General features: G+C 35.7%; 1 protein-coding gene across 2 annotated transcripts; it reads left to right on the top strand.

Moving 5' to 3' along the window:
- Positions 1 to 100348: 100348 nt before the first annotated feature.
- Positions 100349 to 242629, top strand: TECRL (trans-2,3-enoyl-CoA reductase like). 2 transcript variants are annotated; one of them, XM_019962821.2, is made up of 12 exons: positions 100349 to 100642; positions 136819 to 136870; positions 173238 to 173282; positions 187839 to 187942; positions 196382 to 196497; positions 201650 to 201755; positions 202987 to 203059; positions 216529 to 216572; positions 227818 to 227875; positions 240293 to 240378; positions 240924 to 240969; positions 242109 to 242629. In XM_019962821.2, exons 1-12 carry the CDS (start codon positions 100364 to 100366, stop codon positions 242234 to 242236), a joined length of 1137 nt encoding a protein of 378 aa, XP_019818380.2. In that variant the 5' UTR covers positions 100349 to 100363; the 3' UTR covers positions 242237 to 242629. The 2 variants fall into 2 exon arrangements, with proteins under 2 accessions (XP_019818380.2, XP_070647616.1); XM_070791515.1 differs by lacking the exon at positions 227818 to 227875 and having other exon boundaries at positions 242109 to 242246.
- Positions 242630 to 288358: the final 45729 nt, after the last annotated feature.

The following is a 288358-nucleotide window of genomic DNA, read 5'->3' as shown; positions in this document are numbered from 1 at the left end:
TGAGTAAGTAGGTAAAATAGAAATTCTGTCTGAAAATATATACAAATGAGCAATAAGCACATGAAAATATATTTAACGTCATTGCTCATTGAAAGTTAAAGTGAAGTCACTCAGCCGTGTTTGACTCTTTGCGACCCCATGGACTGTAGCCTACTAGGCTTCTCCATCCATGGGATTTCCCAGGCAAGAATACTGGAGTAGGTTCCCATTTCCTTCTCCAGGAGATCTTCCCAACCCAGGGATTGAACCCGGGTCTCCCTCATTGTAGGCAGACGCTTTACCGTCTGAGCCACCAGGGAAGTCAAGAATGCAAATCAAAACCACATGGAGTTACCATTTCATGCACATTATGATGGCTATACTCAGAAAGATATATAATAACAAATGTTGGCAAGTATGTTGAGAAACTGGAACACTCCTAAATTGATATTGGCAAAGTAAAATGCTGTAGTCACAATGGAAAACATTTTTTCCTCACAATGTCAATGTTTCCATGCTGTTGTTTTGTTCAGTTACCCAGCATGCCAGGCCTCCCTGTCCCCTACCATCTCCTAGAATTTTCCTAAGTTCATGCCTGTTACATTGGTATCCTCTGATATCCTGTTTTTTTTTTTTTCTGCCCTCAATCTTTCCCAGCATCAGGGACTTTTCCAATAAATTGGCAGTTTGCATCATGTGACCAAAATTCTGGAGCTTCAGCTTCAGCATCAAGCCTTCAAATGAGTATTCAGGGTTGATTTCTTTTAAGACTGACTGGTTTGATCTCCTTGCTGTTGAAAGGACTCTCAGGAGCTTCTCCAACACCATAGTTTTAAGGCATAAATTCTTTGGTGCTCTGCCTTCTTTACAGTCCAGCTCTTCCAACTGAATGTGACCACTGGGAAGACCATAGCCTTGACTGTAAGGACTTTTGTCCATAGAATGATGTTTCTGCTTTTGAACACACTGTCTAGATTTGTCATAGCTTTCCTGCCAAGAAGTAGTCTTCTGATTTCATGGCTGCAGTCACCATCTGCAGTAATTGTAGAGCCCAAGAAGAAGAAATCTGTCAATGCTTCCATGTTTTCCCCTTTCTATTTGCCATGAAGTAATGGGGCCAGATGTCATGATCTTAGCTTTTTTAATATTTAGTTTTAAGTCAGCTTTTTCACTCTACTCCTCTCTTATCAAGAACTTCTGCTGGTGGGAATGCAAACTAGTACAGCCACTATGGAGAACAGTGTGGAGATTCCTTAAAAAACTGGAAATAGAACTGCCTTATGATCCAGCAATCCCACTGCTGGGCATACACACCAAGGAAAGCAGAATTGAAAGAGACATGTGTACCACAATGTTCATCGCAGCACTGTTTATAATAGCCAGGACATGGAAGCAACCTAGATGTCCATCAGCAGATGAATGGATAAGAAAGCTGTGGTACTCAGCCATTAAAAAGAATACATTTGAATCAGTTCTAATGAGGTGGATGAAACTGGAGCCTATTATACAGAGTGAAGTAAGCCAGAAAGAAAAACACCAATACAGTATACTAACACATATATATGGAATTTAGAAAGATGGTAATGACAACCCTGTATGGAGACAGCAAAAGAGACATAGATGTATAGAACAATCTTTTGGACTCTGTGGGAGAGAGAGGGGGGGGATGATTTGGGAGAATGGTATTAAAACATGCATAATATCATATAAGAAACGAATCGCCAGTCCAGGTTCGATACAGGATACAGGAAGCTTGGGGCTGGTGCAAGGGGATGACCCAGAGGGATGGTATAGGGAGGGAGTAGTGTGGGCAGGGGGCGGGGCGGTTTAGGATTGGGAACACATGTACACCCATGGCGGATGCATATTGATGTATGGCAAAACCAATACAATATTGTAAAGTAAAAAAAAAAAAAAAAAAAAGATACTAATAGAAAAAAGAACTTGATTTCCTCTTCACTTTCTGCCATTAGAATGATATCATCCACATACCTGACATTGCTGATGTTTCTCCCACCTATTTTGATTCAAGCTTGTAACTCATTCAGCCTAGTGTTTTTCATGATGTACTCAGCATATAGGTTAAACAAACAGGGTGACAGCAAACAGCCCTATCGTACTTCTTTCTCAATCCTGAACAATCAGTTGTTCCATACAGGGTTTTAGTGGTTTCCAGGGGTTAAAGGGAAGGGGGAGTAGGCAGTGACTACTAATGGGTATGAAACTTTATTTGAGGTGATAAAAATCTTCTAAAATCAGATAGAAGTGATGTTTGTACAACTTTGCAAATATACTAAAAACCACTGAATTTTACTTTAAAAGGATGAATTTTGTAGTATGTCAGTTATGTATCAATAATACTATAAGTAATATTTTTATTTTTAAAATCAAAATATAGAGTATAGTTGCTTTACAGTACTGTGTTAGTTTCTACTGTACATCAAAATGAGATAGCCATACATAAACATTTATCCCCTCATTTTTGGATTTCCTTCCCATTCAAATTTCCACAGTGCTTTAAGTAGAGTTCTCAGTGCTATACAGTATGTTCTCATTAGTTATATATTTATACATAGTATTAATAGTATTAATTTTTAAGTAAAAATAAAACAAACAAAAAAACAAAGGATATAAGGTTCATTTTGTTGTTTTCAGTGTAACTAAATCAATCTGATAACCTAAATAAAAGCAAAAATTAAACCAATACACAAAATAACCTAAGATTTTTACTAAAATTATATAGTGAGCAAATGATTAAAAGGAAAAAAATGCGAACATTCCATTTACAAAATTATTATCAGAGCTAACTAGATTCCAAGGTTACTACGTTATTCCTTTTTTTTATCTGGTAAATTAACTAACTTTATGGCAACCCTAAAGCCTGCAGCTCCCATTTATATTCCTAGGTTTATTGGATCCAGATGAATGTTTTCTCATTCTTGACATACTGACTTTCTAGGTCAGTCAAAAACAAAGAAACAAACAAAAAACCAGTTCTACTTCTACCAAAGATCCTCCTACAAAGCACTCTTTACTCTCTAAGGCAAGGCAATTTTTGTGATTTATTAAAGAGCAATAGTGTCTGAGCAAATGTAGATCTCACTATTAAGGCAATTCTCTCTGTAATCATAATAAGCTATTAAAAACATGCAACAGTGTTTGTTGCATGCTTATTTTGTGTTCTGGAATATTCTAAATCATCTACTTATATTTTTTCACTTAATATTCAGAAAAGCTCAATGGCTAGGCACTGTTACAATTTCTATTTTAGTATTAAGTAGGAGGCACAAACACTTTAAAAAATTACTCAAGGTCACACAATTGGTAAATGACAGAGCAAGAATGTCATTCTCTATATAGAATCACCTAGAATCTTGGTACAATGTAACAAAAATTAGGGCAGCATGAATAAAAAGGGGTATGGTGTAATCCATGTTTAAAGATAAGAACAAAAGTTTTTTTCCCGCAAGTACAATCCTTTGTATGACTACTATAAATGATGTTCATGACAAATTTTAAAACCTGGGTGTATCCCTTAAACGTATTTGAGAAAGTGTTTGCAATTCAGGAAGGTAGGTTACTTGTGCTGGATTGAAATTTCTTAAACATATTTTTCAGCTTCCATTTTTTCCTTAAAAGACACTAAACTTTATACTTATTTGTTTTTTTTAATATTATCACAAATCTTTAATAATATAGTATTTATTAAATTTTGTGTAACAATGTACATAAAATGAGATGGATGAAACTGGAACCTATTATACAGAGTGAAGTAAGCCAGAAAGAAAAACACCAATACAGTATACTAACGCATATATATGGTATTTAGAAAGATGGTAAAAATAACTTCAGTTTTCTTGCCCTTTTTATTCAACTTTTATTTTTTTATTTTATTTTATTTAACTTTACAATATTGTATTGGTTTTGCCATATATCAAAATGAATCTGCCACAGGTATACATGTGTTCCCCATCCTGAACCCTCCTCCTTCCTCCCTCCCCATACCATCCCTCTGGGTCATCCCAGTGCACCAGCCCTAAGCATCCACTTATTTGGATCTCATTTTTTGCTTAAAGTATTACTGTCTTATGAATTCTGATAAGTGTATCATCTCCATTCTGACAAACTTCTGTTTATGGTATCTGGTGGGAAAAAATATTTCTTTTGCCCTTTGCAGAAAAATGCAAATTTGCAGTTGAAATCTATTAAAAAATTAAATTATGCATATACATAATCCAGTTTATAAAATTTGATGTGGGAAATACAATAGTGTTTCCTTAACAGAGGATTAAGTGTTTGTTTGTTTGTTGGAATAGATCAATGCTTGGATTAAGACTATAAGTAAATTAAACTATAAATCTTATTATTGGATAGAAATCACAGTTTCAATGTAATTTGATAACATAAGCAGACATTTAACATAATAAAATGTTTTTGAGTATTTTACAAGTAGTATTATCAAATTAAATCACTATATATATATGTGTGTGTGTGTAGTTCCTCATAGATTACTTAAAATACTAAACTTAATATTCATGATAAAATTAAAATGGGCTAAACTTTACTGCAGTCTTTAAGAAGAAAATTTCTCTAGGAAGTTGTTGACAGGATTTCTGGCTGCTACAGACCACATGGCAAGAGTTCTCAGGCTGTGACGGACCTTGCAGATGCGTGGCCAAGAGGAGCTACCCCATGTCCAAGGTTAGGGGCAGCAGCTGAGAGGAGCTACCCAACGTGTGAGGTCAGGGAAGGCAGCCAGGAGGAGCTACCCCCCACCCCCTGCCCGAGGCAAGGGGCAGCAGCCAGGAGGAGCTACCCCACGTCCAAGGATCAGTGGCTGAGTTGGAGCAGGAGGGCCGAGAGGAGCTACTCTACGTTCAAGGTCAGGAGGGGCAGCGATAAGGAGATACCCTTGGTCCAAGGTAAGGAGCAGCAGCTGCGCTTTTCTGGAGCAGCGGTGAAGAGAGACCCCATGTCCAAGGTAAGAGAAACACAAGTAAGATGGTAGGTGTTGCTAGAAGGCATCATAGGGCAGACACACTGAAACCATAATCACAGAAAACTAGTCACAGGGACCACAGCCTTGTCTAACTCAATGAAACTAAGCCATGACGTGTGGGGCCACCCAAGACAAGTGGGTCATGGTGGAGAGGTCTGACAGAATGTGGTCCACTGGAGAAGGGAATGGTAAACTACTTCAGTATTCTTGCCTTGAGAACCCCATGAACAGTATGAAAAGGCAAAATGATAGGATACTGAAAGAGGAACTCCCCAGGTCGGTAGGTGCCCAATATGCTATAGGAGATCAGTGGAGAAATAACTCCAGAAAGAATGAAAGGATGGAGTCAAAGCAAAAACAATACCCAGTTCTGGATGTGACTGGTGATAGAAGCAAGGTCTGATGCTGTAAAGAGCAATATTGCATAGGAACCTGGAATGTTAGGTCCATGAATCAAGGCAAATTGGAAGTGGTCAAACAGGAGATGGCAAGAGTGAACGTCGACATTCTAGGAATCAGCGAACTAAAATGGATTGGACTGGGTGAATTTAACTCAGATGACCATTATATCTACTACTGCGGGCAGGAATCCTTTAGAAGATGGAGTAGCCATCATGGTCAACAAAAGAGTTTGAAATGCAGTACTTGGATGCAATGTCAAAAATGACAGAATGATCTCTGTTCATTTCCAAGGCAAACCATTCAATATCACAGTAATCCAAGGCTATGCCCCAACCAGTAACACTGAAGAAGCTGAAGTTGAACGGTTCTATGAAGACCTACATGACCTTTTAGAACTAACACCCCCCAAAAGATGTCCTTTTCATTATAGGGGACTGGAATGCAAAAGTAGGAAGTCTAGAAACACCTGGGGTAACAGGCAAATTTGGCCTCGGAATATGGAATGAAGCAGGGCAAAGGCTAACAGAGTTTTGCCAAGAGAACACACTGGTCATAGCAAACACCCTCTTCCAACAACACAAGAGAAGACTCTACACATGGACATCACCAGATGGTCAACACCGAAATCAGACTGATTATATTCTTTGCAGCCAAAGATAGAGAATCTCTATATCTGACTGTGGCTCAGATCATGAACTCCTTATTGCCAAATTCAGACTTAAATTGAAGAAAGTGAGGAAAACCACTAGACCATTCAGGTATGACCTAAATCAAATCCCTTATGATTATACAGTGGAAGTGAGAAATATATTTAAGGGCCTAGATCTGATAGATAGAGTGCCTGATAAACTATGGAATGAGGTTTGTGACATTGTACAGGAGACAGGGATCAAGACCATCCCCATGGAAAAGAAATGCAAAAAGCAAAATGGCTGTCTGGGGAGGCCTTACAAATAGCTGTGAAAAGAAAAGAAGCAAAAAGCGAAGGAGAAAAGGAAAGATATAAGCATCTGAATGCAGAGTTCCAAAGAATAACAAGAAGAGATAAGAAAGTCTTCCTCAGAGATTAATACAAAGAAATAGAGGAAAACAACAGAATGGGATCTAAAGACTAGAGATCACTTCAAGAAAATTAAAGATACCAAGGGAACATTTCATGCAAAGATGGGCTTGATAAAGGACAGAAATGGTATGGACCTAACAGAAGCAGAAGATATTAAGAAGAGGTGGCAAAAATACACAGAAGAACTGTACAAAAAAGATCTTCACGACCAAGATAATTACGATGTTGTGATCACTCAGCTAGAGCCAGACATCCTGGAATGTGAAGTCAAGTGGGTCTTAGAAAGCATCACTACGAACAAAGCTAGTGCAGGTGATGGAATTCCAGTTGAGCTATTTCAAATCCTGAAAGATGATGCTGTGAAAGTGCTGCACTCAATACACCAGCAAATTTGGAAAACTCAGCAGTGGCCACAGGACTGGAAAAGGTCAGTTTTCATTCCAATCCCAAATAAAAGCAATGCCAAAGACGCTCAAACTACCACAAAATTTCACTCATCTCACACGCTAGTAAAGTAATGCTCAAAATTCTCTAAGCCAGGCTTCAGCAATACTTGAACTGTGAACTTTCAGATGTTCAAGCTGGTTTTAGAAAAGGCAGAGGAACCAGAGATCAAATTGCCAACATCCACTGGATCATGGAAAAAGCAAGAGTTCCAGAAAAAAACATCTATTTCTGCTTATTGACTATGCCAAAGCCTTTGACTGTGTGGATCACAATAAACTGTGGAAAATTTTGAAAGATATGGGAATACCAGACCACCTGACCAGCCTCTTGAGAAACCTATATGCAGGTCAGGAAGCAACAGTTAGAACTGGACATGGACCAACAGACTGGTTCCAAATAGGAAAAGTAGTCCGTCCAGGCTGTATATTGTCACCCTGCTTATTTACCTGCAGAGTACATCATGAGAAACTCTGGGCTGGAAGAAGCACAAGCTGGAATCAAGATTACTGGGAGAAATATCAGTAACCTCAGATATGCAGATGACACCACCCTTATAGCAGAAAGTTAAGAGGAACTAAAAAGCCTCTTGATGATGAAAGTGAAAGAGGAGAGTGAAAAAGTTGACTTAATGGGAGGGAGAAGGGAGGAGGGTTCAGGATGGGGAACATGTGTATATCTGTGACGGATGCATGTTGATATATGGCAAAACCAATACAATATTGTAAAGCTAAAAAATAAATTAAATTAAAAATAAGTAAATAAAAATAAAAGTAAAGGGTTAAAACTTAAACAACAACAACAACAACTCAACATTCAGAAAACTAAGTTCATGGCATCTGGTCACAACACTTCATCGGAAATAGATGGGGAAACAGTGGAGACAGTGTCAGACTTTATTTTTTTGGTCTCCAAAATCATTGCAGATGGTGATTGCAGCCATGAAATTAAAAGTCGCTTACTCTTTGGAAGGAAAGTTATGACCAATCTAGAGAGCATACTAAAAAACAGAGACATAACAAAGGTCTGTCTAGTCAAGGCTATGGTTTTTCCAGTAGTCATGTATGAATGTGAGAGTTGGACTGTGAAGAAGGCTGAGTGCTGAAGAATTGATGCTTTTGAACTGTATTGTTGTATAAGACTCTTGAGAGTCTCTTGGACTGCAAGAGATCCAACCAGTCCATTCTAAAGAAAATCAGTCCTGGGTGTTCTTGGGAAGGAATGATGCTAAAGCTGAAACAGTACTTTGGCCACCTCATGTGAAGAGTTGACTAATTTGAAAAGGTTCTGATGCTGGGAGGGATTGTGGGCAGGAGGAGAAGAAGACGACAGAGGATGAGATGGCTGGATGGCATCACCGACTCGATGGACCTGAGTTTGAGTGAACTCTGGGAGTTGGTGATGGACAGGGAGGCCTGGCGTGCTGCAATTCATGGGGTCACAAAGAGTCGGACATGACTGAGCTACTGAACTGAACTGATAAACACTTAAAATGAAGTATTTTTAAGTAAATATTTTGAGCCAGAGAAATATAATTTTTAATGGTTATTTTCTAATTATACTTTATAGAAATTAAATTAATTTTATAATGAATTAGAATGGAAAAAGTTATGCTTTTAAACAGTAAAATATGCATCATTATAGATTCCTTATTTTATGTTTGTCTGAAAGATAAATATAATTTAGGATGTTTTATGATAGGATCCAAAAGCAAACAAAAATAATTAGTTGATATAATTTAAAGATATGGGGGGATTTATCAGAATTCTGTTTGCTGTATTAAATCATTTAAAAATATTTTTGTCCTTCTTTATCAGAGAAATATTTTCCATAGATAAATCCAAACTCATGCATTTTACTTTCCTACCAACCTAGAAATTGTTTATTTGTTTTCAAACATGTAATAACTACTTAATATTAAAAATAAATAATTTTATGGAACACTAACACATTGACCTAAGAGTACTTCCCTTTCTTTAGAGTTTCTTTTGTACCTGCTCTTTTACTAACACTCTGTGACAAGTTCCTATCTGCTAAATCAACTCCTGGGTGAGTAGCGAAAACATAAGGATTCTGTTGAGAGACACCTTGTCTCAATGTCAGTGTGATGCACACCATTAATTTGATAGGGAAGGTGTCTTGCCCTTTTTACTCTGATAAGTTTCAGAGTGTCAGTGACATACATCATAGTTCTCCATTAGAGACCAAAAGAAACACTGGCTAGAGTAGAAATTTATATTTTAATCCAGAAGATTGTTGCCAGTGCTTGAATGTTCTCAAAATATATAAATTATTTAGCTTACCTTTAAAGTAGACAATTTAAAGCTTTTATTAATTAATTTAATAGGGTATTAAATAAAACACTATAAAATTTTCACTTGAATAGGCACATAGATTTACCAGTTACCAATTTTATTTGACCATATGCATTCAATTAGCCAGCACACACTACTTAAATGTTCTATTCTTAACTCTTCTCTTAGAGCTGTCAGGTGAGGAAGCATAGTTTTCTGCCTCTAAAATTGCTGGATGACAATTGTAACAAAGGTTTTGTCACTTTGTAACATAGACAGCTATAAGAGAAGAGTTAGAAAATATAACTTTAAGTAGTGTATGTTGGCTACTAATGATTGTTTTGATGAGATGTTGCTAAAGATGGATAGGCTCAGGAATGCATTGGCTAGTTAGAAAGAGTTATGTTTAAAACTTTGCAAGACTAAAAAAGTCCTTTTAAACATAGGGAAATAGGATTGAATAGAGAGCTTTTTAAGTAACAAAGATCTAGTAAAAGTTAACAGTTGAATGAGTGACTTGGAGTAAGATCTGAGTTCAATTTGAATTTCCGGTGTATTCTATCACCCAAAACTATCAATTCAGTTGAGTCACTCAGTCCTGTCCAACTCTTTGTGACCCCATGAACTGAAGCACTCCAGGCCTCCCTGTCCATCACCAACTCCCGGAGTTCACCCAAACTCATGTCCATCGAGTCGGTGATGCCATCCAGCTATCTCATCCTCTATCGCCCCCTTTTCCTCCCACTCTCAATGTTTCACAGCATCAAGGTCTTTTCAAATGAGTCAGCTCTTTGCATCAGGTGGCCAAAGTTATTGGAGTTTCAGCTTCAGTCCTTCCAGTGAACACCCAGGACTGATCTCCTTTAGGATGGACTGGTTGGATCTCCTTGCAGTCCAAAAGACTCTCAAGAGTCTTCTCCAACACCACAGTTCAAAAGCATCAATTCTTTTGCACTCAGCTTTCTTTATAGTCCAACTCTCACATCCATACATGACTACTGGAAATACCATAGCCTTGACTAGATGGACCTTTGTTGGCAAAGTAATGTCTCTGCTTTTTAACATGCTGTCTAGGTTGGTCATAACTTTCCTTCCAAGGAGTAAGCATCTTATAATTTCATGGTTGCAGTCACCATCTGCAGTGATTTTGGAGCCCCCCAAAATAAAGTCTGACACTGTTTCCACTGTTTCCCTATCTATTTCCCATGAAGTGATGGGACCAGATGCCATGATCTTAGTTTTCTGAATGTTGAGATTTAGGCCAACTTTTTCACTCTCCTCTTTCACTTTAATCAAGAGACTCTTTAGTTCCTCTTCACTTTCTGCCATAAGGGTGGTGTCATCTGCATATCTGAGGTTTACTGATATTTCTCCCGGCAATCTTGATTCCAGATTGTTCTTCTTCCAGCCCAGCGTTTCTCATGATGTACTCTGCATACAAGTTAAATAAGCAGGGTAACAATATACAGCCTTGTCATACTCCTTTTCCTATTTGAAACCAGTCTGTTTTTCCATGTCCAGTTCTAACTGTTATTTGCTGACCTGCATACAGCTTTCTCAAGAGGCATGTCAGGTGGTCTGGTAGTCCCATCTCTTTCAGAATTTTCCACAGTTTATTGTGATGTACACAGTCAAAGACTTTGGGTAGTCAATAAAGCAGAATAGATGTTTTTCTGGAACTCACTTGCTTTTTCAACGATCCAGTGGATGTTGGCAATTTGATCTCTGGTTCCTCTGCCTTTTCTAAAACCAGCTTGAACATCTGGAAGTTCACGGTTCACATATTGCTGAAGCCTGGCTTGGAGAATTTGGAACATAACGTTACTAGCATGTGAGATGAGTGCATAGACACAGTGAAATATTTGGTCTTCTGAAATCTGTCTTATGATTTCATGCCCTTGTGCATTTTTTTCTGTAAAATTCCTTTGTCTTTCTCATCTTTTTGAAAGAATATAAAATTTGAGTCATCCTCCAAAAACAAATTTAAGTGTCATGTCAAATATTATGCCTTTTATTCCTTATTTGATTATCAAACACCTGATGTAGGTACCATATATTTTCTGTTCTCCATTGTGGCTAACTTCTCCTCCTGACCAAGAATTATACATCTCATAGCTATTTTGTAGAGTGTTTTTCTTCTTGAGGATTACATATCAGACCAGTTAGCTCTTTGTGACTAAAGCGTTTACTCCAAATTGGGCTCACTCTTGCATATCTTCAAGAAAGGTGGACATCTTCCTAACATAAGTACATATGGAATAAATTTATTTCTATCATTCTCTTTGTTTCCTTTCTTTTATTGTACTCTTTCTACCTTTAAAATTGTTTTCCTGTTTCTTCCTTAAATGCAAATAATTATATATGATATTTTAGGCAATAAATATTATCAAATCAACTAGGTAATGGCAACTTGAGTTTGAATATAATGGGATACTGCTAAGAAGAGCCTTTAGACAGAGACTGAAGTTTCTGAAATTCTTTTGGTGAGAATTTGACAAAGCCTATATAAATAATTTATATTTTTATCATTATTTCTAAATGGTAACTTTGTGACAAGTATACCTGAAAATTAGATCCATCTTCTATTGTTTAATTCCTAGTTAATTCATTTGCAAATTAATTATAATTTTCTAATAATATTACACATATTTTTAGCTAATTCTCCCTCTGCTCAGAAAATGACTGGTTTGTCTTTTGACATAAAAAAAAAATAGATATTGTATGTTTTATATTTTTAAAGGTTAAGTTATTTATTTATTTATTTTTGTATTGGTAAACATATGCAATGATATGTTATGGAAATTTTTCCAAGTGTATAAAGTTTGATGATCTTCAAATAGATTTTAAATTGGACTACTATGTGAACTAATATTAGTTTCTAAATATCATTCTCCAATATACAGAAAGAACTTCTCTAGTGGCTCCGTGGTAAATAATCCACCTGCCAGTGCAGGACATGCAGTTTCAATCCCTGAGTCAGGAAGATCCCTTGGAGAAAGGAATGGCTACCCATTCTAGTATTCTTGTCCCAGCATGATTTAATGACTAAACAACAAATATACAGGATCAGAGTCTTAAAGAACTTAATAACTCCAGAGTGAGGGAAGAAAAAGTTTATAGATAAGCTTGGAGTATCTTTTTTTGCGGAAAAAATTAAATAAGGAAATATTTAAAAAAATGTTGGAAATGAATAAAAAATTCATAGGAGCTAGGATGAATGAGCTTTCATTGACTAAACTGGGATAATTTGAGAATGGATTTAATCCAATAAGATTCTTACAGTCTAAGATGCACAATACTTTTAAATTTGGAGAGAAGGAACTTTTTCCCTTACAGCAGAATATCAACTAATAACAGCAATATGACAGTTATCATTTTGCGACAATCATGGTGAAAATGCATTATGGAATAATGGATGTTAAAACTAATGAATGAAACTTTGGTGGTTTACAGGGTATTTATATTGTCTCAAATTATCATTCCATTTCTATTACTTGGTCTTTCACAACTAATAAGTTACTATATAGAGAGAAATCTGGAGGATGCTATTTAAACAAGTGACCAAAAGTTACATCACGAACACAGCACTGATTTAAATATCATATACTTCTCGATATGTTGCACCAAAGAAGGGCTCTTCTTTAGCATTATGGTCCAAAATGAATATCCTGAATGCAATGATAAGAAACCAACAGACACACCCAAACTGTATAACATTATACAATAAATGATGCTCTAGTTCAGTTCAGTTCAGTGGTTCAGTCGTGTCCAACTCTTTGCGATGCCGTGGACTGCAGCATGCCAGGCCTCCCTGTTCATCACCAACTCCCGGAGTTTACTCAAACTCATGTCCATTGAGTCGGTCATGCCATCCAACCATGGCATCCAACACCAAAATCAGATTAATTTTATTTTTTGCAGCCAAAGATGGAGAAGTTCTCTACAGTCAGCAAAAACAAGATCAGGAGCTGATTGTGACTCAGATCATGAACTCCTTATTGCCAAATGCAGACCTAAATTGAAGAAAGTAGAGAAAACCGCTAGACATTCAGATATGACCTAAATTAAGTCCCTTATGATTATACAGTGAAAGTGAAATAGATTTAAGGGACTAGATCTGATAGACAGAATGCCTTATGAACTATGGATGGAGGTCCATGACACTGTGCAGGAGACAGGGATCAAGACCATCCCCAAGAAAAAGAAATGCAAAAAAAAAAAAAAAGTGTATAGCCTTAAAAATATCCAAGTTTTGAAAAACATAACTGATAGATCAAATAAAATTAAAGGTGATAAAGGAAAAAGTGATAAATTCAGCGTGTGATATTGGATGAGAAACATTCTGAGAGAGAAATTTTGGGTGAAATTGACAAAATTTCAGTAAATTTATATTTTGGGCCATAATATGGTCTCCCTATCAAATTTTGTGATTTTTATGGCTTTATCATAATTATATAATTTTTTTTCTCAAATATGCACTGAGGTATTTAGGAGAAAGTTATCAACTGTTGCAAGTTATTCTCAAGTGGTTCTAAAAATGGTAAAATATACACCGTGAACTTCCAGATGTTCAAGTTGAATTTAGAAAAGGCAGAGGAACCAGAGATCAATTTGCCAATATCTCCTGGATCATCAAAAAAGCAAGAGAGTTTCAGAAAAAACATCTATTCTGCTTTATTTACTGCTCCAAAGCCTTTGACTGTGTGGATCACAATAAACTGTGGAAAATTCTGGAGGAGATGGGAGTACCAGACCACCTGACCTGCATCTTGAGAAATCTGTGTGCAGGTCAGGAAGCAACAGTTAGAACTGGTCGTGGAACAACACACTGGTTCCAAATAGGAAAAGGAGTACGTCAAGGCTGTAAATTGTCATGCTGCTTATTTACCTTATATGCAGAGTACATCATGAGAAATGCTGGGATGGAGGAAGCGCAAGCTGGAATCAAGATTTCTGGGAGAAATATCAATAACCTCAGATATGCAGATGACACCTCCCTTATGGCAGAAAGTGAAGAACAACTAAAGAGCCTCTTGATGAAAGTGAAAGAGAAGAGTGAAAAAGTTGACCTAAATCTCAACATTCAGAAAACAAAGATCACAGCATCTGGTCCCATCACTTCATGGCAAATAGATGGAGAAACAGTGGAAACAGTGACAGACTTTATATTTTGGGGGGTTCCAAAATCACTGCAGATGATGACTGCAGCCATGAAATTAGAAGACACTTTCTCCTTCGAATAAAAGTTATGACCAACCTAGACAGCATATTAATAAGCAAAGAAATTGCTTTGCCAATAAAGGTCTGTATAGTCAAAGCTTTGGTGTTTCCAGTAGTCGTGGATGGATGTGAGAGTTGGACTGTAAAGAAAAAGAAAGTGAAAGTGAAGTTGCTCAGTCGTATCCAACTCTTAGCGACCCCATGGACTGCAGCCTACCAGGCTCCTCCATCCATAGGATTTTCCAGGCAAGAATACTGGAGTGGGTTGCCACTGCCTTCTCCAGGCGATCTTCCCGATCCAGGGATTGAACCTGGCTCTCCCGCATTGTAGGCAGACGCTTTACCGTCTGAGCCACCAGGGAAGTAAAGAAAACTAAATGTCAAAGAATTGATGCTTTTGACTTTTGGTGTTGGAGAAGACCCTTGAGAGTCCCTTGGACTGCAACGTGATCAAACCAGTCCATCTGAAAGGAAATCAGTCCTGAATATTCATTGGAAGGACTGATTCTGAAGATGAAACTCCAATACTTTGTCCACCTGATGCGAAGAACTGACTCATTTGAAAAGACCCTGATGTTGGGAAAGATTGAAGGTGGGAGAAGGGGACGATAGAGGATGAGATAGTTGGATGGCATCACCGACTCAGTGGACATGACTTTGGGTAAACCTCATAAGTTGGTGATGGACAGGGAGGCCTGGTATGCTGCAATCCATGAGGTCACAAAAAGTTGCACACTACTGTGCAACTGAACTGACTGACTGGTATATATATGTATCTATGTGTATATATGTATATATGTCTGTATGTTCAGTCACTTAGTCTTCTTAGACTCTTTGCGACCCCATGGACTATAGCCTTCCAGGTTCCTCTCTCCGTGGGATTCTCCAGGCAAGAATATAGGAGTGGGTTGTCATGTCCTCCTCATCTGTATATATGCATGTACACATATTTGAGAGACAGAATTGGAAAGATAGAATAACTCACATGCAGCAAATATTAGAATAGGTGAAACTCAGTAAAGAGTATCAGTAGTTATTTGTTCTAGGCTTGCAACTGTTCTTTACGTTGAAACATTTTTCAATTTAAAAAAAATTAAAACTTTAATTATTTCTCCTTTAATTTTCAAGGTGTTATCAATTTGAGACTTTACTCATGCACTTTGGGGGTGACAGAAGTAAAACAAGAATTTATGAATTCAGTAGCAACAACAAAAACATCAACAACTACAAAGAGGAACAGCAGTTTAAACAGTTGGTAGTATTTAAGATAAATACGCTTGGTTGTCTGGTCACTTTTATTATTTTAATACTATGCTCATTTTTGATGTGCATAAAGACCTTTTAAGTTATTAGAAAGTTAATAATAGGAATAATAATAATAAAGTTTCACGTAGCAGCAGGAGTGAAATTGAATGAGATAGAAAGGTGTCTCTGAGAATTTCCAAATCTCCTTTCCCATGTACAACTTGCCTCAGTTCAGTTCACTTCAGTTGCTCAGTCGTGTCTGACTCTTTGTGACCCCATACTCACAGCACACCAGGCCTCCCTGTCCATCACCACTTCCCAGAGTTCACTCAGACTCACATCCATCGAGTCAGTGATGCCATCCAGCCATCTCATCCTCTGTTGTCCCCTTCTCCTCCTGCCCTCAATCCCTCCCAGCATCAGAGTCTTTTTCAATGAGTCAACTTTTCACATGAGGTGGCCAAAGTACTGGAGTTTCAGCTTCAGCATCATTCCTTCCAAAGAAATCCCAGGGCTGATCTCCTTCAGAATGGACTGGTTGGATCTCCTTGCAGTCCAAGGGACTCTTAAAAGTCTTCTCCAAACACCACAGTTGTAAAGCATCCATTCTTCGGTGCACAGCCTTTTTCACAGTCCAACTCTCACATCCATACATGACCACTGGAAAAAACATAGCCTTGACTAGACGGAAAAAGGAGAACAGGAAAGATATAAACATCTGAATGCAGAGTTCCAAAGAATAGCAAGAAGAGATAAGAAAGCCTTCCTCAGCGATCAATGCAAAGAAATAGAGGAAAACAACAGAATGGGAAAGACTAGAGATCTCTTCAAGAAAATTAGAGATACCAAGGGAACATTTCATGCAAAGATGGGCTCAATAAAGGACAGAAATGGTATGGACCTAACAAGCAGAAGATATCAAGAAGAGGTGGCAAGAATACACAGAAGAACTGTCCAAAAAATCTTCACGACCAAGATAATCACGATGTTGTGATCACTCACCTAGAGCTAGACATCCTGGAATGTGAAGTCAAGTGGGCCTTAGAAAGCATCACTAAGAACAAAGGAAGTGGAGGTGATGGAATTTCAGTTGAGCTATTTCAAATCCTGAAAGATGATGCTGTGAAAGTGCTGCACTCAATATGCCAGCAAATTTGGAAAACTCAGCAGTGGCCACAGGACTGGAAAAGGTCAGTTTTCATTCCAATCCCAAAGAAAGGCAATGCCAAAGAATGCTCAAACTACCGCACAACTTGCCTAGAGGAAATGTAAACCCTAAAATTAGCTAAAATGTCATTAATGAGAGCCATGCACATGTCAGCCCAAACTACCTTTAACATTTCATTTACATACCCCAAAACTAGTTTTCTGGCACTGTCATCAGAGGGGACCTGTCTTCACGCACATGAAAATGAGACAAGCTAATGCAAACCTTGAGACTGTAGGAAAAGAAGAAATAAACTTTACAACAAGATAATTTCCAATGCTATTTCAAGTTATTCCAGATTCATAGTTTAGATTTGATTGCTTAATAGACTCCCAAAGTTAACTATAAACCAAACATTAATACCATGTTTTTAATTTACACTGGCAATTGCTAGGAACTGGAAATTGATGTTATCATGTTCTTACTAATTACAACATTAATTTCTCTATAATGTATATATATTTTAATTAATCATATAATTAATACATGTGAGTAGGTACTCTCTTCATACTTACAAACAACTTACATATTAAGTAAGATATATATATATATATATTGATTGCAATTGCTCCTACATGATGAATAAGGTATAAAATTAATGTAAGATAGTTTCATTAAATATTGATTAAATATGAATAAACTTCAGCTGAAAATGAATATCTTATTCTTTACCAAAGTGTTATAAATTAGTTTTTCCCATATGTGATTAAAATTATATCTTCATATCTTTCATGAGATAGATTTTATTTTTGCTAGATTTTGAAAATATATGACAGCTTGCTTAAATGTCTATTCATTTGAACACTCAAGTGACTAAAAAATCCATTGTTTCTTCCTTTGTTAATTCTTGAAAGCTATAAAAGGGATAACCTAAAAAGGAAAATAACTTGATAATAAACCATGTTTATTGTTCTAAATATGCTTTATAAATATATCTGTTTCTTTTTTATATACTATGGCTTTTTTCTAATCCAGGTAAAAGTATCAAACAGCCCTTAAAATATTTTTCTATGTAAAATTTCTCTATATTCTGACCTATGTTTGAAAAAAACAAAAATAACTAATTAAAATTAATCAATGAATATAATGTGCTAGAACTCTCAAGCAAAAATTTAAAGGATAAAGATGATTGCCAGTTTTAGTAAAAAAAAAAAAATTACATGCCAATATATCTCTCTTTTAATGTATGTGTTTTTATCTTCATGATTCAGAAATTAATGTTCACTGAACTATAATTATCCACATAAAGTAATAATCTGAGGTGGAAAATTGACAATCATCATGCTAATTAAATCAATTAAATTGAATACCTCGATATTCTCTCCTCATTCATATTAAATAAAATCTGAATTATTCAGTTGATTGTCAGCATTAGTCAAGTCATCGAGGGAAACTTGATTGTGTCAGCCTTACCCAAATATGTGGACATACTCAATTTCAGTCCATGAAGACACTCTGTTCTATTTTCTGATACAATGTTAGGTACAGAACCTGATCAGCATGTGTTTGAGCATTGCAAAGTTAAGCTCCCAACACTTTTTGTCATATGAGTGATGGGTAATGCCTGACACTAGGTGTCTTTTCAGCTGTGACCTGCCATCTAGCCTGTCAAATGGCTCAATCAAAAAATCAGTATGATGTGCTCTTCACTTCAGTGAGAGAAATACCTCAAGTCATAAAATTTTGTAATCCCCTCTGGTGGTTCACATAAAGCTGTTTCACAAGGTATTTTGTTCTTCTCTTATTCATCTTTGCTAATGGTAGATTTATATAAGGCTCATTTTAATAGTCATTAGACACTTTTAGCAGTTTTCTTTGCATATTTATTAGCAGATTCATTACGTGATCTTACAGATCACACTAAATTATCAAAGGATCCCATTTCTTATTTAGCCTAAATTATTTGGATGATCTATTTAGGTTTAGTAATCAGGTCTAAGAGATATGCAAAATAAGCACAACATTTGATTTTCTTATTAATTTCAACTTCTGAGGCAACTCTAAAAATAAATGCATTTCTCTGATAATGAGTGATGTTGAGCATCTTTCATGTGTTTGTTAGCCATCTGTATGTCTTCTTTGGAGAAATGTCTATTTAGTTCTTTGGCCCATTTTTTTGATTGGGTCATTTATTTTTCTGGAATTGAGCTGCAGGAGTTGCTTGTATATTTTTGAGATTAGTTGTCTGTCAGTTGCTTCATTTGCTATTATTTTCTCCCATTCTGAAGGCTGTCTTTTCACCTTGCTTATAATTTCCTTTTTTTGTGCAGAAACTTTTAATTGGGTCTCATTTGTTTATTTTTGCTTTTATTTCCAATATTCTAGGAGGTAGATCATAGAGGATCCTGCTGTGATTTATGTCAGAGAGTGTTTTGCCTATGTTCTCCTCTAGGAGTTTTACAGTTTCTCGTCTTATGTTTAGATCTTTAATCCATTTTGAGTTTATTTTTGTGTATGGTGTTACAAAGTGTCCTAGTTTCATTCTTTTACAAGTGGTTGACCAGTTTTCTGAGCACCACTTGTTAAGGTGTCCATAGGTGGGTGGATTTATCTCTGGGCTTTCTATTTTTCAAATCAAAACCAAAATGAGGTACCATTTCATGCCAGTCAGAATGGCTGCGATCCAAAAGTCTACAAGCAATAAATGCTGGAGAAGGTGTGGAGAAAAGGGAACCCTCTTACACTGTTGGTGGGAATGCAAACTAGTACAGCCACTATGGAGAACAGTGTGGAGATTCCTTAAAAAACTTGAAAAAGAACTACCTTATTACCCAGCAACCCCACTGCTGGGCATACACACTGAGGAAACCAGAATTGAAAGAGATACATGTACCCAAATGTTCATTGTAGCACTGTTTATAATAGCCAGGACATGGAAGCAACCTAGATGTCCATCGGCAGATGAATGGATAAGAAAGCTGTGGTACATACAGAATGGAGTATTCAGTTCAGTTTAGTTCAGTTGCTCAGTTGTGTCTGACTCTTTGCGATCCCATGAATCGCAGCACGCCAGGCCTCCCTGTCCATCACCAACTCCCAGAGTTCACCCAGACTCACATCCATCGAGTCAGTGATGCCATCCAGCCATCTCATCCTCTGTTGTCCCCTTCTCCTCCTGCCCCCAATCCCTCCCAGCATTACAGTCTTTTCCAATGAGTCAACTCTTCGCATGAGGTGGCCAAAGTACTGGAGTTTCAGCTTTAGCATCATTCCTTCCAAAGAAATACCAGCGCTGATCTCCTTCAGAATGGACTGGTTGAATCTCCTTGCAGTCCAAGGGACTCTCAAGAGTCTTCTCCAACACCACAGTTCAAAAGCATCAGTTCTTCGGCACTCAGCCTTCTTCACAGTCCAACTCTCACATCCATACATGACCACTGGAAAAACCATAGCCTTAACTAGATGGACCTTTGTTGGCAAAGTAATGTCTCTGCTTTTCAATATGCTATCTAGGTTAGTCATAACTTTTCTTCCAAGGAGTAAGCGTCTTTTAATTTCATGGCTGCAGTCATCATCTGCAGTGATTTCTGAGCCCCCCAAAATAAAGTCTGACACTGTTTCCCCATCTATTTTCCATGAAGTGATGGGACCAGATGCCATGATCTTCGTTTTCTGAATGTTGAGTTTTAAGCCAACTTTTTCACTCTCCTCTTTCACCTTCATCAAGAGGCTTTTTAGTTCCTCTTCACTTTCTGCCATAAGGGTGGTGTCATCTGCATATCTGAGGTGATTGATATTTCTCCCAGCAATCTTGATTCCAATGGAGTATTACTCAGTCATTAAAAAGAATACATTTGAATCAGTTCTAATGAGGTGGATGAAACTGGAGCCTATTATACAGAGTGAAGTAAGCCAGAAAGAAAAACACCAATACAGTATACTAATACATATATATGGAATTTAGGAAGATGGTAATGATAACCCTGTATGTGAGACAGCAAAAGAGACACAGATGTATAGAACAGTCTTTTGGACTCTGTGGGAGAGGGAGAGGGTGGGATGATTTGGGAGAATGGTATTGAAACATGTATGGTATCATATAAGAAACTAATCACCAGTCCAGGTTCGATGCAGGGTACGGGTTTGATGCAGGGTACAGGATGCTTGGGACTTGTGCCCTGGATGACCCAGAGGGATGATACCGGGAGGGAGGTGGGAGGGGGGTTCAAGATGGGGGACATGTGTATACCCATGGTGGATTCGTGTTGATGTATGGCAAAACCAATACAATATTATAAAGTAATTAGCATCCAATTAAAATAAATAAATTTAAATTAAAAAAAAAAATAAATGCAAAGTCCCCAAAATGGGAGAATGAAATCCTCAGCTTACTGGGGTAGCTAAGATAACCATGCCACAGATATTATGCCGTGTAAATAACTTGGGCTTCCGTAGTGGTTCATATGGTAAAGAATCTGCCTGATATGTGGGAGATAACTTACTTTTTCAGGAACTTCATAAATAGAAATGTGTTTTATCTGCCTCCAGTTCTTTCTAAAACTTTTTTAGACAGATCATCAGCAGAATGAAAACTGAATGAATGCTGTCTTTCTGCTTTTATATGCTGATGTTATGAACTAGGAAAAGGGTATATTTTAACTTCTATATTGATAATGACATTGAAAGTTAGGAGACCATTAGAATTAGGTGACAAACTGAAACATAACTGAATATTTAGAATTAAATCCTTGAATTATATGAGAAAAAGGATCCAATTCAAGTCAGATTTCTTTCTTTCCAGTAGAAATGGATTCAGATCAGAGGCTATCAAATTTCCTTGTTCTTATGGAACTTGTTAACAAAATTTAAAGAACTTTGGTCCCCTTATCCAGAAATTTGGATTCTGTAGGTGAGGTTTCACCAATGTTTCTCTTTTGTCTATTCCAGAGACAGGAAACTTTTACTTTTTACCCCCTTAAAGTTATGTGACTGTTTCTAACCGATCAGACATGACAACTGTGGCACTCAGGGATGAAGCATTTAATTGAAAGTTATTTGTTCTTCCCTCACAATAAACTGGGGCAGAGGAATCCCCTCAAATGTTGACTATATTAATCACTTTAGATGAGTAAATAATCTTTCTTTTTTAAAGCAACTATGATTTGGACCATTGTGTGTTAATACAATCTCCTAATAACAGACTAGAATTAGAATTGTATTTAACAGTCAGCATTTTTAAAAGTCTCCCTAATTACACATTATGCATGTAATTTATGGGTCACACTTTAAGAGATATTCCTGATTTAGACCACCTCTTTGTGACCTCAAATTTTTTCCACTATGTGATTATAGTGGAAATTTGATAACTTCAAATTTAATAGCCATTGCTCTTAATTAATGGAGAAGGCAATGGCACCCCACTCCAGTACTCTTGCCTGGAAAATCCCATGGATGGAGGAGCCTGGTGGTCTGCAGTCCATGGGGTCACCAAGAGTCGGACACGACTGAGCGTCTTCACTTTCACTTTTCATTTTCATGCATTGGAGAAGGAAATGGCAACCCACTCCAGTGTTCTTGCCTGGAGAATCCCAGAGTCAGGGGAGCCTAGTGGGCTGCTGTCAGTGGGGTCGCACAGAGTCGGACACGACTGAAGTGACTTAGCAGCAGCAGCAGCAGCAGCTCTTAATTAGGTTTTGCTGTAAGCATATTAGAGAAATATCACCTGAAATATCCGGAGAAGGCAATGGCATCCCACTCCAGTATTCTTGCCTGGAAAATCCCATGGACAGGGGAGCTTGGTAGGCTACAGTCCATGGGGTCGCGAAGAATCAGACATGACTGAGCGACTTCACTTTCACTTTTCACTTTCCTGCATTGGAGAAGGAAATGGCAACCCACCCCAGTGTTCTTGCCTAAAGAATCCCAGGGACAGCAGAGCCTGGTGAGCTGCCGTCTATGGGATCACACAGAGTCCGACACGACTGAAGTGACTTAGCAGCAGCAGCACTTGAAATACCAGGTCAGATATCTTTATTTATTTAATTCAAGAAATTTATTCAGGATGTTCAGTCCTGCTTTAGTTTAGCCTTTCACATGTATAAAATGGTCTCAGTGTTTTTATTTTATTTTTGTTATTATTTTCTTTTATTCCTTTAATGACTATTTTTCAGAAGTTTTATGTTGACTACAAAATTGCGAGGGAGGTACAGATATTTATCACAAACTGCCTGTCCCGACACACACATGGTCTCCCCCATAATTCACATTAGTCAGCAGAATGGTAAATTTTTACCAAGGATGAATCTACATTGATGCATTATAATCCAAAGTCCATAGTGTACATAAGAGTTCACTTGTGCTATATATTCTATAGGCTTAAGAAATATATAATGACACATCTACCATTAGAATATACAAAGTATTTTCATTGTGCTAAAAGTCATCTCTTCTCTGCCTACTCATTTCTAACCCCTATTCACCAAATACTAATCTTTTTATTATCTCCATAGTTTTTGCCTTTTCTAGTATGTCATATTGTTGGAATCATACAGTATGTAGCCTTTTCAGATTGCCTTCTTTCACTTAATAATATGTTTTTAAGATTCCTCTGTATCTTTCCATAGCTTGATAGCTCATGTCTTTTCAGTGCTGAATGATATTTTATTGTCTGGATGTATCACAGTTTATTTATCCATTCACGTGCTGAAGAACTTTGTTGCTCCAAGTTTTGGCAATTATGAATAAAACTGCTATAAACATCCATATGCATAGTTTCATGTGGACATAATTTTTCAATGCTTGTGGTAAATATCAAGCAGTGTGATGGTTGAACCCTATATTAATATATGGCTAGTTTTGTAAGAAACTGCCAAGCTATGGCATTATATAATATTGCATTTCCATCAGTAATAAATGAGTTCCTTTTTCTCTATATCCTGGCCAGCATTTAATATTGCTAGTGATCTAGATTTTGGCCATTTAACTGTATCTCATTGTTGTAATTTGCATTTCCTTGATGACAAACGATGTGGATCATCTTTTTGTGTGCTTAGTATTTTCTCCCAGTCTTTGGCTTTTCTTCTCATTCTCTTGATAAAATTTTTTTCTCAAAGCAGAAGTTTTTCAGTTTAATGAAGTCCAGATTATCATTTTTTTTCATAGATTGTTTCTTTGTTGCTGTATCTAAAAAGTCATGGCATTGTCAGTCTCAACTTTCCAATGTCTTGTCAATCTAGAACATGAGTTAAAGTATATTTCTTTCCCAGGCAACACACTCGTAAAATTATGCATAGACTTTGTTCACTCTCTCAGTCATGCCACATGTTTCTTGAAGCACTAGCTGTGTGATAAACCCTGATATAGTCTATGTGGAAAGAATAGTAAACAGAGGAATTCACATGTCAAAAATCTGCTTGTTTTAGACTCCAGATTCACAGGTAAATTAAAGCCCGTTCTAAGATTTGCTCTAAAATACATTACCAGTTAAAACCTAATGGTTCTAGACAATTAGGTGCTTTTTTCACTTTGTTTGATATATGGTACCAATGATTTAGTGGTGTGCCCTGGAACAAAGTGTCTCTTCTGTTTTTAGTTGTTCTCACTGAATGACACATCAGTGGCCTGAAGGAGAAATCTAATTCCCAAAAGTTTTTTGTATTTCTAGTAGTACATTTACCCTTTTACAATTGGGAGAATATTGACTACATTTGTTATTGATATTCTAGAAAAATAAAAAATAAAACTTTTTAATAGCCTTAGAAAAAAGTAGCAAATGCAGCCTGGAATTAAATATTTGTCTTGGTTAATCTGTAGATATTTTTAGACCTGGCTGGGATATAATTGCTCTTTGAATATACGTAGAGGAAATTCCATATTTTCTAGTATTTTCATTCTTAAATCATTTGTTTTTCAATTCCTGATAAATTTCACCAAGGAATAAGAATACCTTTGGTGAACTGTTTTCCTATATCAGGACATCTGGTTCTGTTATTTTCTATCTTTCTATTAAATCTACATAAAGCCATATTATCTGCAGCATATTATTTAATTTCTAAGGTACAGCACTTACCCAAATTACTTTATAGTATATAGCTATCATTTTAGTATGTAATGAGTATATGAAATTCCTCAATTTCTTTTTTTCTGTACATTATTAGCGTGAGGGTATAAATCATACTTTAAGATGCTTTTCTGCTCTCTCAGAGTAACTGACTACTGATTAACATGGAAGCAGCTATGAGTTAATGCCATCCTGCATTTATCTTGGGGTTCTACTAATACTTAATTGTATCTCCCATGTGTGCATGTTGAGTTGCTTCAGTTGTGTCTGACTCTTTGCAACCCAAAGGATTGTAGCCCACTAGGTTCTTCTGTCTATGGGGATTCTCCAGGCAAGAATACTGAAGTGGGTTGTCATGCCCTTCTTCAGGGGATCTTCCCAACCCAGGGGTTGAATCCATGTTTCCTGTGGCTCCTGCAATGCAGGTGGATGCTTCACCACTGAGCCACCAGGGAAGTCCTCTGTCTCCCAAGGGATATCTAATTTTATAACAAAAAATAAAGTTATTTTTTTTTACTAAAAGCTCTGTAGGGAGATAAGGAAATACATTCATTAACTCATTCATTGACTAAATATTTATTAAATCTCCTTCATATGTTAGGATACAAGAATTAACAGAATAGGCTAGATGGTAAGATGAATAAAATATCTTAATGAATGATGATGGACAATGACAATAAAATCAATCAATATTATATCACAAGTGATAATAGTTCTGAAAAAATAAAATAAATGACAAATGTCACAAGGGGTGGTGAAATTTAATAAATAACTGTCAAGGAAGTCCGCCCAGTTATTTGAATAGTTAACTGAAGGTAGTGACCAGTAAGCCTTGTAGATATCTGAGACAGAGGATAAGATGCCACGACAGGCTTGAGTTATGTATTTACTTCGAATATTTAGAAAATTGCAATGGCTATAGTGTGGCTAGAACAGAATAAACTATTATGGAGAAAGGTAAGAAATGAGATCAGAAAGATGGTTGGAGTAAAATCGTTTATTAACTTTCAGGGCATATTGAGTATTTGAATTTCACTCATTTTAAGAGGCAAAGTCTTAACTCCTTGAGGAGTGAAGTACAGTAGAAAATTAGAACAATAATAAATTTTCCAATAAGACAGCAATTTTTTTCAGTTATTAATTCTCGATGTGCTCCATTTCTCCTCCAGATCTTATTCACAGAGGTTCTACAAATCCCCTCTACCCGCCCTCCCCCCAATTCCATTCTGTTTTAGCTCATATTTCCCACCAGCACAATAACAGTCTAAAATTGTGGGGATAAAAATTACTTTTCAAGATTAACTTTTAGCTGTCTCTCTGAACTCCTGCCTCCTTCGAAGCATTTTATCACATTATTTATGTTCCAAACCCAAAATGCAAAATGAAATAATCCATTAAAATGGTATTTTTCTATTGGAGGGAATTATAATTCAGAGAATAAGACTTTTTTTATACTTTTATGTTACTCTGCCCCATTTTCGTAGGAATTTTTTCTTAAGGTTTCTGATGGTTTAATGTTTCTATGGCGCTTCTGTGTTTTTATCTTTAGCCTTTTAATAACTTTTGGGAGGTGAGATGAAATGAATTGAAATGAGTACTGAACTCCTAGAACCTCAGTTTTGTGACTGACAAAAATATTAAATGGTCAAAGTTTTAATTAAGCTTTATTGACTCCATTGATCTTAATCTATATCAGACACAGATAGAATTGACCTGTGAATACATTCCATTACTTCTACACTTTATTTTCTAGGTCTACATTGCATAGTGGAATTGGTTGGATATATATTTCTGTTTATCTTCTGGAATATCATCACCTATCAAAATATTTGTTCAATAATAAAATGTTAGAATAACATTCTGTGAAATTTTGAAAGATAGGGTTTCATGAATGAATAGCAGCTAGTGTATTTACCTTGTCTGTAAGACAAGTAACAGAAGCACTTTATGTCATTCAGTATAAAAATGTAATTTAACCCAATGAGATAAAAATCAGTTTTCCTTTTTCAAAGTTTCAGAGTAGTTAAATATCACCTGTTCTGCTTAATTAGTTTTTGAAATTTGTACAAACTCACCTTTAAACTTCAAAACAATATAGCTTTTGTTTGAGCCTCAGATTTTTCTCTGTTCTAATTATATTCTGTTTTAGCTGGCTAGAGAGAGGAAGGGAAAGCTTTTTTTGCAGAGAAAGCACATAGTTTTAACATTGGTGCATGGTATTTTCAGGCTCCAGTAGTCAGAACAACCTTCTGCTACATTCTCTACTGCAGTAGTTAATAAATAAAGATTTGTCAGCAAACCACAAATTTACAACAAATCCACCATGCATTTGGAAAAAGGTTGAGAATATTTGAAAGTTATATTGTTGTTGGTGTTAATGAAAGCTGAAAGAGGAACCTTTGCTATTGGTTACTGGCATGTTTGAGCAATTTAAGAATTCAAAACCTGATATGTAAAATGAATTAGGTAAATTTTAGAAAGGAGATAGATGTGATGGACACACACAAATGTGTAGACACATCATATGATCTAGTACTTTTAGGACAAAATATACTCAAGTTTAAGAAGAAAGAAGCCCTCTTTATTATTGCTAATGTTAATTTTTCTCAGTAGGGCAATACACCTGTGATGGAAGTAGAGAGGTACAACCCAGATTTCCCTTCAAGGAATAATACATTTCCCTGGGTTGTAGAATGCCATCTTCTGACAGCCTTATGCTTTCAGAACTTTTAGGATGGTATCTGCTGTGGAGTACCTGGCTCATGTTCATGCCCCTCCTGGGATGACTAATGATTGATGGGGGGACATAAAAGGGGATTTTAAGGGGTTCCTCATTCCTGCTCAGCACCGGACACCTTAGATGGATCATTTCAACTCCAGAGTTTCTAACTGGTAGGTTGTGGCTATTGAGCTACCCTAACTTCCCTTGCTCCCTTTCCTTTTTTCTGTTGATATTGATAGCAACAGTTTATTCCTAATAAACATCTTAATGCTGGACTCTTACTCACACTTGGCTTCCCTAAGAATATGACTTAGGACAGCATTACTATCCAGTCTCCAGAAATTAAATGGTTCTTGAAAGATATGTGCATCTATAAGAATGATTTTTATGTGTGTTGTCAGCCAAATGTTTTATATTTGGCTACAGATTATAGTAAAAAACTGAAAACAATAGATTCCACAAAGTTTTCATAGAATGCACAGCTATTTCTCTGGGACTATAAGTATTTTCAGCCTTAATAAAACAAATTTAAATTAATAAATCCTGTTAACAGGATTAGATAATTAAGTAAAACTCTCTGGATACTAATTACATATATGGATACTGTAAGAGTGAAAAATGTATAATTATTAAGAAAATGACCTTTTGTGTTAGTTTGATTTTGTTCAAGAAATAGATTTGCCCCTTGATTATAATAAGCCCTTGGCAAGTTTGTTAGCCTAAGTTTCCTCTTCCATAAAATGTGGATAAGAGAAAACCAAAAATATAATTTATATGATTAAAGTACATAATGAAAAGTTTTATATGATATGTGGCTCATAGTAAGCTCTTCATACATATTACCTACTTTTTTTTTTTTTTTTTAAAGAAGGGGATGTGTGTGTGCTCAGTTGCTCAGTCATGTCTGACTTTTTATGGCCCCATGGACTTTAGTCATTCAGGTTCCTCTGCTCATGGAATTTTCTAGACAAATATACTGGAGAGGGGTGCCATTCCCTACTCCAGTGGATCTTTCCAATCCAGGGATCAAACCCACATCATGTGCATATTCTGCATTGGCAGGCGATTCTTTACACTAGCACCACTGGGAAGCCCAAAAAAGGAGAGAAAGTGAAATATAAACCTCATTAATACTAATTCTTTATGCTTAAAACAATGGAGTTCATAACATACAAAAACCATGATAATCCATTACTAGATAGCAGTGCTAGCTCTTTCCAATGAAAGAGACAAAGGTAAAATACACTGATAAGTCTTCCATTCAACTTAGGTTTGCTGCTGCTGCTGCTGCTAAGTTACTTCAGTCGTGTCCAACTCTGTGCGACCCCAGAGACAGCAGCCCACCAGGCTCCCCTGTCCCTGGGATTCTCCAGGCAAGAACACTGGAGTGGGTTGCCATTTCCTTCTCCAATGCAGGAAAGTGAAAAGTGAAAGTGAAGTCACTCAGTCGTGTCCGACTCTTAGTGACCTCATGGACTGCAGCCTACCAGGCTCCTCCGTCCATGGGATTTTCCATGCAAGAGTACTGGAGTGGGGTGCCATTAAGGAATTATAAATAAGGGCATTTTTTTTTTAATGACTAAAGTGTGTGTGTGTTGGTAAAGCAGAAAGTTCATCTCATTCTACAAACTCATTTAAGGTATTTGTTTGTTACTACTGTCCTTCTCAATTACCATCAAAATGACTAAATAAAAATGCAAAATTTGGGGGATAAATTTATAGATGCATTATAAATCAGCAAGGGTACTCTACTGGTTATTTTCCATTTGCCTCATACTCCCATCCCCTGACATTCTTCACCTTACTCTGCAACTAAAAAGCTGCATCCCAAGAAGAACATGACAAGAATCTCCTTACCAGTTGGCTTCCTGGAAGTTGAGGAAGTGGGATGTACCTTCAGGTTATGGGAGTTACAGAGAAGAGAGAGTTTAATTTTTTTTTTCTTTGCTTGTAAATGGATTTTTGTTTGTTCATTTTGCTCCTTTCCTATTTCTGCACTACATCTCAAGCATTTGCTGCTTCCCACCTAGACTCGGAGAAGGCAATGGCACCCCACTCCAGTACTTTTAGCTGGAAAATCCCATGGACAGAGGAGCCTGGTAGGCTGCAGTCCATGGGGTCGCTAAGAGTCGGACACGACTGAGCGACTTCACTTTCACTTTTCACTTTCATGCATTGGAGAAGAAAATGGCAACCCACTCCAGCGTTCATGCCTGGAGAATCTCAGGGTCAGGGAAGCCTGCTGGGCTGTCATCTATGGGGTCGCACAGAGTTGGACACAACTGAAGTGACTTAGCAGCAGCAGCAGCAACCTAGACTACAGCTCTTTTTCCAAAGTGCTGGCCCTCACTCACCTCCAATAATCATAGTTCTTCCCTATGTCCACTCAGCCTTGGGATAGTTTTGATTTTTCTATTTCTAAATGTTTTTCTTTTTTTTTTTTTTTTTGAGATTTTTTCTTTTTTACTTTACAATATATTTCTAATTTTTGATTACCTCACAACCCCTTGCTTATTTCTTTGCCTGTGCAAGGAGCCTTGTCTTAGAATCCTTTAGTTTGAATCATTTGAAGTGAATTCAGTTTTCTTTGTGACTCAGCACAATAACATATCATTTTTTTATGTGTGTGAACATTTGTTGACTTTTTATGGTAATACTGCAAGCACTTTCATATGTGGTAATTAGACTAATTACCAATACATGGTAGTTACAAAACTAGTTCAGCTGAACTATTTCAAATCCTAAAATATGATGCTGTTAAAGTGCTGCACTCACTATGCCAGTAAATTTGGAAGACTTTACTGGCAAAATAAGCAAGGGGTTGTGAGGTAATCAACAATTAGTAATAGCAAAATCCAAACTATCCCAGGGCTGAGTGGGCATAGGGAAGAACTATGATTACTGGAGGTGAGTGAGGGCCATAGGACTAGAAAAGGTTGGTTTTATTTTCATCCCAAAGAAGGGACATGAAAAAGAATGTTCAAACTACTGCACAATTGCACTCATTTCACACATCAACTTCCCTGGTGGCTCAGACAGTAAAGCGTCTGCCTACAATGTGGGAGACCTGGGTTCAATCCCTGGGTTGGAAGATCTCCTGGAGAAGGGAATAGCAACCCACTCCAGTATTCTTGCCTGGAAAATCTCATGGGCTGAAGAACCTGGTAGGCTATCATCCATGGGATTTTGCAAAGAGTCGGACACAATTGAGAGACTTCACTTCACTTCACACATTAGTAAAATAATGTACTAAATTCTCCAAGCTAGGTTTCAAGTGTACATGAACTGAGAACTTTCAGAAGCATTAGCTGGATTTAGAAAAAGAAAAGGAATCAGGGATCAAAATGCCAACATCCACTGGATAATTGAAGGGGCAAGTGAATTCCAGAAAACATCTGCTTCACTGACTATGCAAAAGCCTTTGACTATTTGGATCACAGCAAACTGTGGAAAATTATTCAATAGATGGGAATACCAAATAACCTGACTCCTGAGAAACCTGTACACAGGTGAAGAAGCAACAGTTAGAACCAGACATGGAAAAATGCAGGGGTTCAAAATTGGGAAAGCAGTACATCAAGGCTTTATATTGTCACCCTGTTTATTTAACTTATATGCAAAGTACATCACACAAAATGCAGGGCTGGATGAGGCACAAGCTGGAAGATTGCCAGGAGAAATATCAATAACCTAGGATATGCAGATGACACCACTGTTATGGCAGAAAGTGGAGAGAAACTAAAGAGCCTCTTGATGAAGGTGAAAGAGGAACATGAAAAAGCTGGCTTGAAATTCAGCATTCAAGAGAACAACATGGTGGAGGAGTAGATGGACATGGAGTACATTTTTTTCTAAGGGTACATCAGGAATACACCTTCAGACACAGAAGTGCATGCAGAACACCAGCTGAGAGCAGACAGGAATACCTGACCAGCAGAAAAGAATATATGGACCCATGGAAAACTCGGTAGGATGAAGGAACTAGGGAGAAAAACATGACTGTTAGTAGCACTAGACCTGCCCTCTGCAGGTTGGGGAACTGGAGTAGGAGTCTGACCCCTACATCAGGCCAATTGTCTGAGTCAGAGGAGAAACATTTAAGGCTGAAAGTGAAATGTGATCTGTGATTGATCTGTGGCTGATCTGTGGCAGCCTAAATAGAATGAGAATGAGACAGTCATTGCTGCAGCCTTCCATACCCTGGAAAGGGATGCAGATCTGTGGCAGCCTGAAATGTGATCTGTGATTGATCTGTGGCTGATCTGTGGCAGCCTAAATAGAATGAGAATGAGACAGTCATTGCTGCAGCCTTCCATACCCTGGAAAGGGATGCAGATCTGTGGCAGCCTGAAATGTGATCTGTGATTGATCTGTGGCTGATCTGTGGCAGCCTAAATAGAATGAGAATGAGACAGTCATTGCTGCAGCCTTCCATACCCTGGAAAGGGATGCAGATCCCCTAGAAGGTATAGTGGTTGGAAACTGGAGTTTAGGGATTGTGGAGCAATCCCAGGACAAAGGCTGCTGTTGATGGTGGAGATATGGATCAAGGGGATGTAAAGGAGGAGATTGTGGTGGGAAATGCCTGTGGAGGAAAGCCAGGCAGCCGTGGAAGAAAGGCAATACTGCTGAGCCATGCACAGTGTGTGGAGCAATCACCATAGCCTCTCTCTCCCCAAACACCAGCATGGGTAGCTGAACAATATAGAGGCCGTCCCATTAAACGCGTGATGCACTGAACTACAGAGTAGGACCCCACACACGGTGGCCCTTTAAGTGCCTGACACACAAAATTAAAGAGGAGTATCACAGCCAGAATGAAATTAGAACACTTCCTAACACCATACACAAAGATAAGCTCAAAATGGATTAAAGACCTAAATGTACGACCAGAAACTGTAAAACTCTTAGAGGAAAACATAGGCAGAATACTCAATGACATAAATCAAAGCAAAACCCTCTATGACCCATCTCCTAGAGTAATGGGAATAAAAACACAAGTGGGGACCTGATTAAACTTAAAAGTTTTCCACAGCAAAGGAAACTGTAAGCAAGGTGAAAAGACAATCCTCAGAATGGCAGAAATAATAGCAAATGAAACACTGACAAAGGATTAATTTCCAATATATACAAGAAGCTCATACAACTCAATACCAGAAAAAACAGACAACCAAATCAAAAAATGGGGAAAAGACCTAAACAAACATTTCCCCAAAGACATACATATGGCTAACAAACACATAAAGAGATGCTCAACATCGCTTATTATTAGAGAAGTGCAAATCAAAACTAGAAAGAGGTATCACCACACACCAGTCAGAATGGCCACCATAAAAACGTCTACAAACAATAAATACTGGAGAAGGTGTGAGGAAAAGGGAACACTCTTGCACTGTTGGTGGGAATGTAAATTGATATAGCCACTATGGAAGACAGTATGGAGATTCCTTAAAGAACTAGGAATAAAAGCACCATATGACCCAGCAATCTGACTCCTAGGCATATACCCTGAGGAAACCAAAATTGAAAAAGACACATGTATCCAATTGTTCACTGCAACACTATTTACAATTGCTAGAGCATGGAAGCAACCTAGGTGTCCATCAACAGATGAATGGATAAAGAAGTAGTAGTACATATACACAAAGGAACATTACTCAGTCACAGAAAGAACACATTTGAGTCAGTTCTAATGAGGTGGATGAACCTAGAACTTATTATACAGAGTGAAGTAAGTCAGAAAGAGAAAGATAAATATTGTATTCTAATGCATATATATATGGAATCTAGAAAAATGGTACTGAGAAACTTATTTATAGGGCAGCAATGGAGAAACAGACATGGAGAATAGACTTATGGACATGGGGAGAGGGGAGGAGTGGGTGAGATGTATGGAAAGGGTAACATGGAAACTTACATTAGCATTTGTAAAATAGATAGCCAATGGGAATTTGCTGTATGGCTCAGGAAACACAAACCAGGACTCTGTATCAACCTAGAGGGGTAGGATGGGGAGGGAGACGGGTTGGACGTTCAGAAGGGAGGGGATATATGTATGCCTATGGCTGATTCATGTTGACATTTGGCAGAAAACAACAAAAGTCTGTAAAGCAATTATCCTTCAGTTCAGTTCAATTCAGTCAATCAGTTGTGTCTGACTCTTTTGTGACCCCATGAACCACAGCACGCCAGGCCTCCCTGTCCATCACCAACCCCCGGAGTCCACCCAAACCCATGTGCATTGAGTCTGTGATTCCATCCAACTATCTATCCCTCTGTCTTTCTCTTATCCTCCTGCCCTCAATCTTTCCCAGACATGAGGGTCTTTTCCAGTGAGTCAGCTCTTCACATCAGGTAGCAAAAGTATTGGTGTTTCAGCTTCAACATCAGTCCTTCCAATGAACACCCAGGATTGATCATAAATTAATTCAAAAAACAAAACAAAACATTCAAAAAACGAAGATCAGGGCATCTAGTCCTGTCACTTCATGGAGAACAGATGGGGAAACAATGGTAAGAATGACAGATTTCATTTTCTTGAGCTCCAATGTCACTGTGGACAGTGACTGCAGCTATGAAATTAAAAGACTGTGCTTCTTGGAAGAAAAGCTATGGGAAACCTATACGGTGTATTAAAAAGCAGAGACATTACTTTTCTGACCAAGGTTTATATAGTCAAAGCTATGGTTTTTCCAGTAGTCATGTATGGATGTGAGAGTTGGGCCACAAAGAAGGCTGAGCACTGAATAACTGATCTTCTGAACTGTAATGTTGGAGAAGACTCTTGGAGTCCCTTGTGCTGCACAGAGATCAAGCCAGTCAATCCTAAAGGAAGTCAACCCTTTAATATTCATGGGAAGTACAAACGTTGAAGCAGAAACTCCAATATTTTGGCCACTTTCTTGGAAAAGACCCTGATATTGGGAAAGATTGAAGGCAGGAGGAGAAGCAGTTTAACAGAGGGGGAGATGGTTAGGTGGCATCACCGACTTAATTACCATGAGTTTGGGCAAACTCCAGATGGTTAAGGAAAGGAAGCCTGCTGTGTGACAGTCCATAGGGTGGCAAAGTGTTGGTCATGACTAAGTGACTGAACAACAACAAATTAGACTAATACAGGTTTTTTTTCCCCCTTCCATTCTTTGAACTTAAAATGTTGCATACATTACACTCAACAAATAACTCTGTGTTAACAGATACAATTCGGGCTTCTCTGGTAGCTCAAACTGGTAAAGAATCTGCCTACAATATGAAAGACCTGGGTTCAAGTCCTGGATTGCAAAAATCTCCTGGAGGAGAGCATGGCAACCCACTCTACTCTTTTTTCCTGAAGAATCCTCATGGACAGAAGAACTTGGTAGGCTATAGTTTATGGGGTCACAAATAGTCAGACACAACTGAGCAACTAATCACAGCACCAACAAATAAAATTTAGATTATTACCTTTTAGTGTAATATCATTTTATATTGGAATAATATAGCAGAGATATGGGTTGGGCTTCCCTGTTGTCTCAGTGGTAAAGAACCTCACTGCCAATGCAGGAGATGTGGGTTTGATACCTGCATTGGGAAGGAAAAGGCATTCCATTCCTTGCCTGGGAATCCCATAAATAGAGGAGCCTGGTAAACTACAGTGCATGAGGTTGCAAAACAAATATTACAGGTATTTACTTCTCTGCTATATGTCTATGGTTTTTTGGTTCTCTCAAACTGGTGTGATCAACTTGAAGAAAACTACTTTTTAAACTTCATTTAAGTTAAAACAACTTTATACATAACAAATCTATTTCTAAAAATAATAGCGACATACACCACCAACTCAAAAGCCAAAAATAACAGAATTTACACTTACTATCAAAATGAACTTTATTTGCCTGAGAAATCTTGAGTCAATGTTCTTTTAATTTCCTGGATAGGAACAGATTTGATTATAATCCATATTGTTTTCTCAAAGAATTTTAGTCTGCTCTTTATATAATCCATGTTGTTTTCTTAAAGAAGTTTAGTCTGTTTTTTATGTTCAAACATAGATAAATTGTAAAATAGGTTGTCTGCAATTGTAAGATGGTAATAGAGTTGTATGTTACATGTTCACTATGCTTTCTGAAGATTTTTATATTATTCCTTGGGAGAGATTCATAAGAAAAATCACTATGGTGGCTCGGGCTAGAAAAACAAAGACACTAGATGCCAAAAGATACAATTTTTTTACAATATTTAAAATTAAAAATACACCACTTTCAGATCTCACATTCTTATTGCATTCAATATAGTTAACCAGATTACATTTGCTATCAGAAAGCCTTAAAATCCAACTGAATGAGATGTTCACCAAATTAAATATTCACTTAGTGAAAATCATAAATAATGGGAAATAAAAATCATTGATAATAAACAGAAAACCAAATAGTTATTTCTTTGTCATCATTTCTATTTAAATAACAATATTTTAAACAATGGGAAAATCAAAAGATGAAAATAAGTACAACCTCTAAACAGTTTTCAAGACAAGAGAATGGTAAAATGAAGTTACGGGGAAAACAATAATGGATAAGTTTTAAAAGGAGTGAGAATTATTCAAGAGTATGAAATGTGGAGTAGAGTCCTATGGTGCATTGGTTAGCCTCACAGTAGAAACCAGAATCCAATTCACGACTTTAAAAAAAAGTTCAACAGAAGAATCCTTTGATGTGGTATGTGATTTTAGCTCCCAGAGGACATTTGTCAATGACAAAATACATTTTTGGCTGTCATGATGGGGTATGGGGTGCTACTGACATCTAGCAAAAGGTCAAGCATGTGGTATACATCTTAGAATGCGTAGAACAGCCCCACATAAAAATTATCCATCTGGCATAAAAGGCTAATAGTGCTAATGCTGATGTACTCTGAATTAAGGTAAGAAATGACAGGATACTAAACATTCAGAGAAAGGCTATTGTGGAACACTGTTATCACCCTTAGACATCCGGGGGCAATGGGAAGAATAAGTATTCCCAGAGCCCAGAAGCTGCAGTCCAGAAGGAAATCTCCAAGGCCAGAAAATGTGCCCCTAATCAGGGAAGCAACCTCCCCATTCTCCCCTCCAGTCTTCTATTAATATCATTATATTCCATTGCAAAGTCCAAACAGATGCCAGCTGGCAAAGAAGAATGCAGTCCTGGAGAGTCATTGTCCCAGGGCACAGAGGAGGACAAACAGTAAAAATTGAATTATTGCTGCCGTGGGGAGAAAAATCATTCCATAAAGTAGGTAACTGTGCTTTCTATAGCTTGATTTTTAAAGAAACAGGAGTTGATGGATAAAAGAAGAAACAGAAAAAATAGAAGGCTACTTTCAACTGAAGACTCCCTTAATAAACACAGCCCAGCTTGGTTATATACTGTGTCCTATTAGGGCTCAGAGGTTAAAGCGTCTGCCCGCAATGTGGGAGACTTGGGTTCAATCCCTGGGTGGGGAAGATCCCCTGGAGAAGGAAATAGCAACCCACTCCAGTATTTTTGCCTGGAGAATCCCATGGACGGGGGAGCTTGGTAGGCTACAGTCCTCGAGGTTGCAAAGAGTCGGACAGGACTGAGTGACTTCACTTTCACTTTCACTATCCCCTCTTACTGCATGTCCATTCATTTTACAGTTTATAAACTATAGTTTGAGCCCCCTTTTGATTAGAACAGTTCCTAGCATACTGAATTTACCATACAAATAATAAGTATTATATCATTATCATGATTATAGCTCATTATTGCTCAGCTGAATTAGTATCTAATTTACCCAGTTTTATGAATCAGGGACTTGTTTTTATTTCAGAGAATACATATGTCAATAAAAAATAGTGTCACAAATTCATAGTATTTATAAATATATTTACCATAAAAACAATAACAAATTAATCTTGTGTATAATCAATATTCATATAAGTAATTGGCTCTATTTTAATTGGGCCTCTATGAGAAATGCATACTCAGTTAGAATGCATAGCTTTTTAAGTAATTTCACTGAAATATAAAAGCAATTTCATTGAAATATAATTAATAAAATTGGATCAGATTTCAAATCTGATGAATATACAACTATAAATTTCATGTGTAAATTTCTGCTGGGTAGAATAACTAAATTGAAATTATGGAATTTTGAATATGATTGATTCCTTACTTCTTTTCCTTTAAATAACAATAATATATGTTAAAAAATCTCTGTTACAAGTATTTGCTATGTAACTATATAAATTCATAAGTCGCATGAAAATTTTATGAGACTATTGTAACTGATTATGACATTGCCTATCTCTTAGTTTTCAGAAGATTAGAGGTAACAGTTTGAGTTCATCTCTAGTTGAGGTCAGCAGAGGACTTTCACTTGATGGAGCCAGCAATCAGAGCAGTAACTTGAGGGTGAGTGTTGACAGGAAATCCTGAGATAGCAGAGGCCAGCAAGAGGTGAAATGTAAAAAATAGAAGCAATTGAGGCCAGCAATTACCCAGAAGCCAAGTTAGTTAGGATATTAGACACTCTTCAAACATTCCCAGTTAGGTATTGAAGAATTCTTAGGGAAATGGGGGCTGGTTAACGTTGGAGATCAGATGTTATTTAATCTTAGTTTTATACACACAGTAATTAGAGCTATTGGTATCTTCAATATTCATATGTTTAATTATCATTCTTATCAGGTTGTTTAAGAAAATAATTACAATATAGTTTTTTTTTTAATCAAACATTTTCTATAAGTATAGAGAATTTATAAACATCAACCTGGATAGAATTTTGTAAATGATGTAGAGACACAAAAGTAGGGCACTATAGGCTTGTATTCCATTGGCAACTTTCTAAGATGTGTATCAAATTTTTTACACGGAGGAAGTACTCAATAACAGATATTCCTTCTACAAAGGAGATGCACCCCTTTCACTTTTAAACTGAGTAATCACTGAAAATTTTATTATCTGAAAAAGAAAATTTTTATATAATACATTATGTTCTATTTTGTGAAAAAAAAATAGCTGAAAAACTATGATTTGTATGGCTCAGAGAAAATTATAAATGTGAGAAATAGCACAATTTTAGAATTTATTTTACAGATTGTTTAAGATATATACAATAAAGTTTCTGATACATTATGCTTAGCTTCTCGGATTATTTTTATTTATTTTTTAATTGAAGGATAATTGGTTTACAGACTTTTGTTGTTTTCTGTCAAAGATCAACATGAATCAGCCATAGGTATATATATATCCCCTCCCTTCTGAACCTCCCACCCATCTCCCTCCCCATCCTACCCCTCTAGGTTGATACAGAGTCCCGGTTTGTGTTTCCTGAGCCATACAGCAAATTCCCATTGGCTATCTATTTTACAAATGCTGATGTAAGTTTCCATGTTACCTTTTCCATACATCTTACCCACTCCTCCCCTCTCCCCATGTCCATAAATCTGTTCTGTACGTCTGTTTCTCCATTGCTGCCCTATAAATAAGTTTTTCAGTACCATTTTTCTAGATTCCATATATATATGCATTAGAATACAATATTTATCTTTCTCTTTCTGACTTACTTCACTCTGTATAATAAGTTCTAGGTTCATCCACCTCATTAGAACTGACTCAAATGTGTTCTTTCTGTGACTGAGTAATGTTCCATTGTGTATATGTACTACTACTTCTTTATCGATTCGTCTGTTGACAGACATCTAGGTTGCTTCCATGCTCTAGCAATTGTAAATAGTGTTGCAGTGAACAATTGGATACATGTGTCTTTTTCAATTTTGGTTTCCTCAGAGTATATGCCTAGGAGTCAGATTGCTGGGTCATATGGTGCTTTTATTCCTAGTTCTTTAAAGAATCTCCATACTGTCTTCCATAGTGGCTATATCAATTTACATTCCCATCAACAGTTCAAGAGTGTTCCCTTTTCTCCACACCCTCTCCAGCATTTATTGCTTGTAGACTTTTTTATGGTGGCCATTCTGACTGGTGTGTTGTGATGCCTCTTTCTAGTTTTGATTTGCACTTCTCTAATAATAAGCGATGTTGAGCATCTCTTCATGTGTTTGTTAGACATCTGTATGTCTTTGGGGAAATGTATGTTTAGGTCTTTTCCCCATTTTTTGATTTGGTTGTCTGTTTTTCTGGTATTGAGTTGTATGAGCTTCTTGTATATATTGGAAATTAATCCTTTGTCAGTGTTTCATTTGCTATTATTTTCTCCCATTCTGAGGACTGTCTTTTCACCTTGCTTACAGTTTCCTTTGCTGTGGAAAACTTTTAAGTTTAATCAGATCCCACTTGTGTTTTTATTCCCATTACTCTAGGAGGTGGGTCATAGAGGGTTTTGCTTTGATTTATGTCATTGAGTATTCTGTTTTCCTCTAAGATTTTTATAGTTTCTGGTCATACATTTAGGTCTTTAATCCATTTTGAGTTTATCTTTGTGTATAGTGTTAGGAAGTGGTCTAATTTCATCCTTTTACGTGTCTTAGCTGTCCAGTTTTCCCAGCACCATTTATTGGGGAGGCTGTCTTTGCCCCATTGTATATTCTTGCCACCTTTTTCAAAAATAAGGTACCCGTAGATTCATGGGTTTATTTCTAGGCTTTCTATCTTGTTCCATTGTTCTATATTTCTGTTTTTGTCTCAATACCATACTGTCTTTATGACTGTAGCTTTTTAGTATAACCTAAAGTCAGGAAGGTTGATTCCTCCAGCTCCATTCTTCTTTCTCAAGACTGCTTTGGCTATTCGGGGTCTTTTAAGTTTCCGTAAGAATTGTGGAATTTCATGTTCTAGTTCTGTGAAAAATGTTTTTAGTAATTTAATAGGGATCTCATTGAATCTGTAGATTTCTTTTGGTAGTATAGTCATTTTCACAATGTTGATTCTTCCTACCTAGGAGCATGGAATATCTCTCCATCTGTTTATGTCATCTTTGATTTATTTCATCAGTGTCTTATAATTTTCTGTGTAGAGTACTTTTGTCTCTGTAGGTAAGTTTGTTCTAAGATATTTAATTCTTTTTGTTGAAATGGTGAATGGTATTCTTTTATTTCTCTTTCTTATTTTTCATTTTTAATATATAGAAACACAAGTGATTTCTATGTATTGATTTTTTATCCTGCAACTTTGCTAAATTCTTTGATTAGCTCTAGTAACTTTCTGATACTATATTTAGGGTTTTCTGTGTACAGTAATGGACTTCCCTGGTGACTCAGATGGTAAAGCATCTGCCTACAATGCGGGAGACCCAGGTTCGATCCCTGGGTTGGGAAGATCCTCTGGAGAAGGAAATGGCAACCCACTCCAGTACTCTTGCCTGGATAATCCCATGGATGGCGGAGCATTGCAGGCTACAGTCCATGTATAGTATCATGTCATCTGCAAATGGTGAGAGCTTTACTTCTTCCTTTCCAGTCTGGACTCCTTTTATTTTCTTTTTTCTTTTCTGATTGCTGTAGCTAGGACTTCCAGAACTATGTTGAATAATAGTGGTGAAAGTGGACACCCTTGTCTTGTTCCTCATCTTAGTGGGAGTGCTTTCAATTTTTCACCATTGAGAATAATGTTTGCTGTAGGCTTATCATATATGGCGTTTACTATGTTGAGGTAGCCTCCTTCTACGCCCACTTTTTGAAGGGTTTTAATCATAAATGGGTGCTGAATTTTGTCAAAGACTTTTTATGCATTTATTGAGATGATCATATGGTTTTATCTTTCAATTTGTTAATATGGTGTATTTCATTGTTTGATTTACATATATTGAAGAATCATTGCATCCCGGGAATAAACTTAACTTGATCATGGTGTATAAGCTTTTTGATGTGTTACTGAATTCTGATTGCTAAAATTTTGTTGAGAAATTTTTCAACTATGTTCATCAGTGATATTGGCCTGCAGCTTTATTTTTTGTGTTGCCTTTGTCTGGTTTTGGTATCAGAGTGATGGTGGCCTCATAGAAAGGGTTTGGAAGTGTTCTTTCATCCACACGTTTTGAAAGCACTTTAGAAGGATAGGCATTAGCTCTTCTCTAAATGTTTGATAGAATTCTCCTGTGAGGCCATTTGGTCCTGGGCTTTTGCTTTTGGGGAAATTTTTGATCACAGCTTCAATTTCAGTGCTAGTAATTGGGTTTTTCATCATTTCTATTTCTTCATGGCTCAGTTTTGGAAGATTGAACTGTTCTAAGAATCTGTCCATTTCTTCCAGGTTATCTACTTTATTGCCATATAGTTGTTCACAGTAGTCTGTTATAATCCTTTGTATTTCTGCATTGTCTGTTTTAACCTCTCCTTTTTCATTTCTAGTTTTCTTTATTTGATTCTTCTCTCTTTTTTTTCTTGATCAGTCTGGCTAAAGGTTCATCAATTTTGTTTATCTTCTCAAAGAATAAGCTTTTAGTTTTATTAATCTTTACTATTGTTTCTTTCATCTCTTTTTCATTTATTTCTGCTCAAATATTCATAATTTCTTTCCTTCTACTAATTTTGTTTTTGTTTGTTTTTGTTGTTGTTCTTCTTCTTTTTCCAGTTGTTTTAGGTGTAAATTTAGGTTGTCTAGTCAATGTTTTCTTGTTTCTGAGGTAGGATTGTATTGCTATAAACTTCCCTCTTAGAATTGCTTTTGCTGCATCCCATAGGTTTTAAGTTGTCATGTTTTTATTGTTATTTATTTCTAGAAAGTTTTTTATTTCCTTATTGATTTCCTCCATATCCTGTTTGTTATTTAGATATGTGTTTTTTTCATCTCCATGTGTTTCTTATAGTTTTTTTTTTTTTTTCTTGTAATTTATATCTAGTCCCATAGTGTTGTGATCGGAGAAGATGCTTGATATGATTTCAGTTTTCTTAAATTTACTGAAGTTTGATTTATGACCCAAGATGTGGTCTATCCTGGAGAATGTTCCATGTGCACTTGAGAAGGTGTATTCCTCTGCATGTGGAATGTCCTGAAGATATCAATGAGATTCAGCTCATCTAATGTATCATTTAAGACTTGTGTTTCCTTATTAATTTTCTGTTTTCTTGATCTGTTCATGGTGTGAGTGGGGTGTTAAAGTCTCCTACTATTATGGTGTTTCTGTCAATTTCTCTTTTTATGTGTGCTAGTGTTTGTCTTATGTATCGAGGTGCTTTGAAGTTGGGTGCATAGATATTTATAATTGTTATGTCTTCCTCTTGGATTGATCCATTAATCATTATGTAGTGTCCTCCTTATCTCTTGTAATCTTCTTTATTTTAAAGTCTATTTTGTCTGATATGACAATTGCTACTCCAGCTTTCTTTTGTTCCCCATTTGCATGGAATATATTTTTCCATCTTCTCACTCTCAGTCTATATGTGTCTTTAGTTTGAAGTGTGTTTCTTGTAGACAGCATATATATATATGGGTCTTGTATTTGTATCCATTCAGCCAGTCTATGTCTTTTGGTTGGAGTATTGAATCCATTTCCATTTAAAGTAATTATATATATATATATATATATATACATGTATGTATATATATATTCTTATTGCCATTTTCTTAATTGGGGTTGATTTTGTAGATCTTTTTTTCTTCTCTTGTATTTCTTGACTATATAAGTCCCATTAATATTTGTTGTAAACCTGATTTGGTGGTACTGAATTCTCTTAACTTTTGCTTGTTTAAAAATCTTTTGAGTTATCCATCAATTTTAAATGAGATCCTTGCTAGGTACCATCATCTTGGTTGTAGGTTTTTCCCTTTCAGTAATTTACATATATCCTGCCATTCCCTTCTGGCCTACAGAGTTTCTGCTGAAATATCAGCTGTTAAACATATGGGATTTCCCTTGTATATTACTTGTTGCTTTTCCCTTGCTGCTTTTAATATTCTTTCTTTGTGTTTTGTCTTTGTTAGTTTGATTAGCATGTGTCTTGGCATGTTTCTCATTGGGTTTATCCTGTATAGGACTCTTCATGCCTCTTGGACTTGATTGACTCTTTCCTTTTCCATGTTGGGGAAATTTTCAACTATAATTTCTTCAGAAATATTCTCAAACCCTTTCTTTTTCTCTTCTTCTGGGACCCCTATAATTCAAATGTTGGTGTGTTTGATTTTGTCCCAGAGTTCTCTGAGAGATGTTCAGTTCTTTTCATTCTTTTTACTTTATTCTCCTCTTAAGAATTTATTTCCACCATTTTATCTTCCAGCTCACTGATTCATTCTTCTGCTTCAGATATTCTGCTATTGATTCCTTCTAGAGTATTTTTAATTTCAGTAATTGTGTTATCTGTCTCTGTATGTTTATTCTTTAATTCTTCTGGGTCTTTGTTAATTGATTCTTGTATTTTCTCCATTTTGTTTTCAAGGTTTTTGATAATTTTTATTCTGAATTATTTTTTCATGCAGTTTGCCTATTTCTTCTTCATTTACTTGGACTTTTGTGTTTCTAGTTTGTTGCTCATTTGTGAAGTATTTCCCTGCCTTTTCTTTTTTTTTCATTTTTTTAAAAATTTTATTTTATTTTGAAACTTTACAATATTGTATTGGTTTTGCCAAATATTGAAATGAATCCACCACAGGTATACATATTTTTTTTTAAACTTATTGTGTTTGAGGTCTCCTTTTCCCAGTCTTCAAGGTTGAATTCTTTCTTTTGGTTTCTGCCCTCTTAAGTTTGGCCCAGTGGTTTGTGTAAGCTTGGTATAGGGTGAGATTTGTGATGAATTTTTTGTTTGTTTGTTTGTTTTTCCTCTGGTGGGCAAGGCTGAAGGACGTGATAATATTGTCTGCTGATGATTATGTTTGTATTTTTGTTTTGCTTGTTTTTTAGATGAGGTGTCTGGACAGGTTGCTACTGGTGGTTGGGTGATGCTGTGTCTTGTATTCAAGTGGTTTCTTTTTTGTGAGTTCTCGCTATTTGGTACTCTCTAAGGCCTGGTGGGCTGCCGTCCATGGGGTCACATAGAGTTGGACATGACTGAAGTGACTTAGCAGCAGGGTTAGTTCCGGAGAAGGCAATGGCACCCCACTCCAGTACTCTTGCCTGGAAAATTCCATGGACAGAGGAGCCTGGTAGGCTGCAGTCCATGGGGTCGCTAAGAGTCAGATGCAACTGAATGACTTCACTTTCACTTTTCACTCTCATGAACTGGAGAAGGAAATGGCAACCCACTCCAGTGTTCTTGCCTGGAGAATCCCAGGGACGGTGGAGCCTGCTGGGCTGCCCTCTGTGGGGTTGCACAGAGTTGGACACGACTGAAGTAACATAGCAACAGCAGCGGCAGGGTTAGTTCTCTGGTAGTCTAGGGTCTTGAAGTCAGTGTTTCCACTCCAAAGGCTCAGGGCTTGATCTCTGGGTCCAGGGCAGGACCTGGGAAGAGGCTCTCAGTCAGCTGGAGCCTGTCTCTTCTATCTGGACAAAGACTTGGAAGAGATCACCGTGCAGCACTAGCCAAATGCAGGAGAAAGGATTTGAACTTGGGTCTGTCCAACATCAAATCCAACGCTCTCTTCCTTTGCTGGGCTTCCCAGGTGCTCAGCAGGAGACTCCACCAGTGTAGTGTAGTTGGGGATGGGCGTCTCTTCCAGCTTCCCTTCTGCTGGTTAACTAATTCAGCCACACCATGCCTTCAACTTGTGGATTGCTTCATGCCCCCAGTAAAGATGGTGGACAGGCACCTCAGATTATTTTTTATTTAAATTTTGTTCTTTGAACAAGAAAGAAAATTGTTTTCTTTCCCTCTCCCTCTAATCAGTGAAAACTGTGATTAGCTCTCTTATTATGCTTATCTAAATATTGTATAAGTAATCTTTATCTAATAAGTATTAGAGAAGTTCTATTTGATAATTTCAGAGTTTAAGAAAATGATCATCTTTACATACCACCTTGAAGTAACTGCCTATGTGTTAATGCATACATTTGTCACTGGAATCAAAATAGAAATTGATTGACACTAATAAAAGAGATGATTTGGGGATTGAAATTCAGGACCTAAAAGTAGAATCAGAGATTTTCTTGGCTCTGGTAGCTTTTTAACGTGTCAGATTGGCTATGCAAATCTACATTTCCCAGCTTCCCACTCTCTGAATGATTTCTTTTTAGATTGGCCACGTTAGAGGTTCTTGTGCAAGTTTGGAGGGCTGAAATGAAGGAACAGGTATGTGTAGTTCATACATGCTGTCACTTAACTGGTGGCTCATCTTCCTAGCATAATGCTACAGACCCAGGACTAAAATTCTTCCCTGTCCCCTGAATAGTCCTAAGATTTTCATCTTCTGGGTCAGGCATTTAGTTCCCAAGGAAATGGTAGAAGCTTCTCCTGCAAGATACTTATACCATCAACACCAGAAACAGCAAATCTGACATGGGCTTCAGTCCATTCTCATGGGGTCCTCCTTGTCTTTGTTCTCCATTATTATTATACAAACTGTCACTACCAGTCCTGCAACTCTAGGCTCCAGCATCAGACATGAGCACAGCAATCTTACAGGGAATGTCTGAATGGCTCCTACAATTGTGTAAGGGCACCTCCTGTGACAAATTCCATGTTATATCTATTAATATAAATATCACCAAGTGATTTAGCTTCTCCAATTGAACTCTGATAAACTGGTTCTTAATGTAAGCCCCAAGAGTGTTTATTAGCTTTAAATATTTAGTGATAACACGTTTATTATTTGTGAATAATTTCAGATTAAATTATTTGAAATAATTTCACTTGAATTAAATATTTTAGAATATATTACTTGACACTGTATTACAACTTAACATATGAATGAATGGTAAAAGTTATTATAAGTCAGATGTTGCATGGAAAGTTGCATGAAAATGTTTCCCTTTAGCTTACCTTTCTTCCAAGTCTATTCCTGATACACTTAGTTAATAATTCAATTTTAATATTAAACGTGCAATTTGCTTTTGGGCTATGTGATGATAAGCTCTACAATCATATTTTCTTGATTATAGAGGTCTTTAAAGTTATTGAATTATAGGTACATTTCCTCCATTGAGAGCTTTGAGCATATAATGAGTGAACTAAGCCAAAGTACAAGTGACATAGCTTTAAAGAAACATATATGGGATAAATTGGCCAAAAGGTACAGTTATTCACAAAATGACTGATTAAAGTTTTATCTTTATTTATTTATTAAATATTAAGTTTACAGAAAATTTAAGCTGTTGCCAAAGATATATGTGGGAAATAAGATATTTCTTTTTTACTCATATTAAGAATGTGGATTATAATCAGGTGGAGCTGCATGTGTGGATTTGAAAACCCATCAACCTAGCAGGGAACCTTTCAGGTCAGGTTAGTTCAGTCACTCAGTCATGTCCAACCTGCAACCCCATGCAGCCATGGACTGCAGCACGCCAGGCTTCCCTGTCCATCACCAACTCCCAGAGCATGCTCAAGTTCATGTCCATCCAGTCAGTGATCCCATCCAACAATCTCATCCTCTGTCATCCCATTCTCTTCCCACCTTCAATCTTTCCCAGCATCAGGGTCTTTTCAAATGAGTCAGTTATTAACATCAGGTGGCCAAAATATTGGAGTTTCAGCTTCAGCCTCAGTCCCTCCAATGACTATTCAGGACTGATTTTCTTTAGGATGGACTGGCTTGATTTCCTTGCAGTCCAAGGGACTCTCAAGAGTTTTCTCTAACAGCACAATTCAAAAGCATCATTTCTTTGGTGCTTAACTTTCTTTATAGTCCAACTGTCACATCCATACATAACTATTGGAAAAATCATAGCTTTGACTAGATGGAATTTGTTGGCAAAGAGAAGAAAATAATTACAGAAACAAGTTTCAAGAATTGAAAAGAATCATTTAGCTTTTAGTTATTTTTGAAAATTTCAGATTTTAAATGATAATTAGAAAATGTGGGAAGAAAATGTTCCTGTTTGGTTGTGATAGTGTTAATTTCTGTGAGAACATTTTCTTTTCCTGTCTTCAAAATTTGTATTAAAATAATGAGACTAGCAATGTAATTGTGCTATAAAATCACAAGAAAAATTAAGATTGAGTTCATCAATGTAAATATACAACACAGTACCTATTCCCAGTGTCTCTCTTTGGTATCTAAGGGCAGACCCAGGTCCAGTTTTCTTTCCATATGGTCAAGTTCACATTCTACCTATTTCCCTGGTCCTCAGACAACTTGCTATGTCATTCATCCTTTACAAGGAAAAAAAAAAGAATTTTCTTTTCAGTCACATTCATTCATTATTTCAGCTGTCTTCCTTCCCTTGCTAGGATATAGTAACAGAGATAAGATTTCTGTGATGAATAAAGATCAAAGTTCTCAAAAAACACACATACTAACCATGCTTTTGTTAACAAACTCTTGTCCTTAGATGATTATCTGTGAGTTAAAGAACTTTATCTTCTCAAAGGCTTTTCAGATATTGTAGAAGTCCAGCTCAACAGCCTCTGAAGTCCTAATACATAGAGGAACTCTAATCACAAAGCCATCAGTGCATACTGAAGTTTGATGGCAAGAATATGAACACGAGTAATAGTTTTGACACATAAATTTTCAAATAAAAAGTGTCTCAACTAAAAAAAAATATGCCATACCTAAAAGTTAAGAGTTAGTTTTTATTTGTTTGGAATGTTAGTACTCAAGCCCAGGAGACCATATCTCAGGTGACCCTGAGAGAGCTGACTACAAGGAGGCAGGGGAGGAGACAGGTTATATTCAAGTTTGAAGCAAGGGGCAAGTAATCTGAATATTAAAAGATTACTGTTAATTAAAAGAAAACTGAATCTCTCACGTGAAGAGATTTAGCTATATTCTAAATATGGGAAGATGCAAGTGTCAGGGCTTGCTGAGATAATTTCTTTGATATGCATCTAGTTATCTGGAGCCAATCTTGCTTCCTTTACAGTTCGCATACTCTCTCTGGTTAGTCTCTCAGTCATGTCTGACTCTTTGCGACACCATGGACTGTAGCCCTCCAGGCTCATCTGTCCATAGGGATTCTCTAGGCAAGAATCCTGGAGTGGGTGACCTTGCCCTCCTCCAGGGGATCTTCTCAACTCAGGGATCGAACCCAAGTCTCCCACATTGCAGGTGGATTCTTTACTATATGAGCCACCAGAGAAGCCCAATAGTTCAACAGAGAAGTCCAGTTAGTTCATATACTAATTCCTTGTTTACCATAAGAGATGTAATACATGGAAAATGTGTCAGATGGTCGCCTCTCACATCACCCCAGCTCCTCAGAGTTTGTGCTCCGCTGTGCTAATTTACTTCAGTCATGTCCTCGTATCTCTTTGTGACCCTATGGACTATAGCCAGCCAGGTTCCTATGTCCATGGGATTTTCTAGGCAAGAATACTGGAGTGGGTTGCCATTTCCTTCTCCAGGGGATCTTCCTGACCCAGGGATTGAACCTAAGTCTCTTAAGTATCATGCATTGGTAGGTAGGTTCTTTACCATTAGTGCCACCTGGGAAGCCCCAATCTTAAGGGAAGGTAGTAGCTGATGGCTTCCAAATATCTGGATTTGTTTCACCTGGGATCAGAAATTTGCATTTGGAAACGGCTTGTTTACTGGTAGACCATAAAACAGAAACATTTCATTTCACAAGAGATACAGGGAAGGAGTGTGATTATGGGAAACAGAATATTTTGACAAAAAGTATACACTTTTTTTTTTTTTTTAATATGCAATGAGAAGAGCCTACTTAGTTGTCAGTACCACAGAGAAGCAATTGGTATAACTAATCTGCCCATCTTCAGTTTGAGGCAATTTTCACAGGCTAAAAATGGTAAGAATTTGTAACATACTGCTAATGTGCACTATAGCATCAAATTGTTCCCTTTCATGTTATTTTCATCATTCCATGACAACTTTGTCACGGTAGAGCAACTCAGAAAATTTTCTCCTGACACTCAGAACAAAGTGTGTTATTAATATGTAACAGTTTCTTTCTTTTTTTCAACTTAGTTCTGCTCTAAACTGTAATTTATTACTATCCCAGTCTAGGGCCAGTTGTTAGGGAAGGCACACTAACTGAAACCACCCACCCTGACCAAACACCATAGTAATTATTTGCATGGGTTGTTTTATAACACGAGATCCTGGGAGGTCCTGGTAAGGAACATGGAACTAATAAGCCAAGTTCAGGAAAGGTCAAAAGGAGGCACCATGTATCTGACCACCTCCCAGAATCCCTCTCGTTGGCAACCATCTTGGCTAAGCAGTGGGTGTACCACTAGGAGGGACTCTGAGTCAGAATGACTGGTCAGAGACAACCAGGAAACTAATCCCATCACCATAAAACCCAAGATTGTGAGCCACATTGGCAGAGCAGTTCTCCTGGATTCCCTTACCCTACTGCTCTCCAGGTGGACCTTCCCATTAAAATCTCTTGTTTTCTCAGCCACGTGGTGTGTCTCCTTGGACAATTCATGTCCAAGTGTTAGATAAAAACCCACTCTCAGGCCCTGGAAGGTTTTCCCCTTCCTGCAACACAGTGAGTGACAAAATTGTTCTGGGAAAATTTATATAATCTCAAATGTATATTAAATGTTTTAATAAATTACTAAATTTATACATGTTTTAATAAATTAAAGCATTTATTTAAATACTATTGCATACAAAGAAAAAAGTAGGATTTAATGTGACAAGAGTTCTGGTAGATTTGTTTTACTGTATTGATACATGTAACAGCAAGAGTTACATTTCCATACAGATGTAGACTTGCTTCAGTGGATAGTAACAATCACCTCTTCTGTCCTTGTATGCTGCTTGGGATTACTTATAATAAATACTACCACTACCAATATATTATTCACAGATGCATTTGAAACCATACTTGAATGTAGTGCAGTGATATTTATTTTCTTATGGTTTCATGTCTTCCTAAATAAAATCTTTGAGAAAACAGATATGAACCTCCAGGTGATCCCAATTTTTGTCTTAAGATACAGGATGTAATTCCCTTTCACATTTCCTTTATATCACCATTTATTTTAGCACTTAATCCTTCACTCATTAAAATAACTGCTTGAAGATGGAATTTCTTTTTGGAAAGTTATAGATATGCTAAGTGGAGTGTGACAAATGAATTTTATAATTTGAAAACTGACTAGCTATCAGGTAGTAAGCAATGACTCTTGTCGGTTTTATTGACTATTAAGGAGAAGTTTTATAGCATGTGCTGCTGCAAATTCTCTATTACCAAATTAAAGCTTGATGTGTTAAACTCCATGTTGTGTCCTTTAATATTATCATTCTACAGCCAGGTCTTACAGAGGAGAATAAAATAAAAAGTTTTCCCCTGGAAGGAACATGTTTCCTATTGTTAAATTACATGTATCAGTACCAAACCTGGTATATCTGGGTATTTTAGAGATGCCAATCTTGCTAAAATTTAAAAAAAAAAATTGGAGAACATAAACATAAATATGTATTGCAATTTATTTTCATAAGTTGGTAAGGTTTTATTTTTAATTTATTATGTAAGAAATTATATACTTTCTCTCTAAGTTTGCTGATGAATTTCTCTTTAAAGCAGCTCCTATATTGCAATATAGTTCTTTCCATAAAGTTATGTGGTGACAAAGAGCAAGTGTAAATAAATTTGATAATTTTAGGATACAGGATACATTATACCAGGAAGGATTGGGGGCAAGAGGAGAAGGGGAGGATAGAGGATGAGATGGCTGGATGGCATAACCGACTCAATGGACATGAGTCTGAGTGAACTCTGGGAGTTGGTGATGGACAGGGAGGCCTGGCATGTTGCAGTTCATGGGGTCGAAAAGAGTCTTACATGACTGAGCGACTAAACTGAACTGATATATTATACAAAGAATTTGGATTTGGAAATTTAAAAGAGATTGTTATTCACTAATTTTGTGTTCATCCATTTCAAAGTATCAAGTTTCTCACAAGGAAGTTGTATGGTTATGATTAAGGTAGCACTACATAAAGAACATCTATGCTTTGAATGATGCATGACATATAATGATCCCTTGATAAATATTAATCATTTTCTACAAGTCCTTAACTATCCAGATTTTTCAACCACACTTTCGAATGTGTCATCAAAGAAATAAGTACCTATTTATAATTCAAATCCTTTTCTCTTATAATCTGCCAAGAGACATACTAATAACATTTTTTAAACTGTGGCATGGCTGATTTAGGAGAAGGCAATGGCACCCTACTCCAGTACTCTTGCCTGGAAAATCCCATGGATGGAGGAGCCTGGTAGGCTGCAGTCCATGGGGTCGCTAAGAGTTGAACATGACTGAGCGTCTTCACTTTCACTTTTCACTTTCATGCATTGGAGAAGGAAATGGCAACCCACTCCAGTGTTCTTGCCTGGAGAATCCCAGGGACATGGGAACCGGGTGGGCCACCGTCTATGGGGTCGCACAGAGTCGGACACGACTGAAGCAACTTAGCAGCAGCAGCAGCATGGCTGATTTAAATACAGAAACTCTAAAATTTTTATTTTAAAATTACTGGTAAATGTTTAATTTTTTAAATAATGTGATACAGCATTAGTGTGAAATTTATTTATGTATTTTTCCTTCAAAATTATAAGTATATACCATCTGGTTTTCTCTTTTTCAATTAAAGTATGAAAATTATTTTCAAGTTTTTATTGCATTTAATGTGAATCATAACTCTAATTACATGGGATTCTTTTTGAATAAACTGCCAGTATTTAGAAAATCATATTTGTAGTTTTGAGTGAAAACTATACTCTCTGTAATAATGTTAAGAGGATTCATCTAGTTATACTGAAAATGTACCAAAAGATTAAAGTACATTAATTTAATAATATTTTATAAAGTAAAACAATAATCATCCACGCCTCCTCATGGATCACAACCTTGTCATGATTAAGGGCTTGTGTAACTCAATGACTCTATGGGCCATGCCATGTAGGGCCAGCCAAGATGGATCGGTCATAGTGAGGAGTTCTGACAAAATGCAGTCTACTGGAGAAGGGAATGGCAAACCACACCAGCATTCTAGCCACAAGAAGCCCATGAACAGTAGGAAAAGGCAAAAAGTACTAGTCATCTCACTGGAGATTCTTACCATGTTAAACTTTCTAAGAAAGAGGATTATATAAAACTTTATTGTCACCAAATAGAATTTTTCCCTAAAATCAATGACATTTCTATAAACATGATTAGTATATAATACAGGATTGGAAAATGTGGTAAGTAGAGTATGAGAGTGGAAGAGGGATTGTGATATTTATATACAACCGATAAAGATTATTCTTACCACTACTAGTAACTTTGGAAAACTCAGCAGTGGCCACAGGACTGGAAAAGGTCAGTTTTCATTCCAATCCCAAAGAGAGGCAATGCCAAAGAATGCTTAAACTACGGCACAATTGCACTCATCTCACACGCTAGTAAAGAAATGCTCAAAATTCTCCAAGCCAGACTTCAGCAATACATGAACCACGAACTTCCAGATGTTCAAGCTGGTTTTAGAAAATGCAGAGGAATGAGAGATCAAATTGCCAACATCCGCTGGATCATTGAAAAGGCAAGAGAGTTCCAGAAAACCATCTATTTCTGCTTTATTGACTATGCCAAAGCCTTTGACTGTGTGGATCACAATAAACTGTGGAAAATTCTGAAAGAGATGGGAATACCAGACCACCTGACCTGCCTCTTGAGAAATTTTTATGCAGATGAGGAAGCAACAGTTAGAACTGGACATGGAACAACAGACTGGTTCCAAATAGGAAAGGGAGTATGTCAAGGCTGTATATTGTCACTGTGCTTATTTAACTTATGTGCAGAGTACATCATGAGAAATGCTGGGCTGGAAGAAGCACAAGCTGGAATCAAGATTGCCAGGAGAAATATCAATAACCTCAGATATGCAGATGACACCACCCCTATGGCAGAAAGTGAAGAAGAACTAAAAAGCCTCTTGACAAAAGTGAAAGAGGAGAGTGAAAAGTTGGCTTAAAGCTCGACATTCAGAAAACAAAGATTGTGGCATCTGGTCCCATCACTTCATGGCAAATAGATGGGGAAACAATGGAAACAGTGTCAGACTTTATATTTTGGGGCTCCAAAATTGCTGCAGATGGTGACTGCAGCCATGAAATTTAAAGAGCTTACTCCTTGGAAGGAAAGTTAGGAACAATGTAAGTCTGAGTGAACTCTGGGAGTTGGTGATGGACAGGCAGGCCTGGAGTGCTGCGATTCATGGGATCGCAAAGAGTAGGACATGACTGAGTGACTGAACTGAACTGAACTAAATAGCATATTGAAAAGCAGAGATATTACTTTGCCAACAAAGGTCCATCTATTCAAGGCTATGGTTTTTCCAGTAGTCATGTATGGATGTAAGACTTGGACTGTGAAGAAAGCTGAGTGACGAAAAATTGATGCTTTTGAACTGTGGTGTTGGATAAGACTCTTGAGAGTCCCTTTGACTATAAGGAGATCCAACCAGTCCATCCTAAAGGAGATCAGTCCTGGGTGTTCATTGGAAGGACTGATGCTGAAGCTGAAACTCCATTATTTTGGCCACCTCACTCAAAGTGTTGACTCATTGGAAAAGACCCTGATGCTGGGAGGGATTGGGGGCTGGAGGAGAAGGGGACGACATTGGATGAGATGGCTGGATGGCATCACCGACTTGATGGACATGAGTCTGAGTGAATTCCGGCTGTTGGTGGTGGACAGGGAGGCCTGGCGTGCTGTGATTCATGGGGTCACAAAGAGTCGGACATGATTGAGCAACTGAAATGAACTGAACTTTGAATTGTTGAAAAAGGAAACAATGTTTTCACATTAAACATTTCACATTATTTGTGAGTGAGTGAGTGTGTTTGTGTGTGTGTATGTGTGTGCCCTGTTGCATTTGACTCTGCAACTCCGTAGACTGTAGCCAGCCAGGATCCTCTGTCCTTGGGATTTTCCAGGCAAGATATTGGAGTAGTTTGCCATTTCCATCTCCAGGTGTCTCTCCTACCCAGGGATTGAACCCAAATCTCTTGCATCTCCTGTGTGCCCAGTGGATTCTTTACCACTAGCACCATCTAGATAGTCCTTCATATTATCTAGGTACCCATTTTTATTTAATGTTTTTTCATTATGACATTTTTCATGTTAACATAGCTTCACATTTTTAAAAAGTTCTTAATATTTCCTTTCCATATTGTTTTATCAGACATTTTCAAACAACTTTTCAGGTGATTTTTTTTCCCTCAAAATTTACTTATATTTATTTATCTTATTTCTTTGCTATACTTTATATTTCTTGAGATTATTTCTCGATTTAAATATATACTTTAATTCTTAGTTCTATTATATCTAAGCTGTTTACTCTGTTTTAGACATTGATCAAATTACTAATTGTGAAATATATAGTTATACTGTCTAGGAATTCTACTTTGTTCTTTGTAAAGTAATCTGTTGATTTTTAAGGTTTCTTGTTTCATTGCTCATATTTTAAGATCAACTTTTACTTTTATGTTTATCTCTTTTCAACTTGATTTAAGTGTTAATTGTGGTATTTGAATATATCGTAACTAAATAGCTACATTTTCTGTTATCTATTTCTCATCTTTGCTAATACTTCTGTTAACTCTTACTCATTTGGCTTACTAATCCATGCATTTTCTTTTTTTAATTTTTAATCTGAGGACTTCTAGCTCACATTTATTTGCAATTAATCTGTAGAAATCAGGATAGTCAACATGGAGACTTTATTCCAATTCAGTTCAGTCGCTCAGTCATGTCTGACTATTTGCGACCCCATGAACCACAGCATGCCAGGCCTCCCTGTCCATCACCAACTCCCGGAGTTTACTCAAACTCATATCCATAGAGGCAGTGATGCCATCCAGCCATTTCATCCTCTGTCATCCTCTTCTCCTCCTCCCCCAATCCCTCCCAGCAGCAGGGTCTTTTCCAATGACTTACAAAGATGTAATTTTTCTTCTACTTAGGTATTATTCTGAGATGTTTACATCAAGTAGTGTTACCTTAAGTAATAAAGATGTTACATTTATAATTATTGCTTTTCTTATTACCTAAGTGGAAACAGTGTCAGACTTTATTTTTTGGGGCTCCAAAATCCCTGCAGATGGTGACTGCAGCCATGAAATTAAAAGACACTTACTCCTTGGAAGGAAAGTTATGACCAACCTAGGTAGCATATTCAAAAGCAGAGACATTACTTTGCCAACAAAGGTTCATCTAGTCAAGGCTATGGTTTTTCCAGTGGTCATGTATGGATGTGAGAGTTGGACTGTGAAGAAGGCTGAGTGCCAAAGAATTGATGCTTTTGAACTGTGGTGTTGTAGAAGACTCTTGAGAGTCCCTTGGACTGCAAGGAGATCCAACCAGTCCATTCTGAAGGAGATCAGCCCTGGGATTTCTTTGGAAGGAATGATGCTAAAGTACTTTGGCCACCTCATGCGAAGAGTTGACTCATTAGAAAAGACTCTGAAGCTGGGAGGGATTGGGGGCCGGAGGAGAAGGGGATGACAGAGGATGAGATGTCTGGATGGCATCACTGACTCGATGGGCCTGAGTCTTGGTGAATTCCGGGAGTTGGTGATGGACAAGGAGGCCTGGCGTGCTGCGATTCATGCGGTCGCAAAGAGTCGGACACGACTGAGCGACTGAACTGAACTGAACTGCATGTTTTTAATTGCCCTATAAAATTCCAATAGTCATATATCATAACTTAGTGGTGTAGGGGATTAATTAGGAGTGACTGGGTAAGGCATATATTGTGATCGTAAGTTATATTAACATTTTTAAAGATAACACATATTTAGTATATGTTCTTAACACTTACCAGAGAAAGAATAAATGGCAACATTTTCTTCTAACTGGCATTGTACAAAGGCAATTTGAATTTAGTAAATCTGGGTATCATACTTTTCTCATTCATGGTTGATAGACATTTGTCCATTTACTTTTATAGGTTATTTTAAGGAAAAAAATAGAAGACTAACATGAACATAGCTAAGTAATTATCTTATTGATGACCTGTATACAATAATCATCATTTATTATCTTTTTAAATATAAAAATTTAATAAAATTGTCAACATAAGCACTTTTCTTCTCTTATTTCCAAAATGTTTATAATAACCTTTATAATAACATCAGATCAGATCAGATCAGTCGCTCAGTTGTGTCTGACTCTTTGCGACCCCATGAATCACAACACGCCAGGCCTCCCTGTCCATCACCAACTCCCGGAGTTCACTTAGACTCACACCCATCAAGTCAGTGATGCCATCCAGACATCTCATCCTCTGTCTTCCCCTTCTCCTCCTGCCCCCAATCCCTCCCAGAATCAGGGTCTTTTCCAATGAATCAACTCTTCGCATGAGGTGGCCAAAGTACTGGAGTTTCAGCTTTAGCATCATTCCTTCCAAAGAAATCCCAGGGCTGATCTCCTTCAGAATGGACTGGTTGGATCTCCTTGCAGTCCAAGGGACTCTCAAGAGTCTTCTCCAACACCACAGTTCAAAAGCATCAATTCTTTGGTGCTCAGCCTTCTTCACAGTCCAAATCTCACATCCATACATGACCACAGGAAAAACCATAGCCCTGACTAGACAAACCTTTGTTGGCAAAATAATGTTTCTGCTTTTCAATATGCTACCTAGGTTGGTCATAACTTTCCTTCCAAGGAGTAAGTGTCTTTTAATTTCATGGCTGCAGTCACCATCTGCAGGGATTTTGGAGCCCAGAAAAATAAAGTCTGACACTGTTTCCACTGTTTCCCCATCTATTTCCCATGAAGTGGTGGGACCAGATGCTATGACTTTCGTTTTCTGAATGTTGGGCTTTAAGCCAATTTTTTCACTCTCCACTTTCACTCTCATCCAGAGGCTTTGAGTTCCTCTTCACTTTCTGCCATAAGGGTGGTGTCATCTGCATATCTGAGGTTATTGATATTTCTCCCGGCAATCTTGATTCCAGCTTGTGTTTCTTCCAGTCCAGCCTTTCTCATGATGTACTCTGCATATAAGTTAAACAAACAGGTATAATGTTAAACATATTAGTTCAATCAAAGCAGGAACTTTTAAATATCTTGAAAATGTCGAAAGATGTGGTTTTACTGATGATGTTAAAGCTGTTATATAGAAAGCAGTACATTATAAATTAAAAATAAATATCAAATGGTTGAAAAATATAAAGTAAACCATGGACAAATTAATTTTTGTTAAGTTGTATATGATCCCAGAATGAATAATATACATAGATAACTTAAATGAATAAGAAATATTGGATCTGGTGGCACCATTGCATTAGACATTTTTAAGACTGTTCTTAAATATTTTCCAATTATTTAAATAACAAAGTCTAACTGATCTGGACACATAACAACAGACTGCTTCCAAATCGGGAAAGGAGTACAGCAAGGCTGTTTAGTGTCATCCTGCTTATTTAACTTATATGCAGAATACATCATGAGAAATGCTGGACTGGATGAAGCACAAGAGGGAATCAAGATTGCTGGGAGAAATATCAATCATCTCAGATATGCAGATGACACCACAGTTATGGCAGCAAGCAAAGAAGAACTAAAGAGCCTCTTGATGAAATTGAAAGAAGAGAGTGAAAAAGTTGGCTTAAATCTCAACATTCAGAAAACTGCGATCATGGCATCTTGTCCCATCACTTCTTGTCAGATAGATGGGGAAACATTGGAAACAGTGGATGACTTTATTTTGGGGGGCTCCAAAATCACTGCAGATGGTGACTGCAGCCATGAAATTAAAAGACACTTACTCCTTGGAAGAAAAGTTATGACCAACCTAGACAGCATATTAAAAAGCAGAGACATTACTTTGCCAACAAAGGTCCGTCTAGTCAAAGCTTTTGTTTTTCCAGTAGTCATGTATGGATGTAAGAGTTGGACTATAAAAATTGCTGAGCACTGAAGAACTAATGCTTTTGAACTGTGGGGTTGGAGAAGCCTCTTGAGAGTCCCTTGGACAGCAAGGAGATCCAACAAGTCTATCCTAGAGGAAAACAGTCCTGAATGTTCATTGGAAGGACTGATGTTGAAGCTGAAACTCCAATACTTTGGCCACCTGATCCGAAGAACTGACTCATTTGAAAAGACCCTGATGCCGGGAATGATTGAAGGTTGGGGGAGAAGGGGACTACAGAGGATTAGATGGTTGGATAGCATCATTGACTCAATGGACATGAGTTTGAGTAAGCTCTGGGAGTTGGTGATGGACAGGGACTCCTGGGGTACTACAGTCCATGGGGTCACAAAGAATCAGACACAACTGAGTGACTGAACTGAGCTGACTGAAATGATTTGTGACTATCACATGATTGTTTTAAGTAACACCCGGACAGCTGTAACATCCATTACTTTCATCTCTTCTTTTAATGTCCTTTGAGAGACATGTTGAGTTTCTTTTATGCTTTCCCAGTTTTGCCATAGCCTGATACTAATACTTCTTTCCTGAAGGACACTAATTTTGACTGTATTCCTTGTTGTTGTTTTTTTCCCCCCCTTACTAATTCCTTATGATATAGACACATCTCCATTCTTCTAGAGGCATTTTCTTCCTCTGAAATAACAAATGTCATCTGGGTGATCATTTATTAACAGCCACAGTTTAAACTGACTATACTTTTTTATATCAAAATCAATTCAGGAAGGTTTTAAGTTTCACTACAAATCTTCTGAGTATGCACAATTGAAAATTGAATGTATGCATAATTGAAAATAAACCCATATAGTGTTTTTTTTTTTTTTAATTTTACTAAAACCATAATCTCATTCTCTGTAAATAGCAAGTAAGTGGAACGAAGTGTCAATTACTCTGCTAGGATGCATTAGGTTGATCATCACCCCAGAAGAATTATATGTGTCTGTGTTTGTGCCATTTGCCCTATTGGTATCTGAAAAAAAATAACTTCCCCCTGATATCAAGTTAACTAGATGAAGGTTTGAATTCCTACAAATACTTTTCTTCCTTGATCATTTTCTTTCTAAAAAACATGCTATAAATGTGAAAAAATACTTAAAATTTGGATAAATTATCATAGATTACAATTTTAAATTTATAGGTTATAATATACATTCATTAGTATCTATCTAGTTCAAAATATTTCTTTCTCTCTTTGATTTTATGCAGCAAGTAGTCAAGTTCCCTGGAAGTGTTATATATTATTAAGCAGTTCTGAAATGTACTTGCTTTATTTATATCACCCCAAAATAATAAAGGTAAACATAATTGATAGAATGTTTTAAGAGCACTGAAATTATTCATATATCAAAGTTCTCTTAGATTGTTGCTAAGTTTATTTTATGCTACTTTAAGGGATATATACAGCTATATAATGAATAGAAACATGCAAGGGTGTGCTATATTTTAAATATTTATTTTTGCATTGTCTGATGCAATGCAAACTATAAAACCTTTGTTGTTTAAGTAAATATGATTTAATAGTTGTATTTAGGATATACTTGTAGGAGTAATATGACCTTATATACACTTTTTAAAATTAATCAATTTATTTTAATTAGAGGGTAACTACTTTACAATATTGTGATGGTTTTTGCCATACATTGACATGAATCAGCCACGGCTGTACATGTGTGCCCCATCCCAAACCTCCCTCCCACCTCCCTTCCCATCCCATTCCTCTGGGTTGTCCCAGTGCACTGGCTTTGAGTGCCCTGTTTAATGCATCAAACTTGGACTGGTGATTTATTTCACATATGGTAATATACATGTTTCAATGCTATTCTCTCAAATCATACCACCCTTGGTTTCTCCCACAGAGGCCAAAAGTCTGTTCTTTGTATCTGTGCCTCTCTTTTTTTCTCACATATAGGGTTGTCATTATCATCTTTCTAAATTCCATATATATGCATTAATATACTGTATTGGTGTTTTTTGGTTTTCTGACTTACTTCACTGTGTATAATAGGCTCCAGCTTCATCCACCTCATTAGTACTGATTCAAATGTGCTCTTTTTAATTGCTGAGTAATAATCCATTGTGTGTGTGTGTGTGTGTGTATATATATATATATATATATATATACCACAGCTTTATTATCCATTCATCTGCCAATGGATATCTAGATTGCTTCTATGTCCTAGCTATTGTAAACAGTGCTGCGATGAACATTGGGATATATACATTTAATATGATTCCAAATCTCTTATAGCTAAAAGACATACTATTGGATTTTTATACTTTAAATCTGTCTCTAGGTTTAGCTGAATAAAAGAAAATTTGAAAATACATGCTACAATATTTAATTGAGAGATACTTACTTGCCAATTAATTGGACAATTAAAGGCATGTATTAAAGAATATGTCTAGAGTAGCATGAAAGTCTATAAAAGAGAAAAATAATGTGTGGACAAGTCCTTTTTGCTGAGTATTCTAAGATAAACTGCTGAAATGGAGTCATCATATATGATCACATATCTAAGGGTGTCAAGAGCCATACATGGCCACCAGAGAGACTTTTGAAGCCACATTTTGAAGATGGCATTTTTTTAAAAAAGGAAAGAAGACAAGCATGGCTGGCACGTGGATATCAAGGTCAATACAACATATGATCAAGCTATTGAGAAAGCAAGGAATAGATGAGGGTCTTTTAGGCCACTTAAGGATTTTTGCCAGTCATTTTAGAAAAGGTTTTTAGGTATGTAAATTATCTAAGGTAGTATAGCTGTAGGGAGAAGGCAATGGCAACCCACTCCAGTACTCTTGCCTGGGAAATCCCATGGACAGAGGAGCCTGGTAGGCTGCAGTCCATGGAGTCGCTAAGAGTCGCACACGACTGAGAGACTTCACTTTCACTTTCCTGCATTGGAGAAGGAAATGGCAACTCGCTCCAGTGTTCTTGCCTGGAGAATCCCAGGGACGGGGGAGCCTGGTGGGCTGCCGTCTATAGGTACAGAGTCGAACACAACTGAAGCGACTTAGCAGTAGCGGTGTAGTTATATACTAACACTGCTGCTGCCGCTAAGTCGCTTCAGTTGTGTTCGACTCTGTACGACCCCATTGACGGCAGCCCACCAGGCTCCCCCGTCCCTGGGATTCTCCAGGCAAGAACACTGGAGCGGGTTACCATTTCCTTCTCCAATGCAGGAAAGTGAAAAGTGAAAATGAAGTCCCTCAGTCGTGTCCAACTCTTTGCGACCTCATGGACTGCAGCCCACCAGCCTCCTCCATCCATGGGATTTTCCAGGCAAGAGTACTGGAGTAGGGTGTCATTGCCTTCTCCGGTATACTAACACAGACAGTGTTTATTGGCTGTAATTTAAACAAAGTTTTTTTTTTTTTTTTTTTCTTTTCTTGTCCCATTAAATGTATTCATTGAACAAGATTTCTTTATTGATTCTGAACTAACATTCTTACAGTCTTAGGAACTTTCTGACAGCTGTTAAGTTAAAAAAAGAATACTATTGTGAATTGGCATCACCAAATATATCCTGAATTCAGATATTCTGCCTTGTCAAATAACAATGCTTAAATCTTCATGCAGAGGTGACATAAGCTCACCATGTGTATGCGTGTTTAGTCGCTCAATCATGTCCAGCTCTTTATGACCCCAAGGACTATAGCCTGCCAGGCTCCTCTGTTCAAGGGATTCTCCAGGCAAGAATACTGGAATGTGTAGCCTTCCTTCTCTTTCCTTCTCTCTGGGAAGGGCATCTTCCCGACCCAGGGACTTAATCTGGCCCTACACTCACCACAGAGGAAGTCATGCAAGAAAGAGTTTGGAAAGTACTATTAATAATATGGAAGAAAGTATAAAGGGAAATGTGAAGATAAGTACAGATTATTTCATAATATCCTTACTTTATGAGTAATGAAATACAGGATTAAAAAAAAAATGTTTGTTACTATAGATAATATTGGAAACCAAACTCGAAAGGAGTATTCCAAGGAGTAGATTTGATTCCAAAATCCTACACTGTCCATTATATCTTTAAAATTCTGGGTGAAGTCCTTTTTGACATATTTTTTAAAATGACTACTCTTCATCCTGTAGGTTACTGGTATGTTTCTTGTGTATCTATTTTTTTTCTCCCAGTAGTTTTTATTTCATTTTATTTTAACTTCTATTGACTAATCTTATTGTAATAGTGTCCTCTTACAATCCTAGTATCTTTTATATGTATTTTAACATGTAGTAGGAAAGACCTGCTTTAATTGCTGTTATGTATAAGAACTAATTTTATTTTTATTATATGATTTGCTCTTTCAGAAGAATTTCTCTAAGGTCGAAAAATACCTGGAGGTTTAATTTGACTCACATGTCAATAAATACATTCATATATATATATATAAAGTGTGAGAGTAGTTGATATAATTTCAATGATGCCACTCCATTCTATAAACTGGTATATATCCTCATTTACTGTGTTTAACTGATTCTAAGATATTTTAGTATATAACATTTTGATATAGGGACACATTTTAAATTAATATTGCAGTTTTACTAGGTTTGGGTTCTATGATATTAGCAATATATAGAATAATGGTGTGTCTCACAAAAGAAGCACTTTAGGTAAATTGAAATTAGTTATTTAGTTTTTCTCTTAAGTTTCAGAATGTTTTGAAATTTTGATCCTATCTTTTATCTTCTAGACACTATTTTCATATTTATTATATATTTATACTATCTTCACTGTTATGAATAGAATCTGGATATGTGTGTTTGCATGTGTGTATGTATGTGTGTGTGTGTGTGTGTGTGTGCGTGCGTGTGCATGGATACACAAGCACTTGAGGATTATTTTTGCTTATAGTTTTTGAATCTTTTTAAGAATATAAAGTAGACATTAAAATACATTTCATATTTGTTTTCTCATTGTATTTCAAGAAGGCACAATCTCCTCAATTCTGTACCTGATTTTTAATTATAGTATTTTAAAGTATCTTTTTATTATTTTCTCTGCAAACATTTCATAGGAGAAAGGAGAAGATATGCAATGTATGTACGTTGCCATCTTGACAAGTTTTTTCAACAAAGGAAATAAATAAATGTCACCAATTTTTTTTGTGTTATTTTCCAGATGAGATTTAGAGGTTGCTGTTGTCACCCTGCAACTGAATGAAACTGATCTATTGTCTAATTAGAAAGTTTCATATTTCGACTCCCAGAATTGAGGAGCACTGACAGACATGCTACTATCCTTGCATAGTGAGTGCCAAGGGCTTCCTTTTGGCAGTGTCTGCTTACACATTGGTCTTGTCCAGTTCACTTTAAGCACCCTACGGCAACTCTCTGTCATTACTTTTGTCTCTTAGGGCCAGTGTTCTTCTCACAGTGCTATCACACAGAAATTACTGCAAGAATGCAATCACTCCTCTCCATTGTCAGTTGGCAATGAAGATAAAAAAGTGATATGGTCCCCATGAAAGCAAGTTTAAATTTTCTTACTAAGTTATGTAAAGTATGACTCTTGAGACATTTCCCATTAGGTTCCTATAAGTTTTAAAACAGGTAGGATAAAATAAGACATAAATAATGTTAAATTGTATGGCAACTGAGAGAAACTCTAAAATATTTTTCTTATTTAGATGGAAAATTACCCATTTACAATAGGTTTTCACAAGACTTGTACTCATATTGACATTGGTGATTTTGTTCCTGATTCAGATAGTGTTGATCCACTTATTTTTAATGACAAATTTGAAAAATTGTGCCAAAAATTACTTCAAGCTATTTCTAAAAGACTGAAGATAGAAAAATCAACTAAACTCCAAACTATAATAGGTATTGGGAAGGAGGAGGGAGGAGGGTTCAGGATGGGGAACACGTGTATACCTGTGGTGGATTCATGTTGATATATGGCAAAACCAATACAATATTGTAAAGTTAAAAAATAAATTAAAAAAAAATAATAATAAAAACAGATCATAGAGAGACAAGCTCAGGCTTCTGGATGCTGATCTACTATAAAGTGAATAAACTATGTGTCTTGTGGATTATGGGCTTCTCAGATGGTCCTAGTGGTAAAGAGCTTACCTGCTAATGCAGGAGATGCATTGAGATGCAGTTTGAATTCCTAGGTCAGGAAGATCCCCTAGAGGAGGGCATAGTAATCCACTCCAGTATTCATGCCTGGACAATCCCATGGACAGAGGAGCTTGGTGGACTACAGTCCATAGCCTCTCAAAGAGTCAGACACGACTGTGAGACTTAGCACAGCACTTGTGGAATATGTTTGATTTATGGAAAACAGGAAAATGTCTACTCAGTTCAAATATTCCAAGTTCATTAAACAACTCTAATCAGACAAGGAGTGTTTGGGGACTCTTTCTTTCTGGTTTTGTTATGTGAGTTTAGTTTTCACATGGCATTGGCCTCTCTGTAGCAGATCTGGCATTCAGAGTGCTGTGGTGACCACAGGACAGTGATAGGCCTGAAGCCTGCTCTTCTAGTCCCAGTCCATGCTGTTGAAACTCCATAAATAGCAAAGTTAAAGCTACCAAATCAATAAAATAGTATTCAACAGGAGTTTATTATGCATGTATGAGCATTTTGAGGAGTTCTCAAGTCAATAATAGTAGGATGAGGCTCAGAGGCATGTTGTTACAGGACAGTGAAAATGCAGAGGCTGTTTATTCTTTCCAATGATGGGCTGTAGCATAAAAGTTTTCCTACTCCTAAGGGATTGGTTAAACATGGTTACCTTGTGCTAATTTGAAGGAAAAGTTTAACTTTATTATTTTCAGAGATAATTGAAACCCAAGTTTCAATTAATGTTTATGAAATAAGCCAAACTTAGTTTTTCTAATATGGACTGAATGGTTTTGTCTGCTCTGGAAATTTTCCTGCCTGCTCTTCATTTTGCATTTATTTTTGACAAAATACTGATGCTTGTCTTATCTGATTTATGTTTTACTTTATCTTGATAATAGAGCCTTACCCTGAACCTGGCCTTCTTTATATGATCCTGGAATCCTGCTTGGTTTCCGCTTGTCTTTTGCCTCATGCCCCATATGCTCAAATTATTTTCATTTTACGTTGGAGCCTTATCTCAGTTATTATTTTTATTTTATCACCACAGTGAATTGTGCTGCCACACATCCTACTTCTCATATTGCCTGCTAGCCATAATGTTCATTATTCTATACTGTATTAAACCTACTAGATACAAATCAAGCACAAAGAAAATCAAACAAAATTACCAAATCAAAAGGTGAAAAAATAGAATTAAGACTTACACAGCTTAAAGGCCAGTCCAAGATTTGGTTTGGTTCCCCTAACTTCAGTTCTTTCTATTTTTGAATGTTTCCTCTTCTTTGCTTGTCTAAATGAGAAATCTCAGAATGCTGTATAGGCAAGTACTATGTAGACCTCTTTTCTGTTATGTTTGTGCTTGAGAATATTCATTCCAGAGCACCTATCAACAGTCATAATATTGCCTCTGTGACTCTCCAGTAAATGACAAAAATTTTCTTATTTCTTTTTATAATTATATATAGAGCCCACCTGTAATACAATACAATCTTTATGGTAAATCTGCTGCACATATCAAGTTGAACATGTTAACTTGAGTTTTCTTTGACAAGTAATAGAAATGCTTTATGAATAAAATATATTTTTTAACATTTAGAAATGTATCTTATGCATATTTATTAGTTCCCACAACTATTAACAGGAAAAAAATATCAGGTATAAAATGACTTTGGAATTTTATTTTACATTAATATATGAGAAAATAAATCTAAAAACCTTATCCATTCACTTTTGAAGCACACTTATTTAGAGTCTGTTATTTGCTAATGTGGATCAGGAGTAAAATAAAACCAGAGGCCCATTGTTCCAATTTTTAACCTAGATTTCTAATCTCAGAATGTCCACTACTATATTTATAGCCACAATTTGTTTTAATATTTTGGCTAAAAGTTCTCATTAATCAGTTGTATTATAATAAATATTCATCCCTTGGCACCTCAGTTCAGTTCAGTTCAGTTGCTCAGTCATGTCTGACTCTTTGTGACCGCATGGACTGCAGCACATCAGGTCTCCCTGTCCATCACCAACTCTTGGAGTTTACCCATACTCATGTCCATTGAGTTGGTGATGCCATCCAACCATGTCATCCTCTGTCATCCCTTTCTCCTCCCACTTTCAATCTTTCCCAATACCAGGGTCTTTTCAAATGAGTCAGCTCTTCACATCAGGTGGCTAAAGTATTGGAGCTTCAGCATCAGTCCTTTCAATATGGCCAAAAATTGCTTTCCAGTTTCTATACATATCAGTGCATACATGTGCAGATCAAGAAAAACCTGGAAAGTATTAAAAATAAAAAAAGTAGGTTTCATTCATTCTCAAGAACATCAAGCATCATTGATTCTGGTTTTCTCTGTTGGATACATTTTACTAATAGAAATAATTTATTATAAACATATATTTATTGTCAATATTTCCAAAAGATAATATTTTTAAAGTTTCCATTTAATGATTCACCTTAATCTTGACAAATGATTTTCTAGCCAAGTAACCCTAGAACACTGGTAATTATAACAAGGAACATGCACACTAACTATAAATCTGTAGTAGTATATAATTTTTCTTCCAGTTTTATTGAGATATAATCGATCCTGTATAAGTTTAAGGTGTACAGTTAGTGATTTGATTTACACACATCATGAAATGATTACCACAATAAGTTTAGTGAACAGCCATCATTTCATATATAGACAAAATGAAAGAAAAAAAAATAGTTTTCCTTGTAATGAAAACTCAAGATTTACTCTTTCTTTGTATATAACATGAAGCAGTAATTATATTTATCATGCAAATTACATCTCTAGTGCTTGTTTGTCTTATAATTGGAAGTTTGACCTTTTGGCCACTTTGATCCAATATTCCTTCCCCTACCCCCACCCTTCTGATACCCATAAATCCTACCTCTTTTCCCATGAGTTTGTGTGCTTGTAATTTAAGTATAATTGACCTACAACACAATGTTATGTCTTCTGTACGTATTTAATATGAGAAATTAGGTCGCAGTCTGTGGGGTCTCAACGAGTCAGATATGACTTAGTGACTGAACAACAAAAAAAATGAGAAACTGACAAAAGTGTTTATGAGAAAATACACTTGCCCATGTGTGAGATATATATGTGTGTGTGTCTGTATAAATACAGATGGATTTTATTATGGAAAAAGATTTAATATAAGAAATGATTAAGTATTAGTTGATTTGTTGATTTTCTATAGCATCTCCTCAACAAGTATTTTTATAAAGTGTCCTGTATAAATTAAGCCAGCAAATACTGATTGTATATTATAAGAGCAATTTTCTATCAACACTTCAATAAATTTCTCAAAAAATATTTTAGATTAAAAAGCTCTATATAATTCTATTAAATGATAGACTATTTCTGTATTATAATATTTATAAATGAGTATAACTTACTTTCATTGATCTGCTTTTAGATTTCTATGATAAAATAGGAAATATATGATATTGCTTCTATTTTTCTCTGTTATAAAAATTATGATGTTTCTAATGCACACCAGATATGTGCTAAATATATTTTCTGTTATAATATCTGTTCTGTAGCACTAGCACTTTCATTTACATGTTGATTGAAAAGAAAATAGTGGGAAAATGTTACCAAGATGATAAAAAGAAGCCTATTTATCCTACCTAAACTTTAGGTGTCACTTGCTCATTCCTGTTAGATAGAAAAATAACAAGACTCTCCAATTAATTACTCACATAGATTGCAATTTTGAAGCTATCTCCTGGCAAAAATGAGAAATCCATTAATCAATGAAAATGGAATGAATCATAAGCTTTCCTGCCCTCTATACACAATTTTAATTTGTGTCTGATATGGGTTGGAACTTCTGTGTAGATTTGAGGATTAAGAAGCTCATTTATTTAGACAGACTTCATTCATTAAATTGTTCCATTTGTCTCTGCTGTTATGAAATCAAACTACTCTATATAAATTCTTGTTTAGCTTTCAAGATGACATACTTGCTATCCCTAAAGAATGCCTAGGATGCTGTGATATGTTTATAGCTCCCTTGTTTTCAGTATCATTGAAAAAACACTATTAATAAAGGAGAAGGAGCCATATTACTTCATATATTTAATCATATTGAAAACTATCTGGTGAAATTAATTTTCCTATTCAATCAATTTCATGTGCCTATGTAAAATAGCTTAGCTAAAAAACCTACCTAGCTATTTTATTTTTGTGGGAAAATATAATGTTTGTATGGTTGATTGTCTTCTAAACTCCTGAATTTTTTTTTTTTCCTTATCTTTGGGATGGACTGATCAAATGTCTCCCATTCAAATCTGTGGAAGATTCTATGCTTGATTGTATAATTTCAATACTCTATCAAAATAATTAAATGACATGTATACATATCTTATGGTATTGGTGAAGACTCTTGAGAATCCCTTGGACAGCAAGAAGATCCAACCAGTCCATCCTAAAGGAAATCAGTTCTGAATATTCATTGGAAAGACTGAAACTGAAACTCCAATACTTTGGCCACCTGATGAGAAGAACTGACTCATTTGAAAAGACCCTGATTATGGGAATGATTGAAGGCAGGAGAAGGAGACAACAGAGGATGAGATGGTTGGATGGCATCACTGATTCAATGGACATGAGTTTGAGTAAGTTCCGGGAGTTGGTGATAGACAGGGAAGTCAGGTGTACTGCAGTCCATGTGGTCACAAAGAGTCAGACACAACTGAGAGACTGAACTGAACTGATACATATATAAGCCTCCCTGGTGGCTCAGTGGTAAAGAATCCATCTGCCAATGAAGGAGACATGGGTTTGATCATCGGGTCAGGTAGATACTGCAGAAAGGGAAATGGCAACCCATTTCAGTATTCTTATCTGGGAAATCCCTGAACAGTGGAGTCTGATGGGATACAGAGTTGGACATGACTTAGTGACTAAGCAACAACAAACAACAATATACAGATACATTTAAAAAAATCACTGGATTTAGAAAGGGGACGAACAGGAAAATAACAAATCATTGCACAATATGGAAGGTGATATTTTTAACTTAGGCTAACTCTATCAAAAAGCAAGTTGAGCAGATAGTAGATAAATATTAGTCATCATGAGATAAAATGTCAATAGTAATATTAAATGTATTATAATTCTATATAATTTATAAATTTTATAATTTATAAAATTATAATCATTATAATTTATAAAATCTATTAATACTATGTCTATAAACACATTTTTGAGGCTTCCATTAAGCCAGTTAGACACATCCCCACAAACCAGCCCTCTATACTCTGAAGAGTTCAGAAAATTAACAGTAAGAGACAATAATGTAGTCAGTCATCATGCATTTCATGCTGTATCTTGGAAAAATTGTTTAATTGTGCCAAAGCTGGAAGAAAAAGTGTCCCTGCAATACTTAATACCATGAACACCTGGGGAGATTCTCTGAGAAATCCATCACCTCATGTACTCCACTCCTTCACCTTCATCATCTATACATGAAAATCTCATTGGCATTCTGCTAATTTATAAAGGAGCACCTTTCTGTCCACTTCAGTCCCACTAACTTTGCTATTTCCGTGTGTGTACTGAATCATTCAGTCATGTCCAAACTCTGCGACTCCATGGACTGTAGCCTGCCAGGCTTCTCTGCCCAGGGAATTTTCCAGGCGAAAAAACTGGAGTGGGTTGCCATTTTCTACTCCAGGGAATCTTCCAAAACAAGGATTGAACCCATGTCTCTTGTGTCTCCTGCGACCACAGGTAGATTCTTTACTACTAGCGCCACCTGTGCTGCTGCTGCTGCTAAGTCACTTCAATCGTGTCCGACTCTGTGCGACCCCATAGACGGCAGCACTCCAGGCTCCCCGAACCTGGGATTCTCCAGGCAAGAACACTGGAGTGGGTTGCCATTTCCTTCTCCAATGCATGAAAGTGAAAAATGAAAGTGAAATCGCTCAGTTGTGTCTGACTCTTCACGACCCCATGGACTGCAGCCCACCAGGCTCCTCCATCCATGGGATTTTTCCAGGCAAGAGTACTGGAGTGGTTTGCCATTGCCTTCTCCGGCCACCTGTGCCAGGTGCCTTTAAACTTAAAACTATATTCCCCCTGGCCCAGCACTAGTAAGCCTGTGAGACGCTGTCTGCATAAACTCATAATAAACCAACTTTTATTTGGAATTTTGCTTTATCCTTGAATGTTATCCTGTAATTGGGATAATGTCCTTTGATTCAAATGCACATATTTTTCTAGATGCTTTAGTTACTCCTTGAAGTTTGGTCTATGGAAGAGCATAATGGTTCTAATTTCTGATACCACAACCTGGCTAATTTGCCCATACATCCATCTATCTGGGAGAGTCAATTTCCAGGCAGGTTGATAAGAGGCCTGAGAGGAGGAGAGAGGGGTCTGGGCTCTTGAAGAGGAGATAGGGGTCTGGAATTCTCAAGGAGGAAAAGACAAACTTCTTTTTTCTCTACATTCCTTAGTCTTAGTCACACAAAACGTTTTTTCTTCAAGCCCAGAACTGGTGATTACACAGCAAACAACTCAGTTTAAACTCTGTACTAAGGATTATATATATATTTCTTGAGGACAATTTTTCCTTATTGAAAACCTTCTGACTAATCCTGTTATCTTAAAATACATATTGTGGGATTGGGTCTGTAAAAAATTTTACAATGTTGAGACATTCTTTTGATTAATTGTAATAACCAATTTAAAAAAGCATATAATTCCCTTGCTAACACTAGCAAGGGGGGCACTCTCTGTCCCCCTTCTGATGTCTATAGCAGAAGCTTTCTCTGTCCGTTTTCTTAGTTTAATAAAACTCTGCTACACAAAAGCTCTTGAGTGATCAAGCCTGATTTCTGATCCTGAAGCTAAATCTTCTTCAAAGATCAAGAAATCGACACCGTTCATTGTAAGCTATTATCTTGAGGGTTTGTCCAGGATCTTCAGGACAAGGTAAGAACACTCAGAGCTCTAGCCTCTCTGCTTTCTCAGTATACACGTTTTCTGTTTTACTAACTCATCAGTGCGCTTGTGTGAATGAATGACAGCCTGCATGCAGCAAGTGATGAGCCCTGCTCTGTGGTTTCACGGTGCCTCATAATGACTGAAGGCAGCTCCCAAAAGGGGAGTCTTGTTGGGGTGTTGTACCGACATGCCAATGCCAAGAGACACCCAAGGTCCCTGAGAGGGTAGAGACCAGAAATGAGTGAAATGTGTGGGCTGAACTTTCCTTTTTTGGTCAGTTTTCCTAATCTCCTTGACTATTTCAGAATTGCGTGGGAAATTAGAACTACTAATCTAATCTATCAGATCATAGACTTTCAATGGTCTTGTGATTCATGCCATTAACATGTACTTTTACTTAGACCCCAAGCTTGGTAGTCATGGGAACGCAGATTTGCTAGGAGTGAATTTAAGAACTAAGTGGAACTAGTGAGTCCTTGTGCCTCACTATATGAGGCACATTTTTATAGCTGTGCTTCCAAACTGTATGGATGGAAACAGTGTTAGTGAGCATGAGGTTTCTGAGAACACAGGTCAGGAATCCCAGTTTGGGAATACAGTGGGCTTCTTCCTTTGGCAGTACCAGCTCTTAGCAGACAGGATAAAGCTCTCAAGCGGCTTGTTCACATGGCAATGATTCATTGCTTCTATGGCAGTCAGGACTGTACTCAGGAATGTGAATGGGCACGCAGAAGACAGATGCTTCCCCTTGTAGTACTAGCTTGGAAAACTACTCTTAGTGCATCTCCACCCCACTTTCATGGTAGGACCGTGGGAGGGATGAGGAAGGTACCTGCGTTGGTAAGGGACAAACAAAGTCTGACCAGGGAAGGAAAACTTTGGTAGAGAGTCTATCTACACCCTCATCTAGAGCAGGGAGGGACACCTCTAGAGGAAAGAAGCCACAGCCATGGATGCTGCTTTCTTTTCTCTTACAGATGGGAGTTGACAGTTCCGGAATCACTCTTTTAAAATGTATTTTTTTTTAAAGTTGGGACTAGTTTGATACCCAGAATTTGAAAAAAAAAAAAAAAAAAAAAGGCATGCCTGATCTTCTGTGATACTGAATGACCATAGTATCATTTGGAAGATGGGGAACACTGGCTGGTTGAAAAGTCTCAATTATTGCTGTTTTACAGCTGAAACCAGTTCTGTAGAAAACAATGGAAATGGATAGAAATGATATGTGTGTTGCTCTTTATCTCTCTGTGAGACATGCCAGATTTATGTCCTAAGGGTACAGATTTGGGTGTGAAATTTTCAGCTTCCTTCTGTCCTCTTACTGTGCCCCTGTATCTGGGGCTCCCAACTGAACAGGCTTAGAATTAGGGTATCCTTCTAGGAGGGGTTGGCTCATTCCAGGTAGAAATTCAAGCAGTCCCAATTGTGGTTGAGACTATTTTTAGGATCCAAAAAGTACATAGAAGCCTTTAAGGGACTAATTTTACTTTATGACCTTGCTTGGAGAGATATAATACATGTCTTGAGACAGACGCTGATTCTTGACTTGAGAGCTTGAGTTTCTGTGGAAGCTACTACTTTTGGAGATGAATGGCTTGAACGTGAGACAAGGGAAAGAGGTAACACAAAATAGCCCTCCTTCCTACTGGGAGCCAAATGGTTCCCATAACAGAGCCACTTTGCTGGATGTATTCTCGTAGAACTCAAGTGAGTATGTGCTAAGACTTTATGCTAAGCTAGCTGACAGAACAGTGAGAGAAGAAAACTCCACGGGAATTCCTAGATAGACCATGGGAGGCTCTCTGAAAGTTTACTGATGCTGATTCTGAAAGTGCAGAGAGAGGAATGATTTTAAAAGATAGATTTCTCACTTAGTTAGCTCCAGGTATCCACCATAAGTTAGGAAAACAGGCATTTGGACCAAATCAGTCTTTAGAAAAACTGTTACAGCTGGCTCAGATGGCATATTATGGTAAAAAAAAAAATATATATATATATATATATATATATGGAGGAAAATGAGGCAAAAAAAGACCAGGGAAAGAAGACTGAAGCCCCAACAATGGCTGTTAGACCTGCTGTGAAGCAGCCTGAGGAAAAATGCTCAGAGAGACCCAGGTGAAAAGGGATGGACTTGTTACTACTATGGAAAGGAGGGGCATCTCAAGTGGGATTGCCCTCAGGCATCTAAGCTGTCCCTGGCTCCATGTCAGGTCTGCAAGGACCACATTGGAGAAGAGATTGCCCTCTGATGCACAGGCCCCAGAGGTTAGACTCTCAAGGCAATCAGGACTGAAGGTGCCAGGGGATCCCCACATAAGCCCCCATTCTAATAACACCTGAGGAAGCCCGGGTATTAATAATTGTGGGGGCCAATCAGTCAATTTTCTTTTGGATCCTGGAGCAACTTTCTCTGTGCTCACTGAAGCCCCTGGTCTGCTTTCTTCCTGACCCACTACTATAATGGGGCTGACTGGATGAACCAAATGCTATTATTTCAGTCATCCTTCAAGCCACAACTGGGACTCTGTGCTGTTTTTCTAGTGAGTTTCTATTTGTGCTGGAATCTCCCTCACCCCTTCTGGGGAGGGATATACTGAACAAGGCCCAGGCCTCTGTTTTCATAAATATGAAACTCACTCTTTTTAGTTGAATAAAATGCAAATCCTAGAGTGGGCTGATGGAAAAACTGTGTCAAGCACAATATGCTGTTTCTGTCATTATCAATCTCAAAGACCCTCACCTGTTTCCACATCAAAAGCAGTACTCACTAAAGCCTGAGTTTGAGGAGTTATGACCCATCATTGAAAATTTAAAGGAACAAGGGCTATTAATTCCCCATAACAGTCCATGCAGGAGTCTGGTAGGCTGCAGTCCATGGGGTCACTGAGTTTCAGACACAACTGAACGACTTCACTTTCACTTTTCACGTTCATACATTGGAGAAGGAAATGGCAACCCACTCCAGTGTTCTTGCCTGGAGAATCCCAGGGATGGTGGAGCCTGGTGGGCTGCCGTCTCTGGGGTCACACAGAGTCGGACATGACTGAAGCGATTTAGCAGCAGCAGTAGCAGGAGCAGCAACAGTCCATGCAACATTCCTATTTTGGTGTAGAAAAGGTCAAATGATAAATGGAGACTAGTTCAAGATTTATGAATAATAAATGAGGCTATGGCTCCTTTTACTCATTTGCCAAAAACAAAGGGATTTTCTTGCTTACAGTTCTGGGTAGACACTTTTACTGGATGGATTATGGCCTTTCCCTGCCATAGCGAACAGGCTAAGGAAGTTATAAAAATTTTAATCCATGAAATTATTCCCAGGTTTGTGCTGCACAGATCCTCCAGAGCAACAATGGCTCTGCCTTTGAAGTTACTGTAACCCAAGTGACGTCAAAATCTCTAGGAATTGAATATCACTTACACTGTTCCTGGAGACACCAATCTTCAGAAAAAATTGAAAAGCTTAATGAGATTATTAAGAGGAATCTGCATAAGTTAACTCAGAAAACACAAGGCAGTTGGTTTAAAGTTGTACCCATATCTTTAATGCGGGCTCAAACTGCCCCTAAGAAGAAAGGCCTGTCTCTATGGCAGACTGTCTTTGTGCACAGATATTGTCATAGATCCTGAAGCCTTAGAATTAACTATATGATTCAGCTTTTTGACCTCCTCATCAGTGAAATGCTTTGCAGGTTGGGTTCCTCTGCTTCAAGGAAAGGATTTTCTTCAACTCTGTGAATATCTTCATCAATGACAATCATGTGACACTTCTTCTTGATCTGATGACTTCTAAAAATCCTAAGATGGACTGATTTAACTATGGAAATAATAGTTAAATATATTTAAATATAGTTTAATATAGTTAAATATAGTTTATATATAGTTTAAATAGTTAAATAATAAACTTTTAATTTTTATTATGTTTTAACTTGGTTTAAGGACTGTTTTGCTACACATAAGAAGTTCAGGTTCTCCTTTTGCCTGATTGTTACTAATTGCTACTGGATCCCTCAGTCACACTGGTTTGCTCCAAATGGTATCTACTGGATATGTGGCTCTTTTATGGGCATGGCTTACCACTGGCTAGATAGGGAGATACACTCTAGGTCTAAATTTTACTCATGGTTTCATATTTTCAGAGCTTCCAGAGAAGACTGCTAATCTGCCACAAATTAAGACTCATTGGGCAAGGTATGTATTTCACTGGTATGATTATCTGGCTGTAATATTTGTTCCCTTTCTGGGAATTACAGATGTTATGCTACAAGTTGATTCTCTGACTAGCTTTACTGTAACTGGATTTGTTTCTAACTATCGGAAAACTTTTAAGTTACAAATGGTTGCCCAGGCTTGTATGAGTGCCACAGCCTGCTCCAAATATTACTTGGGGCTCCTGGATCAGAGACCCTCAATATGAGGTTTAGGAGAATATGTTGCCTCGACAATTTAGGGATGATGCTCCTCAACAGCAGGAAGTAGTTATGGAATGAAAAAGACACCCCTTTCCCTTGGCAGCATAATTCTCCAACAAGAAAAGGGGGAATGAGAGAGTCAATTCCTAGGCAGGTTACTAAGAAGTTCAGGGTCCCCAAGAAGGAAAAAAAAGGTTTGGGGGTCCCCAAGGAGGAGAGCAGCATCTGGAATTCATAAGGAGGAAGAGCTCTTGAGTGATTAAGCCTAGTCCCTGGTCCTAAAGCTAAATCTTCTTTGGAGATCAAGAATCCAACACTATACATCGTTAAGCTATCACTGTTCATTATTTTCGCAATATTTGTTGAATATCTACTGAGTGTCAGATAATATTCCTGGTGCAGGTATTGTGTCATTGCACAAAACAGACAAAGTTCTTACCATCCTGAGTCTCACATTCAGGTGGGATAAAAAATAAACACATATATCATGTGTGCTGGATAGTTATATGATACCTGGTAACAGAGACAGACATCTTGGCTAAAGCTGACTGTTTCACAGAGGGTGATGAGACAGAGACTCTATGACAAAGTCACATTAGAGCAGATAAAAGAAAGAAGTACCAGAGTGAGCATCTCCCACATGGAGGCACAGGGTGGATTTCAGGAGGAGGAAAGAGCATGTGACAAGGACTTTGAATAAGAATATCCTTGGTGTGTTTGGTGCCCATAAAGGGAGTAAATAGTACTGGAAGATAATAAACTACAGGATAAAGATTGAAAATGAAATTGGAGAGCCATATGGACAGGGAGGCCTGGCGTGCTGCGATTCATGGGGTCGCAAAGAGTCGGACACGACTGAGTGACTGATCTGATCTGATCTGATCTGATCTGTGGTGGGGAGAAGATTACAAATAGCTTTGTAGATCATTAGAAAAACTTTGACTTACACTTTGAATAAGATGGTAAGCCATTGCAATGCTTTAAGAAGACTATTGGTATGATTTCATTTTGTTAAAATAATTTTTAAAAACCCCTGGTTGCTGTATGGAAACTGATACAGATTAGACTGTACTAGAGTGCAGGGGCATGCTTTGATTGTGTATGTGTGTGTCTGTGAATTTAAAACAACAACAACTTACTGGCTATTAACATGATTTGGTTGTGGGGTAAATGAAAAAAGAAAGAAGTCAAAGAAGCTCCATTTGTGACCCTGACAAAACATTTCTTTGAACTGGTAGGCATGAAAGTCTCATTAGAGTGAATTTAGGAAGCAGTTGGAGGTAAATAAATGGATTCAGTGAGTAAGACAAGTTTATTTAGGAGTTTGGTTTCAAGAGTGAGGGAAAAATGAAATAGTCAATGAAGAGCAATGTAAAGTGAAAGTGAAAGTCGCTCAGTCGTGTCCAACTCTTTGAGCCCCATGAGCCATAAAGTCCACAGAGTTCTCTAGGCCAGAATACTGGAGTGGGTAGCCTTTCCCTTCTCCAGGAGATCTTCCCAATCCAGGGATTGAACCCAGGTCTCCCGCATTGCAGGTGAATTCTCTATCAGCTGAGCCACAAGGGAAGCTGGAAGGGGAATGTAAGGTCAAGAAAAGATTTTTTATATATATATATATATATATATATATATATATATATGTAAATATGAGATGTTATTGAATGTTTTGGTATTATATCCATAGCATCTGTTTGCTCTATCAGAATAATACAGTAGAGAAACAAAATGATAGATGAGAAAGGATATACTACCTGGAGCAGTGTCTTTGTTATGCAACAAGAGATGAGCTCTAGTATAAAAGGAGGTTGGCCTTAGAAAGCAGTATAAGAGTTTAACCATCTTAACAGTAGCTGAAGCAATTTACATGGAAACAAAATTTATTCATGATTAGAAGAATATGTGAAATATCTCTTTTGATTGCTTCTAGTTTTACTAATAAATGATAGCTTGTCCATATATTGATAACCTGCATATGGAAGAAATTTTGGAGTCTGGAATGATGAAAAATTTGGAGAAAGACAACCAAGAGAGTAGAGTAAAAATGTAATATGGTTTACTTGGTTCTCATGACCAATAATAGACTGTTTTTTAGACTCCTCTGCATGGAATTTAGATTGAGCATGAGATTTTTTGCTGAAGAAGATAGACTTTTTTCCCCCTCTAAATTTGTAATCGATTATACAAATAATTACTTTCTTGGTAATAGCTGAGAAAGAAAGGGAGATTTTGCTTCACTTTGCTACCATTCTTATTTTGTATTATCTTAAGTCTTGATTTAAGCAAAATAATTATTTCCCACAACAAATTTTGCATATAGAGCTTTTTTTAAAAAAAAAATCTCATTGATGCAATTTAAGGTTAACACCATGGCTTTTATAATTACTTTTATATGGTAAAATTATCCCATTATCCTTCATTCATGTGATAGATCATGACAGTATTGGTCAACCAGACCTGGCCTGGCCACTACTCCAACTACTGGAAGGCTCATAAAGCATGTTTAGCAAGTTGGAGATATTGTGAGAAAAAGAAGCATAAGATAAGGGAAAATTAGAAAATCAGTTATGCTTGATTCAGGTGTCCAGTTGGAGCAGACTAGGTCAGAGGGAGAATGTAAGTTGAAATCAAAATATGATTCAGAATTTGCCTATTATGTAGTATATTATTAGTCAGGTTTTCTCTAAAGAAACTGAACAATAGGATGTGAACATGTATGTGTGTGTTTGTAGTGTGTGTGTGTGTGTACTGTGTATGTGTATGGATAGATAGATTGCTAGTTAACAGTGTATGATACCACAATACAAAAAATGTGGCGATGTATTTGGTCCTTGTTTTTCAAAATCAACCTGCATGCTTTTTGGAAGTACATATTGAAATTGTATTAATGTAATTTTGAACCAAGAACTTACTCTCTGTCCTTCTATAATAAAAGCAAACATTATCTCATAGCATAGGACTTAGTCGTTTGCTAAACTTAAGATGATACAATGAAAATAAACTCAATATGCAAACAGTTATTCCACACAATGGAGTTTTCAACATCCAACATGATCTGCCACAGACAGTTGAAGATTATGACTAATGATAAGGCCAGAGAACTTATTAAAAATATCAGTTTATTTGTTTCATATTGGCATTAACATGTTCAATGAAAGAATATTATAAAATAATTAGCTCCTAATTAAAATAAATAAATTTAAATTAAAAAAAGAATGAAACTATTAGAAAACCAAAAAACATTGTATTTCTGTTTTTCAAAAATATGTATTAACTGAAATGAATATGCAATCAAATATTATAATTAAACTATATTTTAAAATGACCTTAGTTTTTTCTTAATTAAATTGGAACTGAAAGAGTAAAATCCTATGATTTTGAAGTATCTTTCTTGAAAACATTTCAAACATGGAATTTACAAATTTATAACACACAATATAAGCGGATATTAACTTCTCTAGTAGTCTAAAAAGCATACCTTAAAAATTAGCTGGACTGTCTCTAAAGTTGAAAAGTAGTCTAGAATGAATATGTGAGTCCAAGAAGCATGTGTGTGTATGTGATAAATATGTTGTTTTACTGTTGTAAAACTAACAATTTATGTAATGTCATACTAGTACAGACCATAAAGCCATAAGGGAAAGAAACTTTTTTTTTAATTAATTAATTTATTTTTTTTACTTTACAATATTGTATTGATTTTGCTGTACGTCAACATGAATCCGCCATGGGTGTACACGTGTTCCCAATCCTGAACATCCCTCCCACCTCGCTCCCCATACCATCCCTCTGTGTCATCCCAGTGCACCAGCCCCAAGCTTCCTGTATCCTGCATTGAACCTGGACTGATGGTCCATTCCTTATATGATATCATACATGTTTCAATGCCATTCTCCCAAATCATCTCCCCCGCTGCCGACAGAGTCAAAAAGACTGTTCTATACATCTGTGTCTCTTTTGCTGTCTCACATAAGGATTATCTTTACCATCTTTCTAAATTCCATATATATATGCATTAGTATACTGTATTGGGTGACAATATACAGCCTTGACGAACGCCTTTTCCTATTTGGAACCAGTCTGTTGTTCCATGTCCAGTTCTAACTGTTGCTTCCTGACCTGCATACAAATTTCTCAAGAGGCAGATCAGGTGGTCTGGTATTCCCATCTCTTTCAGAATTTTCCACAGTTTATTGTGATCCACACAGTCAAAGGCTTTGGCATAGTCAATAAAGCAGAAATAGATGTTTTTCTGGAACTCTCTTGCTTTTTATATGATCCAGCGGATGTTGGCAATTTGATCTCTGGTTCCTCTGCCTTTTCTAAAACCAGCTTGAACATCAGGAAGTTCACGGTTCACATATTGCTGAAGCCTGGCTTGGAGAATTTTGAGCATTACTTTACTAGTTTGTGAGATGAGTGCAATTGTGCGGTAGTTTGAGCATTCTTTGGCATTGCTTTTCTTTGGGATTGGAATGAAAACTGACCTTTTTCAGTCCTGTGGCCACTGCTGAGTTTTCCAAATTTGCTGGCATCTTGAGTGCAGCACTTTCACAGCATCATCTTTCAGGATTTGGAATAGCTCAACTGGAATTCCATCACCTCTACTAGCTTTGTTCATAGTGATGCTTTCTAAGGCCCACTTGACTTCACATTCCAGGATGTCTGGCTCTAGGTCAGTGATCACACCATCATGATTATCTGGGTCGTGAAGATCTTTTTTGTACAGTTATTCTGTGTATTTTTGCCATCTCTTCTTAGTATCTTCTGCTTCTGTTAGGTCCATACCATTTCTGTCCTTTATCGAGCTCATCTTTGCATGAAATGTTCCTTTGGTACCTCTGGTTCCAAACAGGAAAAGGAGTTTGTCAAGGCTGTATATTGTCACCCTGTTTATTTAACTTATATGCAGAGTGCATAATAAGAAACGCTGGACTGGAAGAAACACAAACTGGAATCAAGATTGCCGGGAGAAAAACAATAACCTCAGATATGCAGATGACACCACCCTTATGGCAGAAAGTGAAGAGGAACTCAAAAGCTTCTTGATGAAAGTGAAAGTGGAGAGTGAAAAAGTTGGCTTAAAGCTCAACATTCAGAAAACGAAGATCTTGGCATCCGGTCCCACCACTTCATGGGAAATAGATGGGGAAACAGTGGAAACAGTGTCAGACTTTATTTTTCTGGGCTCCAAAATCACTACAGATGGTGACTGCAGCCATGAAATTAAAAGACGCTTACTCCTTGGAAGGAAAGTTATGACCAACCTAGATAGCATGTTCAAAAGCAGAGACATTACTTTGCCAACAAAGGTTCGTCTAGTCAAGGCTATGGTTTATCCTGTGGTCATGTATGGATGTGAGAGTTGGACTGTGAAGAAGGCTGAGTGCCAAAGAATTGATGCTTTTGAACTGTGGTGTTGGAGAAGACTCTTGAGAGTCCCTTGGACTGCAAGGAGATCCAACCAGTCCATTCTGAAGGAGATCAGCTCTGGGTCTTCTTTGGAAGGAATCATGCTGAAGCTGAAACTCCAGTGCTTTGGCCACCTCATGCGAAGAGTTGACTCATTTGAAAAGACTCTGATGCTGGGAAGGCTTGGGGGCAGGAGGAGAAGGGGACGACAGAGGATGAGATGGCTGGATGGCATCACTGACTCGATGGACGTGTGTCTCAGTGAACTCCGGGTGTTGGTGATGGACAGGGAGGCCTGGCAGGCTGCGATTCATGGTGTCGCAAAGAGTCGAACATGACTGAGTGACTGATCTGATCTGATACTGTGTTGGTGTTTTTCTTTCTGGGATGGATGGATAAGAAAGCTGTGGTACATATACACAATGGAGTATTCAGTCATTAAAAAGAATACATTTGAATCAGTTCTAATGAGGTGGATGAAACTGGGTTGTGAAAAAATGTTGATACATGCATGTTGCCTGGAAAAACTAGAAATGTCATTTACTGAAATGTAAATGAAAATGTTTGTCAGAGAAAATCAGGATTTTGAACATTTTTCTGTTTTCAATATGGCATACATGTGATGTCTCTTAGGCTATTTATCCACATGGGATATAAGTAGGTAATCGGGTATAGGAATGTGCTGTTTGTGTATAGTGAAGAGCTGTAGCTGTAAATTGAGATATTTTTCCCATGCACAGGCTGCATTTAAAATATAAGAATTCCTGAATTTGTTGTTCACTATTCCACTTTCTTCAGGCCTTTGCTCAAATAACACCCACACTTCAGGATCTTCCATGTCATCTTTATTTTAAATTACAAAATTCCTCTTAGAACTGATTTATTTTTCTCCATAATATGTACTGCTTTCTACTAACTATATGGGCTTCCCAGCTTGCACTAGTGGTAAAGAAACTGCCTACCAATGCAGGAGATGTAAGAGATGCGGGTTTGATCCAGGAAGATCCCCTGGAGGAGGGTGAGGCAACCCACTCCAGGATTCTTGCCAGGAAAATCCCATGGGTGGAGGCTACAGTCCATAGAGTCACAAAAAGAGTCGGACATGAATGAAGTGATTTAGCATGCACTACACTATATAACTTGCTATATATTACAGGTCTCTCTACCCAATAGAATGTGCACACCAGGAGGCAGGCTACATGTTCATTTTGTTCATTCATATTTCTCTACCTGTTGGAGGAGGCCATCAAAAATATGTGATCAGCAGTTGACCTGAGCTGGACCTGGGCAACTGGAGGCTCCCCATCCTCTCCCAGTCCTTGGAACATGCTTTCACCTTGCCTTCCCTGCTCCCAAAAGCTACTCTAAGCTTGCAACATTGAAATAGAAATGTAGTGAAGAAGCTATCTGGAATGGTATGTGAACATAGTTAAACCCTTTAAATAAACATTTATGGTTCTGGTAAGCAGATGAGGAAATCTATTTGTCTTGTGGCCACTCAAGACAAAACTTGTGAGTAAATTCTCTTGCCTTATAAAATTGCCCCCTGCCAATCTGCAGTGGTCTATCTTTTTCTTAGGTTTTCCCCTGCCCTCTACATAAAGAGGTCAGTTTCAAATAAATACTCAGAAAGATCCAAAAAGTTTTTGAGGCAACATTGCCATTCATCTTATTGCCTGGTACAGAACATGTGCTAAATATTTGATGATTAAAAGAAAAGCCACAAGACAGGATCATGTTATTTAGAGAGTGATTTTATGTGGTGAAAGCAAGTTTTTTAACTAATACAAGGGAAAAGAGGCAGCATCTAGGGATTCAAAAGAATCCTAGAAAAAATCCTTGGGAGACAATGCAAAGTGATAAAAGAGAAAAAGAAGAGATGAACTCTCAGAGTCCAAAAGTTTAAAATGCTATAGAGATTGTGATTTACTCAGTTAAACCCTGCAGATTGGTTTGAAAACTGAAGAATGAGAACTGAAAATTTGATTTGTAAGGAGACGAGGGAAGACAGGGCAAGGATTTAAGATAAAATTAGTTAAAGTTTCTATATAGAAAGGAACATGCAAATAAGATGCTTGCTCCTTGGAAGGAAAGTTATGACCAACCTAGACAGCATATTAAAAAGCAGAGACATTACTTTGCCAACAAAGGTTCGTCTAGTCAAGGCTATGGTTTTTCCAGTGGTCATGTATGGATGTGAGAGTTGGACTATAAAGAAAGCTGAGTGCAGAAGAATTGATGCTTTTGAACGGTGGTGTTGGAGAAGACTCTTGAGAGTCCCTTGGACTGCAAGGAGATCCAACCAGTCCATCCTAAAGGAGATCAGTCTTGGGTGTTCATTGGAAGGACTGATGTGGAAGCTGAAACTCCAATACTTTGGCCACCTGATATGAAAGCTGACTCATTTTAAAAGACCCTGATGCTGGGAAAGATTGAGGGCAGGAGGAGAAGGGGGGTGACAGAGGATGGGATTGTTGAATGGCATCACTGACTCAATGGACATGGGTTTGGGTGGACCCAGGAGTTGGTGATGGATAGGGAGGCCTGGTGTGCTGAGGTTCATGGGGTCGCAAAGAGTAGGAGAGGACTGAGTGACTGAAGTGAATTGAACTGAACTGAAACCAATAAGGGATAGCTAGATGGAATAAGACATGGGGTAAAGAGAGATTATTTTTCAATGTAAGTGATATCAGAACATTTATGTGTCTGTGTGTGTATGTGTGCTCTCAATTTCTCAGTCACGTCCGACTCTTTGCAACCTCATGGACTGTAGCCCACCAGGCTCCTTTGTTCATGGAATTTTAAGCTAATATTAATGATAATGTAAGAAGAATTTAAAATGATAATACAGAAAACAAAGAAGTAAGTGGTGGAACAGTATTGTTGACCAGAAAAATGAAACGGGAATTAGTGTACATTTGGAGGCTCTGTCCTTCAGTGGGAGGTCGGTCTTGCACTATGAGTGCGGAGAAGTATGAATGTATGGACAGAGAAGCAGGTTTATTAACAGATGTGGAACTTCTCTTACCACTGGTTATATTTTCTTATTGGCATTTGAGGAAAATTCAATAGCTGAGAGAGAGAAGTGTGGGGTAAAAGTGTTAAGAAAAAACAGAAGGTTCCAGACACTCAGATGATTAAATATAGAAGTGTAGAGAGTGAATAGCAGAGTGTATGGATTATCTTTTCCAAACGAAGTCTCTCTCTGTACATATTGGACAGAAGAGGAATGATTTTATGTTGTTGTTGTTGAGTCACTAAGTTGCATCTGACTCTTTGCTACCCCATGGACTGCAGTACACCAGGCTTCCCTGTCCTTTACATCTCCTGAAGTTTGCTGAAACTCATGTTTATTGAGTTGGTGATGCCATCCAAACATCTCATCCTCTGTGACTTCTACTCCTTTTGCCTTCCATCTTTCCTAACATCAGAGTCTTTTCCAATGAGTCAGATCTTCGCAGCAGGTGGCCAACATACTGGAGTTCAGCTTCAGCATCACTCCTTCCAATGACTATTCAGGGTTGATTTCCTTTAGTACTGAATGGTTTGATCTCCTTGCTATTCAAAGAACTCTCAAGAGTCTTCTCCAGCACCACAGTTCAAAGGCATCAATTCAAAAAAAAAAAAAAAATTCAAAAAAAAAAAAAACCACAAAGGCATCAATTCTTCAGTGCGCAGTGGTGAAGAATTATGATTTCATCACACATAATAATTTTCTAACTTATATTATTAAGAAATCAATTTTATCCATAGTTTGATATATATGAATATGTATTCATATATATCAAATACATATATAGTTATATATATATATATTCACCTTTGCAAATATATATATATTATCTTTACATAAGTATTTAAGCCTCAAAAGTTTTAATTTTTGGTATCTTATCTAGTTTAACTGCTTTTAATGTTAACAGGCATAATAATAACTTATTAATAAGTTAATAAATATAATACTTTGTTGTATTAACTTGAATAGATTTAAAATAATATTAACAGAAACATATTTGTGTATTGTAAGATTTTAAATTGTATTATATCAATTAGGAGTTAAATAATAAGCACATTAATATTCATCCCTTAGCAGATGACCTATATGATATTTAGAACCAAAGTTTAGGGTGTGTTTAAAATTATCCTTCGTATTTACTAATATTTACAGACAAAGAAAAGTCAAGATAAATAATTCTAAAATTAAGGGAAAATCAATGACTATTCTATGGCAAATATCATTTTTTCCTATTTTAAGTTATTGGTATAATGTACATTTTATAGTAATTATTCATTTCTATAATTTTTTCAGTGCCTTCTATATGTACAATGCACTAAAATATAAATTATATAATGTCATAACAAAAACTCATTACTCTGAAGACAAGCCAGAAAACAAAGCTACTAAAACACTTACTAGGAGATTGAAAGTTTCAAGATGTCATGGATACCTGGAAGAAAATTCTTGATTTTAACTACTTTTTTCCATTTAATCTCATTGTAAATGAGAAGTATATGATAAATTGAAAGTTTGTATCTTTATATCTTTAACTTTCATCTCTCTTGAGTCATATAGTTTGGGACTTTTCACTTACAACAAAAATACTTCTTAATTTTAAGTAGTTATACAAGGTTGCTGTGCTGTGCCATGCTTAGTTGCTTAGTCCTACTCTTTATGACCTCATCCACTGAAGCACAGGAGGCTCAGCTGTCCTCCACTACCTCCTGGAGTTTGCGTATATCCACATCCATTGAGTTGGTGTTGCTATCTAACTATCTCATCCTCTGCCACTCCCTTCTTTTGCATTTGATCTTTCTTAGCATCAGGGTCTTTTCCAAAGAGTCAGCTCTTCATATTAGGTGGCCAAGGTTCTGGAGCTTCAACTTTAACATTAGTCCTTCTGATGAATATTCAGGGTTGATTTCCTTAAGGACTGACTGGTTGGATGTCCTGGCAGAGGGATTCTCAAGAGATTTCTCCAGCACCACAGTTCAAAACATCAGTTCTTCAGCACTTGGCCTTCTTTATGGCCCAAGTCTCATACCCATACATGACTACTGAAAAAAACAAACAAACATAGTTTTGACTACATGGACCTTTGTTGGTAAAGTAATGTCTCTGCTTTTCAATATGCTGTCTAGGCTTGTCACTGCTTTCCTTTCAAGGAGCAAGTGCCTTTTAATTTCACGGTTGCAGTCACCGTCCACAGTGATTTTGGAGCCCAAGAAAATAAAATCTGTTAGTGGCTCTACTTTTTCTCCTTTTATTTGCCATAATGTGATGGGATCAGATGCCATGATCTTTGTTGTTTTTTTTTTTTTAATTATTATTTTTTAATTGATGGAAAATTGCTTTACAATGTTGTGTTGGTTTCTGATGTACAACAATATGAATCAGTCATAATTATATATATATATATATATATATATGTGTGTATATATATATATGCTCCTTCCCTTTTTTTTCAAGTATTTTTTTTATTTCTGCATTAATGTTGCATGCATTGCCCTTTATTTATTTATTTTTTGCTTTTTAAAAAAATTATTTTATTTTATTTTTTTTATTATTTATTTATTTTTCTTTAATAGAAAATTATTTAATTAGTATACATGTGTTCCCCATCCTGAACCCTCCTCCCTCCTCCCTCCCCATACCATCCCTCTGGGTTATCCCAGTGCACTAGCCCCAAGCATCCAGTATAGTGCATCAAACCTGGACTGGCAACTCGTTTCATACATGATATTATACATGTTTCAATGCCATTCTCCCAAATCTTCCCACCCTCTCCCTCTGCAACAGAGGCCATAAGACTGTTCTATACATCAGTGTCTCTTTTGCTGTCTCGTACACTGGGTTATTGTTACCATCTTTCTAAATTCCATATATATGCGTTAGTATACTGTATTGGTGTTTTTCTTTCTGGCTTACTTCACTCTGTATAATAGGCTCCAGTTTCATCCACCTCACTAGAACTGATTCAAATGTATTCTTTTTAATGGCTGAGTAATACTCCATTGTGTATATGTACCACAGCTTTCTTATCCATTCATCTGCTGATGGACATCTAGATTGCTTCCATGTCCTGGCTGTTATAAACAGTGCTGTGATGAACATTGGGGTACATGTGTCTCTTTCCCTTCTGGTTTCCTCAGTGTGTATGCAAGGTGAAAAGGCAGCCTTCAGAATGGGAGAAAATAATAGCAAATGAAGCAGCTGACAAACAACTAATCTCAAAAATATACAAGCAACTCCTACAGCTCAACTCCAGAAAAATAAATGACCCAATCAAAAAATGAGCCAAAGAACTAAATAGACATTTCTCCAAAGAAGACATACAGATGGCTAACAAACACATGAAAAGATGCTCAACATCACTCATTATCAGAGAAATGCAAATCAAAACCACAATAAGGTACCATTTCACACCAGTCATAATGGCTGCGATCCAAAAGTCTACAAGCGATCTCTGTTTTTTGAATGTTAAATTTCAAGTCAGCTTTTTCACTCTCCTCTTTCACACTCATCAAGAGCCTCTTTAATTCCTCTTCAATTTCTTCACTGTGATAGTCATAAGAGTGCTATCATACATAGTCTCTTATATAACTGTGCTAAAAATTATCCAACTTAAAACATTATTTTTACAAAGATATTATTTAATATACAGTTCAATGTGTCTTCTGTTATCTCAGATCTATCTTTTATAGCATTATACAAATTTCTACCTTATCCTGCATCCAATTGAGAAGTAAATATTAATTATTGTTCAGGTTTATTTAGTCTTTCTTCATCTGGAATGGTTACTGAATCATTATTTTATAATGTAATTTTGAGAAAGTTAGTTCAGATGTCTTGTCTATTTTTATTTGATATTTCTTTATGATTAAAGTGAAATTTTATTTTTGGAAGGAATATTGTAGAATTAAGACAGCTCTCTAAGTGTATCATATTAGGAGATACAAGACACCAGTTTATCATATATTGTTGGAAACATTACCACTTTCCTTCTTTGGTTTGTGATTATTTGGTAGATAAGTCAAAACTATGTAAGTATCCTGTTTTATTGTCCATTGAATTTTCTTACCAGAAAATATTTTTTTAATATGATAGTAAAATAGTTTTTGTGATTTTTTTATTCCTTATTAGTTGATATTACTCTAAAGAATTACCATTCTTCACTATTTGTGTGATTGCATAGACAAGAGACGAGATACAAAAAAATTCCTGAATTTTATATCTTTCTAATATCTGATATTTCTTAGTTAATCTGTGGTCAGTACATTCTACCAGGAGGCAGACACTTCAGAGTTTGAGTATGACTAAACTTGACTAGACCTTCTTTACTAATATAATCAAAGAAATATTCTGGCCCCACATACAATCTAACCAAATACTAATATTAACTCTACTTATTAATATAAAAGTGTATATTTTACATATTGTTTTATACTGTCAAGCATAATTTTTATATTGCCATTTATTTGTTCACTCATTAAATTTTATTCACCACCTGTCATACTATACTAAGCATTGTGGTATATTCTTTTAAAAAAAGATACAAAAGTCTACAAGCAATAAATACTGGAGAGGGTGTGGAGAAAAGGGAACCCTCTTACACTGTTGGTGGGAATACAAACTAGTACAGCCACTATGGAGAACAGTGTGGAGATTCTTTAAAAAACTGGAAATAGAACTGCCATATGATCCAGCAATCCCACTGCTGGGCATACACACCGAGGAAACCAGAATTGAAAGAGACATGTGTACCACAATGTTCAACGCAGCACTGTTTATTATAGCCAGGACATGGGAGCAACCTAGATGTCCATCAGCAGATGAATGGATAAGAAAGCTGTGGTACATATACACAATGGAGTATTACTCAGTCATTAAAAAGAATACATTTGAATCAGTTCTAATGAGGTGGATGAAACTGGAGCCTATTATACAGAATGAAGTAAGCCAGAAAGAAAAACACCAATACAGTATACTAACACATATATATGGAATTTAGAAAGATGGTAATGACAACCCTGTATGCGAGACAGCAAAAGAGACACAGATGTATAGAACAGTCTTTTGGACTCTGTGGGAGAGGGAAGGGGGGGATGATTTGGGAGAATGGCATTAAAACATGTATAATATCATATAAGAAACGAATCGCCAGTCCAGGTTTGATGCAGGATACAGGAAGCTTTGGGGCTGGTGCGCTGGGATGACCCAGAGGGATGGTAGGAGGGATGGGGAGGGAGGTGGGAGGGGAGTTCAGGATGGGGAACACATGTACACCCGTGGCAGATCCATGTTGATGTATGGCAAAACCAATACAATATTGTAAAGTAAAAAAAAAAATAATAATAATAAATAAATAAAATTTTAAAAAATAATAAAAAAATAAAAACAGATTATCTAAGATAAATACTGATATTTAAAGAAAGTGTAATTCCTTTAGAAAAACTGCATAATGCTATGCTGTATTCAGTCACTCAGTCATGTACAAGCTGTGATCCTTTGGACTGTAGCCCGCAACGCTACTCTGTCCGTGGAATTTTTCAGGCAAGAATTTTTCAGGGAGTGCGTTGCATGCGCTCCTCCAGAGGATTTTCCTTACCCAAGGTTCAAACCCCCATCTCCTGTGTCTCCTGCACTACAGAAAATTCTTTACCATTGAGCCAATGGGAAAACTCACCCCAAACTGCATAATATACCACATCAAAAGACAAATAATATGACTTTGAGTATGGTGCACTTTAATGTCCTTGCAGAGTAAACAGAAGGATTCTGTGATGTCTTATTTCAGTCCTTACGAAAATTGTGCAACTCTGGGTATCACTATGGCACAAGTACTTCCAGAATGTTTAGGATGTAGAAATGGCAGGAAAATTGACTCACAGGGAAAAGTTAGAGTGAATGAGAGTCAGAAAAGCATAAGCACATGCATTTGTAGAAGGACAAGTATGTCTGTTATTTGATTAAGGACAAGTTCCCCGAAGAGCATCACCAATTGCTGTGTCATCTCTCTCTCTCTCTCTCTCTCACACACACACACACATTCATGCATGCTCATTTGCAAGCACAAATATACTCACACACAGAAGATATTGTGTGTTTGCCATTGAAAAATAAGCAGCTATTATTTTGCAATCCACAATTGCAAAGCACAATTATACTTTGATAGTGTATACATATATAGGTGTTGTATGATTTTAATTCTGTGACGATAAATAATAGATCCTTACGTATGCATTTAGTTCTGGATGTGTGTATATGCAGCCATAAAAGGTGATGCTGGAAAGTTATTAAGAACTTATACTGATTTGTGATTAGTTATGCCATTTTTTTACTTTATCACTTGGTGAAGTTACTTAAACTCTCTGTGCCTCAGTTTCTGCATCTGTAATAAAAACTATCTTAACCCTGTATGAGAGACAGCAAAAGAGACACAGATGTATAGAACAGTGTTTTGGACTCTGTGGGAGATGGGGGGAGATGATTTGGGAGAATGGCATTGAAATATGTATAATATCATATAAGAAACGAATTGCCAGTCCAGGTTTGAAGCAGGATACAGGATGCTTGGGGCTGGTGCACTGGGATGACCTAGAGGGATGGTATGGGGAGGGAGGTGGGAGGGGTGTTCAGGATTGGGAACACATATACACGTGACGGATTCATGTTGATGTATGGCAAAACCAATACAATATTGTAAAGTAATTAGCCTCTAATTAAAATAAATAAATTTTAAAAATAAAATAAAATAAAATAAAAATCCAAAAAACAAAACCCTATCTTATACAGTTATGTGGATAAGCACTGAGTACATTGCATGAATCATGATAAGCCTCACATAATCACTGACTATTACTCTGTAAATACCAATTATTTCACTAAAGATATAACTTCTGCTGTTTTCTAAGTAGATTAAATTATGCAAACCTTGTGGCATAAAATGTTCAAAAATGAAAACATTACAACTCCAGATAATCCTAAAACAAGATGATATTTCAAATAGTGCTAGTCAACATCTTTCTATCCAGATGAAAATGTACCTCAACCATCTCAGTTCATATTACTTAAATTATTTGAAATGTGCAGGAGAAACCTAAATAATAGCAATATTATTGATTTTTAAATTATGAGGATGAAGAGTTAATATCCTCATCCTGTTGGTACTGTCTTACTCTTATCTCTCTGATGTTTTTAAGGTTTTTTGGAAAATCTATGAAACAAAAAATGTACTGGCCTCAATTTCCCAAGCCCAATGAAAAAATGAAGCTGTACATAATAAAAAATGAACACACTAAGTTCTCATTTCTCAAATGAAACTTTTATTTTTTGTTTGACTATGATTTCCTCACAGTTTACCAAAGCAAAGATAAAACTGCCAAGAAAGTGTATGAGTTTGTTGCTAAATATATAGATCCCAAAATATTCAGATTTTTCTTTTTCAAGTTTTTCTTTCAAAGTTGAGAGAGGAACTCTATAGTCCATTCTGTTTATGACAAGAAATCCCTGAAAGAGGAGAAACAGTCATGGCCTGAGCTCCCAAAATAAAGGACAGCACTTGCCAGAATACATCAGAGGACAACTGCAATTATGTGGCCAGCTTTAGGAAGGGCAGGCCTGAATGTCTGGAAACTCTCCAGGGTGGAATCAGAGAACACAGAAGAGGGCATAGCCAACTGCTCTAATGAAAACACAGTGTGCAATCAAGAAAAAATGAAGCATATAGAGCTGAGTTAAATACTGGATTGAATGGTTTGTGAGGACTTTGTAATTTCTATAAATGGTTCAAAGAAAACATCTTGATTTAAAAACCAATAAAACAATTAATTAAAAAAAAAGAAAACATCTTGGTAAATATTCAACTCAAAATTCAAAAAAGACAAGATAAATAGAAATATATAGTCTGCTCAAAACTGAATATGAATTAATGTCTGTCACCCCCTTTTTACTTTTCTTTTCCTGTGGATATTTTAATTTTACAAGTCACTTGAACCTTGTACACACAAGATGAGAGTGTTTTCCTCAATTAAAAATAAATGTTCATATCTCAGTCCAATTGATTTGTTTTCAGGAAACCATTTAATTTCACCATAGTCAGTGAAATACAGTACAGAGACTCCCACTCCAGTTTAATTTATTAATGTATTGAATTATACAGTTCATTTTTACTAACATTACTATCATGGTACAGTAACTTTATGAGGGAAGAGCAACTATATAGGTCTTATTTCTACTTTTTTTATTATGATTGGCTTTAAATAGGAAAAAATTTAAATATTACCTAGATAGCACAGTTAGAAGGATCATTAGATATCACGCTAAGAAAGTGTTCATGAATGATACAACTAGTAGTAAGAGAGGTTTCTCAGTTTATCCAGTATCATACAGCACACGCTGTCAGAGTAGACCAAGTCTGCATTTCTGAACTTAACTCCAGAGTTCTTTCCCCTACATTTCAGCTATAGTATTTTGTAATAGAACAACTATTATTTATCTATAATCTGAACAGATTTATTTATTCATCATTATTTCTAATTTACCAACTATCCTAATTTGTCAAAAATGTAAAACAAACTTTGCCATGGTAAGAACACATTTCCTCCCTTTAATCCTTTTCTCTATTACAAGTAATTTATTTCGTGTAACCCAAATAAATAATAAATATATGTGATTTTTCAATTATTATGTATTAGTTCAAATGTTAACATAAGTGGTTTTAACCACTTAGTTTCAGCACTTTAAGAAGCTTGTGTAACAAATATAAAACATTCTCTTGGGAAAACTCATATTCTCTGGAGACTCAGAAAACAATTTATTTTCGTATTGCTAAGATTTTTCTATCTGCCTTTAGCCTGCTGACTCAGAGCCCACTTCATAGTTTATTGGTATCACTAAAATTGAGAAAAGTGGAGAAAAATAAGACTATATAAACTTTATAAGGGAAAAGGATAATAAATATACTTTTTAATATTTTAGGGAGCCAATAGCACTAGGTTAGAAATTTATACAGCCATCAGTGTAGTAATGATAAGTAAATTTCATTTTCCAATGATTGTAATCATCTAGATTTAGAAGAGTAGAAAAGAAGAATAATCTGAATGTTTAATTAGGGTGATGGGGTAACAAAAATTAAAGATCTAATTTTTGGGAGGCATAAATCTAATTTTGGAGAACAACACTGAGAAAATATGTTGTATGTGTCTATTGAATGTCCTCCAAATTTTTCAGAAACTTCTCTATTTAATTTATATATAGTGTCTTGTATTTCATAAGTCTTGTGAAATCCATAATGATTTCAAAATGGGACAGATAATGGAAAGCTTGATATTACATGACTATTTAACAAGGAACTTCTTGAATCAATACTATTTGCACTAAAAAAGTGTTATTTTCTAGACACATATTATTTGCTTATATATGTTCCTAGGTACAATAATAGCATGCCTTAATGCTTAATATTCTGCTTCCATCTTAACTTCCTAAACTCTAATTCTTTGCACCTAATATACAAGATTTTCTCATGAACATTGACCAAAAATATCCAAGACATGTGGGTTTGTCTTTGTCTTCTTATTTATTTCTCTTTGACCCACTTAACTCTGGGTTTAGTGTCTTCAAGCATTTACTCAGGTGACATTTAGTACAGATTAAAACCATAGTTCTTATCATGAAGTCCTTTCCACTATACTTGTGTAAGTCTATTTCTAGGACAAAACTTTCACAGGCACAACTTTACTTTCTTGTATTTGCTTTGCCCAAATCAAAACTCAATAGGCACACTTTATGTTTTGATAAGTTAACTATGAAGACTCTTTATTTTTATTATAAAAATGTAACAATTTAACCCATGGGAAAAATATTGTAATTTGTACTCTTGTCTGAATCCATAGTTTCTGTTTGTTAATAAAATGATTACACTGGGGGAAAAAAAGGTGACTTATTGTGATATCATTGATTAGAATCTCAAATTAAAGAGAAACAATATTCACATGATGATTTATTCATTCAACAAATAGTGTTGAATACTTACTACATGCCAGTAATTATACTATGCCTTGAAGGTAGAGTGATGGACAAAATTAGATCTAATCTTTGCCTCTTGAATTTTATGATCTGGTGGCTAAATGTCACAAACATGTATGAAAGTGAAAAAAAGTGAAAGTGAAGTCGCTCAGTCGTGTCCGACTCTTTGCGACCCCATGGACTGTAGCCAACCAGGCTCCTCTGTCCATGCATTTTCCAGGCAGGGGTACTGGAGTGGGTTGTCATTTCCTTCTCCAAGGGATCTTCCCAACCCAGGGATCGAACCCAGGCCTCCCGCATTGTAGGCAGACGCTTTACTGTCTGAGCCATCAGGCAAGTTGTACATGTATGTATGATTACAATTTCCATACTTAATAAAGTATCAGCGAAAAATACATATAGTCAAATAAACTATTCTCCAAAAAAATAGCCAAGAACAATTTTTCCTATGATGGGAATAATGTCCTTTCTTCTTTCATTTTTGCCTTTGATTTAGAGTAAAAGTGCATCAATTCTGGAAATTCCTAATATTATAATCTTATGAGAATATTCATTGTTAACATGCAGATATTCAAATTTAGAAAATCCACTGCTGCTGCTGCTGCTAAGTCGCTTCAGTCGTGTCCGACTCTGTGCGACCCTATAGACGGCAGCCCACCAGGCTCCCCTGTCCCTGGGATTCTCCAGGCAAGAATGCTGGAGTGGGTTGCCATTTCCTTCTCCAATGCATGAAAGTGAAGTCGCTCAGTCGTGTCCGACTCTTAGTGATCCCATGCACTGCAGCCCACCAGGCCCCTCCGTCCATGGGATTTTCCACTACGATTTATTAAATCCACAATGCAATTGTGGAAACACATGGAGTGCATGCTTGTGTGCTCAGTCACTCAGTCGTGTTTACTTTTTCCGACCCTGTGGATTGTAGCCTGCCGGGCTCCTCTGTCCATGGGATTCTCCAGGCAAGAATACTGGAGTGGGCTGCCATTTTCTCCTCAAGGGTTCTTCCCGACCCAGGAATTGAATCCGTATCTCCTGCAGCTCCTGGCATTGTCAAGTGGATTATTTACCATTGAGCCACCATGGAAGCTCCAATACATGGAGTATCTATCATAAAACCTGAATAAGAGACAGAAGATTCAGAATATCCCTTGCAATACTGAAAAAGAAAAACAAAGTTAGATGGCTGAGATTACCAGACATCAAGTCTTATTATGAAGTTACTCTAAGAAGGACAATGTGGTTTTGGCAAAAAGAATAGACAGATTAATGGAACAGAACAGATAGTCTAGAAATAGATCCACATAAATATAATCAAGCAAGTATAGACAGGCCATTGGAGAAAGGATAGTCTTTCTATCAAATGGTACCGAAGCAGCTAGATACCCACATGCAAAAAGAACATCTATTTATAGACCTTACACCTCTCACATAAATTAACTCAAAATGGATCATGGACATACATGTAATATACAAAATTATACAATTTATAGAAAATAACATCATAAAAGCACAATCCATGAATGATGAAAAGATAAATTGGAATTCATTAAATTTTAAAACTTTTGCTTTACAAAAAATACTCTTTAGAGAATTAGAAGACAAACCAAACAGTAAGAAAGTATTTGGAAAACACATATATGATAAAGGACTTATCTCCAAGATATAAAAGGAACTCTCTAAACTCTACAGTAGGGAATAAGAAAGCAATTACAAAATGGACAAGAGATCTGGGCAGGTACTTCAGCAGAGATGTACAGATGGAAAATAAGCATAGGAAAAGATACTCTATGTCATTTGTCATTAGAGAATTGCACATTTAAACATGAGATACTACATCACACTTATTAGGATGGCCAAATTCCAGAACAGTTATAACACCAAACCTGTGGAGGATGCAGAGCAACCGGAACTTTCATTCATTGCTGGTGGGAATGCAAAGTGGTACACTTTGAAAGGCAGTCTGACTATTACAAAGCTAAACAAAGACCTACTATTCAATTAAGCAATCACACTCTTAGTTCTTTACTGAAAGAAATTTAAAATTATACTCCAGAGGAATGGTACGGGAAGGGAGGTGGGAGGGGGGTTCAGGATGGGGAACACATGTATACCCGTGGCGGATTCATGTTGATGTATGGCAAAACCAATACAATATTGTAAAGTAATTAACCTCCAATTAAAATAAATAAAAAAAAGGATACTCACACATAAACCTAAAACACAAATGTTCAAAGTAACAACAAAGATGTCCTTCAATAGATTAATGAATAAGTAAACTATGGTACAAGATATAATGAGGTATTATTCAATCATTTTTTAAAAAGCTCTAGTTTTAAATGTGTATTGTTAATTAAAAAAAGTCTGTCTGGAAAAACTATATACTGTATGATTTTAACTAACGATATTCTGGAAAAGATAAAACTGTGAAGACAGTAAAACAGATTAGTGGTTGCCAGGAATTTAGGAGGAGTAAAGAGTGGAATGGATATGTAAAGCATAGGACATTCTCAGGTCAGTGAAAGTATTTTGTATGATGTTATTATGGTGGACTCATGAATTTATTTGTTTGTCAAAACTCACAGAACTATAAAACACAAAGTCTAATTCCTAAAATAAAATATTGTCTTTAATTCATAAATATTTATCAATATTGGTTCATTAATTGTAACAGAATTTCACACTAATTCAAGATATTAATAATAAGGTATATAGTATATAAGGAGGGAATGGAATTGTTTACTCAATTTTGTATGAAATAAAACTGCTCTATAAAATAGCTCTATTTATTATTTAAAGTGATCTCTTAAGAAGTAGCACTTCAAATGGAAAATAAATTTAAATGATATGCCTTCTGTCAAAAAGAAATGAAAAATATGAGGGTAAAGAACAATGATACAATAAGGCCTCCCTTCACTTTTTACTATAAGTATGTTCAATTGGAATAAAGATTTCTGTTTTACATGCATCATTTTATAATAGTTTTCCACTAAAAAGATTTTCAAACTATTATCTATTTTAAAGTGGTATCCCAGGTCTAGTATTAAACCAGTAGTAATTAATGTTAATTTCATTATGATCTATTTAGCAATAATTTAAAAAAAAAAAACTTAGCAAATAGAAAATCTTTTATTTTTAAAGCTACTTCAAAATACTAATGAAATAATAGCCTAATATACAAAATGATTTTTTTTCTTTGAAAACTTTTAATATAGGTGACTCACATAGACAAAAACCTGCAATTTACTCCCTTATAAATAATGCCATTTACACCCATTTTTTCTTTCTTCAACTTTTTTTTTTTTTTTTTGCATGTGTGGGTATGTCTTAGTTGATACTTTTTATTTTGGAATAACTTCAGGAAAACATTGAGAATAATTGTTTTGTGTGTATTTTTTTACCTAGTTCCCCTAATTTCAACATCTTTCATAATATTTACCAAAACTCAGATATTGATATTGGTACTACACAATTAGTTAAATTTCAGATTCTATTCTCATTTATTTTCTCTTAAAATACAATCAATATACTACATTACATTTTCTATTTGTGTCTTTATATAGTATCTCTTGATCTATAACTTTATCTCAATTGTTTCCTTGTTTTTCATATTTTTAACAGTTTGAGACTATTAGGTATTTTTGTAGAATGTCCCTCAATTTGTGTTTGTTTGCTGTTTTCTCAGGGTTAGACTTATGTAATGAACTTTGGGAAGAATACCACAGAGCTGATGTGCCCTCATCTCATGATATCTGTCAGTATGTAATATCAACATGACTCTTCATGGTGATATTAGACTTGACCTCAAGGTTAAAATATGTCTCCCTGCCAGTTTCTTTACTCACTGTAAAGCTTCTATTTTCGCTTCCATTTTTTGTGTTACTTAAGTGAGACTTACACTCATGCGGAGATTAGCTGCATATACAATTTGGAATTCTTATGTAGGAAAATTTCATCTCTTGTCCTCGTTTATTTATTTATCACTTATTCCGTCACTTACTTATAGCAGTATGGACTCATAGATATTTACAAAGTTCTTTGAGTCAGAATATATTATCATCAGTATTTATGTTTTTGAATTATTTCAGTGTTGGCAATGGGAGCTCTTTCAGTTTGGCACCTGTGTCCTTTGACTATTCCTTTTTTTTGTTTTTAATAGAAGCTATCTCTGAAGATTATATTATATAGGTTGCAGAGTTATATTACTTTTGTATAATGCACTAATAGTTCACCTCACCATGTAATTAATTTACATCCTTCTGACTACACCTTCAATATACACTTATTGATCAATTATTTATTAGTTGATTTTTCAATACATGTGTATGGGGCCCTACTGTGTGCTAGACACTCCTCTGAGCACTGTGGGTAGCTTAGGGAAAGGCATCAGAGATATGACAAAATGCTGATGACGGAGAGTATTGTAGACCTCTTCAGAAAACTTTGGCTTTTTAATTATACATGAATAAAATATGAATCCTCAAGGAGTGTGTTGAGAAGTTAATCACATTGCTTGTTTTAATATAAAGACCGATCATTTCAGCAGCTGCATTAAAGACTATAGACTGACCAGTGTTCATGCAGGGAGACCAATTTGGAAAAGCAATACAGGTGAAATGATACTCTGAAATTAGCTGTGGGATGGTGGTAAGACTGTGTTCTGGATGATTTTTTTTATGATTTTTTAAAATATAAATTTATTTATTTTAATTGGAGGTTAATTACTTTACAATATTGTGTTCTGGATTTTTGATGGATTAGATCTGAGATGTGGGAGAAAGGGAAATGTTAAGGATAATCCCAAGTTTAAAGTGCTGAACAACTACGGTGATAAAACTGACAGTGTGTGTGTGTGTATGTGTGTGTGTGTGTGTGTGTGCGCAAACATACATGGACAAAATCCCTGACTTCTAGTGTTTAATAATAAATATTGAGTGGAATTGTGGTCTAGAGTATGAAAAACGATTACTGAACAATGTGTACGTGAATCTCTGGCACACAATGCATAGGCCAAAATGTTTTAATTGCATTATTTTATTTACAAAATTAAAGATTAGTTCCCTAATATAGATATATAGATTTCCCCCCTACTATTGTAACTATTTTCTTTTTCATGTTTTAATTGAAAATAATATCCTAGAATATTTTCCTGTAACATTTTGTAAAATTCCTTTGAATCAGTAACACTATAATTTGGATTTTTGTTATTCCTTCACCCGCTTTACAGGTCTCAGAGTACTTGGAGTTTTTTACAAACCCCTCTTTCTAGGTTGTTTTTTACTTTTCATTGTTCATTCTGAGCTTATTTGAATTTGCCATAACCTAGTTTTATGATACTTGTGATGTTTAGTACTGATTTTGCATATACATTTAATGATTTCCCTATGATATAATGTCTGTAAAAGTGTTAAAATAAGGTTTTCTTCCTTTTTCTTAAATTATAAAGTTCCTCTCTATATATCCCAATCACACAGATGACTTGTTGTTTTTCTGTTCTCCACATGTAATGAAGAATTTATCCAAAAAAAAAAAAAGAATTTATCCATTTTCTATCAGATGTATATGTGAGTATTCAAAATATGGCACAAATCTTTATTCTAGGAATTATTTGCCAAAAAATGTGTTTATGTAATAATGTACTAAGTATTAGTACATTACTAACAGCAGTATAAGATATAAGATAGCAGTATGATAATTTTTAGTACATCTACATATAAATGCAAGAATAATACATGTATTTGAAGATTAGTGCATCCAGAATCTAGAGTAATAAAAAATCTTGTCTATTTCTTTCTTGCTTTGGAATTTCAATACTACTGGCCATATTAAGAACCTGAGATAAAAGGAAAAAGCAAGAAATAATTTGAACGCTAGTAATCTACACTGCAGCAATTCACAATAGTGTGTTATATATAGAAAGAGATCAGTCATTGTTTTCAAGGCTGCTAAATAAAACTGAACTCTTGGAATGGCATGCCACTTGACCTTTCCTGGTTTCACCAGCAGTATTTAAGTTGTTCAAAGGGAGCACACTTGCATGTGTCTCCTGTTGACAAGGCAGCTTCTCCTGGTAGTTTGCAGAATGTTCAAAAGGCACAAGTCTCTTGCTTCAGAACGCAGGAGAGAGTTGATTTCTCGAGGAGCTACACGGTCCATACTGAAGGATGACATGAAAAATTTTCATTTTTTGTCGCAATTTATACTCTCAGCAGGCCCTCTAAAATCAACGTCAGCAGTTAAACATTCAAAAACTATTCACTTTGAGATTGAAATACTTGATGCTCAAACCAAAAAGCAGATATGTATTGTGGACAAGGTGAGTTTTATTTATTTATTTGAATTTCTCTTTTCTGCCTCAAAGATTATTGATCAGTTGATTGATGCTGAAAAAGACTATACCAAAATATATTTTTGGGTTTTCATACCAATTTTGTGATGAGTAGGGTGGATACTTTAGCATGTACTTTAAAGTATGTTTTGCATACTTTGTTTCTATAAAAGATACCCAATGCATCTTTCATATTCAATTTAAAGGGTAGCTAATAATTATTAGGTTCCGATTTTCTTCCTAATATTGGAGCCATTGTCAGGAGGTGAAATTTCAGTGCTCACCTTCTCAGCCTACATGACATTTGCCTAGGGTTTTCTCTTCAAGCACTTCCTTGCATATTCAAATGTCCATAGTTTTAATAGTGCTTTTAGAAAACAGCAGGCAAAAGGCACTAAATTTATTAAAATAATATGTAACATGTGGGATAAAATCTAGCCATTTGAAAATTGTTTAGAATTGATTTAATTGTCTACAGTGTTACAGTGTTTAGGAACTTAAATTACTGTTTAAAACTACAGAGTCTGAGTTCCTAAGAAGAATGTCTTGCTTAATATATCATTCATCTACACTCATATCACTGATGTTTCACTAAGGAAAGATAAGATATATACTTACCAGGTTAGAAAAATAATACACAAATATATATGTGTGTTGTAGATAGATGTGTATGTGCAATCTTCCAATCATTTTTAGTTTTTCTAAAGTTTGATAAAAAACAGGAGTACTTCAGTTTATTATGGGAAAGACTGACATTTTAATAAAACATTTATTTATTTTGCTCTAAAGACATGTTGAATAAGTATTTTGCTATTTTTCTAAAATGAAAATTCAATCACTGATTCCATTTATCTATGCTCTAGCTATGTTTCTAGATAAGAGGAAAAGAGAAGAAACTATTTACTTGTTTTTAACTGCCAAGAATATGATATATACCTTCTTATAGTAATTAAACATTGTGACCAGTCCATTAGTTGGAAAATACTTTTATTTACAGGTGGAAATGAAAGAGAGAACTTTTACAAGTTCATGCAGGTCATATGTGGAATGTATGAAATTGAAAACCTTTACTTCAGAACTCTGAATCATATTATTTCTCTATAGTACCACTAGAGTCATGTATAAATTATAAATATGCATTATGTATAATGTATTTTTAACTTACAAACTTCAGGCATGTTACAATTTAAGTATTTCGGTAAAATGTGTGATTTTTTTAATATTATACTGTAGTAGGATAAATTTTAAAGATAAAACTACTATCTAGAAGTTGTTGATGTTTGTAGGTTCTCACTACTGAAAATTGAAAACTTACAAGGAAAATATAATAAAATTAAGGTAGAATAAAACAATAAATGGAATAGATATTATATTGGCCAACGATTTCCAAAGAACATGATTCTAAAATGAGATGTTATTGTGTCTTTTCTGATATGTGTCTAAACTTTGACATGAAATTCATTTTAAAGTAATGAGAAAATGTTGAGCTCCTAATTATTTCCCTGCTACATTTAAATTTCCTATTATTGAGATTTTTAAGACACAGGGCTTGCATTTTTAGGTATTAATTAAACTGCACAAAATTTAAGCATACAGAAAACCAATATTCTTTTCAGATAAAGATTTGTTTTCAGAATCTCACATCTGAACTCTAAGAGACCCAGTAATTGCATCTCCAATGGCAAATCTTTAGGGACATTCATTAGGCTAGCTACAGGATTAATTTGGGATTCCTCACGGCCTTTACTGCACAATCAACACCATCTGATGTGTAACTTGCTGCATCCAAATCATTGACTTGTCAGCACAATGGGCTTCGTTTTGTCTTGTACTAGTTTTGCAATTTGGTAAATTGTCTCATAATGATGGCAAGACATATAAAAGAAAAAAATCTGGATTAGTTTGCTGCTTTGCTTTATGATTGTAAACATGAAAAAATAGTGTTTGTTGTCTCACACAGTTTTTTCTTGAACAAATTAACAGCTATATTAATAGTAGGTCATGTTAATTGCCTGTCATTATACTTGGCTCTACCTAGTATATGAAAACCGTGTTACTTAAATTTGGTCTCTGTCTTTCAGTAAGTGTAATAAAAGTTATAAAGTAGTAAAAGTTAAAGGTCATATATTTTGGAACAAGTATACTGGGACCAAATACCTACTACATCAGTCATATCTATCAAACACTCAGGAAAACCATTGAAGTGCTTATCACCAGGACTCTTATTTTGAACATAGGTTAATGAAATCTATTTTATAAGCCTATGGTGAAGAGTAAGAATAAGATATGTAACACATTTAGCATAGTGTCTTGAACATAATAGGGAAAAGAAATTTTTTTTAGCTTAATAATCATTTGGAGGGAGAAACTTAATATGCCTACAAATCCAAGAAAAAATAAGTGATGAAACACTTGAAAGTTACCTATTGAGAAGATTTGTTATAATATGTTATATATGAATTTTAAAATATGCATAGGATGTATGTATTTAGTAATATGTGCTGAACTCTAGTAGAAATTTTGTTGCATCTAGCCAATACAACTTTAACTGAGGAATGGGCATAAAATTTTTGCTCAAGATATTCATAAGACAAAAATATTAAAGGAATTCTTTGGATTAAAGAAAACATATTGAATGACATTCTTTTATTCATACACACAAACACAAACACCCCAGGAAACAAATCCTTCTATTATCCTCTCAAGTTTCTATCTCATTTTTCTCATTACTTTTATCGTGGTCATGATGTCTGTCCACATTTTCCTCTTTCATTCTATTTTAAACCCACTGCGTTCAGGCATTTGCCTCCATCACTTCTCAGAACATGAACTTGCTGAGGTTTGCCAGTGAGGCAGTGATAAATACCTCACTAAATCCAAAGGTCAATTCTCATGCTTCACTTACTCAGTATATGGATACCGTTTGCCACTGTTAAGTACATCATCCTCCATAAAATATGTTTGATACTTGAGTTCCAGGAAAACACACATGCATTTTAAAAAAAAACAATGTTGCTGACTTCTTCCTTTTCTCTTGCTGCTTCTTTATTAACTGACTTATTAGATGTGGACTGTCACCAACTCAGTCATCAGGACTTTTCTCCATGTTTAATCATTTACCTATGGAGTGCTATAGCTTTAAATATCATCTGTCTATTGATGACTCATAAACATGTAATCATAGCTTATCTTTTCCCCTGAAATGCAAATCCAATTATCTTTGTGTCTATCTTCCTATGTATGTATATATGTATGTATGTATCTATGTAGCTATTTATCCATCCGTCTCTCTATACAGCTATTTGGATCTTTACTAGGCATCTCAAACTGAAGTATCTAAAACTGAGCATTTGGTCTTCCCTGAAAATTTTTCCACAGAGTTTTCTAAATCAACAAGTAGCAACTACACACTTCAAATAGGTCAAGCCAAACACTTGGAGGCATCATGACTGGTCTCTTCATCTCACAGCCCACATACAATCCATCCTCTTCATGATACTTTCAAATATATCCAGACTGACAAATTTTCACCGCCTCTCCCACCAGCACTGCTAAATCTTTCCTCTGCTCTGTCCTTAGCACATTCAATATATACTCTACATAGCAACCAAAACTAGACTGTTAAATCATGTCAGAGAACACCATTCCCCACTCATAACTAGTCAGTGTGTTCCTTTGGGTCTTTACTTCCTGTCACTTTTTCCTTGGGGCCTTTCCTGACTACCTACTTAAAACTGCAAAGTCTGCCATTGTTCTTCATTACCCTTCCCTGTTCTACTTCTTTACTAAAACCTATTACTATCTAACATATTGTTTATTTTCCTTTTTTCATTTTGTTTATTATTAGGCTTAACCCTATTATGCTAGCTTCACAAAGTCAAGGATTTGTTTGTTTTTTTTTTTTTTCCTTCACTCCTGTGTCTCTAACACTTAAAACAGTGCTTGGTCCAAAGAAAGCACTTTATTCAATTATTTATTGAATAACTCAATGCCTGTTCAAGAGATATGTGGATTTGATAATGCACTCATGTTTAGCAGTGGTAGTTTTGGGATGGAGGAGTATGATATTTAAAAATACTGCTTTTTTTTACTATTTTCTAAATCTAATTTGGGCTTCTCTTTTAGCTCAGTTGGTAAAGAATCTGCCTGCAATGCAGGAGACCTGGATTCTATCCCTGGGTTGGGAAGATCCCCTGGAGAAGGAAATGGCAACCCACTCCAGTATCCTTGCCTGGAAAATCTCATGGACAGAGGAGCCTGGTGAGCTGCAGTCCATGGGGTTGTAAAGAGTTGGGCACGACTGAGTGAATAACACTTACTTAAATCTAACTACAAATCAAATAAATGTAAATATATTTATAGAAAAGCATTTAATTAAATCATTTCATTGAATGCCCAAATTACTCTTGGCTTGCTCCCAAAAAGATATATAGAATTTAACTTTGTATTGTGTATAATTTACTAACAAATAGTCATGTTCTTATTATAGAAGCTAATAAGCCTTTCATAAAAAGGCAATGTGTATGGGAATATTCAATTGGTATAGTTATTTCCCATGAATAATTAAACTGCAGATAATATGAGTATTTTCTTGTTCTTTAGTGGCTAAGTCCTATCCGACTCTTTTTTTTTTTTTTTTAATAGCACATGCAACCCCATGTGCTATAGCCCATCAGGCTCCTCTGTCCATGATTTTCCAGACGAAAATACTGGATTGGGTTGCCACTTTCTTCTCCAGGGTATCTTCCTGACTCAGGGATCGAACCTGGGTTTTCTGAACTGGCAGGCGGATTCTTTACCACTGAGCCACCGGAAAAGCCCAATATGACTATTTGTGTGTGTGTGTGTGTGTGTGTGTGTGTGTGTGTGTGTGCGCGCATGCGCACACACACACAATAAGTCACTTCAGTTGTGTCCAACTCTTTGTGACCCTGTGGACCGTAGCCCTACAGACTCCTTTATCCAAGGGATTTTCCAGAATACTGGAGTGGGTTGCTATGGCCTCCTCCAGGGCATCTTTCCGACCCAAGGATTGAACATGTGTCTTTTATATCTCCTTCACTGGGAGGCAGGCTGTTTACCACTAGCACCACTTAGGAAGCCAAGTATGACAATGAAGACTGATAAAAGTGAGAAGATTTAAAAAATATTGTTAAATATCATTTTAAGTATTTTTGGAACATTAAAAATACATATGAAAAGTACATTTTTTAAAATTAACAATGAGTAATTTCTAGTTGCTAACTATTTCCATCTCACTTCTATTTTTTAAAATGTCAGAAGCTTATCTGGTGACAAGTGAATGATTCAAGAGCATGGAAAGAACTCTAAAAAGCTAAGCTCGTTAACATTTCCAATATCATCACATTCTTTTTTCTTTAATCTTTTCTCCAAGGAACTTGACCTCAAGAGACCTCTATCTTTTATTTTGTATACTCTATGAAAAAATTGTCAAAAACTTTTTAAAGACTTCTTATGAATAGAATCCTCAGTAATTCTCCAATTCTTTTAAAGGCAAAAATACCAGTGTTCACTAGAAAACTGTGGAGAAAATAATAGGCTAGTAAGATTTCACAAAAATTGAAGCCCATATTTATGGGCTTCCCTGGTGGCTCAAGCAGTAAAGATATATATATATATATATATATATATATATATATATACACACACACACACATATATACATAAAATAACATTAGTTAGTATTCAAACCTAGTATTCAAACCTAGAAAATACTAATACTTAAGTTAGAAAATTTGAGAATTCTTAATGTCTGACTTTGCCACTTTAAATATTTTATCTTGGACATGTAATTTAGCATATGTGTGCCTTAATTTTCTAATCTGTAAAATGAGAATGACACTTGTCTTAAAATGGTCTAATGGAAGTTTTCAGAATTTCATGCATATGCAAATACAAATATCTTCCTGTTCTTCCATTCCAACTCTTCTTTCTCCTTCTCTTGTTTTCTATTCCTCTTTTCTCCTCTATTTTTTCAGTCTCTTCTTCACATCCCTGTTCTCTTTTTTCTCCTCTCTACTTTATCCCCTCCATTCTATTTCTTATGATGTGGCATCATATCATTGAAAGTTTATGACTTTTGAACTAAAATACACCATATTTTAATATAAATTTGGCCTGCTTTTTTTTTCTCTTTTTCCTTGGATATAGTCCAATATATATGTCCCTTATTATCTTTTTCTAGAAAAGTATCTAGATATTATTAATCTTCTTCCCCTGTATAGAAGAAGAAAAATTGGCACAGGGAGTTGAAAAGAAGAACTTAGTGTGTTTTAGAACCAAACTTTGAATCTGGCCAATATACATTCTGTGGCTTGTTCTTAACTACCATACACTATTATGTGGAAAATTATTGACCTTTACTAGCCAAAATCCTCATTTTCTATTTAATTTCATGATTGAGGCATCTGACTTCCAGTAAAATGTGTTTCAGGCCATTGGTCCTATTTTACAAGGATGTCTACTTGCCTTTCCACTTAACATAAAGAAAGACTCTTAAGCATATTAAAATATATTTATGGACTTCCCTGGTGGCTCAGGCAGTAAAGATATATATATATATATATATATATATATATATATATATATACACACACAAAATAATATTAGTATTCAAACCTAGAAATTAAAAACATTTAAATTTTCCTCTAATAATAAAGATAAAATGTGCTTTAAAAGTTCTTATTTTTTAAGATTAAGAAATTGAAACAAATGGTTCCTTCCAGAAAAGGTAATTAGTATAATCATTTTGTATGAACCCACGAGATCCCCAGTGCCCACTCTTCTTTTATATATGATTGAGAATTCCATAATGCAGCATGCAATTGTGATTTCAAAATAATCATTGTTTAATATTTTCTGCCCTGTCTTATATTTCTCTCAGAAAAGGTATACCTATTTTGTATGTTTGTTCATGACATGTAGTCCAAATATATAATGTTATTGAAGAGATAATTTAGTGCAATGATTTATGCCCTGAAGTCAGTTATGTTTGTATCTGCATTTGAGCTTTGCAAATCATTGTCTTATCACCTTAACATATTGCTTAACTATTCTGATTCTTGGTTTTCCAAGTAGGATAAATATCAAACCAAAGTAAGGTCAACATCTATCTTCCAGGAGTATCTGTGGATTTTATACTTCTATGAAAAATATTGTACCATGTTTGTCACACAGTTATTTGTATGCAAATGAACATTATTTTAGATAGTGGTGATACATTTTAAAATGTTATTCCAGTGAAATGGAAAAATATTTAAACTGATAATTTTTTATTATGACTGTAAAAATTTAGGCATTTCAATGATAGTTATTATTATTCCTTTCTGAAATGATTAGTAAGGGCTTCCCTGATAGCTCAGTTGGTAAAGACTCTGCCTGCAATGCAGGAGACCCCAGTTGGATTCCTGGGTCAGGAAGATTTGCTGGAGAAGGGATAGGCTACCCACTCCAGTATTCTTGGGCTTCCATTGTGGCTCAGCTGATAAGAAATTCACCTACAATGTGGGAGACCTGGGTTCGATCCCAGGGTTGGGAAGATCCCCTGGGAAAGGAAAACGCTACCCACTCCAGTATTCTGGCCTGGAGAATTCCATGGACTGTATAGTCCATGGGACTGCAAAGAGTCGGACACGACTGATTAGGAAGCATTAGAATTAGAAAGCATAGTCACAGGGTCCCATCTATGCAGAATCAATTCCTAGAAGTCTGTATCCCACCTGCATATTCCAAATAATATGCATACTTACTTATACTATGTTATACCATGGAGACGCCAATAGATGTACAAGCAATTCCTGTCACTTTAATAGTAGAGAAAAAAAAATAATGTATTCTAGAAAACTATTAATGAATGACATTTACAAAACTAATATACACTGTTGTAAATATTTAACTAATTTATGTCTACACATTTCAATTTTCCATTTTTATCACTGTTTACAGTAAGGCTAAGATGTCATTTTTATCTCCTAATACATGAGGTCATGATACTCCATTTAGAAAATAAACATAGATGATTAGGTTTTAGAGGATGCCTCTAGAAATAAAATGGTTGAAATTTACCTGATTCAGTCATTCTCTTACTCTGTATTTTGACATTTTATAGTATCACAATCAAGTATCTATCGATTTAAAATATATTTTATTGATATATTGTCCACTGTTCTATTACCTTTTCGAGATAACGCATTAACACAAACAGATACAATTCCTAATTTCATTGATTTAATTCTCTCCTATGGAAGATGAACACTGTAAAAGTAATTTTATATGGAAAAATATATACAATGTGAGAAGGAAAACAAGGTAATTTGGGGTGGTAAACATAGGAAGATTACTTGGTCTGTTGCACAGGAAAAGTCTTCCTGGAGAAATGGTGTTTATGTGTGGCCCAGATAGTGAATAAGATGAAGAGAAGTAGGATAAGATAGACACTTAGGAGGTAGAAACAACAGTACATGTTGTTTGGTTGTCAGGAATGAGGGACAGGAAGGGTGTAGATATGATGCTAAAATGATGTTTGAGCAACTGAAGATCCTGAAGATGAAAATCCTTTATGATAATACAGTGGAAGAAACAAATCGATTCAAGGGTTTAGCTCTGATGGAGTGCCGGAAGAACTATGGATGGAGGTCCATGACATTGTAGAGGAGGCAGTGATCAAGACCATCCCCAAGAAAAAGAAATGCAAAAAGGCAAAGTAGTTGTCTGAGGAGGCCTTGGAAATAGCTGAGAAAAGAAGAGATGTTAAAGGCAAGGAGAAAAGGAAATATATACCCATTTGAATGCAGAGTTCCAAAGAATAGCAAGGAGAGATAAGAAAGCCTTCCTCAGTAATCAGTGCAAAGAAATAGAGGGAAACAATAGAATGGGAAAGACTAGAAATCTCTTCAAGAAAATTACAGATACCAAGGGAATATTTCATGCAAAGATGGGCACAGTAAAGAACAGAAACTGTATGGATCTAGCAGATGCAGAAGATATTAAGAAGGGGTGGCAAGGATACATAGAAGAAGTATACAAAAAAGATTGTCATGACCCAGATAATCACAATAGTGTGATCACTCATGTAGAGCCAGACATTCTTGAACGGGAAGTCACGTGGGCATTAGGAAATATCACTAGGAAGAATGCAACTGGAGGTGATGGAATTCCAGTTGAGCTATTTCAAATGCTAAAAGATGATGCTGTGAAACTGCTGCACTCAATATGCCAGCAAATTTGGAAAATGCAGCAGTGGCCACAGGACTGGAAAAGGTCAGTTTTTATTCCAATCCCAACGAAGGGCAATGCCAAAGAATATTCAAACAACCTCACAAAAGCACTCATCTCACACACTAGCAAAGTAATGCTCAAAACTCTCCAAGCCAGGCTTCAACAGTACTTGAACAAAGAACTTGCAGATGTTCAAGCTAGATTTACAACAAGCAGAGGAACCAGAGCTCAAATTGCCAACATCTGCTAGAATCATTGAAAAAGCAAGAAAGTTACAGAAAAACATCTGCTGCAAAGTCACATCAGTCGTGTCCGACTCTGTGCAACCCCATAGATGGCAGCCTACCAGGCTCCCCTGTCCCTGGGATTCTCCAGGCAAGAACACTGGAGTGGGTTGCCATCCTTCTCCAATGCATGAAAGTGAAAAGTGAAAGTGAAGTTGCTCAGTAGTGTCTGACTCTTAGCGACCCCATGGACTGCAGCCCATCAGGCTCCTCCATCCATGTGAGTTTCCAGGCAAGAGTACTGGAGTTGGTAGCCAGTGCCTCCTCCCCAGAAAAACATCTACTTCTGCTTTACTGATGATACCAAAGCCTATGACTGTGTACATCACAATAAACTGTTTAAAATTCTTCAAGAGTTGGGAATACCAGACCACTTTACCTGCCTATTGAAAAATCTCTATGCAGGTCAAGAAGCAACAGTTAGAATTGGACATGGAACTACAGACTGGTTCCAAATAGGGAAAGGAGTATATCAAGAATGTATATTGTTACCCTGTTTATTTAACTTATATGAAGAGTACTTCATGAGAAATGGTGGACTGGATGAAGCACAGCTGGAACACAGATTGTGGGAGAGAAATATCAATAAGCTCAGATATTCAGATGACACCCCCCTTATGGTAGAAATCTAAGAGAAACTAAAGAGTCTTTTGATGAAGTGAAAGGGGAGAGTGAAAAAGCTGGCTTAAAACTCAACTTTCAAAAAAACAAAGATCATGGCATCAAGTCCCATCATTCATGGCAAATAGATGGGAAATAATTGACACAGTGACAGGTTTTATTTTCTTGGACTCCAAAATCACTGCAGATGGTGACTGCAGCTGTGAAATTAAAAGACACTTGCTCCTTGGAAGAAAAGCTCTGATGAACCTACACAGCATATTAAAAAACAGAGACATTACTTTGCCTACAAAGGTCCATCTAGTCCAAGTTAAAATTTTTCCAGTAATCATGTATGGATGTGAGAGTTGGACTATAAAAAAGCTGGACACTGAAGAACTGATGCTTTTGAACTGTAGTGTTGGAGAAGACTCTTGAAAGTCCCACCAGTCAAATCTAATGGAAATCATTCCTGTGTTTTCACTGGAAGGACTCATCAGTTTGTACTTCCTGGGGGTCTTCAGTTTGCATTATAATGACTCATCAGCTGAAGCTCCAATACTTTGGCTACCTAATGTGAAGAACTGATTCATTGGAAAAGACCCTGATGTTTGGAAAGACTGAAGGCAGGAGGAGAAGAGGATGACAGAGGATGAGATGATTGGATTGCATCACTGACTGAATGGACATGAGTTTGAGCATGCTCTTGGAGTTGGTGATGGACAGGGAAGCCTGGTGGGCTGCAGTCCATGGGGTCACAAAGTGTAGAACACAACTGAGTGACTGAACTGATTGAATGTTTGTTGTGGATTTTTATGTTTGCTATTAGTTTGCTTTCTTATTATTTTTCAGACTAGTTGAGAGTAAGGAAGGAAGCAAACACTCAAGTTTGTACATTTTAAATTGGAGATCTTTGGGAGATAACCAGTAAGCAGTTGCGTTTGAAGATGTAGAACTCAGGACAGTGGTCCAGGTGAAATATATTAACTTGAGGATTAGAATCATATAGGTAGTCTTTGAGGCCTTTTGAGTAGAGAAGATAAAATTAAGAAAGAACAATGTGATTGATTGGAAGGGAAATGAATCAACTGTAGAAAACTAAGAAATTCCAAAATGTAAAGATTTTAAATAAAGAGATGAAGAAGATTTTAAATAAAGATATAAATGAAGAGAAGGCTCCAGAGTATTAGAAGAAATATGTCAAATGTTATATAACAGAAGACTAAGAAAAAAAATTGATTTGAGAAAAAAATTGATTAGAGATCAGTAGAGTCAAATGCAGCTAAGTAAAACAGAGGAATGCTGTGAGTGTCCCATATATTAAAGGTTGCAGTATTAATTGCTGAATTTAATGAGACCACTTTAGATACAATAACTTGGGGGGAATCTAGTCTGGAATGGGACTGCCAAGAAATGCAGAATAAAAATTTGAGTTTCCTGAAAGGCCCTTCCTTTGTAGGTTGGGGACGGGGGGAGAGGCTCTTGAAAAATGTACTTGTCCTAACTCTATTATTCAATTTTATACTCTTATTTATTTCAATTTACATACTTGGAATTATCTTCTACCTTTTCTTTATTACTCCATGTTTCAATATTCTATACTACTCAGCTATCCCAAAAGAGCCTTGTAATTTGCATTGTTTAACTTTTGATCAAATTTGATTCATGTTCCTGAAGTGTACTGTCACAATCTTATGTCTAATTCACATTCATTCTTCATGGTCCAACTGAGACAACAACCATTTTATGTGCCAGTATTATATCCTATAAGCAGATGTGTTCTTTGTCCCAGTAATAATTAGTTGAAATCTCCATTATGTACGTTATATAGGCTAGTAGTTGGGACTGAGCATTTGTACCTATCTTAACAATTTGAAAAATTGATTTTGTGCTTGCTCAATCACATAATCTTCTTGAAATGACAATTGTATCTGGTATATCAGTATTTAATTTTATAGCAACTTAGTTTCATTTTATTTTACAAATGAATTAGTCTACAGCAAAGTAGAAATTTTTCAGAAGTGATACTTTATCCCACATAGTTTGAGAAGCACTAAACAAGATGACATGAAAGTGACCATTTCAACACTGCCATCATTCAAGCAGATCAAATCACCTAAATGCTATTTTACAATATATGTATCTTGGATGCAAAATAAGAACATGCCATATTTAGGTTCTTCCTGGATTTCTTTCCAAAGATCACAGTTTCTTAAAAGGCAAAGTAAAATAATAACTCTCAAAGGTTTGTGCTGTAAACATAGAACAAAACTTATGGCTAAAATGACAAAATTTTAGACAAATACAAGTAAATGAATTGTGTTTCTCTTGGAAATTTAAAGATCAGATGAAAAATGAAATGTTAACCATTTAAGGAAGAAAATTTGGAGAATTATATTGTGCAATTAAAACAGAACCTGCTGCTGCTGCTGCTAAGTAGCTTCAGTCATGTCCGACTCTGTGCGACCCCATAGATGGCAGCCCACCAGGCTCCCCCGTCCCTGGGATTCTCCAGGCAAGAACACTGGAGTGGGTTGCCATTTCCTTCCCCAGTGCATGGAAGTGAAAAGTAAATGTAAAGTCGCTCAGTCGTGTTGGACTCTTAGCGACCCTATGGACTGCCAGCCCACCAGGCTCCTCCATCCATGGGGTTTTCCAGACAAGAGTACTGGAGTGGGGTGCCATTGCCTTCTCCCAAAACAGAACCTATTTCCTATTAATTCAAGACTGAATGAAGAAACTTAATAATTGGAATCATATGTTTAATAGACATACAACATTTTCTTTACAGAACATAGCTGTGAAATGGTGACTATATTTTAGCAAGATGTGTAGAGGTGAGAGGGTTATGGCTACTTTGTTATTTAAATTAGACAAAGTTACTTTATGAGTGGCTACTGTATTTTAGGTTAGTTACATGGGGTTGAAAATTAGACACATTTCTTTACTCTGATATGAATGAGAGAGACTAGACATTTTAAAACAAATTATAATATGACTAAAAGCATAGGAGAGTTTAGCCCAAATTATACTAAGAAAGCTGAGAAAAGAATACTTCTCATCAGAGGGATGTTTAATGGGTGAGGATAAGAAAACTGAATTCATTGGAAGGAGGGATTCAAAAATATTTTTTTTAAATATGTATAGTATAATACATTCACATATGTAGGGTAGAAAGAACATCCTCTCAGAAGAATACTTAGCATAACAAAGGCAAATAGACAGCAAAGTAATAAGCAAGATTTCTGGCCCTATATAATTAAGTTCATGATGTGATGCTGCAAAAAGGAGTGAATTGAGAAAACAAACAGTAGATGGTGTCAGAGAAGACAATGGCACCCTACTCCAGTACTCTTGCCTGGAAAATCCTATGGACGGAGGAGCCTGGTGGGCTGCAGTCCATGGGGTCACGAAGAGTCAGGCATGACTGAGTGACTTCACTTTCACTTTTCACTTTCACGTGTTGGAGAAGGAAATGGCAACCCACTCCAGTGTTCTTGCCTGGAGAATCCCAGGGATGGTAGAACCTGGTGGGCTGCCTTCTGTGGGATCACACAGAGTTGGACACGACTGAAGCGACTTAGCAGCAGCAGCAGAGCAGATGGTGTGGGTGGGACTGATGGTATGGGTGGAGGCCTACATGCCTTGCAAGGCATCTGGACTTCTTATTCTCTTTCAAACCAGAGGGATAATGTTTTCAGATCTGCCAACTGGAAAATTAAATCTGGCAACCTTGTGAAAGATAGACTGAAAAGTAGAAAGACTGAAAACAGAGAGTGCAGTAAAACTGAGGAGTAAATATTTTCTCAACCTGTTAAGGACAAACATGGGAGATAAATTGACATCAGGGGATCTGCTTAGGCTTTGAGGATACTCAGCCACCTCTCACATGTAACTGGTTTGTGACATTGGGCAATGGCCTTGTTTCTTTTCCCTTATACTTAACTGATACAAGTTATCTGATTGGAGGCACCTGAACATATATCACCTTCCATGAGGAATTTCCCGAAGGAAATGGCTATGGCTCAGTGCCTTGAACAAAATAGGACACAGCTAAAAAAATTTAGAAATTTACAAATTTAGTACAATGAGAATTCTCAAATCAGTTAAATATACTAAAACCCATAAAATAAAGGAAGGCTTAACAACAGGTTTATATTGAAAGAAAAGTATGTATGTATGTGTATTCTCCAAGTTTGAGGTATAAGTATAAAACAGTTCAAATAAATATAAATCATTGGGCCCATCTTTAGGTTACCCTTGAACCTTTAAGCAATATATATATATATATATACACACACACACACATATAATTTCTAATTTAATCTTTACTGAATACCATTCATATAACAAAATATAATAATTTTTCAGTGAACATACAGTGGTTTCTATCAAATGTAGTACAGCCCACACAGGTTAAACAAATATATGCATCCAGTTTCAATAGAGTAGAATGTGATGTTACAAGTGAAAGGAATATATTATTACCATTTTATTTCAGTTTAATGCTGTTTCACTGGGATTCTATTATTTGGATTTGTAATGAATCAAGGCAATCTCTCTAGATGTATATATGTTATTAATTTGTCAAATTAACACTAGTTATGTGGAGCACATGGTGCCAGATGGTAAGTTAAGTTTCAACAGACCAGGAGGGAAACTGAAATAGAGTTTAGTATTCACAGCCCCTTGAAGAAGGATCCAGCAGGCCTCAAGGGACTACACTGCAGAGTACAATAAAAGAGAGACAGGACATGGGCACATGCCTTCATTATGGTCCATGAATGGAGTAATTTGGGGTTTCTACACTAAAGCCAGATTGGTCCATTCAAACCAAAATAGTGGGGCTTTGGAAAAACCTGTGGGGAACTTATCTAAGGAGCACATAGGAGGAGGGCTTAGCAGGTGGGTGAGACTGTGATCAGAGGAGCTGTAGGGAAGTCACATCAGAAACATAAAACTTACTTGTGACTTTGAGGGTTGTTACTGAGGGCATCCAAATGGCTGATGGGTAAGTTTAAGGTTACTGCAGTCTGCTTTGTCAAACAATACACAAGACCAGGCAACAAAATGATGGAGTGACTTAGCTAAAGTCAACAAAATCTGAAAATGTGCATGCTGTAGTAATTATCAGAAAGTTCACAGTGAAGCAATTTTTGGTTCTTTCATATTCTAACAGTTCAAACAAAATAGATAAAGCCTGTGTTTACAAAATGTATTTCTGTGAAATATTTTTATGTGATTTTTTAGGCTTTTATTTTTTTTTCAAAGAAATTAAAGGAAATTGAATTCTAAGTATGTACCTTGTTCAGATTAACATTTTATTATACTTGTAGTAGCTTGAAAAGTAACTGTCAAAATCATTAACTGACTTGTTGCTGTGATCTTAATGTTACTTAAATATAACAGATTTAATTGTTCCTTTTACTGACCTCAGTGCTCAAAGTTATCTAGTGACAACTTTCTTTCCTGTAACTATCCATTATACCAAAAATATTTTAAAAATGAACGATAATTTAAGGAAACATTAATAAATGAGCATTCTATTTTTACTTATTTATTTTTAAATTTATTTTATTTTATTTTTTAACTTTACAATATTGTATTGGTTTTGCCAAATATCAACATGAATCCACCACAGGTATACACGTGTTCCCGATCCTGAACCCTCCTCCCTCCTCCCTCCTCCCTCCCCATACTATCCCTCTGGGTCGTCCCAGTGCACCAGCCCCAAGCATCCAGTATCGTGCATCGAACCTGAACTGGTGACTTGGAAGTAAGCCAGAAAGAAAAACACCAATACAGTATACTCTGTGGGAGCATTCTATTTTTACAATGTATTTTAAATTATCTAAAGGCTTAATTTAAAATATATTTTAAATTATCTAAAGGCTTAAGGTAATTAAGGCTAAAGGCTTCAACAGTACGTGAATCATGAAATTTCAGATGCTCAAGCTGCATTTAGAAAAGGCAGAAGAACCAGAGATCACCTTTCCAACAACCGTTGAATCCTCAAAAAAGCAAGAGAATACCAGAAAAACATCTACTTCTGCTTTATTGATTACTCCAAAGCCTTTGACTCTGTGGATCGTGAGAAACTGTGGAAAATTCTTCAAGAGATGGGAATACCAGACCATCTTACCTGCCTCCTGAAAAATCTGTATGTAGCTCAAAAAGGAACATTTAAAACCAGGCATGGAACAGACTGGTTCCACATTGGGAAAGGAGTATGTCGATGCTGTATATTGCCATCCTGCTTGTTTAACTTATATCATGATGTACCAGAGTACATCATGAGAAATGCCAGGTTGGATGAAGCACAAGCTAGAATCAAGATTGTGGAAGAAATATCAATAACCTCAGAATCCCAGATGACACCACCCTGATGGTGGAAAGTGAAGAAGAAGTAAAGAGCTTCTTGATGAAGGTTAAAGAGGAGAATGAAAAAGATGACTTAAAACTCAACATTCAAAAAAAGAAGATCATGGCATCCGGTCCCATCATTTTGTGGCAAATAGATAGGGAAACACTGGAAACAGTGAAAGATTTTATTTTTGGGATCTCCATAATCACTGCAGATGGTGACTGGAGCCATGAAATTAATAGACACTTGTTCCTTGGAAGAAATGTTATGACCAACCTAGACAGCAGATTAAAAAGCAGAGACATTACTTTGTCGAAAAAGGTCCATCTAGTCAAGGCTATGGTTTTTCCAGTAGTCATGTATGGATGTGAAAGTTGGACTATAAGAAAGCTGATCACCAAAGAATTGATGCTTTTGAACTGTGGTGTCGGAGAAGACCCTTGAGAGTCCCTTGGATTGCAATGAAATCAAACCAGTTAACCCTAAAGGAAATCAGTCCTGAATGTTCATTGGAAGGACTGATGCTGAAGCTGAAACTCAAATACTTTGGCCACCTGACATGAAGAACTGACTCATTTGAAAAACCTGATGCTGGGAAAAATTGAAGGCAGGAGGAGAAGGGGATGACCCAGGATAAGATGTTTGCATGGCATCACTGTTTTGATGGACATGAGTTTGAGCATGCTCTGGGAGTTGGTGATGGACAAGGAAACCTAGTGTGCTGCAGTCCAGGGGTCACAAAGACATGACTGAGTGACTGAACTGAACTGAAAGGCTTAAGGTAGAGAAGACTGAAGGGACAATATTGTAGGAAGTGAAAACTGATTTTTATATTATATTAAGATTTGTATTATCTTTCTGATACAAGTTTTTGGTGCATGTTTGTACTTCCTGGGGGTCTTCAGTTTGCATTGTAAGTAAAAGGAGAGATGGAATTTATATTTTTGCTAAAATTTGTATAGTGGCAGATTCTAAGCTCCACATAGTCCTAAATTATACATAAACATGTGATTTATATTTATGTATATTTACAATGCATCTTCCCAGATAGCTCAGTGAGTAAAGAATCTGTCTGCAATGCAGAAGACACAAGAGACTCAGGTTCAGTCCCTGAGCTGGGAAGATCATCTGGAGAAGGGCCTGGCAATCCACTCCAGTATTCTTACCTGAAGAATCCCATGGACAGTGGAGCCTGACAGACTACAGTCCATCAGATCACAAAGAATCAGACAGGACTGAAGTGACTGAGCTAAGCACAGTACGGCATATTGTATCTTTCTTTCTTGTATAAAAATGCTGCTATTTGAATGGCTACATGATAAGAGCTCAAAAGTTTGGAGGTGATCATTATTTGAAGATGATACTACCTTTAAAATGTTTGGTTGACTACTATTCAGATACCTACAAAGATATCTTCAGTTCCGTCACTCAGTCATGTCCAGTTTTTGCGACACCATGGACTGCAGCACATCAGCCCTCCCTGTCCATCACCAACTCCTGGAGGTTATTCAAACTTTTGTCCATTGAGGTTATTGATATGTCTCCTGGAAATCTTGATTCAAGCTTGTGTTTCATCCAGTCCAGCATTTCTCATGGTGTACTCTGCACATAAGTTAAACAAGCCGGGTGACAAGATACAGCTTTGACATATTCCTTTCCCGATTTGGAACCAGTCTATTGTTCCATGTCCAGTTCTAACTGTTGCTTCTTGTCCTGCATACAGATTATTCAGGATGCAGGTCAGGTGATCTGGTATTCCCATCTCTTTCAGAATTTACCACAGTTTGTTGTGATACACAGAGTCAATGGCTTTGACTTAGTGAATGATGCAGAAGTAGATGTTTTATGGAATACTCTTGCTTTTTCGGTGATTCAACGGATGTTGGCAAATTGATCTCTGGTTCCTCTGCCTTTTCTAAATGCAGCTTGAACATTTGGAAGTTCATGGTTCACATACTATTGAAGCTTGGCTTGGAGAATTTTGTGTATTACTTTACTAGCCTGTGAGATGAGTGCAATTGTGCAGTAGTCTGAGCATTCTTTGTCACTGCCTTTCTTTGGGATTGGGATGAAAACTGACTACTTCCAGTCCTGTGGCCACTGTTTTTTTTTTTTTTCCTTCAAATTTGCTGGCATATTGAGTGCAGCACTTTTACAGCATCATGTTTTAGGATTTGAAATCGTTCATCCGGAATTCCATTACCTCCACTAGCTTTGTTCTTAGTGATGTTTCCTAAGGCTCACTTGACTTCGCATTCCAGGATGCCTGGCTCTAGGTTAGTGGTCACACTATCTTGGGCTTCCCTGGTGGCTCAGATGGTAAAGCATCTGCCTGCAATGCTGGAGACCTGGGTTCAATCCCTGGGTCAGGAAGATCTCCTGGAGAAGGAAATAGCAACCCACTCCAGTACTCTTGCTTGGAAAATTCCATGCACAGAGAAGCCTTGTAAGCTACAGTCCATGGGGTCGCAAAGAGTTGGACATGACTGAGCTACTTCACTTCTTCTTCATTGTGATTATCTGGGTCATGAGGATCTCTTTTGTGTAGGTCTTCTCTGTATTCTTGCCACCTCTTAATATCTTCTGCTTCTGTTAGGTCCATACAATTTCTGTCCTTTATTGTGCCCATCTTTGCATGAAATTTTTCCTTGGCATCTCTAATTTTCTTGAAGAGATCTCTAGTCTTTCCCATTCTATTGCTTCCCTCTAATTCTTTGCACTGATCACTGAGGAAGGCTTTCTTATCTTTCCTTGCTATTCTTTGGAACTCTGCATTCAAATGGGTATATCTTTCCTTTTCTCCTTTGCCTTTCACTTCTCTTTTTTTCTTAGCTATTTGTAAGGCCTCCTCTGACAACCATTTTTCATTTTTGCATTTCTTTTTTCCTAGGGGTGATCTTGATCCCTGCTTCCTATACAATGTCACAAACCTCTGTCCATAGTTCATCAGGCACTCTATCAGATCTAGTCCCTTAAATCTATTTCTCATTTCCACTATATAAACATTAGGAAATTGATTTAGGTCATACCTGAATGGTCTAGTGGTTTTTTCTACTTTCTTCAATTTAAGTCTGAATTTGGCAATAAGGAGTTCATGATCTGAGCCACAGTCAGCTTCTGGTCTTGTTTTTGCTGACTGTATAGAGCTTCTCCATCTTTGGCTGAAAAGAATATAATCAATCTGATTTCAGTATTGACCATCTGATGATGTCTCTGGGTAGAGTCTTCTCTTGTTTTGTTGGAAGAGGGTATTTGCTATAACTGGTGAATTCTCATGTCAAATTTCTGCTAGTTTTTGTCCTGCTTCATTCTATACTGCTTGGCCATATTTGTCCATTACTCCAGGTGTTTCTTGACTTCCTACCTTTGCATTCCAGTGCCCTAAAATGAAAAGGACATCTTTTTTTGTGTGTTAGTTCTAGAAGGTCTTGTGGGTTTTCATAGAACCATTCAATTTCCGCTTCTTTAACATTACTGTTTGGGGCATAGACTTGAATTACTCTGATATTGAATGGTCTGCCTTGGAAATGAACAGAGATCATTCTTTCATTTTTGAGATTGGATCTAAGTGCTGCATTTTGGACTCTTTTGTTGACTATGATGGCTATGCCATTTCTTCAAAGGGAATCTTGCCCCATGGTAGTAGATATAATGGTCATCTGAGTTAAGTTCTCCCATTCCAGTCCATTTTAGTTCTCTGATTCCTAAACATCGGTGTTCACTCTTACCATATCCTGTTTGACCACTTTCAATTTGCCTTGATTTATGGACCTAACTTTCCAAGTTCCTATGCAATATTTCTCTTCACAGCATTGGTCTTTATTTCCATCACCAGTCACACCCACAACTGGGTGTTGTTTTTCCTTTGGCTCTGTTTCTTCATTCTTTCTGGAGTTATTTCCCCCCGATCTCTGGTAGCATATTGGGCACCTACCAACCTGTGGAATTCATCTTTTAGTGTCCTATATTTTGGCCTTTTCATACTTTTCTTGGGGTTCTCAAGGCAAGAATACAGAAGTGGTTTGCCTTTCCCTTCTCCAGTGACAAGAATATCTTGCAGAGGTATAATTCAAGAACATTTCCTGCCTTCCACTTTTCTCCTGCTTTCCTTTTTCCCTATTTGTTTTTCTTCATAAATACTGAAGAATACCAATCTTCCTGTTGATAGGCCTTGTAGTAGGCATCAGGAACAATAGTGCACACACCAAACCAAACCACAGAAAATGGTTCCTCCTTTTCAGATGTTCACCACATTGTAATGAATAGTAACATGTAAATAGTCCAATACAATAAAATGTAAGCTAAAAGACCCTGATGATGGGAAAAATTGAAGGCATAAGCAGAAGAGGATGACAGAAAATGAGATGATTAGATATCATCACTGAGTCAATGAATATGAATTTGAGCAAACTCCAGCAGTTAGTGTAAAACAGCGAAGCCTGACATGTTGCAGTCCATGGGGTCACAAAGAGTTGGGCACAACTTGACAACTGAACAAAAAAGGAGAGGGAAGAACAAGGTGTTGGGCTCAAAGGATGATTTTTCTTTTTCTTGTATTGAAGAAAGCAGCTTCAGAGGTCTCTTCCATTTATTAACAGTTCCAGCACACTGAAGGATCATTCTGGGCCTAGCTGTAACAGTTAAGGGCAGTCTACTAAAGTAGAAATTCTCTCCTCTAAAATGCCTTACATTATTGACCTTTCAGGCTTTCACTGAAGGCATACTGTTTTAAAGACAACTCTGGAGTTTTCAGGAAGGAAAGCAAAGATAAATTCTCTACCTACTTAAGAGTTTAAAACATGCACACTTTTCAGGCTTTATTAATCAAAACAGGAATCAGTACAATCAACACATTTTTGCTAACAAGACATAAGCTTGTTTATTCCTGTAGCATAAAAATCCATGCCTTAGGATTTGACAGACTCTTGGAAAGCATTTTCTGCCTCCTGCTGGTTGTGGAAGCATTTTCTCTGCAAAAAGTTTCAAGATACTTGAAGAAGTGGTAGTATTTGGCAAGGGCCAGGTGAATATGGTGGATGAGACAAAACTTTTTAGCCTAATTTTTTCAACTTTTGAAGCTCTGGTTGTGTGATGTGTGGTTGGGTGTTGTCATGGAGAAGAAGTGGGCCCTTTCTTTTGACTGATGTGGCATTGCAGTTTTTGGTGTATCTCAATGATTTATTGTGTATCTTCTCAGATATAATGGTTTCACCGGGATTCAGAAAGATATAGTAGATCAAACCAGCAGACCACCAGTGACCATGACATTTTTTGGTGCAAGTTTGGCTTTGGGAAGTGCTTTGGAGCTTCTTTTTGGTCCAGTGACTGAACTAGTTTTCACTAGTTGTCATATAAAATCCACTTTTCATGGAAAGTCACAATCTGATAGAGAAATGTTTCATTATTGTTGCATAGAATAAGAGAAGATGAATCTTCAAAATGACGATTTTTTTTTCTGTTAGCTCATGAGGCACCCACCTATAGTTTTTTCCACCTTTCCAGTTTGCTTGAAATGCCGAATGACCATCAAATATTTGACGCTGAGTTCTTCAGCAACCTCTTGTGTAGTTGCTAAGAGGATCAGTTTCTGTGATTGATTTCAATTAGTTGTTATCAACTTATGATATTCTGCCACTATACTCCTCTTCCTCAAGGCTCTCCTCTCCTTTGCAAAACTTCTTGAACCACCACTGCACTGTACGTTTGTTAGCAGTTCCTGAGACAAATGCATTGTTGATATAGTGAGTTGTCTCTGCTGCATTATGACCAATTCTGAACTCGAATTAAAAAATCACTAGAATTTGTTTTTTGTCTAACAGTATTTCCATAGCCTAAATAAATGTAAAATAAACAGCAAGCAATAAGTCAATAGCAAAAATAAACATAAAGCTAGAAATGAACATTAAAATTATGTATAACATAACCACATTTATTTAAGAATGCATTCCAAAGTCAATTGGCAAAGTTCAACAATGCAAAACTGCAATTATTTTTGCACCAACCTAATATGTAAACCTATATGCAGGTCAGGAAGCAACAGTTAGAACTGGACATGGAACAACAGACTGGTTCCAAATAGGAAAAGGAGTATGTCACCCTGCTTATTTAACTTATATGAAGAGTACATCATGAGAAATGCTGAGCTGGAAGAAGCACAAGCTGGAATCAAGATTGCTGGGAGAAACATCAATAACCTCAGATATGCAGATGACATCACCCTTATGGCAGAAAGTGAAGAGGAACTAAAAAGCCTCTTGATGAAAGTGAAAGTGGAGAGTGAAAAAGTTGGCTTAAAGCTCAACATTCAGAAAACGAAGATCATGGCATCCGGTCCTATCACTTCGTGGGAAATAGATGGGAAAACAGTGGAAACGGTGACAGACTTTATTCTTTTGGGTTCCAAAATCACTGCAGATGGTGACTGCAGCCATGAAATTAAAAGATGCTTACTCCTTGGAAGAAAAGTTATGACCAACCTAGATAGCATATTGAAAAGCAGAGACCTTACTTTGCCAACAAAGGTCCATCTAGTCAAGGCTATGGTTTTTCCTGTGGTCATGTATGGATGTCAGAGTTGGACTGTGAAGAAAGATATAATCAAAACTATAATTTTTAGTAGTCATGTACAGATTTGAGAGTTGGATTAGAAAGAAGGCTGAGTGCTGAAGAATTAATGCTTTTGAATTTTGGTGCTCGAGAAGATTCTTGAAAGACCCTTGGACCGCAAGGAGATCAAACCAGTCAATCCTAAAAAAAAATCAACCCTAAATATTCAGTGGCAGGACTGATGGTGAAGATGAAACTCCAATACTTTGGGCACCTGATGCAAAGAGCTGGCTCACTAAAAAATACTCTGACACTGGGAAAGACAGAAGGCAAAAGGAGAAGGGGGTCAGCAGCATCAGCAACTTAATGGATATGAATCTTAGCAAAACTCCAGGAGATTGTGAAGTACAGGGGTGCCTGGTGTGTTGCAGTTCATGGGGTTGCAAAGGGTGTGACACAACTTAGTGACTGAACAACAAATGTGTAATGTTGCCTCTTCTATTTAAAACAGTAAGACTGCAGTAAGACAGGACTACATTAAACTAAAGCTTGCTGCATAGTAAAGGAAACCATCAGAAAATGATAAGACAACCTCTAAGATATCTGCATTACATATATATTAAATGAAATATTACTCAGCCTTTAAAAAGAAGGACATTGTGTCATTTGTAACAACATGGGTGAAACTAAAGATCATAATGCTAAGTGAGATAAGTCAGACAGGAAAGGTAAATATTGCATAGTATCACTTATATGTTAAAAAAATAAATTTAATTTAAACTCAGAAAAAGAGAATAGAAAAGTGATTGCTGGTGGTTGGGAGTTGGGAGAAAAAGAGATTGTTAACAGAGTATGAACTTTCACCTATAAGTGGAACAAGGCCAGAGGATCTATTGTATAGCATAACAAATATAGCTGATATTTCTGTATGGTATAATTGAAATTTGCTGACAGTAGAATTTAAATGTTCTCACCCAAAAAAAAACAAAACAGTAAATATATAAGATAATGGATGTGTTAGTTAATTCATGGGTGAAATCTTTTAATAACATATATGTATATCAAATCATGTTATACATTTTAAATATCTTATTATTTAACTTGCCAATTATATGTCAATAAACCCAAAAATTTTAAATAAAATCTTAATAAACACATGCATAAAACTGTATAAAAATTTAAGTATCATATTTTATTATACATATAATTCAATAAGTTGACTGATATTCAATCTATCCATGGGACATTAATTTCTTCAGTGAATGTTTAATGAGTACCTACTATATTTATAGTAGATGAGAATAACTGTAATAGCAGAAGGGGATGGTTCTAAACAATCAATAGAATCAGTTGGACCAATAGAACTCTGTGATTTTTCAGATAATGAAGTTGAAAAGTCATGGTTTATAAAAAGATTTTGGTTTGAAAAACCATTTGAATATTGGTGTCATTAGAGTAGAAATAATGTTTGGCTTAATCCACATAGCATTCAGTACTGTATATTTAAAGTTATGATCACTGTCAGACATCCATGTAAATGTGTTAAATATTCAGTTGTATATGTAAGTTTGCAGCTATGAACCAAGATAGTACCAGAGATATACATCTGAGGATTATGAAAATATATGGCATTAGAAGCCATGAGAATGCATTAGACCAGCTTTCTAGATAAAAGCCTGTCTTATCTTTACTCAGGATGTAATATAATGTGATGTAATGAAGGTGTTGAAGCTTCATGATTCTTTAATCATCAAACATTTTTCAGATTTTCAGGCACATTAAATAATAAATTCTTCATTGTTCTAAGATGAAATAAACTATGAATTTGTTTAATTGTTGAAGATAAATTGGTCTGTGAACATGCAATACACGTAGTGAAATTTGAAAAGTAATGCGATTACTTTCAGTGGCCCGCACTCTATAGTAGCATTTATAGTGAGCCAATGATGCAGAAAAAAATTTTAGCACCTATCTCTGTGGTTTGATGTCAAACAATTAATTACAAATATGAACTTTCTAAAGATAAGTTTCCTCCCTAATTATTTTTGCTTGAAATTCATTTCACATTCTTTATATTTTAAAAAATGTAGTATAAATCTTGTGTAGTTGTTAAGACATTTATGAGAATCACTTCAAAATGTGAAGTGATCTTTGATGTTTTGGAAACATCTATCTATCTATCTATCAAGGTTGTAAGACATGAAGTCCTTCCACACCAATATGTTTAATCTAGTTATCTAAAAGACAGTCCCACCACTTTTTGAATGTATATAGAGCAATTTTCAGTCCAGACTAACCAATGACTCCAAATAACCAATGATGGACAGTAACAAAGATTTCATTCTCACTCATGGCATGCCAATGTGGATGAGCTATGACTGTGCTCTGAGCTCTCCATTCCACAAAACCAGGTTGATGAAATAACTCTTGTTAACATTATTTCCAAGTAGAGTGAACAGAGAGGGGGTGTCTTAGTTTTAATTGCTATAAAAGTGACATAGATGGGGTGATTTCTAAAGTTTGAAATTGACATTGTCCATTTCTTCCACAGTCCATTGTCCAAAGCAAGTCAAAGAGCCAAGTCCAACACAACAAACATCATTTTCTAAAGAAGTGGAAATGAAGAATACAATATTTGCTAAACATAACTAATTTGCCAAAGATTTTCAGTTCCCAAAATCATTTAAATTATTATTTTCTTGAAATGGCAATAAATATAAAATATTTTAGGAATAAAAGTATTCAAATTGAATAGATTTACATATTTGATGCTTAAAGAGGTAGATGAACTCCTATGTTTTCAGAAATGAGGTTACCCGTAACGATTCATTTTCCAAGAAATACTATTAATCTTAAAATAGGGATTTCCTTGAAACTCAAGGGAATAAATCTCACATTTCAAGACATTATACACTACACATTTTTGGTTTTGTTTTCGTTATTGCTTTTGGTATTGTGTTGCTTTAGCTTTTGCCAAAATTCAGTTTTATTGTCTTGTGCAGCTTTCAAAAGCAAATACTAAGTATCTTAAATATTGAGGTCAAATAGTTATGTGAGTCAAGAATATTTTCAGATTTTTTACAAAAACAAACACACAGCATATTTCACAGTGGTACCATATTACTTATATTTTTGTATATAGAATTTGACAGCTGAGTGTATTTTTAAAAATTAATGTACATGTCTCTAACATCATCAGTGGAGAAAAAGCAAAAAAAAAAAAAAAAAAACTATACAAGAGAGTTAATATCTCAGTGGATTTACAAACCTGATATAAACTTATAAAAAGTAAACATCACTCTTCTGAATGTCTGTAACCTATACAATGAAATAATTGAGCTATGTATTTCTTTTCCTTGTCCTCCTTTCATGATTAATGTTTTTAATAGCTCTTTAACATTTGAAAGCAAATACTCTAAAACTTATCTACGCAAAAGCCATTTATTTATTTTATTATTCTGTTTGGGAGTTTAGCATACAGCTGTTCAACTGTTCTGATGATGTCTGCTGGGCTGGCAAAGACTTGCAGCTCACTGCCAAGTAGCTCGGTGACTGATCTGAGAGTGAGCTCTAGGAAAAGGTGCAACAGGGCCATGTGTCTGTCATCACTGGGGAAGTTAACTTAGGCCCTGTTACAAGGTGCTGATCAGGGTATTAACAGAAAGAATGGAAAATACACGGCCTCTTGAATCTTAGCTTCACGACTTGCAGTCTCACTTTCAAAAAATGCTTTTGGTTAAAGCAAATAGCAAGACTAGCTTAAATTTAACATTGAGCGTAATAATTCTACTTCTTGATGGGAGGACTTGCAAAATATTGTGACTATTTTTATCACAGCACAATAGTAGAGAATAATGTGTACTTTTATTATCAATAAATAGCATATATTGTCACCCTGCTTATTTAACTTATATGCAGAGTACATCATGAGAAATGCTGGCCTGGAAGAAGCACAAGCTGGAATTAAGATTGCCAGGAGAAATATCAATAACCTCAAATATACAGATGACACCACCCTTATGGCAGAAAGTGAAGAAGAACTAAAGAGGCTTTGGTTGAAAGTGAAAGAGGAGAGTGAAAAAGTAGGCTTAAAGCTCAACATTCAGAAAATGAAGATCTTGGCATCTGGTCCCATCACTTCATGGGAAATAGATGGGGAAACAGGGGAAACAGTGGCTGACTTTGTATTTTGGGGCTCAAAAATCACTGCAGATGGTGATTGCAGCCATGAAATTAAAAGATGTTTACTCCTTGGAAGGAAAGTTATGACCAACCTAAATAGCATAGTAAAAAGCAGAGACATTACTTTGCCAACAAAGACCTGTCTAGTTAAGGCTATGGTTTCTCCAGTGGTCATGTATGGGTGTGAGAGTTGGACTGTGAAGAAAGCTGAGTGTCGAAGAACTGATACTTTTGAACTGTGGTGTTGGAGAAGACTCTTGTGAGTCCCTTGGACTACAAGGAGATCCAACCAGTCCATCCTAAAGGAGACCAGTCCTGGGTGTTCGTTGGAAGGACTGATGTTGAAGCTGAAACTCCAATAGTTTGTCCACCTCATGCAAAGAGTTGACTCATTGGAAAAGACCCTGATGCTGGGAGGGATTGGGGACAGGAAGAGAAGGGGATGACAGCAGATGAGATGGCTGAATGGCATCACTGACTCGATTGACATGAGTTTGGGTAAACTCCGGGTATTGGTGATGGACAGGGAGGCCTGGCGTGCTGAGATTCATGGGGTCGCAGAGAGTCTGACACGACTGAGCGACTGAACTGAACTGATACATATAAACAATGCAGATTGATGGATACTTCTAATGCTGAACTCATTATTACTTATCACTTCCATTGGTATTTCCCCTATATTTAGGCCTTTATTCAACATACATTTCATGGCAATACTTATTGAAGTATTCATAAACATCATCTTTTCCTTTTATAACTAAAGGCTAAGCAACTTTGGTAAATGTCTTTGTCATTGTTACTGCAAATCAACAACTGATAACCAACTATATTTTAATCAAAATTTTTTCAAAAGATTATAAATCCTTGTTCTTCCCTGGTGGCTCAGAAGGTGAAGAATCTGCCTGCAATGTGGAATACCTGGGTTCGATCCCTGGGTTTGGAGGATCCCATGGAAGAGGGCATGGCAATCAACTTCAATATTCTTCCCTGGAGAATCCTCATGGACAGAGGAGCTGGGCAGGCTACAGTTCATGGGGTCACAAAGAGTCAGACAAGACTGAGTGACTAAGCACATAAATCCTTACTTTTTCCAATAATTTTTTTCTGATAATTATTAGGCAATTATATCACTTAAATTTGGCCATAAAACATTTCAGATAGTAATAAAGAAAACTAAAAATAGATTTAAAATACATCATATGGACATTTTATTTACCCTTTAGTTTTATGTGAATTTACATTTTGATGAACTGTAGTTCAGTTCAGTTCATTTCAGTCGCTCGGTTCTGTCTGACTCTTGGCGACCCCATGAACCACAGCATGCCAGGCCTTCCTGTCCATCATCAACTCCCGGAGTTTACCCAAACTCATGTCCATCGAGTCGGTGATGCCATCCAGCCATCTCATCCTCTGTCATCCCCTTCTCTTCCTGCCCCCAATCCCTCCCAGCATCAGGGTGTTTTCAAATGAGTCACCTCTTTGCATCAGGGGGCCAAAGTACTGGAGTTTCAGCCTCAACATCAGTCCTTCCAATGAATACCCAGGACTGATCTCCCTCAGGATGGACTGTTTGGACATCCTTGCAGCCCAAGGGACTCTCAAGAGTCTTCTCCAACACCACAGTTCAAAAGCATCAATTCTTCTGCATATTGATGTAGAATTTTTTTATTTATGGAAAAATCATCTTTGTCAAAGAAATAAATATAAATTAATTTGGATAATGCACACACACACACACACATACATATATATAATTTATTCCCTATAATTATGAGGCTGAGTAATTAATCAATAAGTAAATAATATCAATCATTTGCTAAATGTTTTCTTCATATAGTTAACTTTCATTAGTGATATGTGTTGATTATTTGGAAAGGAATATAATTGTCATTTGATCACTAGCTTTTATAATAGATTTTTAAAATGATTACTTATTTTTCTCATAGGTGATACTATTTTATTTGAAAGAGTCCTCCAATATGTATGGAGAAACCAATTCATTTAAACATAATTTGGGCTTCCTTATTTCAGTAATACAGTGTTAAGTGCAAACTTCCCTGAGTGCAAGGATTATTTTGACTTCACAAACTCCTAAGAAAGCATAATCAACATCATCAAAGAAATAATCATAAACATTAATTTCACAAATATACTTATAATTCTTTGGTCTTTATGGTCTCCTTTAGTGCTAAAATATTCTCATTTAGGTAATAAAACATATATTCTAAAAAATATTCCAGAAAGTTTATTCACCATGGAAAACAGTGTAGTCTTAAAATCCAACACATTATTTTCTAATTTAATAAAAACAAACACTTCTTTTTCTTTCTTTATTTATTTTGTAATTTCAGTTCAGTTCAGTTCAGTCACTCAGTTGTGTCCAACTCTTTGCAACCCAATGAAACACAGCATGCCAGGCCTCCCTGTCCATCACCAACTCCTGGAGTCCACCCAAACCCATTGAATCAATGATGCCATCCAACCATCTCATTCACTGTCTTCTCCTTCTTCTCCTGCGCTCAATCTTTGCCAGCATCAGGGTCTTTCAAATGAGTCTTCACATCAGGTGGCCAAAATATTAGAGTTTCAGCTTCAACATCAGTCCTTCCAATGTACACCCAGGACCGATCTCCTTTAGGATGTACTGGTTGGATCTCCTTTCAGTCCAAGGGACTCTCAAGAGTCTTCTCCAACACCACATGTCAAAAGCATCAATTCTTCTGCACTCAGCTTCCTTTATAGTCCAACTCTCACATCCATACATGACCACTGGAAAAACCATAGCCTTGACTAGATGGACCTTTGTTGGCAAAATAATGACTCTGCTTTTTAATATGCTATCTAGGTTGGTCATAACTTTCCTTCCAAGAAGTAAGTGTCTTTTAATTTCATGGCTGCAATCAGCACCTGCAGTGATTTTGGAGCCCAGAAAAAAAAAAAAAAGTCAGCCACTATTTCCACTGTTTCCCCATCTATTTGCCATGAAGTGATGGGACCAGGTTCCATGATCTTAGTTTTCTGAATGTTGAGCTTTAAGCCAACTTTTTCACTCTCCACTTTCACTTTCATCAAGAGGCTTTTTAGTTCCTCTTCACTTTCTGCCATAAGGGTGCTGTCATCTGTATATTTGAGGTTACTGATATTTCTCCCAGCAATCTTGATTCCAGCTTGTGTTTCTTCCAGCCCAGCATTTCTCATGATGTACTCTGCATATAAGTTAAATAAGCAGAGTGACAATATACAGCCTTGTCATACTCCTTTTCCTATTTGAAACCAGTCTGTTTTTCCATGTCCAGTTCTAACTGTTGCTTCCTGACCTGCATACAAATTTCTCAAGACGAAGGTCAGGTGGTCTGGTATTCCCATCTCTTTCAGAATATTCCACAGTTGATTGTGATCCACACAGTCAAAGGCTTTGGCATAGTCAATAAAGCAGAAATTGATGTTTTTTCTGAAACTCTCTTGCTTTTTCCATGATCCAGCATATGTTGGCATTTTGATCTCTGGTTCCTCTGCCTTTTCTAAAACCAGCTTGAACATCTGGAAGTTCATGTTTCACATATTGCTGAAGCCTGGCTTGTAGAATTTTGAGCATTTCTTTACCAGAGTATGAGATGAGTGCAATTGTGTGGTAGTTTTAGCATTCTTTGGGATTGCCTTTCTTTGGGATTGGAATGAACACTGACCTTTTCCAGTCCTGTTGCCACTGCTGAGTTGGGCATCAAACTCTAGTTGCAATTTTACATTTTGTTTCATATTTTCAACATGTTAGAATATCAAGCTATAAGGCAGAAAATGTATAGAAATAGCTGCTTGTTCAGTACATGATGTATAAAGACTATTATTTTCACATTAAATAGAAATTAAATGGCTTGATAATAGACACTGTAAATGAATATTCTAGTCACTAAACGATATTTAACTTTATTGAAGGATTGCAAAAATTACATGTTAGTTTTACAGTGGTTATTGACACTGTATTTATGTCTGCAATGTTATAATCATATAATAGTTATATAGAATAAAATCAGATACTCAGAGTCATATTTTCAACCATACTTTTCTTTCTACTCTTATATTTACAATACTTATATGATATATACATATATATGTAATGAGAAAATAAATAATATTTAGGCTACAATTCTAGGTAAAATGTATATTTACACATAATTCATTTGGAGCTAAATATTTATTTAAAAGAAAATTATTCAGAAGGATATATTTTTGAAAATTTCCATGGTGAAAATTTTAAAGAATTTATGTATGAATGCTTATTTTTATATTTTAAAAAATAATTGACAAAATGTGTTATTGTAACATATAAAGAACCATTTGCTATGATAATAAAATCTGAAATACATGTATGTATACATACTTTTTTTTTGACAGTGCAAAGCTTTTCTTAAAATAACCCACTATATTATATAAAGAGCTTTCCTGGTGGCTCAGACAGTAAAAGAATTGCCACTTTCGAAGTTCAAAAAGTAGTAATAGTGAAAAAAAATTATTTTGTGAAATACTGCAGTATCTTCACAAGGGGGAAATTCAAGTAAACCCTAAATTGCACTTTAACATGAAAATATTTTTCTAAGTCCATCAACTTAAATGTTGAAAACAGTAATGATGATGCAAAACTCAACTATGATTAGTTGAAATTTAGGAATAAATTTTTGGTTCAACTAATTAACATCAATTACCTTGTGTACTTAACATTTTAAGACTAAGTCACTCTGATTATAAAGAAAGATTAATGAAGAGAATTTTAAAATTTCAGATGACAGAATACTTTTTCTCCCAACAGCACAATTAATTGTGATTTACAAAAATGAATGAATTATTGCAAAGATAGCTAGCTGGTCCCTGTTGTTTAAACTGGCTAAAAGTAGAAATTATTATGAAAAAATTTCTTAATAAATCTACAGAGACATTTATTTAGTAATCATAAAGTCTTATATGCTCTATTAATGATAATATTTTCCTCTTTTTGTGCTGAGTACAACTAAAGTACTGAAAGAGTTGACCAAGCACAAGCTTGTGGCTAATTGAGCAACACTTACTGTCTGAATCATTTCATGGTTAATCATATATTTTTCTGCTGTATTTGACTAAAATTGTTCTAGAAAAGGGCAATTCTCAAAGATTTATTCAAAGTCAGCAGCTTTTGTTTTTTAACAAGTGAAATTTAAATGTAACAATAAAAATATTAAATTTAAAACTTTGTGAAAAGCTTGTAATAATAACCCAGTTTCCACAAGTAGGTTTTTTTCAGGGTAACATAATTTTAGTCTTGGAAGTCTATAAATTCAGGGAGGGAAATGTGTATATGCCAAGTTAGAAGATTGTTATTTACTGTATGCTGGTTTGAAAAACAAAGCATACAGCTTTTCCATAGTAATCTTGTGAAAGATTTTTCATATCAAATCATGGGGCTTCTGTTTTCATGCAAATTTCTGCTCATATCTTTATTTTTCACTTCAACAAAAGTGACCTAACACTGTACTATATGCTATATGGTATGCTACACGTTGAAACACAAACTACGATACACCAGATAATTGTTTTCAAGGATTTCATAGACTGTTAGAACCACTGGCATGTATACACAAGATTCAGTTCAGTTCATTTCAGGAGTTGACTCATATCCGACTCTGTGACAACATGGACTGCAATGCACCATGCTTCTCTGTTCATCACCAACTCCTGGAATTTATTTAAACTCATGTCCATTGAGTCAGTGATGCCATCCAAAGATCTCATCCTCTCTCATCCCCTTCTTGTCCTGTCTTCAATCTTTCCCAGAATCAGGGTCTTTTCAAATGAGTCAGTTCTTCACATCAGGTGGCCAAAATATTGGAGTTTCAGCTTCAGTATTAGTAATTCCAATGAATATTCAGGACTGATTTCCTTTAGGATGAACTAGTTGGACTTCCTTACAGTCCAAGGGACTCTCAATAGTCTTCTCCAACACCACACTTCAAAAGCACCAAATTCTTCGGTGCTCAGCTTTCTTTATAATCTAACTCTCACATACACACAATGACTATTGGAAAAACCATAGCCCTGACTAGACAGACCTTTGTTGGCAAAGTAATGTCTCTGCTTTTTACTATGCTGTCTAGTTTGCTCACAACTTTTCTTCCAAGGAGTAAGCGTCTTTTAATTTTATAGCTGCAGTCACCATCTGTAGTGATTTTGGAGCCCCCCCAAAATAAAGTCTGTCACTGTTTCCATTGTTTCCCCATCTATTTGCCATGAAGTGATGGGACTGGATGCTATGATCTTAAAATTCTGAATGTTGAGTTTTAAGCAAGCTTTTTCAGTTTCCTCTTTCACTTTCATCAAGAGGCTCTTTAGTGGTGGGTTTTTTTTTTTGTTGTTGTTGCTGTTTTTTCATTTTATACCATAAATTTGGTGTCATCTGCAAATCTGGGGTTATTGATATTTCTCCTGGCAAACTTGATTCCAGCTTGTGGTTCATCCAGTCCAGTATTTCTCATGATGCACTCTGCATATAAGTTAAATAAGAAGGGTGACAGTATATAGCCTTGACGTACTCCTTTTCCTATTTGGAACCAGTCTGTTGTTCCATGTCCAGTTCTAACTGTTGCTTTTTGACCTGCATACAAATTTCTCAGGAGGCAAGTGGTCTGTTATTCCCATCTCTTTCAGAATTTTCCACAGTTTTTTGGGATCCACACAGTCAAGATTATGTGCCCTCAAATAGCGGGAGCTGAGCAGACTGTGAACCCTAACTGAGGAATTAATCATGAAAATTATTACTATATTATATTATATTTTTAAATATATGGCTCTTGAAAAGACTGATGAACAGATATTTTTTACTCTAGAGAATAGTACGTGGATCTTAGGTGTCTTTGTCAGAGGCCACAACATATAATGGTGCTTTGTTATTTAATGTTATTTACGGTTATTAAATAACAATGAACTACTGGAGTGAATATTACTAAAACAAACCATCACCTTTAAAAATATAATTCAAATATCAAAGTTTAATAATCAAAATTAAAACATGATACGTTTAGGCATAAAAATATGTATTATGCTCTCTAAATTTTTCAAATATTTCCAACTTTTAGAAAAGACAATGATATGAAGAACTTAAAATTCACACTAACAGAATCATTTAGGTTTCTTTTGTAATTTAAAGCATAACACAAATGGAAAAAATATCATTCTTCAGTGCTTGAAACTTTCTGGTTTAGTAAAATATAAACATAGAAGAAATAAGAAATAATTCTGAATGGTTTGTCACACTTGGTTAAGGAGGGAATGGAATATAGTAAAAGAAATGTACTCTTTGTTATGCTTTTGATTTCTAATACAATATTAAATATGATAATTTCAATAAAAACTGCCTAGAATATTATTATGTACCATCCCTTTGGACACATTTTTTTTCATTTTATCCTCCCAAAATAGCCATAAGAAGATTTTAATGTAGCAAAAACTAAAATAAACCATGCACACAATATTCTATATTTGTTTAGAGAAAGGAAATACATTTGACTTGCATGAATATGAAAATGTCTTTGACATAGTCCTTGAAGGATTGTTGGATTTTTTATAAGCCAATGAGAAATCAGAAGCAGAGGGGAATTTCAGTTTGTAAGCTGGCTAAGGACTGAATCAGAAAGTCAGAAAGCACTTTAATGGTTTGGGGTGTTTTGATAAAACTCTTATCTTAATGAATTTTCCTATTTAGATGAAGAAACATTTTCCCTTATTTTCTTTTCTAACATTTTTGTAGTTATTATTTAATTACTAGGTCATGTCCAACTCTTTGTGACTGCAGCACACCAGACTTCCCTGTCCTTCACTATCTGAGTTTGCTAAAGTTCTAGTCCATTGAGCTGGTAATGCTAACTAATTATCTCATCCTCTGCCATACTTTTCTCCTTTTCTGTTGTTGTTGCCATTTTCTACTCCAAAGGTTCTTCCTGATCCAGGAATAGAGCCTGTGTCTCTTGCATCTCCCACATTGGCAGGTGGATTCTTTATCACTCTGATATCTGGAAGCCCTTTTCTAACACTGGAAAGATTTAATTTCTGTAGATTCAGTTCAGTTCAGTTCAGTCGCTCAGTCGTGCCCGACTCTTTGCGACCCGATGAATCGCAGCACATCAGGCCACCCTGTCCATCACCAACACCCGGTGTTCACTCAGACTCACATCCATCGAGTCAGTAATGCGATCCAGCCGTCTCATCCTCTGTGGTCCCCTTCTCCTCCTGTCCCGAATCCCTTCCAGCATCAGAGTCTTTTAGGACCAAATAATAATAATATACTTAAAGAATAATAAAAAAAAATATCTAGCAGATTTTTGATGGTCCTATGGCACCTTGGGTGAAGATTTTAAAAACATAACTATGAAACTTAGAATATTTTGTTTCTTTACATGATATTCTGAAGTAAATATTTCCCTCTTTTGTTTGTGTAAATAAATTTTATATCCCTGGATACTTCTGATAACTCTTTTACTTTATTTATTTTTTTTTATTTTATTTTTTTATTTATTTATTTTTATTTTTTTATATATTTATTTTTTATTTTTATTTTTATTATTTTTATTTTATTTATTTTTATTTATTTTATCATTCATACTTTGAATTGATAGTCCCACCAATTTGGAAATCAGAAACTGAATATCACAGGCAGAGAAAATTAATAAAAATAAATCTTGAAATAAGAATTTGGATGACCTCATCATTACATTATTGCTGTTATATATAAATACAAAACTCTGGCAAAAGCCTTAAAGAGGCAATGTTTCAGAATCATCAGAGAGGTAGTGACTAGAGAGCTAAACAAAAAAGCTAGACATTTTGTACTTATTTTATATTTTAAACCTATTAAACAAATGTTTTCTTATTAAATGAATATGAAGCAAACAAATTAATACTTTTTGTTAATCATTCTCTCCATTTTTCAGGTGACACAAAAATCTACTATTCATGATGTTAAGCAGAAATTTCACAAAGCATGTAAGTTTATATACAATTTTGAATTTATATTACAGTCTTTTTCTCAAATTGATTCAGATTTACCTATAAGAATAAGTTCAATGTTATGATGGAAAGAGTATGTGGAAATCATATTTTTACATGGAACTCAGAAATAATACTATGATAAATGCCCCTTCATCGTGAACATTTTCATATCTACCTCTTTAACTCACACTCTAATCTTCAAAACTCAAAGTTTTATTTGAACTTTTTCATTCTATTTCTTTTTTTTTAAATTTTATTTTATTTTTAAACTTTACATAATTGTATTAGTTTTGCCAAATATCAAAATGAATCCGCCACACGTATACATGTGTTCCCCATCCTGAACCCTCCTCCCTCCTCCCTCCCCATACCATCCCTCTGGGTCGTCCCAGTGCACTAGCCCCAAGCATCCAGTATCGTGTATCGAACCTGGACTGGCAACTCGTTTCTTACATGATATTTTACATGTTTCAATGTCATTCTCCCAAATCTTCCCACCCTCTCCCTCTCCCACAGAGTCCATAAGACTGTTCTATACATCAGTGTCTCTTTTGCTGTCTCGTACACCGGGTTATTGTTAACAGGAAACATCCTATATGTGAAAGTCATTAATAAATATAAGGTATTTCCTTATATTTAAGCAAATATAGAGCATGTTTTTTATTTCATGTATTTATACTGATTAAATATCTATCACATAGGAATACTTAAAAATTGCATTTAAATTGTTATTTAATTTTACTAATGGCTAGATTTTCCTCATTAATAGATATCCTATTATTATTTATAGGGAAATATATATATGAAATTTGTTTAATTTTTATTTTTACAACTTTTGACTAGTTTACCTATAGTTATTAACATAGTGATGATGCCTATAATTACCAGTTAACAATTTTTAATAAACTTCATTTTTAGGGCATTTTTAAATTCATGATAGATTGTTCAGAAAATACACAGAGTTCCAATATACCCCTGCCCCACACATGGACAACATGCATGCTCAGTCCCAGTTTCATGTCTGACTTTTTGGGGTCCCATGGGCTCCTCTCTCCATGGGATTTTTCCTGGCAAGAATACTGGAGTGGGTTGCCATTCCTCCTCCAGGGGATCATCCTGACTCAGCGATCAAACCCTCATCTCATGCATTGCAAGTGGATTATTTGTGCTGGGCAAACACAGAAAACCATGGGCAGCATTCTCCACCATAATATTCAGAAGAGTATATTTGTTATACTCCCAGAACCTACAATGACACATCATTATTGTCCTAAGTGCATAGTTACATTAGAATTCATTTTCGGTGTTGCACATTCTATAGATTTTGCAAAAGAGCATTTTCAATACTTCTAGATTTACTTGAACAATGTTTCTTTTCAGAAAATACTTAAAGCTCATAATTTAATTTATTAGTTTTTAAAAAAATACTTGAGTAAACTAGGAAAATTATTTCATTATTTTCTTTCAGGAAAGATGCAGAATATTTGCTGAATATTTTTTGTGTATATGACATGATAGGCATAATGAATAAATGAAAACAGAAAATTTCTCACTATCCCTCAAAAATTTTCTCATGAATAAGATTCTATATATAATAAATAAATAAATATACCATATATCATATTATATTACAATACATTATATTTTAATTTATATAAATATACATACTATAACATATATTATATATACTATATATATTATATATATATATATATATATATATATATATATATATATAAAGATATATCTTGTTGATATTTCTCCTAGCAATCTTGATTCCAAGTTGTGATTCATCCACCCTGGCATTTGCATGATGTACTCTGCATTTAAGTTAAACAAACAGGGTGACAGTATACTTGTCACCTTGACATACTCCTTTCCCAGTTTGGAACTCCTTTATTCCATGTTCAGTTTTAACTGTTGTTTCTTGACAAACATACAGGTTTCTCAGAAAACAAGTAAAGTGGTCTGGTATTCCCATCTCTTTAAGAACTTTCCACAGTTTGTTGTTATCCACATAGTAAAAGGCTTTAGTGTAGTCAGTGAAGAAGAAGTAGGTATTTTACTGGGATCATTACAAAATTTCTCTATGATCCAACAAATGTTGGCAATTTGATCTCAGGTTCCTCTGTTTTTTCTAAATCTGGATTATACATCTGGAAGCTCTCTGTTCATGTACTGTTGAAACCTCACGTGAAGGATTTTGAGCATAACCTCAGTAGCATGTGAAATAAACACAACTGTACTGTAGTTTGAACATTCTTTGACACTACGCTTCTTTGGGACTGGAATGAAAACTGACATTTTACAGTCCTGTGGCCATTGCTGAGTTTTCTAAATTTGCTTACATATTGAGTTCAACACTTTAATAAGAACTTCTTTTAGTATTTTAAATAGCTCAGATGGAATTCCATCACCAAAACTGGATTTTTATGTAATCAATTCAGTTCAGTTCAGTTCATTTCGGTCACTCAGTCATGTCCAACTCTTTGCAATCCCATAAATTACAGCACCCCAGGCCTCCCTGTCCATCAACAACTCCCGGAGTTTACTCAAACTCATGTCCATTGAGTCAGTGATTGCCATCATACTCATCCGGTGTTGTCCCCTTCTCCTCCTGCCTTCAATCTTTCCCAGCATCAGGGTCTTTTCAAATGAGTTGGTTCTTCTCATAACGTGGCCAAATATTAGAGTTTTAGCTTCAGCATAAGTCCTTCCAGTGAATATCCAGGACTGATCTCCTTTAGTATGGACTGGTTTGATCTCCTTGCAGTCCAAGGGTCTCTCAAGAGTCTTCTCCAACACCACAGTTCAAAAGCATCAATTCTTCTGTGCTCAGCTTTCTTTATTTTTTTTAAATTTTATTTTATTTTTAAACTTTACATAATTGTATTAGTTTTCTTTATAGTCCAACTCTCACATGCACACATGACTACTGGAAAAACCATAGCTTTGACTAGATGGATCTTTGTTGGCAAAGCAATGTCTCTGCTTTTTAACATGCTGTCTGCTGCTGCTGCTGCTGCTAAGTTGCTCCAGTCGTGTCTGACTCTGTGCAACCCCATAGATGGCAGCCCACCAGGCTCCCCCATCCCTGGGATTCTCCAGGCAAGAACACTGGAGTGGGTTGCCATTTCCTTCTCCAATGCATGAAAGTGAAAAGTGAAAGTGAAGTCGCTCAGTTGTGTCTGACTCTTCGTGACCCCATGGACTGCAGCCTACCAGGCTCCTCCACCCATGGGATTTTCCAGGCAAGAGTACTGGAGTGAGTTGCCATAGCTAGGTTGGTCATAAATTTCCTTTCAAGGAGTAAGTGTCTTTTAATTTCATGGCTGAAGTCACCATCTGCAGTGATTTTTGAGCCCCTCAAAAAAGTCTGTCACTGTTTCCACTGTTTCCCCTTCTATTTGCCATGAAGTGATGGGACCAGAGCCATGATTTTAGTTTTCCGAATGTTGAGTTTTAAGCCAACATTTTCACTCTCCTCTTTCATTTTCATCAAGAGAATCTTTAGTTCTTCACATTACAGAATGTCTGGCTCTAGGTGAGTGACCACACCATCATGGTTATCCAGATCAAGAGCTTTTTTGTATAGTACTTCTGTGTATTCTTGCCATCTCTTCTTAATCTCTTTTGCTTATGCTAGTTCCTTACTGTTTCTGTCTTTATCATGCCCATTCCTGCATGCAGTGTTCACTGGGTATCTACAATTTTACTTAAAAGACCTCCAGTCTTTCCCATTCTATCATTTTCCTTAACTTCCTTGCACTGCTCATTCAAGAAGGTCTTCTTACCTCTCCTTGCTTGTCTCTGGAACTTGGCATTCAGTTGTGTATATATTTCACTTTCTCCCTTGCTTTTATTTCCTTAGCTTTTTACAAAATTTCCTCAGATAACCACTTTGACTTCTTGCATTTATTTTTCCTTGGGATGATTTTGGCTTCAGCCTTGTGTACAGTGTAATGGATATCCATCCATAGTTCTTCGGGCATTCTGTCTATCATATATAATCTCTTGGATCTATTTGTCACCTCCACTGTATAAAAATAAGAAACTTGATTTAAGTCATACCTGAATGGCTTAGTAGTTTTCCCTACTTTTTTTCAATTTAAGACTGAATGTTGCAATAAGAAGCTCATGATCCGAGCCACAGTCAGCCCCAGGTCTTGTTTTTGCTCACTGTATAGAACATCTTCATCTTCAGCTGCAAAGAATATAAACAATCTGATTTTGGTATTGACTATCTGGTAATGTCCATGTGTAGAGATGTCTACTCTGTTGTTAGAAAAGGGTGCTTTGTATGACCAGTGTGTTCTCTTGATAAAACTCTTAAGCCTTTGCCCTGTTTCTTTTTGTACTCCATGGCCAAACCTTCCTGTTACTCTAGAAATTTCTTGACTTCCTACATTTGTATTCCAATCATCACTTCATGGGAAATAGATGGGGAAACAGTGGAAACAGTGTCAGATTTTATTTTTCTGGGCTCCAAAATCACTACAGATGGTGACTGCAGCCATGAAATTAAAAGACGCTTACTCCTTGGAAAGAAAGTTATGACCAACCTAGACAGCATATTCAAAAGCAGAGACATTACTTTGCCAACAAAGGTCCATCTAGTCAAGGCTATGGTTTTTCCAGTGGTCATGTATGGATGTGAGAGTTGGACTGTGAAGAAGGCTGAGCACCAAACAATTGATGCTTTTGAACTGTGGTGTTGGAGAAGACTCTTGAGAGTCCCTTGGACTGCAAGGAGATCCAACCAGTCCATTCTGAAGGAGATCAGCCCTGGGATTTCTTTGGAAGGAATTATGCTAAAGCTGAAACTCCAGTACTTTGGCCACCTCATGCGAAGAGTTGACTCATTGGAAAAGACTCATGCTGGGAGGGATTGGGGGCAAGAGGAGAAGGGGATGACAGAGGATGAGATGGCTGGATGGCATCACTGACTCGATGGATGTGAGTCTGAGTGAACTCTGGGAGTTGGTGATGGACAGGGAGGCCTGGCATGCTGCGATTCATGGGGTCGCAAAGCGTTGGACACAACTGAGCGACTGATCTGATCTAATGATGAAAAGGACATTTTTTTTTTTTTTATGTTAGTCTAGGAGGTTTTGTAGATCTTCATGGAACTAATCAACTTAAGCTTCTTCAGCATCAGTGGTTGGGGCATAGACTTAGATTACAAATAGAGATCATTTTTTTGTTTTTGAGATTGTACACAACTACTGCATTCTGGACTCTTTTATTGACTGTGAGGATTACTCCATTTCTTCTAAGGGATTCTTGCCCACAGTAGTAGATATAATGGTCATCTGAATTAGATTCTCCTATTCTTGTCCATTTTAGTTCGGACAAGTGTTTTAGTTCACTGATTTCTAAGATGCCGATGTTCACTCTTGCCATCTCCTGTTTGATCACATCCAAATTTACCTTGTTTCATGGACCTAACATTCTAGATTCCTATGCAATATTATTATTTACAGCATGAACTTTACTTTAACCACCAGGCACATCCACAACTGAGTATCACTTTTGCTTTGGCCTAGCCTCTTCATTCTTTCTGGAACTATTAGTAATTACCCTCTGCTCTTCCCCAGTAGCATACTGGAAACATTCTGACCTGGTGGGCTCATCTTCTGGTTTCATATCTTTTTGCCTTCCGATAATCTTTATGGGGTTCTCATGTCAAGAATCCTGGAGTGGTTTGCCATCCCTTCTCCAGTGAACCATGTTTTGTCAGAACTCTCCACTTTGACCCCTCCATCTTGGTGGCCCTACTTTGCATGTTTCATAGCTTCAGAGTAACACAAGCCACTTCACCATAACAAGGCTGTGATCCATGAAGGGGAAAATAGGTTTAGTCAGTTTAAAATTCTAGAGGAAGGTGAGTTCTGATATTTTACCATGAAGACAAGTCAGATTTAGATATGTTAACATGAAACAGAAATGAATTATATAGTGGAGAGAAAAAGAATAAAGCAAGAGAAGTGCAGAGATCTATAATGGATTAAATCTTTTAGGTTGGTAATTAAAAATTCTCTGTATATTTATGCCAATATTTTTCTAAATTATTGAAACTCCAAACATATCTACATTGTGTATGTGAAAGATGTTGCCCTGGTTATTTCCATGAGTATCTTCAGTTTATTTAGAATCTAAATGCAGTTGTTTTGTTAAGCTAGCAATTGAATTGCCATCCTTGGAAAGACTTAGTAATTCTATCTAGTAAAGTGGTTTCAAAAAGTTTAGATTACAGTAATAAGTGTGAACTGGACATGGAATAAGTTAGAACTGGACATGGAACAACAGACTGGTTCCAAATAGGAAAAGGAGGACATCAAGGCTGTATATTGTCACCCTGCTTATTTAACTTATATGCAGAGTACATCATGAGAAACACTGGACTGGAAGAAACACAAGCTGGAATCAAGATTGTGGGGAGAAATATCAATAACCTCAGATATACAGATGACACCACCCTTATGGCAGAAAGTGAAGAGGAACTAAAAAGCCTCTTGATGAAAGTGAAAGTGGAGAGTGAAAAAGTTGGCTTAAAGCTCAACATTCAGAAAACAAAGATCATGGCATTTGGTCCCATCACTTCTTGGGAAATAGATGGGGAAACAGTGGAAACAGTGTCATACTTTATTTTTTTGGGCTCCAAAATCATTGCAGATGGTGACTGCAGCCATGAAATTAAAAGACACTTACTCCTTGAAAGGAAAGTTATGACCAATCTAGATAGCGTATACAAAAGCAGAGACATTACTTTGCCAACAAAGGTTCGTCTAGTCAAAGCTATGGTTTTCCCTGTGGTCATGTATGGCTGTGAGAGTTGGACTGTGAATAAGGCTGAGCGCCGAAGAATTGATGCTTTTGAACTATGGTGTTGGAGAAGACTCTTGAGAGTCCCTTGGACTGCAAGGAGATCCAACCAGTCCATTCTGAAGGAGATCAGCCCTGGGATTTCTTTGGAAGGAATGATGCTAAAGCTGAAACTCCGGTACTTTGGCCACCTCATGCAAAGAGTTGACTCATTGGAAAAGACTCTGAAGCTGGGAGGGACTGGCGGCAGGAGGAGAAGGGGATGACAGAGGATGAGATGGCTGGATGGCATCACTGACTCGATGGACAGAGTTTGAGTGAACTCCAGTAGTTGGTGATGGACTGGGAGGCCTGGCGTGCTGTGATTCATGGGGTCGCAAAGAGTCGGGCACGACTGAGCGACTGAACTGAACTGAACTGAATAAGTGTGAAGACATTTCAGAAACACTTTCTTACTGTAGAGTAGAAAGATATGACAAAATTATTTCATTTAATAATGACAGTATAAATTTATTATTTGTATTATTGTCTGAAAACAAGGAAATTAATCATAAACTAATGTATATTTAGAAAGAATGTGCAGTCACCTTGATGTGTGTTATTGTGACTATTTTTATGTTAGTCTGTATCTACATATGGACATAATTATATGTCAACAAAATTTTAGATCCAGTTCTACATTTATGTATGGGCTTCTTTTATGACTCAGTTGGTAAAGATTCTATATGCAATTCAGGAGACCCTAGTTCAATCCCTGGGTGGGGAAGATCCTGTGGAAAAGGAAATTGCAACTCAATCCAGTACTCTTGCCTGGAAAATCCAATGGCAGAGGAACCTAGTGGGCCATAGTCCATGAGGCTGCAAAAAGTTTGACATGGTTTAGCGACTAAACCATGACTACATTTATGTTGTCTTCCCAGGTGGCTCACTGGTAAAGAAGCTCCCTGCCAATGCAGGAGATTCAGGATATGTAGGTTTAATTTATGCTTGGAAAGATTCCCTGAAGGAGGAAATTGCAACCTACTTTACTATTCTTGCCAGGATAATCCTTTGGACAGAGGAGCCTGGAGGGCTACAACCCATGGGATGGCAAAGAGTTGGACACAGTTGAGCAACTGAGCACACACTACATTTACATTGTCTAGAACTTCTTTCTAGTAATTAGGAAAGTGAAGTGTAGTAGCTTGTGAAAACTCCTAGAAATATCCAGATTTATGACTGGACAATTGAAAATATGGCAATATGATTAGTTTTAATACCTATATTAAAGGTAGTAAGACATATACACTTAGGGATTTCTTGACAACTATTATTTTAATAACTTTTCAAAGAACAGTTCTAAACTTTAACAGCTTTAAGTAAATTGTAAATTTTTCTACTTTTTCAAAATTACCTTTCCTTTAAAAGTATATCCATCACTTAAAGAGAATATCCATAAAATATTGCATTTATTAGAATATATTTCAAAAAAGTATTGGTCTTCAGATTTTAAAAAGTACAGAAACACAAAACCATTTTTTCCATATTACGTGACAGAGAAATATCTAGATGTCAATTAAATTATGCTTTATTCACTAAAAAATATTGCTAAATCCAACAATATATGACTGTATTCAGTTCAGTTCAGTCGCTCAGTCATGTCTGACTCTTTGTGACCCCATGGACTGCAGCACACCATGTTTTGCTGTCCATCACCAACTCCCACAGCTTGCACAAACTAATGTCCATTGAGTTGGTGATGCCATCCAACCATCTCATCCTCTGTCATTCCTTTCTCCTCCTACCTTCAAACTTTCCCAGCATTAGGGTCTTTCCTAATGATTCAGTTCCTCTCATCAGGTGGCCAAAGTATTGGAGATTCAGTTTTAGCATCAGTTCTTCCAATGAACACCCAGAATTGATCTCCTTTAGGATGGACTGGTTGGATCTCCTTGCAGTCCAAGGGACTCTCAAGAGTCTTCTCCAACACCACAGTTCAAAATCATCAATTCTTTGGAGCTCAGCTTTCTTTATGGTCCAAATCTCACATCCATACATGACTACTGGAGAGACTATAGCTTTGACTATACATACCTTTGTTGGCTAAGCAATATCTCTGCCTTTTAATATGCTGTCTGGATTGGTCATAGCTTTTCTTCCAAGGAGCAAGTGTCTTTTAATTTCATGGCTGACGTCACCATCTTCAGTGATTTGGAGCCCAAGAAAATAGTCTGTCATGGTTTCCATTATTTCCCCATCTATTTGCCGTGAAGTGATGGGATTGGATGCCATGATCTTTGTTGTTTGAATGCTGAGTTTTAAGCCAGGTTTTTCTCTCTCTTCTTTCACTTTCATCAAAAGGCTCTTTGATTCCTCTTTTCTTTCTGCCATAGGGATGGTGTTATCTGCCTATTTGAGGTTATTGATATTTCTCCCCACAATCTTGACTTTAACTTGTGCTTCATCTAGTTTGGCATTTCACATGATGTACTCTGCTTATAAGTTAAAGTAGCAGGGTGAAAATATACATCCTTGACATGCTCTTTTCCGAATTTGGAACCAGTCCATTGTTATATGTCCAGTTGTAAATGTTGCTTCTCCATCTGCAAACAGGTTTCTCAGGAGGAAGGTAAGGTGGTCTGGTATTCCCATCTCTTGAAGAATTTTCCAGTTTGTCATGATCCTCACAGTCAACGGCTTTAGCATAGTCAATGAAGCAGAAGTAGATATTTTTCTGGAACACTCTTGCTTTTTCAATGATCCAGCAGATGTTGGCAATTTGATCTCTGGTTCTTCTGCATTTTCTTAATTCAGCTTGAACATCTGGATTTTCTTTGTTCACACAGTGTTGAAACCTCACTTGGAGAAATTTGAGCATTACTTTGCTAGCATGTGAGATGAGTGCAGTTGTGCAGTAGTTTGAAGATTCTTTGGCATTGCCTTTCTTTGGGATTGGAATGAAAACTGACCTTTTCCAGTCTTGTGGCTACTGCTGAGTTTTCCAAATCTGCTGGCATATTGAGTGTGGCACTTAACACAGCATCATTTTTTAGGATTTGAAGTAGCTCAGCTGGAATTCCATCACCTCCACTAGCTTTGTTTGTAGTGATTCTTTCTAAGGCCAACTTGACTTAGGAAGTGACTGTATACATGATTATAAAAAGAGTGATCTGTTAATCACCTTAATATTTCATCTTTTTAACATATTTTAAAATTTGTTAAATCAACATTTATTTAAATTCATAAATTATTTAAACAATAAAAATATATATTACATGTGTAGTTATATATTTTATATATGTAATTGTTTTATAACTAAAGTGTTAGAACTATAAATTTTTTATAGTCACTTCTTATGTTTTTGACACCAAGTGATTTTTTATTAAGATACTTCAAATGCTGTTTATTTCTAGGCCTTGGAGTTATAATAGGAATGTGTTAGTTTTGTAAAGAAAATTATATATAACTCTTATCAGAAGACTAGATTTCCTGAGAGGAAACTTTCCCCTTGTATGTCTTTTATCTCTATCATTTGTTCTCTTCAGTTCAGTTCAGTTGCTCATTCTTGTCCGACTCTTTGCGACCCCATGGAGTGCAGCATGCCAGGCTTCCCTGTGCTGGGGTCCAGCCCCGGTGGGTCCAGCCCTGGTGGATCCAGGGAATTCGAAGGGGAGACGGCATCAGCAATCAGGAAACAATTGCTTAATTAAACATTAATTAAGGATATAAAGAATGGTTAAATAAGGATAGCTCAGTGAGGAAATTCAGTGGAGAAAAGAGGCTGAATAATTCAGCCAGAAGGTGAGAGAAAGAATGACATGGGGAGACCAAGTTTCGGTGAACAAGGCCCGCACTTTATTTTCCAAAGTAGTTTTTATACCTTAAGTTACGCATAGAGGATAATGGGGGAAGGGGTAGAGTCATGCAGTAAGCCAGGCTTTCTTCCTGCAAACTTACCGTATGCAAAAGTTTAGGTGATTTGCATCATCTTCTGGCCCAGAGGCCTGTTAACATTTTAAGACCCTTTCTTCAGAAAACTTATTTTTCTCTAAAGTTGATTAGTCAAACGCCACCCTCCAAAAGCATTAAAGTTGCATTCCTATAGGGCAAAGGTGTGGTGGGCTATAACAAGAAAAAGAATTAACTCAAGGGTCCAAGGTTACAAACATTAAAGCTACTACTTACACCAATCATATTAATCAATACACTGCCAGGGACACAGCAGGTAAGGGATATGGAGACTTAGCAGCAAACATTGGCCCAAAAATGAAAAACCCTTCACCAATACAATTTCTAATCAATATTTTAACTGCTCAAAGGAATCTGTGTTTAGACAGTTTAGAACATCTCATGCCTCTCACAGCTGGGAGGCTCTGTGCAATCACATGTGGCCGGAAAAACCTATTCAGGCAGGCTAGAGGACTTCCAAAGGAGTTTGTAGGTTGAAACACTATCACACCCAGGAACTTTATTAACTGGAGCTGTAAGTTAACTCTTTTTTTCAGAGAGAGGTAGCGGGGTACAGCCCCCTGTAAAGTCAGAGGTGTAGGTGAGAGCACAAAGCAGAAAGTAGGCAGACTCTGGTTTTGGGGGTAGATGCTCGAGAATTTCCAGGGGGACTCCTGAGGCTCGATCCTGCCTTTGCGTATGCCGAGCCTCCTTCCTCATGACCTTTGCCATGGGCGGAACTCTTGCTCCCAGCATCCCTGTCCATCACCAACTCCCTGAGATTACTTACCATCTTATCCTCTGTTGTCCCCTTCTCCTCCTGCTTCATTCTTTCCCAGCATCAGGGTATTTTCCATTGAGTCATTTCTTCTCAACAGGTGGCCAAAGTATTGGAGTTTCAGCTTCAGCATCAGTCCTTCCAATGAATATTCAGGACTGATTTCCTTTAGGATGGACTGGTTGGATCTCCTTGATGTTCAAGAGACTCTCAAGAGTCTTTTCCAACACCACAGTTCAAAAGCTTCAATTCTTCAGCACCCCAACTTTCAATATAGTACAACTCTCCCATCCATACATGACTACTAGAAATTGATCTTGAATTTTTGTCTTCCTCCTATCTCTCTGACTTGTGTCAGTATAATATTTTTCTTAGCTGTATTTTGGAACTTACTTTACTGTGATTTTTCTCATTCTATAAAATGACTATCATGCCTTTATAAGGTTCATGTTTTTCAATTCTACTTTGGTATAAGTCACCTTTTAGATCACCCTGATGACACTGTAATGAACAATCAGACTGATGAAAAGATGAGAGGGAAGAAAACTACAGTTATAATATTAGCTGTTAAGACTAAGGAGGGAGAAGGCAATGGCAACCCACTCCAGTACTCTTGCCTGGAAAATCCCATGGGTGGAGAAGCCTGGTAGGCTGCAGTCCATGGGGTCACTGAGTCAGACACAATTGAGCAACTTCACTTTCACTTTTCACTTTCATGCATTGGAGAAAGCAATGGCAACTCACTCCAGTGTTCTTGCCTGGAGAATCCCAGGGACAGGGGAGCCTGGTGGGCTGCCATCTATGGGGTCAGACATGACTGAAGTGACTTAGCAGCAGCAACAGCAAGACTAAGGAGAAAGACCAATGGCTTTCCCGAAGAAAAGATACATATAAAACTATAAATTATATATATGCATGTGCACACAAATATATACTTTTGCCTATTTCACTTCTTCTTCTTTAATGTATGAAAAATGATAAAAGACCCTTTGCTGAATATTCTCTATTTATTCATTAACATTTGTAATCATTGTTTTTGCTTGTATCTTGAAGTCTCTCTTGGAGAACATCAGTGATTTTCACCCTCATGTCTCTATACACCACACTCTACCATCATTATAGTTAAAACTATCTTTAAAGTTGGATGGCATATAAATTCCAATGAGTATTTCAAGAATATTAAATGAAATTCAATCTTTTTTTAAGTAACAGATCATATAACACTTACTATGTATCTTCAAAGTTATATCAAAACCCTTATTTTCGAAGTCTATATTGACACATACATAATTGGCAAATTAACTATATAAGAGTCTGACTGAGGTAAGCATACATACCAAACACTTGATGAATTGTTTCTAGATAATTCACCATAAATACTCTGGATCCTTATTGAAACAAAAATTTTATTACTTTTTTATTTAGACATTTTTAAGCAATACATGTTTTTTAGTTTCTAGCTCATGCTTTCTTTTAAATTCTTCAAAATATATTAGGATGATGCTATACTGTGATTTATAATAAAATATATATGTATTTTATTTGTCCACTTTTTCTTGCAAAGAGCTTCTAAAACCCTTGAAATTTTTAAAGTGATAACAGCATAAAGGTTTTTTGTTTTTTGTTTTTTTCTTGTTAATGCGGTGAATTCTAGACCTAGCTGAAAGATCAGTGCTGATTGTCAAGCTGTAATTAGAGGGTTGGAACTCTCAGAGGGGCTGAAAATTGAAACAATTTCCAATCACCTGTGATTTATTCAATCATGCCCATGTAATGAAGCTTTCATAAAAATCCCAATGGAGGGGGTTCAGAGAGGCTGGTGTAGATTTGGAGAGGGGCCTGAAAGCTCTGTGACTATTCCCTGTACCTTGTCTTTCGTATCTCATCCATCTAGCTATTCCTGAGTTATATTCCTTTTTAGGAAACCTGTTATGGATACTTGCATATGTATGACTGAGTGATCGTTTCAGGTGGAACGATCGAATGATCGTTCCACCTGAAACGATCACATTTTTAATTGAATATACTCCAATAAAAGGTATTTTTTTTTTCTTTAAAGAAACATGTAGTTAAGTACAATGTTTCTTTGAGTTAAGTTAGTTGCACTAGCAAATTAATTGAACCCAAGGAAGGGTTCATGGGGATCTCTGAGGTCAATTTGTTAGAAGTGCAGGTGAGAACTTAGACCTGAAACTGGCAAGAGAAGATGGCAGGGGGTGAGGGAGAAGGGCAGGTTTGCAATAACATTTAACCTGTGAAACCCGATGCTCTCTCCAGGTACATAGTGTCAGAATTGATTCAAATTATAAGATGCCACTATAGTGTCCTGAGATTTGCTTGTTGGTGTATGTGTGGTGGGGAGACTGTACCACACATCTGTTGCAACTGGGTGGAGAACTTAAATACATAAAAATTAAAGAAAACCATCAGAAATAATACCACCATGAAATTAGAATAGCAATTCTATGGAATTTTCCTCCTTATAGAGTTTATATGGACTAGCAGTATATTTGTCAAAATTCATTAAAAAAAATTTGTGTTTAAGAAAATTGGAGGAAATCATGAAGAAAAATGAAGGGAAAGCTTTTTCCTTGTGACAACTTTCCTGTAGTTTTAAAAATTACAGCTAGCATCAAAGTTGAGCACTTACTATGAAATACCGTGCCTTATAATATCTCTGTGTTAAGCTCTGGCTAACTTGCATTAACATTTATAAAATCAACATAAAACAAATATAGTCGAATTTGTCAAACACTCACTTTTTGTCATGAATCTCTTAAGATATTTCCATATAGCAAATTAAAAAAAGTAAAACTCTATGGTCATCTAGTAGTATTAAAATTTTCATTTTACAGTGAATGACATTTAAAGAAGATTAGATAACTTGAACGAGGTCACAGAGCTAATAAATAGCTGAGCTGAAATTCAAACTACATAATTTACTTAGGGGATCTATATAATATGACTTTATACCTTGTACTCCACTAATCTCCACTATATTTGTTTTACTGAGTTATTTTTTTTTTAATTTCTTCAGGTAGAAATCAAAATAACACCAATTTATTTTCCATGGTAAAGGTTATTGTTACTCCCCATTGGAAAGTAGGGAGCTAACTAGAAAGTTAATTTAGAAATTATGTAATAATTCATAGTGATATCATTCTAAGCCTAGTTCTCAATTGGTTCCAATAACTGAAATCTCTGTCTAATGCCATATGTCACCATAAAACAAATAATTAAATTAAAAACAATCATACATATGAATAAAATGAAAGAATGAAATATGGCTTGAAACTGCTAATGACATTTTCTATTGTATGACTAACAAGAGTTAGTAGTATATAAACTAAGGTTAAAAAAAATGAATGACAAATAACTGAAGTGTAATTTGTGCACTGGCTCTCTGTCATAGAATTAGTTTCTGAGAACAAAAGCAAAATCATTTTTGCCCATGACTTGTATGACTTCTCTTGTGGCTTAGAAGATAAAGCATCTGCCTGCAATGTGGGAAACCCAGGTTCGATCCCTGGGATGGGAGATCCCCTGGAGAAGGAAATGGCAACCCATTCCAGTATTCTTGCCTGGAAAATCCCATGGATGGAGGAGTCTGGTAGGCTACAGTCCATGAGGTTGCAAAGAGTCGGAAATGACTGAGACTTCACTTTCACTTGCATGTTATCTATTACTTGACAAAATTATAAGAAGTTTCAATAATGTTTGTAATCTACTGGATCATTGTCTCTGCAGCTCCCAAACAGAGCCCTAAGAAAAAAGCAAGAGAAGGAACAGTGGATTTATCAATCCAGCTGTAATTTCAGCCACATAAAGGAATAAATAATTTATTGTGACACTTGAAATGCATATACATCTTTGCCATAAGGCCAGGGAGATAAAAACAATGCAAAACTTTGACAGGTTCAAAGAGAGGAACTCAAATAAAGACAACACAGTAGAAGGATTTATAGGATAGAATAATGAGTATTCTCTAGGCAATTTGAAAGGAGCCTCCCTGACAAGGCTGTAGAATTCCCTGATCTCTTAAAAAAAAAGAAGCTAGAAAAATGATAAATGCCACAAAAGACAGAAGTGGAAGAATGCTTTTCTTACAAAAGTGATCTACTGCTAAATCAAGAAGCAGCTAATATTCTTTCTCTAATAGTTTCCTCCGGCAAAAGGAATTATGAACCTTGTCAATAACTTAGATGGAGAAATGGAGTAATTTGGCAGTTGTTTATTCTTTGATAACATTCAAAGTTACATTTTGTGAAAGCTATGGATTAAGAGGCTATGCCCTTCTAGAAATTTAATCACCAAGAAAGAGGAGAGTGGAAAAGTTGGTTTAAAGCTCAACATTCAAAAAACTAAGATCATGGCATCTGCTCCATTAACTTCATGGCAAATAGATGGGGAAACAGTGGAAACAATGTCAGACTTTATTTTGAGGGGCTCCAAAATCACTGCAGATGGTGATTGCAGCCATGAAATTAAAAGACGCTTACTCCTTGGAAGGAAAGTTATGACCAACCTGTATAGTATATTAAAAAGCAGAGACATTACTTTGTCAACAAAGGTCCATCTAGTCAAGGCTATGGTTTTTCCAGTAGTCATGTATGGATGTGAGAGTTGGACTGTGAAGAAAGCTGAGCACCAAAGAATTGATGCTTTTAAACTGTGGTGTTGGAGAAGACTCTTGAGAGTACCTTGGACTGCAAGGAGATCCAACCAGTCCATTCTAAAGGAAATTAGTCCTGGTTGTTCTTTGGAAGGAATGATGCTAAAGCTGAAACTCCGGTACTTTGGCCACCTCATGCGAAGAGTTGACTCATTGGAAAAGACCCTGATGCTGGGAGGGATTGGGGGCAGGAGGAGAAGGGGACAGCAGAGGATGAGATGGCTGGATGGCATCACCAACTCGATAGATGTTAGTTTGAGTGAATTCCAGGAGTTGGTGATGGACAGGGAGGCCTGGGGTGCTGAAATTCATGGGGTTGCAAAGAGTCGGACATGGCTGAGTGACTGAACTGAACTGAAGGTACTATAGGGCCCTTTTACAACTGGACAGAAAATTCATCAATTTTTTCCTATTACATGTAGATTTAAAGATTGATATAAGTTAATAAAACTTATCAATTTTGATGTTCTGGTCTTTGAAGAAATTCTAACGAGTGTACCACTGGACAAGGAGATTCTGGATTATATATGCTCCTCTAAGCTGAAAATAACAAGAGACCCATCAGTTAGCTGCATCCTTGATGACTTAAAAAAGAAAAAAAAGTTATTTCAGGAAAAGAGAATGAAGTTTCATGAATTCTATTTAATTTTAATTTAAAATTTTAATAGACTTTTCTAAATATCTCTTCTTCATTTAGGGTGCTATAAGAACTTGCCTAGTGGGTCAGATGGTAAAGAATCTGCCTGCAATGTGAGATGCCTCTGTTCACTCCCTGGGTTAGGAAAACTCCCTGGAGAAGGGAATGGCTACCCACTTCGTTATTCTTGCCTGGAGAATTCCATGGAGAGAGGATGCTGGTAGGCTACAATCTGTGGGATAGAAAAAGAGTCTGACATGACTGAAGGACTAACACCTTCACTTTAATGCATCATTTATAATTTTATGCCACATAGTATTTATTTTTCTTCAGTTCTAGTATCAATAACCTTAGATATGCAGATGATACCACTCTTATGGCAGAAAGTGAAGAAGAACTAAAGAGCCTCTTGATAAAAGTGAAAGAGGAGAGTGAAAACGTTGGCTTAAAGCTCAACATACATAAAATTAAGATCATGGCATTTCTTACTCCAGGGGATCTTCCCAACTCAGGGATAGAACCCTTGTCTCTTGTGTCTCCTGCATTGGCAGGTGGTTTCTTACCATTGCTCCACCTGGGATGCCCTGGATATATAATGCAAATATGTTATGATTAACACATTACAATTAGTTATATCTACATGTTCTGAACAACAGAATATCTTAATTCCCTATGTCAATATGACTTGAGCAATCTCTTGACCATCCACTATTCTAAACATCTCTCTTTCTTGCCTCAGGATTCCCAGTTTCTGGAACTCACAGAGATATATAGTCTGTAGAACACCATCTGTCTTTGTCATTTATCATCTAACTTAAGATTTTGTTTTATACTTTATCTAAACTGTTTTCTTTTGACTTGATCCAAATTGAATTTTTAGCTTCATTATGTAATCCTCTCTCCATATCTTCAGAAGTTTTATCCCTTTAATCTCATTTTCCCTTTATCTTCAAGTGCTTCCTCTTTATTCTTTTATCAAGAATATCTCAATTTAGAAATCACTGCTAGTAATTATAAGAGTAACTATTTGTGTTTGTGTATAAGTGTGGTTGTATGGGTATATTTATATACAGCCATATTATTGTTACAAGTATATTTATTAAAATTCTTAGGTTGTATTCAGAGATTGTAATGCAAATTACTGAAAGGGATCTCTGACTGTTAATAAATGACTACTACTAAAAATTTACCCATTCTCTACCACTAATATCTTTGAAATCTGAAAATAGCTAATTTTCATCACTACAGTTTAAGTCTTCGTAATCTAGAAATATACCTGCAATAACTTCCAGTTGGATACATTTTCTCACATATTGACTCACTCTAGTATATTGTCCTTACTACCTTACTACCTCCAATATCAACATCAAGCTCTTTATGGTTTAGAAGTTTCTCATAATGTCCTCATACTCCATGTGCATGTGTGTTTATCTCAGTGGTGGCAAAAAAAAAAAAAATATATATATATATATATATATATATATATATATATATATATATATATATAAATATCATTTGAGGTGTTAAGTGAGGAATGTTTTCTTTGTTTTTTTTTTTTTCCTATTGAACAGCAGCTTTTTTGACTATGAGATTATTCATATTCTGTTTATTCACTCTATTTCTATAACTCTGATACATTCATATGTGATTGATAAATAGAATTATATTAGCATAATATTAAGTTTACAATTTTTCATATACACTTGTATAAGAATTATTACTTTGAATTACTGAGGAACAGTAACTGATGGCAAAGTACATGGCATGGCCATGTGAAGATGTGATCTTCTTCACATAATAGACACTATATTATAGTATTTATTACTTACTTGGCTCAATTTGCCCATGTGCTCTGCCTTTGAAATGTTTATGGTCTATTCCCCCTTATCTTTGTTAATTTCATCAGTCACAAATTTTTCTCACATATATCACATCTTTTAATTAGTTCTTCAGAGTTTTTGGTAATTGGAATGTACTATTTCATTTAAATATAAAAATATCCCTAAGAGATAACTTTATTAATTGTTCTTCTTTTTTAAAAAACTTTTGCTTAACATATGAGAAAAATAGGATTCAGAAAGGTAACTTGCTCAAGATAAAAAAGACAACTAGTAGATAGTCTCAGGATTTAAATCTAGTCAAAGTTCACAGCCTCTGAAATTAGTTACAAGACACTGACTCACTGTAGGGGAAATAATTTACCACCAGATCAGACCAGATCAGATCAGTCACTCAGTCATGTCCAACTCTTTGCGACCCCATGAATTGCAGCACGCCAGGCCTCCATGTCCATCACCAACTCCTGGAGTTCACTCAGACTCATGTCCATCGAGTCAGTGATGCCATCCAGCCATGTCATCCTCTGTCATTCCCTTCTCCTCTTGCCCCCAGTCCCTCCCAGCATCAGTCTTTTCCAATGAGTCAACTCTTCACATGACGTGGCCAAAGTACTGGAGTTTCAGCTTTAGCATCATTCCTTCCAAATAAATCCCAGGGCTCATCTCCTTCAGAATGGACTGGTTGGATTCCCTTGCAGTCCAATGGACTCTCAAGAGTCTTCTCCATCACCACAGTTCAAAAGCATCAATTCTTCGACGCTTGGCCATCTTCACAGTCCAACTCTCACATCCATACATGACCATTGGAAAAAACATAGCCTTGACTAGATGAACCTTTGTTAGCAAAGTAATGTCTCTGCTTTTGAATATGCTATCTAGGTTGGTCATAAATTTCCTTCCAAGGAGTAAGCATCTTCCATTTCATGGCTTCAGTCACCATTTGCAGTGATTTTGGAGCCCAGAAAAATAAAGTCTGAGAGTTTCCACTGGTTCCCCATCTATTTCACATGAAGTGATGGGAACAGATGCCATGATCTTCATTTTCTGAATGTTGAGCTTTAAACGAAATTTTTCACCCTCCACTTTCACTTTCATCAAGAGGCTTTTGAGTTCCTCTTCACTTTCTGCCATAAGGGTGGTGTCATCTGCATATCTGAGGTTATTGATATTTCTCCTGGCAATCTTGATTCCAGCTTGTGTTTCTTCCAGTCCAGCGTTTCTCATGATGTACTCTGCATATAAGTTAAATAAGCGGGGTGACAATATACAGCCTTGACGGACTCCTTTTCCTATTTGGAACCAGTCTGTTGTTCCATGTCCAGTTCTAACTGTTGCTTCCTGACCTGCATACAAATTTCTCAATAGATAGGTCAGGTAGTCTGGTATTTCCATCTCCTTCAGAATTTTCCACAGGTTATTGTAATCCACACAGTCAAAGGCTTTGGCATAGTCAATAAATCTGAAATAGATGTTTTTCTAGAACTCTCTTGCTTTTTTGATGATCCAGTGGATGTTGGCCATTTGATCTCTGGTTCCTCTGCCTTTTCTAAAACCATCTTGAACATCTGGAAGTTCACAGTTCACATATTGCTGAAGCCTGGCTTGGAGAATTTTGAGCATTACTTTACTAGCGTGTGAGATAAGAGCAATTGTGCGGTAGTTTGAGCATTCTTTGGCATTACCTTTCTTTGGGATTAGAATGAAAACTGACCTTTTCCAGTTCTGTGGCCACTGTTGAGTTTTCCAAATTTGCTGGCATATTGAGTGCAGCACTTTTAGAGCATCATCTTTCAGGATTTGGAATAGCTCAACTGGAATTTTATCACCTGCATTAGCTTTGTTCCTAGTGATGCTTTCTAAGGCCCACTTGACTTCACATTCCCGGCTGTCTGGCTCTAGTTGAGTGATCACACCATCGTGATTATCTGTGTTGTGAAGATCTTTTTTGTACAGTTCTCTTGTGTATTCTTGCCATCTCTTCTTAATATCTTCTGCTTCTGTTAGGTCCATACCATTTCTGTCCTTTATCGAGCCCATCTTTGCATGAAATGTTCCTTTGGTATCTCTGATTTTCTTGGAGAGATCTCTAGTTCCCATTCTATTGTTTTCCTCTATTTCTTTGCATTGTTCGCTGAAGAGGGCTTTCTTATCTCTTCTTGCTATTCTTTGGAACTCTGCATTCAGATGTTTATATCTTTCCTTTTCTCCTTTGCTTTTCGCTTCTCTTCTTTTCACAGCTATTTGTAAGGCCTCCCCAGACAGCCATTTTGCTTTTTTGCATTTCTTTTCCATGGGGATGGTCTTGATCCCTGTCTCCTGTACAATGTCATGAACCTCATTCCATAGTTCATCAGACACTCTATCTATCAGATCTAGGCCCTTAAATCTATTTTTCATTTCCACTGTATAATCATAAGGTATTTGATTTATGTCATACCTGAATGGTCTATTGGTTTCCCCTACTTTCTTCAATTTAAGTCTGAATTTGGCAATAAGGAGTTCATGGTCTGAGCCACAGTCAGCCCCTGATCTTGTTTTTGCTGACTGTATACAGCTTCTCTATTTTTGGCTCCAAAGAATATAATCAGTCTGATTTCGGTGTTGACCATCTGGTGATATCCACATATAGAGTCTTCTCTTGTGTTGTTCGAAGAGGGTGTTTGTTATGACCAGTGCATTTTCTTGGCAAAATTCTATTAGTCTTTGTCCTGCTTCATTCCATATTCCACGGCCAAATTTGCCTGTTACTTCAGGTGTTTCTTGACTTCCTACTTTTGCATTCCAGTCCCCTCTAATGAAAAGGACATCTTTTTGGGTGTTAGTTCTAAAAGGTCTTGTAGGTCTTCATAAAACCGTTCAGCTTCAGCTTCTTCAGCATTACTGGTTGAGGCATAGACTTGGATTATTGTGATATTGAATGGTTTGCCTTGGAAACGAACAGAGATCATTTTGTCATTTTTGAGATTGCATCCAAGTACTTGCATTTCGGACTCTTTTGTTGACCATGATGGCTACTCCATTTCTTCTGAGGGATTCCTGCCCGCAGTAGTAGATATAATGGTCATCTGAGTTAAAATCACCCATTCCAGTCCATTGCAGTTCGCTGATTCCTAGAATGTCGACATTCACTCTTGCCATCTCCTGTTTGACCACTTCCAATTTGCCTTGATTCATGGACCTGACATTCCAGGTTCCTATGAAATATTGCTCTTTACATCATTGAACCTTGCTTCTATAACCAGTCACATCCACAGCTGAGTATTGTTTTTGCTTTGGCTCCATCCCTTCATTCTTTCTGGAGTTATTTCTCCACTGATCTCCAGTAGCGTATTGGGCACCTACTGACCTGAGGAGCTTCTCCTTCAGTATCCTATCATTTTGCTTTTTCATACCGTTCATGGACAACTAATATTGCATTTTATTAAAATAATGGCACTTTCATACCTTCTGCTGATTCTTTTTCGATAAGAGGCTATATGTTTATTGAAATCTTATAAAATCACACATTCCTCTATGCCAGGCAGTCTTCTAATGAGTTGTGCTGTGCTTAGTTGCTCAGCCATGTTCAACTCTTAGTTACAGCTACTAGTTCTCATAATATATCATAACAGTAAGGAGAAATGCATACTAAGCATCTTAATATGTACACAATATAATTTCAGGTAGAAAGATAAAAAACAGGTAATTAGAGAAAGTAACTGAAAGTAGCACTGGGTTGTGCTAAATCTGATGGCATCACAGAAACCAGGGAAGTGACAGCATCACGGGAAAACCATTCAAAGACTCAGATTCAGACACAGAGTATGAAATAGTTGAATATAGTAAGGCTCAGCATTTTTCCAAGTAGTGAAACCAAGAAAGTTAGACAAAGTAGTTAAGATCATTGATTAGGTATGATTACAGTCATAGTGGGAGAAATAAAAAACTTACCAGAGTCAAAATAATAAGATGATTGCTGGGAAATCCTTGGAGAATCAAAAATTATCTGAAGTAGAAATACTGACTGAATTAAATAGGAAGGAATGGTTGTGATGATTAGAAAGTAGAATATTTGAAATATATTTGGAAGTGAAATATTTTTTGGTAAGCATGAGACTCTGGATAAGAGTGAGACAGTAGGCAGAGAACGTTTGGACAAATAGACCAAGGAAGGAATTTAAGTGATACTGAAATTACTTATAATGGTAAATTGGAGAAGCCAATGGCAACACACTCCAGTATTCTTGCCTGGAGAATTCCATGGACAGAAGAGTCTGGCAGAGTACAGTCCATGGGGTTGCAAAGAGTCAGACATGATTGAGTGACTATCACACACAATGGTAAATGAGTAGTGGTGGAGAGGATACTCTGAGATAAGTCTTTAGTGACTTAGATGGAAATCCCAGTCCATCACAGATGGCAAAAACAATAACAAAATAATACTATGTAGTAAAGTCTGGTGATCAGCATTACCTGAGGAGAATGGAGAACACAGGTTTTGGGTGTGACAGCAAGAATAATTCCTAATACACTTTTAGGTTCATGATTGGGTGAGTTTGGCATAAAGAACACACACCAGTTGAAGAATATGCAGAAAAGTTTTATTTATAATAAAGTAAGAATACTAAGGGTTTTTTGCATGAAGTTGTTGATTTAAAATTGTTGCTAATGACAAACAATAAATGCTCTAAAGTACACTGGAGTAGACAGAGAAGCTAGATAGTAAAGTCTGAGTAGTGGTTGTACAAAGCCAAATTGAGAAAAGTATTCCTGTGATGATGGATGCTCTGAGACTCCTGAACAGTTAAATGGTAATCTAAGGTAAAATGGAAATGTAGGCATAATGACCAACCCTAGTGGTTCCTTAGAAATATGGTAGGTGATTAGGTGAACAAGCTGGTTATAAGATTAAAAAAGGGAAGACAAATAAATAGTTCAGTTATTCTCTGTGTGTGCTTCTTCCTGTCCCATATTTTCTTGCCTTGTGTTTTATATTTTACTGTGAAATTGGCTTGTTACTTTATGCCTCTTGTTTTTCATATTCTTTGTTCTTTAATTCTGAATACTTGTTTACACAGCTTTTAAATATTTTTAGAATCACGTCTGTTTTCCTACAGAGGATTTGCTTTGTGGTTGCTGATTATACTCCATTATAGCACTTTGTCTTTCTTATTTGAAAGCTCTGTAATAGTAAACTCCTTAGCAGATGTCTCGTCTTTTCAAGGTCAGCAAAATTATACACGTTGGTTGATGCTGATTTGAGTGTTAGAACTTCTTGTTGTTGTTATAGAGTATGAGATAGGAAATAGTTCTCTTATTTTTCAGATACATAAACACTATCACACATATTTTTACTGCTTTTCTTGATTTCATTTAAGCTTTATCACTTAATATGTAGGTGGCATTTATAAGACTGCAAAAAAATTGTATACAGGAAATAAAATGGTTCATTTAGTTTGAGTGAATTACTGTAATGAAGGAATCTTTTCTCACAAATAACTAATTACAATATTAAATCACCAGAAAGTATTTCAGTACATCAAGAAAGTTTTTTTTTTTTTTTTTTTTTAATGATACTTGGTGTTTATTTCTAATCAAAAAAGCAACAGAGCTCATGTGCATGCCCTTCTGTTCAGGTTTTTAGTCTTCTACTGTTTGGAAAGAACACAATGGTACTACTAAAACAGTGTAACTAAAGTGATAATTCAATGTGCACAGGACATTCTGTGATACAACCACATTTCCTATATAGCTTTCCACGGCCTGGTTGATATTTCCGTCCCTTAATTTTGCTTTATAAACATGAGAAGTTCCCATTAGAACAGGGCTTTTATAAGACAGGAAAGCAGAAAATTGTGTACATCTTTGGATGCCAGAACAAGGAAAATAGGTGGCTTCTATCAAGAAAAAGTTTGGCTTTGCAGATGTATAAAACTTTACTAATAATACTATTAAAATTTTAAGAAATCTTTTATCAAAATCCAGGATGTTTTAATTCAAAGAATACTTTCCACTTGACATACTTTTGCTGTTCAGTATTTTGTTTTTGTATATAAATATAAATTATAATTATTTTATATATTCATATTATATATATATAATGCTATTTTTTATAAGACACCTACTTTGTCTCAGTTTTTTTATTTAGTATTGTTCAGCTTATCTCATTTCAATTCTGGAATCAATTTATTTTTCCCAAAGTTGATCCTTTGGATGTTCATCTATTAACAGACAAAAAAAGGATCTCGAGTATAAGATCAATCTAAATAATAATGTGATTGCTTTACATTTTCTTTAAAAACACTTCATTCAGAAGCTATTTGGACAAAATCTCTTATTTCCATCATTTAGAACCCTGCTATCTGTCTAATTGCCCTTCGTGATATCTAACAATATCAAACAATGTAGAGGTAATTAAAGACTCTGGATAAAGTTGTATCTTTCTAGAGAAGAATTATTTTGCTTCCTCAATCTTTAGGTCTGGAATTTAGAAATTACAGATCACTTGAATCCAAACAAGTGGTAAGATGATACAAAATTCAGCTTCATTCCTTCTGAGAACTGGTCTCTTTTTGACTTCTTTATTTTGTGATACCAGTGAAATTTTTGGCTTTTACTAAGGATTCTCCTTCTTAACTGGAAAAAAGTCTGTTTTTTTTTGTTTGCTCAGGCTTGTGGGTCTATGGAAAGTCTTGCTCAACTGTCTCTTCCAATATAAGCAGATGTCTCTAGGGGAATGTGGCTTCAGTTTCTGGGCTCGGCTTTCTGGGGTTCCCTTCCTCCCAAATATTAGCTTTCTAATACTACACTTTGTTACTAACTCTATGGAGATTTTGATAAAATATTTTGTTATACTTTCCTAGTTTTCCTCAGAAGGAAGTTTTGGGTAGAACATGCAGTTTACCATTACAGTTGATGGAATTCTTTGTTTATGCTTAAGGATACCTAATACATAGAATATCATTCAATTTTCTTTCATTCTTTCTTTCTTTTTTTTTTTTTTTTTTTTTGAGGGCTTCCCAGGTGGCGCTAGTGGTAAAGAACCTGCCTTCCAATGCAGGAGACCTAAGAGATAAGACATAAGAGATCTTTGGGTTGGGAAGATCCTCTGGAGGAGAGGATGGAAACCCACTCCAGTATTCTTGCTTGGAGAATCCCATGGACAGAGGAGACTGATGGGCTACAGTTCATAGGGTTGTAAAGAGTCAGACATGACTCAAGCGAATTAGCATGCACACGTGATTTGCTTTTTATATTCTCTTATTCCTTTTAATTTTCTACTTTCTGAGAAATTTATTCTGGTTCATTCTCTAATTGACAAATTCTTCTGCTTAGTCTAACTGGCTATACCATCATTCCATTACATTTTTATTGCCATAAAATTGTTTCATCTCTATACATTTTATTTGGTACTTTATCAAATGAAACAATGTTTATAGTACCATCAACATTTTCTCATGTTTTTGATTTTTTATTTTACATCTTTACTCGTTTTTGAATAAATTTAGGTGATAAAGTTAATGAGACACTTTATACATCTAATGCTCTTTAAAATTAATCTTGGGCTTTGATAATTTATTACATTGTATGCTACATTTCCAATGTTTATTTTTAAAAAAGCACTGATGATTGAGCATATTATTGACTATTTATATCATAAACATACCTTGGAGGCTTTATTTATTATCAATGTTAATACAGTGAATCATGATAATGGAAATGTAATTTCCAAACAAATACAATCATTGACTATGAAGAGTCACAAACTAATTATGAATAGAGTTCATCAGCTTTCTTATCTATTTTAATTTGTTATTTTTATAGAAGTAATATAATTTCTACAAAGCTACATTTACTTCAATAGCCAAGATATGCAAGCAACATAAATATCTACCAACAAATAAATGGATAAAGATGTGATATAGAGATATAAAATGGAAACAGGCATAAGAAAGAATGAAATTTTGTCACATGTAGCAACATGGATGCACTTGGAGGTTATTATGAGAAGTGTAATAAGCCAGAAAGAAAAATGCTCTATGATATTACTTATATGTGGATCTAAAAAAACACAACAAACTAGTGAATATAACAACAACAGCAAAGCAGACTCATAAATATGGAGAACAAACCAGTGGTTACCAAGCAGGAGACAGAAAGGGAGAGGGGCAACATAAAGATAGGGGATTAAGAGGTACAAACTATTATATATAAAATAAACTACAAGGATATACTCTGAAACATAGGGAATATAGCCAATATTTTATAATAACTAAGAATGGAGCTCAACCCTTAAACTGTGAATAACTATATTGTATATATTTAACATATATTATATTGTTCATCAACTATATGTTAATAAATAATAAATAAATAAAATAAAACTCCCAGGTAAAACTTAAAACAATCAGGGAATTGAAGAATAAGAGTGGCTACATATATTCATTTTCCTTTTCCTGCACTTACTGTTTTTATTTTACTCCTCCTCTTTATCATGATATTTACTGACTGAAAACACTCAGAAAAAAAAAGTTACATTAGAAAGTTAGTAAATTGAGAATTGAGATCCTTAGGTGCTAGACAAGATTAGCCATTACATCAAATCAAAGTAAATCACTAAATTGATTAAATTTAGACCTATAATTTAATCATACTTGTCCTTACTTTTTTTATTGTTCATATATTGGGTTGGCCAAAAAGTTTCCAGTAAGATGTTATGCAACAGCCTGTAAGAACTTTATGGACACACATATGATTAATAGTAGATATATTTCAAAGACATTTACAGTATAGCATGAATAAAGTAAAAGTATTGAAAAATTATTTATTATATTGCTATGATGAAAAATTATTTATCAGTTTATTATGCGTAAGTATTATGCTTGCTATGTGTAGCAGTTTATGCTTATTATCCCAATCATTTTTCTTAATTTACCTTTACCAAGGATTAAAAATATATACTATTAGGATAATTGACAAAAGCTAATGCAAAGTTTCAGGTATTCATTTTTTAATAATAATTCATGGGGTCGCAAAAAGTCGGACACAACTGAGCGACTGAACTGAACTGAACTGAATTAATATTTTTTTGAGAAGTGATATGTTGGTTAAAAGTTTTTCAGTCTGCCTTCTCACAAAATACAGCTATTTATGCTACATTATCTTCTAAACATTCACATTAACACATGTCTATGACTGAATGACTTCACTTTCGCTTTTCAATTTCATGCACTGGAGAAGGAAATGGCAACCCACTCCAATATTCTTGCCTGGAGAATCCCAGGGACAGGGGAGCCTGGTGGGCTGCCATCTATGGGGTCGCACAGAGTCGGACACGACTGAAGTGGCTTAGCTTAGCTTAGCTTGTGAGAGGAAACCAGGGCATCCTGGGTGGTTCAGTGGTAAAGAACCTGCCTACCAATGCAGGAGATGAAGAGACATGGGTTCCATCCATGAGTGGGGAAGATCCCCTGGAGAAGGAAATGGAAATTTATCTAGTATTCTTTACTTTTTAATATAAATTTATTTTAATTGGAGGTTAATTACTTTACAATATTGTATTGGTTTTGCCATACATCAACATGAATCCGCCACAGGTATAGAGGAGTCTGACAGGCTATAGTCCATGGGGTTGTAAAGAGTCAGACATGATTGAGCACTCACCCATGCATGAGAGTAAAACAGTGGTTAAACTACTTTCAAAGAAATTCGACCTTGTACAAATATTCCTTCTTCCAAATAACCCTAATGGTGTTTTTAATACTTTGTGTTCTATTTAATAATTTTTCAGGATTTAAAAATTATTTTCATTTTCCTCTAAATCTTTTTCTTTAGATAAAATGTATACAATATTTCAGAATCATCACATGAAAAACAACATTTCAAGAACAGTCACCATGCTTGATGTTTTCTATGAACTGCCTCTTGCCTGTTTTCATCAAAGTGTTGCATGTAAATATATATTCAAAGCTCAGATATGGTTTCATAGAATTTAAGCATAGCAGACTACTACCATCTCTTTTTTGGAAAATTAAGTTCTTTATTTTACTTTGTGCTTGTAGTTTCTTTAATTTATTTCACAATACACTCATTTTATTTGCTTGCCTTACAAGATTATCCTGAAATGGGATGTCATTTGAAATGCACCTAATAACTATTGGATTGACAATTGTTTTTCAATTACAATTGCAGTTATTTTAGTTCATTTCAGGAAGTCATTTTAGATTAAATCAAGTTTGTTTCATGAGTTAAAGATTTTTTTTAATGTTTCTTTCCTATAGGATCTTAATGGCCTTCTAATTATGTTTATTTCAGCATTTGTTTTACTAATGTCATTTTCTGTGGTAAGAAAAAAGTCCATCGAATGTGAAATATAGTATTCTATGCTCAACAATTTATCATCAAAATCTCAAACATCTTAATCAACTATTGGTGATATCCTTCCTTTATTAATTTTCACACAAGGAATATAATTAAAAGATTTTGCAATATAATAACTTTAGTACATATTCACACTTTGCCAGACTTTATCATTACAAATAAAATTCTGAAACATAAATGTTTCTTTTGTATTAAGGTTATGTTATTCATACATTGATGTAACTATTTTAATCCATTTTTTCTTTTTTAACTTTAAAATGAATCTATATTGTTTTATATATATATAATTATTTTATTTGAAAAAATGAACATTTATAATATCAGCACATTTATATAGCCTTGACTAGACGGACCTCTGTTGGCAAAGTAATGTTTCTGCTTTTTAGTATGCTGTCTAGGTTGGTCATAGCTTTTCTTCCAAGGAGCAAGCATCTTTTAATTTCATGGCTGCAGTCACCATCTGCAGTGATTTTGGAGCCCAAGAAAATAACGTCTGTCATAGTTGCCATTGTTTCCCATCTATTTGCCATGAAGTGATGAGACCACTTGCCATGATCTTCGTTTTTTTTTTTTTTTAATTTTATTTTATTTTTAAACTTTACATAATTGTATTAGTTTTGCCAAATATCAAAACGAATCCATCATAGGTATACATGTGTTCCCCATCCTGAACCCTTCTCCCTCCTCCCTCCCCATACCATCCCTCTGGGTCGTCCCAGTGCACTAGCCCCAAGCATCCAGTATCGTGCATCGAACCTGGACTGGCATCTTCGTTTTTTGAATTTTGAGTTTTTAAGCCAGCTTTTTCACTCTCCTCTTTCATCTTCATCAAGAAGCTCTTTAGTTCCTCTTTGCTTTCTGACGTAAGGGTGGTGTCATATGCATATCTGAGGTTATTAATGTCACTGATGCCAGCCCTGCATAGCATACTTTTAAGAACAGAATTCTATTTCTTTCTACTCTTCATGCTATCTCATCACAGCAGTCACAAAGCACCCAAGATGTAGACAACAAAAATTGATCACTGTTTTCTTTCCCCAAATGTTCTGCATGGTCCACCAGGTATATTCCACCCCATTAACGAAGTGGTTTCTTTAATTAATCCTTAACTGTTCTCGAAATTTATGCCTCCTAATGTGTGTGCTCAGTCATTAAATTATGTCTAACTCTTTGCAGTTCCATGATCAGTAGCCTGCCAAGCTCCTTTTTTCATGGAATTTTCCAGGCTAGAATATTGAAGCAGGTTGCCATTCCCCATTCCTGGAGATCTTCCTGACCCAGAGATCAAACTCATGTCTCTTGCGTCTCTTGCATTGGCAGGCAGAATCTTTACCACTAGTGTCACCTGGGAAGCCCTCTTCTTCCTAGCAGGATTAGTGATCAAATAAAAAGGGTAGAGGTTAGGTGGTAGGTTTACCAAGTCTTAAGTATGAGACGTGATATGTTTTAGGTCATGAAGGATACTATTATTTTTGAAAATTCCTTCAGTATTTTTTCTCCTAAATTTTTCCTCTTTCAGTATTACTATGAATATAGGTTTCAGTTAGTATTCAATTCCATCTGTAATTAAGATAGATGAAAAATAATTTTAATACCTTATAAATTATAGTATATTAAATAATTTAACCTATGTAAGCTTTAGTCTGTACGATCTAACTATTAATACTAACTGACACTAAGTTTTCAGTCCCTGGGATTGCAGAAAGTTGGACATGACTGAGTGCCTAACACTTCCTGCTTCTCATAAACACAAATACAGAACACATGCCATCAGTGACTCAATAAAGATTTCTGACTTTCATTATTTAAAAAAAAAAATTCTATTGCTGACTTTTATTTCTAAAATTGAATATCTGGAGACATGAATTTAAGTATTTAAGTTAAAATTTATACTGCTGATAAACATTCTAGAAGAAGAATTCTAATCATATTAGATTGATGTGAATGTAACTGTGGTTTTGGACTGCGAATTTTAAATCATTATAACTAGGCTCAAACACACCTATATTAATCAAAGTATTAATAGGAACCATTAAAATCAACACATTTTTGCCAACAGAAATAAGTTTATTTATTCCTGTAGCATAAAAATCCATGCTTTAGGGTTCAGTGAACTCTTGGGAAGCATTTTCTGCCTCCTGCTGGTGGCGGAAATATTTTCTCTGCAAAAAATTGTCGAGATACTTGAAGAAGTGGTTGGTGAGAGGTCAGGTGAATTTGGCAGATGAGGCAAAACTCTGTAGCCCAATTTGTTCAACTTTTGAAGCATTGGTTTTGTGACCTGAGGTTGGGCATTGTAATGGGGAAGAATTGGGGTCTTTCTGTTGACCAGTGCTGGCTGCATGAATTGCAGTTTTCTGTGCATCTCATCGATTTGCTGAGCCTACTTCTCAGATATAATGGTTTTGCCAAGATTCAGAAAGCTGTAGTGGATCAGACCAGCAGCAGACCACCAAAGAGTGATTATGATCTTTTATTTTTTGGGTGCAAGTTTGGCTTTGGAAGTATTTTGGAGCTTCTTCCTGGTCTAACCAGTGAGCTGTTCATTGCCAATTGTCATATCCACTTTTTGTTGCATGTCACAAACCAATCAAGAAATTTTTCACTGTTGTTGCTTAGAGTAAGAGAAGATGACACTTCAAAATGATGATTGCTTTGATTTTCAGTCAGCTCACAAGGAACCCACTTATCGGGCTCTTTCACCTGTTCAAATGCTGAACGACTCTAGAGTGGTTGACATTGAGCTCTTAGGCAACTTATCATGTAGTTGTAAAAGGATCAGCTTTGTTGATTGCTCTCAAATGGTCATTGTCAACTTCCAATGGCTGGCCACTGTGCTCGTCTTCAAGACTCTCATCTCCTTTGTAAAACTTGTTGAATATTTTAGATGGCTGAAATCCGATATAATTTATATCATTACCCTGTTCCTTAATCTTTCAAAATTTAAGAACAAATCTTCTTGAAGGAAAAAAACACTCAAACCTTTTAAATCTGTTTTATATTATGGGATTTAATTCAACCATTAATGTTAATTTTTGTGCAAAACCTCTATAATAGAGAGCTTTAGAAAAAAATTATTTATTTTGCAATAAAATGCAGTATATATATATATATGTATATATATATATACATATACACATATATATACACACACACACATAGTTGTCATTTTAGTCGCCAACTTTTTTGACTATGATTCATAATAAAGAATGTACAGTAGTCAAATAAAAACAAAAATGTATCTATACAATTTAAGCTAAAAACAAAAATGTATCTATACAATTTAAGCTATTGAAACAAAACATTGAAGAAACAATACTGAACTTGTCTATCTAGAATTTATCCTAATATATTGCATCCAGTGCCATGACAATCCATTTCTACTTTATTCTACTCTATTCTACCCCTTTATATAGTGCTGATAATAACACTAATTCTATCTTTAAACATATTATGGTCACAACCAGAAATTCAGAAAAACCTATTTTAGTAAAATAAATATATTTGAATTGTATGCAGACACTACTTATTTGGGATGTTATTGCATAGTTTATAAAGTCTTCCAATCATCAAGGATAGAACTCTAAATCATGGTAGAATATAATAGGTATTATACTAGTCGAGTTCAACATCTTAAATAATTTAAGATACTAGTAGATGCATTAGAGCTACTACATAGCCATAATTCGGCTGTGAGCCAGCCGTCAGAGTTCAATGTACTCAGTATTATAATTTTCAGGACTATTCACACATGCTAAAATTCATTATGCAATGTATATCCTTATCCTTTATAAACTATTTTTCCTGGTGTTTTTCCAGCCTATTCCATCTAAGCTCAACAAGCATAGAGAATATCAGAAAATGTATGTTTTGCTCTTTGAAAACAGAATTGAAACTAATCTAAAGGTTTACATAGCAGTTAGTAACTCTCTTTCTCTGGGACACAGTGTTCAAAGATTACAACCTTTAAATGCCATGTTTATTTCATAAGTAGATTTATAGTTATAGCTTAAAGCTTAACATTCAGAAAACTAAGATTATGTCATCCGGTCCCATCACTTCAAGGCAAATAGACGGAGAAACAGTGGAAACAATGGCTGACTTTATTTTTCTGTGAAGAGCTGACTCATTTGAAAAGACTCTGATGCTGGGAAAGATTGAGGGCAGGAGGAGAAGGAGGTGACAGAGGATGAGATGGTTGGATGACATCATCGACTCGATGGACATGGGATTGGGTGGACTCCAGGAGTTGGTGATGGACAGGGAGGCCTGGCATGCTGTGGTTCATCGGGTCAGAGTTGGACACAACTGAGCAACTGAACTGAACTCAGACTTATAGTTTATTCTTATTGAGAGGATTGAAAGGAAGTAGTTTTCCTTGAAGGCATTAACAGCTTCTAAACTATCTGATTGATCATTGTGGATACAGCCAGAATTGACTCATCTAGGTCACAGATAGATCTCTTTGCGTAGAATGATTGAATTAATTTTGCACTGATATTTCCCACTATTAAAAAGATGCTATAAATGTGAAAAAAGTGAAGTGAAATTCAGCCAGTCATGTCTGACTCTTTGCAACCCCATGGACTGTAGCCTGCCAGGCTCCTCTATGCTTTGAATTTTCCAGGCAAGAATATTATATTGGGTAGCCATTTCCTTCTCCAAGGGATCTTCCCAACCCATGGATCAAACCTGGGTCTCCTGCATTGCAGGCAGATTCTTTACCATTTGAGCCACCAAAGAAGCCCAAAAACCTCATAAAGTGCTATTGAAAATAATGTCTTACACCAATATTACTAAAATGGACTGAACTTGAAAACATGTATAATCAGAGGTGGTCAATGATTATTTGTCAAATATAAATGGATTTTCATAAGTTTTATATTTTCTTCTATATCCATAATTGCAAACTCATTTTAAACTGTAGATATCTCTTTGCATTTGTTTCCATCATACTTCTTTGGCAGCATATTTTCAGTATGATTAATAAGTATAGCTATTTAAAATTTCTTTTCAACAAACAATTTTAGCATGCATTTCAGAACAACAAATGGCTACATAAATAAAACAATTAGTAGTAAATACAATTAAAAAAATCAAATGTCAGAGTTAAATGTTTGTGTATTCCTCATTTGCCACACTATTATTAAATTTTGTTTAGATGTAATCTTAATAAAGTTTAACTATTGATTATAAGTTTTAACTTATGAGTTATTTATTCATGAGAACTTGCATGTGTAAGTTGCAGGAATTTTTGCAGTAAATTTAGATAGAATTGACTGCAATTCAGTTGTATTACATTATCATTACTCTTACTGACAATTTAGAAAGTAATGTTTTGAAAAAGAAATAGCAATTGTGTAGTATTCTTTTGTCAGTACTCTTAAATTATTATATATGAATTGAATTTGCTTAAAATTGTACCTCAAAGTTAAAAATTAAATTTTCAATACAGCCTTTAAAGTAATAATAAAGAATTCATTTTAAGAGAAAATAAAAATATTCTGATAATTGTGAATCAACTTTTTTATTATGGATGTGTGTTCAGTTCAGTTCAGTCTCTCAGTCGTGTCTGACTCTTTGTGACCCCATGAATTGCAGCATGCCACAGACCTCCCTGTCCATCACCAACTCTAGGAGTTCACTCAGACTCATGTCCATCGAGTCAGTGATGCCATCCAGCCATCTCATCCTCTGTCATCCCCTTGTCCTCCTGCCCCCAATCCTTCCCAGCATCAGAGTCTTTTCCAATGAGTCAACTCTTTGCATGAGGTGGCCAAAGTACTGGTGTTTCAGCTTTCAGTTCAGTTTAGTTCAGTTCAGTCGCTCAGTCGTGTCCGACTCTTTGTGACCCCATGAATGGCAGCACGCCAGGCCTCCCTGTCCATCACCAACTCCAGGAGTTCACTCAGACTCACGTCCATCGAGTCAGTGATGCCATCCAGCCATGTCATCCTCTGTCATCCCCTTCTCCTCCTGCCCCCAATCCCTCCCAGCATCAGAGTCTTTTCCAATGAGTCAACTCTTCGCATGAGGTGGCCAAAATACTGGAGTTTCAGCTTTAGCATCATTCCTTCCAAAGAAATCCCAGGGCTGATCTCCTTCAGAATGGCCTGGTTGGATCTCCTTGCAGTCCAAGGGACTCTCAAGAGTCTTCTCCAACACCACAGTTCAAAAGCATCAATTCTTCGGCACTCAGCCTTCTTCACAGTCCAACTCTCACATCCGTATATTACCACTGGAAAAACCATAGCCTTGACTAGATGGACCTTTGTTGGCAAAGTAATGTCTCTGCTTTTGAATATGCTATCTAGGTTGGTCATAACTTTCCTTCTAAGGAGTAAGTGTCTTTTAATTTCATGGCTGCAGTCACCATCTGCAGTGATTTTGGAGCCCCAAAAAATAAAGTCTGACACTGTTTCCACTGTTTCCCCATTTATTTCCCATGAAGTGATGGGACCGGATGCCATGATCTTCATTTTCTAAAGTTTCAGTTTTAGCATATAATAAAGGTATTTTGATTTTTCTAATCATACAGAAATTTTAGTATTCTACTTATTACTAATAGTATTATATGTAGAAGACAGTAAAGTTATATTTCTGCTATAATTAATTTGCTCATAATACTAAAAGTCAATAGTACATACTATTCTGATAGAGTGGCTTATTCCTGATAGAGAAAATAACTCAGTTCCACATGTTAATTTTAAATAAATTTTGAATGAGGTCACAGTTCTCCAGTTTTAAATGAAGCTATCTAAGACTTTTTTTTTTTTTTTTTTTTTAAGAATAATTTTCAAATTGCACAAGCTATACATGGGTCAACTTCCCTTATAGTTCAGTCAGTAAAGAATCTACCTGCAATGCAGGAGACCTGAGTTCACTTCCTGGGTCAGGAAGATACCATGGATAGGGATATGGAAACCCACTCCAATATGCTTGCCTGGGAAACTCCATGGACAGAGGAGCCTGGCAGGCTACCGTCCATGGGATCACAAAAATTGGACACAACTTAGCAACTAAATCACCACTATACATAGGTCACTTATTTTATTACATGTCCACAAATTGAATTCATCTGGGTAACAAGTTCCTAGACCAAAAAGCAGAAAATCACCATCCCTAAAGCACCCGCCCATCATGCTTTCTTCCAGAATTATCCATAGTGCTTATCCTTTAAAGGAAAACTACTGTCTCCATTTCTAATACTGGATAATCATTTTTAATCACCTTCTGAGATCTAATCTATCTTCTAATGGAAAATATTGCTTTTAAAATATGTTTACACCTGTGCTTACAATTAAATGTCATTTTTCATTGAATAGGTCCACAGTGGTATCCTTCTCGAGTAGGCCTGCAGCTAGAACGTGGTAAGAAATAATTTCACTCATCTATTTATTTAATTTAGAATCCTTTTTCTGTCATCAATAGGCAATATTTATTTATTGATTACCAAATGACAGGTATTATAATAAATACTGAAAATATATTGTTTTATTTGAGCCTCCTCAAAAGCTAGTGTTTCACGTTTATGGTAGAGGAATTTTAGTCTCACAGAAATAAATTTCATACATTCACTGTCATTGTGTATTGAAGGCAGGATCTGAACTAACATCTGTCTCAAAAGCTTTTATTGCTATATCCCCTCAGTCTACTGCCTCCTAATATAGTCTCAGGGATACGGCTCAGTTCTCTTTCCCTTTATTCCTGTTAAAAAGCAGAATAAGAGAGATAAGGAGAAACAGAATTAATGAATTATAGGGAGTTGTATTGTTTCCATTAATAAGCCTCAAGTGTTTCAAAATTTCAAACCTTATTTTCTGGTCATAAAATTTAAAAATTTTATTCTAAAAATACACAAAAGTTAGTCTTGCTAAGAATCATTGGTATTGAATCACATCACTTGACCTTACATTTGAACTTGTTAAAGCTCTGAGTAGATTGGAAATTTCTGAGGAATATTCAGTTCAGGTTCATAATAAATCTACAGAGATATCTTTTAAGAAATTTCAATCTTTAAATTTTTCTACACAATCCTGACCTGCCTTGTATTTTTCTGGTACTTTGCTAATATTCAGGCTATCATTTCTTAGATATCATATTCACTTAAGTACAAATGATTTCTCTAAGATGTTTTGTTGTTTTCATTGCTATCTTAAATATTCCACCTTTTTCTGAGATGTCTATGTTGAAAACATGGGAATCCAGAATATTTTTATAAATCACCATTTCTTGAGGTTTCACATTTTTTGAAATTCAAGTGTTCAAGGCAAATTCTCATCCAGTTAGAGTTTTCAAGAGAAGAATCATTATCTTGTTTCTTTTTGCTTCTATGGGGCCTTTTAACACATGGTTGCTGAAATAATATAAAATGAAATAATGGTATTGTTTTCTGAACTTGATTATTATATGAATTAAAAAAAAACTGAGAATACAAGCATCAGTGTCAGATGTAATTTCAATTTGAGGGATTTTATAAGGGACTGGGGAATTTCTGTTACTTCAACCTTTATGGTGAATGTGACATTTTATTTCCCTTCACTCATATACCTGGTTGGATGTACCAGTGTGTGATGGGAATAAAGCATAACCCTCCAAGTGTTCTTTTTTTTTTTTTTTTGGAGTGTTTTATAAACAGCCCCATCAAGGACTACCTTTATTTATTTATTTTTATAAGAATGTGATGAACTATTTGAAAAAAGGAATCTATGAATTTAGTGATATAAGCAGGATATGGCACAAAGGCTATTTGGAATAAAACAATTTAAAACCTATCTTTCTACTTACTTATATTCAGAATCTTCTTTTGTAAAATGAGCTAATAAAGAATCTAACATGGTTTGTGTGTGTGTGTATGTGTGATTTTTGTAGGTGGTGGCTAGTGTGTAAGTAAGATTATGTTTATAAAGTACTATAATGATTTGTGCATGGTTAACACCTCATTAAACATAGTTGTAACTATTAATATTAAGGAAAAAGACAACACCAAAACAAAGCAAGGCATGAATATTACATATTTGCTGCCAGAGTATCTTTGCCAGAATGAGTGCACTATGAATAATTATATCATGTTATTTTAGAGTCTTTTACATTTTCTATACACAAAAGACTGCTAAAACACAAATAAAAGAACAAGCAATTTATTTTTATGGGAAAATATAGCCAACATTTTTTTGGCTTGGGATTTCTGCTTAGCTGGGCTGGGGTTGACCTTGCTTGGCTAGTTCCATTCAAACAGCTAAGGTGAGCTGGTGGATTGCTGGACTGGCCAGAATGTTCAGGGCTGTAGCCACTCCTCTCTGCTCTATATGTTCTCATGCTTCATCAGAAAGTTCTGGCCTTGGTGGAATCAGGAGTGCAAATAAATGAGCACAAGCATTCAAGAATTCATGAAGCCCAGGCTTAGAACTGGTTTATGATTCCTTGTCCCACATTCTATTTGTCAGAGCAAGATACTAGGCTACCTTATATTCAAGGTTGGGGAAACCAACACCAACTCTTAATAGAAGGGACTAAAAGTCATATTGTGAGTGATGCTGACATGGTAATGGTGAATAATTGCAGCCATTGTTGCAATAAATCTGTCATACAAACTGGTAACCTAAATGTGTTCTCTCATTACTGTGATTAATATAATTTATAATGTCCTGGAAGTATGGGGTCCAATTTCTAATTCTTAGAAACATTAGATTTGTTCAGTAGAGGGTTTAAGTACATGTTGAATTGGTCCTTCTCTTCCCATCCCCGATTCCAACCATTCACATACCCTTTATACAATCTCCTAGGGTTACAAGTATGCACCTCAGTGTTTGGCCCATTCTTGGGCAAAAATGTCCCCAAAAGATATATAACTTGAGCAAATTTAGGCAGAAAATGTAGGGGCCTTAAGAGGCCAACTTATGGTATAAATGTCATGGGCTCCATTAGGTGCATCCTCTTGGTCCCACATATTCCTCTCCCATTGGAAAAGGACATAGATATAGAATGCCAAGGAAAGGAGTTCCTGATTACTTTATCTAAGAGTGATATGATTAATGATATATCTGGATTCTCTCACATTTTTTCACCCAAATACTATATTGATTTTCCATATTTTAAAAACAAAATGCCAATATTCTGTTCTTTGATGTCAGCAAGGGGATAGAACAGTGGGAAACTATGATGTCGATAGGTGCACGTTGGAAAGAAGTTTTCAGCAGTCCTTATCAATATTTCTTGTTGTTAGAGTGACTGTCACAATGACATTCTGATCAGCTGGATAACAAACCTTGAACCATGTTATATCAATGTGCAACAAATTACCACAAACTTAGCAGCTTAAAACAACAATTATTTATGAGCTCAAAGATATAATTTGGCTGGATTCTCTACTCAGAGTATCCAAGTTTAGAATAAGGTATCAGCTACATTGAATTCTCATCTAGACTTCTGAGGAAATCTACTTCCACCTTCAGTCTTGTTGGCAGAATTCACTTTTTAGCTTTTATGACAGAGATCCCTATTTCCTGGATGGCTATCAGTTCCTAGAGGTCACTTTAATTATTTGCCAGGTAGCCCTCTTCATTTTTAAACCAACAATAGTATAGTGACTCTTCCCAGTGTATTAAATCTTGGTATCCCTATTTCTGACTCCATTCAGATTTGTTATTAACTCTGGCCCACCAAGATGACTTCTTTTGAAGCCATATATCATAAACTAGGCAAGAAAATCATAGCTTACTATATTCATGTTGGATTTATCAAAATTAATATATAACAATTGCCTATTTTTATCTTATAAAAAATACCTGTAAGCATAATTATAAATCTAAATATTATATTTAAAAAATCAAAATATGGTCAAAATTTAATATCTTACTTTCTTTCAATAATAAAGAATGAAAGGAAATTTGTACATAAGTAGAGTTAATATAATTCATAAATAGTTTAGCATAAAGTATAATACAAATAGGAGAAGACAATGGCACCCCACTCCAGGACTCTTGCCTGGGAAGTCCCATGGATGGAGGAGCCTGATAGGCTGCAGTCCATGGGGTCGCAAAGAATCGGACGTGACTGAGCGACTTCACTTTCACTTTTCACTTTCATGCATTGGAGAAGGAAATGGCAACCCACTCCAGTGTTCTTGCCTGGAGAATCCCAGGGACGGGGGAGCCTTGTGGGCTGCCATCTATGGGGTCACACAGAGTCGGACACGACTGAAGCGACTTAGCAGCATAATACAAATAAAAACAATAACATTAATAGTATTGTACTTGTGAGATGCATCTATGCTGGTATACACAGTTCTAATCTACTCATTTATCTTTCTGTATAATATACTTTTGTTTGAATAAAACAGATTATATTTATCCACATCTTGTTTATGTATACTTAAGATTTTTATGTTTTGCTACTACAAACAATACTAAAAAAGACACCTTTGTACATATCTTTCAGTACACAATGGCAAACTTATCTAGTGTTCATTTTTAAGAGCAGAACATTTCTTTCACAAACTTTCCATCATCAGTTCTGTTTCTTCCTATTTCATGAGAAAGTTTTAAATAATCTTTGCTGTGTGTTTGTCTTCTGAATTCAAAAGCCTGGAGTGCTAGGAAACTCAGTCTCAGTTTGTATTCCTTCATTTCAAACTGCATGCATAAATAATCTCACCATGCCCCCATGGCTTTAACTGTCAATGACTTTGAAAATATCTTCAGACACAGCCACCCAACTGCCTACTTGACAGCTCCCAGTTGAAGGCCTAATAGATATCTCACATTAAATGCACCCTAATTGAAATTTTCTTTTTTTTTTTTTTGTATACTTTGCTGTTTATGTGTATATATATATATTTATTTACTTTATAATATTGTATTGGTTTTGCCATACATCAACATGAATCTGCCATGGGTGTACACATGTTCCTCATCCTGAACCCCCCTCCCACCTCCCTCCCTGTACTACCCCCCTGGGTCATCCCAGTGCAAATCTGGTCTTTCCTCACTCTACTCTTTGTCAGTTAATGATATTACAATGCAATTAAGTGCTCAGGACAAAAATTTACCTCAACCTGAATCTCACAGGTTAAACTTGCTCTAAGATCAAACTTTTTGGGGTTGATGAATTTTTAACATCTCTACCACTGCCGTCTTAGTCCAAATAAACCTCATACCGTGGTTGGTGAATTCTTACTTTCTTCTAAGTAATCTAGCTTCCTTTTCTTCCCAGTTACCATACAACAATCACAATGATCTTTTTGAAAGCTGAATCAAGCCCATCCCCAGGTGCTTTACGATGACTTTTAAAATTCTAGAGGGGAGGAGCTAAGATGGCAGAGGAATAGGACGGGGAGACCACTTTCTCCCCCACAAATTCATCAAAAAAACATTTAAACGCCGAGTAAATTCCACAAAACAACTTCTGAATTCCGGCAGAGGACATCAGGCACCCAGAAAAGCAACCCATTGTCTTCGAAAGGAGGTAGGAAAAAATATAAAGGACAAAAAAAGAGACAAAAGAGGGAGGGACGGAGCTCCATCCCAGGAAGGGAGTCTTAAAATAAGAGAAGTTTCCAAACATCAGGAAACACTCTCACAGCCGAGTCTGTGCCGAGCCTTGGAAGCACAGAGGGCAACATAACAGGGAGGAAAAATAAATAAACAATTAAAACCCATAGATTATGAGCCCAACATTAACTCCCCCAGCAGAGAAGCAGTGCAGACACTGGCACCTGCCACTAGCAAGCGGGGGCTGGGCAGGGAGGCACAGGATGCATCGCTTAGAGTGAGGATCTGGCCTGAATGCCCTGAGCGCTACCTGAGCAAACTAATTTGGGTTACCAAACCAGACTGTGGGATAACTACCACATGAAAAGCCAGCCCTAACCTAAGACACTGCCAGGCCCGTGCACAGAACAAAGGACTGAACAGAGATAGCCGGCTGCAGACCATCCCCCTCCAGTGACAGGCAGCCAGAGCCAGAAAGGGGCAATTGCAGCCCAGAGAGACATTATCTACAAAACCGTAAGCAGGCTTCTTTGCTAACTAAGACTTCTTGGGGTTCTGGACGGTCAACATTCGCCTGAGAAGGTGCACCAGTTGTACACCCAGAAAACCGAGCCACGGGGAGGCGATAAGTCGCAGCAACCGCGCTCGCCAAACACCTCATCACCTGAGCTGCTCGGACCTGGGAAGGGCACAAAACGCAGGCCCAACCAAGTCTGCGCCTCTGAGGACTACCCGAGTGCCTGAACCTGAGCAGCTTAGACCTGGGAGGTGCAAGCAGCCCAGGGCTGGCCTCAGATGGTTCCCAGCAGAGCAATCTAGAGCCTGAGCAGTGTGGGCAGGGAGGCTACCTGCACCGTGAGAGGGGGTTAGGCCCAGTGTGGCTGAGGTACTGCAAGCACACGCCAGTGTTATTTGTTTGCAGCGTCCCTCCCTCCCCAAAGCGTGACTGAACAAGTGAGACTAAAAAAAAAAAAAAAGTGTCCACCACCGCCCCCTTTGTATCAGGGCGGAAATCAGACACTGAAGAGACCAGCAAACAGAAGAAGCTATAACAGACGGAACCGCCTTGGAAGCGACAGGCAATAGATTAAAACCTTGTCATTAGTACAAACCACATAGGAAGGGGCCTATAGATTTTGAGAAATATAGGCCAGATCAAGGAACTAGCCGAAAATGAACTGCCCCACAATACCACAACACCAGAGAAAATCCTAGATATATTTTTACTATTTTTATGATTATTCTTTCTTTCTTTCTTTCTTTTTTAATTTTAAAAAAAAATTTAAGTCCTCTATTACTCCTTTAATTTTGAATTTTATAACCTACTATTACTTTGCAAAAAAAAAAAAAGACCCTATTTTTTTTAAAGCAAACTTCATATATATATTCTTTATAATTTTTGTAACCTTTTTTTTTTTTCTTTTTCTCTCTCTTTTTTTTTTTTCTTCTTTTCTTTAACATTGTATTTTTGAAATTCCAAACTCTACTCTAGATTTTTAATTTTAGCTTTTTGGTTGCTGCTGCTGCTAAGTCGCTTCAGTTCTGTCTGACTCTGAACGACCCCATAGACGGCAGCCCACCAGGCTCCCCATCCCTGGGATTCTCCAGGCAAGAATACTGGAGTGGGTTACCATAGCTTTTTGGTATTTGTTATCAATTTTGTACCTATTTTTTTTTTTAATAATTTTTGGGACTTTTTTTTTCTTTCTTTCTCTTCTTCTTTTCTTTAACATTGTATTTTTCAAATTCCAAACTCTACTCTTAGATTTTTAACTTTTGCTTTTTGGTATTTGTTGTCAATTTTGTACCTATATTTTCTTTATAATTTTTGTTTGTTTTTGTTTGTTTGTTTTTTCTCTTTCTTTTTCTTCTTCTTTTCTTTAACATTGTATTTTTCAAATTCCAAACTCTACTCTAGATTTTTAACTTTTGCTTTTTGGTATTTGTTATCAATTTTGTACCCATATTTTCTTTATAATTTTTGTGACTTTTTTTTTTCCTTTTCTTTTTCTCTCATTCTTTTCCTTCTTCCTGTCTTTAACATTGTATTTTTGAAATTCCAAATTCTACTCTAGATTTTTAATTTTTGCTTTTAGGTATTTGTTACCAATTTTGTACCTTTAAGAACCCAATCTTCAGTACCCATTTTTCACTAGGGAGAAAAATTACTGGCTTGACTGCTCTCTCCCCCTTTGGACTCTCCTTTTTCTCCACCAGGTCGCCTGTGTCTCCTCCCTAACCCCTCTCTAGTCTACCCAACTCTGTGAATTTCTGTGTGTTCCAGACGGTGGAGAACACTTAGGCAACTGATTACTGGCTGGATCTGTCTCTCTCCTTTTCATTCCCCCCTTTTATCCTCCTGGCCACCTCTGTCTCCTTCCTTCCTCTTCTCTTCTCTGTATAACTCCGTGAACATCTCTGAGCGGTCCACTTGTGGACTGCACATAAGGAAGTGATTACTGGCTAGCCCGCTCTCTCCTCTACTGATTCCACCTCATCTCATTCGGGTCACCTCTAACTCCCTCCTCCCTCTTCTTTTCTCCATGTAACACTGTGAACCTCTCTGGGTGACCCTCACAGTGGAGAAACTTTTCATCTTTAACCTAGATGTTTTATTGATGATGCTGTATATAAGAAGAAGTTTAGAGACTACTGTAAAAATAAGACTGATAACTGGAAGCAGGAGGCTTAAGTCCAAACCCTGACTCCAGGGAACTCATGACTCCAGGGAACATTAACTTACAGGAGCTCATCAAACGCCTCCATACCTACACTGAAACCAAGCACCACACAAGGGCCAACAAGTTCCAGGGCAAGACATACCAAGCAAATTCTCCAGCAACACAGGAACACAGCCCTGAGCTCCAATACACAGGCTGCCCAAAGTTACTACAAAACCATAGACATCTTATAACTCATTACTGGACACTTCATTGCACTCCAAAGAGAAGAAATCCAGCTCCACCCACCAGAACACGAACACAAGCTTCCCTAAACAAGAAACCTTGACAAGCCACCTGTACAAACCCACACACAGAGAGGAAATGCCACAATAAAGAGAACTCCACAAACTGCCAGAATACAGAAAGGACACCCCAAACTCAGCAATATAAACAAGATGAAGAGACAGAGGAATACCCAGCCAGTAAAGGAACAGGATAAATGCCCACCAAACCAAAAAAAAGAGGAAGAGATAGGGAATCTACCTGATAAAAAATTCCGAATAATGATAGTGAAATTGATCCAAAATCTTGAAATCAAAATGGAATCACAGATAAATAGCCTGGAGACAAGGATTAAGAAGTTGCAAGAAAGGTTTAACAAGGACCTAGAAGAAATAAAAAAGAGTCAATATATAATGAATAATGCAATAAATGAGATCAAAAACACTCTGGAGGCAACAAATAGTAGAATAACAGAGGCAGAAAATAGGATTAGTGAATTAGAAGACAATGGTAGAAATAAATGAATCAGAGAGGAAAAAAGAAAAACGAGTTAAAAGAAATGAGGACAATCTCAGAGACCTCCAGGACAATATTAAATGCTAAAACATTCAAATCATAGGAGTCCCAGAAGAAGAAGACAAAAAGACAGACCATGAGAAAATACTTGAGGAGATAATAGTTGAAAACTTCCTTAAAATGGGGAAGGAAATAATCACTCAAGTCGAAGAAATCCAGAGTCCCAAACAGGATAAACCCAAGGCGAAACACCCCAAGACACATATTAATCAAATTCACAAAGATCAAACACAAAGAACAAATATTAAAAGCAGCAAGGGAAAAACAACAAATAACACACAAGGGAATTCCCATTAGGATAACAGCTGATCTTTCAATAGAAACTCTTCCAGCCAGGAGGGAATGGCAAGACATACTTAAAGTGATGAAAGAAAATAACCTACAGCCCAGATTATTGTACCCAGCAAAGATCTCATTCAAATACGAAGGAGAAATCGAAAGCTTTACAGACAAGCAAAAGCTGAGAGAATTCAGCACCACCAAACCAGCTCTCCAACAAATGCTAAAGGATCTTCTCTGGACAGGAAACACAAAAAGGGTGTATAAATTTGAAGCCAAAACAATAGAGTAAATGGCAATGGGATCATATTTATCAATAATTACCTTAAACGCAAATGGGTTGAATGCCCCAACCAAAAGACAAAGACTGGCTGAATGGATACAAACACAAGACCCCTACATATGTTGTCTACAAGAGACCCACCTCAAAACAGGGGACACAAACAGACTGAAGTGAAGGGCTGGAAAAAGTCTTTCCATGCAAATAGAGACCAAAAGAAAGCAGGAGTAGCAATACTCATATCAGATAAAATAGACTTTAAAACAAAGGCTGTGAAAAGAGACAAAGATGGTCACTACATAATGATCAAAGGATCAATCCAAGAAGAAGATATAACAATTATAAGTATATATGCAACCAATATAGGAGCACTGCAATATGTAAGACAAATGCTAACAAGTATGAAAGGGGAAATTAACAATAACACAATAATAGTGGGAGACTTTAATACCCTACTCACATCTATGGACAGATCAACTAAACAGAAAATTAACAAGGAAACACAAACTTTAAATGATACAATAGACTAGTTAGACCTAATTGATATCTATAGGTCATTTCATCCCAAAACAATGAATTTCACCCTTTTGTCAAGTGCACACCTTCTCCAGGATAGATCACATCATGGGCCAAAGTCTAGCCTTGGTAAATTCAAAAAATTGAAATAATTTCAGGCATCTTTTCTGAACACAATGCAGTAAGATTAGATCTCAATTACAGGAGAAATACTATTAAAAATTCCAACATATGGAGGCTGAACAACATGCTGCTGAATAACCAACAAATCACAAAGAAATCAAAAAAGAAATCAAAATTTGCATAGAAGTGAATGAAAATGAAAACACAACAATCCAAAACCTGTGGGACACTGTAAAAGCAGTCCTAAGGGGAAAATTCATAGCAATACAGGCATACCTCAAGAAACAAGAAAAAAGTCAAAAAAATAACCTAACTCTACACCTAAAGCAACTAGAAAAGTAAGAAATGAAGAACCCCAGGGTTAGTAGAAGGAAAGAAATCTTAAAAATTAGGGCAGAAATAAATGCAAAAGAAACAAAAGAGACCATGGCAAAAATCGACAAATCCAAAAGCTGGTTCTTTGAAAAGATAAATAAAATTGACAAACCATTATCCAGACTCATCAAGAAACAAAGGGAGAAAAATCAAATCAATAAAATTAGAAATGAAAATAGAGAGATCACAACAGACAACACAGAAATACAAAGGATCATCAGATCAGATCAGATCAGTCGCTCAGTCATGTCCGACTCCTTGCGACCCCATGAATCGCAGCATGCCAGGCCTCCCTCTCCATCACCAACTCCCGGAGCTCACTCAGACTCACGTCCATAGATTCAGTGATGCCATCCAGCCATCTCATCCTCTGTCGTCCCTTTCTCCTCCTGCCCCAATCCCTCCCAGCATCAGAGTCTTTTCCAATGAGTCAACTCTTCACATGAGGTGGCCAAAGTACTGGAGTTTCAGCTTTAGCATCAGTCCTTCCAATGAACACCCAGGAATGATCTCCTTTAGAATGGGCTGGTTGGATCTCCTTGCAGTCCAAGGGACTCTCAAGAGTCTTCTCCAACACCACAGTTCAAAAGCATCAATTCTTTGGCGCTCAGCCTTCTTCACAGTTCAAGTCTCACATCCATACATGACCACAGGAAAAACCGTAACCTTGACTAGATGAACCTTGGTTGGCAAAATAATGTCTCTGCTTTTGAATATGCTATCTAGGTTGGTCATAACTTTCCTTCTAAGGAGTAAACGTCTTTTAATTTCATGGCTGCAGTCACCATCTGTAGTGATTTTGGAGCCCAGAAAAATAAAATCTGACACTGTTTCTACTGTTTCCCCATCTATTTCCCACGAGGTGATGGGACGGGATGCCATGATCTTCGTTTTCTGAATGTTGAGCTTTAAGCCAACTTTTTCACTCTCCACTTTCACTTTCATCAAGAGGCTTTTTAGTTCCTCTTCACTTTCTACCATTAGAGACTACTATCAGTAATTATATGCCAATAAAATGGACAATGTGGAAGAAATGGACAAATTCTTAGAAAAGTACAACTTTCCAAAACTCGACCAGGAAGAAATAGAAAATCTTAATAGACCCATCACAAGCACGAAAATTGAAACTGTAATCAGAAATCTTCCAACAAACAAAAGCCCAGGTCCAGACGGCTTCACAGCTGAATTCTACCAAAAATTTAGAGAAGAGCTAACACCTATCCTACTCAAACTCTTCCAGAAAATTGCAGACGAAGGTAAACTTCCAAACTCATTCTATGAGGCCACAATCACCCTAATACCAAAACTTGACAAAGATGCCACAAAAAAAGAAAACTACAGGCCAATATCACTGATGAACATAGATGCAAAAATTCTTAACAAAATTCTAGCAATCAGAATCCAACAACACATTAAAAAGATCATACACCATGACCAAGTGGGCTTTATCCCAAGGATGCAAGGATTCTTCAATATCCGCAAATCAATCAATGTAATACACCACATTAACAAATTGAAAAATAAAAAGCATATGATTATCGCAATAGATGCAGAGAAAGCCTTTGACAAATTTCAACATCCATTTATGATAAAAACTCTCCAGAAAGCAGGAACAGAAGGAACATACCTCAACATAATAAAAGCTATATATGCAAACCCCCAGCAAACATTATCCTCAATGGTGAAAAATTGAAAGCATTTCCTCTAAAGTCAGGAACAAGACAAGGGTGCCCACTTTCCCCATTACTATTCAACATAGTTTTGGAAGTTTTGGCCACAGCAATCAGAGCAGAAAAAAGAAATAAAAGGAATCCAAATTGGAAAAGAAGAAGTAAAACTCTCACTGTTTGCAGATGATATGATCCTCTACATAGAAAACCCTAAAGACTCCACCAGAAAATTACTAGAACTAATCAATAAATATAGTAAAGTTTCAGGATATAAAATCAACACACAGAAATCCCTTGCATTCCTATACACTAATAATGAGAAAATAGAAAGAGAAATGAAGGAAAAAACTCCATTCACCATTGCAATGAAAATAATAAAATACTTAGGGACATATCTACCTAAAGAAACTAAAGACCTATATATAGAAAACTATAAAACACTGGTGAAAGAAATCAAAGAAGACACTAATAGATGGAAAAATATGCCATGTTCATGGATTGGAAGAATCAATATAGTGAAAATGAGTATACTACCCAAAGCAATTTATAGATTCAATGCAATCCCTATCAAGCTACCAACAGTATTCTTCACAGAGCTAGAACAAATAATTTCACAATTTGTATGGAAATTCAAAAAACCTCGAATAGGCAAAGCTATCTTGAGAAAGAAGAATGGAACTGGAGGAATCAACCTGCCTGACTTCAGGCTCTACTACAAAGCCACAGTCATCAAGACAGTATGGTACTGGCACAAAGACAGAAATATAGATCAATGGAACAAAATAGAAATCTCAGAGATAAATCCACGCACATATGGACACCTTATCTTTGACAAAGGAGGCAAGAATATACAATGGATTACAGACAATCTCTTTAACAAGTGGTGCTGGGAAAACTGGTCAACCACTTGTAAAAGAATGAAACTAGATCACTTTCTAACACCATACACAAAAATAAACTCAAAATGGATTAAAGATCTAAACATAAGACCAGAAACTATAAAACTCCTAGAGGAGAACATAGGCAAAACACTCTCCAACATACATCACAGGAGGATCCTCTATGATCCACCTCCCAGAATATTGGAAATAAAAGCAAAAATAAACAAATGGGACCTAATTAAACTTAAAACCTTATGCACAACAAAGGAAACTATAAGCAAGATGAAAAGACAGCCTTCAGAATAGGAGAAAATAATAGCAAATGAAGCAACAGACAAACAACTAATCTCAAAAATATACAAGCAACTGCTATAGCTCGATTCCAGAAAAATAAATGACCCAATCAAAAAATGGGCCAAAGAACTAAATAGACAATTATCCAAAGAAGACATATAGATGGCTAACAAACACATGAAAAGATGCTCAACATCACTCATTATCAGAGAAATGCAAATCAAAACCACTATGAGGTACCATTTCACGCCAGTCAGAATGGCTGTGATCGAAAAGTCTACAAGCAATAAATGCTGGAGAGGGTGTGGAGAAAAGGGAACCCTCTTACAGTGTTGGTGGGAATGCAAACTAGTACAGCCACTATGGAGAACAGTGTGGAGATTCCTTAAAAAACTGGAAATAGAACTGCCTTATGACCCAGCAATCCCACTGCTGGGCATACACACTGAGGAAACCAGAATTGAAAGATACACGTGTACCCCAATGTTCATCACAGCATTGTTTATAATAGCCAGGACATGGAAGCAACCTAGATGTCCATCAGCAGATGAATGGATAAGAAAGCAGTGGTACATATACACAATGGAGTATTACTCAGCCATTAAAAAGAATACATGTGAATCAGTTCTAATGAGGTGGGTGAAACTGGAGCGTATTATACAGAGTGTAGTTAACCAGAAAGAAAAACACCAATACAGTATCCTAACGCATATATATGTAATTTAGAAAGATGGTAACAATCACCCTGTATGCGAGACAGCAAAAGAGACACTGATGTATAGAACAGTCTTTTGGACTCTGTGGGGGAGGGAGAGGGTGGGATGATTTGGGAGAATGGCATTGAAACATGTATAATATCATATATGAAATGAGTCGCCAGTCCAGGTTCGATGTTCGATACTGGATGCTTGGGGCTAGTGCACTGGGACGACCCAGAGGGATGGTACGAGGACGGAGGAGGAAGGAGGGTTCAGGATTGGGAACACATGTATACCTGTGGTGGATTCGTTTTGATATATGGCAAAACCAATACAATATTGTAAAGTTAAAAAATAAATAAATAAATAAACAGGAAAAAAATAAAGAAACCTGTAAAAAAAATAAAATTCTACTCCATCTAATTCATCTACATTAAAATCAATTATAGAACAGTTTATATGTATGTCTACTGACACACAAAATTATACTTCAAAATATACTTTATCATATTTGATTATGATATTATCTAAAATTACATTTTTCTCAGAACACATTAGTAGCTAGTGGTAATCTGTAGTTTGTTTAAATGGCATTAGAAAACCACTGTGTATTTGAAAATTTGCCAGATATATTTTCTAAAATTGGTTTATTCATATGTTGTCTTACTTTAAAGATTTACTATAAATTGCAATTTCTATATGAAATTTATCCTTAGCTTTCACTGGTTTCACATTAAAAATTTTTATCATTTGTTTGCCTCAAAATTGTATTAAAATATTATTTCCTTATTGTTTAAGGTGGGCCCTTTCTGAAGGACAACTTAACCATTCAAAGTGTTGCAGCTTCGTCTATTGTCACACTCTATTTTACAGACCTAGGTCAACAAGTCAGTTGGACTACAGTAAGTATCAATTTGAAATGCAATATAGATGTCCCACATTTTGATGTGAATGATTTGTTGAGAGAGGATATCTTCTATCAAATAAATTCATAGTGAAACAAAATATTGCATTAAAAGTATTTTAAATTCTCCATTCTTACTATGATCAGTGGCCAAATTTCCATTCAAGAACTGGAGAAATGGGGGGAAAATGGTTGAAAGAAGAAATAATTACTTTGTAAATTCAAATCTATCTCATGACTGATGGCCTTATTTCTATTTTCCCTGTGTCTTGTCAGTTACTTGGTATTTCTTCATCTTTTCCTTCTAGGAGCCTCAGTATGATGAAGACACATTTGTCATTGGAAAGAAGGGAGATAGAATATTCAATAAAAAATGTCCCAAGACAGTTGAGAGGACATTTTAAAATCTGAGAGTGAAGAAATAAGACTTATTTGAGTTGTAGGGGTTGGGGTGTTCTTTCAACTTTCTTGAAGGAGGTAATTTCAAAGTGGTGGCAACTGAATCCAATAGCATTAGAAGAATGAAGACCATATTAAAAAACAGGAGAAGTAAGAAACAGAAAACACTTGATACTACTTCACAAGTACTGAAGGATTCATGAGTAATGAATAGATAGATGGGATATCTTCAGTAGCAAGAAGCTATGTGGTATTTGGAAAAGACTCTGATGCTGGGAGGGATTGGGGGCAGGAGAAGGGGATGACAGAGGATGAGATGGCTAGATGGCATCACTGACTCGATGGACATGAGTCTGGGTGAACTCCAGGAGTTGGTGATGGACAGGGAGGCCTGGCGTGCTGTGATTTATGGGGTCACAAAGAGTTGGACACGACTGAGCGACTGAACTGAACTGAACTGATGTGGTATTTAGTGACAGGAAGTGAAGGAGTTAATCTGATGAGTAACTTTGACACTGATGTACAAAAATTAGTGCAATCATTCATTTTTGAGTTAAATTTAATCTATTTTCTTTATATTATTCAGACTTTTAATATTTTTTCTGGTTACAATTGATTTCATACTTGTGATGTGATTACTTTTAATATTTTCTATTCAAACTGGCTTTCTTTTGCCAGCTTAGTGTTTTGAGTTTTCCCTGTATAGTTAAACAATCAATTTTTAAAATTATTAAAGACACAGGATAATTTATACATTGTTATTTAAGTCTCGTAATGAGAAATTCAAGTTTACATTCATTAATCAAAATGTCACACGCTTTAATTTTCCACCAATTTTTCCTGTATTATCTTCTTGAATTTAGATAATTACATTTAGTGTGCTTGGCTAAATGGTTGCTCTAGTTTCCAAGATTTATTGAGCCTTTGAGTGTTAATTTGTTGCATTAAAAAATAAATAAAACTAAGTTTAGAGTTATTTGGCCACCTGATGTGAATAAATGACTCATTGGAAAAGACCCTGATGTTGGAAAAGATTGAGGGCATGAGGAGAAGGGGACAACAGAGGATGAGATGGTTGATGGAATCACCACCTTGATGTTGGTGATGGACAGAGAAGCCTGGCATGCTGCAGTCCATGGGGTCGCAAACAGTCACACATGACTGAACGACTGAACTGAACTGAACTGAAGTTTAGAGTATTCTGAATCTTTGTGGAGTATATCATACTGTTTACCAAAAAGCTACTAATGCATGCATATTGTAACAAAGTATTTAGAGTTTAGAAGTAATATCTACAGACCCTTGCTAGAAGAAATGTTAGACAAGCAGATTTTGATCTTTAAAGGTTAAAATATTCAAAGAATCTTTGTCCACATTTATGATGAAAAAGGAATTCTATCTACAGAAACTGTGTTGGAGTGAGTGGCAATAACTGTGATACATAATAAATTTCAGCTGCATCATTGTGATAAACACTGAGGAAAAAAAAAAGCTAAGGAAGAATTCTGTGACAATTGTGCTAGAAAATTATAGCTTATCTGAGAGGAAAGTCATTTAGGTGACAAAGAGAACTATGAAAATAGGCTGGATATTTTTAAATCAACCCTATGGTTCACACTTTTTTGCTCCAAATGAGTCAGTCCTATTAAATGCTAAAAATATACACATTACATTGCAATCACACCCACTTTATATCAACTAAATTGCAAAATTAAAGCAATATTTTACCACAATTAACATTCTTACACATTTATAAAATATTAAAATTCACTCCTATAATAAAAGCATTATTATGTTTTCTTTTTTGTGAGAAACAATCTCTTTAATTTAGCAAGGTCAAAATTAGTAACTTAATAATATTTTTCAAGAGGCAAGAGTTTGCTGCAGAATGTTGAGAAAATTCTTGTCTGGTGGAACTTAGGATAAATTGGAAGACTTAGGATAATGTTATAAATTAATATAATTATAATAAAATAATTCCCATCAGACAAATCCTATTAACTAAAGATCACATTCCGTTTTCATCATTTTTATCTTCATTAATGTTTCTGTACATGCTGTGCGTAGTCGCTCAATTGTGTCCAATCCTATGGACTGTAGCCCGCCAGGCTCTTCTGTCCATGTTGTATTATCCTTCTGTCTTTGATGAGTTCTCACAATTATTGTTCATCTTAAAATGTATTCATTTAGTTTATATTCTTGGAGAATATTTTTTTCAGAAAAAAATACACATTGGCAGCTATTTCTGTCTTTATTTAAAAACACTATTTAGTTTGATTTCCGACTCCCATTATTTCTGTTGAAAAGTCTACTGTACTCCTTAAAGTTTTTCCCTGGTTTATTCAGAATTTTTATTTTATTTGATTATGGTGCACATAGTTATGATTGTGGTTTTATTTATCCTGCTTTGGGTTTATTGTGTTATCTGTGTTCCTGGCTTGATAGTTATATCTAATTTGACAAAATTGCATAATCTCTTCATCTTTTGATTCTCCATTATTCTCTTTGTATTCTCCTTTTGGGATTCATATTACATTTTCATATTTTCCTTTCCAAAATTTTCATATGTATATCATATATGAAGCGAGTCACCAGTCCAGGTTCGATACATGATACTGGATGCTTGGGGCTGGTACACTGGGACGACCCAGAGGGATGGTATCGGGAGGGAGGAGGGTTCAGGATGGGGAACACATGTATACCTGTGGCAGACTCATTTTGATATATGGCAAAACCAATACAATATTGTAAAGTTAAATAAAATAAAATTAAAAAAACCAAAGTTTTCAAATATCACTAAAATTTCAAGTTTTTTTTTTTCTTTGAACATTAAAAGATTGTTTTCTAAAAGTATGTGCTTGATAATTCTGTTATGTGAACCTTTAGTTCAACCATTTTCAATGCCTGCTGCTGCTTTTGGTTATGGTCATGATATCTTCACTCCTTGTATAACTGCATATTTCTGACATTGCAGAAAAATTATATTAATAAATTTAAAGATTACTTGGAGAAGCCTTTGGTCATTTTACCTTTCAAATATAATTTATCATTCTGCAGATGGACTAATGGCACTATTGAGTACAGGTCATCTCATTCCAATCTATGATTGAAGTGACTTCAGTCTGAGTTTCATATGTACATATGAAGTACCTATGAAGACAGATCTGTTGTTTCATCCTCACTCCTAAGTTTTAACTGTTCTACTTTCCAACTCAAATTCTGGGGTGTTTATAGCCACCTTAGTCTTTGAAAGACAACAAGCAGCAATTTTGATGCTTCCAGTCTTAAGCACCCTCAAAAGATTGGTCTTTACATCAGGCACTTACCAAATTTCATACCCCAGGTTAATTACTACTCAGGAGAATCTTATAAAACATTTTGATCTTGTAATTCTTCAAAGACTCAGTAACTCTTTGGAGCTTGAAAAATATTTTGATTATTTTTTCTTGGTGATCTCATTATGAAGGTTTGTTTGCATAACATGAGCATAGAATTATCCATTATATGTTATTCATATAACAGTTAATTTTTCTTGGAAAAAAAATAAACCTTCTAGTATCACATTAGCTTCAATAGTACTCATGGAGTACAAAGCAATATTACTATTGGGAAATTTTCTCATAATTTTAGTAGCTCTCTTATCTTTAGAAAATTACTGTTGACACTATTTTTTGCCGCAGGGCTTCTCTAGTGGCTCAGTGGTAAAGAATCCTCCTGCCAATGAAGGAGACATAGGTTCAGTCCTTTGATTGGGAAGAACCCCTTGAGTAGGAAATGGCAATGCTCTCCAGTGTTCCTGCCTGTAAAATTCTATGGACAGAGGAGTCTGGTAGGTTACAGTCTATGGGGTCTCAAAAGAGTCGTGACCTAGCAACTAAACAATTTTCAACATCTGTGACACAAGCAATTCATGTTCCTTTTAATGGTCAATTGCAATTTTAGAGAACAAGCCAAAACCACCCTAATAATAATAGGACTAAAAAAATATTTTTTTAAAGGAAGGATGAATGCATTAAATGAAATCTTAGCCCAAGGGTTTTAATCAATTTACAACTGAAGTTGAATAGAATTTATATTTTCTAAAACTGTTTATTGTCGTACTCCTTTTCAATTTAGAAATACAACAAGTTGAATATTCTAGAGAAGTTCTAAAAAATTCCAGTTTCATAGCTTGTCTAGTAAAAATAGTGAATTTTACATTAAAAGCAACACAGTTTAAAACAGAGAACTTTCTATAAAGGGGAAGTATGAAAATAATTTAATATTAAAAATATATTGAACTTAGAAGTAGTATGTATCTTCAAAGTTAAAAAAAAAAGAAAGTTGTACTTGCTTATTTTGAAAATAAAATCGCCAGTAAATTTTGGATTAAGGTGGAGTTTCTAACTATTGTAAATTCATCTGCATAGGCTGTATACCTATAAGTATATATTTCCTTTGTATATTTATTTCATCTTTAGTTTTGTTTTTATTCTTTTTTAGTAGAAGAAAAGCAGTTTCTGTTTCAGAAATCCGTTTTATTAACATTTATATATCCTGCTTTTTTAAATTATAAATCTATTTTCTGATTACTTTCTAAGTTTAATCAAACATCCTTTCTATTTTCACCCAAATATACATTTTTCTTGAAAGATTCATTGTCCAAAAGTTATTTTTTTTTATTACCCTCCAGGGCTTTTAAATCAGAATATATGCTTTATATTTTGGCATTCTTTTAATCCCAGTGTTTCAGAATGAACAATATTTGTGTTAAAATATTGGGTCTCCTAGAACATATTACTGTAAGATAGCAGGATCTCCAAAGTTTTTAGGAGATGATGGAGATAAGATTGTAGTTTAATTTCCTCTGATCCAAAAAAAAAAAACTTCCTATTTATGACAATATGTTTATCAACTTAATAAATAGTGATATTTGGTCATGTTAACTACTGTTTACAACGTTTTTCATTTCTGACATCTTACTATAGAATTTGCTCAAAATTGATTTGACTAGGTCAGAGACATTGAAATAAATATTTTAAAACAATCATTATCCTAATTAGTCTAGAGTATTAACTAGATTCTATTATCAGACATTCAGAAGATATTTTTATTTATATATGAATAATCAGGAATGTTTTATGCCATAAATTAATACATTAAAAGGTTGCTTTAGTACTGAATTTTTGGATTTATAAACTTATAAACTTATTGCATTGTTCTTATCCTCATATAAAAATATTTCTTACCTTGTGAGATAATAAATATTGTTTAAAAATGTATAAAAGACAGTTACATATATAAATAGACATTTATACATGTTTATGTATATACATGTGATTATATGTATGTGCCTATATGCCATATATTGTAATCATGTAGCTCCACAAAATTGTCAAAAGAGATAAAAGCATCAGTTCACTTCAGTCACTCAGTTGTGTCCGACTCGGCACGCCAGGCCTCCCTGTCTATCACCAACTCCCGGAGTTCACTGAGACTCATGTCCATCGAGTCAGTGATGCCATCCAGCCATCTCATCCTCTGTCGTCCCTTTCTCCTCCTGCCCCCAATCCCTCGCAGCATCAGAGTCTTTTCCAATGAGTCAACTCTTTGCATGAGGTGGCCAAAGTACTGGAGTTTCAGCTTTAGCATCATTCCTTCCAAAGAAATCCCAGGGCTGATCTCCTTCAGAATGGACTGGTTGGTTAATATAATATTTACAGTCTTATAATGAGCATTAACTTTCTTTTTTTTAAATTTAATTTTATTTTTAAACTTTACATAATTGCATTAGTTTTGCCAAATATCAAAACGAATCCATCACAGGTATTAACTAATCATTATACATTCTTTATTTCAATTATTATGAGTGAGATCATAAAAATTACTCCTTGCTTTAACTATAAAGATATTCTATGTCTGTCTTTATTTTCAGAATATGGACAATACAAAACACTGAACTTGCACAATTGCCTCTTACCTTTTCCAGTTTTTCAGCCACTTTTTCTTTATAATGTTGGAAAGCTTTACTTAGCTCTTCAGCATTATATAGTGCTACATTCCTTTGTCGTTCAGCTCTAAAATTAAAAAAAAGGAAAATTAATAAAAGTAAAGAATGCTCTGTACTTGTGTACTTAAATTCCAAAGTAACCTGTATTTAATTATAAGGAATAATTAGAGAGAAGCAGATTTCTCTGTTAAAAAAATGAGTATAAGACTTAAAATGAAAAATGAAGATTAGACTACAATAATTTCATCAATATAAGATATCTACATGAAAAACAAAACAGAACATAAAATACTTATAAACTTTGAAAAAAAAAAAAAAGAATGGACTGGTTGGATCTCCTTGCAGTCCAAGGGACTCTCAAGAGTCTTCTCCAACACCACAGTTCAAAAGCATCAATTCTTCGGTGCTCAGCTTTCTTCACAGTCCAAATTTCACATCCATACATGACCACTGGAAAAACCATAGCCTTGACTAGACGGACCTTTGTTGGCAAAATAATGTCTCTGCTTTTCAATATGCTATCTCGGTTGGTCACAACTTTTCTTCCAAGGAGTAAGCGTCTTTTAATTTCATGGCTGCAGTCACCATCTGCAGTGATTTTGAAGCCCAAAAAATAAAGTCTGAAGCTGTTTCCACTGAAAATCAATGTGCGCACTTGCATATTTGAGCAAAATATGTACAGCTTCAAGTTTCCTTCCTTAGAAATGATGAAAATTGGCAAAGACAAAGCAAAATAGAAGTGGCAGTTGAATTTATCATTGTCATATTTGTATTCTTTCTCTCCTCTGCTTTTCTCTTTGAAAACTAGTAGGGAAATTATTTTCCCTTTTCTGACTGAAAATTTCAGAATGTGACTTTAACCTGGTTTTAGCATCAAGACAAAATCAAATAATGGACACTCACCAGTTTCAGAAAGCTATCAGAAAATCAGACAATTAATCTTTTTGAAATCATGTGGTCTCATTTCCAATTATCTTTCCAAATCTTATGATTGTCTCTCTATAGTTTGGATATCTCTCTCCACATACATGGTTGCCATACTTGTGGCAAGTTCCAAAAGAAGCTCCAGATTTCAGAAAGCAATCCTCCAAAACTACTCACTCAGACTCAGTAAAAATCTGAAATTTCCAGGAAAGAGAAGTAAATTATTTCAGTTTGAACAAGGGTCAAATCGATTTTTCTTGGTGGTTCAAATGGCAAAGAATCTGCCTGCTACATGGGAGACCTGGGTTCAATCCCTGGGTCAGGATGATCTCCTGGAGAAGAGAATGGCAACCCACTCCAGTATTCTAGCCTGGAGAATTCCATGGAAAGAGGATCCTGGTGGGCTACAGTCCATGGAGTCTCAAAAAGTCAGACAGAACTGAGCGACTAACACTTTCACTTTCAAATTGATTGAATTCTAGATGACATGGCAGCAAAAAGCGATTTCCCATTCCATTTAGTGACAGGGATGTTTAACATAGAAAATTCATTTAGTACGGGGCTAGAAAGACATGAGAAATGCACTTATGTATTTGATTAAATGAAATTATTTAATGATAAATAAAAATCATATGATTAAATAAAAATCTTTGTGTGCTATTTATGAAGACATCATTATAGTTATGTCTAATATTTTTATTTTACTATTTATAATTGTCCTTTACCTTAACTCTTGGCTAATTTTTCTAAGGAAGATTTCCTGTTATTTGTGACAGCACTTGGTCTAGTTGTTTTTAGAGAACAGATGCTCACCTATCCATTTCACCAGCTTATATAGCAGGGTAAGTCTGGGGACATGTTTATCATGGTTCTGTGTTAGTTGCTCAGCTCAGTCATGTCCGATGCTTTGAGACCCCAGGTATTCTGTCATCCACTAGGCTCCTCTGTCCATGGGATTTTCCAGGCAAAAATACTAGAGTGGATTGCCATTCTCCTCTCCAGGGGATCATCCAGACCCAGAGATTGAACCCAGGTCTCCTGCATTGCAGGCAGATTCTTTACTGTCTGAGCCACCAGGGAAGCTATAAAATGTACTGTTTAAACTAAATCACTTTCTTTTTTCAGGTATTTTTGGCTGAATACACAGGACCTCTGCTAATATATCTCCTCTTTTATTTGAGGATCCCGTATATATATAACATGAAAGAGAGCTCTAGAAGATTATGTCACCCAGTGGTACAGTAAGTAATACATACACATGGTGCATATAGATTAAGAAGTAGACAAACTAATACACAGATATTATGTTAAAAAATATTGTAAACTCAATGAACATGGATTCACTTTTAGCAAAATACATTTTTGTAAGTTTATAAACAAGTACCTATTACTTAATATACTTAATGAAGTATATTAAGTATCTTAATATACTCTATTAAGTATATTAAGTATCTTAATATACTTAATAGAGTATATTAAGAGTATATAATAGAGTATATACCTCCACCTTAGAGTGGAGGTAAGTTCTGTTAGTTATGATCACAATCAACAAGCAAATGAAATGCTTAATGTTACAAAGTTTAGAGGTCATATATAGGGCTCAGAATATAAATACTAAAAATATGGGCAAAATTTCATAGATAATCAATAATAACAACTAATAAACTGGAAGAAAAAAAGATTTTAAAATTTACGTTTAGTAAATTAAAGGCCAAAATCAAATTTAACTCTTATATAAAACACAAAAAAAGACCAAGGACACTTATCAAATATGAATATATGATTCATTACATACTATGGAAATAACCTCTTTCTCTGTGAAAGTGAAAGTTGCTCAGTCATGTCCTACTCTTTAATAGTCCATGGAATTTTCTATGACTTTTCCAGAGTAGTGGAGTGGGTAGCCTTTCCCTTCTCCAGGGGATCTTCCCAACCCAGGGATCAAACCCAGGTCTCTCATTGCAGGTGGATTCTTTACCTCTGTCCCCTAGATCAAATATCAAATTAAAAAAAAAGAGACTAATCATTCAAGATGCTACTTTGATATGTAGAGTTACCAATTTATTTTTTTGGAAAAGAAATCTGAGCAAATGCCTAAACCCTAAGTGAATTAAGAAGCAAAATTCAGATCATAGGGATGCTATATGATAGAGAATAACTTGACTCCTGGATGTCCCATATGAAACTAATCTTTCATTCACTCTTACTTCTGTACTACAGCCACAATGCCCACCCTTCTTGTTCTGATATCTGCCATGCCCTTTCTCACAAGGGTATCTACACACGCCATCCCTCTTCCTCCAACCTTTCTTCACGGCCTTTCACTTTCTTATCTCTTATTCAAACTTCACATAAAGCTCAATATTTCTTATCAGTGTTAGCATTTCTATTCCTTCCATGAGAAATATGCTACTAAAATATTTCCCTTTATACATTTTATTACTTTAAAATTATATATTTACATAGTCATTTGTGTTTTTCACTCTATGAATTTAAGTTATATAATGAGTGTCTTTTGATGTTCAATCTTTTATGTTAATAATACATTACATGATTTTTAAAAAATACTCAATAGTAATGTTTTGAATGAATTGAGGCATGAAATAATTACATACAAATTTATTTTACATTGGGCTTTTTAGAGTATGAAAAGAAAGGAACCTGAACTGGATGTGTGTTCTGAGATGGGCTTTTTAAAGAAAGTTATGTTTAAATATTTTCTATGTTTTATGAAAGTATGTGAGATTGCCAAACTAGTAAATCTGAGAAATATTAATATGGAAATTATCTGTGGTACATAGAAGTTTGATGCTTTGTAGGAGCAGAGAGAAAGCGTATGGAGCATGTGCACAGGAGGCAAGAGAAGGTTGGATCTCAGGGATCATGGTCAGGCTAGTATAGGACAAGTTGTTCAGGTCCTTTGGTAACATGAAAGTCAGTCTTTCTTTTTCTTAAGTGAAGAGAATGCCCAAATCATTTAGAAAGAGTCTGGGGTGGAGAGTTTATTGGAGAATGTAATTGCCCTCATTTTTCAGATCAGACATATAATAATAATGTGCACCAGATATATATCACAGCATGGAGGGAGGACCTTTTTCTTTTTTTACCCAGCAACATTGTCAAAGGAATTGACTGATAGTTGGTTGCTATTCTTAAACACAAACATGGCATGTTTTATAACATCTCAGTGATAAATGCATGGGTGCCACATTCTTTCTAAAGCACAAATATGTTAAGTTTACATGAAATCACTCAGAGTAGATACACACAAACTACTTTTGAAAGTTAAGTGTCTAGTAGAGGTCTATAAAATAATCCCAAAATCTCTAAGACAATTCAGTTTCAGGACAGATTATGTCATTTCTCAAAGTTAAAAAGATAAAATTTCAAACCCCATATCCACCTGACATATAATCCAAAGTTACTTCTTCTAAGTAACTTTGACTCATATTCCAGAGCATTTTTCTGCTAGGTTTCACTTCTTTTGTGACTCAACTGCCCCCAAATTCTTTGAATCTCTTACAAAACTCTACACACTAGGTCTAAGGACAGATCTCCAGCATGATCTCTATGCTCCTCAAGTAGTGAAATGGTGGCCCATGGCTTGATGTAATGCAAATGTTCTTTATTCAGTCAATAGTATTTTAGAGAGCAGACACATACTCAAAACTGCCATGGTCCCTCCCAGCAGAGGGATCTAGTGATCTAGATGTACATTTGCCATATGTGCATCTCCTTAAGGCTTTAACTGCAACATCAGGGATGAAAAAGTAGCCAGAGAAAACTTTCCTGTGCTCAGTATCCACAGTTTGAATATCTGCCTTAAATACAAACACAAAACAAACAAACAAAAAACAACAAAACAGCTTTTGAAATTTGGATACTTTGTCCTTGTTTAGGTCTCTGACCTTATGAACTCCCCACATTCAGATCATCCCTTATATGTCATACTCCACTTAAATATGCTCTAAAACCTTCTATTTGTTGCTTTTACTGAACTTCCATCAATTCCTGGAATTCTTACACTGTGCCTTCTGCAATTCAGTATCCATTGTTAGCAAAATCTCTTACACTGACAAACTTTTATCTGAATATTGCCTTCATATTCTTCCTCTAAAAAATCCTGATACAATGACTGCCTTAAAACTTTATAAAGTTTCTTTTTAACAGTCCTCATATCTTGAAACTTAGTTGATAAAACATAAGAAATCTTCAAATATTACAACTGGAAAAAAGAAATGGATCCAAACCTACTTATCAATGTTCTATTAGTTTAGCACTGGAAAGAGAAAGATTTTATGTTTGAATTAAAGTCAACTATAATTAGGGCTTCCCTGGTGGCTCAGCTGGTAAAGAATCCACCTGCAATGCAGGAGTCCTGGGTTCGATTCCTGGGTTGTGAAGATCCCCTGGAGAAGAGAATGGCTACCCACTCCAGTATTCTGGCCTGGAGAATTCCATGGACTGTATAGTCCATGGGGTCTCAAATGAATTGGACAGGGCTGAGTGACTTTCACTTTTTCAAACATAATTAAATATTTTGAAATGAAATCATACTTGGTGAGTTATCAATAATGTACAAAGTGGTGTAAATCCAACTATTAAGCCATTGCTATCTGCTATGATAATCTCTATGCCCTAATGGTATAATAAAAATTAAATAAGTGGACTAACTTAATCATAGCTTAAACTGAAATTTCTCATTCAGTGCTCTGCTTCATTGTTGGGCAAAAGATAATTTTTCTGCTTTCTTACAAAATGTAAAATTCTATTTCTCAGGTGTTTATACAAATACTTCTACATCTGAACCAGCTAGTTATGAGAGATACTGATTTTGTCAGTCCCTTGAACCCACAGACAACTTCCTACATCAGAACTTTTGCTTTTGTTTCTGTTACTGTCTAGAAAGCTTTGCCCCCAAATACATACACAGTACTCTCTCACTTCTTTCAGAATTTGCCTATTGTTCATAGATCTATACACCATGTAGAACATCTCTCTCATAACAGGTGCAGTTTTATTTTTATGAATTAATGAACAGTGATATATTAACTAATGATTTAGGTATGTTGCTTTTTGTTTATCTGTTTTTCCCAAAGTTACTCATTAGTACCTGAAATCATCAATTCATTGTGGTTTTATAAACATACAGTGTAGATTCAGTGTTCGATTTTACATGTTGTAGATGAAATGCTGATTTTTGTGCTTAACATTTATTGGTTTAATATATGATCTTTGATGAATATTGATTTTCTTGAATAGCAATCATAGTTGTTGAAATTTTACGTTTATTCATAATAAAATAGGTGTGTATTTTAATGGAAATATATTTTAAGTATAAACAAGGAAATATACATCTATAAACTGTATTTGACACTCACTTTTTATATATTAATTATACAAATGACAAGAAGAGGTGATGGGTTAGAAAAGCAACAAAAACAAATGACATAAAGAGACACAAAATATTGCAATATGTTAGGCAAGAAAACAAACTGGAAAAAAAAAAGCTGCATTGAATCCATAGGAAGTGAAATTCAAACTTTTTCAATCTGTGGTAATTGTTAAAGGACAACCAGGCAATGAAAAGCTATTTTGAATATTATAACATGTCAAATGCATTCTAAGTAGGTTGTAAATTTTCTGCTTCAAATTTAAGCCATTTTCATATGATCACATTTATAAGTACTTTATATATATATATATACACACACACACACACACATATACATATATATTCCTCAGAAAGATGTGAACATACTGTTTATGACTGGTATTATAAAATATCTTGAGCGTCATCAGAAGTAAATTTAAAGAAACTGTTGTAACAGTACTTTTAATATTAAATTTAAAAATTTTCTAGAATAAATAAAATAAAAATATGAAAACTAACATTTGTGTTTTAGTTATTAAAACCAGTATTTTCTTGATAAAGAGAAAGTTACACTATATAAATATAGATGAAGCTATTTACTAAACAAAAATAAACTCATAGATGTAGAAGACAAGCTTATAGTTACCAAAAGGGAAAGATGGGGAAAAGATGAATTGGGACACTGGGATTGATGTACACTACTAAATATAGCACAGATAATGAATAAAAACCTACTATATAGCACAGGGAACTCTATACTCAATATTCTGTAATAATCTATATGGGAATATAATTTTAAAAATAGTGGATATGTGTAACTGATTCACTTTGTTGAAAGGCAGAATCTAACAGCATTGTAAATTAACTATACTCTAATAAAATTAACTTTAAAAGATTTATCTTCAAAAATAGAAAGGAAAGTAATAGCAAACTAAAAAAAAAATGAAAATATCTTATCCATAAGGTGATCCAAATTTTTGGAAGGGAATTTAATGGGTTTGTGTTTTATTTCCTTCTAGCTTGGCCTGCTTCTGTCATTGTATACACTATATCCGATACCTTTTGGAAACCTTATTTGTTCACAAGGTTTCTTCAGGACATACATCTTTGAAAAATTTGCTAAAGGTGGGCACTGATATGTTTTGTAATTTTAATTGTTTTTGATAAATTTTATGTATAGGATCATCTGCATCATCATTTAATCATGCTTGTTTCTCTCAAGCTTAGATTTTTCTGTTCAGGTGTATCAGCATATCTTAAACTGCTGAAATGTCATTTTGTGAGTGATCTGGTTCATCAGAGCTGACCCCAACAAATAATATTACATAAAATATTTGCCATGACCTTATGTTACAAGGTACTTTTAGGCACCTTTAATTTTGAAAGTACTTAGCACTGAATTCAGACTAAGTACCACTTGAAGAGGAAGAATCTGAAACATAAGCCCTCTAATAAATATAAATTTGTATGACTAAAATGATGATGCTATATCCTCTATTTGTGGTTGTTGTCAGTGTAATGACAGGATCTTTGCTGTCCCCAAAAATGATGAATATAAATGCTATTAACAATCAAATGATTATCAAGAAAACAGAAAACATTGCGGAATATTGAGATGGAAATGTACATTAGGCAATATGGTATAACTCAATTTTCCAATTTAAATTTATTTTATTTTCCTATTTAAAATTTGGTTTCAAAATGAATTATATCTTTAAGAGCTTCCTGGGTTTTAGCAAATATTTACTTTCTAAAATTTTTGAAGAGGAAGCTGTTCTATTTTTGTCATTAAAATGAAGCAATAAACTCTTGAACTCTTAGAAACCTCAAAAAATCATTTAGACTAGCTTCTCTTTTGAAAGAAGGTATTAACATTCATTACATTAGTATTAGATCAACATCATAACCTAGTAAACCCAAACTAGTCCATTTCTCTTCATAATCAATCAAGAAACATTAGGTAACTCATGCTATTATTCATTTACTTTGGGGATATGACTATTGGTAAATCTTATCTAATAGATATTTATTATTTTTATTACTTCCCTCCTGACAGACAAAAGCTACTCTTGAAAAATCTTCCTAAAATACATTTTTACATTTCTCTATAGCCTAAATATTCATTTCTATTAACAAGGGTTGAGCAAAGAAATGCATTTTCTTAGTGATATCAGATAGGTGTTTTTAAGATGTTAGCTACTTGACTGGATGAAGAAGCATTCCAGTTATCAGGCTTAGAAAATTTATAACCTTTTTATACCAAAATACTGTGATGTGGAATACTAATGTTTGGGGTGGATTCAAATTATGTTATGTGTATATATATTCCTTAACTTTTATTTTGTTTTATTTGTAGAGTTGTGCCTTTTATTGGGGATTCACTTCTTGGATTGCCTACTACATTAATCATCCACGGTATACACCACCATGTATGTAGAATTTCTTCTTAACTATCACCATGCTAAATTGCCAACATCAAAACTCTGTTCTAAAGTACATAGAAATGATGCATGACATGGCACACATAAAGGAATAAGAAAATAATGAAAATATATCAATTTTAAATTGCTTTCACACATACTCCATTAAATTTTTACGTAGGATTAGAATATCAAATTTGACTGACATATTTTGATTTATTTTCTATCCATAGAAACTGTAGCAAAAATATAACTTGATTATAAATCTCAAAAATGACAGTAAAATGAAAAGGTAAAGATAAAAAAAAAATTCCACATAATCACATAATTATGTACAATAAACTCTCAGGAGTTTTTAAATAAATAATTGTTATTTTTAAAAAATATAATTCAAAAAGAAAAATAAGGCTTTTCTTTCCCCTTGTGACATATTGCTTCCTATAACTTTATTAAATGTTTATCCCTTGATGCAGATGAATCAATTTAGTGCAATGCACACTGTAACAAAACCTGAATCCTTATTTCCTATTCTTGGGAAAGACATACATGTCCTGATCAAAGAATTCCATTTTTTAAATCTTCAGTGGACCTTTCCTCATCTTTTCCTGCAGTCCAAAAGGCACTCACAGCAGAGCCTTTGTATTATATATTATTTATGTATTATAATACACATAGTATTATATATTATGTATTATAATACACATAGTATTATATGTGATGTTTCACACTTAATTGAGAGTTTTTTGTGGTCAATTTCTACCTTTTAAGTTTGAAAATAAATGAATAAAATTATGTATTCAAGCTTTATTTTAGATTTTATAAAATAAGATAACCTTAAAGATGTTAAATTAATATCCTTACTTGAAGTAGTGACACAGAGAATTACATTATTCAGAGTTTTTGTCAAAATTCAGGAAATCTACTTCAGCCATCAGAGCAAATGATTTCAGTGTTCAGAATTTTAAATCTCTGTAAAGAGATGGGAATACCAGACCAACTCATCTGCCTCCTGAGAATTCTGTACGCAGGTCAAGAAGCAACCATTAGAAATGGACATGTAACATTTGACTGGTTCAAAATTGAGAAAGGAGTATGTCAAGGCTGTATATTTTCACCCTGCTTATTTAACTTCCATGCAGTGTACATCATGCAAAATGCCAGGCTGGATGAAGCACAAACTGGAATCAAGATTGCCAGGATTTAAAATATCAATAACCTCAGATATGCAGATGACACCACCCTCATGGCAAAAAAGAAGTAAAAAGCCTCTTCATAAAAGTGAAAGAGGAAAGTGAAAAAGCTGGCATAAAACTCAACATTCAAAAAACTAAGATCATGGCACCCGGTCCCATTTCTTTAAGGCAAATACTTGGGGAAACAATGAAAACAGTGACAGACTTTATTTTCTTGGGTTCCAAAATCACTGTCATTGGTAATTGCAGCCATGAAATTAAAAGACTCTTGCTCCTTGGAAGAAAACCTATGAGAAACCCAGAGCATTTAAAAAGCAGAGATATTATTTTGGCGACAAAGGTCCATCTAGTCAAGGCTATGGTTTTCCCAGTAGTCATGTGTGGATGTGAGAGTCATACCATAAAGAAGGCTGAGTGCTGAAAAATTGATGCTTTTGAACTGTGGTGTTGAAGAAGACTCTTGAGAGTCCCTTGAACAGCAAGGAGATCAAACTAGTTAATCCTAGAGGAAAACAACCCTGAATATTCATTGGAAGGACTAATAATGAAGCTGAAGCTCCAACACTTTGACCACTTGATGCAAAGAGCTGACTCATCAGAAAAGATCCTGATGCTGGGAAAGGCTGAAGGCAGAAAGGGGATGACAGAGGATGAGATTGTTGGATGGCATCTCTGACTGAATGGACATGAGTTTGAGCAGGCTCCAGGAGATGGTGAAGGACAGGGAGGCCTGGTGGGCTGCAGCCCATGGGCTCACAAAGAACTGGATATGACTGAGAGACTGAACAACAAAATACTAACCAATGAACTATGAATATGAAAGGAAAAAAATTCCCTGATCTTGATCTCACAAAACTCTTATATTTTAAAATATTTTATCTGAAAATGTACTTTCCAACTTTAGAACATGAACAGAAAAAAAATAAAGATATTTTTGATTCATGATATTTAAGAAAAGGAGCCTCTGAAAATTGCTGCATTCATATATATGATGCAAAATAATAGAGGTTAACTGTGCTTAATATTTGGAGAAGGCAGTGGCACCCCACTCCAGTATTCTTGCCTGGAAAATCCCATGGATGGAGGAGCCTGGTAGGCTGCAGTTAGGCTGCGGTCTATGGAGTCGCTCAGAGTCGGAGACAACTGAGCGACTTCACTTTCATTTTTCACTTTCATGCATCGAAGAAGGAAATGGCAACCCACTCCAGTTTTCTTGCCTGGAGAATCCCAGGGACGGGGGAGCCTGGTGGGCTGGCCATCTCAGGGGTCGCACAGAGTTGGACACAACTGAAGCGACTTAGCTGCAGCAGCAGCAGTGCTTAATATGTGCAAAATACTTATGGAAAATGTATTATTTGGCAAGAACTGTAAAATCGGTATTTGTTTTGGAATTAGAAACAACATTTGAGGGTTATGTAGAATCAAGAGGAAAGGGAGTATATATGTATATATGTATATATATATGTGTGTATATATATATATATATATATATAATTATGGCTGATTCACATTGATGTATGGCATAAACCAACATAACATTGTAAACTATCCTCCAATTTAAAAGTACAAAAAAATTTAAATGAGAAAAAATATCATTATGTAACTGTTAATAATCCCCATTATATATCAGGAAACTAAGATGCTAAAAGCTTAATTTTACAATGCTTAAGACTTTACAATAAATATGATGTAAGTAGGATTCCAGTTCTGTGAAGATATATGGAGCATTACAATAACTATGCCAAGTGGAGAGTGAATATCATGTATAGGCACCACAGGCTTTGCATGGCTCTGATATGCATGCATTTCAGTTCTTATAGTTCAGTTAAATAATACCAGCCCCTAAATCCACACTTCAGGTTTCAGTTACCATACATGTGAATTGCAGTGACACAAAGTACAACCTTTGCAGCTAGCTCTCAGTCTACATATCACTCTATAACTAACAGATGCACATCATGGTCAGTAACATCTGACAGTGGTTGGTACTGCACATCCCTTATTCAGTTCACTCACAACCAGCAAATAACTGGAACAGAATCGGCACTTTGGCACAGAAAGTAGTAATCTGAGCAAAAGGCTAGTCAGCCCTTAGTAGGCCAAATCAATATATTCTGGATAGACATTTTCTGGGAAAAAAAATCACATCAACTTGATCTTTAATTTTTATCTAAGTAGGAGAAGCTTAAAGCAAAAATATATGACACTGAAAGATGAACTCGCCATGTTGGTAGGTGCCCAATATGCTACTAGAGAAGAGTGGAGAAATAACTCAAAAAACATTGATGAGACAGAGCCAAAGCGAACAGAACACCCAGTTATTGAGGTGACTGGTGATAAAAGTAAAGTCTGATGCTGTAAAGATCAATATTGCATAAGAACCTGGAATGTTAGGTCCATGAATCAAGGCAAATTGGAAGTGGTCAAACAGGAGATAGCAAGAGTGAACATCCACATCTTAGGAATCAGTGAACTAAAATGGACTAGAATGGGTGAATTTAACTCAGGTGACAATTCTATTTACTACTGTGGGCAAGAATCCCTTAGAAGAAATGGAGTAGCCCTTATAGTCAACAAAAGAGTCCTAAATCCAGTACTTGGGTATAATCTCAAAAAATGACAGAATGATCTCTGTTCAATTTCAAGGCAAACCATTCAAAATCCCAGTAATCCAAGTCTACGCCTCAACCACTAATGCTGAAAAAGCTGAAGTTAAACGGTTCTATGAGGACCAATGAGACTTTCTAGAATGAACACCAAAAAAAAGATGTCCCTTTCATCACAGGGGACTGGAACGCAAAAGCAGGAAGTCAAGAGATACCTGAAGTAACAGGCAAGTTTGGCAGGGCCAAGGCTAATAGTTTTGCCAACAGAACGTACTGTTCATAGCAAACACCCTTTTCCAACAGCAAGAGATGATTCTACACATGGACATCACCAGATGGTCAATAATGAAGTTAGACTCATTATATTCTTTGCAGCCAAAGATGGAGAAGCTCTATACAGACAGCAAAAAGAAGACAAGGGAACTGACTGTGGCTCAGATCATGAAATCCTTATTGCCAAATTCAGACTTAAATTGAAGAAAGTGGGAAAACCACTAGACTATTCAGGTATGACCTAAATCAAATCCCTTATGATAATACAGTGGAAGTGAGAAAAAGATTCAAGGGATTAGATCTGATATACAGAGTGCCTGAAGAGCTATGGACAGAGGTTCATGACATTGTATAGGAGGAAGGGATCAAGACCATCCCCAAGAAAAAGAAATGCAAAATGGTTGTTTGAGGAGCCTTACAAATAGCTGAGAAAAGAAAAGAAGTGAAAGGCAAAGGAGAAAAGGAAAGATATACCCATTTGAATGCAGGGTTCCAAAGAATAGTAAGGAGAGATAAGAAAGCCTTCCTCAGTGATAAATGCAAACAAATAGAGGAAAAAAAAAAAAAAAAAAACAGAATGGGAAAGACTAGAGATCTCTTCAAGAAAATTAGAGATACCAAAGGAACATTTCATGCAAAGATGGGCTCAGTAAAGGACAGAAATGGTATGGGCCTAAGAGAAGCAGAAGATATCAAGTAAAGGTGGCAAGAATACACAGAAGAATTATACAAAATATATCTTTATGACCCAGACAACCACGATGGTATGATCATGAACCTAGAGCCAGACATCATGGAGTCTGAAGTCAAGTGGGCCTTAGTAAAATCACTACGAATAAAGCTAGTGGAAGTGATGCAATTCCAGCTGAACTGTTTCAAATCCTATAAGATGATGCTGTGAAAGTGGTACACTTAATATGCCAGCAAATTTAGAAAACTCAGCCATGACCATAGGACTGGGAAAGTCAGTTTTCATTCTAATTCCAAAGAAAGGCAATGTCAAAGACTGTTCAAACTACCTTACAATTGCACTCATTCACATGCTAGCAAAGTAATACTAATTTTTTTCCAAGCCAGACTTCAACAGTACATGAACTGAGAACTTCCAGATGTTCAAGCTGGATCTAGAAAATGCAAAGGAACCAGAGATCAAATTGTCAACATCCATTGGATCATAGAAAAAGAAAGAGAGTTCCAGAAAAACATATACTTCTGCTTTATTGACTATGCTAAAGCATTTGACTGTGTGGATCACAGCGAACTATGGAAAATTCTTAAAGAGATGGGAATACCAGACAACCTGACCTGCTTCTTGAGAAATCTGTACGCAGGTCAAGAAGCAACAGTTAGAACTGGACATGGAACAATGGAATGGTTCCAAATTGGGAAAAGAATATGTCAAAGCTGTATATTGTCACCCTGCTTATTTAACTTATAGAGTACATCAAGAGAAATGCCAGGCTGGCTGAAGAACAAACTCACATCAAGACTGTCAGGATTTGAAATATCAGTAACCTCAGATATGGAGAGGACAGAACCTTATGGAAGAGAGTGAAGAAGAACTAAAGAGCTCTTTGTAAAAGTGAAAGAGGAAAGTTAAATAGCTGGTATAAAACTCAATATTCAAACAACTAAGATCATCGCATCTGGTCACATCATTCATGACAAACAGATGGGAAAAGAATGGAAGCAGTGACAGATTTTATTTTCTTGGGTTCCAAAATCACTGCAGATGGTGGTTACAGCCATGATATTAAAGAACGCTTGCACCTTGGAAGAAAAGCTATGAGGAACTTAAACAACATACTAAAAAGTGGAGACATTACTTTGCCAACAAGATCTGTCTAGTCAAAGATATGTTTTTTCCAGTAGTCATGTATGGATGTGAGGGTGGGACTATAAAGAAAGCTGAAGAATTGATGCTTTAGAACTGGTGTTGGTGAAGACTCTTGAGAGGTTCTTAGACTATAATGAGATCCAACCAGTCCATCCTAAAGGAAATCAGTCCTGAATATTCTTTGGAAGGACTGATGCTGAAGCTGAAACTCCAATCCTTTGGCCACCTGATATGAAGAGCTGACTCATTGGAAAAGACCCTGATGCTGGGAAAGATTGATAGAAGGAGAAGGGGATGACAGAGGATGAGATGGTAGGATGGCATCACTGACTAGATGGACATGAGTTTGAGCAAGCACTGGGAGTTGATGATGGACAGGAAAGCCTGGGGTGCTACATTCCATGAAGTCAGTGTCAGACATGACTGAGCGTCTGAACTGAACTGAGAAAAAGCTTAAATTTTTTAAATTGATCACTTCTTAGTGTGCACTGATAGCTCTAACAGAATACCACAGATTGGCTTAATCCAGAGGGATTATTTCTCACAAATATTCAGCCTGGAAAGTCCAAGATCAAGGTGTTGGCAGGTGGGTTTCTCTAGTGGGGACTCTCTTTCTGACTTGTTGATGCCTCCCTTATCACTGACTGCTCCCATGGTGAAGAGCAAAAGCAAGCTTTCTGGCATTTCTCAAAGATACTAGTCCCATCACAAGGGCCCTATTCTCATGATCTCATCTAAACATAATTCCCCAAAGTTCCATCTCTAAATACAATTTTATTAAAACTTATGGTTTCAACCTCTAACTATTAGGGGACACCACTAAACCTATAGCAATAGTGGGATCCCTACAATAATTAGCTCATGTCCATGGAATTCTCCAGGCCAGAATACTGGAGTGGGTAGCCTTTCCCTTCTCCAGGGGATCTTCCAACTCAGGGATCAAACTCAGGTCTCCCGCATTGCAGGCGGATTCTTTACCAGCTGAGTCACAAGGGTAGCCCAAGAATACTGGAATGGGTAGCCTATCCCTTCGCCAGCAGATCTCCTCACACAGCAAATGAACTGGGGTCTCCTGCATTGCAGGAGGATTCTTTACCAACTGAAATATCAGGGAATCTCTAAATACCATTATATTGAAATTTATGGCTTCAACATCTAACTATTAGGGGGCACCACTAAGTCTGTAACAATATTGGTGTGGGCCTAAGATAATTAGCCTACATTGAAGCCTAAAACTAAGAAGGAAATTGCACCCCACTCCACTACTCCTGCCTGGAAAATCCCATGGACGGAGGAGCCTGGTAGACTGTGGTCCGTGGGGTCGCTATGAGTTGGACACGACTGAGCGACTTCACTTTCACTTTTCACTTTGATGCATTGGAGAAGGAAATGACAACTCACTCCAGTGTTCTTGCCTGGAGAATCCCAGGGACAGGGGAGCCTGGTGGACTGCCGTCTATGGGGTCACACAGAGTCAGACGCAACTGAAGTGACTTAGTGGAGTGGAAGCCTAATAATGGGATCCAGCAGATCTAACTTTGTCAAATGATTATGACATTTGTTACATTTAATTTTTTCCTCAGAATTTCACTTTTCTGCTTTAATCTACAAAAAGATCTACCCTGCATTCATTATCTCAGCCAATGATTTTTAAAGAGTGATTCTTTCCCTTTTTTTAAAATTTATTTTAATTGGAGGTTAATTACTTTACAATATTGTATTGGTTTTGCCATACATCAACATGAATCCATCAGCAGATGAGTGGATAAGAAAGCTGTGGTACATATACACAATGGATTATTTCCCTTTTATAATGCTTACTTAGAACTTAAGGTTAAACTTTTTGATTTTATATTGACAATGAAATTAATGAAAAAGTTGTTCAGTCCTATCTGACTCTGCAATCCCATGAACTATACAATCAATGGAATTTTCCAGGCCAGATAATTGGAGTGGTTAGCCTTCTCCTTCTCGATCTTCCCAACCCAGGGATCTAATCCAAGTCTCCTGCATTGCAGACAGATTCTCTTCCAACTGAGCCACAGGGAAAATTCAATGCTGTTTCTCCAAAGTAGGACTACTCTACACTATCTTTTTTTTTTTTTTTTTAATTTATTATTTATTGGAGTATAGTGATTTGCAACATTGTGTTAGTTTCTGCTACAAAGCAAATCGAATCAGTTATACATATATCCACTTCTTTTCAGATTCTATTCCTATAAATGTCATTACAGTATATTGAATAGAATTTCCTGTGCTATACAGGAGGTTCTTATTATCTCTTTTATATATGCTGCTGTTGCTCAGTCGCTTCAGTTGTGTTAGGCTCTGTGTGACCCTATGGATTGTGGTGCTCCAGGATCCTCTATCCATGGAACTCTCCAGGCAAGAATACTAGAGAGGGTTGCCATGCCCTCCTCCAGGGTATCTTCCCAAACCCAGGGATCAAACCTGGGTTTCCTTCATTGCAGGCAGATTCTTTACCCTTGAGCCACTAGGGAAGCCCCTATTTTATATATGAAATGAAGTGAAAGTCACTCCTAGGGACCCCATGGACTGTAGCCTGCCAGGCTCCTCTCCATGGGATTCTCCAGGCAAGGTTCTGGAGTGAGTAGCCGTTCCCTTCTCCAGATCTTCCTAACCTATGGGTCAAATCCAGGTCTTCCGCATTGAAGGTGGATTCTTTACTATCTAAACCACCAGGGAAGCCCAAGAATATTGGAGTGGATAGCCTATCCTTTCTACAGTGGATCTTCCTGACCCAGGAATTAAATTTGTGTTCTCTGTACTACAGGAAGATTCTTTATTAGCTTAGTTGTGTATATATTAATATCAGTCTCCCAATTTGTCCCTCTCCCACTTTGCCCTTTTGTAAACATAATTATGTTTTCTACTCTGTGACTCTATTTCTGCTTTGTAAATAGGCTTATATGTGGAATCTGAAAACAAAAAAAGGTGGTACTAACTACATTATCTTTGAATGAGATGAACTAAATCTGAAAACATAGACAAACACAAAAACTTTTTAAACAATAATTTTAAAACTAGATACTTAAAAATCCATTCCTAAATCAGCATTTAATCTAAAAGCAAAAATACTAACATTATAGAAAGATTATGACAAAAAGAGTAAAGATACATATAAAAACTTTTTCAGCCAAGTATTTAGAATCTTATTAAATAATCATATTTAATGAAAATAAGCATACTAATTAAACAAGTTAAAAGTTATTTTAGATTAAAAAACTGTAATCAAACTGCATGCTCTATTAAGTTCAGATACTTAAGAGTTGCAGAAGATTTCAGCCAATTTTTGTATTATTTCCATTGTAAATTTTCTTTAACACCTGAATGCATACAATATAATGTAATCTTTCGTTTAACCTCACAATTATAAAAATGAAAGAAACAATGATTGTATTTTTATGTGTGACTAATTTTTTCATCATATTTTTCTGTGCTTTCACTTTATATATGTTCTTTTGACATTGCTATGCTATGCTATTGGAGAAGGAAATGGCAACCCACTCCAGTGTTCTTGCCTGGAGAATCCCAGGGACGGGGGAGCCTGGTGGGCTGCCGTCTATGGGGTCGCAAAGAGTCGCTTCAGTCATGTCCGACTCAGTCCACCTCTGTGCGACCCCATAGATGGCAGCCCACCAGGCTTCCCTGTCCCTGGGATTCTCCAGGCAAGAACACTGGAGTGGGTTGCCATTTCCTTCTCCAATGCATGAAAGAGAAAAGTGAAAGTGAAGTCATTCAGTCGTGTCCGACTTTTAGTGACCCCATGGACTGCAGCCTACCAGGCTCCTCTGTCCATGGATTTTCCAGGCAAGAGTATTGGAGTGGGGTGCCATTGCCTTCTCCGTCTTTTGACATTAGACTGGCCAAAAAGTTCATTTATTTTTTCCCATAAGATATCTGTAGTCTGCTTAATTGTCTTTAACTTCATTCAAAACAATTCTGTTAGATTTTATTATGACAGCTGTCATTACAGTGTGTAGTTTTTTAAAAAAAATTACGTATAGAAATTGGTGAATTTTTATGTAGCCTTTTAATATTGAAGATGGAACATAAAATGCAAAATTTTTGGCACCTTTTGTGTTATCATTTCAAGAAAGGTAAAAATATAACTGAAACACAAAAATTTATTTACACCATGTATATAGAAGGTACTGTGACTGATCAAATGTGTCAAAGGTGGTTTGCAAAGTTTTGTACTGAAGATTTCTTACTGGACGATGCACCATGGTTGGGTAGACCAGTTGCAGTTGATAGTCATCAAATTGAGACACTAACTGAAAAAATCAATGGGAGATAGCTGATACATTCAATTTATTCAAATAAAGTGCCGAAAATCATTTGCACCAACTTGGTTAATGTTAATCGTTTTGGTGTTTGTATTCTATATAAGTTAAGGGGAAAAAAATCTCTTGACTACATTTCCACATGTGATTCTTTATTTAAACATATTGAGAAACATTCCATTTTTTAAAACAAATTGTGACAAGCAATGAAATCTGGATACTCTGCAATCATGTAGTACAGAAGTGACTATGTGGCAAGTGAAAGGAACCACCACCAACCACACCAAAGATCAGTCTTCATCCAAAGGATGTGATGCCGTGTATATGGTGGGATTGAAAGGTTCTATTATGAACTCCTTCTGAAAAATCAAATGATTAATTCTAAAAAGTATTCCTCCCAATTAGACCAATTGAAAGCAGCACTTGACGAAAAGTGTCTGGAATTAGTCAGTAGAAAATGTGTAATTTTCCATCAGGATAACATAAGACTGCGTGTTTCTTTGATGACTAGGCGAAAACTGTTAAAACTTTACATCTGCAGTATTCACCAGACGTTGCAACTCTGGGTGTCCATTTATTTTGATCTTTACAGAATTCTCTTAAGGGAAAAAATTCTATTCCCTGTAAGGCTGTAAAAGGCACCTGTGATAGTTCTTTGCTCAAGAAAACAAAAAGGTTTGAGAAGATGGGATTATGAAGTTTCTTGAAAAATAGCAGAAGGTAATGAAACAAAATGGTGAATACAATGTTCAATAAAGTTCTTGGTGAAAATGAAAAACGTGTCTTTTATTTTTAACTTAAAAATGTGAAGGAACTTTTTGACCAACTCAATACATACTCAAGTGTTTAATTCAGGATATTTTTTTATTTACTACATACATGATTATTAAAATTTTCTGTTATTTTTATGTTTTTATAATTTAAATAATTGTTCCTTGTCCATTGTATCAATTATTTTTTTCACTTCTTTCTGCATTCTCTATACAAATAGTTCCACATTTTTATAGCCTTATTATCAATAGATTTGACTGCATAAAATAAATAGCATCTACACATTTACACACATTAACAAATGAAAAGCAATCTGTTGGTATGTATTTCCAACACATATACCATTAGGAAGATCATTTTACATCCTTGAATAATACTTGAAATAAATAAGAAAAATATATTATAATAATTGAACTGCCCAGTGGCAAGAACATTCTATTAACTACTAACCAGAATGCATATGTACAGGAAGCTTAATATATAAAAATGTTTAGTCTCAAAAGCACTAAAGAAAAAATGACCTACATTTTGTCGATCTATATGTGAAATATTATACAAATTATAAAAACATTATAGACAATTTTAATGGTATCTAATGTTTTTTCTAGAAAGCTTGTTTCAAATTATCTTATCTACAACTTATTTGGGGAAATAAATATAAAATACTTTAAAATTACACTCTTTGGTCCAATACCTTTTTATCATGTCATTATTTATTCTCACTAAAAATTAAAACAAAACAAAACAATAAAAACAAAGCATATCTTCACAGTCTTGATGCATGATGGTTCTGAACCCCTCTCTTCCATGTGTTAACATCTATTCACTTTTTAGATAAAAGTTCAGTTATGTATTCAAAGTCCTCCCTGATCTTCCTGATTACAACAAATCCCTCCTTTTAGCTCTTAAATTAAATATTGCATAGATCCTCCTATGTAATATTTAGAATATATTTAATATAATTACATTAATAAATATATAATATTCACATTAAATTTTATGAACTATATTATACAATATGATGCAATTTCTATCATACCTTTGACAATGAATGTTTATAATATCAGAAAATACTTTAAATATATTCTTATGTTAAAAAATCCAGGATTCAAAATGAGTAATTACACTAATGTGTAATTTGTAGATGTGTTTACAAAAATAAACACAATTTATTGGGTTGCCTAAAAAGTAGTTTCCAATTTTTCCATAAGATGTTACAGGAAAACATGAATGGATTTTTTTGGCCAGCCCAATAAATAAAACTAGAAGAAATGCAACTATTAATATAGATAATGAGCTTATTAGAAAACTTCATTTTCATTATTTTCTATATTCAAACTTCTCTACTATAAACAAGGTGAATTTAGAACTCTGCTTCAAATTCCATTTTGTCCATTACTCTTCAAGATTTGACAAATTATGTAAAGAATATATATATGTATATATATTTTACCAAATGATGAGAAAAATAGCACTTGCTCCATGTATTTGTTTTCATGTTGAAAATATTCAAAACTCTTAAAATACTGTATGTTGCAAAACATCAATGCAAAAATAAAAAGTATTATTTTTTAATTTAATTTATTTTAATTGGAGGCTAATTACTTTATAATATTGTAGTGGTTTTTGCCATACATTGACATGAAAAATTATGATTATTAGCATTTTTCTTATTGTTGAACATTAAAAAGAGATATTGATTTCATTTACACACTAGGTCATACTAATGTGCTTTTACACTGACAAACTTACACTGACAAAAACGTGGCTTCCAAGGGGTCTAGTGGTTAAGAATCCATCTTGCAATGCAGGGGACACTGGTAGATCTCTGGTCTGAGAAGATCCCACATGGTGCAAAGCAACAAAACCTGTGCATCACAATGACTGATCCTGTGCTCTAGAGCCCTGAAGCCACCACTGCTGAGACCACTGTGCCTAGAGCCTGTGCTCTGCAACAAGAGAAGCCACCACAAGAAGCCCCCACACCACAGCTAGAGAGAAGCCTGTGTACAGGAAAGAGGACTCAATGCAGCCAAAAATAAAACTGAATTAATTCATTAAAAATTAGTGATAAACAGGATAGATCAAACCTGCTTTTAAAATGTTTAATAATAAAAATTATGAATAGACTACATTTATATTCTAAATATCATTAGGTCACTAGCAGAAAAGTGTATGTAGAAAGCAAGAATATTACCATCTCTGCAGATTGCAAAAGTATCATTCCAAAAGCTCAATTACATATCACACAGTGCTTTCAATTTAGAGGGTAGTGATAGCCAATAAACCTTGCCTGAATTATGTCTACAGTATGTAAATCCAAAAAAGGGAGGAGGGAGGAGGGTTCGGGATGGGGAACACATGTATACCTGTGGCGGATTCATTTTGATATTTGGCAAAACTAATACAATTATGTAAAGTTTAAAAATAAAATAAAATTAGAAAAAAAAAAACAAAAAATGAATGTTGTTTATCTTTTTCTGTTTTCTAGCATTTGGATACAGGCAAGTCGCAATATCTGCTATCAATTTTTTGGTATGTATTATTTATATTATTTGCTATTCATGCTCTAATCATGGCATTATTATGAATTCAAATAGACAGCATTTGAGAATTTGTCATATAGAAAATATGATTTATTTTTATGCATATACATAATGGTATTAAATGAAATAAATAGCTTCCCATAATCAAGTCATTAGTTTCTAAATCTTTTATTCCAAATGTTCTACTCATCTTAAAAGATGATTAGAATTATTTGAAATACAATAAAATTTGGGAAAAAATTAAACTCAGTAATTCTTCCTGTTGTATTCACAGTTACCAACTTACAAACTGCTAAGCGCAAAAAGTTTTACAGGTCTACCTGATGATCAATCAAAATACTTTGGCTTAATTGTTAAGTAATTCAGAATGAAAATAAAATCTATTTTTGTGAATGAAACAGGTCTTTTTACTAATTATCCTCAGTCCAGGTCTTTAGATCATTCTATTTAACTTCACATATGCATTACCTGAATCTGATATGCATAAATCTGATTACAAAGGATTCTTCATAATTTCTGAAGTGCATTAATTACTGTATTAGGAACATATTTAGTTCTGCATGTCATATAGTAATTCCATGTTTTTATTCTTCATTCATGTTTTCCCTCATTCTTGCCCATGATAGATTAACTCACTCTGTTCCTGTCCCTAATACACTGATAAACTCACATGATTCACATATATGACAAGATCCTTTGTGAAGTTTGTACTGAACAACTTATACCCCACCATTTCATACAGGCACAATTTGAACATTTACCTTTGTAAAAAGCTCTCTTATGAACCTCTGTATGTGTGTATACCAACTCGATGGACATGAGTATGAATAAGCTCCAGGAATTGGTGATGGACCAGAAAGCTAGCATGCTGCAGTCCATGGGGTAGAAAAGAGTCAGACACGACTGAGTGACTGAATTGATCTATGAATACACACACACACACACACACATATATATATATGTATGTGTGTATGTGTATATACATAGAATTGATAATTTAGTTAAGAATATACAGTACCATGCTGGCTGTGAGAGGGGCAGGTTGTGCCACTGTCTTTTTAGCACCTAGTATGAAACTTGTTTAAAATATTCCTCAATAGAAAAAGGAACCATCCGACACTGCTAGTGGGAATGTAAATTGGTGCAGCCACTATGGAAAACAGTATGGAGGTTTCCCTAAAGAACTGAATCTAGAGTTATCATTTGTTTCAACAATTGCATGCCTGGGGATACATCTGGAGAAAACTCTAATTCAAAAAGATACGTGCATCCCAATATTCATACTAGCACTATTTACGATAGCTAAGACATGAAGCAATCTAAGTGTCTATTGACAGATGAATGAATAAAGAACATATAGTATATACAAATATATATTTATGGGATACTATTCTGTCATAAGAAAGAATTAAACAATGCCATGTGCAGCAACATGGATGGACATAGAGATTATCACACTGAGTGGAGTAGGTTAGAGAAAGACAAATATTGTATTATGTCATATATGTTGAATATAAAATATAATAAAAAGCAGAAACAGACTCATAAGCATAGAAAACAAACTTATGGTTACAAAAGGGGAGAGTGATGTTGGGGAAGACATAAATTAGGAGTTTGGGATTGCAGATGCAAGCAATTGTGTATGAACTACATGGGCCTACTGTATAGCACAGGGACAATAGTCAATAAGTGAAGTGATGTTGTTCAGTTGTGTCCGACTTTTTGTGACCCATGAACTATAGCCTACCAGGCTCTTCCATCCATGGATTTTCCAAATAAGAGTATTGGAGTGGGTTACCATTTCCTTCTCCAGGGGATCTTCCCAACCCAGGGATCAGACCTGGGTCTCCCACATTGCAGGTAGACACTTTATTATCTGAGCCACCAGGGAAGCCAAGCTATAATATACAATAGTCAATATCTTGTAATAAATTATAGTGGCAAAGTACAAAAAACAAAACAACAACAACAAAAAACGAAATAAAAGGTTCACTAGTCCTAGTACTTCTTAATGTAGGTAAGATACATTTAACTTTTACAAATAAAATAGGATAGTAAGATATAAATTTTAGGAAACTGATTCTAAAACAGAATATAACAACTAATGTGTTTATTAAGTTTGTATATAATCACCTAAAACTGAAGGTTCCTACCATATCAGAGTTGGACATGACTGAGTGTCTGAGGACACACACACTATATCATTAAGAGCATAACAGCCTATGGTTCATATGCATGTGTGCTAAGTCACTTCAGTTGTGTTCAACAATTTGTGATCCTATGGACTACTGTCCAATAGGCTCCTCTGTCCATGCGATTTTCCAGCCGAGAAGACTGGAGTGTAGTTCCATGCCCTCCTCCTCCAGAGGATCTTCCTGACCCAAGTATCAAACTTGATAGTTCATATAGCCTATTATTTACATTTTAAGTGGTGAAATTTACATTTTGAGTAAAAATTAAATTTTGAATAAAATTATTAAATAAATTAATAAATAAAATTTAAATTTGAAAACTAAAATTTGAGAAAAATTCATATTTGAGTAATGGAAATAATTTTTCTCCCTGGTTTTACTTCTGTGTCTTCATTGTCACCATTAGTTATTCACTCATTTAGGTTGAACTTTTTTTTCTCATTATTAGAATGCAAATACTCTTGGAAAAGCAATAAATTGGGCTCTTATCAAGAAGTTATAGCTGTTCTTATAACATCAAGCTGAAAAAAAAAGCATTGTGTATATAACAGTAATTTCCGATTAGGGGGGAAGATTCTGGGAATGATATATGATAGGTTTCAATAAAGGTGGGGGAGATCAGGACCCTGCTGTGGAAACCACAGAAAGGCTAGGAAAGTGCTTGTATTTAGTATTCGTGGATAAGATAAATGTGAGAGGAAAAAGAATGTACCGAACTTAAATATGTTCATCACTTTGCTCAGACTTGGACATGATGATTTTTTTCTGATATTTTTCCAACTATTCGGAGACATCAATAAAAAAATTTACATTTACTCTTTATTGGAGATTTAAAATCTATGACTATGTTTTCTTATCATTTTAGTTTCTTCTCAAAGTCCCTGATATATCTGATATAAACAATAACATAAAAAGGAATCAAGTTTTGTACCTAAATCAGGCTGAACTTGCTGTTTCCTAAATAACTTCCTTTAAAAAAACTAGTTTAAGAAGTTGATTATATAAATTAATACAGATATTATATTTTGCTGTTTTATCATAGTTTATTATAATTATCCTTATTTTTTCACCTAAAACTGACTTATACCGAAGCAAAATAATGATTTAAATTAAAATCAGCTGTTACTATAACCATAAAATTGTCATTTGAAATATAACTATAAAAATATATAATTATAAATTATATACATATATTAATATATAATATCAAAGCTAATGTAAAAAAAGTCCTCAAAATAATCATCACTAGTTTTTTGACAATAATGAACTACATAGTTACTATGTGTAAAATGTATTCATTTTTAAAATTTTACTTTATTGTGCTATTCTTACACTATATTCTTATTGTATATGTAATACTATTATGTTATACAGTATTTCATAAAAGCTCTATGGATTAAAAAAATGGAGATATCCCCAAAATTGTGGTAATGAGATGTGTCAGAGAAATAAAGATATCCTATTTTTAAACATTAAATCAATTCCAAAATCAGACTTTGAGTTACAATTTACTGACTTAAAATATCATCTGTCATAGGCATTTTTATAGAATAAAATACTAGATTTATGGAAAAATTAATAAAATAACTAGCAAATGTATCATTTTATCATACAATAATATAAGTATGATGTTTTATATTTTATTTAAAACCCTTTAGTTTTTCATTTTCAGAAGTAAAGTATATTTGTTACAGCCAAAACAATACAATGGAGCCAGGATAGTCATAAGTGGTGCTGAAATGACTAGATATACACATGGTAAAAAAAAAAAAAAATCTAGACCTGGAACTTACACTTATCACAAAATTGACTCAAAATGGATCACAGACTTGACAATGAAACACTAAACTAAACAAAACACAGTCCATGAAAAAAATAACTGATAAACTAATTTATTAAAATATAAAACTGATTTGCAAAGACAATATCAAGAGAATAAGATAGCAAGCATAGACTAGAAAAAAGATTTGCAAAGGCACATCTGATGAAAGGTGGTTATCCAAAGTATATTTTTTAAATCCTCTTAAAACTTAACAAAAGACAAAACGACTTGAGTGAAAAATGGACCAAGACTTTAATCAACACTTCATTTAAGAAGACATAGCAATGACAAATAAGCATATGAAAAGATGCTCCACATCATTTTCATCAAGGAAATGCAAATTAAAAAAATAAGATATCATAATATTCCTATTGAAATGAAGTGAAGTCCCTCAGTTGTGTCTGACTCTTTGCAACGCCACAGACTGTAGCCTACCAGGCTCCTTTGTCCATGCGATTTTCCAGGCAATAGTACTGGAGTGGATTGCCATTTCCTTCTTCAGGGGATCTTCCCAACCCAGGGATCCAACCCGGGTTCCCCACATTGTAGACAGACACTTTACCGTCTAAGTCACCAGGGAGGTCCTAATATTCCTATTAGAATAGCCTGAATCCAGAACATTAATTGGAGAAGGAAATGGCACCCCATTCCAGTACTCTTGCCTGGATAATCCTATGGACAGAGGAGCCTGGAAGGCTGCAGTCCATGGGGTCGCTGAGGTCGGACACGACTGGGCGACTTCACTTTCACTTTTCATTTTCATGCATTGGAGAAGGAAATGGCAACCCACTCCATTGTTCTTGCCCAGAGAATCCCAGGGATGGGGAAGCCTGGTGGGCTGCCTTCTATGGGGTCGCACAGAGTCGGACACGACTGAAGTGACTCAGCAGCAGCAGCAGAACATTAATTATATCAAATGCTGGAGAGGATGTGGAACAACAGGAACTATCATTTCTGCTGATGAGGACAGTAAAGCCATTTAAAAACGACTGGTATTTCTTACAAAACTAAATTTATTTTTACCATGTGATCCAGAAATCATGCTTCTTAGTATTCTCCAGAGGAGTTGAAAACATATCTCTATGCAAACCTTGCACTGGGCTGTTTAAAGCAGATTTATTGACAGCTCACAAATTTTGGAAGCAGTAATGGTTAGCCTTCAATAGGTGAATGGATAAATAAACTGTGGTACATCCAGACAATGAAATAGCATTCAATGTTAAAAGGAAATGAGCTATCAATCCATGAAAAACTTAATGGTATATTTAAATCTTAAAGGTATATTTAAACCAATCTGAAAAGCTCATATATATCATGTAATTCTAACTCTATGACATTCTGGAATAGGCAAAACTGTAGTAATAGTTTAAAAAAAATGTCAGTGGTTTCGAGGAGTGGGAGAGAGAGAGATGAACAAGAAGGATAAAGTACAGAGTAAAGTGACAATACTTTATATGTTATGAGAATCATAGATGTCATACATTTGTCCAAATCCACAGAATGTACAACACCAAGCAAACTGTAATGTAAACTGTGCACACTGGGTAATAATGATGTATCAATGCAGGTTCATCAAATACAACATATGTACCACTCTGCTGGGAGGTGTTGCTAAAGAAGGAGATTATGCATATACAGGGGGAGGGGATGTATGAGAAATCTCTGTAACTTCTCCTCAACTTTGCTGTGTATTTTACATTGCTTTAAAAAATTAACTCAATGAAAACATTATAGGTTGGCATTCATAATTTTCAACTATATATATAAAAATATTTTAATTATTAATATATCAAATACATTTCTTCTGAAATATATGCATATTATCCTTTTTTATGAATGGACTAATATATAAGTCAGTTTCATAATAAACGAGTAGAGATTAGTAATTAGAATAAAGTTCTATAATTTTATGATCACAGTAATATAAATTATCATAAGTTAAAAGACTTCATGATTGCTGAAACAGTATAATATTAGCTTATATTGTCATCAGTTTTACAATGTATGTGATATGTCTTATCCCTTAAAGTAGAAATGAACACTTCAAAAAGGAAAAAAAAAATAGGAAACTAAATTCCCAAGATCAGAAGCATTGATATATTTTGTAGGTGAAACTTTTTCTAATTATTTATTTATCTTGAATTTTCTTTATTCTTGAAATATATATTAAGGAAAAATAAACATAGCAAAATTATAATTATTTTATTATCATCATTATAAATAGACAAAATAAAAACATCTGAAGCTCAAGCTTATAAGTGATAGAAACATTTTAGCCGATTCTGTGTTTCAAATCAATTAGTAAAATGACTATCAAATTGCTTGATAGTTATAAGATATTAGAGTTGCCAATAATTAATAATACATATAAAACTGTAGGGATAACATGAATGCAGAAATAAGATAGATTATATTTATCCTATAAAAATATTATGCAGTCATAAAATAAAGACTGCTTGTTTTTACTGTGGAAACTAAAAGGATTTTACTTTCACAATGTGACAGCCTGACTAGCTGATGGCAATAAATTCTGTATTATGGGGTTTTCTTTTTTTTTCCTGTGGATACATCACTTTCACTATTTAAAGCTGAGAATGCTTAACATGATGAAGCTTGTTAGGAGAATAATATATAAACTATATATCCCAGAAAGTTGATCTCCCTCGACCCTTTTGCTCATTGACCACTGGCATATTTGCCACAATGCCAACATGCTGAGGAACAATATAGTCGTCTCCCCTTATCTATAGGTTACACATTCCAAGGCCCTCGTTGAATGTCTAAGATCTCATATATCAGAGATATAGATGATATAGAACATCACATATCATGATATAGAACCCTATACATACCATGTATTTTTTCTCAACATACCTATGGCAAAATTTAATTTATAAATTAAGCACACTAAGAGAATGTCCAAACAGAGTAGAATGACCTGAGATTTCATCATGCTACTCAGAATGGTCGACAACATCAAATCTATGAATTTTTAAATTTTGGAATTTTCTTTTTAATACTTTTGGACCACAGTTGACTGTGGGTAACTGAAACCACAGAGAGTGAAACTGCAGATAAAGTCAAGGGGATACTTCACCTAGTAGTAAACAATAAGAATCTTAAGGATGAAATGTTGTATATTCTGAATCAATCACATCTTTCAGCCTGGAAACAATGGGATTTAATTTGGATAGTCCTGTTTGGGCTTCCCAGGTGACTCAGTGGTAAACAATCCTTCTGCCAAGACAGCTGATGTAACTTCCATCATCCCTGGGTCATTAGGAATATCCCCTGGAGTAGAGAAAAGCAACCCACTCCAGTATTTTTGCCTGGAAAATACCATGGACAGAGGAGCCTTGTGGGCTACAGTATATGGAGTCGCAAAGAATCAGTCATGACTAACCAAGCACACACACACCTGCATTTTCAGAAAACTCTATGGAGTACAATATAATGCATAATATGTCACTTCTAATATATTAACCAAGGTTCTTCGTGTTTTATTAAAATTTAACATTCCCCATACTGTACATTGTTAAATGTTTTACTGTGCTGATTAAAAATAAAATGGAAATCTCAGTGAACTGAGAGTACAAAGGATGCTGAAGAAAGTAAAAATGTTTTCATTAAAAATGTTTTGAATGAAAACATTTTTTAAAGATGATTTTTCTATGTAAAAATAGATTTTTTCTATTCTATTAGCTTGAAATTTCATTTTTAATATTTATCCACCTAATGATAATTCTGAAGAAGAGAGTGAACTATTAAATCATTCAACACCATGCTATTTTTTAAATGAATGCTAGTGTGAGCAACAAGTAGTCAATAAATTTATATAAAATAAAGCACACGTGAATATTTTTAAATTTAAGCCACCCATAAGCATTCAGAGATAAGTCTTTGAATTTTTATTATTTATCATTCTAATGTTCTTTCTCACTTAGAACACTCTATCTAGTGTCTTCTTTTAGTTGTGGTAAAAACAATTGCTTAAGATTTACTATCTTAACTATTTTTAGAGTACCATTCAGTAGTATTAAGTATATTCAGACTGTTGTACAATTTTAAAATCTAGGCCAGCTTGCTCTTCACAACTACAGTAATTCTGGTAATATCTGTGAGTTGCTTATCTCTCTTTCTGTAAGTTGTTGAAAATATATAAACTTATTTTTAGTTATATTAAACTTTTTGAAAAAAAAGTAAAATTGTTGCAAACTATCAATTTGTATATGAGCAACCCAACAAATATTTTCATATTTGTTTTTTATATTACTATAGTGAAGAAAATCATGTTTCTTTTGTATATAATATTTGGGTATAACTTATGTAAATATATTTGAACAGTTTTTCCTTACTATTTATGATTGTCTATAACTTCCTTCATAATATGTGCTACTTAGGAACCATAAATGGCTCAAAGTAGATAGTATTCACATATTTTATTATCAACAATAATTTGCAATTTAAGGAGTGTTAAATAAAATCTACTATTAGCAACTCCCACAAGCTCTAATATTTATGAAATTGTTGTGTTAACATATAATACGCCAAATGAAGATATTTAATTTAGGGAAGAATCAACTCAGGAGAAATATGTGAATCATGCTGAGAAATATTCCAATGTTTCAAAGTTAATGTGCCCTGAAATTTTAATCAGTGATAAAACTATATACTGAGTTTTATAGCACTTACTGAATTTCCTAATCTTATCACTGACCCAAGAAGAAATTAAATCAAATACTTTTATTTCAATCTATTAGCATTGATACCTGTATATATTGGAGTGATTCATTGCCTAGACTTTGAAAACCAGTGCTTAAGGTAAAAACTACGAATATTACAACTGTTCTTTAAATTCCAATAGAGTTGCTGAATTAATGGTAAAGTAAGCATCTTTAAACATATAGAGTTGATTTTTCCCATACAATATATATATATAGAAAAATATTTAATTAGTAGATAGCAAAATAAAAAAATCGGTGTATTTACCAGTTTTAAAATTCTCTTCTCTCATATTTCTTATGTTAGTATATTATATATTTGGGGGTGATCATGGTGGTGGTGGATTAAAGATACACAAATACAAGTTATGGCCTTGTGCTACAAGGCTGCTCTAGTAGTAGTCTACCTAAAACTTAGACAAATATAACATTAAATTTGGTAATTACATGTTTTGTAATGCTGAAACTATGTGACCCAGAAACTTAGAGAAGTGCAATCAATGCAGAATAAATCTAAATCATTTAATCTCTAACAATGAAAAACAAAGGACTCAGGTTTCAAACACAGGTCCATCTAGCATAAAGCCTACAAGCTTAATCACATTAATGTGTAAATCATTTCAAATATAAAATAATAATCTGAAAATTCAATTTTTAGCTTTGTCTTTCTAGTGGTAAAATAAAAAACTAGAAGTCTTTTCTACAATTATTTTATGCACAAATATGATTGCTAACAATCATGATATTCTAACTCTTCAAATATTTTAATACATTTGATATATTTGCTAATATTATTCTTCTATGAGAATTAATCTATTGAAGCTGATTATTCCAAATGACTTTTTGTACAAAGTTCTAGGTGATGATAAATGGAGTCTTGTTTTCACTTTCAATTTATTTCTTTCCTAAAATTTACAGAGTAGAATTATATGCCAGTTATGTTAAAGTCACCCAGAAAATAAAATCTATATGACTATTAGTATATGTGAAGAAATGCATTCAGAAATTGTTGAAAAGAAAAAAATATCAGATATATTGCAAAAGATTTTAGCATTAAAGCCACTGAGTTAAAAGAATGTGCAATTTATGGGATACAGTAATATGAAAAGTTGGATACTCTAAACAACAAAAATTTTGGATAACATAACCTACTATAAATAACATAATACTTATATCTTGACTACATACTTTGCATTAAATTATGTCAAATGTATATGACAGACAAAGGGATTATCTTCAGAGGATACATGTTGCAAATTCAAACATCTTTAACCCAGGAGATATTAACAGTTAAACTTCTTAGCAGGTCATCAGTTCAGTTCAGTTCAGTTCAGTCGCTCAGTCATGTCTGACTCTTTGCGACCCCATGAATCGCAGCATGCCAGGCCTCCCTGTCCATCACCAACTCCCAGAATTCACTCAAACTCATGTCCATCGAGTCAGTGATGCCATCCAGCCATCTCATCCTCTGCCGTCCCCTTCTCCTCCTGCCCCCAATCCCTCCCAGCATCAGGGCCTTGTCCAATGAGTCAACTCTTTGCACGAGGTGGCCAAAGTACTGGAATTTCAGCTTTAGCATCAGTTTTTCCAATGAATACCCAGGACTGATATCCTTTAGGATGGACTGGTTGGATCTCTTTGCAGTCCAAGGGACTCTCAAGACTCTTCTTCAACACCACAGTTCAAAAGCAACAATTCTTTGGTGCTCAGCTTTCTTTACAGTCCAACTCTCACATGCAAACATGACCACTGGAAAAACCATAGCCTTGACTAGACGGACCTTTGTTGGCAAAATAATATCTCTGCTTTTGAACATGCTATCTAGGTTGGTCATATCTTTCCTTCCAAGGAGTAAGCGTCTTTTAATTCATGGCTGCAATCACCATCTGCAGTGATTTTGGAGCCCAAAAAAAAAAAAAAAAAAAAAAAACTGTCACTGTTTCCACTGTAGCGTGCTAAACAGGAACAACTAGTGAAGTGTACATGACTAAAGGATCAGGTGACAGACAGACAACAAGTGCCTGTGTGGGGAAGTATTGCTTATACTAGGTTTTCTAAACTGAGCTGAGACCAGCTGGGAACCATACTACTATCCTTGAAGTGGAAGGGTTGCTACTGTGTTAGCAAACTTGGAATACATAAACCTATGCCAAATCTATCTTCAGTGATAAGACCTGTTTAGTGCTGTAAAAATATGCCCATTGTATCAAATAAAGAACAGATAATCAACAGGACCTGATTAACAAGGCAATCTGAACATAGCTATCTAATGGGGTTGAGGATATCTTCAAAATCTCTACCTCAATGTGACTCATTCTTTTGATTCTATATATGTCTACAACAGCTTCTTTCACTGTTATAATACAATATCTCTTCTTCTTACACTTATAGTATACTTTTGGGTCTTTAGAATATATTAAATGGATATTTGAATATTTAAAAATATATTTTTAAAAGAGACCCAAGTATATGACACCAAAATGTTGAAATGTTTTGCAGATTTGTGAAGCTGGAAATCATTTCATCAATGTAGTGTTGTCTCATCCCAGTCACACAGGTTAGTCACTTTTTAAATCTTCTCCAGAGTGAATTATGCTAATTATTATTTTTTAAAACAATGGTTGGAAACATTTAAGGTTTGTGCTCCCAATTCTTGTTTTATTATGTCTAATTTTTCAAAATATTTGAACTAAATTATAGTTCCTAATTATGGTTTCTCTAAAATGAAGTGTACGTGTACACATGCACACACTCACATACACACACATACTTTCTTTAAGCATATTTAAAAAAAAACATGATTAAGATGTAAAGAAGTGTGAAATCCATTGATGATTATCCAAATTTCTTAGCTTAACTTTCAATCTTAATCTGGTTTGCACAATAACTGTTACAATCCAACATGATTGAAAAAAAATTCATAAGCTTTTTTAATAAAAGTGAATCTTCTTTGACAAATTTAGTGGCAGTCGAATAGCAATACCTGAGAGAACACTGAATTTAGTATTTTGCTAAAAGATTTGAAAATATTTACAGTGCCTAGAAAGTTCCATGGACAGAGAAACCAGGTGGGCTACAGTCCATGGGGGTCATAAACAGTTGGACATGACTGAGTGATTGAACACACAGAGTGTCTATATAATTTAAAGGTATTTTTGGTAAATCAATACTCTCATTCAGGCTCAATTATAGCACAATGATTTATTTTACATTGTACATAATTTAATTGTGATTTCAAATAGCAGTGATGAACAAAATTGGGTTTCATGTTTTCATTATAATTGCAAGTGTGTTTGTGTCTTCAAGTTTGTTTTAACATTGACCTGAAATTCCTAACATTTTCTTGAAAGTTTCTAGCAGGCTGGAGAAGTAGATATATGAAATATGTTCCAGAATATTTTTTCACGTAACTCATAAAATTACAAAGAAAATTTATATTAGACTATCTATGAGCTATATATAATAACATAACTGTTTTATTATAATATTCACATATTTTAATAACTAACTTTTTGATTGAGTTTATGACAGCAAATTATACATTTGGATATATAAAACAACTGAATATGACTTGAAACTATCTGTACTTTCTCTTGCAGAAAAAAATTTAACATAATAATGCAAATACTATTATGGTTTGTTGTCTGCATTTGTACGAAGTAAAGCCTACATTTAACAAAGAGGTTAAATACTATTTTCATTTGACCCAAATACATAGATCTACTGGTTTTTCTTTTGACGTATGTGAAGTCCAGATGAAAAACTTTTGATGGTCTGATTTTTTTTTTTAAGCATAGAAGCAGATCACAATGCAATTTTATAAAAAATATCAACATTAACAAGCCTATGACCATCAAAAAGTTTATTCTTTACTCTGAGGCTCTAACAAGGTGACTTGCTCAAGATTCTTCACCTGGAATATGCTGTCATTATTTGAAAATTTTAAATCATCACATTCTCAAACTCTGAAAAAGTTCATGTAAGGAAGACTTGTGTGTGTGTTTCTTTACTCCACTCTTTAATTTGCTTTGTATGTTGTTCTTGCCAAGTCAGAAGCCAATGCAATCTCTTCTTGGTTAATTGGCTTGGTCTTTTGCCTTGAGACTCAGAACACTTTTCATTATTACTAAAGTATATTAATTTTGTACTGAATTTCGTAGGATGTATCTTAGAGCTGATAATTCCAGATCATGTCTGACTCTGTATGATCCCATGGAGTGTAGCCCACCAGGTTCCTTTGTCCATGGAATTCTCCAGGAAAGAATAGTGGAGGGGGTAGCCATTTATTTCTTTCTCCAAAGGAATCTTCCCATCCCAGGGATAAAACCTGTTTCTCTCATATTGCAGGCAGATTCAGCACCATCTGAGCCACCAGGAAGCCCAGTTTTCCCAGAGACATGATGTAGTCTTTTAGTTGGTTGACTCATGTCTTGTTTAAGTTCTAGAAAGTTTTCTTGTATTATTATTCTTGCATTATAGTTTAAATTTGATTTGTTACATTGTGGATGGTGAGAAGATGGTGGGGTGAACATGTTACATCTGCTTCTATTTTATATTTCTATCACTTTCAATATTTAGCTTTTTGTTCATTCTTTTTTTGTTGTTTTTACTGTTTTTGTTCATCTACTAAATATCCACTATTCTATTGATCATTCCACCCTTATGCAAACTGAAATATGTTGCACTCATATTACTTTTTTTTTTTTCTACAATTTAATTCTTGAAAACAATCAACTCTTTTTCCTTCCTGTTATATACATATCTTTTTTGAGTTCTGGGATTTCCTCACAGCTACATTCTCTGTTATCTGCAAATGCTTCTGTATGTTAAAATTTTTCTCTTTTGTTTTGGAGAGGATTCATTTTATCACTTGGGGAAAATTCTTGCTTTACATTTTATTCAAATAAAAGCTTTATGTGAATATTGATCAAATTCTGTTCATTGTAAGTGTATGGATTGTCCTTGAACAGAAATAACAAATGTTTTCACAGATGTGGTGATGAAGTGAAGTCTCTAAAGGATAAAGTGTGCTCTGGAGGACATGAAATGTTTCATTATGTCTTTTGATTCTCCATATACTCTTTTGTTTTCTAAATTTCTCAATTCCTGGAAATGTATCCTTATTTCTTTCCCCTCTAAGCCTTCAAGTATTATCTCCTTTCTTGGAAGCAGTGTCTTCTAAGATGAGAACCTCTGGACTCATTACTTTCAAGTCATTGCATGTCCTTTCTCTATATTTAGTGTTCCAATAATATCAAGTCTCAGACCTCTTCTGAGAGTAAAACCTCTTCTGATCATAAAATATAGACATCTACACACATACACACTGCATTATTTTTCCTTACATAAAATTTTTATCCAACTCTCAGTTCCTGTGTCAGGTCTAATTGAGTCTCTGTTGCTTCCAGATTTTATTACCCTACTTATGCATTCATTGGAATTTATACTAATATCTCTATATCTTAGATATGCTGTAGGCATGAATAATGGATGGGGACTATCTCTTACTGACTGTTTAAGCAAGATCTACAAAATGTGTTCCCCAGGAAATAACAATTTCATATAGAACAAGCCTTTAAAATCTTATTAGAAAGTACTGAAAAAAAAGAGAGAGAGAGAGAGAGAGAGAGAGACAAATTTATGCCAAGTAGGAAACTGAGTTGTGAAGCTATCTCGAGGATGGTCTCAGCCATTTTTGTTGGGTTATCTGAAACTAGGGCAATCATTCTGAATTAGCCTAAGCTGGAATGACTAGAAAAGATTTAGATTGGATTTGGGGCTCCCTGAGAATGAGGAAATTATCTTGGATAAGGCAGCTTTCTTTTGTCAAGGCCATCCTTTCAGAGGGTATACTACTCAAAAGCTTTCTGCTACCAGTAGAAATTTAAAAGAGAGACATTAGTGGGAAATTACACAGCCTTCACTGCTGCACATGGCCTTCGTCTAACAACTGATTTGCACCAGTTTTCTTCTTCACAAACTTCTAGATTCCCTCCACCATCAACTGGCACAATTAACATTTCAAGGATTATATATAGCATGATGTGGACACTCACCTGAAGGGATCTTATCAGGACATGGGTATGGCCCTTGTTCTTGGGTTGAGGGAATATCATGAGATGTCCAAATGCTAGAGGCAAAATATCATCTTTTTACATCATTATATACCAGCAGGTTATACATAAGTTCCACACCTTAACTTTTTCCATCACTGATAAGTTTAATATGTAGAATCTATCTGATTATAAGTCCAAGGGCAGGAGTGCTTACAATAAAACTTGAAACAGCTGCAATTTTCTACCTTGAACCCTACTAAATTTTCATAGCTTTTGTGCTCCATGGTATACAGTTCAAAGATTTCCTTGGTGTGTAATATGCATGCTACCTGCCAAACTGGAAAAGCCCTGTAAGACAATTTGCTTCCTTCTTAATGGTAGGAGGTACACGCTGCACTATATTTTCTCTGTTTTGGAGAGGATGCCCCACAATCATTTGGTCCCTAAATCTTTGTAGTGTTTATTAGCAACCCCCATGTTTTCTGTGGACCACAAATGTCTTAAAAAGGCCATCAACATACTAGCCACTTACTCATTCAGTATGAATAGCATAATGTTATTGATACAGTGATTTTCAATGAGATGCCCAGCCTGAGCCTTCTTGGACTGTTTTATGGTAAAGGGTGGGAGTAATAATTCTAGAAAAAACAACAACAAAAACTGAAATTCTGTGCTATTGCTCATTTTAAAGGAAAGTAAACTATTCTGACCTCCCTTTGTTATAGAGATGGAAAAACACATTTTTAAAAAATTCAGTCTATATCCATAGACCCAAGGCTGGGTTAATAATCTACCTTAGTAGTATTAGGTAGTTAGAGTAGAAAAAAAGAGTTCAAAATGGCACTCAGAATAAGCAGCAGTTTAAAAAGCCCTTGAAAGTAACAAAGAAATTAAAAAAAAAAAAATGAAATGGACAAAGAAAGAAAGAGAAAAAGCCCAAGAAAAACCACAGCCACAGTGAGAACCTCAGGCCTGAAAACACACCCAAACAGGCTTATTTCCCGGGTTGGCCTTGAACACTCTATTTACCTTCCCTTCTGCCGGGGACCAGCCCCGGCTGATCCAGGGTATTCGAAGGAGAGACGGCGTAGGCGAGGATCAGGATACAATAGCTTCAATTAGATATTAATTAAAGATATAAAGAGTAATAGAATAAGGATAGCTCAGTAGGAAAATTCAGTGGAGAAAAGAGGCTGAGTAGCTTGGTTTACGCAGGAGACCAATAAAACTTCAAGACAAGAAGTTTGCACCACTTACGTAGGCCGCAGGCGTCCTTCCGTTCTCCCGAAGAAGAGGAGACACTGAGGCCTCCCCGGTCGGATCTTAGAAGCCCAGGCATAATTAGTAAGCATGGTGGGTTCCGCGCTCCAGATGGAGACTCAGCCAGAGTGAGAGAGAGAGCGACATGGGGAGACCAGTATTTTGAGAAACTGATCCCAATTCTTTATTTTCCAGAGTCTGTTTTTATACACTAAGATGTTATACAAAAGTCACGTGGGGACAGCAGTCCTGACTTTTATTAAAGTCAGGTGCTTCACACAAATGTATACAGAGGTCTTAGGGGTGTTACATCATCTTCTGGCCAGGGGGGCCTGCTGACAATTTACGACCCTCTCCTTGTGACAGCGGTCAGTCAATCAGGACACTTATTTCTCCAGGGCTGATTATTCTCAAAACAGACGCCACCCAAATAAAGTTACATTCCTACAGGGTGAGGGTGTAGTGGGTTTTAGTTAAGGAAAGAATTTACTTAGCCTAAGGTCTAACGTGATTAATATCAAAGGTTAATTCTATATATTCATTAATGTGTATAAGGGCAGGGGATATGGAGACTTAGCAACAAACATTGGCTCAACAAATGAAAAACCCTTCACCAACACAATTTCTAATTAGCCCACTATACTTATAGTTTTCTAACTTTTCTAAGGAACCTGTTTTTAGAGGGTTTAAAGCATCTTGTGCCTCTCAAGATTGGTTGGGAGGCTGTGAGCAATCACATGTGTCCCGACGAGCCTGTCAGGCAGGCTAGAGAACCTTCAGAGGAGTTTGTAGGTTAAATCACTCTTGTCACACCCAAGAGTTTTTATTGACTGGAGCTCTAGGTTAACTCCTTCTCCGAAAGAGGTGGTGGGGGACAGCCCCCCGTAAAGTCAGAGGTGTAGGTAAGAGCACAAAGTAGTAAAGTAGGCAGGCTCTGGTTATGGGGGTAGACGCTCGAGGAGTTCCAGGGGGACTCCTGAGGTTCGATCCCGCCTTTGCATATGTCGAGCCTCCTTCCTCATGACCTTTGTCATGGGCGGAGTACCTCACTCTGGCCCCCAACACCCTTCCCTGACTGGTCCCCAGTAAAAGCCCTAATTTGCTTGGGGAATAGCCAGTCAAGCCCTAGGAACCACCAAGTGGAAGAGACAAAAAGTATAAAAAGGGAAGCCAAAAGGAGTCGAGAACACTCCTCCAGGAGTTGGTCCACTCTCCTGTCTTGAGATTGTACAGCATGCCTCCTTCTTAACAAATATTGCCTGTTTGAGCTCTAACTAGTGTGTCTTACAATTCTTTGCTATGATGAGGCAAGAACCTCCAGTGAATACTGCCTGCTTAATAAATCCTTCCTGCTTGAGTTGTAACTAGTCTGTCAGTCTAATTCTTTGCTACAAGGACACAAGAACCAAGGGAAAAAAAAAAACAAAAACAAGAAAAAACCTGGCAGTAATATGACTTAGCTACTGAACATGCGTGCATCAATTGCAATGTTGGATAATATAAGTCTGCAGGACTCCACTGTCACTCTCCAAAATACATCTGGCTTCTGCAGAGCTTGCAAAGTGACTTAAATGATGATATAATGAATAATACCATCCAAGCATACTTTGGATCTTCAGTGTAGCACTAATCACCCATTGGGAAGCAGATTGTTTATATTTACCAAAGAATGAGTACAATTGCAGACACGTCCACTTGGTTTTCCCCATGGACATAGCTCTTGCCCTAAAGCTCAAGAAATCAATGCACAATGTGGATATACAAACTACAAACTATATATATTCCAATTATTCATTCACTGCCTGAGAAATGAGCCCTATGAAGTAGACTATGATTATTGTTGCTGTTTAGTCACTAAGTCATGTCTGATTCTTTGCAATCTATGTACTGTAGCCCACCAGACCCCTCTGACTATGGGATTCCCCAGGGAAAAATACTGGAGTGGTTACCATTTCCTTCTCTAGAGGATCTTTCCAACCCAAAGATGAAACCCATATCCCCTACAATGGCAGGAAGATTATATAACCATTGAGCCATCAGGTTGTCAGTTCAGCCACTCAGTCATGTTCGATTCTTTGCAACCTTGTGAACCACAGCACTTCAGGCCTCCCTGTCTATCACCAACTCCTGGAGTTTACCCAAACTCATGTCCCTTGAGTCGATGATGCCATCCAACCATCTCATCCTCTCATCCCCTTCTCCTCCTGCCCTCAATCTTACCCAATATCAGGGTCTTTCCAAATGAGTCAGCTCTTCGCATCTGGTGGGCAAAGTACTGGAGTTTCAGCTTCAACATCAGTCCTTCCAATAACACCCAGGGCTCATCTCCTTTAGTATGGACTAGTTGGGTCTTCTTTCAGTCCAAGGGATTCTCAAGAGTCTTCTCCAACACCACAGTTCAAAAGCATCAATTCTTTGGCACTCAGCTTTCTTCACAGTCCAACTCTCACATCCATACATGACCACTGGAAAAAGCACAGCCTTGACTAGACAGACCTTTGTTTATAAAGTAATGTATACTTTATAATATGCTTTTTAATATGCTATCTAGGTTGGTCATAACTTTCCTTCCAAGGAGTAAGTGTCTTTTAATTTCATGGCTACAATCACCATCTGCAGTGATTTTGGAGCCCAGAAAAATAAAGTCAGCCACTGATTCCACTGTTTTCCCATCTATTTGCCATGAAGTGACAGGACTGAATGCCATGATCTTAGTTTTCTGAATGTTGAGCTTGTAGCAGTCTTTAAAATGTAGGATAGTCTATTCTCACTAGTACACAGTTCCATGAACAGATGCCAGTATATCATTTAGTGAAGTTATTTTAATGAATGATTATGAGAATGCTTATATATCTACAGTTGTTTCCATGTTGCAGTCTTTCTCCTTGAGGTCCCAGACTGTTATTTCATCAATGAGTTTAGTGTATTGCAACTCCTTTCAGTCTAAAACCTGGGAAAGAAATAGGGAACTTTGTATTGAACTAACTTCCTCATGTCTCTGGATTATTCATCTCAATTTATTTTGTCTAAATTAAGACATTCATTTTGTGGTATCCATCAATTCTAACCTTTCAGAACACTGTGTTCTTATAACCAGCCTTGCTTTCTGTGGATCAAGTAACTTCTGAACTTCCCATTCATTTTGGCTTATAAGAAGTGCCACAAATAGAAATGGATTCGATTTGGGAGATGGGGAAGAATCTTTTAATCCCAATTACTACAAGTCATCCCATTCTAAGATGACATCACTTAAATTCAGTCTGGGATGTCAGAAAGCCAACCTTGATCTTAGTAATGGTGATGCCCTTGCACTAACACCTTTCTTATAGCTTTGGAAAATGGTGTGTCCTCTAGGTTTTCCAATGAAACATGGGGAATACTATGGGAATACGAAAAATGGGGAACATTTTTTCCCTCCCATGGAAATGGAACTTCCCTTTTGGCCTTATTTAGACTATCCACCCAAGGACCTTCACTTTTCTAAGCAATGCAACACGTTTTTTCTGTTTGCCAGTGAAATCACAACACTTTTTTCCCCTCATTTACTGAGGACTGTTGCTTTGTTCATGCTTCAGGTGTATGTTAATGTGTTTGTACTAGCTTAGCAGAACATTAGATCCTTGGAAGAAAAGCTATGACCAATTAGACAGCATATTAAAAAGCAGAGACATTACTTTGCCAACAAAGGTTTGTCTAGTCAAAGCTATGTTTTTTCCAGTAGTCATGTATGGATGTGAGAGTTGGACTATAAAGAAAAATGAGCACTGAAGAATAGATGCTTTTTAACTGTGGTGTTGGAGAAGACTCTTGAGAGTGCCTTGGACACGAAGGAGATCCAACCAGTCCATCCTAAAGGAAATCAGTCCTGAATATTCATTGGAAGGACTGACGTGGAAGCTGAAACTCCAATGCTTTGGCCACCGGATGTGAATAACTGACTCATTTGAAAATACCCTGATGTTGGGAAAGATTGATTGTGGGAGGAGAAGGGGACAACAGAGGATGAGATGGTTGCATGGCATCACCAACTCAATGGACATGAGTTTGAGTAGGCTCCAGAAGTTGGTGATGGACAGGGAAGTCAAGCGTGCTGCAGTCCATGGGGTCGCAAAGAGTCAGACACAACTGAGCGACTGAACTGAATGCCTATATCCCATAAGAGTGTTCCAATAACAGAAACCCCTTATCCACTTTTATATCTTGCCTCCTACAATGCGGGAGACCAAGGTTCCATCTTAGGTCGGGAAGATCTCCTGGAGAAGGAAATGGCAATCCACTCCAGTATTCCTGCCTGGAAAACCCCATGGACAGAGGAGTCTGGCAGGCTACAGTCCATGGGGTCTCAAAGAGTTGGACAAGACTGAGCGACTTCACTTTCTCTGTTATCCAGCATCAACAGAATCCAATTACAGCTAAATTCTCCTATAATGTGCTAGTTCACACTGGCTGGGTTCTGTAGCACTCTTGGGGAATAACCTTTTTCTTCCCCTTATTTGGTCACAATAACCTCTGGTACGTTATTTAGTACTGTCACACTATAGCATACAGGTTAAGAGAGGGTTGAGGAAGATAGGGATTTTATTGCAATTTAGTAGCCTCTGTATTAATTTTAAGGAAGGAACTGTGTTAATTTTTCTGATTTGTAGTCAGATGCATTATAGATTGCATCACTAGCTCCCCTAAGGGAGTGCACTAATTTTGAACAGGGAAGAGCAGCCTACTTCTACAAGCTCAGGCAGTTCATAAAAATCCGTACTGCCTAATATTCTATGAATGATGACTTAGCTTAACAGACCTGGTTTGGATTAGAGTTGTGTGTTCTTTGGTGCTTGATTACTCTTGCAAGTAAGTCCCAGGGCTGGTCTTCGCTTACTCTTCTTTTCTCTCATTGCAGATTAGAGCTGTTTCATATTGGGTTGGCCAAAAAGTTAATTTTGGTTTTCCATAACATCTTATAGAAAATCTAAATGAACTTTTTGGCCAATCCAATTTACTACCAAGGGGGCCTGCCAGTTTTCACAGTTGGCTTTTAAGTGCTAATTATCCATTTCAGTTTTAGCTATCTTTACCAAGAACATTGATAGCATCACCACTAAATTCTATTGGACCAAATAAAGTAATCCTTTTCAACAGCATAAAATACCAGTAGACCAGGATAAAAGGTTTTATGTTTGCAAGGCTACCTTGTAATAGCAGTTCTTTGTTTGGCCCCTGCCATCAACAATGGGGCACACAGCACAGGCTGGTCAGGAGGTCATTCAGCTCTTAAATGCCATTCCAGTATCTGCTTTGGGTGCCATTCCTTGTGGCAAATACTGTAGATTCAGTTTTCTGTGATACAGACACTGAAACAGAGATTTGCATTCAGGAGTTGTGTTAGGGTGATTTGATAGATGAAAAGAGAGAAATCATGTCTGGGTATGAAATTGAGAGTAAGACAGTTTCATTGAGAGTATCAGATGAACCTAGGGGCCTTCTAAAGCTGGCCTGAACAATCAGTGTTGTTCTGAATTAAATAATCAATTTGCCACATTGATCCAATAATGGATAAGGGTAAACCAAAAAGTGAGTGTGACCTTGCATGAGTTTGCTCCCTTCATCCAGGTTATCTTCACAGAGGATGCTGAAAGTTAAAGGCTTTCGGCCAACAGTAAATCCAGAAGCTGTGGAATAAACCCTTTATACCTGGGGAAGAATCTGGGTAGCTGCAGCATTGTAATGTAACACAATCTTCAGACTTTTTAATATAATAAAAGATTAATTATAAATAGAAACTATACACTGAGATACATTTCATAGGAATGTAAGTATTAGATTCAGTTCAGTTCAGTTCAGTCGCTCAGTTGTGTCCGACTCTTTGCAACGCCATGAACCTACAGCACGCCAGGCCTCCCTGTCCATCACCAACTCTTGGAGTCCACCCAAACCCATGTCCATTGTGTCAGTGATGCCATCCAACCATCTCATCCTCTGTTGTCCCCTTCTCCTCCTGCCCTCAATCTTTCCCAGAATCAGGGTCTTTTCAAATGAGTCAGTTCTTCACATCAGGTGACCAAAATACTGGAGTTTCAGCTTCAACATCAGGCCCTCCAATGAACACCCTGGACTGATCTTTAGGATGGTACTAATATCTAAACTTACATATTATTACGATTAATAGCAAACAACACACTGAACAAAATATCTATATACATATATTTTTCTGTGTCATAAGACACATTGGTTATCTAATCTACAAACCACATCTGGAAGAAATGTGTATTTGTGGACCCTGATCATTCCAATACCTCCAGGAATTGAACAGACATAGACTGGCTTTAACCCAAATTACCTTGTGTTCACATTCTGCCTCTGAAAGTCAGTTAACATGGATAGGTTCCTCAATCATCTTTCTTTTGATAAATATATGAATGATACACAAAGGTGTTTACATAAATGTTACCAAGAGAATCTGTTCTACTAAATGGCATATATATTTATCCTTATCTTGAAATAAGCAGTGCATGAAATTTGCACATTGCCTAATATATTTTTCACTTTGATAGTTCAACAATCCTTACAGTTTTGAAAGCAGCATATTATCATTTTATTAAGATGTTAGCATTTAAATAAAAGACATTAGTTGATCTGTTATCTAATTAAGTCTTGCTATGAATACACAGTAATTTTATAATTCACATTTACTTTTACAAATGTCACAGCTCAAAGTTCAACTCGAGATCATTATGAATTTATTATACAAAATATTTCTTGAAAAATTTGAAAGGCAAAAAGTAACTGAAATAAAGGACAATATGCTAAGTATAATGAGAGTTGTAAATAACAATCCTGATTACTGAGCAGAAATAATTTGTGTGGTACTTCTGAATATGAGACTTCCTTGGTGGCTCAGAGCGTCTGTCTACAATGCAAGAGTCCTGGGTTTGATCCCTGGGTCGGGAAGATGCCCTGGAGAAGGAAATGGCAACCCACTCCAGTACCCTTGCCTAGAAAATCCCATGGACGGAGGAGCCTGTTGCAGGCTACTGTCCATGGGGTCGCAAAGAGTCAGACACGACTGAGCGACTTCACTTTCACTTTCTGAATATTAACTCTTCTGATATACACTGTAATCCTCTTATGAGAGATTTTCATACTTCTCTGATATAAATGACATACTTATGAAATTCCCTCTGGATCATTACTAATTTAACAGAAAGAGAGTTTTGAGGTATTTAATAATCTCAACCAAAAATATATTCTTTGACACTAAAGGAAAATAAGAAGAGGCAAGCAATTGTTAAAACACATTAGCAGTATTAAAATATAATGTAAATCTCAGTAGGCAATACTGCTGAACTATTATCATAAAGAAAATAATGTTTTTATATTGTTTAATTTTTAAATTTAAGGAATTGATTATTGTGGTGCATCCTGTAATTTTACTGCAACATAGCTGTAGACATGGTCAGAAAATTATAAGGATTTTTTTGAGTCAAAATTTTATGACATTTGAAACTGGGTCTCCTTTGAATAATTTTTAAAACAGGTTTCTATAAATATATGATGAGATTTCATATGATATATAGTTATTGTAGGGAATTTAGAACTATATAATAAATAAGTGATTGTATTTGAAATATGAAACATCATTGATATTGTACTCTACTTTTTAAAAGGAAATAATGCCTGTTTTCCAAGTCCAAATTATAACCCCTTTACATGGATGTTTTTCCTGGTTTCATGTCCTAACTACACCTATGAGGTATGTTATATATGCATGTGTATAACTGAACTTTATTTGATAATATACTAACTACATATGTTTATGTACTTACATGTATTTTAGATTATGCATGATATGTATGTATGTTTAGTATGTAGATACAGACATAGACAGAAATATAGATTATAATACAGATTTCAACTGAAGTTACAGGCATAGGAAATTAGAATATTTCACTCACAATTTTTCCTGCAGAATAAATAGTATTTGTGCATATATCTATCTATATTTAAAGAAAATTTTATAAACAGCATGTTAAATGTCTTGAGAAGCCTCTGGATTGTATAAAAACATTTGAAATAATGTCTTTCATTTTACTAGGAAAATGATACTGTTTTATGAGTTTTTTAATCACTATCATATTTATCAATGAAATTATAACTTTGGAAAATATATTTATACTTAAAATTTTCCACTGTTTTAAGCTTTTAAAATACCTAATCAATGCCTATTTAATTGTTCACAAGTGAATAAATTTCTAGATTGACTATCAATATTTGTCAATTTATGTTTTAATCTAACAGATTGGATCATGGATTAGTTTCACAATCATGACTCAAACATTGCCAGGTAAGACCTAGGTTTATTAATGATTGAAGTAGATACACCTTTAGGAGAAGTGGTTTTTGAGAACAAATTGCTATAGTACTGAAATTAGGCATGTTTGCAATGGGATTTTTTTGCCTTTATTTTTATTTTGGATTTTTTATCAGTATAAAATTATATTGAAACATTGTTTACTATGCATATCTGTATAATTGTGGTTGCGTGCTTGTGCTTAGTCGCTCAGTGTGTGCGACTTTTTTGCAACCCTATGGACTGTAGCCCGCCAGGCTCCTCCGTCTATGGGATTCTCAAGGCAAGAATACTGGAGCGGGTTGCCATTTCCTCCTGCAAGGGATCATCTTAACCCAGGGATCAAACCCAGGTCTCCCACATTGTAGGCAGATTCTTTACTGACTGAGCCACCAGGGAGGCCAAAATGTGGTTAATCCAAACTAGAAAATGTAGTCCAAATATTTTTATTAAGCAACAAGTTTTTGTTAAAAAGAAGTGCTAATAACACACTTCACTTTAAACTCTCTCATGTATGCACACAGACTTGTACATACTGTGTCTTCAAGTGTTCACACCCATCTGAGAAGGGAAGGCTGGGGCATGAATGTGTCATCTTGAATGCTTGTCATTTTAACACACAAAGAAGTTAAATTGTAATAAACTCATTTTATTAGAAGGGATATATATTATTTCCATTTCATTCATTCTTGTTCCACTGTACAAAAATGTAGACTAGAATTTATGTGATTCGTCTTATATGTATATATGTGTGTAGAAGAAGTGTTTTCTTTTTTTCTTTTTTTTAATTTTATTTAACTTTACAATATTGTATTGGTTTTGCCATGTATATACATATGAAAAACTATTATTGAAAAATTCAAAGGGATTTTAAGAATTTCTTCTTTGTAAGTATTATGTGACAGTGGGGTGTAAAAAATGTAGAATTATTTCAGTTTCTATATTTTTATGTTTATTCAACCATGCAATATTGATAGGATGTATATGATGCTAGGCAATATAAATAAGGAAAATTGATAGAGAACTATGTAACACTTGGGAAATATTTTAAGGGCTATTTTTTTCAAACATAACTTGTTATGTCCATAATAAAAATAAAAAAGAAACAATAATTATTTATTTTTTTCTTCTAGTTGGGATTTTTACACTTCTGATGAGTATCCAGATGTCTCTGTGGGCAAAAAAGAAACATAAGATTTATCTGAAGAAATTCAGTTCTTATATGCATAGGAAATCAGCAATGATTCCATTCATACTGTAAGAAAAATAAGTGATCTTATCTCATGTACAGAAAAGCAGTATAATAACTCACTAAATGAAATTTGACCAAGGATAATTGTCTATTCTGTTCCATAAATTCACAAACAATAGTATTTTGGCTTGAGTAAAAATATATAAGAGCAAAATTTAGCTGAATTTAGAGTAATAAACTTGAGGCAAATGAAAAATTGAAATTATAGATATCACTATAATTGAAAATAGCATCCAGTACATTTTTAAGGGACTGATACTTGAATGAAATGTTCTTATTTCGTTAAATCTTTCATAATACTATTGGCTTAAGACAATTTAAAATATTTGAATTCTATAAAGTGAATATTGCAATATTTCAAACACTTGAATTTTACATATTATTTTGAGAGTGATTTTTTCTTTTTGTTCAATATGTTATTGAGAAATTTCAGATGTCTTGAAACTATTATGTCAGTAGTTCAATTTTACCTATATTAAAAGTTAAATATTTGTAATTTGCCATGCATCTTGGTTATTCATAATACACATTGTATATCATTTTGGAAATACAATATTCAAAATATTTTCTAGACATTACTCATTAAACATTTGAATATACTATACTGAAATATATTTATATTTACAAATATATCATATTTATATGTGAATATAGAAATAGATATATTTCAAATGGACAATATGTGATGATGAGGAAATTGTGCATTAAAATGTTGAGATTAAGAGTAGAAATATATTTTCCTTTATTTCCACATTTTTAGATTTCTATGTCTTCTCAAATCCAGTGTAGTAAGTATAAGATTGTATGTGTAAATATGCAAATACACTTTGACAAAGAGATGAATTATGTTATAAAAATTACATACATAATAGTTAAAAGTTTAAAAGAAATTTTTATTCATATTTAAATTGGGTCTTTTTACACTGGTTAATTTCTAGAGTCTTACCAGTTATTGGATATAAGTGTATCTAAATAGATGGATTGGTAGACATACATATATCAAAATATCATTATTAAACCTCTTAGATATTTAGATATTTGACAAAATATCCTTGGTAAAGGTAGGTTTAAATGCATTTTGTAGGTGTTTCTTATTAAGATATGTGACCAACTATTCAAGAAATAACAAAATCCTCTATTCAAAAGCTTTACCACTCCCAAGTGCACCTTATTAAAATATCACAAAAGAATATAACAACATATTTTAATTCACTAATATTCATTCAGCAAAACAGCATGAAATCACAATTATTTGCAGTAATATTCCACTTCAGATATGCTGCTGTATTTCCAAATGTGTGACTACTTTAATCTTATAAATGCAACTACATTCTCAAATTCTAAAATTCTTGTGTGTATATTTTCAATAATTGTGATTTTTATGTCAATGTAAAGATTATGAAGATATTAGCAAGTGAAAAATTCTATGCTTTAAACAGAGAAAGACAAATAGGGCTCATCTCTACTTTAAATAAAGTATGTATGTATGTTGGAGAAGACTCTTGAGAGCCCCTTGGACTGCAAGGAAGTCAAACCAGTCCATCCTAAAGGAGATGAGTCCTGGTTGTTCATTGGAAGGACTGATGTTGAAACTGAAACTCCAATACTTTGGCCACCTGATGCGAAGAGTTGACTCATTTGAAAAGACCCTAATGCTGGGAAAGATTGAGGGCAGGAGGAGAAGGGGATGACAGAGGATGAGATGGTTGGATGGCACCACCGACTCAATGGACATGAGTTTGGGTAAACTCCGGGAGTTGGCGATGGACATGGGGGCCTGGCGTGCTGTGGTTCATGGGGTCGCAAAAAGTCAGACACAACTGAGCGATTGAACTGAACTGAACACATAATGTCAGCATCAAAGAATATGGGATTTGTCAAAAATAAGTTGTGTGGTTTGAGAAAGGAACAATTTAGATGTTATCATCAGCCATATCACCTAGGAAACAGAGTTCCAATATGGCCACTTAACAGGACAATGTTAGTCACTTAGTCCAGTCTGACTCTTTAGGTGTAGCACTAATCACTCATTTAGAAAAGGCAGAGGAACTAGACATCAAATTGCCAACATCCACTGGATCATAGAAAAAGCAAGAGAATTCAGAAAGAAAAACATCTACTTCTGCTTCATTTACTACACTAAAGCCTTTGACTGTGTGGATCACAACACTGCGGAAAAGTTTTAAAGAAATAGGAATACTAGACCACCTGAGAAACCTGCATGCAGGTCAAGTAGCAACTATTAGAACCAGACTTGCAACAATGAACTGGTTTCAAATTGGGAAAGAAGTACGAGTACATTAAGGCTGTATATTGTCACCTTTCTTATTTAACTTATAGGCAGAGTACAGCATGGGAAATGCTAGGCAGGATGAAGGACAAGCTGGAATCAAGATTTCTGGGAGAAATATAAATAACCTCAGATATGCAGATAATACCATAGTTATGGCAGAAAGTGAAGAGAAACTAAAGAGCCTCTTGATGAGCATGAAAGAGCATAGTGAAAAAGCTGGCATAAAACAAAACATTCACAAAACGAAGGCCATGCATCGGGTCCCATGACTTCACAGCAGATAGATGGGGAAACAATGGAAACAGTGACAGACTTTATTTTGGGGGGCTCCAAAATCACTGAAGATGGTGACTGCAGCCATGAAATTAAAAAATGTTTGCTCCTAGGAAGGAACGCTATGAGTGACCTAAATAGCATATTAAAAAGCAGAGACATTACTTTGCCAACAAAGGTCCATCTAGTTAGAGTTATGGTTTTTCCAGTAGTCATGTATGGTTATGAAAGTTGGACCATAAAGAAGGTTGAGCACCAAAGAATCGGTGCTTTTGAAGTGTAGTGTTGGAGAAGACTCTTGAGAGTCCCTTGGATTGCAAGGAGATCCAACCAGTCCATCCTAAAGGAAATCAGTTCTGAATATTCATTGGATGGACTGAGGCTGAAGCTGAAGCTCTAATACTTTGGCCACCTGATGTGAGGAGCTGATGCATTGGAAATGACCATGATGCTGGGAAAGATTGAAGGCACGAGGAAAAGGGGAGGACAGAGGATGAGCTGGTTCGATGGCATCATTGACTCGGTGAACATGAGTTTGAGAAAATTCTGAGAGATAGTGAAGGACAAGGAAGCCTGGTGTGCTGCAGTCCATGGGTCACAGAGTTGAAGGAAACTCAGTGACTGAACTGAGTCATTCATTGGGATGCAGCTTGTTTATATTTACGAAACAATGAGTGCTGTTTCAGAGGTTTCCACTTGGATTTCCCCATGGCAATAGTTCTTGTCCTATAGCCCAAGAAATCAATTTACAATGAGGTTATGCAAACTACAAAGTGTGTATATTCCCTTATTCATTCAGTGCTTGGGGAAATGAGCCCTGTGAAGTATTGGACTATGTTTGCTGTTGCTGTAATTGCTAATCACTAAATCTTGTTGACTCTGTGATCCACAGACTGTAACTCGCCAGGCTCCTCTGTCAATGGGATGTCTCAGGCAAGTATGCTGGAGCAGGTAGCTATTCCCTTCTCCAAGTGATCTTCAAGACCCAGCTATCTAACTCATGTCTCCTGCATTGCAGGCAGATTCTTTACCATCTGAGCCACCAGGGAAGCCCCGATATAACTCATGAGGATAAAGTATGTTGTTAGTAGAAATAATTTAATTGAAAAAATATATGAAGACAACTCCAATACTTTGGCCACCTGATAGGAAGAACTGACTCATTTGAAAAGACCCTGATGCTGGGAAAGATTGAAGGCAGGAGGAAAAAGGGACAACAGAGGATGAGATGGTTGGATGGCATCACCGACTCAATGGACATGAGTTTGAGTAAGCTCCAGGAGTTGGTGATGGACAGGGAAGCCTGGTGTGCAGAAGTCCATGGAGTCACAAATACTCAGACATGACTGACCGACTGAACTTAACTGGTGAAGACAATTTTGGTCCTTTTATTTCTTGGTCTAAATAGATACATAGGAATGGCTACTACCTCAACCTGTATATTCCTATTAAAAATTATCTACTGTGGTTGTATTAAATGTCCTGGTTCACATTAGCAGTTTTCTCTCAGGCCATTTCTCCCTTATTTTACATTAGAATGCATTTGCTCTCCATTTCTATCATTTTTGTGGAACATGCCATTAATAATAAAATTAAAAAAGTTTAAAAACTAAAAATATACCATTACTGTTTGATGTATACAAATATACCATGAGTCTGTCTTCTGAGATAGATCTATGAACTAATGATTAATGTCCAATAATATTTTCATAGATTGGAGTTATACACTCATTTACTTGGTGTTTAGTAACTCTCTTCTATTAACACAAATCTATGTGAATCAATTTAAGGGTTTTCAGGAGGATAAAACAACCCAAAGTAGACTGGACCCACGGGGGAGTGAGTTTTTCAAATAAACCTGCCTCTCTTAAAGTAGAATTTACTAGAGATTTCTCTGGCAGTCCAGTAAGCTAAGAATCCACAATTCCACCTCAGGGTGTATGGATTTGATTCCTGGTCAGGAAATCAAGATACCACATGCCACATAGCATGGCATAAATGTAAAAAAAAATTAAAAAAAAAAAAGGAATGCGAAAAAAGTCAAAGTAGTAATTACTATGTCTTTACTAATAAAGGCCCCATTCCAAGCAAATGCTGGAAATAATTTTAAACAGTAGTAAGCAGAATCACAATTCACAGATACTAGCCTCTATCTCCAAATCATTTTATGTAACAATTAGAATGCCTGCAAGCTATAGTTTCTGTCTTTTATTTGAAGTATTAGAATGCTAGCTAATATCTTTCACTGAAGTTTTATGATATAGGTATTCAATATTTAATGAATTAAAGTTAGAATTTTCTGACAGATATTAGATTTGTAATTACGAACAATATTAAAAAGAAGCATCACAGTTAAATTTAGTCACTGATAGCTAATTTTTAAATAATTGTCTGGAATAATACTTTTTCAACCCAAAAGTAAAAAATTGAAAGTGGTTTTAAAACACCACATCTTCATCTTTTACACATTTCTTATAAAAAGTAGCTGAAGAGGGAGAGAAATCAAAAGAAATGCAAAAGAACTAAAGTTGAATCAGCTGCTACACCACCTCATATTATCATGACATTTTGCCTCTCTTGACCACCCTTTCATCATTTCTACCTCAAGTTGCTACTTTAAAGATATTTTTAATTTGTTTGCATATTTTTAAAATTTCTAAGTTTAAATAAAAATAGACCCTTAGCACATTTTGTCTTTTAGCAAAATATTGTGGAAACATTATTCTCTAACTCATACACAGACAGACACAGTAATTTTTAGCAATATCATTTCTTAAAAGATATAATACAAAATGGTAGCATAAAATATTTTTAAATAGATGAAATATAGTCTTATTTTTCAAATGTGCATTCTCAATTCTACTTTTCAAAAAATATCATGCTTAATATTGAAGGGTAATCAAATCACAAAATTCAACATTATAGTTGAATATTGTGCATACTGACTTTTAATCTTCTTCCAGTAATTAAACTTATTTTCTGGAAACTTTAAGTTCAATTTTGAGTAACTATCAATACATGTTAAATTTTATCAGTTGATGTATTTTAATTATAATATTTGTGCTCATAAAATAAAATGACCTGAAAGTCAATAATGAGGATTACTTCTATTTTTATTTTAATAAAAAAAGAAAAAAAAACAAAATCATTGTAGTTGCTCCTGGATATTAGAGATGATTATAGCAAATGTTACCTTATAAGTACAATTAAAGGCATTTATTCAGATTTTGCATAATGATAATAATTAAAAACCATTTATTTAAAGGCTGCTTAAAAGTTAATATTCACCCAGGTGCATACTGAAACCTATAATTAACTTTCCTTCAGAGGAGGCTTGATCATGGAAATGTACAAAATCATTTTTGGAGGCAGAAGTTCCTTGCTAAAATGGGATTTTGGTTTTTAACTGTAGCTTGATAAAAGTGTTAAAAATATGTAAGAAAAATATACTCAGAAATATTTTTAAAAATGAATGTATAAGCATAAAAATTTTTCTTGACAATATAGAAGTAATGTTTTCATATTATTTGACTGAGAAATGACTGTTAGCTAAAAATTTTACTTTTTACATTGAATATAAGATATGTTCACAACAATCACAAAGCATAATTTTCTGTATATCCTGTCATTCTACTAACCTGGAAATCAATGTTATTTATATAATGAATTATTACTTACAATTCATTTTTCTACTTGCTATACATTCACCAAATTATTTATTTTCCAAAAGCTCTCTCATACTCCCTGGCAGGATTTCTAAGTAGATGGAATTGTTATATTTTACCTAATCATCTCTTGGTTAATTCAATAAAAAAATGCAATAGGATATATAATACTGATAAGTATTTTTTAATCCAAGTACTGTTATATTAAAAATGAATTTATAGAAAAAGAGTAAGTAATTTATGAATTATTATTGTAAACTATTAGACATTGGCTAAATTTTTTAACCTGTTTAGATACATGGTTCCTTTTTATAAAATGAGATGTTTGAAGTAAGCAACCTATAATATCCTTTCCCTTATAGAGAATGGTCATAGACACAAGTAATTTTCAATTATTATTGCTTCTAAAATTATATAACATCTTTGTTTGATTTATATTACTGGTTTTTAGTTTTTGTACAACATAATTTCCAGTAATTTGTTAAAATAATTATTGGTATTTGGTTTTTGAGAAAATAGTTCTGAGCCCTCCTAAATAAAGTAAACAGGGTTTCTGCTTTCTTGGAACTTCATTTAAGAGAGAAAATGAGAACATAATAATCAAATGAGTAGCAAAGTAAATTTAGACTGTGATCATATTATAAAGAAATGAATTATATGCTGCTGCTGCTGCTGTTAAGTCGTTTCAGTCGTGTCCGACTCTGTGCGACCCCATAGACGGCAGCCCACCAGGCTCCGCCGTCCCTGGGATTCTCCAGGCAAGAACACTGGAGTGGGTTGCCGTTTCCTTCTCCAATGCATGAAAGTGAAAAGTGAAAGTGAAGTCGCTCAGTCATGTCCGACTCTTAGCGACCCTATGGACTGCAGCCCACCAGGCTCCTCTGTCCATGGGACTTTCCAGGCAAGAGTACTGGAGTGGGGTGCCATTGCCTTCTCCGAATTATATGCTATGATAGACTAAAGACTAATATGAGGGTCAGGATGAGACATATGGTGAGACCGTGAATTTCCTCTCTAATTGGGTGACCTTTCAGCTGTCACTTATAGAGTATTTTAACCAGGTGAAGTATTGCTGGAAGAATGTCTTAGACGAATAAAACTGATTTATATAAGGCACTGATACAGGAAAACCTTGGTGTGTTTGAGGATCAACAAATCACCCACTATAGTTAGAACATACTGAGTAAACAAACTGTCCTGGGTTTGGAGAGGTATTGAGAGGACATGCATGACTCTTAGGCCAGTCTGGATCTAATGTTACTTTGATGTATTATTTTAGAATATTCAATTCTGTCAGAATATAAGAAAATGAGTTGGCACATTTAAAATTGCATCAAGATATTTTTAAAGAGGACAGTATAGAATATATATTTTAATTCTAACTAAGGAAAAATATATACATGCAGGGTAACAAGCATTACAATGCAATCTTTAAGAAATATGCTTTAAGATATGCTTTTAGAAATATGATATTCTATATCTTATCTGGAAAATTGTTACGGGTAAAAGAGATGACATAGGAGTACATTTAGAAGAATCTAGTACTATTTAATCTGTTTTCAGATTATTCCAGAAACAGAATTTTCCAGCATCCCTGAGGCCCCCTCCCTGCAACCCATTCTGCTATCATAGTTACCACTAACCTCCCAAAAAGTAAAGTAAGCGTGACTTCTAATAATGTAGACTAAGTGTACAATTGCTGTGATTTATTCTTATTTTTTTTCATTCAAAATATGCAAGATTAATAAACACTATCATATGTAGCTTTGCAGACATTTTTCTAGTTGTTTATTTGACATCCTCATCCCTTTCAATATTTGCATCAGAATTCAATCACATTGGTACCCTGATCCCAGTCTTTAGAACTATGAGAAATATTTCTCCCCCTAAGGCACTCAGTCTATGGTATGCTGTTATAGTAGCCCAAAATAATGAAGACGCTGAGCTCATTTCCCAGCCATATTACATATAGTTATCCCTTTCAGTAATAAATGAGAATAGATTAAAACCTGTTTTCTTTTATCTCAGTTTGAGGTTCCAGTTTTTTGATGGTAGGTTGTACTGACATGCAGTCTAGCTAGGATGCAAAAACAAAAATGATGTGCAATATTGCTTATATTAAAAAGAAATATAGCAACCTCTCTCTACTTGGCAAAACTTTTCCAGCTCCAACATCTATATTCTTACTTCCGAAATTATCTATTCAGTGCACATCTACATTTACTACTTATTTCCATTCACCCAATTAGCATCTCCTTGTTTAATAGTAATATTCAGGGTTTTCAGATTTCAGAAGAATAATTATTGCTTCCTCTTGGGGCTTTGCCATCTCTGTCTTCTCAAAAGCACAGAGTTGTACCTACCCACTTGAGTAAGACATGTCTTCTTATTCTTTCATTTCCCATAAAAATGTAATATAGCCACAACTTTATTCATAACTTATTTTTCTAGCAGGCACAGGAAACATATAAGTATAATTTATAGATAATAAAATATTCCTTTGTGAAACATACCTCTATAATTTATAGACATATTTCAAAAAGAAAAACACATCTATGTATTAACATGTAACAAAATCAAAACAATGAGAATAGCTAACATTTACTGACAATCAGGAACTACATATTTTCATTTAAAAAGCTTCAAATATTCATAGTGTTGCTGAAGACACTGGATTTTAAGAGGGTCTATATCAGTGGCTTATGAACATGGTGCTTTTGTCCCCCAGAAAATATTTTATGATATTTAGGGTATTTTTGATTGTTATGACTGGGAAGTTACTACTGGAAACAAAAGAATAGAAGTCTGAAGTGCTGCTAAGCATCCTTCAATACACACGATACACCTCCTCCAACAGCCCTCAATATGAACAATAAAGTATTGCTTGGTTGAAAATGGCAATAGTACTGTCATTGAGAATCTCAGCTATATAGGATAGATAACCCATCCACAATTACACTGTCAGTTATTCGTAGAGCCGAAATAAAGATTGCTGTTGTTAAGTCACTAAATCGTGTCTGACTCTTTGCTATCCCATGAACTGTAGCATGTCAGGCTTCCCTGTCCTTTGGCTGGTGCCAGGACAGGCAGGAGCCCCAGGAAAGAACCATGATTCTGACCACACAATGTTTAAAAGAGTGAATCAGCCAGCCCAAAACCTCTCCCCAGAGAGAAGCACAGCATCAAGCAGTAGGACCACAAGAAGAACATGGAGAAAGAAGAAAAACTTTCAAATCTATTCTTGTGATAGACTGAGCCAAACCTGCCTGTGAGTGTTTGAGGGTCTCCTATGGAGACATGGGTCATCAGTGGCCTGACATGGGGACAGGAGCACTGGCAGTAGTAGTCCTGGGAGGCACGTGTTGGCATAGGTCCTCTTCTTGGAGATCTGCAGAAGCCCTACCATAGAGCCTGTAGACCCCAGAACTGGGCTGTCTCAGGACAAACAACTAACAGGGAGGGAGCAGAGCCCCATTCATCAGCATACAATGAGATTAAAGAAATATGGATAATAATTTGGAAATTATAAACTAGTAAACTGTTCCAAATTGTCCTGAAATTAATTATAGGGTATATGAGTAAAAGAAAATAAAACATAATCATTATAGACTTTAAAACAATCTTCTATCACTACTTAATGATCATGAAAAAACAAAAACATGTAATTGTATTTAGGATTCAAGAGGTGAAAGCTATCAATATCCACAAAATTTTCATTTGGAAAATCCCCCAAACTATGTAATCCATAAGCATCAGCAATAGGCAAAACAGTGCATTTGATGACTTTCTACATTGATATCAACTGTGCAGTTTCACTTTGGCTTCTCACTTCATGAGCAAAAAGTTATGTTACATATCTATGATCTATGTTATTAGAGGATGTTCCAGTTTTAATAAATTATCCTGCTAAACTGATCTTTTTTCTGTGCTGGTGATTGAAAACCCAGTACCTGAAGTCATCCTACAACCACAGAAGATCTTGATTACAATGGTCCCTTCCCATTTCTGCACACTCCCAGCCCTTGGATCAGCTGGAAAATTTCCACATTTTTCACCAGTATATCTGTGTTGGTACAGAAGATATGTTTATTGATTCATTTGTGCACCTTTCACATTTGAAACATATAATTGTCATAAATAAAGTAACCTCATTCAGTTCAGTTCAGTTCAGTCGCTCAGTCGTGTCCGACTCTTTGAGACCCTGTGAATCGCAGCATGCCAGGCCTCCCTGTCCATCACCAACTCCTGGAGTTCACTGAGATTCACGTCAATCGAGTTAGTAATGCCATCCAGCCATCTCATCCTCTGTCGTCCCCTTCTCCTCCTGCCCCCAATCCCTCCCAGCATCAGAGTCTTTTCCAATGAGTCAACTCTTGGCATGAGGTGGCCAAAGCACTGGAGTTTCAGCTTTAGCATCATTCCTTCCAAAGAAAGCCCAGGACTGATCTTTTTCAGAATGGACTGGTTGGATCTCCTTGCAGTCCAAGGGACTCTCAAGAGTCCAACAAAGTTTCTTCAAGAGAAAAAAATGAAAGCAAATTATTCCTTTAGCTATTTTGCTATTTAACATATTTTGGTTTAAAAACTGTTTCCCTGGTTGATTCTCCACACCTGTGATCAATTAGAGAAGAATAGGTACACATATACTTTTAAGCACTGAAGCCCTGATTATAACTACTTGTCATGATTTATTAAGCACTTACAACTTAATTAACATGTGGATTTAAGTTTAAATTAAATGTAAGTGAAAATAATATTCTTCCTTCTGGCAGTACTAGCTTCTGAGGCAATTGAACAGGATAGGACCAAATTTTAATACTAAAAACATCCTTGAAGGTGTTTGTCTAATCTGACTTTTTTTCAGTCTTGTCTCCATTACAATTAACCATGTGTGTGTTTCTATGTGTGTGTGTGTGTATACGCTAATGCACACAAAAGTTTTATCCAGAAAGAGGTAAAATCATAAAGCTATGAAATCATCTTAAAAGATGAACCAAATTAACAACTTTTCTGTAAAACTCCATAACCTGACCCTTTCTTTTCCTCTTCTCTTCAAGCAGGTTCTGGTTGTTGGTTTGTCTGGGCTCCCAAATATGCTTACTGTACTCTATTATACTTGCATATACTCTCTTTGAACAAGTTTCCTATCATTTCTCATATTTATATACTTATTATCTCCCTGCATTAATAGATAGTGCACTCTGCTTTTCTTGAAGGCAAGAATCAAGCTTTAATCATCCTTGTATCTGGAGTGAAGAGTAATTATTCAAGAATCCTACAGGGATTTCAACTAGACATGACATCCAGATAAAAGCTCAATTTTAGGGCTCTTTCTTTCCCTTTCTTTTTCTTTTGATTGGAAATGCTGAATCTAGCATTGCTAATGTGAAATCAGTTTTTGTTCTACAATAGTATAATTCAGATGACTTATTTTTTTCTGACAACTGCTACATGAGGAAAAGCCCAGTTTTAAAAGATGGACAACTGGACTATCATTCTGTAAGTGTTTAGAGAAAATGGTCACCTTTATCTGTTTGAACTCAATTCATGTAATAACACTACATCTGGACATGTGCAACAGGGTAGTGGGGAATGCAATGCAAAACAAAGCAAAATTTTATGTTCTGAGGAAACATATGTAATAAAAATATTTATATTTTGACTTTTCTAAAATGTGTAAAGATACTGCTTCTGTGCTAATATTTGTGAATAATATATTACAAAACATGATGACAAGATGTTTGTCCCTGACAAGCACCAAGGATGTTATTTTTCAGAAATATTTTGATATGTAATTACAATTTTATTTTTCAGAGCATTCAAATGTCCTGATGACATATACAATGTACAGACAATAATACAGGAAAAAAACAACAACAACAAAAAGCAGCACCAAAATAAACAAAAGTAGAGCATCCCTGATTTCCCAGTGGTTAAGAATCTGCCTTGCATCGCAAGGGACACCAGTTTGATCCTCAGTTTGGGAAGATCCCATATGTCTTGGAGCAACTAAGGCTATACATCACAACTACTGAGCATGTGCTGTAGAGCCTTCCTGCCTTAACTACTTAACTACTGAGCCCATGCATTGCAACTACTGAAGCCCACACCTATAGCCTGTGCTCCGCAGTAAGAGGAGCCACCAGAATAAGAGGCCCGTGCACCACAGGAAGGTAGCCTCCACTTGCCACAACTAGAGAAAGCCTGTGTGTATCAACAACTTACCACAGCCCCCAAATAAACAAATATTCAAAAAAAAAAAAAAAAAACACAAAAAAGTAGATAAAGGAGAATAGTCATTTATTTATTTATTTGGATAGATTAAATAAGCTAATGTATTGGAGATATACTACTAGAAAGGTTACTAAAATTTGCCAAAATACTATTCAATGTTTGCTGTGTTGACTGAAGAGGCTAAGCAGCATTAAAAAACAAACAAAGCTTCAATACAGTTGACAATTAAGCATTTACCTTGAGAAACTAGTGGAATTTTGGAGCTTTTCTGAATAGTGTATTCTTCTGAGTCTTTTGAGTCTTTCATTACATGGAGTGTTAGCTGATTATTTTATTTTTCCTCCCAAAGGATGATGGTATAAATGATAGGTAGAATTCACCCATCTTTATTAGCAAAATATGTGTATTAGAAATTATATAATCTCAGATTGATTAGTTCCCCTTTTAGTCCATGGAATTACATGGTTTCTCTGAAGGATAGGAAGACTAATTTTATTTTCTTTTTTTTTTCTTTTTTTTTTTTCTCTAATTTTATTTTATTTTTAAACTTTACATAATTGTATTAGTTTTGCCAAATATCAAAATGAATCCACCACAGGTATACATGTGTTCCCCATCCCGAACCCTCCTCCCTCCTCCCTCCCCATACCATCCCTCTGGGCCGTCCCAGTGCACCAGCCCCAAGCATCCAGCATCATGCATCGAACCTGGACTGGCAACTCGTTTCCTAAGACTAATTTTAAAATCAAGACAATGTTTATAAGAGACAAATAGAAATGTCTCTTTTCTTATGAAGTATTAAAGAAATGCATTGGAAAACTCAGTACCTTTTCATATGAAATTAATTCCAAATATGGTGAAAAAGGTGAATATGAACATTCAAAAATTCAATGAACTTCATGCTGTATGACCTCAAAGAGGTTCAAACCAAGACATACTGTAATCAAATTGGGGAAAGACAAATATGAAGAGAGAATCTTGAAAACTGCAAGAGATAAGTGACTTATCACATACAATAATCACATCCTCAATAATATCATCAGTAGTTTTCTAACCAGAAACATTGAAAGCCAGAGGTAATGAGTCATATATTTAAAGTGCTATAAGAAAAAAACAATTCAAAACAAGACTTCCAAGCAAGAATCTCATATCTGGTAAGAAATATCCTTCAAACATGAGGAAGAAATATTCCCAAATAAAACCTGAGGAAGTCTGTTACCACTAGGCTTGTTCTGAAAGAAGTTCTAACAAGATTCCTGCAGGTTGCAATAAAAGAACACCAGACAGTAACTAGAAAGCCATATAAAGAAGGAACAACTTAAGTAAAGATAAATATATGGACAATCCTAAAGTGAAGTGAAGTCGCTCAGCTGTGTCCGACTCTTTGCAACCCGTGGATTGTAACCCACAGAGCTCCTCCATCCATGGGATTCTCCAGGTAAGAATACCGGAGTGGGTTGCTATTTCCTTCTCCAATCCTGAAAGCTAGCATTATTGTAACAATGGTTTATGGCTCCATTTTTTTGTGTGTTCTATATGATTTAAGAGACTACTACATCATAAAATGATTGATCTAAAAGCTAGTATTATTATAACTTTGTATTGTAACTCTTTTTTTGTTTTTTAAATAATTTTATACTAATATATTAAAAATGGTTACCTTATGATTTTGGGCACACAACATACAAAGATGTAATTTGGTGGCATCAATAAGTGAAAAGAGTGGGGATGGAAGTGTAACTGAGCAGAGTTTTTCTATGTTATTGAAATTCAGCTGGTATAAATTCAAATTAGAATGTTTAATGGTAGGATGCTAAATATAATCCCCATGGTAACCAAAAAAATAGTTACAGAATATACATAAAAGGACATCAGAAGGGAATTAAAATGTTTCACTAGAAAAAAACCAGCTGAGCACAAAAGAGACGGTAATGTAGGAAATGAGGGACCAAAAAAAGCTACAAGATATGTATAATAGAAAACAAATAGCAAAATTAAGCCCCTCCTTATCAGTAAGTAACTTAAATATACATGGACAAACTTTCCAATCAAAAGAAAGAGATGGGCAGGATTAATTTAACAAAAAAGAAAAACATTATTCATATATATGCTACCTACAAGAAACTTACTTTAGATCCAAAGATATGAATAGGTAGGGAAATGCTGGAAAAAAGTATTCCATGCAAGGGTGGGCTACACTAATATAAGATAAGTCAAATACTTTAAATCAAAAAAGTTTGCAAGATCCAAAAAAGACATCATATGTTAATAAAAGTTTCAATATATCAAGAAGACATAGAAATTATAAATATCTATGCCCCTAATAATAAACCATCAAATTATATGAAGCAAATAATTACAGAATTCAAGATACAGATACAGACATTTCTGAAATAATAAAGATTTTGTAATCAGATTTTAATAATGAGTAGAGCAACTAGACAAAAGATAAGTAAGCAAATAGAGGGCTTTAATCACACAACTGGATGTAACAGACATAGACAGGATAGTCTATCTGTTGGGAAGGAAGATCCAAACTACCAGTCCCAAGTGAGGTTTCCCATGATATGAAGGATGGCAAAAGTCATAATGCCAACCATCAGAAGTATTTGCTCACAGACATAAGTGAGCATACTCTTACAAGTTTGGAGTTTTCAAGAAAGACTCAACTCACATGTCACTGGTAGAGCAATGCTTTACATAAGAAAGGAAATGAGATACAACAAAATCAGTATCTATAGTGTGTGCAGAACTTCCATGGCCAGCAGGCCCCTCCCCATAGTTGATTTGGGGTGATGAATAACATGCACCCCCCTTCTGATGCAGGTGAAGATCCTCTTCCCTTCCTGCAGGGACAGACATACTGGTGGAACTGGCCAAATGCCATATAATGCACACTGTCAAGCAAAACAAACAAGTTCACTGTGTACTCAGAACAGGGGAAAGGTTTCTCCTAAGAAGGAAGAAGAATCTGTTGCCAGGCAGTAAATGCAGACTCAGCTTTCCTAAAGTGGACTGTTCTAAATGTGGTGGATTTTTTTGGTTTGGTTTGGTTTTACATATATAATACACACACTTTTTGTTTGCTATCCATCTTCATTCATTTATTCAAGATCTCCATGGATATCAAAATTTTCTAAAGCTCAAGTCCCTTATAGTCAGCCCTCCTTATCTGTGAGTTCTGTGTCTGCATATACGGAGGGCCTGCTGTATAAAAGTTGGGCCCCATCAGTTTCCTACATAGACCTACATATAAAATCCATGCTTTCATAATTAATAATTTCACACACACATATATCTTTGAATTTGTGATTTTGTATGTTCAAAGCTTACATTTATGAGTACTTTCTGCTCCTGATGCTAAGTCACTTCAGCCATGTCTGACTTTCTGTGACCCTGTGGACTGCAATCTCCCAGGCTCCTCTGTCCATGGGGATTCTGCAGGCAAGAATACTGGCGAGGGTTGCCATGACCTCTTCCAGGGAGTGCTTTCTAGTCCTATTTAATTTTTAGATAATTTTACCACAAGAGTATTTTTTGCACATTTCCAGTTTTGAGGTAAATTTCTAAAATCAATAAAGATATCATAACATACTAGATTTTCAACATTTTCAACACTGCATGGAGAGTGAATCCTTAATTTATACAAATTTTATGTTTCAGATTTTATTTTTAATTAGAGAAGGGCTGCCAAGTAAGGTATTTGAGAATTTAAAGAAAACTCCTTTAGATTTTTTTCTTATTTTGGAATATAGGAGTCGTTGTTCCTTCCCCAAACATGCTCAATTGCAGAAGAACTTTACATCTTCCAAGCTAAACTCTAGATGAGATTTTAACTGTCCTCATTCTTTAAGTGAGCATATGGAATCTTTAAATTAAACTTATCTTTGATTTCTTATTTATGAAAATTGGAATTAAGATACTAAATTTATGGTAAAATTATTAGATTAGATGAAACACTACATGCATAATGTATCTATTATATAATAGCCACTCAATAAAATAATTCTAGTTACTTTTCTATTCATTCCATTCATTCATTCCTGAGTCTGATAATTGATACATTTCCAAAGCCTTAGCCAAGTGAATTTTAATGTCTTCCCTTAATGTTCACACTCTGTTTTAAATCATGTAATTATAAATATCATCTTTATTCATGATTTATATTAATTTTATTTTGGTCTTGAAATCCTGACTGAAAGCACAGTCCACTTAATATTACAGGAAGTATTTATTGAACTTATAGTGCTTGGGACCTGCAATTCACATGTCCAAAGATTGATTATGTATTAAGTTAATCAAATGGAGTCTCTGGAAACTACACTACAATGCAGCTCATAATAAATATCTCTATATCCTCAAATTTTCAATTTCCATGTTTTTCCATTTCTCTGACAAGAGAAAATAGTAAGCTACAGAACTATGTCCACTGAGTTGAAAGAAAATTTTGCTGTCTACACAGGAAAATCTTGAAATTGAATATTTTCAAATAAAAAAAATATTTTTACAATGTGGTTCTTTCTTAAATGGAAAGAATGAAGGCAACTTATTCAGAATTTGAAGGAAGTTGTGCTTTAGATTGTTGTGCTTTTGTGCTTTTGATAGGAAACACTTTCTGCTTCCTATCAAATTATTAGATTTTCAAACACAGGTAATCCTTGAATCTAGAGAAAGTCCCTGAAATGGAAAGCAGCATTTTATTTCAGTTAAGTAATGCTGCCCTTCAATAAGACAATTATCATTACACCTCTGTTTTCTCTTGAACTAAATCAGTTATCTTAAAACACCAAGTAGTTTTTCCAAACCAAATCGTATGTTATTCTTGGTAATTTGAACAAAATTTTGTAACCATAAAATTTGTTTCTTAAAATTTTTGAAAATTAATTAATGTATTCTTCATTTCCCCTACAAAGACACAAAATAGAGAATTATAACTCATAATAGAAAGCAAAAGCACCTAAATAACTAACACATTCATTTCTAAGGCTTATTTATAATAGTAGCTCCTCCTCAAAAAATATTAATTCACTTTTCTTTGTTTTTCATATTCTATGTGTACCATTTTTCTTTAACAAATAAATGTGATTTTAAACATAAATCTGTTTAGATGTTCAATTTTATATTCATGTATATGATTAATGTGTATACCTTTTACCTTACTAATTTAAACCATAATTACCAAGTTTCTAAAAAAACTAATATTAACAGAAAAAATATCTTATACCTTTTCCAGTAAAGGTGATCAAAAATCACATTCTAACAGACCATAAATAATTACAAATATAATTATGTTGTAGTGTCAGGAAGCATTTAACAGGAGGCTTCCTGTGTGCTGTTTTGGATCTGTCAGGAATTCTCTGCTCCTTATTAATTCCTGAATATTCAGGAATTAAGAGGAGAGGCAAGCCTCTCCCTGGACTGAGGAATCCATTTCCTTCATTAGTTTTTCTATATGGTGAAAAGTACCCTCTTCCTTTTTGTGAACCATATGGTAAAAGTGGTTATTTACAACTCTCTCTTTCATATGGATGCTGCTGAAAATAGTTATCTTGTAAGACAGTATAAATACCTACACAATGTTGAATAAAACACCTTTGCTCCATCAGAGCTCTGGTCCCCATGTCTTTCTTTCTTTCTCTCTCTCTCTTTAAGGCTGATCCCCTGGAGCACAGAGGCTCGCTGTGTTCACTTTCCTGCCTGACCCCTAAGACCCTCTCGAGAAGGTGCTCTGCACCTTCACCCCATTGAGAGGGCACCTGAGGCCTTCATGAACAGAGCAAGCCCCGTGCAGGGGCTTTATTGGCTTTCTGTGTAAACCAAGGAATATCAGCCTCTTTCTCTCCTTTACTTTCTTATCGTCGACTCTGGACCACCAAGTTCCAGTCCATTAAAGGACCTCAACATTGTAGCTATTTCTATCTCTTACATTTGTAATTCTTTCACCCAGGTGCTTTGTATTGTTTGTATTTCTTAATATCAACTGTTCATATTTATTTTTGAATGACATGATAGAGGCAAGTCCTCATTAGCACCTTTGAAATTATTTTAAAAATATTGACAGTTGTAGCTGAAAATTATGTTTCTAAATATAAGCAACTATTTGAACCATTTCACTGAGATCAGATCAGATCAGATCAGTCGCTCAGTTGTGTCTGACTCTTTGTAACCCCATGAATCGCTGAGATAGGTGGGGTCACTTCTTCTGGTATAAGTTATATAAACAAAAATATAAAACTTTCAGAAATAAAATATCTGTATATTTCTATACTGGATACATAACCAAGTGTTTCATTATAGTTAAAAAAATAAGAGAATTTATATTGTTTTTTTTCAGTAAGTAAATGTTAGTCACTCAGTTGTGCCCTACTCTTTGCGACCCCATGGACTGCAGCCCACCAGGTTCCTCTGTCCATGAGATTTTCCAGGCAAGGATACTGGAGTGGGTTGCCATTTCCTTATCCAGGGGATCTTCCCAACCCAGAGATTGCACCCGGGTCTCCTGCACTGCAGGCAGATTCTTTACCGAGTGAGCTCCAAGGGAAGCCTCTCAGATGCATTCATATATTTATTATAATTCAGAAGATTCAGGTCTCTGATAAACCTCCACTGGAGTCTATTTCTTCTATTTCTCTACAGCAATAAAGAATGGATCATTCAGCCAATTAAAATATTTAACAAGTATTGTTCTTCAGTTCAGTTCAGTTGCTCAGTAATGTCTGACCCTTTGCGACCCCATGAACCACAGCACACCAGGCCTCCCTGTCCATCACCAACTCCCGGAGTCCACCCAAACCCATGTTCATTGAGTCGGTGATGCCATCCAACCATGTCATCCTCTGCCGTCCCCTTCTCCTACTGTGCTCAATCTTTCCCTGCATCAGGGTCTTTTCCAATGATCCAGCTCTTCTTATCAGGTGGCCAAAGTATTTTAGTTTCAGCTTCAACATCAGTCCTACCAATGAACACCCCAGACTGATCTCCTTTAGGATGGACTGGTTGGATCTCCTTGAAGTCCAAGGGACTCTCAAGAGTCTTTTCCAACACTACAGTTCAAAAGCATCAGTTCTTTGGTGCTCAGCTTTCTTTATAGTCCAATTCTCACATCCATACATAACCACTGGAAAAACCATAGTCTTGACTAGATGGACCTTTGTTGGCAAAGTAATGTGTCTGCTTTTTAATATGTTGTCTAGTTTGGTTATAACTTTCCTTCCAAGAAGTAAGCATTTTTTAATTTCATGGCTACAATCACCATCTGCTGTGACTTTGGAGCCCAGAATAATAAAGCCACTGTTTCCCTATCTATTTGCCATGAAGTATTTTTCTTAGGTCAATTCAATAAGCCTGGAGGAAAAAGTAGGTTGTTTGCCTCATTAACATCAGATACTATACCTTAGAGTTTTCATTGAAAATGAAAGTGAAGTCGCTCAGTCATGTCCAACTCTTTGCAACCCCATGGACTGTATTCTAACAGGCTCTTCCATCTACGGGATTTTTCAGTCAAGAATACTGGAGTGTGTTGCCATTTCCTTATCCAGGAGGTCTTCCCAACCCAGGGATTGAACCCGGGTCTCCTGTGTTGTAGGCACACGCTTTACTATCTGAGCCTCCAGGGAAGTCCTACAGTTTTCATTGTACATTATTAAGTCCAGTACACAGGTCCAGATTCTGCTCAATTAAATTTACCTAGTAACTGAAGTGAAAATATCTCACTGGCTGATGGCTGAAATTGCCCTTAGGTGTTTGGTAGTTTCATTCCTCTGAGAAGGAATCACCAATACTTATTACATCCTTTTCAATCCATTATCCTGATCAATGCTTTATTATTTTCATGGTCCATTTGCTAGACATTTTTTGAACTGAAATCACAGCAGTTTCAAGCAAAAATAGATTTACAAATGATAAAACTACAGAATCAGGAAGGTTAAGTGTCTTTTCTTTTATTAGTTCTTCTGAAACTGGTTTCTATTTCATTTTAAATGAATGTTTCTTAAGGATAATTATAAAAACGCCCTATTTGCTAGTTCTCCTAACCTAACCCAGACCCATTTTCTAGATAAGCATGCTCTAAAGTCTTGATTTTGTGGTTTAAAATATATTGAAGGAGAAAGGCATCTAAATGACAAAGTCAATCATACTACCAATAAACACTTGTTTAGGACTTTTCAAATGGTATGAAATAATTGGTGCCCTGGCACAGACCAAAGTTTGATAACTTCAAAAACTAAAGCTCTAATAACTGTTCTATATCATAGGGCCACATGTTATTATTAGAACCACAATGAAGAATTCTGGTTTACAATATACTTATTGTTAGTACAATACACTAATGTTAGTTATTGACTGATTTCAAGAAAAGGCATTAATTCTGCTGTCATTTCTGTAATGTCTTATGCAATGCCTTTTGCATGTGACATGAAAATTGTCTTTAAATGTAAAGGCTTTAAATCCAGAAACAAAATTAGTTTTAGAGTCTAAGTTTCCACAATTAAGTTAACCAGATTCATATTGATGTATGGCAAAACCAATACAATATTTTAAAGTAATTAACCTCTAATTAAAATAAATAAATTTCATCCACCTCATTAGAACTGATTCAAATGTATTATTTTTAATGACTGAGTAATACTCCATTGTGTATATGTACCACAGCTTTCTTATCCATTCATCTGCTGATGGATATTTAGGTTGCTTTCATGTCCTGGCTATTATAAACACTGCTGCAATGAACATTGGGGTACACGTGTATCTTTCAATTCTGGTTTCTTCAGTGTGTATGCCCAGCAGTGGGATTGCTGGATCATAAGGCAGTTCTATTTCCAGTTTTTTAAGGAATCTCCACACTGTTCTCCATAGTAGCTGTACTAGTTTGCATTCCCACCAACAGTGTAAGAGGGTCCCCTTTTCTCCACACCCTCTCCAGCATTTATTGCTTGTAGACTTTTGGATTGCAGCCATTCTGACTGGCATGAAATGGTACCTCATAGTGGTTTTGATTTGCATTTCTCAGATAATGAGTGATGTTGAGCATCTTTTCATGTGTTTGTTAGCCATCTGTATGTCTTCTTTGGATAATTGTCTATTTAGTTCTTTGGCCCATTTTTTGATTGGGTCATTTATTTTTCTGGAATTGAGCTGTAGGAGTTGCTTGTATATTTTTGAGATTAGTTGTTTGTCAGTTGCTTCATTTGCTATTATTTTTTCCAATTTTGAAAGCTGTCTTTTCACCTTGCTTATAGTTTCTTTTGTTGTGCAGAAGGTTTTAAGTTTAATTAGGTCCCATTTGTTTATTTTTGCTTTTATTTCCAATATTCTGGGAGGTGGGTCATAGAGGATCCTGCTGTGATGTATGTCGGAGAGTGTTTTGCCTATGTTCTCCTCTAGGAGTTTTATAGTTTCTGGTCTTAAATTTAGATCTTTAATCCATTTTGAGCCTATTATACAGAGTGAAGTAAGCCAGAAAGAAAAACACCAATACAGTATACTAATGCATATATATAGAATTTAGAAAGATGTTAACAATAACCCTGTATACAAGACAGCAAAAGAGACACTGATTTATAGAACAGTCTTTTGGACTCTGTGGGGGAGGGAGAGGGTGGGATGATTTGGGAGAATGGCATTGAAACATGTATAATATCATATATGAAACAAGTCGCCAGTCCAGGTTCGATGCACGATACTGGATACTTGGGGCTGGTGCACTGGGACAACCCAGAGGGATGGTATAGGGAGGGAGGAGGGAAGAGGGTTCAGGATGGGGAACACATATATACCTGTGGTACATTCATTTTGATATATGGCAAAACCAATACAATATTGTAAAGCTAAAAATTAAAATAAAAATAAAAAAATAAAATAAATAAATTTAAATTAAAAAAATAAAGTAAAAAAAATACATATGTTGCTGCTTTATTATTAAATTAAAAGAAATGGGGTTAAAACTTATATTTTGGATCTTAGCATCATAACAATCATTTTTGTTTTAATGATCATTTTGGTTCATGGTTCCATTTTTTAATCTACTATCTATAGATTTATTTTTACCAGAAAAAAAAAATTGCATGCACAAGTACACATACAATTACTGGGGATTTAAGGATGCCAAAAATGTATAAACTTATCTCAGTTAACAATAACTGCCTGAATTAAATTCAAAGATGAAAATATCATTTTTTACTTAGGAAAAAGGATGATATTCATTTTAAATGCCTTAAATTTAACCTTCGTTTAAATGAACAATCAACAGCTACAGTTGACTGATAGCACTTTAACATTTCTAATAATACCATTTCACATAACAAACAAATCTTCTTAACCAGTCACTGTTCAAAGCCAAAACATAGTTATATAAATGTTCAGTAGTATTTGAAGTCTGTGTACAGTTAAGAGTAGATTTTGTAACATGAAATGTAATTCTTCTCTCAGAGAAGTATGTTATGTTACTCAAAATCCACGTTACTGATATTTGCAGATGAATGCTTTATCATTTGAGTGGCAAATATAATGTGTGTGGATTTAATCTAACTAATGATTTACTTTAAGCAGTTCAGTTATGGTATAAAAAGGAACAGCTGGCTGTCAGAAGTGTTTACTGTGACTTTAACAGACAACAGCAACTACAGAATGTAGAGTCTTAATGAAGGAGAGGCTCTAAGCTGCCTGTGGACAGAATTACAAATGTTTCAGGAATGTCACAGTAATTTGTTTTCTTCTAAGGGTTACCAAATAAATCAGCGATTTCATTGCCTAAAAGAGGTGAAGTCCACAAGATGTGAATGTTAACAAATTCTTCAGGCTCTTTGAACTAATGTTTCATTTATTCTTTATATTTTTCACTCTTTAAGTGGTATATTATTAGCATGGAACAAAGGGAATAAATCCTCACATTTGCTTGACAAGTTGAGGTTCAGAATTGTGGTGCTCAATCAATTTGAATTTCATGTACCACTGTTTCCCCTGACATTTTACCATAGGGGATCCCATTCATATACCATATTTCCATAATAAATACGGGAGGATAGTCAGAGCATAAAATGAACTGATACACACGAGATTGTGAGTCTATGTAATTTGTCAATTGATATGTGGAGTTAGACTTTAGCTGGAAATGGGCTGAGCATTTCAAAAGTGAAGGTGAAGTATCTAAGATATTTAGTGTCAGAAGAAAAATGCATGTGTGATACAAATTAGAAAGCAGTGAATGGCTGCAACAGAAATATGTAATAAAATATGGTTTTCACAGAGCAGTTTTGCAAGTTTAAATTAAGTAGAATCCAAAATAGAACAGATTTTCAGATTATTTTCTTTTTATTTGTTTCAACCTTATTCTACAGACCATGTTCAGCAAACTATGGTCCATGCACCAAGTTTGGCATATTAAAAGTTTATTGTAAATACAATTTTATTGGAACACAGTGACATTCATTTATGTATTGTCTATGGGTTGATTTAGCACTGCATCTGCAGAGTTGAGTAGTTGTTATGGAGACTATAAGGCCTATAAAATTTAAAATATTCATTATCTCATCTTTTGCAAAAATATTTTGCCAACTTCATGCTGAATGTATGAAAATACTTGAAGGTTAAATTCTAGTATAAGTTGTTTGCCTTTTTTAATGTTCAAAGTCTCCTTTTCAGTAATGTAGTCTCTAATACAAGCTAGAAAAATATTTATGTTTGCCGTGTGTGTGTGTGTGTGTGTGTGTGTGCATGCTCAGTTGCTCAGTGTGTCTGCCTCTTTGCAATCCCATGGACCGTAGCCCACCAGACTCCTCTGCCCATGAAATTTTCAGAGAAAAATACTGAAGTGGGTTGCCATTTACTATTCCAGGGGCTCTTTCTGACCCAGTTTGCCACAGATTTTTTTTTTTTAATATAATAGGTACTAAGCTCATTATTACATTGGTGCTTAATTAGGACAGGGGCTTCCCAGGTGGAGCTAGTCCTAAAGAACCTGCCTGCCAATTCAGGAGACATAGGAGATGTGGGTTTGATCCCTGGATCCAGATGATCCCCTGGAGAAGGGAATGGTAACCCACTCCAGTATTCTTGCCTGTAAGATCCCATGGACAGAAGAGCCTAGCAGGCTATAGTCCATAGGGTGGTAAAGAGTTGGACACAACGGAAATGACTTAGCAATTAGCACAGAACTATTTAAAATATTAGCGGGCTAAAGAGTTTATGATGGAAATCAGGACTTACATGAATGTGACTGGAACTGGCTAAATGAAATAAGATAGATAAGAACTGGGAAATAAGGTAAGTTCAATTCAGTTCAGTCACTCAGTGGTCTCCAACTCTTTGCGACCCCATGAATCGCTGCACACCAGGCCTCCCTGTCCATCACAAACTCCCCCAGTTCACTGAGACTCACGTCCATCGAGTCAGTGATGCCATCCAGCCATCTCATCATCTGTCGTCCCCTTCTCCTCCTGCCCCGAATCCCTCCTATCATCAGAGTCTTTTCCAATGAATCAACTCTTCCCATGAGGTGGCCAAATACTGGAGTTTCAGCTTTAGCATCATTCCTTCCAAAGAAATCCCAGGGCTGATCTCCTTCAGAATGGACTGGTTGGATCTCCTTGCAGTCCAAGGGACTCTTAAGAGTCTTTTCCAACACTACAGTTCAAAAGCATCAATTCTTTGGTGCTCAGCTTTCTTCACAGTCCAACTCTCACATCCATATACAACCACAGGAAAAACCATAGCCTTGACTAGACGAACCTTTTTTGGCAAAGTAATGTCTCTTCTTTTCAATATGCTATCTAGGTTGTTCATAACTTTCCTCCCAAGGAGTAAACATCTTTTAATTTCATGGCTGCAGTCACCAGCTGCAGTGATTTTGAAGCCCCCCAAAATAAAGTCTGACACTGTTTCCACTGTTTCTCCATATATTTCCCATGAAGTGATGGGACCAGATGTCATGATCTTCATTTTCTGAATGTTAACATTAAAAGCAGTTAAACTAGATAAGATAACAAAAATTAAAACTTTTGAGGCTTAAATACTTATGTAAAGATATATATATATATATATATATATATATATTTGCAATTTAAGTCTGAATTTGGCAATAAGGAGTTCATGATCTGAGCCACAGTCAGCTCCTGGTCTTGTTTTTGTTGACTGTACAGAGCTTCTCCATCTTTGGCTGCAACGAATACAATCAATCTGATTTCAGTGTTGGTCATCTTGTGATGTCCATGTGTAGAGTCTTCTCTTGTGTTGTTGGAAGAGGTTGTTTGCTATGACCAGTGCATTTTCTTGGCAAAACTCTATTAGTCTTTGCCCTGCTTCATTCCATATTCCAAGGCCAATTTTGCCTGTTACGCCAGGTGTTTCTTGACTTCCTACTTTTGCATTCCAGTCGCCTATAATGAAAAGGACATCTTTTTTGGGTGTTAGTTCTAAAAGGTCTTGTAGGTCTTCATAGAACCACTCAACTTCAGCTTCTTCAGCATTACGGTTGGGGCATAGACTTGGATTACTGTGATATTGAATGGTTTGCCTTGGAAATGAACAGAGATCATTCTGTCATTTTTGAGATTGCATCCAAGCACTGCATTTCAGACTCTTTTGTTGACCATGATGGCTACTCCATTTCTTCTAAGGGATTCCTGCCCACAGTAGTAGATAATTGATTCCTAGAATGTCAACGTTCATTCTTGCCATCTCCTGTTTGACCACTTCCAATTTGCCTTGATTCATGGACCTGGCATTCCAGGTTCCTATGCAATATTGCTCTTTACACCATTGGACTTTGCTTCTATCACCAGTCACATCCAGAACTGGGTATTGTTTTTGCTTTGGCTCCATCCCTTCATTCTTTCTGGAGTTATTTCTCCACTGACTTCCAGTAGCATAGTGGGCACCTACTGACCTGGGGAGTTCCTCTTTCAGTATCCTATCATTTTGCCTTTTCATACTGTTCATGGGCTTCTCAAGGCAAGAACACTGAAGTGGTTTGCCATTCCCTTCTCCAGTCTACCACATTCTGTCAGACCTCTCCACTATGACCCTCCTGTCTTGGGTGGCCCCACGGTCATGGCTTAGTTTCATTGAGTTAGACAAGGCTGTGGTCCTAGTGTGATTAGATTGACTAGTTTTCTGTGATTATGGTGTCAGTGTGTCTGCCCTCTGATGCCCTCTTGCAACACCTACCGTCTTATTTGGGTTTCTCTTACCTTGGCCCTGGGGTATCTCTTCATGGCTGCTCCAGCAAAGCACAGCCGCTGCTCCTTACCTTGGATGAGTTGTATCTCCTCACCACCACCCCTCCTGACCTTGAACGTGGAATAGCTACTCTAGGCCCTCCTTCGCCAGTGCAGCCACCACTCCTTGGATGTGAGGTAAAATTATTGTCAATAATAGTCTTAGTCATTGAAGCAGTTGCACTGATTTCAGCTTTAAGGGAAATCTTAGAAGCTGTGCAAGTCTAGCTTTCAAAGTGAGACCATGAAAGGAAATCTGGTGGAGAGATCTTTGGAATTAGCTGTTCTTGAAGCAATTTCAGTGAAGGGATTGGCAGATGTCTTGGGTCCACAATTGACTGCTGGGTCCAGTAGTTCAAAATATCACCTGGATTCTGAACTCCAGAATCTAGCTATGTCTAGCTCTGATGTGGTCCTAAGACCTTTGAAAAGTTATGTTTCTTTATTTCAAACTTTTAACTCTTGTGCATTTTCCTGTTTTGTTCAACTCTAAGGAATATATATATGAAAGAGGAAAACAGAAAATATAGTTTCCAGTTTAAACTAAGTTGACAAATACCTATTATCCTCACAGATTCTGTGAGCCAGAAATTTTGACTGGGCACAGTAGGGAATATTTGTCTTTGTACTACTTGGCATCTTCTGTTGAGGTTTGAAAGCCAGGAGATGTAATCATCTCAAGATGTATTCTTTTATAAGTCTGGTAATTGGTGATGAGAAAACTCAAAGAGCTAAGGACCAGTACAGCTGAATTTCTTTTGGAATATTTACTTTATGTGGTGTCTACATGCGATCTCATTAGCACAGAAGCTTCAAAGTATTTGGACTTTTTTACATGTCCACTCAGATCCCCCAAGGCATCTCATTAGAGAGTGAGAAGTAAGGTGGAAACTCTGTCCTTTTTAAGACTAAGCCTTAGAATCAACTTAGCATCTTTCCAATATCATCTACTTAAATGGATACTCCCAAGTTTCTGCTGAGATTCAAGGGAAACAAATGAAGACCAATAGTCAGTTACATTGTTGGACGTGTACATAGTTCATCAATAAGCTTTACGAAATAAAATCTGCCACACTTTTAAATTTTGTCATTATTTTTGTAATATCCTAGAAGTCCATTTATTTTATTTTATTTATTTTTTTTTGCAATTTTATTTAAGTATAAAATCTATTTATTTATTTATTTTTAAATTGTATTTATTAATTTTTTACTTTACAATATTGTATTGGTTTTGCCATACATCAACATGCATCTGCCACAAATCCATTTAAAAATACATTTTTACTGTTTATAAATTTATTTATACTAGTACTCAAAATATATATTCCTCATGGGGGATCTATAATTAATTTAAATTTTTATTATTGTTTCTTCTTTGAATCATGAGGTATTTACAAATATAAATATTGAGAACTATAATTTCTTTATAGCACAGTTTAAAGTACTTAAAAATTTTATTGCTATACTTTAACTCAAGTGTTAATTATGAAGATTTTTCAGTCAGTTCAGTTCAGTCACACAGCGACTCTTTGTGACCCCATGAACAGCAGCATGTCAGGCCTCCCTGTCCATCACAAACACATGGAGTTCACCCAAACGCATATCCATTGATTGAGTTGGTGATACCATCAAATCATCTCATCCTCTGTCGTCCACTTCTCCTGCCCTCAATCTTTCCTGGCATCAGGGTCCTTTACAATGAGTCAGCTGTTTGTATCAGGTAGCCAAAGTATTGGAGTTACAGCTTCAACATCAGTCCTTCCAAAGAACACCCAGGACTGATCTCCTTTAGGATGGACTGGTTGGATCTCCTTGCAGTCCAAGGGACTCTCAAGAGTCTTCTCCAACACCACAGTTCAAAAGCATCAATTCTTTGGCACTCAGCTTTCTTTATAGCCCAACTCTCACATGCATACATGACCACTTGGAAAACCATAGCCTTGACTAGATGGACCTTTGTTCGCAAAGTAATGTCTCTGCTTTTCAATATGCTATCTAGGTTGGACATAACTTTCCTTCCAAGGAGTAAGTGTCTTTTAATTTCATGGCTGCAATCACCATCTGCAGTAAGATTGGAGCCCAGAAAAATAAAGTCAGCCACTGTTTCCACTGTTTTCCCATCTATTTGCCATGAAGTAATGGGACTGGATGCCATGAGCTTAATTTTCTGAATGTTGAGCTTTAAACCAACTTTTACAGTCTCCACTTTCACTTTCATCAAGAGGCTGTTTAATTCTTCTTCACTTTCTGCCATAAAGGTGGTGTCATCTGCATGTCTGAGGTTATTGATATTTCTTCTGGCAATCTTGATTGCAGCTTATGCTTTCTCCAGCCCAGTGTTTCTAATGATGTTTCTCTGCATATAAGTTAACTAAGCAGGGTGACAATATACAGCCTTGATGTACTCTTTTTCCTATTTGGAACCAGTATGTTGTTCCATGTCCAGTTCTAACTGTTGCTTCCTGACCTGCATACAGATTTCTCAAGAGGCAAGTCAGGTGGTCTGGTATTCCCATCTCTTTCAGAACTTTCCACAGTTTATTGTGATCCACACAGTCAAAGGCTTTGGTATAGTCAATAAAGCAGAAATAGATGTTTTTCTGGAACTCTCTTGCTTTTTCCATGATCCAACAGATGTTGGCAATTTGATCTCTGGTTCCTCTGCCTTTTCTAAAACCAGCTTGAACATCAGGAAGTTCATGGTTCACATATTGCTGAAGCATGGCTTGGAGAATTTTGAGCATCACTTTACTAGCGTGTGAGGTGAGTGTAATTGTGTGGTAGTTTGAGCATTCTTTGGCATTGCCTTTCTTTGGGATTGGAATGAAAACTGACCTTTTCCAGTCCTGTGGCCACTGCTGAGTTTTCCAAATTTGCTGGCATATTGACTTCAGCTCTTTCACAGCATCATCTTTTAGGATTTAAAATAGCTCAACTGGAATTCCATCACCTCCACTAGCTTTGTTCATAGTGATGCTTCCTAAGGCCCATTTGACTTCCCATTCCAGAATGTCTGGCTCTATGTGAGTGATCACACCATCGTGATTATGTGGATCATGAAGATCTTTTTTGCACAGTTCTTCTGTGTATTCTTGCCACTTCTTCTTAATATCTTCTACTTCTGTTAGGTCCTTACTATTTCTGTCCTTTACTGAGCCGAACTTTGCATAAAATGTTCCCTTGGTATCTCTAATTTTCTTGAAGAGATCTCTAATCTTTCCCATTCTATTTCTTTTCATCTATTTCTTTGCATTGATCACTGAAGAAGGCTTTCATATCTCTCCTTGCTATTCTTTGAAACTCTGTATTCAAATGGGTATATCTTTCCTTTTCCTTTTTTTTTTTTTTCATTTCCTCTTTTTTTTTTTTACCTCAGCAAAATTTTTTTAGCATAAAGCTTGCTGATTTTTAGCAATAGTCTCCGTTGAGTTTGAGCAAGATACAAAAATGGAAGCCCACAGAACCAAAAGCAATATATTTGAGGGAAATGGTCAAGTACAAGACAATAGGACACATTTCCCTCTTTTAACAGCTATTTGCAAGGCCTCCCATACAGCCACTTTGCTTTTTTGTATTTCTTTTTCTTGGGGATGGTCTTGATTCCTGTCTCCTGTACAATGTCACAAACCTCCATCCATAGTTCATCTGGCACTCTGTCTATCAGATCTAGTCCCTTAAATCTATTTCTCACTTCCACTATATAGTCATAAGGGATTTGATTTAGGTCATACCTGAATTGTCTAGTTGTTTTCTCCACTTTCTTCAATTTCAGTCTGAATTTGGAAATAAGGAGTTCATGATCTGAGCCACAGTCAGCTCCCAGTCTTGTTTTTGCTGACTATATAGAGCTTCTCTATCTTTGGATGCCAAGAATACAATCAATATGATTTCGGTGTCGACCATCTGATGATGTCCATGTGTAGAGATGTAGAGTCTTCTCTTGTGTTGATGATAGTGTTTATGAGTCTTCAAATGTATAATTATGTTTTAAGTATATATTTCTTTGTTATTAGTCTATCCAAATTCTGTTATTATCAGAACATGCTATTTAATGATATCAATTATTTAATTTTATAATCTTAAATGATCCAGTTTGCCTTTAAATTATAGAAATATCTTTTGCATGCTAAAAACTGTGTATTCTTTAGTTCATTTTTTCTTAAAACACAGACACACTAAATAATACTGTTTAAACATGTTCACTAGAGAAATACTTATTTCTATATCTTACTATATCTTTCTATAGTACTGTCTATATCTTAAACCTTGGTATTTATGCTTGGGAAATGTGTATGAAGAAAATAGACAATATTCCCAGCTCCCAATGAGTTGAATTTTTATAATGACAGGAAAGAAATGATCAATATACTAACTAAATAATTAAATGTAAATTGGAGATGATAAATTGCATGAGAGAAAAAAATGAGGTAATAGCTATCATTAACATTACATAACATTTACAGTGCCATATGAACTGATTAACCGTGGCCTCACTGAAACGCAACTTTTGTACACAGACATCATAGATGGGAGGGAGGGATCCAAACAGGTACTCTTCCCTGTCAGAGGAAACAGTCAGTACAATTCCCCTCATTTAGGAATATCCCTAGTAGTTTTGAAAAATAGCAAATATGACCTTATGGCCTGAATGAGGTAATCAAACCTGAGAGAGAATTGTAGCAGATGAAGTCAGAGAAGAGACATAGAGCTAAATCATGGAGTAAAATTTGAGCTTTCACTCATATCAAATAATGAGTTATAACATATTCATCATTTTCTGCCTTCTGTTTTAGTGGGATTATCTGCTCTTAGAATAGATTTGGTGGAAAAAAGGCAATCATAAGGAAAGTGCAGAAAATCCAGGCAGAAATTATGGTAACTACAACTAGGGCCCTAGAAATGGAGATTGAGACAAGAAACCAAGTTCTGAATATATTTTGAAAATAGATTTAATAGAATAGTCTAGTAAGTAGAACTGGGTATTAGAGATAAAGGAAGAGTTTTCTTTTTTTTCAATTTGGCCAACTGGAATAATGAAACTGTAATGAACTAAATATGGTTGATTGCAGATACAGAATGTTTTGGAAAATTCCAGTGACTCAGTATTTGGATATTATAAGTTCTGGATGAAATTCAACTTCTAAATGGAATTACTGAGTAGGAAAATTCTGGAATTTAGAAGAGTGCTATGGTCAAAAGATATACAACTGTGAGTTGAAAATACATACCTAGTATTTTATATCAAGAGACAAAATGAATGCACCAAAATAATGTTTATAAACAGAAGAGAGAAGAAAATCTCTTGATTCTGGGACACTCCAGTGATGGTCAAAAACACAAGGTCATTCAGCAAAGAAAATTGACGGGCTTGGTAAAATGTTTTAAAAACAAAGAAAGAGCCCACGTATTTATTAAAAATCAAGTTTAAAAAAAAAGTGTACCAGCCAAGAGTGTCAATGTTAAATGCTGCTTATAGATAAAAATTGAAGAGATCTAAACAAATATTCTGTTTTCTTTGTTTGACAATCCATATGTGACATATGGTTACAGAAATATCTACTTTGTTGTTTCTTTAACCAATTTATAAGATTTTTACTTTGAAAATATTCAAACATTTATTAAAGTTGAAAAAAATTTACAATGAGCATATTTACAAATTTAGTTAGAACCATTTACTACATAAATGGCCATCTTTAAAACTTTGTATAAATGGAAACACACAATATTTGCTCTATGAAAAAAGTTTATCTCAGTCAGCATAAGGTTTTGAGAGTCATTCAGTTTGCTATGTGTTTTCCATGTAAGCACACCTCCCACCTTATATAGTTGGATAACAAAGTAATTTTCAATCTTGGCTATTAAAATAAAGCTTCTAAGAATATTTTCGTATGAATCTATTGTGAAATGTATTTTGCATTTTCTTGGATAACTACCTGAAAGTGGTATTGCTCATTCACAGAGTGAGTTTTATAAGAAATGATTAAAATGTTTCCTAAAGATGTAGGAACTTTCATACACTGAAAAATGATAACATTTCCAGATATTGGAAATTTACCAACATTTCGAAATGTTGATGAGTGTATAGTAGTATCCCACTGTAGTTTTACTTCACATTTCCTGCAAACTTGGAAAACTCAGCAGTGGCCACAGAACTGAAAAATGTCAGTTTTCATGCCAAACCCAAAGAAAGGTAATGCCAAAGAATGTCCAACTACCGCACAATTGCACTCATCTCACACACTAGTATAGTAATGCTCAAAATTCTCCAAGCCAGGCTTCAACAATACATGAACCGTGAACTTTGAGATGTTCAAGCTGGTTGTAGAAAAGGCAGAGGAACCAGAGGTCAAATTGCCAACATCTGTTGGATCATCGAAAAAGCCAGAGTTCCAGAAAAACATCTATTTCTGCTTTATTGACTATGCCAAAGCCTTTGACTGTGTGGATCACAATAAACTGTGAAAAATTCTTCAATAGATGGGAATACCAGACCACCTGACCTGCCTCTTGAAAAATCTATATGCAGGTCAGGAAGCAACAGTTAGAACTGGACATGGAACAACAGACTGGTTCCAAATAGGAAAAGGAGTACGTCAAGGCTGTATATTGTCACCCTGCTTATTTAACTTATATGCAGAGTACATCATGAGAAATGCTGGACTGGAAGAAGCACAAGCTGCAATCAAGATTGCTGGGAGAAATATCAATAACCTCAGACATGTAGATGACACCACCCTTATGGCAGAAAATGAAGAGGAATTAAACAACCTCTTGATGAAAGTGAAAGAGGAGAGTGAAAAAGTTGGCCTAAAGCTCAACATTCAGAAAATTAAGATCATGGCATCTGGTCCCATCACTTCATGGCAAATAGATGGGGAAACAGTGGAAACAGTGTCAGACATTATTTTTGGGGGCTCCCAAATCACTGCAGATGGTGATTGCAGCCATGAAATTAAAAGATGCTTACTCCTTGGAAGGAAAGTTATCACCAACCTAGATAGCATATTAAAAGCAGAGACATTGCTTTGCCAACAAAAGTCCATTTATTCAAGGCTATGGTTTTTCCAGTGGTCATGTATGCATGTGAGAGTTGGACTGTGAAGAAAGTTGAGCGCCAAAGAATTGATGCTTTTGAACTGTGGTGTTGGAGAAGACTCTTGAGAGTCCCCTGGAGCGCAAGGAGCTCCAACCAGTCCATTCTAAAGGAGATCAGTCCTGGGTGTTCATTGGAAGGACTTATGCTAAAGCTGAAACTCTAATATTTAGCCACATCATGCGAAGAGTTGACTCATTGGAAAAGACCCTGATGTTGGGAGGGATTGAGAGCAGGAGGAGAAGTGGATGACAGAGGATGAGATGGCTGGATGGCATCACCACCTCAATGAACGTGAGTCTGAGTGAACTCTGGGAGTTGGTGATGGACAGGGAGGCATGGCGTGCTGTGATTCAGGGGGTCTCAAAGAGTCGGACAGGACTGAGATTGAACTGAACTGAACTGAGCGACTGAACTGACTGACTGAACTGAATGTTTTATAAAGAATGAATCATAGAGAAATAGATTTTGTGTCTGACATTATCCGCTTAGACATTTTTCTGTGAATATTAACATACTGTTTATTGTTGCAGAAATCAGTCATTTTTCCTTGTATAAAATTACAGTGTAAAATGTGTAATAATTTTCTATTGATAATGGCCACTTGGGTACTTCTGTACTATGGGTCTCAAATTCTGTCCTGTTTTTCTAACTAGGGTCAGTAATTGTCCAAAGTAACTGTAGCAACTATACTTTCATTTCACTGCATATAAGCATAATTATTCTGCATTCTTTCTAAATCCTGATTTTTTAAATTTTCTGTGTTATATATCATTTAATTTGTATATGTCATGACAGTTATTTTATATTTATCTTTTGTTATCAATTTTGGTACGTTTGCATATATATATATATATACACACATATATATATATATGTAGAGAGAGAGAGAGGACATTTTATATCTTATTTTGTAAAGTGCATTAAAAATATTTTCTATCAAAAAAAATAATGTTTGTCCATGATGAGATGAGGGCATTAAGTTGTTTTCACTTTCATTGGTTGAAGCTTATTAAATATTCTGGTTTCAATATTTTTGTGATATATGTATTACAAGTACAATTCCTCAATCAATGTCTTGCCTTTTTCATAGTCTCATATGAACAAAATTTTAAAATGTTGAGCAATCAGATTTATCAATCTTACATGGTTAGTGTTTTTTATAGTGGAAAGCATCTTTTCTTCACTCAAGTAATTAAGATATATTTCTATTTTATATTTTAAATATTTTACTGTTGTATCTGTCTCACTTAGAGCTGCAATTATCTGTAATTTTTATACTGATATTAAGTAGAAATTATATTCACTGACATATTCCATAAGTATATTCAATGGACCTGGCACTATTTAATAAAAGCATCATTTTCCTACTGTTCCAAAGAACACATTTTTGGTAAACAAATGATCAAATACCTGAGTGTACATGTACATGCATGTATGTGTGTCCATTTGTTCCTACTCCTGGACTCACTAATATGTAGCATTGGTATATTAGTCATTCTCTCCTTGTGCCAACAGCAGACTGTCACTTAAAGAAGTAATGGTTGTGATGGAAGAAATGAGTGTTAAGAATGTCCTAGATATAATTGAGAAGTAACAACACTTGTCTGAGAATTTTTCTTGCTTCTTTATTATTTTTGGAACTGTGTTGATGTTTTATATCCACAACCCTTCCAACAAAAACAAAATCAACGAGTATGGTGGCCTAAAATTGAAATCAAGAGAAAGTAAAACAAATAGTATTTAAAGTGAATAAGAAAACTACTCTAAATAAGGAAAACAACAAAGATTAAACCAAAGTGACTTGAACACTTAAACAAAGTTGAAATTTGAAAAGACCTATAAAGTCAATAAATATCTACTAGGCTAGATAAGAAAAAAAGAATGAACACACAAATTACTAACATCAGAAATGAAAGGAACATCTCTACAGGTCACATGGCTATTAAAAGGATAATAAAGGAATACTATGAACAACTTGATGTCCACAAATATGTTAACATGAAGGAAATGGACCAATTATTTGAAAGACACAGTTTGCCAAAACTCACACAAGAGTACATACATGATATGAATTAGCCAATATATTTTAAATAATGGGCATAATAAGTAATAATCTTCTGAAACAGATAACACAAGGCCCAAAGGGGCTTTTTGGTGAATTCTACCATTCACTTAAGGAAGAATTTATATCAATTTTCCCTAATCTCTTTCAAAGGATATAAGCAGACTCTGTTTATATTTAATTACCAATACTTATCTTATAAATCCTTGATTGGTTTTTGTAAGATATCTCAGAATTAGAAAAAAATATTCACTTTTAGTTCCAATGTACTAGCGAAGTTAATGTTTAAAAATAAATAAATTTAAATTTTAGCCAGTTGTGAAAATGTATGTATAAATATTATAGATAGATTCATAAAAATGTACATAAGTGACATTATTTATAAATAATTCTTTCTCTAAATTTTAGTGTGTAATACAGACATCTGAGAAGTTTCATAAAGATATATATACTATTAGCCTGATTCAATCTACTTTACCACGATATAATCAGGTGAGAACTCAGTATTTGCATTCTTAAGAACTTCACTGATAATTCTAAATAATACCAGAAACTGAGTTCCATTATGCAAGTAGATGGGTTTCTATGGTGGCTCAGTGGCAAAGAATTCACCTGCAATGCCGGAGATGCATGTTTGATCACTGGTCCATGAATCAAGGCAAATTGGAAGTGGTCAAGCAAGAGATGGCAAGAGTGAATGTCGACATTCTAGGAATCAGCGAACTGAAATGGACTGGAATGGGTGAATTTAACTCAGATGACCATTGTATCTACTACATCAGGCAGGAATCCCTCAGAAAAAATGGAGTGGCCATCATGGTCAACAAAAGAGTCTGAAATGCAGTACTTGGATGCAATCTCAAAAATGACAGAATGATCTCTATTCATTTCCAAGGCAAACCATTCAATATCACAGTAATCCAAGTCTGTGCCCCAACCAGTAATGCTGAAGAAGCTGAAGTTGAGTGGTTCTATGAAGACCTACAAGACCTTTTAGAACTAACACCCAAAAAAGATTTCCTTTTCATTATAGGCGACTGGAATGCAAAAGTAGGAAGTCAAGAAACACCTGAAGTAACAGGCAAATTTTGCCTAGGAATACGGAATGAAGGAGGTCAAAGACTAATACAGTTTTTCCAAGAAAATGCACTGGTTATAGCAAACACCCTCTTCCAACAACACAAGAGAAGACTCTATACATGGACATCACCAGATGGTCAACACTGAAATCAGATTGATTATATTCTTTGCAGCCAAAGATGGAGAAGCTCTATATAGTCAGCAAAAACAAGACAAGGAGCTGACTGTGGCTCAGACCATGAACTCCTTATTGCCAAATTCAGACGTAAATTGAAGAAAGTAGGCAAAACCACTAGAGCATTCAGGTATGACCTAAATCAAATCCCTTATGATTATACAGTGGAAGTGAGAAATAGATTTAAGGGCCTAGATCTGATACATAGAGTGCCTGATGAATTATGGAATAAGGTTTGTGACACTGTACAGGAGACAAGGATCAAGACCATCCCCATGGAAAAGAAATGCAAAAAACAAAATGGCTGTCTGGGGAGGCCTTACAAATAGCTGTGAAAAGAAGAGAAGAGAAAAGCAGAGGAGAAAAGGAAACATATAAACATCTGAATGCAGAGATCCAAAGAATAGCAAGAAGAGATAAGAAACCCTTCTTCAGCGATCAATGCAAGGAAATAGAGAAAAACAACAGAATGGGAAAGACTAGGGATCTCTTCAAGAAAATCAGAGATACCAAAGGAAAATTTCATGCAAAGATGAGCTCAATAAAGAACAGAAATGGTATGGACTTAACAGAAGCAGAAGATATTAAGAAGAGATGGCAAGAATACACAGAAGAACTGTACAAAAAAGATCTTCATGACCCAGATAATCACAATGGTGTGATCACTGACCTAGAGCCAGACATCCTGGAACGTGAAGTCAAGTGGGCCTTAGGAAGCATCACTACGAACAAAGCTACTGGAGGTGATGTAATTTCAGTGGAGCTACTCCAAATCCTGAAAGATGATGCAATGAAAGTGCTGCAGTCAATATGCCAGCAAATTTGGAAAACTCAGCAGTGGCCACAGGACTGGAAAAGGTCAGTTTTCATTCCAATCCCAAAGAAAGGCAATGCCAAGAACACTCAAACTACCGCACAATTGCACTCATCTCACACGCTAGTAAAGTAATGCTCAAAATTCTCCAAGCCAGGCTAAAGCAATATGTGAACCATGAAATTCCTGATGTTCAAGCTGGTTTTAGAAAAGGCAGAGGAACCAGAGCTCAAACTGCCAACATCCACTGGATCATGGAAAAAGTGAGAGAGTTCCAGAAAAACATCTATTTCTGCTTTATTGACTATGCCAAAGCCTTTGACTGTGTGGATCTCAATAAACTGTGGAAAATTCTGAAAGAGATGGGAATACAAGACCACCTGATCTGCCTCTTGAGAAATTTGTATGCAGGTCAGGAAGCAACAGTTAGAACTGGACATGGAACAACAGACTGGTTCCAAATAGGAGAAGGAGTACGTCACCTTGTTTATTTAACTTATATGCAGAGTACATCATGTATATTGTCACCCTGTTTATTTAAATTATATGCAGAGTACATCATGAAAAACACTGAACTGGAAGAAACACAAGCTGGAATAAAGATTGCCAGAAGAAATATCAATAACCTCAGATATACAGATGACACCACCCTTATGGCAGAAAGTGAAGAGGAACTAAAAAGCCTTTTGATGAAAGTGAAAGAGGAGAGTGAAAAAGTTGGCTTAAAGCTCAACATTGAGAAAATGAAGATCATGGCATCCAGTCCCATCACTTCATGGGAAATAGATGGGGAACCAGTGGAAACAGTGTCAGACTTTCTTTTTTTGGGCTCCAAAATCACTGCAGATGGTGACTGCAGCCATGAAATTAAAAGACGCTTACTCCTTGGAGGGAAAGTTATGACTAACCTAGATCGCATATTCAAAACCAGAGACATTACTTTGCCAACAAAGGTCTGTCTAGTCAAGGCTATGGTTTTTCCTGTGGTCTTGTGTGGATTTGAGAGTTGAACTGTGAAGAAGGCTGAGCACCGAGAATTAATGCTTTTGAACTGTGGTGTTGGAGAAGACTCTTGAGAGTCCCTTGGACTGCCAGGACATCCAACCAGTCCATTCTGAAGGAGATCAGCCCTGGGATTTCTTTGGAAGAAATGATGCTAAAGCTGAAACTCCAGTACTTTGGCCACCTCATGCAAAGAGTTGACTCATTGGAAAAACTCTGATGCTGGGAGGGATTGGGGGCAGGAGGAGAAGGGGACGACAGAGGATGAGGTGGCTGGATGGCATCACTGACTCGATGCACGTGAGTCTGGGTGAACTCTGGGAGTTGGTGATGGACAGGGAGGCCTGGCGTGCTTCGATTCATGGGGTCGCAAAGAGTCAGATACAACTGAGCAACTGATCTGATCTGATCTGGGGAAATTCTCCTAGAGAAGGGCATGGTAACCCATTCCAGAATTCTTGGCTGGAGAATTCCATGGACAGAGGAGCTAGGCAGGCTACACTCTAGGGGTTCCAAAGAGTTGGACGTCACTGAAGCAACTGAGCATATACAAGTAGATTATTTGTTTTTGCATTATTAGAAATTTATTGGATACAAATATTCAAGGATATATTCAAGATTTCCAAATCTTGCATTGTATATCTTTAGTTTCATAACTTATTTTGCCTCACCACTAAGGAGTTATTTCCCAATCTAGTACAATGTCTGTCTGAGTTATAAAAATGAGTTTTAACATTATTTTTAATATTACCAATAAATATTTGTTGAGATCATAAATGCATCAGGCAAATATTGACACCACTTCATGGTGGCATTATGTAAACTTTAAACCTCAAAAGCATGACTTTTGTCTATTTATCCATACATCTACCTATCATTTATCATCTGCTTATCTATCTTGCCTTTAATCATATGAATTTGGTGAAAAACTAGCTTTAGTAAGAAAACAAAGTGTACAATACAGATATAGGTAGGGATTACCCTAACCTGATCTCCAAGATTAAACTATAATAAAAGAATTACTTTAAATTATATATCTGGGTAATAAATAATGCTCAAAATTCTCCAAGCCAGGCTTTAGCAATATGTGAATGTGAACTTCCAGATGTTCAAGCTGGTTTTAGAAAAGGCAGCGGAATCAGAGATCAAATTACCAACAACTGCTGGATCATCAAAAAAGCAAGAGAGTTCCAGAAATACATCAATTTCTGCTTTATTGACTATGCCAAAGCCTTTGACTGTGTGGATCACAATAAACTGTGGAAAATTCTGAAAGAGATGGGAATACCAGACCACCTGACCTGCCTCTTGAGAAACCTATATGCAGGTCAGGAAGCAACAGTTAGAACTGGACATGGAACAACAGACTGGTTCCAAATAGGAAAAGGAGTAGGTCAAGGCTGTATATTGTCACTCTGCTTATTTAACTTATACACCGAGTACATCATGAGAAACGATGGGCTGGAAGAAGCACAAGCTGGAATCAAGATTGCTGGGAGAAATACTAATAACCTCAGATATGCAGATGACACCATTCTTATGGCAGAAAGTGAAGAGGAACTAAAGAGCCTCTTGATGAAAGTGAAAGAGGAGAGTGAAAAAGTTGGCTTAAAGTTCAACATTCAGAAAACTAAGATCACGGCATCTGATCTCATCATATCATGGGAAATAGATGGGGAACCAGTGGAAACAGTTTCAGACTTTCTTTTTTTGGGCTCCAAAATCACTGCAGACGGTGACTGCAGCCATGAAATTGAAAGATGCTTACTCCTTGGAAGGAAAGTTAAGACAAATTTAAATAGCATATTGAAAAGCAGAAATATTATTTTGCTAACAAAGGTCCAGCTAGTCAAGGCTATGGTTTTTCCAGTGGTCATGTATGGATGTGAGAGTTTGACTATGAAGAAGGCTGAGCATCGAAGAATTGATGCTTTTGAACTGTGGTGTTGGAGAAGACTCTTGAGAGTCCCTTGGAATGCCAGGAGATCCAACCAGTCCATTCTGAAGGAGATCAGTCCTGGGTGTTCATTGGAAGGGCTGATGCTAAAGCTGAAACTCCAGTACTTTGGCCACCATATGCGAAGAGTTGACTCCTTGGAAAAAAACTCTGATGCTGGGAGGGATTGGGGGCAGGAGGAAAAGGGGACGCCAGAGAATATGATGGCTGGATGGCATCACTGACTCGATGGACGTGAGTTTGTGTGAACTCTGGTAGTTGGTGATGGACAGGGAAGCCTGGCATGCTGCAATTCATGGGGTCGGAAAGAGTCAGACACAACTAAACGACTGAACTGAACTGATGTATATGTGTGTGTTTATAAAGCCTGTCTTACACCCAAAAGTTACTGGAATTTATCATTTGATAACTTGTCATTTAAATACACACACCCAGTCTAATATGAATTGTCTTCTTATATGGCAGGTTATCTGAATAAGCTTTTGAGTATATTTTAATTTATTTTGTTATCATCTCCCCATATGTGTTAAATGATAAAAATATATGCATTTAAGTGAAGAATCTAATATATTAAATCTGTAATTCAGATTGGCTTTAAATTACAATGCGATTGTGTTACATTTCAGTGGAATATTTTTACTACTATATTTTTTTACTAAATTAAGGACTGTTTTATTATTTATAATCAATCTTTAACAGCCATGTTATAAATGAAATACATACTATGAATCACCGTAATAGTAATATTCCTATAGACCCTGAATCAAAACTAATTCATATACATTAAAATACACAGATTTTATGTGAAAAGAATACCAGCATTAGTGAAAGTAAATCTTAAAATATACCATTGATTCCTTTTTCAATAATTAAATTTAAAAAGTGAAAGTTTACATTTTGTTATTTATATGTATAAATGCAATTCCTGTTCATCATTCTTTGTTACTACATAAATTTAACACTTTTCTTTTTAATTATTATTATTTTTTAGTTATTCACATTGAATTTATGTTTTTTAAAATTATATTTCAGTTATTTGTTTATGATATAGCTTAATTAGACTATATGTTTCCTGGAATTTGAGAAAATTTTTATTTTTGCTTAGTGACATACAAATCACCCAGCAATTTAAAAAGAACATAGCAAACAAACATACAGCTACATAATAAACTGATAATCAAAGGAAAAAGGATATTCTACCATTAGATTTTATTGACTTACCTAGAAACCCCATGCTTCCCTTGTGGCTCAGCTGGTAAAGAATCCACCTGCAATGTGAGAGACCTAGGTTCAATCCCTGGGTTGGGAAGATCCTGTGGAGAAGGGAAAGGCTACCTACTCCAGTATTCTGGCCTAGACAATTCCATGGATTCTATAGTTTATGGGGTTGCAAAGAGTTGGGCAGAACTGCGTGACTTTCACTTTCACTTTTCAGAAACCTCATAGAGTAAAAGGAAATGGTGTATAATTCAAACATTTAATTGTATTATGAAATACTACAACACTTAAGGTAGATGAAGAAAAAAGTTATTAACTGTTAGATATGTGCTTGCTCACAATGTAGACCTAAATAAAATAGCAAAAAGTTGGATGTGAGTTTCTGTACTAGTTTCATAGGGCCACCATAGCGAAGTAGCTCAGATAACATGTCTTAGCTAACAAAAATGTATTACCTTAGCTGGAGGCCAGAAGTCTAAACATTGAGGTGGTAGCTAGGTTGAGTTTCTCTGAAGGTAATGAGGGAAGAATTTGTTTCAAGCCTCTTTCCTTGTAGACAGCTGTCTTTACTTTTGTTTCTTTACATCATGATCTTGCTAAGAATGTCTCTAGTTCAATTTTCCTCTTTTTAAAAGGACATCAGTCATATTGAATTAGATTATAACCTAATTTTAACGAGATTACATTTGTAAAGACCCTACATCCAAATAAAGACACATTTCTGAGGTTCTGGGGGTTAGGACTTCAATACATGAGTTTTGGAGAGACAATTCTATCCATAATTGTTTCCTATGTTATATTTTCATTCAATAATGAACTTCCACTATCTTGGTCATTGGTGTGTTCCATATGGTGGATAGACTCCCTCATTCACTCCCTCCTTTCTCCTGTGTGCCCTTCACTGCAAAGCCTGGAAAGCTTTAAACATCTCTTGTAGGCTGGACTCCTCTTGTCGTTGTTTATTTGCTAAGCTGTGTTCTAAACTTTTGTGACCCTGTGAATTATAGCCCAGCCAGTCTACTCTGTCCATTGAATTTCCCAGGCAAGAATAGTGAAGCAGGTTGTTATTTTCTTCTACAGAGGATCTTCTTGACCCAGAGGTTGAACTTGTGTCTCCTGCATTGGCAGGTAGATTTTTTACCAACTGAGCCACAAGGAAAGAGTGGAGTGCTATTACTAATAGCTCCAGAAAGAATGAAGTGGCTGGGCTAAAGCAAAAATGACCCTCAGATGCTTTCCAATTGTAGTGCTGGAGAAGACTCTTGAGAGTCCTTTGGAAAGAGAGCTATGACAAGTCTTGACAGTATATTAAAAAGCAGAGACATCAATTTGCTGACAAGGTCCACATAATCAAAGCTATGGTTTTTCCAACATTCACGTATGGAGCTGAGAGTTGTACCTAAAGAAGGTTGAGCAGTGAAGAATTGATGCTTTCAAATTGTGCTGCTAGAGAAGACTCTTGGGCATTCCTTGCATAGCAAGGAGATCATACCAGTCAATTGTAAAGGAAATCAACCCCACATATTCCTTGAAAGGACTGATGCTGGAGCTAAGCTCCAATACTTTGGCCACCTGGTGTGAAGAGCAGACCCATTGGAAAAGACACTGATAATAAGCAGGATTGAAAGCAAATGGAGAGGGGAGCAGTGGAGGATGAGATGGTTAGATAGCATCGCTGATTCAATGGATGTGAATTTGAGCACACTCTGGGAAATAGTTGAGGACAGAGGAGCCTGGCATGCTGCAAACCATGGGGTCGCAAAGAGTCGGATACAATTTTGCGACTGAACAACAAGTATATGTAGTTTCTCCCTCGGAAATTAATTGAGTTATGTGCTAATTATAATTCTCTTCCTTGAGTTTCCATTTATTTGGCTTTTTTTTTTTTTTTAATCATTTTAAAGAATGCTGCTGCTACTGCTGCTGCTAAGTCACTTCAGTCGTGTCTGACTCTGTGCGACCCCAGAGACAGCAGCCCACCAGGCTCCCCTGTCCCTGGGATTCTCCAGGCAAGAACACTGGAGTGGGTTGCCATTTCCTTCTCCAATGCATGAAAGTGAAAAGTGAAAGTGAAGTCGCTCAGTCGTGTCCAACTCCTAGTGACCCCATGGACTGCAGCCTACCAGGCTCCTCTGTCCATGGGATTTTCCAGGCAAGAGTACTGGAGTGCGGTGCCATTGCTTTCTCCGTAAAGAATGCCAAGATATATTAAATTATTATTTCCCAGAAGAATATGTGGTTAGAAAATTAGTTCCATGGGCTCCTCTGGGGAAACTGTTTCGTGTTCATTAGATTTTAGAAGTATGAAAGAATCACAATGCACATTAAATACTGCTGCTAAATCAAGTAAAAATAAGTAAATGCATTTCAGTTTGTTTCATACAGTACTTTCTAAATCTATAGGAACAAAAACAATCCATGATGCCATACATGAAACATTCAATACAACTAATGAAACATGAGACATATTTTGGGAAATGTATTAGGCTATCTTTCCCTTGCTAATGTGACCACTTCATCTATTTCTTGCAGTTGTTCAGACTATACAGAAAGACCCTTTGTTCTAAATGGCTATTACATGATGTTATTAAGAAAGCAGGCTATATTCCACTATAACTCAAGATAGTAACATTTTTCATTTTGGTGAAAACAATGTGTTTACTTTTATTATGTATATGTAAGATTTTCAAAGTTGCCTTTTTTTGTTTCGATGATGTAAAAAGAAAATTAAAAAATATGTTTTGAATGCGTTATTTAGCTTATCACTAAGTGAATATTAATTTCATATATTTTCCTCTTACAAATATCCTTCAAAGCCATATTTGCTATTTATACATTAAATTAACTAAATATATTTAAAATAAAAAAGCAACATAGATCCAGTTTATATATACAAATATACAATCAAGGTAAAGTATAATTAAAATTAAATCTTATCTAAACAAAAATTTTACCTAGTGGGGAATTAATTCTTATAAGATTTAATAACTTTCTTAGAAAAGCACACTTTAAAAAGCATAATGTAGGTAGGAATGTTAATGAAAATGGTCTCATTTTAGTATTGTAAGCCAGAAGAAAATTGCATTTTATTTTTAGACTTTGGAACATACTGATCTCCCTAAGTCTATTAGAGGGAAGGACTGTAGTAAGGGGTGGGTGGGAAGAAGGTCAGGATGAACAGCAGATGAGGCTGTCATTGCTATGTTGCATCAATGGAGAAAATGCCACCGGACATTATTCAGCTAATCAGGGATAAAATAAACGTCCTCATTCTGTCAGAAAATATGTACAAAAATGACCTTTTATAAGGAACAGTAGGATACAACAGCTTAGCCATTATTTATGTATAGATAAGAAGCTTTTTTTTTTAATTGTGTTCTGTCTTTTCAGTGATACATCCTTACAGCTTTTTCTTATCATTTAGTATTCATTCCTGAAACATTTTAAATGAAATATTAACACATTACAAAAGCATCTTTTTTATTGTAGCATTTTTCACTAGTCAATTGTAATAATAGGTTTTAAGGCAAAAAAAAAAAAAAAGAAAAGTCATACAAAACTCACTCTTTTGGTGAGTTTTTAAAGCAAACATATGTATATACTATTGCAATCTTAATGACAAGTTTCCAAACTTGGCATCAATTTGAATGATGTCAAGGGAGAACACGTGAATTCAACACGTTCCACCTTATGATAAAATCATAATTTTGCACAATTGACTTATAATATTAACAAAATAATGTTCCCATTGTTTACATCAAATTATAAAGTACACTTTCTCTGTAACATAGGTCAAAAAGTTTCATCCTATTATTTAATAAGAGTTTTAAACTTAAAATCTAAGAAGTAGTTTTAGAAGAGATTTCTTAAATTTTTCTGTTACTCTTTAATTTTGAAAAAGTTAAAATCTGAAATAGATGTCACTCATTGACTATGAATTCCATTACTGAATATTGTTGTATTTATTCTTGTACATATTAAAATATTTTATTTAAAATTCATAACAAAATAGTGTAAGTGGTTATCAGGATTTGGTAAAGAAATATTTT

Source organism: Bos indicus, chromosome 6 (genome assembly GCF_029378745.1).
Source record: "Bos indicus isolate NIAB-ARS_2022 breed Sahiwal x Tharparkar chromosome 6, NIAB-ARS_B.indTharparkar_mat_pri_1.0, whole genome shotgun sequence".
NCBI classification, from domain to species: Eukaryota; Metazoa; Chordata; class Mammalia; order Artiodactyla; family Bovidae; genus Bos; species Bos indicus.
The sequence above is the reverse complement of the archived record's forward strand: the minus strand, read 5'-3'. Positions and strand labels throughout refer to the sequence as shown.

What these genes read in the sequence shown, in the direction of transcription:
- TECRL (XM_019962821.2), top strand. Translation starts at nt 100,364, where the DNA reads ATGTGTCTCCTGTTGACAAGGCAGCTTCTCCTGGTAGTTTGCAGAATG. An exon ending in AACAAGTCAGTTGGACTACA is followed by an intron (nt 187,943 to 196,381) that starts GTAAGTATCAAT and finishes TTCTTTTTTCAG; the next exon opens with GTATTTTTGGCTGAATACAC. An exon ending in TTATGTCACCCAGTGGTACA is followed by an intron (nt 196,498 to 201,649) that starts GTAAGTAATACA and finishes ATTTCCTTCTAG; the next exon opens with CTTGGCCTGCTTCTGTCATT.